Genomic DNA, 264322 nt, shown 5'->3' with positions numbered 1-264322 from the left:
TCTGTCTACACTGCACTGGCTCCCTATTAAACATCGTATAGATTTTAAAATCTTGCTAATTACTTATAAAGCCCTGAATGGTTTAGCTCCCCAGTACCTGAGTGAGCTCTTATCGCATTATAGTCCCTCACGTCCGCTGCGTTCTCAAAACTCTGGCAATTTGATAATACCGAGAATATCAAAATCAACCGCGGGCGGCAGATCTTTTTCTTATTTAGCGCCCAAACTCTGGAACAATCTACCCTACAATGTTCGGGACGCAGACACACTCTGTCAGTTTAAATCTAGATTAAAGACCCATCTCTTTAACCTTGCTTACACATAACAAATCCACATTCTTATAATTCAAATCCGTTAAAGGATTGTTAGGCTGCACTAATTAGGTCAACCGGAACCGGGAACACTTCCCATAACACCCGATGTACTCGGTGCATCGTCAGAAGAATGGCATCTACGCTAATATTAGTCTGTTTCTCTCTTATTCCGAGGTCACACTAACCACCAGATCCAGTCCGTATCCAGATCAGATGGTCACTGCAGTCCCCCGGATCCAGTCCGAACCCAGCCCAGACGGTGGATCAGCACCTAGAGACGACCTCTACAGCCCTGAATGTCAGCGGAGTCCACATCAACTAGATGAGCCCCAGAGACGGATCCACATTAAAGACCACATCACCTAGACGGCTGTCGGCACAAGACCACGGGAACTTTGGCCAGAGGAGAACTGGCCCCCCGACTGAGCCTGGTTTCTCCCAAGGTTTTTTTTTCTCCATTTGTCACCGATGGAGTTTTGGTTCCTTGCCGCTGTCGCCTCTGGCTTGCTTAGTTGGGGACACTTTCTCTCTATTGTTTTTGATTAACTACCTTTACCTATAATGTGAGTGTTTAATGTTGCCTTTGGCATTGTTGATGTACTGTTTCCTATTTAATACTGTACAGCCGCCTTGTCACAATTCTGTATTGTTAAAGGCGGTATATAAATAAAGGTGACTTGACTTGACTTGACTTGGTTCCATGCGCAGATTGCAAAACCTAGTGTTAGGTGTAGCCCAACCTGCAGCTCTGCAGATGTCTGTTAAAGAGGCCCCTATTCGCAAAAGCTGCCGAGGCAGCAACACCCTTGGTCGAGTGGGCTCTCACTCCCAGTGAGCAAGGTAAGCCTCTGGCCTGGTAGGCCATTTGGATCACATCCACAAGCCAGTGGAAGATCCTTTGCTTGGAGACAGCCTTCCCCTTCTGCTGTCCTCCATAACAGACGAAGACCTGTTCGGAACATCTGAATGGCTGAGTACGTTTCAGGTAATGCGTAGGGCACGGACTGGGCAAAATAAGGTTGGGGTCATCTTCCTAGGAAGGAATAGCTTGCAGGGTCACGACCTGATCTCTGAAGGGAGTGGTGGGTACCTCGGGCACATATTCAGGCCAGGTTCTCAGAACAACGTGAGAGTTTACCGGCCCGAATTCCAGCCACAAATGTTGACGGAGAGGGCTTGAAGATTTCCTGCTCTTTAACAGAGGTGAGCACAGTCGAGGAAGCCGTCTCCACAGAAAGGGCACAGAACCAACCTAATGTAGGGGCTCAATGGATCTTACTGTAGGCCTGAAGGACTACAGACAGGTTAAGAGGGGATGTGGTGCAACCAGGGAGGCTTCAACTTCTGGGCACCTAAGGATGATAACAAATTGTGCTCCACCGATCTGCCTTCCGCCAAGTCACGGTAGCACACGGACCTTGGATGTATAAGAAGAAAGGTGCCTGTCCAGGCCTCCTGGGAGGAGGGATAGCACAGATTTGATGCCGCATCTCCGTGGGTTCTTCCCTTAGGAAGAACACCTGCGCCATTTCCAGGACGTACCACCACCTAGTGGAGGGGACTCTGTCCAGGGCTACCAGAAGTATATGTTCTGTGTCCATTGTGACGTTGCACAGTGTCTGTGCCATAAGGCTCACTGGGGCATAAGTGTGCTTGCGTAAGCTGCTCGGTCAGAAGAGTGCCAATGCTTTCTGTATCGAGGAAGAGCCTCGGTCAGGCCGTACCACCACTGGCAATGAGTGGATTCTGGTGAGGCAACAGATCTACCTGTGCCTGGCTGAATCAACTCCAAAACAGTCGAACTGTCTGAGGGTGGAGCCTCCACTCACCTTGGAGCGAACTTGTCACCCAGAATGTGAGTGGCACATGCAAGCTTGAGTCTGTGCTCGCCCGAACAAAGGCCAAAACCTCTTCAGGGCCTGAAGCATTGTCAACAGCTCTAAGCAATTGAATGCCAAAGCAGCCAAGGGCCTAATTGGACTTCCAGGGCTGCATGCCCGTTGCACATGGCGCTGTAGCTTGACTTGGATGTGACTGCTGTGACACAGTGCATCTAGACACTTGTTCCAGGGGCACCCTTGCCCGTAGAAACAAAACGTGTCCCCAAGAGCTGAGTGCTCTTGCACACTACAGCACTGACTATGCACAGTCTTAAGAAAGAAGTGAAGAACAGTGAGCACAGAGAGAAAAGAGAAACCCCGTACTGAGTAGAGTTTTACTCTTTTCCCAGATGACCTGAAGTCCCAATTGAGCCAGGTGGTTGAGAACTACATCCCTGAGAGTACAAACCGAACCTCGCGAGTGTGCTAGGACCAGCCAGTCACTGAGATAACTGAGAATGCATATGCCCACTTCCCTGAGGGGCAAGGGCAGCCTCCGTGACCTTTGTGAAGGTGCGGGGCGACAGGGATAGGCCGTAGGGAGAACCTTGTACTGATGAGCCTGACCTCGAAGACGGAGTCTTGGAAGGACCAAGGCATGACAGTGAGCGTCCTTCAGGTCCAACGCCACAAACCAATCTTGAACCCTTGACACATGCAGGAATGTGTTTAAGGGTTAATATTTTGAACGGGAGCTTGAAAAGGGCCTAACTCAAAAAACCTCAGATCTAAGATTGGTGTGAGTCCAGAGAATGAGAGAAAGAGAATGCCATAGACCATAGTCATAGTCACGTAGCCAAGTCAGGTAGTCCTGAGAAGCCAACGGGAGGGATTGGGCCCTGAACATCTTGGCACTCTGCTAGCAGTCTCAGAGGAACTACACCCGACGTACCTGGAGTGGGATGTCGTGGCTGAATAGAGCAAAGAGGGCCGTGCATGGAGATGAAGCCCCAAGGAACACATCCTGGTCTGCAGACTCAGCATCTGGCCGTCTCATGGAGGGCCATAACGCTGTAAGATAACCGAGAGGGAGGGACACCCTTACTGACCAGGCAGTGACTGTCTGCGGAAGGACAGATGGTCGGAATGGGGCCAGATCCATCTCTTATCCCCAGGTCGAGAGTGGATCTGGGTTGGTCAGTTAGCCCTCTGGGTTGCTCGTCTGAGGAAGAACTAGAAACCTAACGAGGGTTCTAGAAAACCAACTGACGAGCTGATGTTGCCGCCTTCCCGCAAGAACTGACCGTTGGGCGGGTCAATCGGCCACTACTTGGCGCTAACCAGTTTTATGGCTCTGTAATCACGTGGTGTTTCACACATCCACACAATATGCATATCATTTGATAGATCTCCTCATGATGAACAACTTTGCCTCAAGAACCACTGCTGTCAATCGAATCGTTCATTAAATATTCACATATATGTTAAAAATCTACTTTTGCGAACAAGTCCTAGGTTTTTCGCTCAATCTCGATCACCATCGGTTAGGTATAAAAAATTAAAAAAGGGGCGTGACCAAAAACACCCAAAAGCCTATAAAACCTAAACAAAAACTCAAAACTTTGCTTTACTTTAAATTGGTGAGAACATGTGTCAGATTACTCTTAACAAACATGCAAAGTTTCATGAAGATCAGACTATAGGTGGCACTATAACAGTTAAAAAGGCTTCAAAAACACAAGCTGTGTATGGTAAATGGCCTCAAATTGTTAAAAAATGCTCATATATTCACACAAACACTAGATCTTCATATCAGATCATAGATCTCCTCATTCTGAACAACTTTGCCTCTAGGACCATTGCTGTCAATCCAACTGTTCTTTAAATATTTGATGATATTTCAAAAACCTACTTTTGTAAACTAGTCCTAGGTTTTAAACTCAAAATCAATAAAACCACTTCAGTAAAATTCTCTGGACTCTCTAGATAAACAATTATCAAAAGAAATGTTGAACATTTGCATTTAGACAGCGAAAACAGCGCCACTTATTAGTAAGATCATGTCCAAAAGTCTATAAAACCTAAAAGAAAACAAAACTAAAAACAAACAAAAAAAAAAGAAATGAAAATGTTAGTCATATATTTTGGTTTGTACTACACCCTAAAGCTATATCACCTCAAAGGCCTTATATGCTCGAACCCCGGTAACTACTGCTTGCAGCTATATATTTTTTTTTTTATTTATTCAGTTATTTATTGCTAACTCTTAGCACCCCTTTGAGGTCAATGCATGCACACAGGGAAAAGTAAAGCTAAGAGTCAAGAGTCAAGCTAATCTTGAATTGAATAAGCTCCAGTATGAACCAGACCTTATGACATGCAAAATTTAGTGCATGTAGCTATATTCCTTGAATGCAATATGTAAGTCATTTTGGATGCAGCCATCTGCCAAGTCATAAGTGCAAATGCAAACTCCACACAACTAGTGCACAAATATAAAAGTAGTTTTTTTCATTAGATTTTTTGTATATATATTATAAGTATATTATAAGTATTTCAATCAAGACAACAACACACAGATTATAGTTTCATATCTTACAGTTTTATTAACTTAAGTATTGTTTAATGTGCTTTCCTAAACTAGTGAACAGTTTTATGATGTAATTTTGAGGAACTTTAATATTCTTCATTACTGAGTATGTATGAGTATAGTCAATGGTTATTAGATTATCAGATTTCAAAGATTTACTAAGGTATTGGAACATCCTGTGACTGGGCTTACTAGAAGATGAATACAAAAAGCTTGATTTGAGCTAATGATATCTGGCTAGTTTGCCCACATTCACTAATTAATTTATATATGATGAGCACATATTGTTATTTGGTTTCTCAATGCAAATAAAAGGCTGCAAATAAACCAGAATAAAAGGTGAAATTACTTTTTAAAAATTTAAATTGTTTTTATTGTTATTGTATTTCATTGTGTGTCCAGCAGTAACGTGGTAATGCAGCAATTTCTCTTTACCACACACCTTTTCTGGTGCAGTTTGTGCTATTGATTATGATTAAATAAGTTTTAGCATTTAGTTCGTAAATACACTGTCCAAAAAGGCACAGAAATACTAAAGCACCAATTAAAGTACTAAAATGTACTTTTAATATACTAATATGCACTTTTTAAAGGTTAATAAGGTACGGATATGTATACCTTTTAGATTTTGTACCTTAGGGTACTGCCTCAGTGACAGCCATGTACCTTTTTGAGAGTGTACAGTGTGTTTTAATGTATCATCCATTTGTTCTTGGTGCAGCATAAAACACTGCCTAGGGGATTTGTGGTATTTTTAAAATGTATTTGCTTTAATTTCTACAAATAACATTTTATGTAAAATTATTTTTAAAGAAGATCTACATTTCTCGGTTTCAAATATGCCAGAATATTAAATTAAACCTAAACTTGGTGATATTAATATGTGTGTGTATTTGAGTGTGTTTGTTGGTTGGATGTGTTATGAAAGCATTCCTTTATTTCTGTGTGTGTTCTGCATTGTAGCTGATTGTGGCTGACAAATAAAGTAATGAGAGTAATTTGTGTGTGAGAGAGCACGTGTTCAACATTGTAAATGTAGTATAGTGTTGCCACTTTATTTCTGTACATATATGACTATTTTTCCCACATTGACATACAAACAGATATCCGTCATATTTATTTAGTTAGTTAGCCAGTTATTTAGTTAGTGTGTAGATATAATAATTGGGAGACATAGATATAGCAAATATCGTCTTGCCTCATCTAATGCCATTTAGATGAGGGGAACCTTTTTTTTTTTTTTTTTTAGTTTAAGTAAACCTCATTTGGGGTTCCAAATGACTTCGAACACCAGACAAGGGTTAAGACATAAAGCACCCAAGACTTTAAATAGAAGGTCAAAATAAATCACTGCACTCTTCCCACACTTATAAACTGTATTTGTTCAATATCATTATGTTTATAGAGACGTATCTACAGTGAACACAGTTTTTTAGTACTGTCTACATTATTATTATTTTTTTATTTTATTTTATTTTTTTTTTTTTCATGGGAAGGTGAATATATAACATTGTGATCAGCGGATTAGTTTTTGTAGAAATAAGCATTAAATGAAGGTGCATCATGTTCCGGACATAATGAATCAGACTATCATCCATGCATTTGTTTGCTTCTTGGCTTAATTATTTACTTATTTTATTAATTTTTACCTTGTTATTGAAGTCCCAGACTCTGGCCAAGTAACAATATGTAACAAATTTATGTTCCCATACACATATCTCCTTTTTTTTTAATATTTGACCAGATACTGTGTGATTCTTTACAAAGATTTAAAGATGATTCAATTGAGTAAAAGTGTTTCTGATAAGTCATGACAGATCAGGTTGTTTCATATGCCTGCATAGATCTGTAGGCTGCGGACTCATATACAAAAGTGAAATGTAGCATATATATATATATATATATATATATATATATATATATATATATATATATATATATATATATATATATATATATATATATGTATATGTGTATATATATATATATATATAATACTTTTAGGAATTATGTATACTGATATTTATAGTGGACAAAGATTTCTAGACGAAGCTTTTTCTACATGGAGAGGGTTGACGTTACATGATCAGCCATGTCATGCAAGTACAGTGTATAATGCTTTCAGCCATTGTTTGTTAATGCAGTTTGCAGTTTGTTAATGTAATTGTTATCCTCTCTCACACACCATTAGGCTGGTTTCGTAACTGTTTGCAGGAATAGGTTCCATTTATATGCCTGGCTCTAGCTAGCATACTCACGCTTTGTGGTGGATGTATGAGATTTTTGGATTCCTGGTGTATTTATTTAATTGAAACATATTCATGTTTTAAATACATTTGTGACTGATTTCGTAGTAGCCAGCAATACATATATGGTAATACCACCAATATTTTCCCCAATGCCTATTTTCATGACCTTTAACATTAAAACTAAACATCTACACTGGTTTCAATATCTATACAAATACAAACAGCACCAGCTGTGTGCAGGACAGTGGGTCAAGATATTAGCATATAAACTGAATTGAAACCCTGAGGGTTTAAAAACATTTTTGTTGGTCCTCATTCTTGTTTTTAGGACAACGTATTTCATCATTAAATAATATTTTGTTATCTTATACCTGGGTGGTGAAGGGGGCACATGGGCTGGTTGCATTGTAACTAAATTGTTAAGATTAGTAAAATATTATTAAGTAATCAGATTTAGTTAGTGGTTTATTAACATTTTTATTATTTCTGTTTGTTTGCTTCTTTCCTAAATCCATTAGGCTTTTAACACTGTACCAAGTAAACCCTCAATCTAACGTTATAAATTAAAAAGCGATTTTTATTTTATTTATTTATTTATTTATTATTATTATTATTATTATTATTATTTTTTTTTTTTTTTTTATTAGTTGGGGTCTTAATGTTTGTCCCACCAGAAAAAAACAAAAAAAACTGTGGAAGTAAATAAGCAGCTGGTCCTGTTAACTGAAGGTTAAATAAATTACATTCTGACATACCAAAATTATGATGATCCTATTATAACAGTCCCACCATAGTAGTGGTAATAATAATAATAACAATAATAATAATAATAATAATAATAATAATAATAATAATTATCAGTGCATTATCAGAGGTGTTAGAATTGCAACTGCTTGGTGCTGAAGGATTACAAATTTAAGAAACTGTTTAAAATATGCCTATCCTATGCATATTTGTTATAGGTTCCAATATAACAACATGAACTGAGAAAGTTATGTATATTGTGACAGTCTAAGAGCAGGCAGCCCAGGCCCTGAGACAGTAACCTTTTGTCTTTATGCAGTTCCTGAGCATCTGGCAGGATTCCCAAGTTAAGTGTGAATTCTAAGCTCAAGGTACAACTGTGCCTTTTGTTTAAGCACCTATGCATTTGAATGACACTTGTATGCTAAATAGATCAAGGCTGGGAAAAATCTTTAACTGAGCTGTTTTCCTGTACCTCATTTGCATGCTTTGTTTAGATTGCATCCACCTCTATGTACTCCTCCCCCTTCAAACCTATATACTCTGCTGTGCTGAGATATTGTAAGGCGACTTTTTGAAGACTGCAGTGCCAAGCAGCGAGTAACTGAATAAAGAGAAACTTCTGCTTCAAGATATCCAAAAACGTCTCCTGGTCTCTAAGAAAAAAAATTCACAACAGTGCTCTTTGTAATATTGTGGGATATTTAGTGGGATATTTAGTTAGTGCCTTATGTTTGCTCTCAACATTGCATACTTAGAAAATGACTGGTGTAAGCACTTGAAATCTGGAGTTTTAAAAGCTAATTCTCATGACACATTAACAACAGGGAGCTTGTAGAAATATTTTACAGCGCATTAAACAATACAAATTTCTAGTCTCTGTTCATGAATCTGTTAAATGTTGATGCTCCTTTAATGAAACCTGACCCAAGCACGCCGTGACTTCTGTTTATGTAAGAACCTCGTGGAGTACAGCAGGCAGAGCTAAACTTACTACCGAACAGTTTTTGAAATCCACTCGGACGTGTCCCTGCAAGGGGCCTTTAGCACAGTATCTTTCATGCCGATGTTGTCCTGTACTGTAGCTAAATATAAGCTGCTTTGTGGGAATTAAAAACTTAAGAAATAACGAAAATGGACGGTATTTACACAGTAAGTCAGATAAATGGGGATTTAAAACTGGAGAAAAGTGATGATGCTCAGTCAACGTCAAGTTCACAGGTTGTTTGTGGAGAGTGTCGAAAGAAACTCCGGAGTATGTTACCGGTGAATTATAAAGAAGAAATTGTAGAGCTGCTAAAACTGGCTGGACCAGTGGTAAGTGTGAGCAGTATGTATGTATATATATATATTATTTTTTTAAAGGCGCGTTTTAAACTTTGCATTTAGCCAATTAACTAACTAAATATCGAGCTAGTTTTAATTCAGTGTTGACTGATAAACGTTAGATTCTTTGAATGGAAAGTTTACCTTGACAATAAAACAAAATAACGTCAATAAAAATGTTTTTTTTTTTTTTTTTTTTTTTTTTTTTTTTTAATAGGAAAATAAAATAATAGGAAAACATGAGGACATAAATATGCATCTTTAAAAGTAGACTTAATTAGGTCTGTCTATCCAGCTGGCCATCCGTCTCTTTATAGATACATATGAACATTTTCTAAAACGTGTATAAAAAATAAAAAATAACGTGACTGAATAGTACGTTTAGCAGAATAATCAAAAATAATTGTCAGCATCTCAGTTCTGTAATGAGTTTTGTCTTAAGAATAGGGGACATGGCAAATCAAACATACAACACTGAAAAAATTGGAAATGTCTTGCGGTTGTTATCAGATCCTTAAAATGTTTCCTGTCTACGTGCAGTTTATTTCTCAGCTGATGATCTTTCTGATCAGCTTCATCAGCACTGTATTCTGTGGACACTTGGGGAAAACTGAACTGGCCGGTGTGGCTCTGGCTATTGCTGTGAGTTCACAGAATGTTTCTCAAAAGTCTTTATTATATTGGCATTTATTAAAACCCTCATTGCATTTGTAAATATGTTATTTTGCTCACAGGTTATTAATGTGACTGGCATCTCCATTGGCTCTGGATTGGCGTCTGCATGTGATACACTGATCTCTCAGGTCTGATAGTGAATGTTCAGTAATTTGAGTGTCATTTGTGCTTAGGAGTTCAACTGAATTGAATTGTGTTCTCCAGACGTTTGGCAGTAATAATCTGAAGCGGGTGGGTGTGATACTGCAGAGAGGGATTCTCATCCTCCTGTTGGCCTGTTTCCCCTGCTGGGCACTGCTTATCAACACAGAGCCCATTCTTCTGGCTGTCAGACAGAGTCCAAGTGTGGCCAGGTCTCACACATTCAACACTTATTAGATGTTATGCATTAAGCAATGTTCCTGTTTAGCAAAACATACCTGAATCTGCCGATAAAATTAATAGTTGTCAGGATGTTTTAATGGAAGTAAATTACATAAGTGTTGTGAAATAAGTTGGTTTAAACATGATGTCACAACATTTGGGCATGTGACAGTCACATGGACCTACAGTTAGTGTCAGTGAAGTGTGTGATTATTTTCTCTTTCTCTCTCTGAACAGTCTGTCACAACTCTATGTAAAAATATTCATGCCTGCTCTGCCTGTGAGTGATACACTAAACATTTGAAATGTTTTCACTATAACTACAAATAATTAATAACTTAAAAACTATTCCACTATATGTATGTAATGACTTTTAAAAACAATTTTCAGGCTGCCTTTATGTATCAACTGCAAGGAAGGTATCTTCAAAATCAGGTAAACCCAGGCATTGTATTTCTATTATTATTTTGCATGAGCTTAGTGTTGCAGTCTACACTATTAAAAGTGGTAACCAGCATTTGGTATCTTAAAGAGCTATTTCAACCTGATTTAACCCATAATAATGGTATTTGTTGATATAAATGTATTTAAGTGTTTTAGATTAAATAATATTAAATATATTTTAATTTTGAATTTTACTTGCTATTTAAATGTTAGCATTTTGTGTGTGTGTGTGTGTGTGTGTGTGTGTGTGTGTATGTTATGGTCTGTTTTTCTTTGTTTGTTTAGGGTATTATTTGGCCTCAGGTCATCACAGGAGCAGCAGGAAACATCCTCAATGCTTTAATAAACTACATCTTCCTTCATGTGCTTGATCTTGGTGTGGCGTAAGAAGCTGTCTAGATTCTGTTTATCACATTTCCAGGGATCTTAGTTTATTTTTTATTAATTTCTAAAGAACCCAAGGTTTAAAAGTAAAAAATAGGGTTGCTATAATTTCTTTTTTGTTTTTTTCTTCTATTTTTTTTTTTTCTAATTCACAGAGGATCTGCTGCTGCAAACACTATTTCCCAGTATTCCTTGGCTGTGTTTCTCTATGTGTACATCCGCTGGAAGGGCCTGCATAAAGCCACCTGGGATGGTGAGTGTCTTATCATTATTGTTTTCAAAAGAGAGTGTATGATTTATGATCTGGGAAACAAAGATTTGCTCTAATTTATAATACTATAAGACATTTAAAACTTAAAAGCTTCAAGGAATGTGTCTGGTAAATGTACAAGACCTTTTCATTACAAGCTAATTTTAAAATGATTGAGAGAATTGTAGGATTGTAGCTTTAATGTTTAAATGTTACTAAAGTTGAATACATTTTATTTTTATTTCATGAATTACACACCTTTTAAAAGTAGTTTTAACACTGTATAAATATTTTAAAGATGATTACATCACTTGCAAGAGAAATATGTAACAGTTTTATGACTTGGTGCAAAGTATGTTGTTTTCTTTATTAATATTTGACCAGCAAGTAGTTCATTATGTGACTTATTAAAATGTATGTGGTGGAGAGTTCACTGAATGTTTCTGATGAGTCATAGATCACCAGGTTCATTTTATATCATACTGTTTTCATAGATACTTGGTGTTGAAATGTCATATTTTTTTATTTTTCATATTTCAGATCTTCATCTGTTATTATTCAATAAAGCTGTTAAATTCAATTTATTGTTGATTTGTCTGTTAGTTAAATGTGTGTATTTTTCCCATGTGTCCTAGGCTGGTCTTGTGACTGTCTGCAGGAATGGGGTGCCTTCATTCGCTTGGCTTTTCCCAGCATGCTCATGCTGTGTGTAGAGTGGTGGACATATGAGATTGGTGGATTCCTGGCAGGTTTGTGATATGTTGTTGCTTCTATGTAATTACATTTGGTTTGAGTCATGAATATATTTGTGATCTTGATGTATTTTATTGCTGTAGGGCTCATCAGTGAGACTGAGCTGGGAGCCCAGTCTGTTGTGTATGAGCTGGCCACTATTGCATATATGGTGGGTGTACAAAGGTTGGTTTAACCTGTAACAAAAACAAAACTGTACACTTGTACTGATTTCAAAGATCTTCTCAGACCCAACAGCACCAGCTCTTTACTGATCATTGGGCCAAGATATTAGTGTTATGTTCATAGGAAAGATAAACTGAAATTAGAACCTGTTGACAGAACTGTGGAACTAAGAAGTGCTACATTTCTGTTATCCACATTCACTACTTACTTTACTTAAAGTATCGTTTCTCATTAGCAAATATCGTTTTGTTATCGTCTGCATGGGTGGTGAAAACGAATACATTGGTGACAGTAACCAGATCATACATTGTAACTAAATACACCAGCCTTTTATTTATTTTTTCTAAAACAACTCACTGTAATATATATCAAATTGAGCAAATGCTTAAAGTATTAGATCCTGACAGTTTTAATCTTGCATGTCTTTGTGAAGAGCATTCTCAAGAATGCAGCTGCGTAACCTGTAATTTTCCCTAATGGGAAAGAGGGTTGTGTGAGGTTAAACTTCAAGTCTGTAACAGCTACCAAGCAACCACAGCCTTAATCCATCCTATAAGTGAGATTATTAAATATATCCCCAGAAATAACTAAAATACATGTACAGTTTGTAAAGTTTTAATAATATGTGCCAAAAAAAAAAAAAAAAAAGACAAAAATAATTGCTGTTAAAATAGAGGAAAGTAGAAGAACCATTTCAAAAAGTAAGCAAGAAGTTCTGTACCGGAACATCTGTTAGAGATTATATACTTTGGTTAAGTACAGATTACCTTGAACATAAGTCGTTGTTTTTTTTTTTTTTTTTGTCATTCAGTTTCTTATTATCTTTACCTTTCAGTTTCCACTGGGATTTGCAGTGGCAGCCAGTGTGAGGGTAGGAAATGCACTTGGAGCTGGAAACACAGAACAAGCCAAGCTGTCTGCCAAAGTATCATTAGCCTGTGGACGTATGTGGTCTTTTCATCAACAGCTTTGTTAAGAGATACTTAAGATGCCTAATTACCTGCATAGTGTGTTTTATTTTTTTCTAGTACTTGTTTCTTGTGTGGTTGCAACTTTAATTGGAAGTACCAAAGATATTATTGGATACATCTTTACCACAGAAGAGTAAGTGTTTACTGAAATCTACTGTTCAGATTTCATTATGCTAAAATGCAATATAATATTTTACACTGGCTATTGAGTATATTCCAGATGTTTATACAATACCAAGATGGTTCACTTCTGGTAATAAGAATGGGAGAAACGGCAACATGCAGTATGTCAGCTTGTGTAAAGAAGTCCCATCTTCTGAATACAAGAGCATAATAAATACTCTTTTTTATATAATTGTATTGGGAGCATGTAACTGTGGCCATTGAAGCATTAAACAATTAATATTTGATCTGTGTGCTAAATCTCTCTCTCCAGGGAGATAGTGCTAAGAGTATCAGAGGTCATGATCATGTATGGCTTCTTTCATCTATTTGATGCCATTGCGGTAAGATTTAATTAGTCCATTGTTTTATTTATAACTAAATTTTGCACTAGGGAAAAAAAGTCTTGTTTTCCAGTAATAATATCTGAACATCTGTAAATATGCATTTACTTGTAAAGCAAAATTGCATAAAATATTAAAACTCTAGACAGTATATTGTAGAATTCAGTTTATTACACCACTGGTATATTGTTTTTTTCTTGTTTTAAACATAAATCATTAAAGTGTGTGGTGATATTCTGATGTATGTAATGTATTTACAATCTTCATTTCAGGTATTCACTTCATATATTGTCTGATAATGTTTTTTTTTTTTTTTTTTTTTTCTATCTGTAGGGCATTACAGGTGGCATTGTCAGAGGTGCTGGAAAGCAGCTGCTTGGTGCTCTTTGTAACATTGTGGGATATTATTTTGTAGGATTCCCAACTGGAGTGTCTCTAATGTTTGCTCTCAGCATGGGAATAATCGGTAGGTGATACATTCAACACATTCAAGCCTGGGAAGCAACTTGATAACATCAGAGTTTAATGTGGCAAAATGGAAACATTCTCAGTGGCTTTGCTTAAATACACTTGAAAAACCTCTATTTAAACCTCTATCTATGTGTGTCATGGCTTCCACGCTGAATGGCTTAACTCTGCTATAGAAACAAATTCCTCACTCCTTTTATCTTTAAGGCACTTTACAACTGCAGTTGAAGACCAAAGTGCTGTACAATCAACATACAGCTACATACAATACATAAAACAACAAACAAATAAAAACATGCATACTAGCCCAACTCCTTGAAGATTAATGAAGAGAAGTCATTTTTAACCCCAGCTTTAAAGGCTTTTATGGATGTAATCTCTCTAATCTCAGACGGCAGGCTATTCCAAGGCCTCGGACCTGCAACAGATCCCCTTTCAGTTTTAAATGAGTTCATGGGATAGTAAGAAACAACTTATTAGTTGATCTGATGAACACATAAAAGAACCTTTTTAAATCTTTCATCGACAAAATAGATTTTAATCAAGCAAGAGACCTAATCTAGAAAACATTACTCTCAACTACAGCATTAATCTGCTTGTCGAATTTCAAATCTGCATCAAACATAACTCCTAGATTCCTTATTTGGTCATGTCACTAGGCTGACCAAGGACCTAAATAAGTGCCAATGTCTGAGCATCCTTTGGTGGGGCCAAAAATCATAATCTCTGTTTTACTTTGGTTTAAATGAACCAAATTGTGAACCTCTTATAGAAATGCACATTATGCGCTGTTAACAAGTAGATGTAAGGTTGATAGACAAGAAAACAACCACCTGAACACGTATCATAATTTAAAGTCATTTGATAATTGTCACTGACATAACCCTTTATCCTTTTACCTAAATAAGTGAAAAGCCATTAGGAGTGATAAATTAATGACAGGAGTGTGACTCTGACTCTGCATGCAGCTGAAATCAGATGCACACATTTAGTATAGCTAATGAAAACATTGCCCTTGGAAATAAATGAACATGGCATTGGAGGTCATGTGACTAGGTCTGTAGTTGAGTCAGCGTATCCTAACAACAGTTAGGGGGGCGCGGTTGTATGGAGGTACTACACGGTGCTAAATACTCTCAAACTATTAAAATAGTTCAGTTTTGTATGCAATGGCAAAAGGAATATGTTTTTTTTAAGATAACTTATTAAGATAACTGAAAAACGAAGCTTTTTTTTTTCGTTTTTTTTTTTCGTTCAACTTTTTGTTTTTTAAAAGTAACGATAAATCGGCCAGCGGAAGACTGATCATAGTTTGATAAATTGTTCCTTATCAAATCATCACGACTTGCCTAAAATAAAATCTGTAGATATAAAATAGTTTAAATGTTAAAGCTAGATAAATGTGTGCTATTAGGTGCATATTCAGTCATTTGTGTGGAGAGTGGAAGCCAGGGGCGTTTCTAGGATTTTAAAACATCCGGGGCTGGTGCCAAAACATCAGGGGCTAGTGGTGGCGGGTGGGAGCTCACATCATGCTCACATAAGATTTTGTTAGACACAAGTGGTTGAACCTGGATCCTTCTAGGTGGGTCTGGGGGCATTAAACTGGGTGTTAAAGACCTTGTCACACTGTTAACAATAGTAAATAGTAATCACTGCAAATAGCAAACATATCAAAGTATTATAACAAAATTATAACATTACAAAAATATGTTAGACAAATAAAATAATACATTTGAAAATGTATTTATAACTGTAACAAATATATAGTTACATGCAAAAATAGGGCCCTATTTCCCCCCCCCCAAATTCCGTTTTATTTTATTTTATTATTATTATTATTATTTTTTTTTTTTTTTCAAATTCTGTTTTCTGTTTTCATTTTTGGTCTTTTTTAATGGTTAAATTTAATTTTATTAATCAAAATGTATTTAATCATGTGTAATGAATTAAAACCATGAATCTTATACAATTTACTGTCAATTTATCAAAAGTTAAGAAAAATTACATGTTTAGGACGCTATGAAATATTTATTTATTTTTTTTCTCACTTTACGTTTTATTGTTACCAAATATGTTTTAGCATCTCTGTTTATTGAATGCATAAAAACAATTTTTATTTATTTTTTACAATAGCTTCTGTGTTGTGCATTTTTCTGGTTATCAGATGAAGGTATAAAATATTGATTTTATTGATCTTTTAATGAAAATTATATTTTATTTTTGGCAAATAAGGGGGATTTACTATTAAAATGTAAAAACATGGAAGAAATATTGTGTGAAAAAAAAAAAATGTATACATTTTTATTAATTAATAGTAGTAGTCGTCGTAGTAGTAGGCACGTACATTACTGAATGATTAATAAAGTTAAACCGAACTTTTACTTTGACGGGTTGCCGACTTGCCGTGAATACCTTTAAATTTCTGTGTATATTTTTGACGCTTGTTTTACTCAAATGAAACAGTGAAATGCTCATGCAGTAACTCTCAGAGCATACTCTGGAGATGTTGTTGTTAATGTATTTATGTCCTCATTTAGTGAAACGGCAGACGCTGAAATCACTGCGCGTCAGTATAGAAAACGAAACCGCGCATCCGCGCCATTTATTCATAAAAAGACACGCAGATCATGCAGGATTCATGTTTAAATAGTCTTTTGCGGCATTATATTCACAGATACTAGTCCATATCGCGACTTGATTTAAGTTTAATGACCAACTTTTGATTAAATCATTCAAGCTTTGTCAAATTCCGTGCAAATCATAGGGTCATACAAAAAAACATTCGGGGCTGGACTAAAAACTTTCGGGGCTCGAGCCCCGAATGATTAGCCCTAGCGACGCCCCTGGTGGAAGCTAAAGCGGCTTTGCAGGATATGGAGGCGCTAGTGCGATCACTTTTTTTCAGTGGAAACGATTTAAAATATATTCCGTAATTTTTGTTGATAAAAGTAAGAATAATACATCATTCGGAACTGTAAAGTGTCTACTTTTATTTGTGTGCACTCACAATATTAACAAAATGTTGCAAACGGTGCTTTTATAAAGAAAACAAAACATGACACATCATCTCAGTAGGAGCGCTTCACAAAAATGAACCGAAACTCAGCGAATACATACCTCATAGACATGATACATATATCTATAGAAAGCTTTAAATTATAACTTAACAAAATAAAGCAAATCGAAAACAAAAACGTTTTCATTATGTAATGTGTAAAGATGCATTTCTCAAAGGCGCATACAAAGAGATGGCGAGTCAGGATCGGCAACTTCATCCTTGCGACACTGACTCAGAAAATACTAGTTTATTAATAATTAATTAAAAAATCTCCTTACTATTTCCCCCCCGACACATAATGGTAATGACTTTTGCCGGTGCTTTGCGGCAAGCTTTAGCCTACTGCGTGCGCTTGAACGCAGAATTGTTCCAGCTGCGCTGAAGGCGCGCTCGCTGCTGCTGATGGCGACACTAAAATCCTTCCGAATTGGTCTCGAAAGTGAAAGCAAAAGTGAAGTCTCATATCTGGTTAAAAATGAAAGGCCATCAAATGACGCTTAAAATGGGAAGCATCGTGCCATCTAAAGTTTCATTACAGAACTTTGCATTTACACTTTTTTGAGGGTAAAATAATGCAGAAAAAAGCATACAGCAATGAAGGGGTTACATTCTAAAACAAGATAGACACAAGTTAGATACAAACACAAATATTAGTGCATTATTTTATACAATAAAATCCCTTTAAAAAACAAATATGATTTTGTATAAATTAATATAGTACATTCATTTAGTTTGACTCATTTAGTTTGGTCACTTTTGAATGCCCAGAAGTACAAGTGTTACTGGCAAGTTAGGAGCATTAGTGGGTTAAACTTACCACGCTGAATGTGTCCATGAATCTTTCCTCCTGTCTTTTTTTGGTTGCTAGGTCTGTGGATTGGGTTTTTTGGATGTGTTTTCCTACAATCTTTGTTCTTTATCATCCTCATTTGCAAACTGGACTGGAAAAAAGCGACTCAAGAGGTGGGTAATTTTTCTTCGTCCACATCTATATTCTGTTTTGATAGATGATGACTGATGAATATTTTTATTTTCAGGCCTTGATCAGAGCAGGTGTACAAGCCCCTAAGACCAAAGATGAATCTTACGCTATGGAAAATAAGGGCTGCACAGAAGGTACTTTCTGCCTGTGGTGTATGACAATAATAACAAAATGGACTTTCTCTGTTGACCGATAATGTTGTCCTTTGTCTGTCCTCATACAGAAATATCGCAGGAATCCCGTCACGCTGAAGAAGGCCAGGCAGATGCAAGCAAAGACCTGGAAGGGCTTAGTGAAGAAGAAGGAGGAATAACAGACACTGGCACAAAGATCACAGTTGGTGCCGTTTTGACCACCAAACAGCTGGTTGTCCGTCGAGGACTTGCGGTTTTCTTCATGCTGCTTATACTTGCTGGAGGGATTGTGTTAAATGAGGTCCTCACTGGATTTCTCAGATAAGCATAATAAATACAGAGCTTTGTGCAGTTTTTATTATTATTATTTTTTTATATATATAAAATCCACCACTGCCTGGACCACCTAAGCAAGATTAATAGTATATGAGGTAGATAATTATTTTTTATTTATTTTTTTATTTATTTTTTTAATTCAAAGCAGCGTTTTCTCTGATATCAGTTGTGTTACAGTAATTTTATCGTCGACTTACACTGTGAAATTAAACATTTAGAAGTCATGTTTTTTTTTTTTTTTTTTTGTTTTTTTTTTCAGGATAAGCTGTAATTGTTACTTGATATGTATTTTTAATTTATTCTCAATAATGGGTTTGTTGGTCAAGAAAGGTTCCACTGAAGACCATTTTTACCCCCCAAAATTCTGTGAATGTATAGTTCTTTTACCAAAATATTCATATTCTTGTCACAGATTTTAGGACGTCTAAGGGACAGTACTTCAGATTTGCGGATTCTGTAGTAGAAAATTAAGTATCTGCACATAATTTGCACAAATCATGCTCTGTTTTTAAAGTCCGGTCACATTAGCTAAATTTCAGTGAAATGTTACAGCCAAAAAATATTTTGCCTGCAAAAAAACTGCAAAACAACAATAAATGTGCAGCACTTTTAGCCTGTTTAGTTAGATTGCTTGGTGTTGACCAGCACTAAAATTAAACTGTATGATCCTTGTGTTGTTGTCTTGGTTTAAACACTTTAATGCAATGAAATAAATTTTCTCATCTTCTCAAAGATGGGCTGAAAAATCACACACCAAGCATGTGGCATTTTATGCTATAACTGACTTTTGAAGGTGTAAAATAAGAACTACAGACATTGATGCAAGTGTAATATGTTAAAGGTGTCCAATAACTAAGGACATATGCATTGTTTGGTCACAGATGGAGAGGTCTTGACCACCAAACAGCTGGATGTCTGTCAGACACTTGCAGCTTTCCTAATAATGCTTATACTAGCCTGACGGATTAAATGAGCTAATTCATTTTTTAGATGAGCGTAATAATTGATAATTATTTCTGTATTTCTGTGTCAAAACATTTTTTTTCAGACCAAAGATGTTAGGATATCTAGTTATACCTCATATGTTGTTTTAGACAATGGCATACAGAGAGCATGATTTTATCATATAATATTTGGATTGCTGATATACAGTACTTAAAGGGGTACTTTAAAAATGAAAAATGAAAAAATGAAAATTATGTATTTTACTCACCGTCAAGTGGTTCCAAACCTGTACAAGTGTCTTTCTTCTGCTGAACACAAAGGAAGATATACTTTAGAATGTTGGAACCTGTTGACGGTATTAGAGATTGAGTAAATGATGACAGAATTTTCATTTTTGTGTCAACTATTACTTTAATTGTTCTAAATGATTGTTACTGTAAATGCAAAATGTGTCCTGCAAAAATAAATAAATTAAATGAAAATAGAAAAAATAAGTGTGATCAGGCATCAGTTTTTTCTCACACATTTAGCACACAATTTTTTTTAATAAATGCATTCATCTAAACACAACTTTTAAATGGACTTGACTTGTACGATAATGAATGATTCACAACAGATCTGCAGGAAAAATGTCTAGAGACAAGAATGTTTTAAAATATGTAATCAGCACACAATACAATATATACTTTTGAACAGAGACAGATGTTCAGTCTGATGGTGCAGTTACATTATCTACCAGCAGGGGCTGACGAGCTGAATAAAGCTATCGCTTAAGGCCACTTGGACTGTCATCAGTGGATTCAATGGGGATGACCACTAAATGGCCTATGATCCTGAAATGTTGTCTAGACTTAAATGGGCAAGTGTTCCCTTCTCACTTTCCCACCTTTTGTCCTGTCTTATCACAACTTTACTGTCAAAAATAAAGACTTACATAATGAATTAGACTTTCACCTATAGTATTTATCCATTTACTTAATTGTTCACTCATTTTATTTATTTTTACTTGTCAGTTTAGTCCCAGACACTGGCTCAGGAGTAATATGTAACCATTTTTAATATCTGACTAAATAGTAGTTTATTGTGTGACTCTTTTAATGATTTGAAAATGATGTGTCAGATTTTATAAGTACACACTGATATTGTTTTGATATATCTGTAGATAAGGTGCACTCAGTCATTTGATTTTCTAATGACCTAAGGAATTAATTAAGTAAGAAAGTAAGTAAATAAATACATACATACATATTTAAGAATAACACAAGCGTAACTAAACAACTATGCTGGTTCAATAACACAAACAGCTCCAGCAGAGCATACAGGGACTTTTGTTTATGTAATAACCTTGTGGACTTAAGCAGGCAGGGCTAAACTTACTACCAAACAGTTTTTTGAGATCCACCAAGATATCTCCCTGCAGTGGACCTTTAGCACAATATCTTTCATGAAGATGTAGTCCTGTTCTGTAACTAAATATAAGCTGCTTTGTTGGATTAAAGACTTCAGAAATAACAAAAATGAACAGTATTAACACAGTAACTCTTTTCTTCTTAACACAGGAGAAAAGTGATGATGCTCAGTCAACGTCAAGTTCAGCACAGGCTGTTTGTGGAAGGTGTTGAAAGAAACTCCGGAGTTTGTTACCAGTGAATTATGAAGAAGAAATTGTAGAGCAGGTGAAACTGGCTGGACCACTGGTAAGTGTGATTTATATTTTATATAAATATAGATAAACTATAGATTTATTAAGGCTCTATGATGTTAAACACTGATAATATTAAATCAGCTAACCAAATATTCAGCTGATTTTTCTTCCACTGTAACTTTTTCACCAAATCTTTGTTTTGTAAAGTTTGAAGTTTTTAATTTTGAATGTTACTATTTGAATCAACCATTGACACTAAATAGCATAAATTGTGGTCTAACATAAAATTCTGATTAGATTTTTAGCTTTTTAATCAGATGTGACCATACAACGTTCACAAATGTTCATTTCATAAAATGTACCTTAATACAACCTAATTCACAAAGTTTAAAGCTAAATTAATTTATATTTATAATAAATATTTAATTGATCGTAATGATAGAAGCAAGGCAATTTTATTAGTCTATTTCTGTTTGAAGAACATGTCATAACATGGCTGGTTTCATAGAATACCTTTACTTTATTTCTCAAAAAGTGGAAGTGTCTGTTACTGGATACTGAAAATGTTTCCTCTCTTCATGCAGTTTATCAGCTGATGATCTTTTTGATCTGTTTCATCAGCACTGTGTTCTGTGGACACTTGGGGAAAACTGAACTGGCTGGTGTGGCTCTGGATATTGCTGTAAGTTCAAAAAATAACTTTATTGTAGTGACATTCAATAAAACTCTTTTTATATTTGTAAGTACATACTTTTTGCTCACAGGTTATTAATGTGACCGGCATATCAGTCGGCTCTGGACTGGCGTCTGCATGCGATACGCTAATCTCTCAGGTCTTATAGTGAATGTTCAATAATGTGAATGTCGTGTGCTCAGGTGTAATTTGAACTGAATTGTGTCCTCCAGACATTTGGCAGTAATAATCTGAAGAGGGTGGGTGTGATACTGCAGAGAGGGATTCTCATCCTCCTGTTGGCCTGTTCCCCTGCTGGGCACTGCTTATCAACACAGAGCCAATCCTGCTGGCTGTTCGACAGAGTCCTAGTGTGGCCAGGTCTCACACATCCAACACTTATCAGATACACTTCAGACTAAAGTTCCTTACCTTTTCACCAAACTGACATTTTTATGTATGTGTATATGTCTGTTTATGTGACATTTTGGAAAATGGATGGATGAGCTTAAATAAAAGCATATGCTGAATAAATAAATATAAATTTTAGATTATAAATGAAGGAACTTTGGTCTACAGTATTGAACAAAAGTTTGAGGTCTGTATGATTTTATTTTATTTTATTTTATTTTATTTTATTTTATTTTATTTTATTTTATTTTATTTTATTTTGAATGTTCAGCATTATTAATTCTGAGTATTCAGCTTTGCCATAACAAGAATGTATTACATTTTTAAATATACATAGAAAACAGTTATTTTAAATTGCAATAATATTTCACAATACTACTGGTTTTATTTTTCATCAAATTAATGCAGCCTTGGTGCACATAAGAGACTTTCTTCTTTAAAAAAAAAAAAAAAAAGAAAAAAAGGAAGAAAAAAAGAAAGGAAGGAAGAAACGTAGCAGCATTTTAGCAAAACTTACATGAATCTGCTCATAAAACAAATAGTCATATTTGTGATGTGAATAATATAAATCATTGCTATGCAATTTAATGCAAAAAGTTGGCACTGGTTTTCATCTTTCTCACAGTTAAGTTCATCATGACTTTTCAGCCATTAAAATAATAATAATAAACTTATCATCATCAGTATAATTTGGTCATGTGACAGTCACCTGGACCTACAGTCATGTCAGTTTTTTTTTTTTTTTAACTGTGTGTGATTACTTCTCTCTCTTAACAGTCTGTCACAACTCTATGTAAAAATATTCATGCCTGCACTGCCTGTAAGTGATACATTACTTAACACATTAAGCTGTTTAAATGTATTAACCTGTAAAATCAAACTATAAAGAACTATTCCACTGTAAGTAATAATGTGGAAGTGTGAAATGAGCATAAGAAAGTTTATTTTTCTATCCAGTTATGCTTTAAACACTGTCTTTGTTACAGGCTGCATTTATCTATCAGCTGCAAGGTAGGTATCTTCAAAATCAGGTCAGGGCTCTATTGCTGAAGAGCTTTCTTGCTTCTTATTTTGCTTTAGCTTGTTTGTTCATGTAACCTATATATTTCTGTAATGTTGATAGTCTGTTTTTCTTTGCTTGTTTAGGGTATTATTTGGCCTCAGGTTATCACAGGAGCAGCAGGAAATGTCCTCAGTGCTTTAATAAACTACATCTTCCTTCATCTGCTTGATCTTGGTGTGGCGTAAGTAGTTTTGATTCTGATTATCTCTTATTTAGGGATTTGGTTTGTTGGCGTTATTTACTGTGTTGGATTATGAAAGGTGCAAACCTCCAAGCTAATTCTACAGTTATTTACAAAGTCAAAATAATTAACTGGACATTCTTATTAACTCACAGAGGATCTGCTGCTGCAAACACCATTTCCCAGTATTCTTTGGCTGTGCTACTCTTTGTTTATATTCGTTGGAAGGGCCTGCATAAAATCACATGGAATGGTGAGTATCTATCTACCTATCTATCTATCTATCTTGTTGGAAACACAGAAGCAATGACCAGGAGACTGCATTGTAGTTACATTGTGGTTTATACACATCTAGGGGGCAGTGTTTAGAAATGGAGACAAAACACCTGGGAGACGGTCTTAAACAAAGCATGCAGATGAAGTATTCAACCTGCCCCATTTCACCAGTCCTAATCCAATCAGCATAACTATTCAAAGACTGCCCTTATGAAAATTAATTTTAATAGACAATTAGTTTAACCATGGTATTTGTAGTAAAACTATGGTTGTACAAATGGTAATCAATGTGTCAGAAGACTAATTGCTGTCTATCAATTATAGTGCCATCTACAGACTATTAACTAACAATTAACTACAACTCTTGCCTTTATAGATTTATCATTTTGCTTTAATAAACTTCTAATTTGCTCCTTATTAATAGTTAATAAGGAAGTTAAGTTTAGATATGGGATAGGATTAAGGGATCTAAAATGTGGTCATACAGAATAATACATTAATATGTGCTAGTAGCTTATATATGCCAGTAATATGCATGTTTATAAGCAACTAATTAATAGTGAGAATTGGTTCCTAAACTAAAGTGTTACCATTGTTCTCCATCTTTTACATCTCTTTCTGTCTCGCATTAGGCTGGTCTTGTGATTGTCTGCAAGAATGGGGTCCATTCAATCGCTTGGCTCTTCCCAGCATGCTCATGCTTTGTGTGCAGTGGTGGGCATATGAGATTGGTGGATTCCTGGCAGGTTTGCAAACCTGTGTTTTTGTGCAATTCAATTTGGTTTGTCATTGCTACATTATAGTTGTTCTGGTATGTTTTTTCGTTGTAGGAATCATCAGTGAGGCTGAGCTGGGAGCCCAGTCTGTTGTGTATCAGCTGGCTACGATTGCGTTTATGGTATGTTCAAAAATGTTGTTTTTAGAAAAATAGACCTATACTAATTGTAGGCTGTTCTCAGACCCTTCAGCACCAGCTGTTTGCTGGTCAGTGGGTCAAGATATTAGTATTACCTTTAGGTGAGAGATAAACTGAAATTGGAAGCTGTTGACAGAATTGTGAAATTAAGACATGCAAAATTTTTGTTATTTCACATTCAGCCAAGACTTTTTTTTAAATCTAAAGTATTGTGTTTCATTAGCAATAGTATTCTGTTATTTTCTGCCTGGGTGGTAAAACAGACACAAACAGATAAATCATATTTTGTGCACTGAATTTTTGTACATTGGATGATTATAAGATGTTTAAATGTTTTATCAAAATCCCCATAAGTGAAAAAGAAAGGGGGTTGTGTGAAGTCAAACTTCAAGTCTGTAAAACAGTTGCTAAGGAACTACAGCCTTAATCCATCCTATAAATGAGATTAAGTTTAGTTCAAAATGCATGTAAAATTATTATTATTTTTTTAATTAATTAATTTATTTATTTTTTTGCATATAAGTGAAAAGGTGACACTTAAATAAGGGAAGTCAAAGAACCAGAAAAACAGTTACAGCAGCAAGAAGACCTATTTCTGAACATCTGTGATAATTATATTTGAATCACTTGGTCATATTTATTTATTATTTATTTATTTACCTCACTTTTCAGTTTCCAATGGGATTTGTAGTAGCAGCCACTGTGAGGGTGGGAAATGCACTTGGAGCTGGAAACACAGAATAAGCCAAGCTGTCTGCCAAAGTGTCTTTAGTCTGTGGATGTATGTGAACAACTAAACTAAAAACTTTTAAGCAGCATGAATTCTTTTTCAAAACAGGATTAGAATGTATGTTACCTTGGTGATGCAACAGTTGTTGATGGCATGATACTGTATGTAAATAATGGAGAAAGCTCTATGGAGAAAGAGCATTTCCACCTTTTTCCTTCAGCTCTGTTATGGTAGTAACTAAATTGTAAACAATCAGCGAAAGGTTAACTATATGAATAAGCATTTTCAGAAATTGGGTACAGTAAGGTGATGTTTTTCTACTCACCCTTAAACCATTTAACATTGCAATGACATTAAAAAGTATAAAAGCTTTAACAAGTCACTTTAAGCACGCAATAAATAGAAATATAATCAAGAGGAAAAGATTGCAGCAGACTGAAAATAGCCCTTGCCCTACATATTCTTGTTATACTATGCTTTACGTTATTCTACTGAAAACAGAACACTAAGTAACATTTACAGCTCATTGTCACATACACACAGGGATGAGACCAGAAGCAATGGTAAGTGCAAACAGTGGAATCTTTTATTAACAGACTGGTAGTAGACAGAATGCAGGGTGTAAAGATGACTCAGGAATCTTATCTGACAGTCCTTGTAATGATGAGTAGAGTAGAATCCAAAGGGGTGAGCAGAGAGGCAGTCATAAGCACCGGCGAGTCCTCTGGGAAGTAGCATTGGGTCTGGAGCTAGTGAAAGGGTTGTGAACGGTAGACCAGACAGTGAAGGACTGAGGGAGAGAGTCTTTTATAGGGCGTGGCTGATTGGGTGCAGGTATGTGTAATCAGAACTCTGGTGATGAGGAACGAGTGGGCGGTGCTATGGGTGAGGTGGCAGGTGGAGGTGGCTGTGGTGAATGCCTGACACTCATTCAGTCAATCTGGTGGATAAGGATTATTTGTAGTGCAACTTTATGTAGTTAGCAATTTTAGCGGCTAAATGTGGCTAAAGTAAACATGCTCATCACTCCACAGAGGGAAGAGAGGGGCGGGGCGTGCAGAGCTCATTAACATTTAAAGCAACCACGACCAGAACAGGATGATTTTTGCAGAGCTGATTTTGGCAAGGTAAAAAGGTTGTTGTTTTACACTACCATTAAGAATTTTTAACCAAAGTATATTATAGACTTTTCATTAAGACCCTAAAGAATCATATCAACTTGTGGAAAATGGACATCCGATGACCCCTTTAAATCCGATGATCTATAATAGATAGTGTTTTAAAAGCAGAAGGCTCAGAACATGGATAGAAAGGTATATGTTCTCTTAGCCATAGGCCTACACTTGCTGGAAAAATGATCATATAAAATATGTTATATTCAGTCATATATGTTAAATTCACTAGAGATCCACAAGTGTGATTGACCACTGACTGCTGAGAATTCCAGGAATGGCTTGCAATCCTGCCAAGCAATTAGAACATGTACATTTACAATTATTCATTTGGCATTCATTTTTCATTTGACTTTTTTATCCGAAGAGGCTTACATTTGAGGAATACAACAAGAAATTTACCATAAGATGGCAATAAACAAGGGAAGTGCCTGTTATACAAAATTTTAGTCATCGCTCAAAATAGTAAAAGCTAGCTGGAATAAAGGGTAATAAGAGAACAGAAAAAGTGAAAGTATAGAATTTATTTATTTATTTATGAGGAGACATGATGCTCATGGAAGAGATGAGTTTTCAGTTGTTCCTTAAAAACTGTGAGAGATTTACCTGTCTAGTTGGAGTTAGGTAGGTTATTCCACCAACAGGATACAGTGAAAGAAAACTGGAGAGTGATTTGTGCCTCTCTGCAATGGGACCACGAGTTTCAACTTTCTTGTTTACTGACCACAGGCTTCGGAAGGAAATGTAAGCTTTTTTTACTATACTGGCAATGGTTTAAAACCATAGTGGAAAAACATCTTTTTCTGATGGTAATCACAACAAACGTTGCTCAGCGTTGCTGGTTCAGGTGTGTTTAATTAGGGCTGGAGGTAGTTGCCCTGTCCAAATACCCAGACTTGCAGTCTTTGCACATGACCACTTGAAATATTTCCTGTATTTGGCCCAAGTCAGCATGAAGATCACAAGTGTAGAATTTGTCATTACTTAGGCTATATATATATATAGTGACAAAAAAATAAAAAAAAAGTTGATTTACTGATTTAATATCTTGTGATTTTTTTTAATTTCTCTAGTGCTGTTTTCTAGTACTTGCTTCCTGTATAGTTGCAACATTTATTGGAAGTACCAGTGACATTATTGGATACGTCTTTACCACAGAAAAGTTAGTACAATAAGAGATACAAATAATAAATTTATGACCAACACTGAAACTTTAAATTTTGATATTGAGATTGTGTACTGAACTGGTGCATCTCTCTCTCTCTCTCTCTCTCTCTCTCTCTCTCTCTCTCAAAGGGAAATAGTGCTCAGAGTATCAGAGGTCATGGTCATGTACAGCTTCTTTCATATATTTGATGCCATTGCAGTAGGTGATTTTTTGTTTGTTTGTTTGTTTTTTAACATTTTCAATTTTTCAAATTCTGATCTGTCTGTAGGCTATGCTTTTTAAAATCAAATCATATTTTTAGTAGCCCTTCTGTCTTTTCTTAAGTGACTTTCTTGTACATTACAAAAAGAAAAATCAATAAAAATAAATTAATAAAATAATCATCTGTATAACAGTACATTTTGAGAAACAAAATTGCATCATATATGCAAAATACATTCTAAACTTGTTTTCTTATTTTCCTCTTCAATCTTATCCCATTAATTTTCTTTCAGAATAATTCTAACAAAATTCTGTGAGATTTATTTTATAACAAAAAAACATAAGACAGTAAAAATGTGTGATATTCCAATTTCAGTTTCTATTTTTATTTTTTATTTCAGATATTCACCTAGGATATTATGAATGTCTGATAATATCCTCTTGATAATTAGAAATAAGGTTTGTTTTTCTGTCTCAAGGACTTTACAGGTGGAATTGTCAGAGGTGCTGGAAAGCAGTTGCTTGGTGCTCTTTGTAACATTATGGGATATTATTTTGTGGGATTCCCAATTGTAGTGTCTCTGATGTTTGCTCTCAGCTTGGGCATAATTGGTAAATGACTTGAAAGTGTTAAATTATTTGAAGGATTAATCTCAAGTGTCACATTGAATGCCTCCATGAAATTCCTCTTGCTCTCTCTTACTAGTTTTAGTGGACCGGATTCTTTGCGTGTGCCTTCACACAATCTTTGTTCTTCATCACCCTCATTTGCAAAATGGACTGGAAAAAAGTGACTCAAGAGGTGGGTAATTTTTCTTCATCTACATCTGTATAGTTAATTTCAATATGATAATTTAAGCCTTTAATTTCTTATTTTCAGGCCTTGATCAGAGCAGGTGTACAAGCCCCTAAGACCAAAGATGAATCTTACGCTATGGAAAATAAGGGCTGCAGAGAAGGTACTTTCTGTCTATGATATATGATGACTTTGATGATAAACACAAAATGTTACTTTCATCATGGACTTTCCTTAACGTGGACTGATTATTCTGCAGAAGCACCACAGGTGTCCCAGCACACTGAAGAAGGCCAAACACAGACCTGGCAAACACAGACCTGGAAGGGCTCAGCGGAGGAGAAGGAGGACTAACAGTCGCTGGCACAAAGGTCACAGTTGGCAAGGTCTTGACCACCAAACAGCTGGTGGTTCGTTGAGGCGTTGCTGTTTTCTTCATGTTGCTTATATTAGCTGGAGGGATTGCGTTAAATGAGATGCTCATTAGAATTCTCAGATGAGCATACTTAATGTTTTTTCATCCTTCTGACAAAATATTTATATTATTTTATTATAGTGTGTTGCTACATGGAGTCTTTGAGTTACGACAGTAATGTGAATAATTGATTTGTCATAATGAACTGTACTGTGTGTTTCATGCCCATATTAAGCAAAGATTAAATGACCACATAGAAATCACTGAAAAATAAAAAATCTCATTATATATGTGTATATACATATATATGAAGTATTAAATTAAACCTACACTATACTCATTAAAACTACATGTTTCTTGAGGAAGAACAGCATACTGACAAATTAAATAACTTTTTTTTTTTTTAAATACAACTGCTGCTGGAACTGCTTTTCTCTGTGTATGGATGTGATGTGACACTCATGAGAGAATATGCATTTATCAGTGTATTTGCATTTCGATTTTTTGTACACTCTCTTAGTAACAACATTTTTATTAAAAAAAAAAAGTTTTAGCTTTGAATGCTTGCTCAAAAATAAAGAATGTTTGTAAAATTTTCTTATATGCCTTACTTTGATATGATAAATACATTTACAGGGAATACTACAACCCTATAAACTGCTTCATATAACCAGATATACAAAAATGTGTACAATGAAAAATTGCTCACTAAGCAGTGAAAAAACTGCTTAGTACTACCTTTTTAGTAGTCTCATTCAGCTGTATTGTGGCCTACACAGCTGGGTTTGGAGTGTGTCCTAGAAAATGTGTAGAAGTCCATAGTACTATATAATGTACATTGAGAGAAATGCTCTTTTGTTAGCCTACAACTATTATTAGTGGTAGGACAGAAAAACTGGCAAAAACTTTTTTTCTCTCTTAAATAACACTGACAAATATAATTTTCGTGGTATTGGCTGATTGAGCCACTCAATGTATTGAGATGGTACCTTGTTAAGATGGATCAAGTTAGCTTGATGTGGTGTTGAGAAGGATGTTAGAAGTGGAAAAATTTCCTGAATCCTTTGTTAGGTTGCTATGATGTGGACTAAAAGTCTCTGGAAGAGGACAAGTTACATGCACAGCAACTCCAGCTATCAGGATCATGACAGTGGTCAACAGTGTAAGTCCCCGTCTGAGCACAAGCTGGTTCGTAGAGAGCAAGGTTTTAGATTGGGTTTCTCCGTATTCACTCGCCATCACAAGTTTGACCTGCTCCTGGGTACTCCCTTGGACATAACGGGCCACTCCAGAGCTATTACTTGTTAGCTGAACCTAAAAGAGCAAAGCATAATGTAATTGTTAAAGCTATCACCACAGGAATTTCAGTATAGTTTCAATTTCAGGATACACGTGATCAACTTTGGCAGGGATTCCCAAACTTTTTTGTCAGCCGAACCCATCCAGATGTAAAATATTTACTTGGAATACCCTCTGAGAATTTAAACTAAAGAAACAGTTCACTCCAAAATTGACATTTGCTAAAAATGTACTCATGCTTAGGCCAAAAGGTGTAAATAAGTTTTGTTTTTTTTTTCATCAGAACAAATTTAGAGAAATGTAGTATTGCATTATTTCTTCACCAATGGATCCTCTGCAGTGAATGGGCCCCATCAAAGTTCAAACAGCTAATAAAAACCTCACAATAATCTACAAGTAATCCACAGGACTGCTGCATGTTTGTAAGAAACAAATTCTTCATAATAGGGTTATAACTTTAAACCATTTAAACCATATGAGTCTATAATCCATAATAATGCTTCATCCAGTGAAAGTCTATCCCTTCCCTGTTGAAAAAAAAAACAGCATATGCTGGTTAGGTGTACTCAAAACCAGCTCATGGCCAACTAAGGGCCAGCTTAAACCAGCTCAAACCAGCTACCATGATGCTGTTTTTCTTTGTTTGTGTTGTTGTTGTTTGTTTGTTTGTTTGTTTTCAACAGTGCTGTTGTCCTCTCACATCAAAATCCTCTAAAATATTTGTTTAGAATTGATTTGGACTGTTTTCACATGTAAATTGTGCTTGATTTGTGCATATTTACCTCCTGATTCAAAAGAAAAAGACTTTTCATAAACTTTTCACTAGAGAAAGCAATAATATGAAAAGAGGGCTTTTACCTATTTTACCTAGAAGCAGCAGTCTGAAGTTAATAATAATAATTATTAATAAAAATAATAATATTTGATCATTATAATAATTTTACAAATTACAATACTAATATTTATGTCTTAAATTCTTCATTTTCAAACATCCAAACACTTGAAACATTTAAAATCCTCAAGATTTTATTTTTGTAGAATAATGCCGAAATGCTGTAACCTTTTGCTCATAAGAATGTTGTAAATTATGTGAATGTGTAAATGAAATGAATGTAGCACGTTGCGCTCCCAAATGTATGCAATGGAGATCGCTGCACTTACTGTGAACCCGAGAAACTCTAAATGTTAAATAACATTGGATCACAAGCTGCTCTTGTGAACACAGTGCCAAGCTTTGGTTTGAAACATATTATTTAATTAAATCTCAGCCCTTTATTTGATAAACTGAATTTTATAACATAATTTATATAATTATTTTTTTTAGATCATCAACTCGTGAACCCCTTGCAGTTCCTTCAAAAAACCCAGTTGGGGAAACCCTGGATGCTGGGATTGCAGTAATAATTACTTTGTTTCCAGTTATGTCATCCCAAGGTTCAGGGATACTTGCTGAGGCTCCAATATCAGGTGTTTGCACATTGCTGTCCTGTCCCTCAGAAACCAGAGTATCAAGGACTGACTGTCCTATCGATGGCGCCTTTTGAACACATACTACCTTTGCATGTTTGCCAGCACGTTTCTGGGCCTAAGGAAGACATTAGTCTGTTACTGTTAACAGCCTTACAGAATGGTAGCTTATCTTGAACATGTGGATTTGATCTGTCGTGTCCTACATGCTCTGTTACCTTCTTCCAGTTAAGTTTGAAGATGAGAGTGGTGAAGAAACAGCTCTGAATAATGACACATATGAAGAGGCCAAGCCACAGACCTGAATGAGTGGGAAATGAAAACACAGTCACGGGAATTTTTTACATGGCTGGTTTGAAGGAGAAAAGATTCTATATGACCAGAGATCCTAATCTACACTCACAGTCAGATGTCTGGATAAGTTTAGGTTATGTATTGAAATTTGTTTTGTACAAAAACATAAATAATGCCTATTTTATAGTTTTGATGTATTTCATTTGTTAGAATGGTTTTGTATTGAAATTTGTTTTGTACAAAAACATAAATAATGCCTATTTTATAGTTTTGATGTCTTTCATTTGTTAGAATGATCTCAAGTGTATTGTTCAGAAGTTTGGGGGTGGAAAGATATTTTTATGTTTTGGAAAGATGTCTCTTTTGCTCACCAAGGCTGCATTTATTTTATCTTAATTACATTTAAAAAATAGTAATATTGTAAAATATTATTATAGTTTAAAATAACTGCTTTTTAATCTATTTTATAATGTAATTTATTTCTTAATAAAAGCATAATAAAACCATTAACTACATAAAAAAATCAGTTTGGAGAATGGAGGGATTTATAACCCTTATGCGTCAATAAAAAAAAGTTACACATAGATCCATAGTGGACAAAAATGTCTATGTCAAAAAGCTGTCATAAAAATTTGAAGCTTGGAAGCAAAGACTTAAGTTTAGTCTCATTTTAAAGAAGACCCATGGCAGATTATTCTTGAAGTTAAAAAAAAAAGTTTAGAGTTTTATAGTAAAGGTTTAAGTTTATGAAAATTTGAGGTTGATATCTCAAAAAATTACACACACACAAACCACACTCTGACATCCATACCAACACACCCACACAATTATAGCTACATTATTTATCCATTTGGCTCTATAATATGCAGAAGCAGAAAACTGGAATAAAGCGAGTATTTGCTTTATTGGCCAAATCTGAAAAAATGGCTTTATCTGGTTAAAAAAAAAAAAAAAAAAAAATTATAAAAATAATAATAATAATTTTAAAGCTTTGCCAACAGAATGAAAGTCTGTTAACAAAAATGGCATAATTTTACAGTTAAATGGCACTGTGATTAAAAATAGCAGTTTTAATGGGTTTCAATGGGGACATTTTTGTCCTTAAGGTCCTGAGAGGAACTATTTTTTGTACCTAGTGAAAAATATATTTATTAAAGGAAATATGGGTGAAATAGTAAAATTCCAATAAAAATACACACCTATGCAAAAATGTATGCACCTGGCAATAACACAGGCAACATGATCAAATGAGAAACAAAACTGAAAATGACAAAAATGTCCAAAAGGTCGCACAACGGATAACTAAATTGCAAGGCAAAACTGAAATGCCACATATCTGAATGGAATTTAAGATTGGACTGGCTTGACATTCTTTTTTTTTTTTCACTAATTTTGGCTTCTTTGAAACAAATGATAATTTGGGAAAACATGAATGAAGAGATGGTACCAAGAATCCTGAGCTCGGCCAGAAACATCAATGATATTCCTACTGGTAATCCAATGCAGTAGTAACAGATCAAGTTGGACAGTGCTGCTATCTTCTGCTTCCCAGCGCCGACAAGAATCCCTGAACACACACACTAAAACAACACAAACTGGTCTGTTGTGAAGATATGCACTGTAGATACTTCAGAGTAATCAGTGAATTACATAATTTCACAGAATCAGTCTAGTCTGTCTCTAGTAAAAGCATTTTAACTGAAAATGTCTTTTAACATAATCACTCAGATATAGTAATGATGAAAGACAGAAGATAACAATGCCAGTTACAGTATATTCAGTATATTCAGTATTTTTTTTTTTTAAGATTGATTCATTTGTGTTGCATTCCTTTGAATTAATACAAATTACAAACAATTCATGCTTACCACCAAAGCATCAAAAAATTGCAGGAAAATGAACAGGGTGAGAATTTCTGAGACAATCTTCACTATGCTCCTGTTAGATTAAATCAAGAAGTGAGAACTGCAACACAATAAAAAAAAAGCTTCACTCTCATCGCTTTAATTAGCTGTGTTTTTAGTTGTTCTCCTGATTCTTTTATTTATCTTACAAAGAAAATGATATCATGATATCACTTAATTGACAATAATGTCACTAGGTTACATATGTAACCTTGGTTTAAATCAGAGATGTTAAACTCTTGTTTCTTGGAGGGCCAGAGCCCTGCATAGTTTAGATTTAACCCTAACCCACACCTGATCTAGCTAATTACGTCCTTTAAGTTTATTTGAAAACTACATGGTATGTGTGTTGGAGTAGGGTTAGATCTAAACTCTGCACGGCTGCGACCCTCCAGGTACTGAGTTTGACACCCCTGGTTTAAATGGTTTTATCCATGGATCAGAAACGCTTTGGAGTGTATATGAAATCAGTCCAATGGAATGGCGAGATGTCATGGCTTAGTGACCAGGAAGCTTAAAAGCGCATGCGGTGTTCACAGGGTTAGCTTCTGACTGCTGAAGCAAGTGCTCACAGGGATGCAGGAAGTTCGTCAGGGAGATGTAGCATCTCGTTCCCTTAGGGTAGCTATGGTTACATACATAACCTAGAAACTTTCCCATTCAGGGAACTCGAACTGCATCAGAAATGCTTTGGGAATGAGAATACCCACTCCGCCATGCTTACAAGTCTGTGTCTAGTATGAAATCATACAAGCACAAGACGATGAAAGGACTGAGGAGCTCTGAATGGTTCCCATGTGAAGGGTGTAGAACCTGTCAAAAGTAAGCAGTGAAGACCAACCTGCTGCCTGAGAGAGGAGGTTCCTCCTGATGGGAATCTCTCAAGGGAAGTTGCCAAGAAGGGCCACCAAGCCCAAGAGCAATACTCGTCTTGGTCAGAATGGGGCTAGTAGCAGCAGTCGGACACTGTCCTGATGCACTCTTTCCAGAACTCCCAGAAGCAGAGAATTCAGGGGAAATACATACAGATGCCATCTCGGCCAACAACTCCTCCAAATCGTCTCCACTACCTCGAGGTGGAGCCTCCATTCCCCAGGCCTCCCTTGGGCCCATGGAAGGATCTCGCATGCCAGCCTGTAAAGGGGGCATGAACACAGACCTCCCTGGTGGCAGGTTTAGCCAGAGATGTCCCTCCACAGTCATCAAGACTACCATAGACCAAACAATGGCTCTAGCGGTTTCCTTAGAGGCACAGAGAGACAATCTGTGGCCTGTCAAAGCTCTTTAATATTGTCGGAGCTGACATCTCTGCCCTCGTCAAGGTCCTTAGGCAGGTTGGCCTGGTAAGCCTACACCACCTCTATGGTGTGCAAGCAAGCCCCAGCCTGACCTGCTGCCATATAGGCCTTGCCCACCAATGCCAAGGTTCTGACCGGCTTGATGGGCAATGCCTAAGCCTTAAAGACAACGCTGACTCGGGGGACAGATAGTCCTCAAGCTTGCTGGTTGCTACATCATCCTGTCCAACTTGTTGTTCTCTTGTTCTCTTGTTGTTCTCACCTGTCTTGTTGTGCTATTAGACTGATTTCACACGTGCTTCAGAGCATAGTCATGCAGAGGCATTTCCAAAGCGTTTCTGATGCAGCGTGAGTTCCCTGAAGAGGAATCTTAGTTTTATCATAACCCAATAAGGTGTGTATATGTTATTACAGAAATAAACATACTCATCAGAGGTGAAGATGTAGCCCACTACTGATTTTGAGGAACCCATCACAATTCCCTGTAAAACAGCCAAAACCCCTGCAATGCAGTAAAGGTTTAATTAATATTTTCTTCTGGATACTTATTATAAGTAGTACACTTATTACAAAATATTATTGTTTCCACTGTTTGGGTGTATCTATATTATACTGACCTGTGATCAAGAGAGTCACTTTACTGGTGATCAGGGCCCTGTTAGTATCTCCAGCTCCTAACGCATTTCCCACACGCACACAAGCAGCCGCGTGCACACCTAATGGAAACTAAACACAAAAAAGTAGTTATTAAAACAAACAAACTCAGCTGGCAGAAGCTTAGACATTGAGTCGTTTAAAAGACCTCAAATCACCTCCCTTTTTTTTCACAATCGATAATTCAGGGTCAAAAGTACAAGAACGATAACTATACATTTGTTTCTAATTCTACGAGAACAGTTCCACACCTGACACAAAAATAATATTGATGGAAACAGAATGTTTTGTAATCTTTTGTTTAGATATATTTACCTTTTGGCAGTAATGACAAACCCTGCTAGCATTGGATTAAAACAATGTGATAAGTCTCTCAGGTATTAAGCTCTGTCTTACCATGTAAGTAATGGTCCCCACCTCCAACAACACATGTTGAGCAGCAAGATCCACCTCCCCCAGCATCCCTGCCAATCACCGGGGGGGAGGGGGGGGAGAAATAAGAATGGATGGATGTTATTTAATTATCTGTTAAATGACTGTCTCTGATTTTTCTCTGATTATGGTATTACACAACTCAAATGTAGTTATAAACAATTGTGCACTTCCACCTTGCATCAGTGCACAAAAAAAATAAATAAATAAATAAAATAAATAAATAAATAAATGACAAAACACTAACTGTCAGGTATTTAACGTGATTGCAGAGGCACTTTGGTTGAAAAACAACAGGTTTTTCCAGTTTTTAGATGGTACCTACTCATGGCAGCTACTCATTCAGTTTAACCCTATAAAGCCTACTGTATAACATTTGATATGGAAATGTCTCTCTCTCTCTTTCAGCTTGCTCTCTTTATCAGGGGTCACCACAGCGGAGTGATCCGCACAGCAGATTTGGCACATTTTTATGCCGGATGCCCTTCTTCTCTCATTCACACATACATTCACTCACTATGGCCAATTTAGATTGTCCAATTCACCTACTGCATGTCTTTGGATTGTGGGGGAACCCAGAGCACCCGGAGGAAACCAACACTTTCACACATGCTTCAGAGCATAGTCATGCAGAGGCATTTCCAAAGCGTTTCTGATGCAGCGTGAGTTCCCTGAAGAGGAATCTTAGTTTTATCATAACCCAATAAGGTGTTTATATGTTATTACAGAAATAAACATACAGAAACCAACACAGACACAGGGAGAACATGCAAACTCCACACAGAAAGGGACTCGAACCAGGGACCTTTTTGCTGTGAGGCAACAGTGCTACCCACTAAGCCACCATGCCGCCTGATATGGAAATGTCTAAAACCTCAAACTGATCAAAATCTGTTATGCAGATGATGCTATGACGTTAAATCTGTTATTAAATATTCTGCATGCCTTTTGATTGATAGTTTACACCTTTTTAATCAAAAGGCCTTTTTTTAATCAGTATATGTAAGAATAACTTTCATGCATGCATTTTTTAAAAACAATTATCCAAAGATTCAGAAAAACAATTATCCAAAGTTTCAAATTATTACATTTATATTTATATTAAATAATTTCTGAAATTTAATCAGAAATACAAGACAACACATTTTCAAACCAACACATCTACACACCTGCAAGGAAACCTCCAATCTCATAGATCCACCACTCAAAACAGAGCATGAGAGTGCTGGGAATAGCCAGTTTCATGTAAGAGCCCCACTCCTGCAGTGCTGCAGTAGACCAGCCTGTAGAGGGTGACAGAGACAAACACACACATTCTCCTAATCACAGCAATCAGGTTCATACAGTATAAATAGCTCTTGTCAGTACTGATTGTCTAGCTATGCAGAATAATTGGGTTTGTTATCTATGTGTTTTCCCCCCATGTTTTTCTATTCACAAAGGTCATTGTGAACAGAAAAGTCAAAGCCTATACATTTAGAAAAACAACTTCACGAAGAAACAAATTATTTTCTTTCATTGAGAACATGCCAATTGGTGTCCATAAGGAGGAATTCACACTGATAGATTAAATTACTGACAGTCCCTATGTGACTGCTGCTAATAGGTCTTTCGATGGCTGGGAGTTGATCCCAAGCAGAATTTATTGTTTGAATCTGAAGCACTGTTAACTGAGAGGCTTTTGGATCCATGTAGAAGATTTCACTAAGGAAAATCAGCTTCACTGGAGGGCCTGACATCTCTGGTCATGATATGACTTAGAGTGTGGCTATTATCAGCTAGAGGTGGGAATTTTAATTAATTAATTTATTTATTTATTTATTTATTTAAATCAGAATTCACCACAAAGACAGATTTGTTGACTGATTCTGATGACTATTTTTGTGGGTTAGTTCATTACATCAGTAGGTAGTGACAAGTTTCAATTTAGTAAAAAGATTTGTTGAGAGTTGTACGATGGACAACTTGCAGTGTTACATATCATAAAGGCTGAGAAAAGAACACAACATCACTTTGTTCCTTAAAAGTCACATTGGAATTCCTCTATATAGTGTAAAAGTTGGTCCAAATTTTGCTGTTTTCCATGTTCCTGGAGTTATTCCGTGGAGTAAATAAACTGTGTTTACATTACTTTTTTAAAATGGTAAATGCCTTTTTTTTTCTTTGGCCACTTACACTTACGTCACTGGTAGTTCCTATTGTGCTGGGTTACTCTGAAATAGGAGCTAAAAGGCGTTCCTATAACTAAAATCAGATCTTGCAGTGTGAACACACCAATAAGCAAGTACTTTCGCAAGTAATTATTGGAACTATGAAAACATTCCTCTGGTGCCTTAATGATCGACAAGAATTGTATCTTTCAAACAAAAGGGTAAGTGAAGTTAAAAGCAAATCATGGATAATATCCATAACTTTATAAAACAGTTAGTTACGGTTCTTGATTCTTATTAGTTGAGCTGCGTTTGAAACTGTTGTAAATTACTCTACAAACATACACATTTGTTTACGTCTGTGTGCTGTTCAGCAGCCACTTTGTTGCAATCACAACTGTTTCTGAGGAACTACATTGTTTGGTGGAAGAATAATGTTTTTATTAATATCATTACACATTAGTTTCGTGAAACTTTGCTTTGTTTTGTGCAACTCTGCTTCACGTCGTGACTAACAATGCCCCTTAGCTGTTATGAATTCAGTGTAAACCACAACTTCTTGGGGCTTATTGCTTTAATAAAGTTTAATAATTGTTGTAATTCTATAAGAATAGGTAAGCACAATCTGTGCAAGGTGCCCAGAATCTCTAGCAACGCCACTGAATATACAAGATGATAACATAATTATATGTATATGTATATTATATTAATTTATCTTTATAGCTATTGTAACTATAAAGATTACTACAACACACAATTCTGTTCTGTTTAATATATGCTCAAGTTGTTCAAAGCAGCATGCATTCTGACTGACTGTCAATGTTTTCACTGTTCATCAGCTGAGCTGGTAAAAATTAAATTATATAATTATATTAATTAATTATATTCCAGCAATATTATTCCTCTGTTAGTGTGGATTCTGGTATTATTTTAAATTAGTTTAAAAACCACATCTTATTAGGGGCCATTTTCCCATGTCAGCCAATTTAGATTTTGTCAAAAAAATGCTATATTTTACAAACGCATTGGCATATTGTTACGAAACTCCGTATGTGTCTTCGGCACCATGCCCTGAGTTATAATGAAATTCTGAAAAATGCTAAGAACTTTTGTTTAAATTAGCCTATTGTAATGAAACTGGTCTCGCTTTGATCATGCCGAGAACATTGATACCAGTTATGCCATAACTGGATGAACTTTCTTCCCACCATTTTGATTAATGTTGAAAACCTTTTTTTTTTTTTGAACTCTTAAGACTGTTGGTCCACAAACTTGACTTGGATCATGTTCAGACCATGCTGACAAAAACTTATGGATTTTGAGTCGATATAAAAACAGATTTCATTTAACGCATCAACGAATTTTCTGGAAAGATCTCAAACTGCATTTAAGGCTGTATTTCAGCAAAGCTTTGACATATTTACACCAAGTAACAGCGCCACCTGTTGAAACTGGTCTCAAAATATTCCTTGGGTCATGCCAAAAGCAACAAACACAACATACATACCAATTATTCCATAGTCGGCCGATCCTAGCCGCCATTTTGATTTATGTTGAAAAACTACTTTTTAGAACTCGTCCTCGACTGTTGGTCCGATTTTCACCAAAATTTAATCAGATCATCTTCAGACTGTGTTATTGATTTCGTGTCATCAGACAGTATAGCGATGCAACAAATTTGAGAAATGATGCCAAAATGATTCTGAGGCTGTATGTCTGCAAAGCTTTGACATATTGACACCAAACTTTGTACGTGTCATTGTCACCTCACACTAAACACACCACATCGATTTGATAACAGTGCCACCTGTTGGTCAAACATGATTAAATCATATTACTAGGAGTTCTACATTATTTTTCTGCCATTTTGACTAAAATCGTCTTTAAAAAAGGCTTCCTTTACTCATTGCTGCTGTTGTTCTGATGCTTCCTTGCCTAGTGCTTGGCCCTGCAATTGCTGCTTGCAGCTATTTTTGTTATCTTTATAGTTATTATCTATGTGTGAATGGGCATTTAGTCTAGAAACGACTTCAATTCTAGAATCAACACTACTGTAGGCCTTATTTTACCATTTTATCCAAATATATCAGGCCATTCCTATTCGATACATACAATGCTGCTCATTTGCATACAATGGAGCTCCTCTAATTTTGAGGTAATGCTAACATCTCTTTAACTTACACTCGTTAAAAATAAATCACTTTGTCACTGTTGGATGTGAAAAGCCCTATTAGTGTATAATAATTATAGTTGGCTTAATGTAATAATTTGAGGTCAATGACCCTATAATGACATAAAAGCAATGTGCAGCTTTCCATATATTCCTCACCACCCCATGTCTTCACATGCAGCTTTTTCCAGCGTATGTAAGCAAACAGCAAGAGGCAGATGGAGATCTGTGAGATACTGTTGGCTGCAGCAGAGCCCCTGCAGAGACACAAGCACTTGCTTATACTAAAGATCATTTATTTCCTGGCTTATGGCAATCACTGATCTATAGTGTATCTAAAGATGTTTAGTCTTAATAAAATTAATAGCAATCATACATACATCACTCCCAGTTTCATTGAGTAAAGCAGGATGTAGTTTGTTGCAATATTTAAAATGTTGGCAGCAACTGCTGTGTACATCTGTGGCAGGATGATGCCCTGAAACATGAAAAAAAAACATTATCTGTTAAGTTAACATGTCCTTTGCTATCATATAGGCTCTTAAATGCAACACCTTGAGCTTACTGAAAGGTTTTACCTGGTTTTGCAGATAAGACACCTGCAGTTGATGCAGAAACATGGCCTAAGAAATTGAAGGATGGACAGTAAAAGACGTTAGTACTGTCAGCAGAAGGAAAGCTTCTGACAGTGATTGTATGTCTGATTAGGCTATTTAAATATTACATGTCTTGAACATAATAAACAATTTGACAGGAAACATTTTGGTCAGTGGCCAAAAAAAGTGTCCTGAAGAGTAAACAGCACAAGTGCAGGAAACATTTGAACTTATACTCTAGAAAGCAAGGCCAACACAGAGATGAAAGCTCAACCAACTGAATGTTTTTGTAAAAACATGTTGTTATACTTACAGGAACAGCAGGGAGGAAAGCCATAACATACAGCTGTGCAATCCTGAAAAAAGGAGGCATAATGGAGCCTTCAGCATAACAGTCCTTGAACAGCATGAGAACGCCCCCCCCCCCCCACCACCACCACCACCCAAAATAAATAAATTAAAAAAAAAAAAAAAAAAAAACAGGGTAATTGATAGAAAAATGTCTTACTTTTTTACGCATTAGGCATAAATAAATTGTTTGAATAAAACAGTAATATTAGTATTACAATCATGTACTTAAATATGCTTTATTTTCTAAGAATTAATTGATTAAAATTAATTCATTTAGATTCATCCATACAGCTAGGTGTCCCTAAACACTTAAAGTTATTTTGAACACAAATCATTTCACTTTGTGGTGTCATCTCTGGCTTAACATTCCCTCAATGTTTTAAATGCTGTTTTTAAAAGACGGATACTGCTTGTTCTGTTCTTTTGGCACGCACAAAACTGTGCTTTCACTACAACAAGTATTACCCCTATCTATTTGGAAAAAAAGATGTTACACTGGTAATAGTTACCCAACTAAAAGTTCTAATCTAATAATCTAGCGCTGCATCAGTCTGACCTGGCCACTTCTGGTTCTTGCTTCAGGGTGAGTAGTATGGACTCAGCATTCATGAGTATGGCCCAGCATGGCAGGCAGAAGAGTAAGAGGATGAGAATACTTCTCTGGAGAATCTCCCCCACACGCTTAAGGTTCTTACTGCCAAATGTCTGAACATCAACAACAAATAATTAGAACATAATGTATTAATTCCAACTACTAGTTGTGATAAAAACTGATAAAAACACAACTCTACACTGTGTGCATAATTATTAGGCATGTTGATAATCTGGTCCTATTTTTTTGCCAAGCACATTTTACCAATTCCAAACCACAACAATCTTAATAACTACTATTAATTTTGTATTTAATCATTTGTAAGTGATATATAACTGTCCGTGAAGGCTGGAAGTGAAAAACTCCTTATATTCAGGTGTGCATAATTATTAGGCATGTTTTCTTTTACAGATAAAATGAGCCAAAAAAGATATTTAACCCAGACTGAAAAGTCCAAATTATTAAATGCCCATGAGAAGAATGCAATACTAATGCATTACAAGAATTTGCAACGTTAAGGCTTGACCATTGGACAGCGAAATGTTTGTTGAGTCTGCATGGTCAGAAAAAACAGGTGGAGAAGAAAAGACACATGTTAACTGCAAAAGAATTAGGAATTAAGGTGAAGAATTAGGTGTGACACCATCAGGAAACATTTAGTCTCCAGCGCCACCATTTTCCAGAACTGCAACCTACCTGGAGTCTTCAGAAGTGCAATGTGTCAGGTTCTCAGAGACTTTGCTTGGTAAAAAATCCTAAAAAATGCTCCTGACTTAATAAGAATATCAAGCTGACATGTTGTGAAATACATGAAGACAGTTTTTATTTTATTTTTTTATAGGCTTTATAGACAGATAAGTTGAGAGTGACTCTTGAAGAACAAGCATCACATCTTTTCAGGATAGGAGACTAAACATGAACTCCCAAAATGTACTGCCAGATTTTGGAAGATAAATTCTTGAAAAAGCCTATAAAGCCTATAAAAAAAATTCTTCATGTATTTCACAACACGTCAGCTTGATATTCTTATTAAGTCAGGGGCATTTTTTAGGATTTTTTACCAAGCAAAGTCTCTGAGAACCTGACACATTATACTTCTGAAGACTCCAGGTAGGTTGCAGTTCTGGAAAATGTTGGCACTGGAGACTAAATGTTTCCTGATGGTGTCACACCTAATTCTTCACCTTAATTCCTAATTCTTTTGCAGTTAACATGCGTATTTTCTTCTCCACCTGTTTTTTCTGACCATGCAGACTCAACAAGCATTTCGCTGTCCAATGGTCAAGCCTTAACGTTGCAAATTCTTGTAATGCATTAGTACTGCATTCTTCTCATGGGTATTTAATAATTAGGACTTTTCAGTCTGGGTTAAATATCTTTTTTGGCTCATTGTATCTGTAAAAGAAAACATGCCTAATAATTATGCACACCTGAATATAAGGAGTTTTTCACTTCCAGCCTTCACGGACAGTTATATATCACTTACAAATGATTAAATACAAAATTAATAGTAGTTATTAAGATTGTTGTGGTTTGGAATTGGTGAAATGTGCTTGGTAAAAAAATATGACCAGATTATCAACATGCCTAATAATTATGCACACAGTGTAGATGATCAGTTAACATCTTATGAATTTAAAAGTTGTTTGTTTGAAACAATTCCAATCATAAAGGTGTTTTAACTTTAAACTATCACATCTGGTCAAAATATGTGTACATGACTCTTAATAATGCTTCATCCAGTGAAAAGTCTAGCCCTGTTATCCTCTCACATTAAAAACCACCTACAAATGTGTTCAGTACAGTTTTATACTGTTTTCACTTATAAACAGTACTTGATCTGTGCATTTCTCTCCTGATCTAGACAAAAATACTTTTTCAATGGTAAAAGCAATATTATAGATAGAGAATGTTTATTTAGCTAGAGGCAACAGTCTGAAGTTAATATTGTCTTAATGATAGATTTGTTTAATACAAACACATTTTTTGGTTGCACAAAACGTTAACTGGTGGACTGAAGTCGTGTTGTGGATTAGTGTGATGTTTTTATCAGCAGTTTGAACTGTCATGGCAACACCCATTCACTGTTAAGGATTCACTGGTGGGCAAGTGATGTAATGCTACATTTCTTCATTTCTCCAAACTCATCTGCATATTGAATGGCCTGAGGGTGAGTACATTTTAGCAGATTTTCATTTTGTGGTAAACTATTCTTTTAGAATTTTTTTTTTTTTTTTTTTTTTTTTAAATCAGCAGAAAGGAATATCTTGTTAATCTTTGTTTTCACTTAAAAAGTAGCAAACTATTATACTATGGTATTACCTCCATTGTATAGTATTGTCATGATAATTGTTAAACAATGGTATGTAAGTAATGATATTACATCAGATACTATAACACACTATCACAGTACCACAGTCGAATTCAGTTACATGTTGGTATTTTGCATGTTGGCTGGGATATTGATAGTTGGAGATATTAATAAATGCTCAAAAAAGAAAAGAAAATTAGGACAAGTGTTTGTCTCTCACCGCACACCCTGCCAGAAACACAAAAACAACCATTATACCCTACTCCCACAAAAAAAATGGGTACAAACACAATAGTGGGTTATTGAGCTAGTCTGTTGGCAGGAAACACACTATAAATTACTGTATGTTTAGGTTATCATCAGTTAAGACTACCTGAGAGACGAGTGTGTCACATGTGAGGGCCAGACCGCATCCTGTGGCAGTTGTGGTGACATTAACAGTCTGAGGGAGACAAATAATGCTTTAGCAGTGTGATCACTGAACACTGTCTCCTTATCTCTCACTGCTTCTTTCTTGGAGATACAGACACTGCATTTTCAATCAGATCAACTTTGTGAGGAAGGAGATCTAGCCCTGGCTGAGTCAGCACTGGTTTACCCCCCCACCCCGCTATCTTACGGCACACATACATAAAGCTCCACATTACTTTTCCCCTCTGCATCCCTAAGAAACATATTATACGTGCATACATACTTGGGAACTGTTATGTGTATTTTTGCGTTTTACCCGTTTCATGTTGTATTTGTAATTGTTCTGAGTCGGAGGAGGCGGCGGCGAAGCCAAGCGCTATTGTGGGCAGACTCTTATTTTGAAGCTGGTCGCGCTCCTCCGAGCTCTCTGATCACCCGGAAGGGGATTGGTGGAACATATAAAAAGTGCTTCCACTCTAGAAAGTGTGTCTCTCGGTAGGCCGGACAAGTGAGCGTGTTATTGTAGTGCCGTGAACGAGTCAAAACCCTTTAACAGCAACGTATATTGTGGATACCTGTGTATATATTGTATATTTTGGGATATTTTGTTTCGCCGATGGCGTTATTTTGGGGGGTTTTTTGTTGTTGTTTTTTTTGGGTACTTTGTAAACATTGCACAACCGTGGATCACCAAGCCTCATTGTAAATAAATACCACCTTGCACCAGAGTGCATTTTCGAGTCCAGCCATCCTTTTTTTTTTTTGCAAAGCGGCTCTCTCACATTTGGTGGCAGCGGTGGGATGGCCACTCGAAAGAAATCACAACGAGGACGCAAACCTCGTGGAGGCTTGCGCAGGGCCGCGAGTGCTCGTGATCCAGAAATGGATTTTTCTGGCGAGTCGGAGGAGTCAGAGGAGAAGTTTGAAGACGCTTCTAAACCAGTATGCCGCGACAGAAAGCCATCACAGAGGAGGGAGAGATGCTAACTGCCGGGATGGTTAGCCTCATGCGAGACTTCCTCGACGCCCAGCAAAAGCGTGAGGAACGCCATCTGCTAGAACTCCGGGGGCTGCGCGATTCTATCACGACAGCAGTCCAAGTCCAACCAACAACTCCAAGCGCTGAGGAAAGCCCAAGAATGAGTTTGCCAACGCCCAGACAAACAACACAACACACTCCCAGATCCGAGCCGCAGCTTCCCACGTTCCAGGCAGGGGAGGACATGGAGAACTTCCTCAATTGCTTCAAACGAATGGCGCGAACGTGGAGATGGCCGCGTGAGGAGTGGAGCTACAGACTGGTGCTGTTGCTAACTGGCCAGGTGCTGGAGGCTTATCTGGCGATGGATGAGGAGGAGGCTGAGGACTACACAGAGCTGCGGAAAGCACTATTGGAAAAATTCGACATTTCCCCAGAGACATACCGGCAGCGGTTTCGTGCCACAATGACGCCAGCTGGTGAGTCACCCATTGAGACTTATCATCGTCTCCAAACGCTGTATCGTTGCTGGGTGAGACCGGAGCAGTCAACGAAAGAGGAGATTGGGGAGATAATCGTGCTGGAGCAGTTGTTAAGGGTGCTGCCGTCTGAAACACAGACGTGGGTGAAGGAACACGAGCCAACGAGCGGACTAGTGGCTGCGAAATTGGCACAACAGTACGTGCACGCTCATCGGGTCAGCAGTCACTGCTCTCAAACATTCAAATGTACTGTAAAGTATAACACACGCAGACTAGATAATGCGGAAAATTTGCCGACATCCACAGACAATGCATTGGTGTGCTATTATTGTCAACAGCCCGGGCACACATCCGTGTGTCCGGCCAAAAAATCAAAGTTGACGGGACTATGTTATGTACCACGAGAGGAAAATAATGATTTGAATGAACTAAATGACTCCTCTCAAAGACTGAATGTGTCGGTTAATGGTCGCAGTTTGAATGCTATATTGGACACTGGTAGTGCAATTTCGCTGATCAAAGCACGTCATGTTACAAATGTCTGTTCTGATGACACAATTGATGTTAAATGTGTACATGGTGATGTTAAGAACTACCCAAGTACTCATGTTACTGTGGATATTCATGGTCAGAAATATTTGCTAACTGTTGCCATTGTTGCTGATTTACCTGCCGACATGATTCTAGGGAATGATTTGTTTATTCTGAATGAACTGTTACAAAATCCTATGGACTGCGCTGTCAAAGACACTGAACCAGACCCTTTGTTATCATGCTCTGTTGTTACCCGGGCCAAAGCTAGAGCTGGGTTGCAGCCTTTGCCAGACTTTGATGATAGTTTGTTGCAAGGCGGATCCAAAAGCCCCAGAAAAACACGCCGACAATGGCGCATAGCAAAATATTTGGGTTCTCCTGTTCCAGAGATAGATATCAAAGATCTCGGGGAACCTAGCTGGAAATTACCAAAGGACATAGGCAGTATGCAAAAAAATGACTTGTATTTGAGCCCTTTGTTTAAAAAAGCTGAAAATGTTGATGAAACCAATTCTGAGACAGAACATTTTGTCGTTGAAAATGGGGTTTTATATGCTCAATGTAAAGATTTGAGACGACTTGTACTGCCAAAGTGTTGTCGGCCGGTTGTGTTACAAATTGGTCCTTCAGTTCACTGGTCGGGTCATTTGGGACAACAAAAAACATATACACGTTTTGATACACGATTCTTTTGGCCCACCATGTATACTGATGTACATACTGTCAGTCCTGTCCTGTTTGCCAGAAAACCAGTGCTGTTCATCAGGGCAGAGCTCCACTGCAACCACTGCCAATCATCACAGAGCCCTTCAAGCGGATTGCCATGGATATAGTGGGACCACTCGAGCGAAGCAAGACCGGCAACCAGTATATATTGGTAGTCAGCGACTATGCCACACGGTACCCCAAGGCATTCCCCTTGCGTTCCATAACAACACCCAAGGTAATCCAAGACCTTTTCCAGTTGTTTTCCAAGGTTGGAATACCAGCTGAAATCCTGACTGATCAGGGCACAAACTTCACATCACAGCTGATGAGGCAGTTTCAACAGCAGCTGGGCATTAAAAGTATCCGCACCAGTCCATACCAACCACAGATGGACGGTCTGGTGGAGAGGTTTAACCAAACGTTAAAAACCATGCTTCGGAAGTTTATAGCAGACACAGGGCGTGACTGGGATAAATGGCTTCCCTTTCTTCTATTTGCATACAGAGAAGTTCCCCAGGCGTCAACAGGGTTTTCACCTTTCGAACTGTTGTATAGCAGGCATGTCCAGGGGCCCTTGGATATGCTAAGGAGAAGCTGGGAGCCAACCACCAAGCCATCTGAGCACAGCATTGTAAGCTACATCTTGGAAATGAGAGAGCGGTTAAACAAGTACCATGAAGAGGCCACCGTTAACCTCCAGCAAGCCCAACGAGCCCAAAAGCTGTGGTACGACAAAAATTGCAGACAGCGTGAGTTCCAACCAGGGCAGAAGGTGCTGTTACTGTTACCCACCTCTGCAAACAAACTACTAGCAAGATGGCAGGGGCCGTACACCATAACAAGGAAGATGGGACCAGTGACGTACGAGGTGTACCACCCAGACAAAGGCAAAGACAAACAAATTTATCATGTGAACCTGTTGAAAGAGTGGAAAGAACGACATTGCGACACGGCAAAGACTGCACTGATGGTACGCCAGGTGAGCTTGTAGGAAGACGAGGATGACAAGTTGGCACAAGTGCAACAACTGAATGCAGATATCAAATACCTGCCAAAACAAGACCAGACCCAACTGCTCCAACTCTTAACCCAGTTCCCACAGTTACTCCGCCAGAGGCCTGGGCGGACTACTGTCATCCAACATCACATCCACCTGACAGATACGACTCCTTGCAGACAAAGACCCTACCGAGTCCCTGAAAGTCTTCTTATGCCACTAAAACAAGAAATTCAAACAATGCTGCACCTAGGAGTGATTGAGCCCTCAGAGAGTGAGTGGAGTCCCCTAGTCATTGTCCCCAAGAAAGACAAGAGCTTACGTGTCTACATCGACTTCCGGAAGCTAAACAGTCAGTCCAGGTTCAACGCTTACCCGATGCTCCGCATTGATGAACTCCTGGAAAGGATTGGCAGGGCTCGGTGCCCCTTGACCCTGCCTCACGGCCCTACACTGCCTTCCGTTCACCCTCTGGGTTATTCCATTTTACTGTTCTTCCTTTTGGCTTACATGGGGCACCTGCTACATTTCAACGCCTGATGGACTGAGTCCTGCAGCGCTGTGGGAAGTGGGCTGCTGCTTACCTAGATGATGTTATCATCTTCAGTGACACCTTTAACCCTCTGGGGTCTGAGGTGATTTTGGGGCCCTTTAGATGTTTAGACATGCCCTGACATTTGTGCTTATTTCAACTACTTATAACATACTACTGGCCAACAAAAAAAAAAAAATTGTATTCAGCACAAACAGTGCTACAATAATATGTGAGCAAGATGGATGTACATGTTTGCATTTTTTAGAAAAAAAAATATTATGCATGGTTAGTAAGTTTTGGGAAAACAAATGTAGCTGAAATAAGGCCATAAAACTCATACTGAATAGTCCTGAGGAAGGCTTTTGAGTAATCACTCTTGTAGGCTAGAATATTTACTTCAAAATGATGTGAAAATGACCGTGCTTACTCTTTCACAGAAAACAATATATTGATGTAAATTTTCTAAGACATGTTTTGTGATAGAAAGCCATATGCGAGGGAGGGATAACGGCCATGAATATTTAGTGATTCACACCTGAGAGACAAAAGGCCGTCCCCTAATGGCCCATCACTGTGACTGTCACTATGAGGCAGATAACAAAGAATGAGAGGAAAGTAAGATAATGGGGGGGTTTTGGTCGTTTGTATTTTATTTACAACACAATATAATCAAAACATACATAATGATGGTCAAAGATTATTATTGTACTCACTGATCTAACCACAGAGATGTGAACAGACCTTGTGTCATTCCTGTTCAGCAAGTCAAACTAGTAAACCATACCTGATATTTAAGTGTTTCCTGCTTCTTTCCATGGATTCAAGATAAAAAAAAAAAAAAAAAAAAAAAAAAAAAAAAATCAGTCACAGAGCTTATGTTACTGAAAATCAGTGAAGAATAATATTTGATGTTGGTACAGCGCTCTCAGAAGTTTGAAGAGACTCAGCAATATTCATCTGTGGTGCAGGTATCAGATCACTAAAAAAGAAAAACAAAAAACACCTCTGAGCATGTTAATATCAGAAGAATCTGTATATAACGATCTTGTAGTCACAGATTCACGCCAAATTTGTATTATGTAAAAAGGACATTTTATATCTGAGAAACAAATTATGGTTTGGCACCTTATAAAACTCTATTTGGGAACAAATTATTAATAATAAACATGATCTAGACATACTTCGACTCGTAGCATTCATCATGTTACAGTGTACACTCATATTACTTTTATATCGTATTTTGTTTTATATTATATAGAACATGAAAACTTCATCGCGTCGTAAGAAATTTAGATACAATGAGCTACTTTCATTTTCAAAATATTTCACTCGATTTCAAACATTTTAGCCAGGAATCACAGTTTAGGAAAACCCAAGCTAGTAAATGTGTTCAAACGTATGTCAAAATAAAACGTTAACTAATGCAAAAAAGAAACATTACTTACTCGTCAGACTGATCTCTTCCTCTGGATCAGCCGCGCGTCGTGTTGTTCTTCATCTGAGGTGAATTCTGTGTTATTCCTCTCAGCGCGTCTTTTTTTTTCTGAAGGTAAATTCTGCCGTTTCTTTCAGCGTGTCTTCTTCCAGAAACGAACATTAGCCAAGATAAACTTGATGAACTGTCAAGCTTTGTTTACGATGATGTGGGCGCTAACACGCGGCGCCACGCACGTGGCTATTTATCATATCAAAAGCAAAAGCAGCTCCTGGGCGTGATCGCATTAAAAATAATTAGCTCTGAGGGAAAAACTAGGCATCACGTTGGTTTCACGCGGATTACTTTAGCAAAGAATATTTGTTTTTGATAAGACTTGATTTATTTAAAAGTAGAGATATCAAGCTTTCTATAGATATATCTCTCCTGTCTCTGTGTTGAGTATTCACTGAGTTTAGGTTCATTTTATTGATGCGTTTCTAAAAGCCGTTCGCGGAGACAGTGAAGACTGAGAAAGCACCCTGTTTATTTTCTTTAATTTAAAGCAGCACATAGTTCAGTTTTTATTGTGAGTGTGCTCCAAAAAAAGTATACACTTAATGGTTTTTAATGATGTATAACACTTATTTGTGTGACCAAAACTGACAGAGTATTTTTAGTGTCTTTTGCACTGATCTTAAAAAACGTGAGCTGATCACGCCGGCGTGATCGTCGACCCCAGGGGGTTAAAGACCACCTACAACACCTGGAAGAAACACCGGGAAGGATACAAAGGGCTGGATTAACCTTGAACACGAGGAAGTGTTGATGGGCACAGAAAGAGACATCATACCTCGGATACATTCTGGGCAACGGACAAATCAAGCCACAAGTTAGTAAGGTGGAGGCAATCCAGCGAAGTCCAAGACCCACCACGAAGAAGGAGGTGAGGTCATTTCTGGGGCTAATAGGATGGTATAGGAGGTCTACAGGTCTTGGAGCTGTCCTGGCCCAGGGGTCAACTGGGGAAGAAAGGCCAGTGGTCTTTTTGAGCCGAAAGTTGTTGCCCAGGGAACAGAGGTATTCGACTGTCGAAAAAGAGTGCCTGGCCATTAAGTGGGCCCTAGAGAGTTTCCGGTACTATCTGCTCGAAAGAGAGTTTGACTTGGAGACCGACCATTGGGCCTTAAGCTGGATCAACACCATGAAGGATCACAATGCAAGGGTCACTCGGTGGTACCTGTCCTTACAACCTTTCCAGTTCCAAGTACGACACATTCCTGGGAAGATGTTGTGGCGGACTACCTGTCGCGTGTAACGGACGGTCGTCCACCTGGAGAAGGAGGAGGTGATGTAAGGAAGGAGATCTAGCCCTGGCCGAGTCAGCACTGTTTACATTCACATACATTAACCCCCCCGCCTGGCAGCCGTAGTGGTGGGTGCACACATACATAAAGTGGCTATCTTACGGCACACATACATAAAGCTCCACATTACTTTTCCCCTCTGCATCCCTATGAAACATATTATACGTGCATACATACTTGGGAACTGTTATGTGTATTTTTGTGTTTTACCCGTTTCATGTTGTATTTGTAATTGTTCTGAGTTGGAGGAGGCGGCGGCGAAGCCAAGCGCTATTGTGGGTGGACTCTTATTTTGAAGCTGGTCACGCTCCTCCAAGCTCTCTGATCACCCGGAAGGGGATTGGTGGAACATATAAAAAGTGCTTCCACTCTAGAAAGTGTGTCTCTCGGTAGGGCAGACAAGTGAGCGTGCTATTGTAGTGCCGTGAACGAGTCAAAACCCTTTAACAGCAACGTATATTGTGGATACCTGTGTATATATTGTATATTTTGGGATATTTTGTTTTGCCGATGGCGTTATTTTGTTTATTTTTTTTTTTTGTTTTTTTGGGTACTTTGTAAACATTGCACAACCGTGGATCACCAAGCCTCATTGTAAATAAATACCACCTTGCACCAGAGTGCATTTTCGAGTCCAGCCATCCTTTTTTTTTTTAACAACACGGACACTTACCACGTCCAGGAGAGCTGCTGCAAAGCGGCTCTCTCACAAACTTCCAAAGCACGAATATAATGTCTTAAAATAAAAATATAAGTAAACTAACAGAAAAAAACGTCTAGGTTACGTCTGTTCCTGGAAGGAATGGAGACGTTACGTCGATTGACGTATTTGGGGTCTCACTTGAGAGCCCAATCACCTCTGAGCTAAAGAGAAAAGGCCAATGGCGAGTGGAATTTGCATGCCAAGCCACTCCCCCATACATACAGGTATATAAGATTGTGGCATGCATCCACTCATTCAGATTTATGCTAAGGAGCCAAGCTCCAACCCGGCATTCAGCGCAGTTCAGGATTGTGGCATAAGGACATAACGTCTCCTTTCCTATGAACTGCGTTACATAGTTGAGGTACAAATGCTGACAGGCAAGCATGTCAGGACAAATGGAGCTCAACATGTAACCTTCCCTACGTCCTGTAAGCCAGATAACGGGCCCACCAGGAGTGCCAGGTATCTAAAGCAACCACTGGGGGGCGGAGCACGATGACAAATATGAAGTCATGTGAAAAACAGAGTAAATAGAATATATCTAGGCTGGAATAAACCGTGGAGGATACTGAGACACGACTGGAGTGGGTGCAGGAGACCCCCTGCCGGACACAGTCGCAGACTACTCTTTCCTAGTCCGAACTGCGAGGGCAATGGAGGACCCAGAGTTCACCGGAGGGGAACAACTGGGAGAAGGTGCATGGATCCATAAGGAATGGCGCAGCATTGGCATTGGCATTGGAACGCCAAGGTTATGGCATCTACCACCCAATGGGCCAACCTCTGTTTGGAGACAGCATTTCCCTTCTGCTGACCTCCAAAGCAAACTTCTCGGAGTGTCTGAAGCTCCAGGTGCAGTCCACGTAAATGCGCAGAGCACAGCAACACCCTGCGGGCAGCACATGCAGGTTCACCACCTGATCTCAAAAAGGAGTGGTAAGAACCTTGGGCACATAACCAGGGTCTCAAGGTCATGTGAGAATCAGCCAGACCGATCTCAAGGAATGTTTCGTGCAGGTCCCCCAGCCTCTTCATGGAAGTGAGCGCGACCAGGAGCGAGGTCTTAAGAGACAGATATTTCAGGTTTCCGGAGGACCACGGAGAAATCCCAAGAGTGGATAAGGTGCGGCCTAGGAGGATTATTCCTCCTCGCACCTCTCAGGAACCCAACGATCAGGTGATGCTTCCCTAGGGACGAGCCGTTCACTGTGACATGATAAGCCACAATGGCCGCAATGTACACTTTCAAAGGGGAGGGGGACAGCCTCCGCTTCAACTTCTCTTGCAGGAAGAAAAGCACCACTTCAACCAAGCATCTCTAGGGGTCCTCTCGGCGAGAGGAACACCATTCAATGAACAGGCCCCACTTTAGAGCATAGGCCTGCCTCAGAGAGGGGGCTCTTGCCTGAGTGACGTTATCTATTGCACATGTCCAGAAGCCAGACATGCAGGTTCCACACATCGGGACGCGAGTGCCAAATTGTGCCCATCCCCTTAGAATGAAGGTCTTTCCTCTGGGGAATCTTCCAGGCAGGGGCTGTCGCGAGGAGCATGAGGTCGACAAACCAAGTTTGGGTGGGCCAGTAAGGCACAACTAATAGAACCTGCTCCTCGTCCTCCCTGATCTCCTCACTGGGGGAAAGGCATACTTGAGGAGGCCCCAGGGCCAGCTGTGTGCCAGTGCGTACCTGCCGAGGGGGGCCTCGGTCAGGGAGTAAAAGAGAGGATTCTGGGGAAGCAAACAGGTCTACCAGGTCTACCGCAATCTCGGCACGCAGGACAGAGGCATCTGTGTCCGTACGGACAGATGTGAAGAGGACACCTCTGAACGTGGGCAGGCGCCTCGCGAACTGAATCGCGTTGCCGAGTCAAACCGTCCAGATCAACCAGCGAGACAGGCTGGGAAATGCTAGCTAGGCCCCCAGCTTGTGTACAAGTGGGATCAATGGAGCGCTCACTGACATACCCGCAGCGGGGCAGCCTAGAGGGGGAAGGTGACTAAACCCAGGAAGCAGGGCGTCCTGGAGTAAAGTCACTTACCTTCTTCCACTCATTCCTGCAGTGGTGGCGAAGTCATACTCCAAGTCTGAATCTGAGGAAGCAAAGCGTCGCTCACAAACTGAACTTGAGGCAAAAGACCCAGAGATTGAGGAAATTGCTCTTTTGGTGAAAAGGTGGCAGCGAAGGCACCATCCCCCGGCCCTCCCCCGGGGTTGGGGGTGTAGATGTCCGAGTCCCCCGAAGAGCAATCTCCTCCATCTCTGGGTGGCCCATGTCAGGGTAGCTTCACAGTCCTGCGGGTGTACTTAGCGGGTCCCTGAGCAGCGGGCTGGGCCGCACTCCTGCGGCCAGCTTGACGTCCCAGCTAGAGGGTTGCCTCCTTTGGTGTTGCAGGAGGTGGAGTAGGTGTAGAGGCCACGGGGGGGGCTCCCTTGGTGACGAATAGGCAGAGGCCCGGCACCCGGACTTATGCTGGGGCAAGATGTGTTTGATCGCCTCAGTCTGTTTCTGTACTGCCGAGAACTGCTGGGCAAAGTCCTCGACAGTGTCGCCAAAGAGGCTGGCCTGGGAGATGGGTGCGTCAAGAAAGCGCACTTTGTCTGCATCAGGTTCAGCCAGAGATGGCGCTCCTGGATTACCATCATAGACATCACCTGACCAAGGGACAGTGCCGTGACCTTATTCGCCTGGAGAGCGAAGTCAGTCACCATACGCAGTTCCTGCATCAACCTCTGGTCAGAACTATCCTGGTACAGTTTTTTTCTTTTCTTGGCCTGGTGGACTTGCAGGATGGCCATGGCATGCAGGGTGGAGACAGCCTAGCCCAAAGCACTGAAATCCTTGGCAGCGAGAGCTGACAACAGCTTACAGGCTTTGGACGGGAGGCGTGGACGGTTTCGCCAGGTAGCGGCGTTTTGCAGGCACAAGTGCACCGCATCCACATGCTCCACCTGGGGAACGTCAACGTACCCCCTGGCTGGCCAACCATCCAGGGTAGTGAGGAGAGAGGAGCTCAGACATGAGCGAATGGTGTAAGCGGCCCACCACAACTTAGTGAACTCCTCATGAACCTCCAGGAAGAATGCCACTGGGGTGGAGCGAGGTGGAACGTCGCTACCAGCACCCAGAAACCAATAATCAAGCCTTGAACACTCAGGAGAAGGCACCCAACCTGAAATTCTTCCTTTTTTTTTTCTTTTTCAGTGCTCTACGAGGCGAAGCAGCACGTGCCCCAGTATAAATCTGCTGTGCCCCAGTATAAATCTTAAGTTTTAACAATTTACTTTATTTGTCGGTGTATTCATTTACATTTATAATCGTGGCAAAAAATGTAGTAACCTAATTCATGCTTATAAAAGCGACACAGACACGAAAACACAAACTCGTGCGGTCCTTTTGCACAGAAATGTCCACGCGTCAGACTTTCAAGAAAAAAGTGATAGAAAAATTAATGTAGAGCTTTAGGTCTAGCAACGCCCCTGGTCTACCATCACCTTCACTTCAGTATTAAAATTTACTAAATTTCAGGACAACGATACTAATATACAATCTTTAAGGGTAGATGAGGAACAAAAGTGTGCATTTCCGTTGTTACCCATGGCAATAAAGATCTATTCTGTTTTTCTATTCTATTATTTGAAGGCACTGCCCAAATGGCAAGTGTTGTACCTCTTAAGGTACAGTTTTTGCACTTTTTTTTCCTGACAGCTGCATTAAATAGTGGATGAATTACCGCAGAGGCCAGGGCATATCCAGCCAATTCAGCATTTCCTAGGTGACCACAGAATATTGTGATGACGAATGGCAGTAGAAAGTTTGAGATTCTGGAGATGAGCTGTGGAAGATGAAAATTTGGACATCAAAGAACATAAGGTTACAAAACACTCTCACACACACACATAGACAGCTGTTCAGAGATCTGCATCCCATGTAAAAATCTCACAAAAGACTATTTGAACTTTTGCAAATCAAAAACTATATTAGTAATATATTAGTATACATTGCATTGTAATAAACAATTTGTTTTGAGAGTGTGTTTGTGTGTGTGTGTGTTTAAAATGTTAAAAAAACAAAACCAAAAATGGATCTATATTATATATTGTATATGTGTGGGTATATGTTTTATATGTGGGTATATTTGAAATGCCAATACAGGATAAGGATTACAAAAATTCTTTATCTGGAATTAATAACCACAAGGGAGGGACAGACCACAGAAATTCTATTTCACATCCTCATCAGTCACAAAATTTCCAACACTAACTTAAGTTACAGGCATGTGTCAAAACCAAACATGCACCCCAGAGCCAGTTTCAGCTGGCAAAGCTCTTGTATTTAAAGTTTACAGTGAGTTGCAGCATGACATGAGTAACTGAGAGAGACGGAACAAAGAGATGACTCACCAGGGGCATGGAAAGACGCAAAACATGGTAGAGCTCCTCTCTGTAGGCCAGGGGAACCCAGCGACGCACACAGCTGCAACAGAAGAGTTTAGAACTAGGTGCTGTTGCCTCGGTGATTTGTTCATTGCTTGCCAGGGACCCGCAAGCCTCAGGCATCCCAGCTTTATCCATTCAGTCGTTGAATACAAGAAAATAAGAAAAGAGGATGAAGAGAGAGAAGGACAGAGAAAACAACAGGAGTAATATAGAAATGAGACAGCTTCTTTCCAGCAGTGTTTTTTTCCCAATAATGATGTTATCAGTCCATGGAGGCAGAAACAATCAAATCAAATAGTGCTGGAACACTGATTAAGTGACCTGCTGCCTTCAGTCACAGAGGGAGCCCAAGAGAGGCAGGTCACAAGCAAGCTCTTTATAATTCCCTGTATGGAGTACAGCAGCTCTGAGGGGGGCTGTAAGGGGCGGGTTAGCCTTTCGTACTTCTTAAATGCACCAGTAATCTTATCAGGAATGCCTGTGTAAATAACAGATTGCTGTTCCTTTGAGGAACCCATGCTAAAGCATTTGCTTTCTAAGTTGTCAATTTTATTAATGCAGCATAATGAGCAGGAGATGCTTTACTTTGAGACACATGATCCATAAAGTGGCCTTTAACCTGTACACTCAGAGTTAAGTGAAGTATATACTTGCTAAACCACATCTAGACTGTTTAGGTTTGAATCCTTTGAAGGATAATATGTGTTAGAAAGTGACTCGTTGACTCATTCAGATCACCTAAATATTACTATTTGTAATATACTGGCACATTACCTCTTGGTAGCATGCCATGGATCTCCAGCACCAGCAGTTATTGTTGGCACATTATAATGACCTTTGGTCATGAACATGCCCGTTCGGTTAAACAGTAATGCTTAACCTCAGTCAACCTAAGCCTTGCACAACCAATGCTGATCATTCAATAAACTACACTTTTTTTAACTAGTCAAAAAGTGTGTTCGAATATTATTGCATTAACTACATTTTTGTTGTTGAAAAAAGATTCAAAATGTAATAATAAGAAGTAAAATTGCTTTAAAGAAAGAAGAAAAGGAAGAAAGAAAAAGAAAATGAAAAAGAAATGTTAAATGAATAAGAAATAATGAATATAAAATGAATATAAAAAAAAATGTTAGGGTCTAATGTAAACATTTTCAAAAATTCTTTATTTGTGAGTTTTGTGAGAAGTCATGTAATGCACAGTATGTGTGTACATCTCTATGGGTGGCAAATTAGAATAACCTTTACCCTTTCCTTTGCAAGTTATCCATGTCTTATCTGATACGCAGTAAGAAATGCTGAAGACTGAAATCTGGAATGGGAAGGGAATAGAAGGAATGAAAGTTATGCACTAAAACATGCAGTAAAACAGTTTATCTTCTCTTACACATGCATGCCACATACAGTATGCACAAATGCATATACACAGTACAATGTGTTCTAGAACGAAGTTCTCAAATTCTTTCCTCTGAATGCTTATTCATCAACCTTCTTTTACTATCTGCTTTCTACAGTGCATATTGCCGCTGTTCCAACATAAATACAGTTTTATATGTTATGACAAAAGACAATGGTTCATGACAGCAATAACTCTTAAAGAATAATTACTGTTAGTTATGATGTTTCTGTTCTGTTTTAGCCATAATTAACAAATTTAAACAAAACAAACACAAAAGTGATTAACAAATACATGTACAGTGAAAATCAAAAATCAAAACAAAATCAACAATCAAAAAGTTCATTTAAATTGGCTCTAAGAGTTTAAAAAACAAACAAACATGTTGATTTAAATTGAAAAGGAATTATTTAGGATTCTGTATTATATCTATGTCTCTATTTAAACAAGCAAATTATTGACACTAATCATGTAACTCTGTACAGAGAGAGAGAGAGAGAGAGAGAGAGAGAGAGATCAGTCAGAAAGACATTTTCATGCCTGTAGGCCTAATCAGATACATTGAAGCTAACCTTGATTTCATGGTTAAAATTCACATCTGAACTTCTGATATCTGTAAATTGTAGCTACAATTTGACTTTGAACATTAACATTATTACCTCACAATGGTCAAACTGGGCCCCCTGGTGGATAATAATTGAGGCCCATCGTTACGTTATGTAAATCACATAATACATCTTTTGTTTTAAAATTGGGGTGAAAACAAATGTGTGCGCATGTGTACAACATGCACAAGAAAACACATAATTAGATATAATTACGTAATTTCTTAACAACTATTAATTATTTTTCAACCATCTGGTTGATAACAGCTATGCCATTAAATATAGTAAAGTATTTTCCTTAAATATATAACAGTATTTGTAACAGATTTGTTTAACTGTAGTATTATTTGCTGTACATGTGCATAATGTCATTGCCCTGTGTCACCTTCACTCAACACAGATATCACATAGAAACACTAAAGGAATGCATGATTCATTTTGGGTTGGGACATGTATTTTTATATTTAATGCTTTTGGCATTGACATAAATTATAGAACATTAAATTTCTCTTATCGCAAAAGTTTTTATGGCTTAGAGACTATATCTTTATAGGATTTTTCTGCTTTCATCCTTCCCATTCCAACTAGAGACATTGAGTTGACACTTAAAAGCCATTCAGCCTATTTTTACACAACACCAAAAGGTCTGTGACCGTGAGGGGAGGTGATTTCAATTCCTGTTAAGTGCTGTAAAGTGACATAATATAAAGCATTGGTGTGAAGACACAAGCCTCTTCAGACTTCACGCAACCTTTGGATTTGGCATTTTCCAGAGAACTGTCGCACGAAACTTTGGTGAGTAAATGGTTGTGAAAAGGGTCTCTGAATTTCTGAGAATGCAATTAAGATTTCATATATTCATTAAAAAAATAAAAATAAAAAAATCAAATATCTTGCCATAATTTACTTACCGCCATGTCCTTCAAAACCTGTATGACCTTCTTTTTTGGTGGAACGAGATATTTAAAATATATATATATATATATATATATATATAGTAAAAAAAAAAAAAAAAAAAAAACAATGGGATCCAGTGTTTTTTAAGACCCCACTGATATTGAGTTTAAGGCTATTTTGTTAAATATTTCTAGCATAATATGATTTCAGTTAAAGAACAAATCCATAAAACATTTCACAAATCAGACTTTTCAAAAACTTTTCCAGACGTTTTTATATGTCTTTTTGTCATTCAGGAAATACAAAGATGAAAGTATCGGTTGGTGTTTCTCTGTTCCTGTTGTGCTTTGTCAGTCATGTAAAAGGTAATCTATCACTACATGTTTTCAAAGTCTGATGCTTCCAAGCAGATTAAAATACTGCCTGTTCTAACATTATACAGAATGTTGTTCAGTATATTAAATTAGAAAGAGTGTTTTAACCTGTAGAGTATTAACCTAAGTATATTAACCTGTATAGGACATACAGAGAGTATTAATCTGTACCGCAACAATTTTAGTTTGTTTCACCTGAATGAACTGCTTAATAGTTAATTTTTTTTTTCTAAACAGCGGTCACTGTTGAGTCATATCCACTGGCCACCGGCAGCCTGCTTCGGACAGAGGTTGAGAAAACTGTTACTCTGACTTGTATGACTGATGAAGGTATAGACCCATCTACACAAAAAGAACTGCAGTGGTTCCGTAATGGTGTGCGGGTGAACCTGGCAGAAGAAAACCGCCTGTACCGGAGTAGTCTGTGTGTACAGCCTGTCACTAAAGAGGACAACGGAGTCATCTTTACCTGTCAGCTGAAGGGTGATGCAAGTATGAACAGCTCCATCGAGTTTGACGTTCAGTGTAAGTTCAGAATACTTGGGGAAATATGACTAAACAAAAATATTTAGAAAGGTGAACTGGCAAGTTTGGGATCCATTTCATTTCCGTTTAGCAGTTACAGAATAAACTCCACAAGGAATTTATTGTCATTAAATGTACACTGTTAACTAAGTTAAAGAATCCAAAGTTATATCCATTTTAACAACTTAACAATGGACCTCCATATCCCTAAAACCCTAAACAGTTTAAAATAATGTTGTTTAAACTGTTTAACAGATTAAACAATTAAAAACATTTTAACTTAGTTATTAATGTAGTTGTTCTAAACTAACTGTAAAACTTTAAGTTTCACATATCTGCTTTTAAATCCAATCTAATTGGCCCCATTTAGGCATACTTTCATTGTATATGCCTCACTGTATTTATTTATTCATTCATAATTTATTTTTATTTTTTTAAAGAAAACAAGGGCCAAGTAGAATTTACTTTTTGTGGTAATCAACATTTTGGCACAAATGCTGTTAATTGGTCCTTTTATTAGAACTTGAATTGAATCTGGGATATTCCTCAAAAATAAACAGGAATGGAACTGAGCCAAACTCTTGTGATGAACATGCTGCTTTTTCGTATTTTGGTTTTTCATTAATGTTGATGAAACAAACTAGTTAGCAGATATTGTCAGACACTGTTTTATTCTAAGCTTCGAATGCCATTATTACAGATCCCCCAGACCTCAATGACACTAAGGAATTGTTTGTTGAAGAAACAACTGATGTTGTTCTGTCCTGTGATGTCCGTGCCAACCCTCCTGTAACTGTGGCTTGGAAAAAGAATGGTGAAGTTCTGGATCTGACCTCTGGTAGTTACAAAACAACCAGTAACGGAATTACTGCCCAGTTATCAATCACAAAAGCTAAGCGTGATATACATCAAGGAATGTACATCTGCGAAGTAAACTCAGCTGTCTATGGAATTATGGCCAGGACATTTAACATTACAGTTGAAGGTCTGTGGTCCTGTTTTATCCTTATTTGTACTTTGACTTTTTGTACTCTGTTTTACTTTTATAATTTATGTTCAATTTTTTAAATGTATGTTTAATTTTTCTCCTATATTAGATAAAGTGCTAAGGTTCCCTCTAGGACCCACAATTGCTGGAGTGGTGGTGATTTTGTGCACAATTGTATTTGCAATAATTTCTAGGAGGAATAAAATTAAGGTATGACAGCTTCATTTTTGATTATCACCATGATTTAAAAAAAATAAAGACAACAGGCCTGTATAAAATGATACTCTCAGTAGTTCATTTAACACAAATATTTTTTGTCTAAAAGTATTGCAAACTGTTCAAAAGGCTTTGTCTTTTTGGTGTCCTATAGTGCGGCAAATCAAATTGAACATCTCCAATGGAACTGCATCTCAGGAATTGAAACCACAGCTATCTGAGATGTTGAGCATTGAGAAGGTCAGACTGGAATAGTCAAGTAACCATTACTGGACTGGCATATGGGACAGCACTCTTAAACATAAATTAGTCATTCAAAAACAAAACATCTCCCTTTATTCCTGCTTAGCTTTTCGTTAAACAACTCTTTATACTCGTGATTTTTTAGATGATTTCCTTGTGTGTTTCTTCTCTGATTCATATGCTATTGAGAAACTGCACTAAAAATCATTATACTTTGTCTCTGAGCCAGCAAAGACACTCCTAGAACATTGATGGCTGTTTGTTAGAGACACAGTAAAATAATCTCATTAAAGTGAATTGCAAGATATTTTATAATCTCAAGGACAAGATTTTTGTGTAAATTGGCCTGTTAAATGTACCTAGAAGTCATTAACCTTTAACCATTCAGTCAGATCATGAGCAATATGTGGTTGTGATCATAAAGAAATGCAGGGTTGCCAACTTTTAAGTTCAGTGTGTGTGTGTGAAAAATAAAAAAGGATGTAAGTTATTTACTTTTTAAATTTTCACATTTAAAAAACCTAGTGTTTACTTGTGTATAAATAATTATTCAAATATAAAACTTAAAAATAAGTAAGCTGGGTATGACCTGCAATACACTTTTGAGAAACTAGACTAATAAATACATGTATATTTATTAAAGATCACAAAATGACTCTAATTTGCCTCTTTGCATTGAAATTGAAAACCTTTTTCTCTATAACCTTAAATACTACACTAATTGTAATATAACAACAACAACAACAACAAAACATTTAAATGGTCAATAAGGAACCATAATTATTGCATAAATAGTATTTAGTACCAGAAGATCTCTTCAAATGTTAAATAAATATTATTTAACTAAAATACTGAACATTTATTTAACTGAAAAAAAAAATAATAATAATAATAAAAAAAAAGTTAAGATGTCACGTAATGAGTAAGGAATACCTGAGGGTTAAATACAAGAAAATTTGTGAATGTCATCAACGTAATAGTAAATGGATAATATACTGTAATGTTCAAAAAGACAGGAAAGACTTTGTGTATGTAAAATGAAATTCGAATAATTCTATTGCATGTAAGACTCTTTCATGGTGTGAATCTTATAAGCTAATACAGTATGCCTTGGATTAATATGTATGTAACCGTTATTGTCTTTTGTTCTTATTTTATTTTTGTTATTTGTTGTGTTATTCCTTTACTGTATAATAAAATAAATAAATATTTACCAAAAGTTGCAAAAGACCTGTATAGTGAAGCTGTCGTCTATCCTGGTTAAAATCATTCAAATGTATTGACAGCATTTGCTTGTTTGGAACTATTGGCGATCTCCATGAACCACGTGACCGCGTGGCATGTGACAACTTTGTTTTTCCCCAAATGGCTCTGGCTTTACGTGAGGTGCTGCAACGAATTACGCCACATAAAGTGCGCCAAAACGGTATTTACTGTTTGAACGTCGTATTAAAACTTACTAAATTTGAAACCTGAGACTTTGTTTTATAACGTATGTTCCATTCTATCCTAATAACGTTTAGGTACGTTCACAGTTTGCTTTGTACATCGCATGTCAATGCTGAGACAAATAAAAATTAAATTAGGCCTATATTTCAGATTTGTTAGACACTTAGGCCTAATATGAGTTTTTCAGTTGGCTAGATAACCACCGACTTTTGAACGTTAAAAAATAATCAATCACAACATTTTTGGGAATATTTTGGGCTTTTTTTACGCATTTTATATATGTTGAAAAACTTCTAAACAAAGTCTTATTATCATTTGGAACTTTTGCATTATTGACACATATTCTCCTATTTAATACTGTAAAGTTGCTTTGACACAACCTGTTTTGTTTAAAAGCGCTGTATAAATAAAATTGATTGATTTGAGGTAGTTTATTCATAATAAGCTTTGGTACTTCTGGAATTAACAGTTAAAATTGGGCTCTCTGAAGAGAGACAGTTCATCATAACAATGAAAGCGTTCCAAAACAAAGAACCCCGTGTTGCGTCACATTTCGTTTGAGACGCAACGGCACGTTCGGCCAATTAGAGTGGAGGTACGGGACAGAGTAGGCTGGGTCTCTCATCCACAGGGAGCGGTCCGCTAAATTCAAACAGCCACACGAAACAAAGTAAAGGATAGTTCGATTTCATCAGACTCTGCGGTGTGGGAAAAAAGGTAAGTTTCAGCTTCAAAGTCGATGAAATGTAATAGTAAATGTAATTTCATGTTATAGACCTGTTTTTGGATTAAACAATTTATTGTCTTTATTGCACGGTTTTGCTTTAGGGAGTTAACTTTACAGACGATCATTGTGTTGTTCTCCTCTAAACTCTGCTCAGTGTTAACAATTGGAGTAATGTTTACTTTCATTTTATTGTTGTTGTTTTTTTTTTCTTTCTTTCTTTTCTTTTACAAATATAAATATTTTCGTATTTTTGTGAGTTTGTTTACCATTTTAAACAGAGGGGACGCCCTTTACAATAAACAATAAACACACACAGTCGCGTAAAAACCTCTGGAAAATGAAAGGGAGAATAAAATCTCACAGACATGTCTTAAGTGACTATAATTTGCTCCAATCTATTTTTAACAGAAAAACGGTTACAGTACAAAGTTGTCTTGAATAGTGTGAAAATGTGTTTGATTTAACATAACGTTAAATGCAATGTTACTGTAAATCATTCACAAATAGACTGGTATAAATTAAATATTATACTCAACAAGACAGTTTATATAATTTTAAATTATATATTCTTATTGCAAACAGGCATTTTTCATCTCCCTAAGATCTCATTATGGCATCCACAATTGTGAGCGGGGTCTGGAGGTCACATGCAGTCCTAGATGAATCAGAGCCTGACAGCTCGCCTGAAGCACCGCAGCAATTTAAGAAGATGCGCTCCTCCAGCTCGCTGAACTCACTGAGAATGTCTCTGCGCAAGCGTCTGCCCTTGAAGCCAGTGCAATCCAACGTCAGCATCTCTGAGAACCAGACATGGGAGTCGCTACAGATTAACCAAAAGACCAGTGCTGTCCGCAGAATGACCCGCAATGCCAAAAACTCCATTGGAAGCATCTGTCAGGTGTGCTTTGTTTTTGCATATTCATTTAATCATTTGTTGTAGTTATTCATGTAAGACAGCGTATAAATAAATAAATAAATAAATAAATATATTATAAAACCTCTATATATCTTCTAATCAGAGGTTTCAAAAGAGCAGACAGTCACGTCAGGAGTGTCTGGTCATGACACCTGGTAGAACGTCAGACGGTGAGGAATCTGATTGCAATGGGATATCACAAACCCCAAAACGATCTGCTGCTCGTACTGCCATCACCCCCAGGCGAACTCCAAGGTCTACCTGCAAGCGAACTCCTCGAGGGGCCTGTACCCCAGAAGGCAGTGACTCTGCCGTTAGGACGGTGAAGACCTGGGGCACCAGGAGGCAGCTGGTGCGAATGGCTGCACTCAGAAGCCCTTTTGCATCACCCAACACAATGAACAGCAGGAGGTGAGACTACACAGATGCATTCAGACATCACATTTTTGCTTGTTAAACTGATTTGCTTCGTTTTCCCAATAAATCATTTGATGACAGCACTTTTGTTCTTGTAGTGACATACTTTTTAGTAATGACAGGAGATTTGGGTGGGACGTGGAACTTTTTTTTTTGCACCATAGTTTGGTACTTTGCAGGTAGTATGTTGGGGGTACTTTCTCATTCTATAAAGCATTTGATTGGGTCAGTATCTGTGCAGTGCAGGATGAGTCTTTTTTTTTTCAGAAAAGAATGACTATGTTCAGAAAGACATACTACCATATTACTCATATTGTTACTGCAATAGTGTATGTATACTGTGCACAGTATTCAGATTTCTGCATGCATGAAATACCCAGATGATTGACTATATTTGCTGAAATATGTAGTATAATGACAGAGTACACTGTGTAGCATACACAATCTCACAATTCTCTTTTTATATTAATTATGAATATATTAGACAGCCAAATGTTTAGACATTTTACACAAGATAAAAATTAAAGATTTTTAAAAAAGATTCTGTTATCTTAGTATCACTGGAATTATCTTGTTTTTATTAATATTTTGAATTAGTTTTTATATTTTTTTGTTTTCATTTTAAAGTTTTATTTTTTTTCAGTGTCTAAAGTTTTAATTCTTTTTTTTTATTTTAATTTCAGTTAGTTGAAATAAAAACATATTTTATATATTTTATTTCAGCTAACATTTATTTTATTTTAAGTAATGAAAATGTTTTTTATGGTTTTTAAGTTTTTGTTTTAGTTAACTATAATAACTCCAAGCTGGATATTTGCTGTCATTAAACAGTTACTTAGCGCTTAATTACTTAAAACTATTAATTTAATAATACTAATTTAATAATAATAAATAGTGTAATCTTTGGGAAATCTCAAAATGAATTTCCCTTTTTATATACTGTACATTATAATGTTGTAATGCTTCTATTCACTTTAAAGCATTTAAAGTGAGTTTAGTTTTTAGTGTTTTATTTTTAATTTATTTTAACAGAATGGTATAACATTTATATATTTGACATTTATCAACTGATAAATGTCCGATATATAAATGTTTGGTACGTAACATGAAAATAAATATTACACTAACAGAATTTTTTAATATTGCTGCCTGTCCTTCTCTATACTGTTCAGTATTCAGTATAAGTAGTATGCTTGTATTTCATTCCAAATATAGCTCATGACTGTAGATTTAAAATTAAATGTCTGCTTCAGAGTACATTAGCATATAGATAACCTTAACTGCGCAAAACATTAGGGATGACAGTTCTGCAGATATGAACGTAACACATGGTATCACATAATGGTCCTCTCTATCCCATGACAGGCAGTTTGATGAGGATCTGGATTGTGTGTCCAAAGGCCTACGGAGACTGAAGCGTCTTTCTCAAGACTTTGATGATGTGATTGGGAAAGATGATCGGTGAGTACAACAGAAGCCCAATTCCATTCTCATTCTGTATAGAAAGAACACAGAATTATCCTGCTGTTTGTTTTAATCTTTACATTTTATTAGCTTTATTTCTGCCATTTCTTGAGATGGGGTGAAATGTTGTGCTCATTCAGGCATAATGTGATTCAATTTCCCGCTCATGACATTTGGCCATTTCCTGTTTGTGGTTTGGAAGTGTGGGTCTTTTTTTTTTTTTTTTTGGACTAGGCAGCAGCTGCTCTGTACCGAACCCTTCTTACAAAGCCTTCATATTGCACTGCCTAAAAATGAACAAGATATCCTTTACTGTAGTTAGAGGAGTTTGCTTTTGGGAACTGTTGTCTAATTGAAAACGCATGCTGGAACAACTGATCACCAGCCGACTGGTCTCAACAAGAAAGCAATGTGATTTTACTGTTTAATTTAAGGATTCTGTCTTTAAGACATTTCCTAAGAAGCTGTTTTGTTCTATAGGATGTAAGACAGTTTTTTTAAATTATGCTGTTTTAGTGTTAATATCTTCCAGCCTTTCCTCCTTGTCGGAGGGCCCCATTCCTACCCCTTTTTGAATTCCACACATAACTTTCCTCCTGCCAAGATTTTCAGATGGATGAGTCTCATTCCTTCTTGGGAAGTCCCTGTTAATCAATTCAGCTAAAGGGGACAAGAGGATTTTAGAGTTGACGTAAATCCGCTGTATTGCATTTAGCAACTACAATGAAAAAGCTTTTAGGCATATTGACTTTGTGATGTCTTTATGAAATCAATGCGAATAATAATTTCTCTCCTATTCTGCAAGCGACAGATTCAGGGAGTGTATTATGGAGTAAAGCTAAGGTAAATGTTTTTAAGTGTCTTTCTGAAGTGTTTTTCTTTACATCATAATTGTGTGAAAATGCAACCTTTTTTTCAATTCTGTGACTGTTTGTCCAAGCTAGTAAGTTTACTGTAGCTCACTGGATCTGATGCAGCCACTGCCACACTAAAGCTAAGTTGTACTGCATGTTTAGTTATTAACCTACACAAAACACTTAAGGAGCTTTACCTTCTAATTTCAAGAGCTAAATCCATTTACAGTGGCTGCTGCTTGCTGGTCTATTCTTCCTTCCCTTTTTTATTTTTTAATTTTTTTAAACAATCGTTTCACTTCTGTATTATGGTTCAGAATCAGAAACATCATGCCAATTCTTTAGATTCTTCAGCCGAGTAGATTTTTTGTATAACACAAAAGGTATTACTGTTCAAATGTCAAAGCTGGTCTTTCAGCTTTGATGAAATGCATGCTGATAACAGCATGTTTGTTTGTTTTATAGCACTAATACTAACATGCCTTGCACTTATGTAAAGAACTATTTAGAAGTTGTTTTTTTTTCTTTAGTCATGGTGTCATATAAGATCCTATTCCCCTTCCTCTGTCTAAACAGAAACAGTGCAATATCATGATATCTAAAAGGGTAGATCGCTTTAAGGCAGCAACAAATTAATACATACAGATATCCACTGTAATTGCAGTGATATATTTATGACGGTTAATTGCACTCACTGGAGAGGGCTCAAATCTCAAATCTGTACTTTAAAGTTCAAAGTACACTATGGTCTTATGCCTATGCTAGGGTATGCATACAGCGTGCATGACACAAATTTCTTAATCAGCACAAGACAGCTGCATTTTCTTTAACATATTTACATAACATCATTATACTTATAATGGCTGCCACGTGTGTGTCTGTTACGTCCGCAAGACCGTAAATGGTCACAATTGTCATTTTGTGTTTGAACCCAAAAATGCAAATTTTGTCATCATTTCTAATGTTGGTATCCAAACAGCTGTTGTTAGCTACCATCAACTGTTGGTTACCAACATTTTTCAAAATATCTTCTTTTGTGCTCAACAGAAGAAAGAAACTCATACAGGTTTGGAACAACTTGATGGTGAGTAAATGATGACAGATTTTTCTTTTTTGGGTGAACTATCCCTTTAACATTTACATTTTACATGTAATCCTTTAGAGAGCAATAAGAACTTATGAGAACAATAGAAGCAATCAGACCAACAAGAAGGCAGCAGTATACAAGTGCTGTGACAAGTCTCAGTTAGTCTAGAACAGTACACATTGCAATTTTTAAAATTAAATAAATTAAAAAACATGCACAAGAAGAAATGCGGCATCAGCCATGGTAAACGCAGTTAGAAAAACTTCCTAGCACCGTCAACTGCGCTAAAATCTAACGAGAAAAGAAACAAAACACAAGCTGCTGTCCTTTTCTGTTTCAACTACTTCTTAGCAGCAAACTACTGAGCAGTGCAACGAGATGCTGTAGTGCTTGGGTGAGGAGATTAAGAGATACATGCAACTCCATTTTAATAGAATACAAAGACATTTTTTCTGGAGAGAAATAGTTCAGACACTAGTAGACAAAGATAAAACTTTCAAGTGTGCAAACTAGCATTCGCATGACAAATTAGGACTTAAAATCTTGTTACCATAAAGATAAGGAATTGTATCATTTGACCATCTTTATTTTTGGTTATATTGTGAATGTGTAATTAAAATACACAAATTAACATATTATTTTGATAAATATTTTGTAAGCATTTGTTTGTTTATAATTTCTAATTAGGCACCAAATAGCTAAAGTGCGCTTAAACTCGGATGGGGTATAGGATATCCAAACACACCTTACTTGATCTTGTACTTTACTCTATAAATAACCATTGATGGTTATGTGACTGCAGGGTCCAGGCCTTGCAGCACTACAAAGCGGTCATGAACATGGGCTACAGCTCCACCAAGAGCAACATTTCTAGAGGACTGAACAGGGCTTCCATCCGAAAACAGACTTAGCGCATCCAGCAGACCATCAGCAGCTGGACTGATGTGACCATGTCAAACATCCACAAAGCCTCTTAAAAGAGGCATCTGTTTTCCTTATGTTATTAAACATGAATGTTGTCTTGCATTTCTCAGTATATGCCAAAAGAGGCCTTGTCCAATAATTTTAATTGGACATTTTTCTGATCTGTTTGTATCTTTTGAGTGTTTAAAGTAAAGGGCAACCGAATATACTGTATTACTATTTGGAAACATTCTGCATTTATAGCTGCTGCTTTTCAGATTTATGTGCATGATTTTAGTTAATGCACACTTCACACTGACATAATGAAGCATTTAGTAATTCTAAACTATCTCTGCTGTGAAAAACCACCAAAAGATGTGAATACCAAATGTAATCATATTTGAAATACATGTGTGGAAAGGTCAAGAAAAATAGAAAAAAAAGCTGAATGTTACTCATTAAAGACAATATTCAGTTTTTTTTTTTTTTTTTTTTTTTTTTTTTTTTTTTGTTTTGTTTTTTAATCACTACCTAACACTAAACTGCCATAGTTAGATACCGTCTTGACTGTGGGAGATGTTACTAATATTATGATTTAACCTATTTAGTTGAAGTTTATTGACAGTATTTTACTACTTTGGTACTTTTCTGAGTTTACTGTAAAACGTTGGGATTTATCTTAAGGGAGAATAAAATGCAAAGTATGCCATATCACAAATTCACCAAGCAAATATTAAGAAAGACACCATAATCACCAATTGTACTTATAATAATCAATATGTAAACATTACCAAAGGAGAATAAGCAATTAAAATGTGAGATAAATTGTCTACAAAATGCATACATTTAAGTTTGTTTCAAAGTTGTGATGTTTAAAATTAAGTTTACATGTATTGCTTTGCATTATACATATGTGATTTGTTTTAAAAAAGGACAAAAACAGCAGAATTGTTTGCTTTTTTATACTTAATAAAAACAGCTGAATAATTGATACATTGAAATCATTACTTTTCACCATTTTTTTTAAGTATCAGTGAGATTTTTTTTTTTTTTTACATACCTGTAACAATGCATGTAAGCCTAAAAGCTGTACAGTATGGTTTAGAGCAGTGCAGGATTTAGAAACTGACCCTGAAATGCACTGCAAAATGCATTTTTGCATAACCGCTTTTAAAAAGAGTCTGCTGCTGACTGTTTTTGTTATATGGTTGCATATAATTGTTTTCATAGTCTTGTTTTCTGAGAAATTGAACAAAAATGAGTTTATGCTTAAAACAAGCACTAATACTGAAAACTTGTTTTACATTTGAATTTAATAATTCTTGAGACCATTTGGAGTTAATTTATCTTGTTTTAATCAAACTCACTCAATTTTGATCAGTTTCTCACGTCATTTTGCTTCTCAAGTAAATGGATCTTGAATCTTTAGACATTTGTACGGAAAAATAAGACAAAACTTTTTTGTTGTTTTGTTTTTTTTCGTGATCAAAACGTACAGTAAATGTTAAGTTGGTGCTATTAAAAGTCTTAAGATATTTTTGTAAAATTTAAAAACGTTTAAAAAATGTTTTCTGTTTGTAAACTTTGAAATGTTGCTGACACAAGACATTTACATTTACAGAAAATATTGATGTTTTAATATATTAAACACCCTAGTCCAGGGGTTCGCAACTCTGGCCCACGAGATCCTGCAGGGTTCAGCTCTAACCCTAATCAACCTAAACACCTAAACAAGTTTATCAAGGTCTTTAGGATCACTAGAAAGTTACAGGCAGGTAAGTTTGATCAAGGTTGGAGCTAAACTCTGCAGGAAAATGGATCTCGAGGGCCAGAGAACCTCTGCCCTAGTCTCTTAGTCCCCTTGACTGTGTGTGCTGACCTTGTGTACTCCTCATTGGGAATTATTGTTCTAGAAAAGAGTGAAATTAATGCTTTAAGGTCTGAGATAGCTTTATTAACATCCATTAACACTAAGAAAAACGTACACAATTATATACAGTTTTTGTGCGATACAGTCATATTCACAGATTCTCTTTAAAAATGTCACAGACGTCAAACCACAGCAGAACATGTTTAAATACTGTCAACACGTAATCTATTAGCACATACTGCACCCTAGATGAACACTAGAGCTATAGTCTTCACATAATGTATGAGTATGAGTGAGCATGCAGCAGCATTTTGACAAAAAAAAAAGAAATAAAAATTAGGGTTCAGCAAAACATGCAGGCAGGAGTCCAAATCTACAGTAGTCAACCTTTGAAGTGGATCAAAAAAAGTTAATCAATCAAAGTTGTCCTAAGACAATAATGGGTATTGTTTTGGTTTTAGGACAACTTTGATGAAAGTTCTGATCCACTTCAAATGTTGACTACTGTATATATATGTGTATGTGTGTGTATATATATATATATATATATATATATATATATATATATATATATATATATATATATATATGTGTGTGTGTGTGTGTGTGTGTGTGTGTGTGTGTGTGTGTGTGTCAGTAGGAATGCTGGTGATGTCCATTTAAAAAAAAAAAAAAAAAAAAATCTAAGCTCCTTTTACCTTACAGCTAGAAAAAAAGAGGGTCTTCTGAATGTTTGGGTCACCAAAAAGCCGTAAAGAACACAAAGCCTCAGGTTGGAGGACTGCTATAAATAAATGCAGTTCAGGTGCTCATGTCCATGGTTACCTTTTCAAAAGACCATTACAGGAGTCTGCAGAAAACCTTTGCCACACATGAAATGAGTCTTCTGGCAAAGCAGGAAACTCAATAAAAGATGACCCTGACACAACCTTCTATAACTGCTCTCTGTCATACTTCTGTGCTTGTCTCAGTTATGACACCTCCATGTTCCTCTTTCCATCAGTCTTCTGTAGGATTCACATGGGGGTTGTTAAAGTGTTCAGTGTCTAGTCTTGAATGTTCACATCTGTTCTAGGGCTCTTTCTATCAGCAAATGTTTTAATGTTGCTGGTCTCAGACTATAAGGGGATTGTTTGTTTTGGAGGTAATTTGCAAATGCTCACAGCTCAGCCAGTTGTGTCTACCATGGAGCCCATCGACTGAGTTAGCATATCAGATGAACAGTTCTTCTGGTTTGAGATGAGATTTTGATGAATTGAAAATGAAATACTTCTGCGCGTGCTGTGGATGGAGAAAAAAAAAAGAGATTAGTAGAAGGTTTGAGAAATTTGCTATGGATGGTCATTCAGCCTTACCAGCTGATTTGATATGAAATGTAAATATAAGTTAAATTTAATGTTAACACAAAACAGTTTATTTAAAATAAATCAGTTTAGTTGGGTCAACTGCATCATTAACCAAAACACATAAAGAAAACACAGGCATCAGTATTGACATTTGCATGAAACATTGAGTGCCCACAGCCTAAGCACAAGAGCTACTCTTCAGCACAATGGTAAACCACAAAATTTAGCCACAAACCACAAACTCTTCTAAATGTCCAACATAACTAAACATTAAAGGTTAACATAAACTACCAACATCTTTTCCTTTACTCAAAAGCACATAAAATAACACTTAATCCATAAATTTCTGCACTGTCCATATACCGACACTTGTGATCTTTGCACTTGACCACTTGACTACTTATATAACATATTTCCTGTATTTGGCCCAAGTGTTTAAGTGAGCATGAAGACCACAAGTGTGTGTAGAATATTCCATTACGTGATGGGACACACTTACAGTGTTGTAAAAATGATTTTAACAGAGATTTATTTTTAGCTTCAACTTTGCATTTTAAAATAAACAGTAGTCCCTATAAGAGATGACAATTTAATTTGCGGTGCTTCTAATTAGGTGATAAAAACAGTTGCAAATGTTGTACAAAATAAATGTAATTATCTTTGCACCAATATAATGTGCAACACTTTGTTTTACTACCAAATTATAATGTAACATTTATAATTATAATAATCATTATTATTTAACTTACATTGGAAAAGCTTTCCTTGACCTCTCGCGAGATCTCTGCAAAAAGTCTCATGATTTATTCCAAAATATGATGCATATTGGGATAGACTAAGCCTCGAATACCACTCCAGAGCAGTATTCAAGATGTGTATTTAGTTTTGTATGTGCATTAAGGGCACTACGCTTTGGCATGTTTAAGACCTGGGACAGTCTTGCGCACTTACTACCTTTGCTGCAACATAAAGTGTATAATAATCTCATATTATTATTATTATTGTTATTATTATTATTGACCCAACATTTGTTAATCAGCAAGGAGCAGGTGTGCATGTTCTGAATGTGTTTGTTCTGAGTTTTATTTGAAGTTGGGTCAATGTAGTGCATTTATGTTGAAACAGCATCCTTTTGTTTTATGCTACATAACCTTGATTGAAGTAGGTTACAACAACAAAACTAGAATTTATAAGTTATATCAGACAGAAACACCTCCTTAAAGCAACAACTGCACAGGTTCACTTTTCACAGTGTGTGTATAACACATGTTAGCAATTGTGTATATTAATATGGAATTTAATTCAGCATCATTTGACAACTGCTTTGAATTTGGCTCATCCATTCAGATTTTAGAGCCAGAATTAAATGATCTATTTTATAATTCCGTCCATGAGCTCCATAAAGGATTGTTGAAATAAGAATCTAATTTAGAATATACTTTTGAAGCTTGCACCATGGCAGATATGCTATTCACATGGCAGAGCCGTGCCAGCAATCATCACCGGAATACTGACTGTCAGCACTCCCTCTGCTCTCCAGCTCCTCCCACTTCCTGTTTGGCAGCCATTTTAGGCCGAGCACACCAAACACTCCTCGCGAAGTATTGCCAGTGTTTACCCCTGCCTTACTGAGCGTTTCATTATTCCGATTTGTGATTATTGTGTATGACCTCTGCCTGACTCCCTGTTTTCTCGTCTTTTGGATTATCCTTTTGTATCGTTTACTTATTGGTTTGACTTCGGTTACTGGACTTTTTGCCTGGCTCTTCGACTCTGTTTTTGGATATCGTTTGGACTTGGTTGCTGTATTTAATAAACCCCGCAAATGGATTCTACTCCAACTCCAGAGTCTTCATTGTTACAGAATACTTCGCCTACTCTGAGTCCAGCGGAGGTTACCCAGCTGCAGACCGCTTATTCATTTCAAACCGAGGTGATTAAGTCTTACCAAGAACAACTGGCTACGCTGCAGGCCGCAAACGAACACCTGACACATTATATTCGATCGCTTCCACCTATCTCACCCCAGACGGTAAGACTGGCACAGCCAGATAAGTTTGATGGTTCTGCTGAACGTTGTCGGGGTTTCATACGCCAGATCCGTACGTTTTTTGAGGGGCAACCCGATCACTTTCATTCGGAGCTGGAAAAGTGTCATTTTATCATGTCTTTGTTGTCTGGGAGAGCGATCGACTGGGCTGCGGCAGTTTGGGAATCTGACGCTCGTATTCGCGGCTCTTCTGAACATTTTTTGCAGCAGTTGCGCGAAGTGTTTGAGTATCCTGCGGGGGGCAAGGATATCTCAACCCAGCTGTTGCAACTCTCACAAGGAACGCGCACAGCTGCCGATTATGCGATTGAGTTTCGCACCATTGCTGCACAGAGCGGATGGAATGACATTTCATTGAAAGCAGTGTTCCAAAAGAGCCTGAATGCGGACCTGCAAACTGAGCTGGCATGCAGAGGTGAGGAGCTTACCTTCTCTGAATTTGTTAACCTGGCGGTCAAGATAGATAATTTGCAACGAAATGCGCCCAAACGCAAGACCACACGGTCAGCTCCATTCCCTGCACCTAGCTACCTGCCACCTGCTCCTCACTCTGTCGAACCTATGCAGCTTAACGCCACAAGTTTGACGGACGTAGAGAGAAAACGTCGCAGAGACCTGAATCTATGCTTCTATTGTGGTGAACCAGGCCATCGTAACCTACAATGCCCACTCAAGACCCGGAAGCCATCAAGTTCTACTGACCGGGTGAGTGTTGAAAGTTTTTCGCTACAAGTTTTCAAGGCATTTACGCTTTCTGTTCAGATATCTACTGATAATGGTCTCATCTCATTAACAGCGCTGGTAGACTCAGGAGCGGCGCTGAATCTCATCCACCAGGATCTCATAGAGAAACATCATATCAAAACCATTCCATGCATCCCTGCCATCGGCATCTCCACAGTTGACAACAAACTGGTTGATGGAGGTATCAAGAAACAAACCACCTCTCTAACTATGCAAATCGGACTCTTCCATCAAGAAAACATCTCTCTCTACGTCATCAATTCACCTAAATATGAAGTAATCCTTGGATTCCCGTGGCTAGCAGCTCATGATCCTGAGATTTCCTGGCACCTCGGTGAGCTCAAGAAATGGTCTCCTTTCTGCTGCCAACACTGTTTCAACCAAGATCTCCCACATCCTTGCCTGACAACCAGCGTTGAAAGCCCTGAAAATCATCCTACACCTGCCATACCCGCCTGCTACCACGACTTACTGGAAGTCTTCAGCAAGATCAGAGCCACACAACTCCCACCTCATCGCCCCTGGGATTGTGCCATTGATCTACTTCCCAATGCCATGCCACCAAAGAGTAAAGTGTACCCACTCACCATTCAAGAATCTAAGGCCATGGAGGAATATATTGAAGAAGCCATGAGTAATGGATTCATTCGTCCATCCACATCTCCAGCAGCAGCAGGGTTCTTCTTCGTAGAAAAAAAGGGTGGAGGATTGCGTCCATGCATCGATTACAGAGGTTTGAATAATGTTACTGTAAAATTCCGTTATCCTCTTCCATTAGTGCCTTCAGCCCTAGAACAACTTCGGGAGGCCAAAATCTACACCAAGCTTGACCTCAGAAGTGCCTACAATCTGATCCGGATTAAAGAGGGAGACGAATGGAAAACCGCCTTCCTCACCACTAGGGGGCACTATGAATATCTGGTTATGCCGTATGGCCTTGCGAACGCTCCAGCTGTATTCCAGTCTTTCATCAACGAAATCTTCAGGGACATTCTTAATCGTTTCGTGATTGCCTACTTAGATGACATCCTTATCTACTCCAAGACGGAAACTGAACATATAGAACATGTCAAGATTGTCCTGTCACGCCTATTGGAGAACCAATTATTCGTAAAAGCTGAGAAGTGTGAGTTTCATGTTAAACAAACAACATTCCTGGGCTACAACATTAGCCACCAAGGGGTCGAGATGGATGACTCTAAAATAAAAGCAGTCACATCATGGCCACAACCCTCAACTGTCAAAGAACTCCAGAGATTCTTAGGATTTGCCAACTTCTACCGGAGATTCATTCGAAATTACAGCATCATAGCAGCACCTCTCACTTCACTACTCAAAGGGAAGCCAGCTAAACTCAAGTGGACTGACCAAGCTCTCCAAGCATTCGCAAGACTCAAAACCAGTTTCACCACTGCACCAATCCTTAAACATCCTGATCCTGCCCTACCTTTCGTCCTGGAGGTCGACGCTTCTGATTGCGGCATAGGAGCAGTCCTCTCTCAACGTCATGGACACCCTGCCAAGCTCTACCCATGCGCCTTCTATTCACGTAAACTCTCAACTGCTGAACGAAATTATGACGTGGGTAATAAAGAATTACTGTCTATGAAGACTGCCATAGAAGAATGGAGACACTGGCTAGAGGGCGCCATTCATCCGTTCCAGGTAATAACCGATCACAAAAACCTTGAATATGTCAAGTCCGCCAAAAGGCTAAATTCCCGCCAGGCCCGCTGGTCCCTCTTCTTCTCACGCTTCCACTTTACAGTCACCTACCGCCCTGGCAGCAAGAATAGCAAAGCAGATGCCCTCTCCAGAAGATATGATCCACCGAAACCAGAGTACACCGTTGAACCCATTATCAATCCATCACTTATTGTTGCCCCCATCAACTGGGACATCATGGAAGAGATTCAGCAGTCTGTAATCCATGAGCCAGCACCTGAGGATTGCCCCCCAACGAAACAGTATGTTCCTCAGGACCTCCGGCATAGAGTCATGCAGTGGGTACACACTTCGTTAAGTTCTGGACACCCAGGGATTTCAAGGACACTTAAACTAGTACAAAATTCCTTCTGGTGGCCCAACATGGCAAGGGAGGTAATGAACTACGTCAAAGCCTGCTCTGTGTGTGCTCAGTCAAAGACCCCCAAAGAATTACCGTCCGGCCTCCTTAAACCTTTACCCATTCCGCAAAGACCCTGGTCTCACCTTTCAGTTGACTTTGTTACGGATCTCCCACCTTCCAATGGATACACAACAATCCTCGTCATCATAGACAGGTTCTCCAAAGCATGTCGCTTGATACCATTAAAAGGACTACCCACTTCAATGGACACTGCTCAAGCCTTGTTTCACCATGTCTTCCGATGCTATGGACTTCCAGAGGACATTGTGTCAGACAGAGGTACACAGTTCACTTCTCAGGTGTGGAGATCCTTCTGTAAGCTGTTAGACATCAACGTCAGTCTCACTTCAGGCTACCATCCTCAGGCCAATGGACAAGTTGAGAGACTTAACCAGGAGATCGGACGGTACCTCAGAACTTACTGCAGCAGGGAGCAGCACAGGTGGTCAGAGTTTCTTCCGTGGACTGAATATGCACAAAATTCCCTCATACATTCATCAACTGGACTCATCAAGTGTGTGCTCGGCTACCAGCCCCCTCTTTTCCCGTGGTCAGGAGAACCTTCATCTGTCCCAGCAGTCAACGACTGGATACAGCGTAGCGAGAGGGTGTGGGACAGCGCTCATGTCCCCCAGCGTGCTGTACGCACTCAAGAGCTTCAGGCCAGGAGAACCTTCACCCTCCCTACCCACCTGGACAACGGGTCTGGCTCTCAACACGGGCAAGTTACGCCTGCCAAGCAGAAAGCTCAGCCCACGGTATGTGGGCCCATTCAAGATTTTAAGACAAATTAATGATGTTACTTATCAACTGGAATTACCTGCAACCTACCGGATCTCTCCATCCTTCCATGCCTTCTTAAGCCAGTCCACCCGGATGCTGACCCTCACAGAGCGGCAGGAACCCCCTCCACCGCTGGATGTCGACGGGTCACCAGCCTACAAAGTAAACTTGCTCCTCGACTCAAGACGCCGTGGGGGTCAGCTCCAATATTTGGTGGACTGGGAAGGTTACGGGCCTGAGGAGAGGTCCTGGGTCCCTGCTTCTAATATCCTGGACCCTGCGCTAATTGAGGAGTTTCATAGAGCCAGACCTGATCGCCCTGCTCCACGACCACGGGGACGACCGCGTCGAGCACCAGGAGGTGCTCCTAGAGGGGGGGGTACTGTAACGCCGTGCCAGCAGAGGGAGCAATCACCGGAATACTGACTGTCAGCACTCCCTCTGCTCTCCAGCTCCTCCCACTTCCTGTTTGGCAGCCATTTTAGGCCGAGCACACCAAACACTCCTCGCGAAGTATTGCCAGTGTTTACCCCTGCCTTACTGAGCGTTTCATTATTCCGATTTGTGATTATTGTGTATGACCTCTGCCTGACTCCCTGTTTTCTCGTCTTTTGGATTATCCTTTTGTATCGTTTACTTATTGGTTTGACTTCGGTTACTGGACTTTTTGCCTGGCTCTTCGACTCTGTTTTTGGATATCGTTTGGACTTGGTTGCTGTATTTAATAAACCCCGCAAATGGATTCTACTCCAACTCCAGAGTCTTCATTGCAATTGTTTTGAGTTGCTGCAAAATAGCAACGTGCCAACAATTCACCTGAACACCGCGTTTTCAGACCAGCACGCCCTTTGGCGAACAGATGGGCGCAAGTGCATTTGCTATTTAAACAACGTGGTGCTGGACATGAAAATGATAACTCGTCACACCTGGCTGGGTGTATGACAGGGCCCTAAGACTTACATCCCCAGAAATATGGCATTAAAATGTTTAAAAAACCCTGTCATAATCTATTTCTGCTGCACCTACAAGTGTAATTTAAAGAAGAGTATTAATTTAAATTGTAATAACAAAAAGACACAAACTAAAAAATTCAAGCCTTTTATGAATTATGTGTTTTAACTGCATATAAAACCTATTTGGATTATACAATTGTAATTCCAGGTAAAAAATGAAGTATACTTAAATGCATTCAAAAAAAAAGAAAGAAAGAAAGAAATGAAATACCAGCAAGTACATGTGTAGTACATTCCTATTTTTCTGTGGTAAATTAAAATTGTAAAACCTATACTAATTAGAAGTATATTGCTACTTCAGTAGTACTTCAGTGCAATTTCAAAAGTATACCAAACACCACTGATATTTAAACTGATTTTTAGTACATTGAAATAAAGTATACTACCGCAAATGTACACAGAGGACTTTTGTTAGTTTATTTTTTAAAAGTGTGCTTTGAATGATTTCAGTGTTAATACAATTTTATATAGTTATCCTAAGTTTAAATCAAATTGATTTTATTTAATATATATTAGTAATGTAATAGTTATAAGTGCATTTTTCCCAACTTTGCTAATTAAGTACACTTAGGGCAATTATTCTTCCAATCTATGGGTGTTTACATTTACATTAATTACATTTACAGTAATTTTAATGTAATTAATGATTTATTTCCAACAATCAAGTAGTTAATTTATTAATGATGGAAAACAACAGCTTCATGAAGTTACTACACAATATGTGTAATTTTAGAACGTGTTTAGATGTGTACCAAAATTCACAATTCAACAGTAAGTATACTTTTAGCATAAAGCTCTTTAAATGCTATATTTTTAATGTGGAAAAAAGAGCTACTAATTTCATAGTAATAGTGTAATTGACTGTACTATTTAAAGACACCATAAACATGTAGTTAAGTATATAATGTAAAGGGAATGTTAACATAATTACAATACATATGAATGATTTAATTTATAAAAATATGTGGCCAATTAAGAAGGGATGAGGGAGCAGAACAGAGACTGGGCATGATCCCATTTAGAACAGTAATAGATTAATATTGGCACATAACTTGAATTGTTTTGTATTGTAAATAGTCTATTAATGACCCATATTTCATAGGAGTAAAAGTTAATTTACTTTCTTTACCCTTGCATTATTTAGGGCCATCCACAGGAGATTCAGAGCGTCTAGTAATGCCACTGCTCAGAGCACTAGATTTGAGCACTTCTACCACAATTACTTGCTCCAGAGTGAAAGAGAAACAACTCAAACCTCAGCCAAAAGGAACATAATCTCACAGTGTCCATCAGTGTTTCTAGAAGCCAATTAAGCCCCTCCATAAAAGTTTAAGACAAAGCTGACATTTGTACCCACCCCTTTGTCAAATGGCAATACAGACAGCTGTTCCCAGGCCTCTGAGCTGCCGCATACTGAAAAATTGACTTGTTCAGCCTGTGACAGCAAGCGGGGATCTGGGCAATCCAGAGCAACTCAAGTGCGTCACAGCAACCCAGATGGGAGGCAGTGGTCTTCTGTGAGCCAATGGGCTGCTCTGGCTCCAAGCGATCCAATATAATTGAGGGCCTGTTTCCAAATGACAATCTGCACTACAGGAGTGTTTGTTAGAGCACTACATCAAACATAACAGTGAATCTCTGCAGGTTTGTGGAATGAATGGAGCTCTGTATTGGAGCGCTTTCAAATCAATAACAAAACAAGTGTCTCCATGACAACGACAGAGAAACATCTCTAATGAATATGTCAGCATGCTGTCAATGGTAAACCATCTAGGGCACAAAGGTGAGTTGTGCACAGCTGATGTCAGAGCCATTTAAAATCAGGGACCAAAAAATGAGAATTTAAAATAACTCATGAAATAATGCTGGATAGATCACATCTGAAATGTAATGTGATACCATTGTAGCTATTAGGGAACAACATGATATTGTTGTACTAACGAAGTAAAATACCAGTTTTGCAACTACTAGTAATTGAAGGTAATCCCTGTTTTTTAAAGAAAAGTTAACTAGTGACTACCTTAATGTAATTTGGTAGCACAAATTAAACTAAAACTGTATGAGTAAAATAGTAACACAAATATTTTACTAAAATATCTTTTAGTGTTTATTTATTCTTCATTTACTCATGAAACCCAAACATTCATTCATCAAGCTGTAACCATGCAGATGACCTGTTCCCTCAAGGTGGCTGGCAATAAAATTGACCACATTTTCTGAGTCTTTGTAGTGTCTATGATGATAAAGCCTCCCTTTTAAGTGTCACATACTGATTTGGAAGTGCTCCATTACTGGCAGACAGAATTAAAGATAAGTCCCTGATCAAAGTAGAAATGAATTCTCTCAGCCATGATGTAGAGGTATACTATATACTCCACTTCAAATGGCTTTTGTTAAACTAGAAAGAAAAAAATGTCAAGATCTTAAGAAAGCTTTTATGTTGTGATCACAGCAAAACAAGAAATGCATGGTCAAACTTCCCTACCTTTGGATTAATTTTAATCTGACTTTTATTTATCTGGCAGCACATGGAAAAATAATTATTTAGACAGTGTTTCTTTATATATTCCATGTGTTGATAAAAATCTAATCACAAATTGCAAAGTGCATTAAGATTCCTTTCATTAAACATTACTAAAGTAAGCCAGTAAACTAGTAACTAAGTTACTATTATTTATTTTTGCATTATATACGACAATAATCGTTTTTTGATTTTGACAAAAAAAATATGTTCCTTAGTTATGGTCACAATTCAGTTTAGGGACCAATTCTTACTATTATCTTTAGTTAATAGTTAGTTAACTATTAACTGTGAGTTAACTATTAACTTTAGTTAATGTGCTGCTTATGAATAGTTACTAAGGTAGTTGTTAAGTTTAGATATGAGATAGAATTAAGGGATCTAAATTATGGTCATGCAGAATAGGGAATTAATATGTGCTTTATAAGTACTTATAAACAATCAATTTGCTAGTCATAGGCATGCTAATAAGCAACTAGTTAGTAGTGAGAATTGGTCCCTAAAAAAAAGTGAAAAAAATAGGTCCCTAAACTAAAGTGTTACTGTAGTAAACTAGCAATTTTGTTACAACTGTGTTTGTGTTGTATACCTTTAAACTGATGGTATAGCTGATGGCGATAATGTGTTTAAAGACAAATCAGTAGTAGACAGGCATGTTGTTCCTTAACATACCCTTTCCCCACTCGTGGAGTTCCTTTAAAGTACAATATCCTGTATTCTCCCCTCCTCTTCCTCCTCCTCTTCATCTTGATCATCGGTCTGGATGCGAATCTCTGGTCTGTCTTTATGAGATTCAGGTTGGCTCTGAGCACGCTCAGGTTTGGGGGTGGAGACAGATGATGAGGGTGGTGATGGCTGCTGAACAGACATGGCTCTACGCAGCAGTGGAGTGCGTTTGCAGGATAGGAAGTCTGGGGACGGAGATAGGAAGTCCGTTTTGGAGGAAAGGCCAAAAGATCCCTGACGAAGCACCATTCTGTTCTTTTTGGAGCGTGATCCGTGCTCAAACTCAAGAGTGGAGAGGTGAGCTGCATAGCCTTCACTCAGAAACTAATTTACATGAAATAGACCAAAAGGAGGGAAAAGTGTACATAAAAAGATAATGTCATGAATTACTCTAAGAGGAAAACACCTTGAGATGGTAAACTAAAACAAGTGAGCTTTACCTGGCACTGATGCTGATGTTTCTTGGATGGCCTGCCCACAATGTTTATCTGATTAGCTGCCAGCCCCAATGTGCTGTACACAGACATGTCCTTCATAGAACCATACGCTGCACTGATCTTAATGTGACACTATGTTCAAAAAAAAAAATATTCAGCATGTTTTTCCAGCCCAATAAACAATTGGGGCATGCAAAAATGACAAGCTGTTTTAAATAAAGATGAATGAACTAGTTTATAAATAAATGTAAATAAAATATGATAAAGGCTAATCATTACTAATCACCTATAAAAATAAAATTATGTAACATATTATAACGTATAATGTAAATGTCCTGCAGTGCTGTGTACATAGGCAGACCTCTTTTACTAGACTCTTCAGAAAAATGGTCTTCTGACGCAAGGGGTCATGGACGAGTCCTTCTGAGAAGAAGACCATTCCCTGAGGAAAGTTGTGCTGAGAGAGCCAGGACACGACCCTCTGCTTCTGCATGTCAGGACGGCCAGTAATGTAGATGATCAGATACCCAAGATCCTGCCAGTGTCTAGAGAATAATCAAAACATGTATAAATAGTAGGGATGGGTGATATCTTATTGTTTGCGATATACCGGTAAAATGTTTAAAAAATAATAAATAAATAAATAAATAAAACACGTGTGATGCAGTTTTGCATGTGTATGAGCCTGTTTACAAACCTGTTGTTATTGCCATGCTTTTTCTCCGAATTAACTTCATAACATAGTCAAGTGTTTAAAATAACCTTTTGTGATCAGCCGTGGTTTCATATCACAGAATGAGGCTGAAATCATACTATTTTATAGTATTATAAAGGCTATGTCGATTAGCATTGCATCATAAATATATTTTATCCTTATAAAAAATACCCAAGATTGCCTTCATGTTTCCTCAGTTAAAATTCCTCTATCTGTGTTTTATTCAGCTACAGCGATAACTAGATTAGAGATTCCTGAAGCATTGTCAGTACTATTACTTCTGCTATAAAGCATATGTGGAGTTTCTGCGCAAGGGCGCCCTCCGGCTTCCAAATTAGAAAGAGCTATATTGCCAAGGAATTTGTCTTAATGTTAGGAGCTTCCAGTACAGAAAGTACAAACATTTTAATTCACATTTCAGTGAATTTAACAGTCATTACATTACGTGTGTACTCAGCACTGCTCACAACACCCTATTTTGGGTAAAAATAGGAAAGATCATACTTTTCTCTGAAGAAAAAGTATTTCCCTGAATTATCGTCATTGATATAGTTATCACAATAAATACCAGAAATTATCGTGATAAATTAAGCCCATATTGCCCATCCCTAATGAATAGTGTACAAAATAGGGCCTAAAACTTGATCACTGAACAGAGGTGCTTACCCATCAGAAAATGTATCTCTCATTAGATAAAATATAGCCCTCCCCTCAAACTTATCAAACTTATCTAATACATCTTACAAAAAAAGCATAGAATTTGGGCCTCTAATAGTTTAAGCATTAGGACATTAAAGCAGGGCAACAACCACCCTTTAAAAGTTCCATTTTCAGCTTGGGCTGTCTCAGTGTTCTAACAGCGCCCATCAGTGTCTAAAATAATTGAGATGGCTAATTAATTCGAAAAGTTGAAACCTGGAAGTTAATTTAATAATAATCATTGTTTTACAATAGAAATTTTAAATGGCCAACAGCTATATCCAGTGCACTCGTTCAGGAAATCTTCCAGTAACGGGAAAGCATTAAAGTTATCATTGTCCAAGCGAGTTCACCATGACAGTTTTCTGATCCATCCCTCAATTTTTTCAGAAAGAGTAAAGAGCGATGTATTTTTGCCCTGAAGTCTCGCATTCAGATCATTAAGTTGGCTGAAAATGTCAGCTAGGTAAGAAAGCAAGCCATTTTTCATTCTAAATTTTTGAAACTAGCAGGGAGTTTTTCTCCAAAGGAAAGATCCTTACCTCTTCTCAGAGCTCATGGAGTCGACTGAGAACTTTTTCACCGGAAAGCCAGTGCATCTAACTATGAAACAGCAGCTGCTGATGTTCTGCACCCATCTCCTGACAGAGAACTTTGTGTGCTTGTTGCAACCTTGCTCCAACACACATACTACGCAGTTTTCAATTAAGCCTGAAGAACTTGATTAGTTGGATCAGGTGTGTTTAATTAGGGTTGCATCTAAACTCTGCAGGGCTGCGGCCCTCCAGGACCGGAGTTTGACACCCCTGCTCTAAAATATCTCCGGAGCGTACGTAATCTGAAGGGGAGTCTTCGGAAACAAAAGCGGCGAGTTTCCTGCATCTTGGATCCAATGGTATCTGCCAAAATCCACTAGGCGCATCTAATGTGGAGAATGTTGTGATAAGATATTCTTAAGTGTGGGCAGAATAATTCTCTCACACTTTAATTTACTTTGCTTCATTCAATTTCTTAAGGTCAAATTCTCACCTTGCCATTCTTACCATTCACAGGCACCATTAAAGCACACTAGTCTGTTGCTTCAGTGACCTCTTTTATGATTCTTGACTTTGGCATACGCTGCAGCTCCTCTTCCACTTTTGGCAGTAATGGAAAGGGGGGTTGACGAGTACTAATAGAAAACTTAGCTTACCAGTTTCATTTCACAGGCAGTTTTATGACTTAAGGAGTTTAATGGTGTATTGGCCTTTTACAATATAAAATACAAGTCCTGTAACTGACATTTTGTCCTTTTTTCCGTACAAGCTAAGAATTTATCAATACAGTCCAGTTTGCCACTCGGACTCCTGATGTCTGCAAGACTTTTGGTAAGATGAGGGTGACTAGGAAGTTTCAGATATGATTGTTCAGACATGAGTGTGATATCTGCACGTACCAATCTTAAACTTCACAGCTGCTGACGAAAGCTTTGACACTTTTACCACTTCCTTGACTCCTTTTGTGAAAACAAGCATGGTCTTGAATCAAGTTGCGTTTGGACACAAAATGTTCATCAAATGTTTTAACTACTGTGTTGTAGTAAACATTTTCCACAGAAAACGTAAAAGTGCTGAATATGGGTTCTGCCTGTTTGCCCATCGCATATAGTAGTGAATTCACCTGTACATCACATCTACCTTGTTGAGTTTCATTGCAATCCAGAAATGTGCAAAGCGCTGCCTCCATGCTGGCCAACTCCATGGCTGGGCAAAATCTAAAAGCTTCAGGCGTGTGAAACGTTGACATTTAATTCCGTCCTCCTTCTCAGATCAGCAGAGTGCATGGAGAACTTTCCCTTCTGACACCATGTAGCCAACAACTCGGTGAACTCACTGTCTTAACTTTATTTAACACGTGCACTGATAACCCCAGTAAAGATAGTTTGCTGTTTGATGTTTAGATTTCTTTTGGCTATAAATACAAAGTGCACTGTCATAGACATGCAAATAATACCAAATGTCATTTTCCATGGTTTGTGAAATCAGGTGACACTGTCCTCCAGGCCTCTTGGGTTCAATATCATGATTTGTGAAAGGTTTCAAAGTATAGTTTTTGACAGTTAATAGTGAGGGGAAAAGGGTGACAGAGTACATAGGGCCCAGAGCTTTGTGGGGCCCCATCTTCGACTCTGACTCCCTGAGGAAGTACTCTAAATTCTAAATTTGTGAAAACTTTCACAGTGCAGTTTTGGCCAGTTAACTCTTACCTGATACATTAATATCACTATTCTGAACTGTAAAACTTTCACAGTGCAGTGCTGGTCAGTTAACCCTTACCTGAGTCAGTAACTGAACTATTCTGATTTCTGAAAATTTCACAGCACAGTTTTGGCCATTTAACCCTATCCCGAGTTCGTAACATCACTATTCTGATTTGTGAAAACAATTCTGGACTGTGAAAGTTCACCAATCGGTAACATAACTATTTTCAGAGATGGGAAGTAACGAAGTACAAATACTTCATTACTGTACTTTAGATTTTTCAGTACTTTACTTTAGTACTTTACTTCACTATTTATTTTTCTGACTACTTTTTACTTTTACTCCTTACATTTTTACACAAATATCTGTACTTTCTACTTCTTACATTTTCAAACCAGACTCGTTACTTTAGTTTTAATCAGCATTTGGTGGATCACCATTCGATAGCAAATCTGTAATAAATCATGGATCAGCTAATCTTGACTGGCATTGCGACGCCAGACCAAACGGTTTCTATCAGAGTAATCATTGCAAGTGACTCGAGAATGGAGTGGAAGCGCGCGGGTGGATCATAGAGGCAAAACTACTGACCTGTTCAGGACTTCAAGTGCAGGTCAGTTTAATCTGTAAACAGGCTGCTAAGAGTTGCTAGCAGTTTAATGCTTAACTAAGTAAACAAAGACAAAACTACAACAGTAGTACTATAAACAAAACTAAACTAAATTACTATCATCACTCAAAATACTCTATGCTCAAGGACATCATTATTATATACTGTTACAGTAGTAATTTAGCAAACAAATGTTATAAAACATAATTTTGTAATATGTTCAGAGGGAGCTAGAGCAGATAACAACACAACCCTTATGAACATTAAAACTAAAATCCATGGTTACTATAGTTAAACCATGGTAACCGCAAATGACCCATGGTTTTGCTACATTAACTATAGTCTAACCATGAGATGTATAGTAAAACTATGGTTCCCCTTCAGTCATTCTCTACAACGTTACGTCATAACTGACGTATTTGGGGTCTCCCTTGGGAGGCCAATCACCTCTGAATAAACTGGAAAAGGCCAATGAAAATTGGCGAGTGGATTTTGCATGCCAAGCCACTCCCCCGTATATACGGGTATATAAGATGGCGGCGTGCATCCACTCATTCAGATTTTTCCTTCGGAGCTTCACCCGCAAGCTGACTGGAAATTCATCGTTGGTTTCTCTCAATGCTGCGTAGCCAGGTGCATCTCTGCACCGGTAACTTTGTATTACAGCGAAGAACCCCTCTTGAGTGCACGGTTGTGCCGCGGTCCTTCCCTGGGCAAACCAGCAATAAAAGAGCAATTTTCCAACGAAGCACGGTTGTTGAGAGTGTCTTTTTCAAGACACATCTCCAATCGTACGTTTTTAGGGAGCGATAGTTTCCTTACTTCCTCATGACGGACACAATCGCTGTCTCATAGGTCTGGGTTGTAAAAAATGCACATTGAGATGGCGTTTGTGGATGGGTTATGCCCACGCTCGTGGGCAGACCCATTATTACGCTTGGTCATAGCTTACATTTGTTATGTGGGCTACCTTTGCACTCTACCCTTTCCGGTTTTGCGGGCTGCTGATTCCCCAGGCTGCATTGGCTAGAAGCATGGGAGACCTGAGGATTACAGTCTGGGCTGCTCCGTCGGGTTCGCCCCCGCGGAGGTCCAGGTCCTCTTAGCGTATTACCGTCGAGTTTCTGAATGCCGATGCCGGTTCATCTTACCACAAGCCCTGCGTCTCATTTAGTGCTCATGAGGACGTTAAGATGTCTATCGCCGCATCAGCGGAACGGTTCGTCTTCTGACGCCGAGGATTGCGCGGCCGGTGTCTTAGGCTAAGTTGACGTCCGTGTTCCTCTGAGTGGCCGCGACGGCCGTTCGCGGTCTAACGATGGGTTTTCAGCGACAGACGCGGCTCTTGCTGCGCCCTCTCTGGTACCTTTCTTCCCGGAGGTTCAGGAAGAGCTTAACTACGTGTTTAGCGCTTTCCCTGCACTCTCCTCGTGGGCGGGAGTGGCCTGGAGCATGTTGACGCCCTCTGGTGGAGTGTGCGGTTGTGGTGCAAAATGCCGCCACCTGGTGGGCTGTCCGTGTTTTCCTCCTAGCTTGTAAGCACTGCCAGCCTTGGCTGTAAAGCAGGGCTCACAGTGCTGCAGGCCTTGCCACCTCCGCTCTGCACACCATGGCCCTCCTGCATTATATAGGCCATTATTTTGATGTGCACGAGGAGGGTTCTGACTTGAGGTTGAGGCAGGAACTGCATACGGTGATCATAGATCTCGGTGCGGTCCCTCGGTCAGGTGATGTCCATCTTTGTGGCCTAAAAAATATATATATATAAAAAAAAAAAAATCTGGTTGTACCTGGTGAGATGTACAACACTGACAAAGCTCGCTTTCTTGGTGTTTCATCTTTCAGGCCAGCCTCTTCGGTGATACTGTTCAGGACTTTGCCCAGCGGTCCTGAGCAGTTCAGGCGCAGATAGAGTGCCCATGGTAGGGCCATGTTTTTGTCTGCCTTCACCGAAGATCCGTCCCGGTGGTCCCAACGGTCCCAGCGGGACTTGCTCCGCTCCCCTTTGGGGGTGTTGAGCTGACCACACCTAGGGGTGGCAGTCTGCCATCTGGGTTGCCTTGTGGAAATAATAGGACATGGGGTTTCCTGGGAGCAGGCTACCCGGGGGATGGAGAAGATTGCTTGACGGGGTCTTCAACTCCTGTTCCCCCCCTCTCCCGGGGGAGGGCCAGGAGAGAGTGGCTTCACTACTGCCGCCTACCTTAGGGTCGGTAGTACCCAACCACTCACAAAAAGAGCAATTTTCTAAGTCTCTGGGTTTTTCAACCCGAGTTCAGTTTGTGAGCGACGCTTTGCCTCCTCAGATCCAGACTCGGAGTATGTCTTCACCAACATCACGGGAACCAGGGGTGAAGGTAAGGGCTGCTTGCCGCAGCGTGACTTTTCTCCAGAACGCTTTGTTTTCTGGGTTGGGTCCTGGACAGGACCTCGACTGCAGTGGCATATCAATTGCCTCGAGTTGCTCGCAGTGCTTCTAGCGCTACGTCGGTTTCTTCGTCGGCGACAAGCATATGCTGATTCGAACAGACAATGTTCCGACAGTAGCGTATATCAACCGGCAGGGTGGTTTATGCTCCCGTCGCATGTCGCAACTCGCCCGCCATCTCCTCCTGTGGAGTCAGACGCGGCTCAAAACGCTGCAGGCTGTTCACATTCCGGGAGAACTGAATCGTGCAGCCGATGCGCTCTCACGACAGCTCACTCGTCCCGGAGAATGGCGACTTCACCCCCAGGTGGTCCAGCTAATTTGGAGTCGATTTGACGAAGCTCAGGTGGACCTGTTCGCTTCCCCGGAATCCTCCCACTGCCAGCTGTTTTATGCTCTGACCGAGGCCCCCCTCGGCAGGGACGCTCTGGCACACAGCTGGCCCCGGGGACTCACCAAGTACGCCTTTCTCCCAGTGAGCCTCCTTGCACAGACTCTGTGCAAGATCAGGGAGGACGAGGAGCAGGTCCTGTTGGTTGCGCCTTATTGGCCCACCCGGACCTGGTTTGCCGACCTCATGCTCCTCGCGACAGCTTACCAGTGTCAGGGTGAGCTGTGCCCCCTGGGAGTTCGAGCCCACTCCACCCGGAGTGTGGTTTCCTCGTATGCGTTGGCGCACGGCGCCTCTCTCTCATGGCGCGCGACACCAAACAGGGGTGGACGGTTCGGTGTTGGCTTGTTGCGCCATTCCTTTGGATCCGTTTTCCAGAGGAGACCCCAAATACGTCAGTTATGACGTAACGTCGTAGAGAAACGACTGAAGGGGAACGTCTCGGTTACATCTGTAACCCTCGTTCCCTGAAGGAGGGAACGGAGACGTTACGTCATAACTGACGTATTTGGGGTCTCCCTTGGGAGGCCAGTCACCTCTGAATAAACTGGAAAAGGCCAATGAAACTTGGCGAGTGGATTTTGCATGCCAAGCCACTCCCCCGTACATACGGGTATATAAGATGGCGGCGTGCATCCACTCATTCAGATTTAAGCTGAGGAGCTGAACCAAAACCGAGCGCCCCAGCGCAGTCCAGAATTGTGGCAAGAGGACGTAACGTCTCCGTTCCCTCCTTCAGGGAACGAGGGTTACAGATGTAACCGAGACGTTGTAGTTAAATTAAAACAGATTGTAATCAATCCAACAAAAAATAAACAAACAAATCATGATTACTATACTTTTACTGTAATAAACCATGGTTAATTTTGGTAAGAGAAAAACATGACTCATGATAATGCAACAACATGTTCAGTATTAGGATTTTTCTGTATAGATATTGTCATGATGTAAGCATTATTGTACTAATTTTGACATTTAGGCAATTCAGAGAATATAGTTTTCTTAAATCTATAGTATTTAAGCCATTTTAAGATAAAACAACAACACCTGATTTAACACCTACTTTAAATTGAACCTAAGTAAAACTGTTACTGCAAATAGAATATAATATGGTGGTTGTTTTGTAAAAAGGTGGAGACAGTTTTGCTCATAACAGTAAATGGCTGATGGGAAAAGGGACAGGTAAGAAAATTAGTGAAAAAAGCAAACACACACAAAGTGAGAGGCAGAGAGATATCATGGAAAATAAAGAGACTGAAAAGGAAAATGGAAGTTCAAGAGAGCCTTTTTCTTATTTTGCACATCCCCAGCCTAAGGTTTTATACATTTATTTAAATGTGATGGCCATACAAAAAAATAGTGTTGTCCATGGTCTCAGAATTTGTTGTGGGTATATGGGATGGCCTGGATGAGTGTGAGATTTCCCGGCCTGAAATTTTGTCCCAGTCTGGTCCTGTTCTACATGGTGGTTGTTTAGTTTTGATATATTTATTAGCTAACAAATTTTAAATGTAAGTTATTGTGTATTAATGTGTCAATATGATGTGATGTCCAGTTAACAGTGTGGCACTAAAACAGGTAGTAGTAATGGGTACTTTTTACTTAAGTACATTTCTGAGCCCATACTTAACTTTAACTTAAGTAAAAAAAGTGTAGTCAGTACTTCTACTTTTACCAGAGTATTTTTTAACATGAGTATCTTTACTTGTACTTGAGTGAAGGATGTGTGTACTTTTGCCATCTCTGACTATTTTATGGTACTGACTCAGAGAGGGGTTAAAAGACCATAAACTGCACTGTGAAAGTTTTCACAAATCAGAATAGTGATTAAATGAATCAGGAAAGGGTTAACTGACCAAGACTGCACTGTAAATTTTTTCACAAATCAGAATAGTTAAGGGCTCAGGAAAAGGTTAACTGACAAAGTGTTAAACTGTGAAACCTTTTGCAAATCAGAATACTGAACCCAGTGCTTGGAAACCATTATTCACTGGAACAGCACTGTATGACATTATTATACAAGAAATATATATAAATATCGTGAAAGTTTTCACAAATCAAGCTTGACCTAAAACAAATTTGTATTCCAGCAGTCTGCGTATTTTTTGGTTATAGACGTTAATCATGAAGAATGCCTACCTTTCACATTCCTTACTTGCAGACTTACCAAGGGGTTTACAGACAAGCAATTTACAGATGGTGAAGATGATACCTGTTTCAGTCTTCTAAGTGTCCGAATTTTGGAGCTATAGGCATTATAAAAAAAAAAAAAAAACTCATGTCGGCCCGGAGGACAGTGTCGCCTGAATTCACAAATCATGAAGAATGACATTTGGTATCATTTGCATGTTTATGACAGCGAACTGTGTATTTATGGCAAAAGGAAAACTAAATATGAAACCGCAAACTATCTTCATAACTATCCCAGTGTTCAAGACATGGTTATGACCTTCCATTAAAGTATGCTGTATTACAAGTAGTGACAACACATTAGCAAAATTTTGTGGAGGAAAAAGGTCCATATTGTCCATTCTAAATAACGATGCATGATACAGCTAGTGTTGCTTTCGTCAACGAAAATTCTGACTAAATATCGTCGTCAACGAACCTTTATCACGTGACGAAAACGAGATGAGACGCAACGTAAATGCTGGTCGTGTGACGATGACTATAATTAAATGTATAATGCAATATTGTTGACGAATAAAAACGAGACTAAATGTGGTTTACAAAATAAAAACTATGCTAAAATGTCTCTTAATTTTCGTTGACTAAAACGAGACGAAACAAAATGTTATAACGTTATTTCCTTTTGTTTAGTCGCGTTATTATTATTATTTTGCAGTATTTCTGAAGTGGGCTGCATCAAGTCGCACTGTGCAGACGCAGGCGACGTCACTTCCTCAAGCCCCACTGGCTGAAATTGAGGCCTGAAATTACAATTATTAAGACTGTTAGACAGTTATATACCGTTATCAGCACATGTTGAAGTAGATTAGTGTCTGAGAGAATATGCGCCATATTGCAGCGTTAGAAAACTCTGTCAGTAATTTTTTACTTTCACTTTCTATATAGTGAATTAGAAAAGTTAAAACTGAAGTTAAGACGTTCACCGGCATAACTATTACACAAAGTTTGATATCCATTGGCTCGCCTTCATGGTTTAAACAGAAATACTTCCAATATAGCGATGTAACTGCAAACCCCCATGCATGCACCTTAAACGGTGAAAGATGGATCAACTCGGTCTGCTGCTCTGTCTGAAACACGTCTTTGTGTTTGTGCGCGCTTCGGGTGTATACGAGAACCGCGCGCAAGTAACGAATCGAGTTTTGTTTTGTTTCTTCTTGTTGTGGTTTTAAATAGCTTGAACGTGTAAATTGGCAAATTATAACCTGCAAAATCACATGCCGAACGGTGGGGTTTTGATCTGATCCGTACGTATCACGGATCGACTGCGATCCGTTTAAACCCTAATAGGCTATATGACAGATCAGAGCCAATGCTCCAAGGAAATTGCATTGCTGGTCCAATGGCAGACTCCAGGGAAAATTCTGTGTTCACCGTTTGACACACATCAATCACGTGCGTATATTTGTATCTTGACTATACTTCTAGGTACGTATACTATACTGACTGGGTTAAATAGAACTGCATTACTAAAAAGAGACTAAAACACAATTTTCATTGACTAAAACTAGACTAAAATGTCAACAGTTTTCGTCGACTAAAACTAGACGAAAATAGTCATGGATAATTATGACTAAAATAAGACTAAAATGCTCGGACTTTTAGTTGACTAAAACTTGACTAGACTAAAAAGAGTATGAACGTGACTAAAACTAATGAAAGCTAAAATGACAGCTTTATACAAAGACTAGACTAAAACTAAAATTAAAACAAGCTGCCAAAAACAACACTAAGCACAGCTCACAGTCACTTTCAAGCTAAACAGCTTTCTGTTTGTAAACGTAGCAAACCTGCATAACCAACTTGAACCCATTTTGAAATCTATGGGAAAATATTTCGCCCCTACATAAGAAAATTTTTATCATGTGGATTCCCATAGAAATGACTATATTTTGCACATGAAAAACAGTAAAACACACATGAAGACGTGTCTAACTCTTGTCATCAGTCACAAGGAAGCCAGTTACTGCCACTGAATAAAACAAAAAATGGTAACTGCACCTTTTTATCTCACAATTTTAACTATTTTTCTTGCAATTAAAAGTTTACATCAGAATTGTGAGATATAAACTCACAACTGTGAGTTGTCAAGTCAGAATTATGAGATATAAACTCGCTATTCTAAGAACATATCAGTCTTTTTTTCCCCTCAAAAGTGGACTTTGTAACTCACAACTGTGAGTTTATATCTCACAATTCTGAGAAAAAAAGTCAGATTTATAAGTTTGTATCATGCAATTCTGAGGTGAAAAAAAAGTCAGAATTGTGAGATAAAAAGTTGCAATAACCTTTCTTAATATTTTATTCAGTGGCAGAAACCAGCTTCCATAATTACCTGACCACATCCACAGCTCCAGGGCGGACTTTGGGATCACTGCCCATAAGGGAAACACTGGCAGCAAAGGAACCATCAATACTAAACACCACACACTCCATTCCCCATGGCAACACTGTGAGGAATGCCTCTGCACTTGTTTGATCACCTCTGTAAAGACAAAAAAAAAACACCAGCTGTGTCTTCCATTCTTTAAATAGTTTTGTAAAAACAGTCTATAGATAGACAGATATTTAGAGTGATTCACTGTTTTGTGATGAGAATGTGAATACTTACTTGACCACCATTTTGATGGGGTAGACACCTACCCCTAGTCTTTTATTATCAGGGATAGTGTAGGACACCCGTCCACTGCTGCTGGTTACCGCGGTGTCAAACAGCACCCAGCGACCAGAGGCAGGCTGGGTCTTTAAAAACACATCCACCTGAGAAACAGACAGGATATTTTAAATCATAGAAATATATACAAGATCATAAGTTAAGTTTCAATAAAACTGTGCTGGCTATCCATCAGAGTGGTAATGTTAATACATGTCTTTGATTTTTTAGCAGTGGTAAAAGGCGCTTCTTTTAAATGTGACAACAACAATACAGTTATAAAAATTACCATCTTACCTTCTCTCCCGTTAGAGTCACCATGTCAAGAGGGCCATACATAAACCGCCCCACCAGCGTCTGCGGGCCATCTTCTGTCATGATGACATCATGAACTCTGTGATTCGCCGTTACATTCTGATAATGAAGAATAATTATAAGACTGACCTCCAAAACAAAGGAATGCACATAAAACTATTAAACTCTATTTCCTTCCATATACAGGTGCATCTAAAAAAAACTGAATATTGTGAAAAAGTTAATTTTTTGTTTGTGACTTATTTCAAAAACTGAAACTTTTCTAGATTTATTACATGTAAAGTAAAACATTTCTGAAGTTTTTAGTTTTAATTTTGATGATTAGAGTTTACAGCTCATGAAAGTCAAAAATCCAGTATCTCAATATATTAGAATATTTACAATTGAGTTTCATTAAATGTCCATCCCTACAGTATAAATTCCGGGTATCTCTTGTTCTTTGAAACCACAATAATGGGGAAGACTGCTGATATGACAGAAGACAATCACTGACACCCTCCACAAAGAGGATAAGTCACAGAAGGTCATTACTGAAAGGGGTGGCTGTTTACAGAGTGCTGTATCAAGGCATATTAAATGCAAAGTTGACTGGAAGGAAGGAATTTGGTAGGAAAAGGTGCACAACAGGGATGACCACAAGCTTGAGAAAACTGTCAAGGAAAGCCGATTCAAACACTTGGGAGAGCTTCACAAGGATTGGAATGAAGCCAGAGTTAGCGCATCAAGAGTCACCATGCTCAGATGTCTTCAGGAAAAGGGCTACCAAGCCACTTCTGAAACAGAAAACAATGTCAGAAGCATCTTATCTGGGCTAAGGAAAAAATTAACTGGACTGCTCAGTGGTCCAAAGTCCTCTTTTCAGATAAAAGTAAATTTTGCATTTCATGTTGAAATCATGATACCAGAGTCTGGAGGAAGACTGGAGAGGCACAGAATCCAAGCTTCTTGAAGTCCAGTGTGAAGTTTCTGAAGTCAGTGATGATTTGGGGTGCTGTGATCTGCTGGTGTTGGTCTACTGTGTTTTATCAAGTCCAAAGCACTTTCTGCTTTTGGAGAACTTTCGGTTTACAAGCTTTATGGAGACGCTGATTTCCTTTTCCAGCAGGACTTTAGCACCTGCCAACAGTGCAAAAACCATTTCCAAGTGGTTTGCTAACCATGATATTACTGTGCTTTATTGGCCAGCCAACATGCCTGACCTGAACCGGATAGAGAATCTATGGTATATTTTCAAGAGAAAGATGAGAAACTGTAGATCCAACTATATCCAGACGATCTGAAGGCTCAATAGTGCCTCAGCAGTGCCACAGGCTGATCGCTTACATGTCACACTTTACTGATGCTGTAATTTGTGCTAGGAGCAAGGAATTTGCTGTAATATGTGCTGCTGATCAAGTACTGAGTGCATAAATGAACATACTTTAAAGAATTTAAACTTTTCTGTTTTGCATATCCGTTTTTTGATTGATCTTAGGAAATATTTTAATATTTTGAGATACTGGATTTTTGACTTTCATGAGCTGTAAGTTGTAGTCATTAAAATTAATACAAAAAAACTTTAGAAATATTTTATTTTACAGGTAATGAATCTAGAATATATAGATACTTATATAATATAAGTTTAAGTTTTTTAAAAAAGGTTAAAAAAAAAAAAAAAAAAACGTTTTCACGATATTCTAATTTTTGAGATGCACCTGTATATTTAAGGGGACCTTTTATGCAAAAATCACTTTTATAAGGTGTTTGAACGCAGTTGTGTGGCTGCAGTGTGTGAAAACAACCAGCCTATGATGGTAAAATTTCACCTATTTTTTTTTTTTTTATAATCCCAATAAATTATAAACAGTCTCTCTCAACATGCCATTCCAGAGTTCTCCCTACAATGATGTTGTCGTAGGGATAAGGTCCCGCCCATTTGTGACGATCTCTGCCCTATTCATGGGTTTCAGTCACGTGCATCGCGCCGGTAAACTTTACCGGCCAATGACGCTTCGAGCACTCAACCTAGGGGCGGAGCCACCCACTATATATAGGTTGGGCTGAGCGTTATTAACTCAGAATCTTTCTCCTTCACGAAGCAAGCATCGAAGACTTCTACTAACCGCCGTTAACTCTTCTCGCAGTTGACAACGCCCTAAGAGGATGCCGTTTGCCTCAAGTTCCCCTTTGGCAATCCGGCAAGAAGACGACGAGATGTTGATTAAGGAGTGCTGTGCATGCGGAGGCCCTGTTGAGCTCCCTGATGCACATGACGCATGTGTCTTCTGTCTGGGCCGAGTCCACACAGAGGCCGTGCTGGATGGGCCTGACTGTCCTATCTGTGAAGAAATGACAGTCAAAACCCTCCGGGCCAGGGTTTCTGTAATCCTAAACTGCGTGCCGGCCAATCCATTGGATGACGCGCGGGATCTGGTCTCGTTTGGTGCTGCAGAGGATGACCTGGATGACGACGACGACGCCATGTCGACTGCAGCCTCTGGTTCAGGTGACTGGTCCGCCTGCCTGGAGTCGGAGGCTTCCCACAGTGAGGTGCGCGAGCCCCCGGCCCCGATTGACGAGGAGCTGGTGAAGATCCTGTCTGAGGCTGTACAGGATTTGGGTCTTGATTGGTCGCCCCCTGAGCATCCAACCAAGAACAGGTTGGACATGCGGTATCTGCAGTCGGGCCGCCAGGTTGGCGCACCCCAGAGACCCGCTCCCTTTTTTCCTGAGGTGCATGAGGAGATCTCGCGGTCTTGGCGCTCCCCCTATTCGGCCCGAGCCCAAGCCGCGGGATCACGTATGCTCTCCTCTGTCGATGGAGCCGACCGCTGGGGTTATACTAAGCCGCCGCCCGTCGAAGAAGCGGTTGCAGCACATCTTTGTCCGTCCGCACGTGGGAGAAAATCTGCGCCATCGCTTCCATCGAAGCCGTGCCGCACCATGAGCCACATCGCGGATAATGGCAACCGGCCAAGCAGCATCCGCGATCCACACTATTCAAGCCAAAATGCTGCAGACGCTGGATGAGGAGGGGCCGGACTCTGCCGCCTTCAAAAAGCTGTACTCGGCCACTGACTTGGCGCTCAGGGCCACGAAGAAGACGGCCCAGGGAATCGGCCGCTGTATGGGCAGTCTCGTCACGTTGCAGAGGCATCTTTGGCTGATGTTGACTGACATGAGGGAGTCGGAGAAGGCTCAGCTGTAAGACGCACCCATTTCCCCGCTCGGCCTGTACAGGGATGCTGTGGGCTCGTTTTCTGAGAAGTTTCTGGAGGCCCAGAAACAGTCAAAGGCGATGAGCCATTTCCTACTGAAGAGAGATCGGTCCGCTGCACCCCCACCACGTTCCAGATCCTCTTCTTTGCAGTGTTCAAAAAGGCGCGAAAGACCACCGCCTACTCCTTCCTCGGGAGCGAGGGTGGACCCGGAGCCAGCCGTGAGGCCAAAAGCGAGGCAGTTCCGCTACCCGAAGAAGATGGGACCACGCCCTTCCAGTGTGGTACAAGATCCACAGCAGCGTTCCTGACTGCGGTGGTCTGAGGAGGAAACGGCCGCCCAGTGAAGATTATGCCGCTAGTACTGCAGAAAATCAGAGAAGAGAAGGGGACTGTGCTTCTTGTAGCGCCGAGTTGGCCCAACCAGCCGTGGTTTCCGGAGTTGGTAGAGCTCCTAACGGCTCCCCCGTGGCCAATTCTGTTATGGAGAGATCTCTTATCTCAGGCAAAAGGCTCGGTGTGGCACCCCAGGCCGGAGCTATGGAACCTGCATGTTTGGCAGGTGAGCGCAGAGGGCAGACGCTAAACGTATCTCAATGAGTTTTGGATACAATTGCAGAAGCAAGAGCTCCATCTACCAGACGTCTGTACAGTCTGAAATGGAAAGTTTTCTCTTCATGGTGTATTACAAAAGATGAGGACCCAGCCAGCTGTGATGTGTCCATCATTCTATCATTTTTGCAGGACTGCTTGGATGCTGGGTGCACGCCATCTACTCTAAAAGTGTATGTGGCTACTATGTCAGCTTTCCATTTGCCTATCGGTGATCGTTCGGTCGGTAGGCATCATCTGGTGACAAACTTTTTAAGGTACCAGTTTGGGATCTGTCTTTAGTGCTTAGTGCTTAGCCACCCTTTGAGCCGCTGCTTTCGGCAGAATTGAGGGTGCTCTTATTCAAGATGGCGCTCTTGCTTGCTTTGGCATGTGGCAAGAGGGTAGGTGACTTACATGCACTGTCTACGAACAATGCGTGTATGGAGTTTGGTAAGGATGACTGTATGGTTAGACTGCAGCCTAAGCGGGGATATGTGCCTAAAGTGCTTTCTACATCGTTTAAAGTGCAGGTCATCACGCTTCAGGCGTTTGCTCCTCAGGATTTGGAGCCAGCGGCGCACCCACTATGCCCAGTCCGTGCCCTGCGGGTTTATCTGGAGAGGACTAGGCACTTCAGACAGGCGGAACAGCTGTTTATATGTTTCGGTGGCCGTACCAAAGGACTGCCAGTGTCTAAACAACGGCTGTCTCATTGGCTTCTAGGAATGAGGCATGTCCCTGGGGAGTGCACGCCCACTCAACGAGAAAAATGGCTTCGTCGTGGGCTTGGGCAAAAGGTATGTCGGTTTAGGATATTTGTCTGGCAGCAGGATGGTCCTTACAAGACACTTTTGCCAGATTTTACAACCTGGAGATTCCGTCATTTGCACCGCTCGTTCTATCTGTACAGTGATGTATCTGCAGCTTGGTAATTGGCCGTTGCCCGCACCTGGCCACGCCCCCCCAGATGACGAGGGTGGTTTCGACTAGGTCCGGTAGGCCCAGGGCGTGCCTATAATTGAAAACTGTAGTCAGCGCTCTATACATGTGTTCGAGCTGTTTTTTCTTCTGTATTGAGTGGTATAAATTGTATATGTATGTGGCTCCAGCAGCGCTGCGACCAGTCCATGTGTAGTGTTATGCTGTATTACTGTGCTTAGTCCCACTCGGCTAGAGCTGGAGGGCGTCGTTCTTCCCTGAGTGTTCTATGAAGCAGTTAACGTGCTCGGCTCTATAGGGTCTGGCTCATTAGACTCTTCTCACCATGTATGGGATTACAACACAGCGGGATTGTACGCGTTCCCCAAGCGTATGCTAACGCAATGTCGAGAGACATTGTAATAAATAGGAATGCTCGGGTTGTGTAACCTCGGGTTCCCTGAAAGGAGGACCTATATATAGTGGGTGGCTCCACCCCTAGGTCGAGTGCTCGAGCATCATTGGCCGGTAAAGTTTACCGGCACGATGCAATCAGGCTTCAGTATTTGGAAGGAGGGGGATAACCCCAAGCGTATGCTAACGCAGTGTCTCGTTCCCTCCTTTCAGGAAACCGAGGTTACATACGTAACCGGAGACGATATACAATGTCAGCACCAAAAGTGGCATTACAAGTGTTTTGGGATGCACCAAATGAACACAGGAGTCTCCATAGACTCCCTCCATCTAAGGCGCTAAGAACACTGTGGTTAAATTTAATTTTTGAAGGAAATGTTCTGAAAAAAAATCTGTAAAGTCCCCTATTTGTTTAGGGAACAGTGATCAATATCAATGCTTCGTGCGTGAACGTCAGCTCCAGACAAAGTATTAAGGCGTTTTTTTTTTTGCCAAATTGCCTTTCTGAAAGTGCTTCTTGGCACTCTGTAAGGCTAATGTTGCTAAAGCTACCATTGTCTCTTCCAGTGATGCTGCCTTCATGTGCTACCAGAATTCTCGTAAATAGGAATCTGGTAGTTAAAAACTGCATATAAAAAGCAGTCTGAAGTCGACCACTTGAATTTGTCAAGCTCAATATCACAAGTGGGACCTGTAAAGTTTGTGATAGAATGCAATGTCACAATGAGACCAGCTATGTCGTTATTTTTATCACGCCGTGCTCCCAATCTGTGTAATTCATAAACATGCATTTATTATGCAAAATCAAAAGACTGACTTTTAAATCATTCCAGTTTGAACATAAGGCTGAACACCACTACTGAGAGTTTCTGACTATTTCAGTGTGAGAGATTGATGTTTTGTTTTTGCCAGCTCTTGAAGCTCCGCCTTCTTCTAAAAAGGGCGCCGGAAGAACCAGCTCATTTGCATTTAAAGGGACAAACACAAAAACCATGTGGTTTTGCTCACGCCCTAGAAGTGACGGTATTAACAAGCTATAAAAAATTATCTGTTGGATATTTTGAGCTAAAACTTCTTATACAGACTCTGGGTACATCAGACTTATTTTACATTTTGTAAAAAGGGGCATTATAGGTCACCTTTAAACTTATTTTCGTACTCAGTCGTACTAAAATTACACTGGTATGTAAAGCGTTGTTTGTCTTCTTCATGAAAGGATTTTGACTTATTTACATCAGAAAAGTTTTAATGGTTCTCCAGCACAGTGATGCATTTGTGACTACATATATTGTGAGACTTAGTAAGGTTAAGAGGGGACAGTTGTCTTGTATTTCACAGTCTTTCTAATTCTTTAGGGAATGTGAAAATACCAGACAAGAGCTCTTAAAGGATGTTCATGTTGACAGTATACAATGCCTTAGAAAGAGTTCTTTACACATAAAGTAGATAAACATTGAAAAAGGAACCACAAGCAACACTGGCAGACTAAATATTGCAATAGATGAGCTTCAACATGATAAAACCAACAGTTATGTAAAAACTCCTACAGTTTGAGCCAAGGGCGTTTAAAATGAGCTCTTGCAGTATGACCGACACTAACAAGAATTTTTATCTGTAAGCATGCACAACTGCTCAAAAGTTTGATGTCAGTAAGAGTTTTGCTCTAAGAGTACAGTAAGACAAGCAAATCTGCATATTGTAGTAATATGCAAAAACATTATTAAAATATTTGGAGTCATATGGTGCTCTGCAAAGGCTTCCTAGACTAGACATAAAACATGTATTATTATTATTATTATTATTATTATTATTATTATTATTATCATTATTAATTGCCTTTAAAAAGTTTTTTTTTTTAATTTTCCAGTAAATGAGATGCGTGTTAAAAAAAAAAAAAATAATAAAAAAAAACATTCACACTGTACAACATTGTGTTATCTAAACTAACTACAGGTAAGTTCTTGTGATACTCACCCGTAGTTTGACATGTGTCCGTCTGCGAAGCCACTTCTCGCGGGGGCTGGATGGAGAGATGGAAATAGCATCTGAACAATCTGCTTCCCCAGCTTTCAGACAGTCACATCGCATTACCTGACAAAGTGGCAGAAAAATGAATGCTATTAATTCCCAATCTTATGAATTCAAGGCTTAAGAGAACAATTCTTTTTCTTTTTTTTTGGAATGTTATTGCTTTTTTGTTTTATTTTCTGTATGACTTTCTGCTCCTTTCGACTACATAATTCTCAATAATGTGTTGTTAAAACTGCTCCCATGAATCTGTGTCCTCTCTGGGGTGACATTAGACAACATTTGCTGAACATAAAGAGCCGCAGTTCTTCTTGTCTTTTGACTGAATCAATGCAGTTCCACATGTTTCCACGTATAGTCACTGGATGACACATTTCAGCATTATTACACAGTGTACTGTTTGGCCTTTTCTTTTTTTCCCCCATTTGTTCAGAAGGCAGCTCACTGTTTGACACAGCATCCCTGTAAAGTTCTCAGACAGATTGAGGTTCACGTGAGTTTTAACCAAGGATGTCTGTAATAGCTGCAGAAAGCCGTTAGCATTCCTATTTATTTCAATAAGCAGTTGCTTGGCAGGTACAACATTCCCTGAAAATAAAGCTGTCCTAAATAACACACTATACACTGTGCACTTATTCTATGCATTATGTACTCAACCGTCTAGTGTATGAATTATATAAATTTATTTTGTCATAAAAAAAACTGTGACAGTTCAGTGCATGAAGTGTCTAACACTCCACACATTTTTTAAATTTTTTAAGTTTGTTTAATTAAGCTCATCATCTGGGCATTTGAAATGTATTTTTTCTTTTTGGAATTTTTCAGTGTGAACACGCTATTCACATTATATAGAATAGCGCATTAGTCAGCAAATCGGGATGCACCCTTATAGGATTTGAATTATGCCATATTTGCTTTTAACAATTAGCAACAATAATATTGTAGTCAATAAAGAAAAAAATGAATTATAATTATGAAAAGGTATACAAAACAGTAACAAATGGCTCAAAAGTAGGAAAATACGTTTACTGTTTACCTGTGTACTCTCAATTTGCAGTTTGGAGTTTGCCATCTACGGTGCTATAGATTGTGTGCGTCTTAAACAAGCTAAAATTTCATTGGACAACGTGAAGTGGAACGGCATCTTCCTAGTCTTACTCATAAATTGGTTGAAAACTATGTAACTACTGTCTGTTTTCTTTTTTCTTTTTTCTTTTTTTTAACAAACATGGAATGGTTAGAATGGACGACATCAAATTAATTGTAAGTAATGTTTCATTTTGTCTTATTTACGTACTACATGTTGATACACCGTTTAGCATTTGATGATACTATATACTATACACACCGAGATAGCAAGCAACCATTGAAACATTGAAAGTCAATGTTATGTCAATGCTGCATTGAATCAATGTTATAAATTGATATTTTTAATATCACTTTTGTACCCATAATTAATGCTGAAAGAAGACTGAGATTTCAACAGAAAATCAATGAAAATGTAACTGAATCAGAGTTATAAAGTGATGCTGGTTTAAAATCACTTTTGCACCCAAAATTAATGTTTAAACAATGGCAAAATTTGAACAACAACAACAACACCAAAAATCAATGGTAATTGTCATTGAATTAACATTATGAAGTGATGTTGGTTCAATATCACATTTGCATCTATTGAATCAATGCTACACTATGATTGATTGTACATCACTGCTGTTGAATTAACATTGAAATGAACAAAAATAATCATTGGTAATATTGTTGAATTAACGTTACACTATGATTACAGATTACAGATGTGGAATCTACTACTAAAATTAACAAAAATAATCAATAGTAATGTCAGTGAATCAGTGCTACACTATGTTGATTCTACATCACATGCTGTTGAAACATCATAACATGAATATTGAAATCAACAAAAATGATCATTACTAATATCGTTTGATCAATGTTAATGTGATATTGGTTTCAATTCACTTTTGTTGAAACATTGAAAATACAACTGAAACATCAACATAAAATAATGTTGCCATCTGATGTGAAACAACATTTCTGACTATTTCAAAGTTGTGGGGAAAACCTTTTCAAACATAAATTTATTTAATTTGACAATTTAACACAATCAATGACAAAAAGAGAGAAAAAAAAGTACGTCAAAAAGTACCTGTCAGGAATATGGACCTGTTTTGTTGCGTTTTCGCCCCATGTTTCTGTTCCTGTATGCCCTAATATGGTCATGTTCTTGTTCTCGTTTAGTCTGATTAGTCATTCTGTGCACCTGTGTTCTCCCTATTAGCTCATGTATTTAAGTTCCAGTCTGTGAGTTTTGTCTTTGTCGGGTCTACTATGCGATGTATGTGTGTCTTCTCCCGTTCATTGTGTGGATTTACCCTGAGTGTTGGATTTATTAAAGACTGTTTCACTTATCAATGTCTCTGTCATTCCTTCTGACACAGTTCATGACAGTACAAAAGCATTAGAACCTTTAAAAATAACATTACTTTCAGATGTCTAATGTCATTATAATTAGTGGCCCAACTGTTCAAGTTTTAAAACTCTGGCTTGCATCAGTGTACTGCCTCTTTTCCTTTGCGTTCTCTGAAATCTGAAAAAAAAAAAAGGGTTTAAACTTACTTTTACTTCTGCTTACTTACTGCTACTTAAGAGCAAAGTTGTCATATTCAAGAATGTTAATAAGCTAAACAATATGATTTGCTTTTTTAAACTGTTTAACACAAAACAATCTAATAATATTTATAATACTGTTAAATGATGTATATTTAATATATTTATTTATTTGTTGAATATATTTATATTCTATTTAAATGGAAGCACTATGACAAGGTGTCCAATCTTTATACCCAAGTTTATATCCAGCCCTAATTAAAACACACCTGAAACCACTAATCAAGATCATTAGGATCAATAAAAACTTCCAGTCAAATGAATAACTCTTTCGATCTAATCAGTGAAATGGGTTTGCAAAAAAGGTCTAAACCTGTTTGTGGTTCAATTTGATTTATTTAGAAAGTTGTGTTACAGCTTCTGACTGGGCAATGCTATCCAGGTTAACCAGACCTTGACTTCTTGGTCTCAGCCCTTCAATGTGATCTAGAGAGCTGATCCACTGGGCACTGTTGTGTTGGCAATATTCAGAAAAATGACCTTCATATTTCAAGATTTAAGATATAAAAATCCCATTCTACTGTGCACTGCTAGTCTGAGACTGTTATGTATTTGTTTACTGATCCAGTTCAAATCTGAGGAAGCCCTTGAGCATTCAATACCTATTCAGTCAACATAAAGAGAAAGAGATGTTTTTATGCCAATGTCTTCCCATTCATAAGGGTGTAGGATTGATTTGTTTGCAGGTAGCTACTAACAATACAATGGACCTTTATCACACTTTCTATATCTGGCAACTGACGCAGTGTATCGCCACTTCCGGTCCCATAGCAACGTGGTCAAAACTAATGGGAGAATGCTCTCTTTCCTTTCTTTCACCAGCATTACTGCTGCGTACCTGGCTGTTTTTATTCTAAACAACAACACACTGCATCAGTTTTCATGGTTTCCTGACACAACACGGATGAGATGCGGTGAGATGAATTAAGGTTCTTCTACAATATTACGCGGGAGCATGTTTGCATTCCAAATATGCATTCTGAATAAATACATTTATTTCCCAACTAACCTGCTGCAGTCAAGTTTGTCTTGTCATTAACAATGTTTTTCTCTGACTGGTCATATTTCATACCTGTTTAAATTTTTTAAATAATTTTTTTTTTTCGCGTACTGATTTCCATTTGTATTGCCACAGTTTTACTGCACATATCATGGTTAATTTCCATAAGAGCAGTATTAAAATAGATGAATGAATGTGTGGGCATTGCCTTAAAGAAATTTAACAATGTTTAACATTTTGGCTTAAAAAGTATAGTGCATTCACAGTATGACTTTGAATATTAATTAAGAATTGGCATAAATATGTGAATTACATACAGTGAAATGACTGAATGAAAAATTACAGAATAATGACTAAAATTTAATACAAATGAATAAATATGTTCTGATCTTTACGACGGCGTTTTAGTGCCACCTTAAAAAAAAAAAAAAAATCTAAGATTACGAGATTAAACTCGTAATATTTCGACAATAAACTCGAAACTACGAGAATAAAGTCGAAATGTTACGAGAATAAAGTCGAAATATTACGAGAATAAAGTCGAAATATTACGAGAATAAAGTAGTAATACGAGATTAAAATCGTAGTATTTTGAGAAATAAAGTCAAAATTACGAAAATAAAGTCATATTTTTACGTGAATGTATTGCATGCTTCCATCCACAACACAAACCGACTGAAGCTGTCAGTGCAACCATTAATTGCAATGCCGTACGGCTTGAGTTTATCATATGAATATGCCACAATGCGTTGGGACCCCGGCTGAAGTACTGAGCGTGCCGGTGTTCAGCTCCTTCAGGGTCGATTGCTTTATTTGATCATCAACCTCATAAGCCGTTTTTCCACTGTTAGAACGCTGTCCGTCTCCGTTGGCATGTACATCCCCTCAGCATTTGTTGGTAAAGTTATACCTGTCATCGCCTTGTTTATTTTTTGCGTTGTTTATAGTTGTGTCCTTTTTTTCTGTTATTTAACGAAGTCCCACAAACAGAAATATCTGATCATCGTCCATATCTCTGTTTATATTACAATTGCGTTACCAAGGCAACGACTGACGCATTTGTATTTACATTCCAAAGAGTTCCGTTATCAGCACCACAGTGGGAAATGAAATCGTATCCGTGCTGCCGGACCGGAACGGTTAAGCGAAGAGAACGGTTCGGCCTGATAGTGGAAAAGCGGCGATATGTAGTTTCTTGAGAAACAACATATCCTCTTCGAATAGCACACAGATGTAACCACCTATATCCGTGGAGTCGACCACTGGTCGCCATTTCAGACTGCACAAAAGAGGCAAATTCCGAGAATAAAGTCGAAATATTTCGACTTTTTTCTCGTAACATTTCGACTTTTTTCTCGTAACATTTCGACTTTATTCTCGTAGTTTCGAGTTTATTCTCGAAATATTACGAGTTTATTCTCGAAATATTACGAGTTTAATCTCGTAATCTTACATTTATTTATTTTTTAAGGTGGCACTAAAACGCCGTCGTAGATCTTATTCATCAGGTCTCGTACACAATCCAGCTTCGCAGTCACTTTAAACGAGCTACTTGTATTCTACTTGCAGTTTTCATACAACATGAGTACATGATGATAAAATGTTTTACTTTTAAAGTTTAGCACATTTGATAATTGACAGGTGAGTGAGCATTACTTTTACACTGTCCCAGATACATCAGGAACAATGGTTTGCGATGTGGTCTGAATGTAGTTTACTCAAGATGGATATCAATATATTGTGTAAACAGAGATTTTTTCCTCATGTTGTGGTATTATATGTTACACAACCTTCGTAGTAAAGCAGAGAACTGCACTTACCTGTCTAAGAATAAAAGCCACAGCATCCGTGGACTCCCAGTATGATGCATGGAAAAGGTGAGGCAGTGCTATAGTGGGAAAGGTGGTGAGCACATCTGGACAGTACAGCACATAATCTAACCGCTTCAACCCCCACCACCTGCTACATACTAAGTGAGAAAGAAAAGAGAGGACTTATGGTATGCATGCTTGAACCACACTTATAGTTAACCTATTTCCAAATCCATCAAAGCGTCTGACTTTAATGTGGTAATGAATAAAATATATGAACAGCCTGAAAGCACCTGATTCAGGGATGTGTTGTGCTCTTGAGACTCACTGTGCGAGATGCTAACAGACTCGCTAGGGGTAGTTTCAGGCCTCTTAGCATCAGTGCCAGAGTGGGCGGTACCAAGAAGAATAACTCGATCGCTGCTCCGGCGGGATACACTTCCTCCACAGCACTGCTCTGAGGGTCTGTCTACAGAAACACTGCTGTCTGACAAGTGTCTGAGCATGGTGTCTGCTTTGAGGCGAAATAAATCAAACACAACACATTCACAAACGTAAAAAGACAAAGATATGCAGTATAAACATCAATGACAAATAAGGAAGGGGAACTATTTTATCTTATCTTATTCTTAAATATCTAGTTACAACATGTCAGGATCTTAAAAATTTACTCTTTGCATTCATGTTGGTTTCATATGAATTTTAACTTTTTAAGGTACAATTTATTGACTAATGAATAATGAATCTATTGATTAAGAATGTTGGTAACACTGAACAATAAGGTTTATTAGTTAACATTAGTTAATTACATTGGTTAACATGAACTAAGAATGAACAATACAGCATTTATTAATCTTAAAATCAGCATTTACTAATGCATTATTAAAATCACAGGTTGTTAATTAACTAATTAGCATTAGTTAATTCACTGTGAACTAACATGAGCAAACAATGAACAACTATTTTTATTAACATTACATAACATAAGGTTAAATAACATTAACAAAGATTAATGAATAGCATAAAAAATGTGTTGTTCATTGTTCATTCATGTTAATTAATACATTAATGTTAACAAATGACAACTTACTGTAAAGTGTTACTAGAATGTCTTGTGATGTAACCATCAAGTAAAAAGTAATAACATATTTTCCACACACGTTGAATACATGTGAGTATATATATTTTGATTATTATTTTCAAAAATATTTTGTTATTAGATACATCTGTATGCTGACTCCATCACAGTCACTATCTTGTGACTGTAGCTTTCAGCCAGGGGAAGATGTCATCAGATGGCATCATCCTGGCTTCCAGCTCAACTCCTCCCACTTACTCCAGAGCCAACAAGAAGTTCTTTCCGCTGCCTCCCCCAACCTGCGACCAGCTAACTTCCTCTCCCTTCCGGCTATTTCCAGAGCTGTAAACATCTTCCACACAGACTGCGCCGGTAGCACGGTAACGTCAGCTCAATAAGGATAATCCTCTTTTCCTCTTCTGACAATATGACCACATCAGGCCTCAGGGATGTCTGGAATGACCTGGGGAAAGTGTAGTTTCCAACCCAGGTCCACCCTCATTTCCCACGATTGTGCTGCCTGCAGGACGCTCTTCTGGATCTTCTTGGAGGAAGATGGCTTATCCCACTCTTTGATAAACTGGATATATGAGGCTGGTCTCACATGGGTCTGGTGCTTTTTACATCTCTCCTGCTCCAAGATGTCAGCCAGTGCACGGTTAGGTCAGGACCTTATTGTGACGCCACCTATATCTCTCCTGGCTAAGTGCAGTCTTGCACCCAGCTAGTATGTGCGCCAATGTGCCTCTATTCCCACATAAACTGCACAGTGAGTCCTCCCTCATTCCCCACCTGTGCAAATTTGTTGGTGTTGGAAGAGTATTGTACACTGCACGGAGCAGGAAAGAAGTACGAAAATGCTCTCGGCCTGTGCCACTGATGTGTCAGCTGCCCGCTTGCATCCTGATCTTGTGATGATGCCTGCATCTCTAAACCTTTCATCGCAGGATTCTCTATACATCATCACAACCCTGCACTTAGCCACCTTAAACTCTTTGACCACTGATGATAGGGGTAGCTGTAACTTACCAGACCTAATGTATAGCCCTACTGACGTGAAGCTTGGTGGAATTCCAAGCCACCTAAGGAGATGTTTATTCACTTGCCTCTCGGCTCCTTCCACAGATGTCAGAGGCACTTCATAAATTGTCAGTAGCCACATGAGTCTTGGTAGCAGACCATGCTGAAACAGCCAGGCCTTGAACTTTCCTGGTAAGCCTGATCCTTCTATCTTTCTGAGCCATTCGTCTGCCTGTTTCTCTGTCCTGGATACATTGCTTATATCGGTGAGAGAGGCATCATACCACTTCCCTAGGCATTTTATTGGGTTTTCCTCAATTGAAGGTATAACCTCCCCCTGAAGTTCGAGTTGGAACTTGCTGGTCACTTTCCTGTTTCTGATCACCATGCTTCTTGACTTCCTTGGCTTGAACTTCATTCTCGCCCATGCTGCCACCTCATCAAGTGCCTTCAGGATCCACCTTGCTTGTACATGGGATGAAGTTGTTATAGTTAGGTCATCCATAAAGCCTCTTATTGGAGGTTGGCGGGTGCCAGACTCCATTATCGGCCCCCTGGATTCCTTCCCTGCCGCTGTTATGAGCAGATTCATTCCAAAGAGAAACAAGATGGGGGAGATAGTCCAGCCAGTTACAATTCCTTTTTCCAGCTCCTGCCACTGAGTTGTAAAATTGGCGGTCTTGAACCATAACTTGAATCCTCCAAAATAGCTGGTGATCATTCCCCTGATGTGATGGGGGGGATATGGTAGTGCTCCATAGCTGCATTGATAAGGTTGTGAGGGATTGACCCATATGCGTTTGCCAAGTCAAGCCATACAACTGTTAAATTGCCTTTGCTCTCCTTGGCCTCCCGGATCAACTGGTTAAGGACACCCGTGTGTTCCAAACACCCAGAAATGCCTGGAATGCCACCTTTCTGGATTGATGTATAAACATACTTGTTCTTAACCATATAGGTAGTCATCCTTTTGGCCAGAACAGAAAAGAAAATCTTGCCTTCGACACTTAGAAGAGATATGTTTCAGAACTGATTAATCTCAGAGGAGTCTTTTTTTTTTTTGCTACAAAACAGCCCTCTTCTCTTTCCAGGACAATGGAATAACGCATTTTATCCAAACTCACCGCAACAGTTTCCATAGCCTGCGGAGTAGCCTCGGGCATCTCTTGTATACTTTATAAGGTATACCACTTGGTCCTGGGGCAGATGCTGATCAGGCTTTCTGTACAATGTTTTGAACTTCCCTCCATGTCGGTTCGGTGGTGTCAAGCTCTTCCACAGGAGTTTCAGTTCCGCCAACCTTTGGATGTACGTTTAGAGCCTGGCCCCTGAGAGCATCACTGTGGCTCTATTTAAGGAACTCCTCCACAACCACCTTAGGGCTGGTCAGTCTCCCAGATCTTGCTTCGCCCAACAGAGTTTTGGTGAAACTGTATGGGTTTTTTATGAACTGAGCTCGCTTGGCCTCCTTCTCCTTCCTCAATCTCAGAGACCTTTCTGCCCTTCTCAGTCTGCAGAGTTGCCCGTGAAGTCCACTGGTCAGTTCTTTTATGCCCTTCTTTTCTTCAGCACTTGCTCTTTTGAACTGCTTGTTGAGGGTCTTAATTTCCCATCTCAGACGCAAGATCTCTCTCTCTCTTCTAAGTCAAGTCGTTTTTCCGATGTTCCTTTAGTGCCTTTCCTCTCCTCTATGCCAAAACCTCTGGCCATATTGTAGACGATTGTTGTCATGCTGTCAATTTTCCTCTCGACTGTCCCTGCTAATGAGTTGGTTCCATCCAATGTTGTCATTTGCTGGGGGCCATTTCACTTTCTCTCTCACAGGTTCAGTGCCTGGGGTGGCATTAGGAGAATACCATCTGTGGCTTTGGGGTGGAACAGCTGCTGAGAGGTCTCCTGTACTGTGGGGTGCTTCCTGACTGGAGTCCTCCTGCATCTCACCAAGTGCCTCCACTGTGCGTTGCATTTGTTTCTCCGCTCTTCCACATCTGGCTCTGCTCTGATGTATCTTAAGGCCCTTTACATTCTTGCATATCTTCCCACAATGACACTTAACTTCTAACACTTCCCCTGTAAGTGTGGTTTGGGTGAGCCTTCTCGTTATCCATGTGTTTTCCATGGCCGTTACCGTTGTGTCCGTCCCATTGAGTCTCTCACCCCCACCCCACCAACCCCCCCTTGCTATTAGATACATCTGTATGCTAACTCCATCACAGTCACTACCTTGTGACTGTAGCTTTCAGCCAGTGGAAGATGTCATCAGGTGGCATCCAACTTTCCTTGAACATTTCCTTGAACATTTCCAATCCGAGTTAGATTAAAAATTATCCTGGCTCTTTCAAGCTTTACAATAGCAGTGTTTTGTACTTCTAATTTGTGAACGTTAAAGTGACTTTTGTTTTGTTTTGCTCTGTCCTCTGCGCTTCTGCGTTTGTTACTTCTCAGCAGCACATGCGCAATGCATACATCCTACGTCAAGTGATTATTACATTTTAAATATAGATATTTTTCCTACAAAAACACATCAGTTCACTACAGGAGGCCTTTACGAAGGGCACAGGTAAATAGGACATTTATGGGTTTATGGGAAAATTGTTTTAAGTTCACTCAAATTAGAAATTATTTCTTGTTAGAACAGTTTTATAGAGAAATCAGTAGTATTTGTATCAGTGATCATTAATTTGAAGATTGAATGTAAAATATTGCAATATAAAAGTATATGTAAAAACTTTAATTGTTTAAAAATGTGTGATTAATTAGTTAAAATACATTTGTCCTATGGTGTGACAAAGCAAAAATGAAGAAATATATAAATAGCATGAGAGAGATTTATCTTCATTGTTAGATACTTATTTTCATATAGTGTTATTTAATATGAAATTATAATTTGTTCAAAACTGCTGAAAATTATACAATTTTAAGATGAGTGATAGTTATATATCCCCTATTGTAATACTCAATTGTTTTAAGATATTTTGAGATAAAAATAAATCTGTGGTTCTTTTATGTGTCACACCATAGGACATTACGTCACACTAAAGGACGGTGTAGTGAATTTTGCTAAGGGAGGCGAAATAGTGTAGTAATGGGTACTCATGTCACAGATGACGTTATGATTTTTGGATGTGTGGTTATGAGTAAATCATGTCAGGAACGAGACCGGGATCCAGTTGCAGGTGAAAACAAAAGTTCAATATTTATTTGAAAACTGAGAAAAAAAAAAATGTCCAGACAAAAGGTCAGAAGAGCAGCAACAACCGCCAGCAAATGGTCAGCTGGCCCAGCGCGGAGAACTGGCCCGCTTCAGCGGAGACGACTTTCGACCCGTGTGGCCAGATTGATTAAGCCCTCCAGGTCCTGGGACAGATCGTGGGTAGCAATCTCATCCTGGATGTCGAAATTAAGCCCCTCCCGAAACATAGCTCGCAGTGCCCCCTCTTTCCAATCGCAGGAAGCTGCTAAAGTCTTAAATAGAATGGCATATTCAGTCACTGAGCAGCTTCCCTGACGGAGCCGTGCTAGCTTGGAAGCAGCTTCATCTCCCTTAACAGAGCGATCAAAAAGTTTTGTCATCTCAGCACGAAACTCCTCAAAATCCGTGCAGAAAGAGGCACCGGCGTCCCATACGGCAGTCCCCCACGGGTTGTTGGCATGTGGCTCCGGCTCACACTGAGGGAGAGAGAGGGGAGCCCCTGACGTCGGTGACGACATAACGTCTTGAAGTTCGTGAAAGCGGCCGCTTAATTCAGCCATTTGGACGGTGAGGGTTTCAACCTCCTGAGCGGTTGATGAAAACTGGCTGGCTTCGTGGCCGAGGAGCGCTACTTGGTGAGCTATGGCCGATCTGACAAATTCCTCACCCGCTGGATCTGGTCAGTCCGTGCTGTCAGGAACGTGACCGGGATCCAGTTGCAGGTGAAAACAATATTCATGTTAATGTTCAATATTTATTTGAAAACTGAGGAAAACAAACATGTCCAGACAAAAGGTCAGAAGAGCAGCAACAACCACCAGCAAATGGTCAGCCGGCCCAGCGCGGAGAACTGGCCAACTTCAGCCAAGGCCACGGGTAAGCGAGGCGGCGGGACGGCGATGAATGGCTGCAGCTGAATTCCGGAGGGAGCGTGGCGAGTGAGCAGGGAGAGAGCGGCCGGGGCTGCCGTGAAAAGATGAAAATCCAGGCAGAAAAGAGCCAAGGCAGAGAGCAGGAGAGAATCCTAGAGGACAAGCAGGTAAAAACAAAAAAAAAAAAATGACAAAAAGACAGGAACACTAGACTTGGCAGGACTAGGGAAAACTAAGTTGATAAACAGCGCAAGAGAGTCAGAGCCTCAGAACATTGAATAACAGACTGACGCAAGACAGAAAACACAAGGGCATAATAAAGGGGAGAAAATTAGGACCAAACATGGTGCAGGTGACGGGGAAAATGGGCTAACAGGGATAACAAGAGGGGCAGGGTGGACACCACAATGACAGCGCAGCACATGGCGAGCTGTCAAAACAAACAAATGTGCTCCAGGACAACAAACCACCCGAACAACGAACACAAGACAACAAAAACCTAGGCAGACCACACCGAGATCGTGACAGTTCACATAAGGAAGATTGGTGGGATCTCTAACTAGTAGAAACTCTTACTGTATTATCAACACAAGGAAGACACAAGTGTAATAAAATAAATGTTATCAACAAAGGATGGACAAGAGTAATCAACAATTACTAAATGAATACCATAAACGAAAGAGGAATGAGTGCATGAGATGCATAAAATGCAAGTGATTCAGTTGGGTGTTGCTATGTCAGAGTTATGTTATTGTAACGCGGGAGTCATGGGACAACAGAGATGAGGATCCAAAAGGCTTTATTAGAAAGAGCGCGGTCAAACAGGCAGGGTCGAACACCAGAAAACAGTATAATCCAAAGCAAAGCAAAAGAGTAATCCAGAACAGGTAAAGGTCAGGGCAGGCTGTGAACAATCATGAAACTAGGAAACAGTCCATGGACAAAAACATAGGCAGGGCAAAACTAGGAAACATGGCAAGGGTAAACTTAGAAACTAGGAACAAGGAATGGCTATGCAATAATCAGTGATCTAAATGTCTTTATAAGCAACTTTTATAGTAGATAAGGAGAACACGTGACTAAACCAACCAATAAGAACAAGACACATGCAACCAAGGAACCAATCAGAACATAACACACAGACAAGGGTAGCACATGACATGATCACATGAGGGGCAAGGGACACATGGGAAATGTGGAGACAGGAAACATGGCAAGAGTCTGGGGTGGAGTGCCCTCTAATGGAGTTCATGGGCACTCCAACTGGTGATATAGCCCCCTCCTTCCAGATGCTCCTAAACGAGAACAGACATGAGTCCAAGTGGGAGGCAGAGTGGAGGCGGAACAGGGGGAGGGATGCAGGGCCATGCCCATGTGCAGGAGAAGTACCTGAAGACTGAGGCAGAGCCAGCAAAGCCGGGAGCCAGGGCGGAGCCGGCAAAGCAGGGAGGCAGGGTGGAGCTGAAGAGTACCAGGGCGGCGAAGAAAACCACCAGACTAGAGCTGAAGTCCACCAGGGCGGAGCAGGTGGAACTGGAGACCACCAGAGCAGAGCAGATGGGTCTGAAGATTCCCATGATTGAGCAGATGACCACCACAGCAAAGCAGCCGGGTCCAAAGATCCCCACGGTGGAGCAGACGACCACCACAGCCGAACAGATGGGTCTACAGATCCCCACAGTGGAGCAGATAACCACCAGGGTGAAGCTAATGGCGCTGGAGACCAAGGCGGATCAGGCAGAACTGGAACAGAGAGCACAGAGAGGTTAACAACAGCCTCTCTGGCCGTAACAGGGCAAGTGGAGAGTTCAGAAACAGCTCTCATGGCCATAACAGGATAGTCAGAGAGTTCACAGACAGCTTCCATAGCCGTGACAGGACAGGCAGAGAGAGTTCATAGATGGCCTCCTTGGCCGGGACAGGACAGGCAGAGAGTTCATAGACGGCCTCCTTGCCTGGGACAGGACCGGCAGAGAGTTTGGAAGTGGATACCGCCAACCCAGGAGGTTCTGCAGTGGAAGGTCCCACCTCAGGAGGAGCTGAAGTGGACGCTGCTGACTTGGGAGCTGCCACCTCAGGAGAAGCTGGAGTGAACTCATGAAGGCCTTGCTGTAGCAGCCATTTTGTGAAAGGCTCTGGACTTCAGAGTGCTGAAAACACAGGAGTGGCTACCATAATCACAGGACCTGCAGGTGGCCATGATGGGTTAAGCTCCACTGCCGCCGGTGGTTGATGGCTGATTATTCTGAAACATGGGAGTCGTGAGACAACGGAGTTGAGGATCCAAAAAAAGGCTTTATTATAAAAAGCGTGGTCGAACAGGCAGGTTGAAAACCAGCAAACAGCGTAATCCAAGGCAGAGGAAAAAGAGTAATCCAGAATAGGCAAAGGTCAGGGCAGGCAGTGAACAATCATGAAACAAGAAAACAGTCCAGGGTCAAAAACACAGGCTGAGTTTGTTTAAGATGTTGCACTACACATCGCTGTCAGTTTCAGGTTTGAAAACAGTTATGAATGGATTTGGATGGATCTCTGTGATCTCTCTTCTCCACCCACTGCTGCCGTGTTTCGAGACCATAAGGAATTTTAATGACAGTCATAGGCCAGGCCTTAGCCATCAGTCTGTAGGTGGAGGAAGAGCAGATACTGCATTTCGACCAAGAAGTCCATTCCTTCCTGGGCTTGGCACCAAAGGTTTTCTTCTTGCCGTCTAAAAGGTGTCTGGCTGTTGTCCTGGCATCTTTATCTGATGGCATTGGACAGTTTGCTTATGTTAGTCCACCAAATCCAATTAAAATGTAACAAACCCAGCAAGCTGGGCCCCCGGGATGTGCTATCCACTACAACAGAAATGGTAGTTATTAAAGTATTTCTATTTAATTTTGAACATGTCAAAGGAGAAAGAAAGTTTAATTAAATACAAACAATATTAACCTGTTTTTTAAACAAAATAATTTTCATCAACAAAATTCAGTCTTGTAGTCAATCAGTATGTTACTGAAACTCTTCTAGCCCCCCCTGCTGCATGTGGCTATATGGCTACAATTTTTAAGGCACCATTTTGATTCCATTTACTTTTTGCATTATTGTCTTAGGATCTCCTCCCTTCTGGTGGATCCCTGTTAATTTTCTGTCTATATTTCCGTGTCCTCTCTCTTCCACTGATTTCTCTCCCTCAATTCTTTCTATTTTAGAAACAAAGTACCACATTTTATACTTATTTTCATGACACTTTATAACAGTAAGTTTTCTGCAAAAACATCAGAAAATAGTTTAATTATTGTAATTATTGCATTTAAGAACACTGGAAATTATCAAAAAAAGAATAAAAAGGAGTTAATCAAATCTTATTTAATTATTTAAAATGCTTTTTAAAGAGACCTTGTCCACTGCTGTGACATGTTTGTCCGGAGAACATCATCTGTCACACCAAAGGACGTTTCAGCCTATTGTGTCAATTAATGACCTTGCTATTCCAAGCTAACCTGTCATTAGCGGTTGCATAATTTTTTTCATGATTATGTAGTTTAACATACAGTTTTTAATTGAACAATATAATTTAGGGGTCACACCAAAGGACAACAAAACACTTTTGTAGTGGTTCCAAAAAAGTGAAATATTTGAACAATTTTGAGACAAAAATTTACAATGTGCACAATTCATGGGCTTGACAGGGGGCTTCAGTAACATGATCATGAATGGGGTCCTTCAACTAATTATTTTTTTTTTGGAATTGGCAGATTTAAAATCAGAATATGGTGTCACACCAGAGAACATGGTTTTCAGAGACAAAATGTATCAAGTTCCTACCCCTTTTTTTAATTATTTATAAAAAGAAATATTTATTAAACCATACTTATAGCTTTTATAATAACAGGTCCATGTAGGACAAAGAAATGTTGAATGATTTACTGCATTTTACATAACAACAATTTTAATTACATTCATTTTTACCTTGTACGACAGTAAAAAATGCCATGTCACATCAACAATCCATATATATATATATATATATATATATATATACACACATATACATATACATATACATATATATATATACACATATATATACATTTAAAGTCACGTCTGATTGTCCGGAGTCTCGCCACCACATCCTGTTCACTGCACCCAGATCTTCAAGGGCCAATCTTCCCGATCTTCGATGTCCCAGTCTGGTAGCCAGTGTGAGGGATGCACCGCTGATGTCTACACTCTCAGCTGGTATCCCCAAACCTACTCACCTCACCCCTCCTGTTCCTGAACTGATTTCCACGCCTGCAGCGTTGCCCATAATGGGAATTGCTTTATGGTTTGTCCGGGCCGCATACGCCACCACTGAGTCTCCAGAGCCAGCAGGGCAGCAGGTTCATTTCTGTGTGTGGTGGTGTGTCTGTGTTATGTTGTCACCGGTCTGACTGTTTGTTAGCGTTGCCCAGCAACCCTGGTGCTGGGAGCTAATCAGTGCAGCTGCACCTGTTGCTCATTACCGCCGCTTATATCTGTCTCGTGTTTGCTGTGTTTGTTGTCAGATTGTTGTTCGCTCATGTCTTGTCGTTGTTCTCTCCAGTGTTTCTTGTTCCAGGAATTGCTTCTTGTTCCATGTGGATATTCAACCTCTGTGGATTTTGCCGAACCACTTGTGGATTACACGTTCAGCGACGGATCGTTTTACCCACCTGTTGCTTTCTCTGTGCTGTTAGGACTGAGGCTTGCAGCTTTACTTCTTCTGACCGTTTGCCTCGCTTTATCTTCCCTGCACGATCTTTAATAAACTTTGTTACACTTGCTATTGGATTTCGAGTCTAGTTTGTGACAGAGAGTTTGCGGTCCGATGTCATCTGTTGGGGTCATTGTTCCAAAGTAGCCTGTCATCCAGGGGTTAGTCGTACTACATTTCTCATTAAACAGCGGTTCTGGTGGCAATCTATGGCCCGTGACATACAACTTTTTATTTTGGCCTGCTCAGTCTGTGCCACCTCTAAGACTTCCAATCGACCCCCTGCTGGACTCCTTCAACCGCTGTCAGTTCCTTCGAGACCCTGGTCCCACATTTCGCTAGATTTTGTTACGGGACTCCCACCCTCACAGGGTAACACAGTAGTTTTGACTGTGGTGGACCGGTTCTCGAAGGCAACTCATTTAATCCCTCTGCCCAAAATACTCTCAGCCAGAGAAACAGCGGTTGCTGTCATTGATCACGTTTTTCGCATTCATGGCCTCCCGACGGACGTAGTCTCTGACAGGGGACCTCAGTTTGTCTCCAAATTCTGGAAGGATTTTTGTTGGGGGCGAGTGTTAGTCTGTCTTCTGGGTTTCATCCTCAGAGTAATGGTCAGACGGAGAGGGCCAACCAAGATTTGGAACGTGTGTTGCGGTGTATGGTGTCTCAGAACCCATCCTCTTGGAGTTAGCAACTTTCATGGGTGGAGTATGCACACAACTCTTTACCAGTGTCGGCTACGGGCCTGTCTCCGTTTGAGTGTAGTTTAGGTTACCAGCCACCTATTTTTCCCAGTTTGGAATCCGAAGTCGTGGTCCCCTCTGCCCACGCCTTTGTCCAGAGGTGTCGCCGCACTTGGAGAAAGGCCAGACATGCTCTCCTCCAGGTGAGGTCACGCACCAAGGCCCAGGCCGATCGCCACCGGTCAAAGCCTCCCGTCTACGTTGTTGGTCAAAAAGTGTGGCTTTCATCCAGGAATATTCCTCTCTGCACCGTTTGTAATAAACTTGCTCCTAAATTCATTGGCCCGTTCACTGTCACCAAGATTATTAGCCCGGTGGCAGTTCGCCTCAAACTTCCTCCAGGAGAATTCATCCCGTACAGGAGAATTCATCCCGTCTTTCATGTTTCCAAATTAAAGCCAGTTTTTCATTCTACCTTTAATCCGCCTGCCCTGGTTCCCCACCCGCCGCGACTCGTAGATGGGGAACCTGTTTATTCAGCAAAACATATTCTGGACTTTAGAAGGAGGGGACGTGGATTTCAGCACTTGGTGGACTGGGAAGGTTACGGTCCGGAGGAGAGAAGTTGGGTACCGGCGAGAGACATACTGGATCATTCCCTTATCGATGAATACAATCACCAGGTAACTTCCCCTGGAAAGGGCTAATCAGTGCAGCTGCACCTATATCTGTGTCGCGTTTACTGTGTTTGTTGTCAGATCGTTGTTCGCTCATGTCTTGTCGTTGTTCTCTCCAGTGTTTCTTGTGCCAGGAATTGCTTCTTGTTCCGTGTGGATATTCAGCATCTGTGGATTTTGCCGAACCACTTGTGGATTACACATTCAGCGACGGATCGTTTCACCCACCTGTTGCTTTCTCCGTGCTGTTAGGACTGAGGCATGCAGCTTTACTTCTTCTGAACGTCTGCCTTGCTTTATCTTCCCTGCACGATCTTTAATAAACTTTGTTACAGTTGCTATTGGATTTCGAGTCTAGTTTGTGACACTTCCAGTATGACAATGACCCCAAACACACAGCCAGGGCAACTAAGGAGTGGCTCCATAAGAAGCATTTCAAGGTCCTGGAGTGGCCTAGCCAGTCTCCAGACCTGAACCCAATAGAAAATCTATGGAGGGAGCTGAAACTCTGTGTTGCCCAGGTTTCTGTACCAAATATAAAGTTGTATTTTTCTATTGTATCAAACACTTATTTCATGCAATAAAATAGAAATTATTTAAAAAAATCATACAATGTGATTTTCTGGATTTTTTTTTTAGATTCTGTCTCACAGTTGAGGTGTATCTATGATGAAAATTACAGATCTCTCCATTCTTTGTAAGCGGGAAAACTTCAAAAATCAGCAGTGTATCAAATACTTATTTGCCCCACTGTACATGTTGAGATGTTTGTACCCTGAGAAAGTAAGATATGCAACAGTGACTAATTGTACAGAATATTAATGAGATGTTGTAACTAAAAGAGGGGGATGCAGTGGAACCCAACGGACAATAGAGGGCACTCGAGTTCAGCATAAGATAGTGAAATATTAGGAAGAAGATAAGGAGAATAAAAAAGAATTGTTCGGTAATTGAGCTGTGTGCGTGTTTCCTGATATCCCACCTACTAACATTAAGGATATAACCATCTGTTACACGACCCTGCTTGTATTTCACTGTTTTTGTTTAATAAAGCTATGTATTTGGATCTGCCCGCTTCCGATCTCCCTCGCTCCGTTACAACCATTTATAGTGCCTGAATGGTCAAATACTGACAGTTATCTTAAAATCACTGTGAAGGTTTTTTAATGGAGCTGGTGAGTATTTTTTGCAAGCCCATGTCTCTGTCACTAAGTCGATAGTTATTGTTTTATTAAATAAATTAGTATTATTTGTGTGTGTACCTGGTATTTATCACATTATGGGGACCAAATGTCCCCACAAGGATAGTCATACCAGTAAATTTTGACATTTTTAGGTCCCCATGAGGAAACAGGCTTATAAATCATGCAGAATGAGTTTTTTTTTTTTTTTTTTGAGAAAGTAAAAGTGTGCACAGTCTCCTGTGAGGGCTAGGTGTAGGCGTAGGGTAGGTGTAGGGCGATAGAAAACACGGTTTGTACAGTACAAAAACCATTATGCCTATAGAACGTCCCCATAAAACATGGAAACACAACGTGTGTGTGTGTGTTTCTCTCATGATCCAGATGTTTTAAAAATGAAAATCTTCTGCTTCATGATCTTCAGAGGAAGTGAGTATTCATGTTCCCTACCAAAAGCTACACTCGATGCTGCGTATCAATACGCTAATGAGAACAATCTTTGTTCGACCGGTTGTGAAGCATGTGTGTCAAACACGCCAAGAATTGGCCTAAAATACCTCGGCAGGTGACGTCATTTGATTACGTGCACCTGAGGGTTATAAATAGATGTGAGACGTACAAATCTTCAGGTTTCTTTGTCTTCAGAGACCGCATTGTGTGTGTGTGTCACGCTAAAGTAGTATCAATGAAATTGAAAGTAAAAGTTAAAGCTAAACTCATCATAGCGAGTTAATCCGTGAGAGATGCGTGCCTCCGTGTTACGGCTCATCTCTGCAGATGACTCGCATGAGTATTTTTTGGAGTGTTAGGGGTAAGAGCATGCAGCTCTTGCGTTCGAGGGCAATTCACATTCGGCTCGTTTTCCTTACGAAGCACGAGCCGTTGCGTCCTCGTTAAGAACGCACTTCGATCAGTTTGAGGCTCGAGAGGCAAGTCCTCCCCATCCTCTCATTCTCTCGCCAGATCGGGAGATTTTCGCGCCTGATTCCAAAGCATGCCACGACATTTCTTTGGATCGGGCAGCAAACGCTGCAACTCTTGCTTTTGTTGAATTGGAATTCAGAGCGCTGCCTCCGAGCGCTCCTCCCACGATTATATTTACGAATGAGGAGTTACTCGAGGTGATGACTCATGCACAAGATTTAAGCTGGATTGGCCATAGGAACAAGAGACCCCCAGACACTCCAAACTAGATGACAGTTTTCTGTCAGGTGGTCAGGGGGAGGGACTTCAGCTATGGTCTCTCCCCTTCTTTGGTTACCTCCATGATGAGAGATCTCATTCATGGAGTAAGCCATATTTGTCCTGTGTTTTTCTGTGTCCTCAATTTTGAATTATTCAATTATTGTGGATTCAAGGCACATAGCTATATGATGATACCCCAGGTGGAGGAGACGCTAGTGGGCTGTCTCTCCTCTGGGAGCGTATCATCAGTCGAAAGTAAATGCTCCCTACCAAGCTATGTAGAGCTACATCTACATTTATAGGAAAAGCGTTTCATGCAACAAATCATGCTGGTGCTGCCTTGCACACCACAGCGGTTTTGCAGGCGTATCAGACTGACATTCATAAAGATCTGAACACAGGGAGGCAAAGAGGCTCTAAGAAGCTTTTAAGTCTTTCCCCTACCGTGCTCTAGTGTCGGGGCTGTCGGCCACCCAGTCCCAACATGGTCCAGCTCCCCTGAGGCGAGAAGCATGAAGAGACAGTGTACGAGTCTTACGCTCCCTCGTAAAGACTGGGGAAAAGCTTGTAGCACTCAACAGCCAAAGAGGAAGCCGGACTTAAAAACGGTCTATGACCGAATGGAGGTCCTGAGGCTGTCCCCAGGACAATGGGTGTGTCCCCTCGGGGAGGTCCGTGGTAAACTCCAACAGGAAGTAAGAGCACCTTCCCGGCACCCTTAGGGGATCGCTGTACAACTTTCGCCACCACTGGTGTTTAGGGGGTCAGCGATCTCCAGTAAGATGTTACATGTTTGGTTGTGTCCTGCCAGGACACCAGACATTTAACATTCCCCCCCGGCAAAACAAAGTGTCACAAACGGTGTCCCTTTCAGAAAATTCAGTAGCGCTGTACAAGGGGCTACAGCATACGATTTGCATATTATTCTCTGCGTTTCAATGGCGTGATCTCCACTACCATGAAACCAGAACAAGCATTTTTGTTGACACTGGAATTGCAAGCTCTGCTGAACAAGGAGGTCGTAGAACATCTCCCCTCCTACACAGAGTCGAGCTGCCATAGCCAATATTTCTGTTTCTCAGAAATTACGGGGGTTGCGTCCACTTTAGATCTTTGCAGGCTGAACCGCTTTCTAAGAATGCTGACAATCAGTGATTGTTTTCTTCGATCCAATTAGGGGATTGGTTATCGACAAATGATCTCAAGGACGCATACTTTCCATTTTTAAATTTTGCCACAATGCAGGAAGTTCCTGAGGTTCGCTTTGGGGGTAAAGCTTACCAGTATCGGGTTCTTCCATTCGGCCTAGCCTCATCACCCCACACATATGCAAAATGCATGGATGCAGCTTTTGCATCGATGACTGGCTGATTTGGCCCAGTCTTAGGAGTGTGCGCTTTGACATTGGGATGTCGTCCTTGCTCATCTTGAATCTCTGGGGTGGAGACTCAACACCAAGAAAAGTGTTTCTCTATTGCCCAGGGGACAATGTATTTAGGGGTTGTATGGATCCGATCCTACTGTGGGCACAGCTGTCTCCTACACATGTCAAATCCATTCTAAATACCCTGAGGAATTTCAGGCTAGGCCAGAAAGCTACTCTACATACTTTCAGAAAGTTTTAGGTCTCATGGTGACTGCATCCACGTAAACCTTTGGATGCCATGCACGTGAGACTGCTGCAGTTGTGGCTCAGAGCCAGGGGATTTAATCTAAGGGCCTATCCCCAGAGGCATACAAGGGTTACGCGCTAGGGGCTTCATACCCTTTCTATGTGGTTCAGACCCCCGTTTTGACTTTGGGTCCCACTCTAGGCACGTGTTGTCGTCGCAAGATGCTAACGACAGACGCTTCCCTCACGGGCTGGGGCGCGGTCTTGAATGACTGTCCAGCCCAAGGGATCTGGAGAGGTCATCTTCTAGATTGGCACATCAATTGCCTCGGAATCATGGCTGTATTTCGGGCCCTGAAATACATCCTCCAGCAGGGGCACCATGTCTTAGTGCGGGGGGACTATACTGTGGATAGCCACTTAAGTCACCAGGGCAGACTGCATCTGTGCTGCTGGAACAGGCTAGCACAGCAGGTTCTGCTTGGGAAACAGGACAAGTTACTGTCCATCAAGGCGATTTACATTCTGGGACATATGAATGTGGGAGCAGACTCACTGTCCATATAAGCTGTGACACATTGGAAGAATTTATGAAGCAGAGATGGGCCTCTTTGCTTCACAGAAAACAGCACAATGTCCACTCTCTGACTTCTCCAGCTCCCCTGGACCTGGACGCAAGGACCTGTATGTGGTCCAGGCTGCGTCGTTACGCATTCTCCTGATCGTTCTGCTTCCAGGAGTCCTGGCCATGGTTGTCAACAAAGGTTTTGCTACTTATTTATAGCACCTTGTTGGCCAACCAGAGTGTGGTTCCCAGATTTAATATCCCTCCTTGACGGCTCGCTGTGGGCGATTCCGGTCGGGAGAGTTGTCTTATGTCAGGCACAGGGGACAGTATATCATCCCCGGCCTGAGCTCTGGAACCTTCATCTCTGGCCCCTGAGGGGGACCACAAGGGATGCTGGGTTTCCAGCAGATACACTACAGACTATTCTGATTACTAGGACTCCCTCCACTAAAAGAAGTTATGCCCTCAGATGGTGCTTTTTTGAACACTGGTGTTTGGCACACCATGCAGACCCAGTTCACTGCCAGAGTGTTTCCGTGCTGGAGTTCCTGCAAGAAAACTGTCCTCAGGTACATGTACTGGTACTTTCAGAGTCTATGTGGCCGCCGGTTTGGTCTGCCAAGCTCTGATTGACGGGGTTTCTGTGGGAAAGCACCTTCTAGTCGCCTGCTTCAATCGTGGAGCTCAGCAGTTGAGGCCGCTCATCAGAGCGGCAGTTCTGTCATGGGACTTCATCCTTGGTGCTCTAAGGGTCTAGTTGAGACCCTATTTTGAACCACTAGAGTCAGCGCCTGTCAGGTTTCTGACTCTGAAGATGGTTTTTCTCATGACTATTACTTCTCTGAGGAGAAATGGGGATTTGCAGGCTCTGTCAGTCTTGTCATCCTGCTTAGGCTTTGCCCCTGAGCTGGTCACTTCTTTGATGGAGCTAAGCGGTTGAGGCCGCTCACCAGAGCAACAGTCCCATCATGGGACTTGGCCTTAGTGCTCTAAGGGTCTAGTTGAGACCCTGTTTTGAACCACTAGAGACAGCGCCTGTTAGGTCTCTGACTCTGAAGATGGTTTTTCTCATGGCTATTACTTCTCTGAGGTGAAATGGAGATTTGCAGGTTCTGTCAGTCTTGTCATCCTGCTTAGGCTCTGCCCCTGGGCTGGTCAAAGCTATTTTGCATCCTCACCCTATTATCCAGCCATTCTTGAAGCCTTCTGCCCTCCGTGATTCACGACACCAGAGCAAGAAGGACTTCAACTACTGTGTCCAGTACATGCTCTTCAGATTTACGTCCACCGCACTAGCTAGTGGTGTAAATCAGAGCAGCTTTTCATATGCTATGGCTGCCATTAGACTAACAATGTCACACTGGGTGAGGGATGCTGTTGCCCTAGCCTACGAGGAGCGCGGTCAAGCTTCCCCTCTAGGAGTTGGGCCCATTCAACCAGGTGGGTTGCATTCTATATTAAGGCTCTGACAGTGTCCCCTTGCAGCAAGTGTGTGGTGCGGCAGGCTGGACCTCTCCACACACATTTCGCAGACTCTATCATTTGATGTCCATGATGCTCCGGGCTCTCATGTCCTTGAGTCAACATCCCAGAGTCATGTCTGAGACCTCTTCGATGTTTGTGCGCACACGCTACACAACCTTGACGGGTCCAGAAACTTCCAGTGCGGCGGCGTTGGTATTCTCGTTCCCATTAGCGTATTGATACACAGCATCGAGGGTAGCTTTTGGTAGGGAACGTCTCGGGTTACTTGACTGTAACCCTGTTCCCTTAAAAAGCGGGAACGAGATGCTGTGCCTCAATGCCGCACTGTAGGCGTGCCTGGACGTCTCTTCAGACAAAGCTGTAACCTGAAGATTTGTACGTCTCACGTCTATTTATAACCCTCAGGTGCACGTAATCAAATGATGTCAAGTGCCGAGGTTATTTAGGCCAATTCTTGGCGTGTTTGACACACATGCTTCACAACCGGTCGAACAAAGATTGTTCTCATTAGCATATTGATACGCAGCATCTCGTTCCCGCTTTTTAAGGGAACAGGGTTACAGTCAAGTAACCTGAGACGTTATATGAACATACTAACATTATTTTTAATGGAATAATTACAATATTATTATTAAATGCTTTTAATTTGTTTTAATACCAGAAAAAAAGAAGAAAAAAACACGTGTCTTGTGGCATATTATTATTATTATTATTATTATACCCCCAGATACATCAAGGATCCAACTGATAACTGTCAATTTGCTGTGTCTGCACTTCTGGTCTTTGTTGTATGTTTTGATTTTACTTTTATTACACTTATATAGCTAGGATTCAGAATTAAAATACAATGTAATGTTTGCCCACATATATTATCAGAGCTATGTGGAGCCCACAGGAGTCAGTAAAATATTATGGATTACAATATAAAACTGATTTGGAAAATACAAGATACAAAGCTATCAGCAAAAATCAAAATTTGATTCTTTCTCCACCCATTTCAAAGGTAAAATCATGACCTCTTCATAAGAGTAACCTAAACTGATAAGATAAAAAATGCAGTTTTTAGTTTTTCAGTTCCTCCTATGGGGCTCTGAAGAACTGTTGATGAAATTATACAATTTTGATGAAACTGTTTATCAGTACAGTTTTTTAAATGTTAAATGTATTTCATTTAAAATTTGTGCTGAATTTCTTTTTACATTTAGTGCTGTTATTGTAATAATCTAGGAAAAATCTGTAAAATTAATTAATCAATTTAATGAATGTGTATGATAATACATATTATAATAATCTAAAATAAATCTGTAAAATAACATGTTTATCCATAGAACTTTCAGTGCCATCACTGAAATGTGCTAGATAGTAATAATCTAAGAAAAATCCATAAAATGACAGTTTTAAACTGTTTTTTAAAAAAAAAAAAAAAAAAAAAAAAACAAAGTCAACTTAATGGTACGGTTGTTACCATAAACATGAGTGAAACTTTGGACAAGTGGTGGCACTAGAGAGTTTGAGTTAGAGAACAAAAAACATGCTCCAAATTCTCAAAAAAAACAGTGTTATAAAATTATTCTTCTGCAAGCAATTTATACTTCCTTGAGGGAAACCTAAATCAGTCTTTCTAAGGCAAACTGCATTTTTAGCTTAAATGTATAATAATGGTGTGAAAGGAATTAATTATATTTCTCCTCAAACCCAGCTGCTCAGTGACTGTTTTCTCTCTCCTGGCATTCTGGAGAAACAGAGAAAGACCTTACCCATGAGATTGGAGCGTCCGTCACCCAGAGGGTATCGCTGGTAACGGGGAACAGGAAAGGGAGGCAGTTGTGTGAGAACTGGATGCAGCAAAGGTTCCAAACGTGAGGCAGAAGGGTCCGATGGGTAGAAGAGATTAAAAATCTGAGAACATGCTGGCTGGAGCTGAGCCACTAATAGAGACAGAAGAGAGAACAGGCTAACTATTTATCAGTAATTTAAGCATGATATGAAAAATAAACAGAAATCACTATATAAAGAGTTCAGATGCAAAAGCCACTAAATCCATCTGACATATTTATTTAAAATTAGCATTTGTTTCTGGCTACTTTGTATAGGAATCTATGTAAGTACTGGTACTTCTGATTGGGCTGAGGCTGGAATTCAGCAAGTTTGAAGTAAAAGTACTTGATGGATGTACAGTACGTGTAAGGAGCATTCATTCAGTATCATTATCTCATTTTTGACCGAGATGGCTTTTAGCTGGTTTTGCATCTGAACTCTTCATATATGACATTTTTTATTTTTGGTAAAATTTTACATTTCTTTAAAAAAATAAACCAAATAAGTGTGTGAGAGGGAAGCTTATTTGTACCATCAATGGCAGGTAACACTGTTCTCCTCATTGCTAGCACCAGCCCCAGTGGGCATCCCAGCAGAAAGCAGTCTGACACTTCAAACTCAAAGCAGCCTGGATTGAGAGCCTGCCTGGAGCCACACTGATCGTCCTGCATCTGACTGTGAGACAGCAGGCATAGTAAGTGAGTTATCTTCATTTATTATTAACTCTTTATTAATGATTAATAACAATTAAAGGTTTAACTTTATGCTGATGTCATCAAAGAGGCCCTCTGTGCTCCCTTGATAGGTCTGTCCTTTATCCTTGATATATTCCATAGCAATGACCCAATTCAGAATAATTTCTTTAGTATAGAGTCTTTATACTTTATACTGTAAATCTAAACCAATCCATCTGCGTCTTATCCGTTAACAATCACTTTAGTTCTCTCTTTTTTTCTCTCTCTCTCTTCCAACTGTTGCACACATTTCTGTGGTATAATCATGGGCGTAGAATACGCATTTTAATAAAACATAAATTTGTTTCCCACACTTTTTTCGGGCAATTGTGTTCATATAGAGGTTTCCAGGGGCCAGTGTGAATAAATCTAGATTTAAACTCAAAGAGACAAGACAGTCTATGCATTACCTGAAATGTTATTTATATCCAAAATGAGGCAATGAGAACATTATGGAGCACTAAATACTCTCATGCAGTGTATGTTTCATTTATTCTCAAACCCAGGGGGCGCTCATGCACAGAAAATCCAAAAAAGACTCTGGATATGATAACTTATTAAATGCCACGAAATTCCTAATATGGACAAAGGCATCCAGCTATTGCTGGAACTAAGCTAAATACAAAGCTTTTGCCTGATAAAACATGAAGATAATAAACACACAACCTCCTGGCAAAGGGTGCGATACAGCCTATCCCCTTAGCCAAGATGAAAAGGGGGTTTGGGTCAGCCTTCGCTTCATGGTACCCAAGAAGGGAGGTGGATAGATTGATCCGAGACTTTTTTTGAATCGGGCCCTTCACAAGCACTTATTCAAAACATCAACCCTCAAGCACACTCTCATGTGTGTCAGGGATCAGGACTGGTTCATGGCTATAGACCTGAAGGACGCATACTTTAATGTTTCGATCCCTCCAAGACACAGGCCGTACCTACAGCCTTCCTTCAAAGGACAGACATACGGTACAAGATCCTTGCCTTCAGGCTGTCCCTGTCACCACGCGGCTTCACAAAGTTCGAGAAGACTGCCCTTGCCCCTCTCAGGGAAGTGGGTATATACATTATCAACTATCTCGTCGACTGGCTGGTTCTAGCACACTCGCAGGAGTTGGTGTGTGCTCACAGGGTGGGTGGTTCTCAACCACCTAGCCCGCATGGTCCAGCTGAGGTTGGGACTTTGGGTCAACTGGGAAGAGAGCAACTCTCCCCAGTGCAGAGTATCTCTTTTCTCAGTGTGAAACTGGACTCGGTCGTTATGACTGCACACCTCTTTCAGGATTGTGCACAGTCAGTGCTAGAGTGTGTGAGAACAGCGGCTCCCCTAAAGACTCTTAGAGGCTCCTTGGACAAATGGCATCTTCGGCCTCGGTCTCACCGCTGGGCCTGATGCATACAAGACCGCTACAGCACTGACTTCATACCCGAGTCTTCATACTGTGCCATTCTGACTTCATACCTGGGGCCAGCACAAACTCAAGTCTCTGTGTGCTACTCATTCCGGGCATAGCTGGACCAGGGGTTCACGCAAGTATGACTCTCCCCCAGCGAGCCTCATTGCACAGACTATGTGCAAAGCCAGGGATGACACGAAACAACTCCTGCTGGTGGCTCCATACTGGCCCAACAGGACCTGGTTCTCGGAGCACGTGCTCCTGTCATCAGCTCCTCCCTGGTGCATTCCGCGGATGCCAGATTGGGAAGGGCACAATCTGGCATCTGCGCCCAGATCTCTGGAACCTCCATCTATAGTCCCTGGACATTGAACGAGAGGGCTCCAGAGTCTTTCCACCCACAGTGGTAAGCACCCTTATTTTCATGGCACAAACAATTAAAAAAATACAAGTATACCAAATACAATAAAGACCAGCAAACAAACAAACACACAAGTTATATTACACAAAAAATGATTAAGATTATTAAGATAAAGATAATTAAGATAATTTTTACATTAACATACAATAAAAATTCTAAAACTGGCAAAATTATACTAATACATCATTTTATGTTTCATATAGTTGACTGTTGACAAATATGATGCAGGGCAACTACTCCACAAATGCAGTTATGGCCTAAAATTTAAGATATTAGTGCAAAAAATTGCCCCCGTATGTGTTTTGTCTCTTATTTATATATATCACACATTACAAGGGCAGCATGACATGAGTGCTGATTTTGTCTCAATGTCACAAGCTTAAATATGATTTTATACAACAGTTCAGTAAATAAGAAATTGATAATGTGTTATATTTTAAACACAACATTGTGTGTTTTTGCTCAATTTTGCAGAGAACATATTACCTTTAAAGCCAGAATTGTTGCATGTCTCCGAGCAACACAGCAGTGTTTAGTTTCTGAATGCATCTGTGTTTTGAACGAATTGTGTGAACCAATGATTCAAAAGCCCATTCATAAAGAGAGCCATTTACTTCATTCCTGAATGAGTCAACCATTTAAACGAATCAAATGAATAAATGAATGACTCAAGAAGACATTTACCACCACCTGCTGGCAAATTAAATTCTTATTAGAGTATCGTTTCATTAAAAAAGAAGAAAAAAAATAAAAACATTATAAGGATCGTTCACCAAAAAAATTAAATTCTGTCATCATTTATTCATCCTCATGTCGTTTCAAACCTTTCTTTTGTGGAACATGAAAGAATTTATTATGAAGACTGCTGGTAACAAAGCTGTTTTGGAAAACAACAAAAAATACTAAAATGTTTTTCAAATTGTCTTCTTTTATATTCCATTGTTTATGTTTATATCTCTTGTTCTTTGAAACCACACTAACGGGGTAGACTGCTGACTTGGCAATGGTCCAGAAGACAATCACTGACACCCTCCACAAAGACAGTAAGTCACAGAAGGTCATTACTGAATGGGATGGCTGTTTACAGAGTGCTGTATCAAAGCATATTAAATGGAAAGCTGACTGGAAGGAAGAAATTGGATAGGCAAAGGTGCACAAGCATCAGGGATGACTGCAAGCTTGTGAATACTGTCAAGTAAAGCCAATTCAAACACTTGGGAGAGCTTCACAAGGAGTAGAATGAAGCTGGAGTTAGCGCATCAAGAGTCACCATGCTCAGACGTCGTCAGGAAAAGGGCTGCCAAGGGCTAAGGAGAAAAAGAACTGGACTGTTGCTCAGTGGTCCAAAGTCCTCTTTTCAGATAAAAGTAAATTTTACATTTAATGTTGAAATCTTGGTCCCAGAGTCTGGAGGAAGACTGGAAAGGCACAGAATCCAAGCTGCTTGAAATCCAGTGTGAAGTTTCTAAAGTCAGTAATGATTTGGGGTGCCGTGACATCTGCTGGTGTTGGTCCATTGTGTTTTTTCAAATGCAAAGTCAATGCAGCAGTCTACCAGGAGATTTTGGAGCACTTTATGCTTCCATCTGCTGACAAGCTTTATGGAGATGTTGATTTCCTTTTCCAGCAAGACTTGCCCACAGTGCAAAAACCACTTCCAAGAGGTTTGCTGACCATGATATTACTGTGCTTTATTGGCCAGCCAACATGCCTGACCTGAACCCCATTGAGAATCTATGGGACATTTTCAAGGGAAAGATGAGAAACAGTCGATCCAACAATATACAGATGATCTGAAGGCTCAATAGTGCCTCAGCAGTGCCACAGGCTGATCACTTCCATGCCACACTTCACTGATACTGTAATTTGTGCTTGGAGCAAGTAATTTGCTTCATATAGCTTTATTATCTCCAGATTTCAGATATTATCCATCAAACTAATCCGATCGTTCACTTTTATTCTATAACCACGAGTGCAATGCCGTGCTGTGCGTTAGCATTCCGTTTGCTGGTTAGCCTGCCATTTGCGTTCCCGCTCACGTCTCTATTCATGTCTACTACCGCTTTCCTTTTTCCTTTCGTTCTCGTTGATCGCTCGTTTTTATTCTACAACCGTGAGTGCAGCGTGCCTGCAGTGTGTTAGCCGGTTAGCTTGCCATTCACTTTTATTTTTGGTTTCTATTCGCATCTACAACCGTTGTTGTTTTCTCCCCCTGCCTTTCTCTTCACAAGTTCATCAAACAACCATGGTGAGTTGAAATCGTTCTACAACTACGGTGAATAATGGCTTCTTCTCCTTTTTTGGTAGTTTGCAGCACCTGCCATATGCATAGCTTATCAATCTCTGTCAGCAGTGAGGGATTCACATGTGATAAATGCAGGGAAATAGTTAGGCTGACAGAGAAGATTTCAGAACTAGAGACACGCATCCAAACTTTAATCGAGGATAGTAAGAATGTGAGGGCCTTAGATATGGCTTTGGATGCGACTAGCTCAGGAAGTCCCGTACATTGTTCGGTTCCGGTAACTTCGCCTTTGCAGCAGGGCAACTGGGTGACTGTGAGACGGCATAGTCGCGGGTCAAAACACCCCTCTTCCGTTCTGATCAGAACATCAAACCGGTTCTCCCCACTCAGTGACGCACCCACTGAGAAACCTGATGAAAGTGCTCTAGTTATTGGCGATTCTATTGTACGGAACATGAAAATAGAGACACCAGCCACCATAGTCCAATACCTAGCGGAAGCCAGAGCGCCTGACATCTTGGCAAATTTAAAAGTGCTGGCTAATTCTAAACATAAATTCAGTAAGATTGTTATTCATGTTGGCACAAATGATGTTCGACTTCGCCAGTCGGAGATCACTAAAAATAATGTTAAAAAGGTGTGTGAACTTGCAAGTATGATGTCAGATACTGTAATTTGCTCTGGCCCCATTCCTGTGTATCGTGGTGACGAGATACATAGCAGACTGTCATCACTAAATGGCTGGATGTCTAAGTGGTGCCCGCAGAATAACATAGGTTTCATAGACAATTGGACAAGTTTTTGGGGCAGACCTGACCTGTTGAAAAGAGATGGTCTTCATCCCTCCAGGGGTGGTGCCGCTCTTCTCTCTAGTAATATGGCACATAGTCTTAGAGTTTGCACTTAACTAACTGGGGCCCAGGTCAGGAAGCAGACAGACTGGCTAATCGACCGTCTGCTAGCCGCCTCACGTCACCGAAATCAGTTATTTCTCAGCACATAGAGACCCTTTCACCTAGATATCATGCTATAGAGACTGTGTCTGTTCCCCGAGCTAGACAATACAAAAGACGTCCAAACCAATTTAAGAGTAACAATCTAATCGACGTTCAACAAATAAAAAATGTACATAATACAGAGAAACAAATGATAAAACTTGGCTTATTGAATATCAGGTCCCTTTCTACAAAAGCGCTTTTTGTAAATGATATGATCATTGATTGTAACCTAGATGTGCTCTGTTTGACAGAAACCTGGCTGTCAAAGCAGATGATTACATTATCTTAAACGAATCTACCCCTCATGATTACTGTTATAAACATGAGCCACGTCTAAAAGGTAAAGGAGGAGGTGTTTCCACAATTTATAGCAATATTTTCAGTGTTTCTCAGAGAGCGGGCTTCAAGTATAACTTGTTTGAAGTAATGGTGCTTCATGTAACATTATCCAGAGAAACAAGTGTTAATGATAAATCCCCTGTGATGTTTGTACTTGCTACTGTATACAGGCCACCAGGGCACCATACAGATTTTCTTAAAGAATTTGCTGATTTTCTATCTGAATTACTGTTGGCTACATATAAGGTCTTAATAGTGGGTGACTTTAACAACCATGTTGATAATGAAAACGACGCACTAGGAGCAGCATTTTAGACATTCTGAACTCTATTGGAGTTAGACAACACGTGTCAGGTCCCACTCATTGTCGAAATCATATTCTAGACTTAATACATGGAATTGATGTCAATGCCGTTGAGATTCTGCAGCAAAGTGATGATATCTCTGATCATTATCTAGTCTCGTGTATACTCCAAATAACGAAAACTGTCAATTCAACTCCTTATTACAAGTATGGTAGAACCATCACTTCTACTACAAAAGATTGCTTTCTAAGTAATCTTCCTGACTTATCTGAATTCCTCAGCATGTCCAATAGCTCAGAAAAACTTGATGATGTAACAAACTATTGACTCTCTCTTTTCTAGGACTGTAGATATGGTCGCTCCTCTGAGCCTAAGGAAGATTAAGGAAAACAGTCCGACCCTGTGGTATAACGAGCACACTCGTGCCCTAAAGAGAGTAGCCTGGAAAATGGAGCGCAGCTGGAGGAAATCAAAACTAGAGGTTTTTCGTACTGCTTGGCGTGAATGTATCCTATCATATAGAAAAGCATTAAAAACTGCAAGATCTGATTACTTTTCGACTCTTTTAGAAGAAAACAAACATAACCCTAGGTATTTATTCAATACAGTGGCTAAGTTAACAAAAAGTAAAGAACCAACAGGCACTGTGCCCCTCAGCATAGCAGTAATGACTTTATGAACTACTTTACCTCCAAGATTGATACTATTAGAGACAAAATTGTCACCATGCAGCCGTCAATTACAGTATCGCATCAGATAGTGCGCTATAGATCTCCTGGGGAACAATTCCACTCATTCTCTTCTATAGGAGAGGAAGAATTGTACAAACTTGGTAAATCATCTGAACCAACAACTTGTATGCTAGACCCTATTCCATCTAGGCTACTAAAAGACTTGCTTCTGAATATTATTAATTCATCACTGTCATTAGGATATCTGAACAATGCCTGTTTTATGGTACTATGAGCACTTCCTAAGTCGCTTTGCCTCTTTAGGACAAATCGCTTGACGTATTCCCCACTTGTAAGTCGCTTTGGATAAAAGCGTCTGCTAAATGAATAAATGTAAATGTAAATGTAAGGATATGTCCCCAAAACTTTTTAAACTGGCTGCTATTAAGCCTCTCATTAAAAAACCACAACTTGACCCCAACGAATTAATTACAGACCAATCTCGAATCTCCCATTTCTGTCAAAGATATTAGAAAAGGTTGTATCCGCACAATTATCTTCCTTTCTACAGAAAAATGATATCTGTGAGGATTTCCAGTCAGGTTTTAGACCGTACCATAGCAGTGAATGAAGAGGTATCATATCGGTCACAAATGCAGTATGGAGTACCGCAAGGCTCAGTACTAGGGCCATTACTTTTTACACTTTACATGTTACCCTTGGGAGATATCATCAGGAAATATGGTGTTAGCTTTCACTGTTATGCTGATGATATTCAGCTCTATATTTCTTCGTGGCCTGGTGAAACATACTAATTTGATAAACTAACAGATTGTGTACTTGAGTTAAAAAAGTGGATGACAAGTAATTTCTTACTGCTAAATTCTGAAAAAACAGAAGTGTTAATTATTGGACCTAAAACCTCCGCATGTAATAACCTAAAACACTGTCTAATACTTGATGGCTGTTCTGTCAATTCTTTGTCATCAGTTAGGAACCTAGGTGTGCTATTTGATGGCAATCTTTCCTTCAAAAAGCACATCTCTAGTATTTGCAAAACTGCATTTTTCCATCTCAAAAATATATCTAAATTATGACCTATGCTCTCAATTTTCAACCTGGGTTGAAAAAATGCTGGGTTGAGACCGCTGGGTAAGAACGCTGGGTTAATTTAACCCAATTTGGGTTAAAACTGGTCTTAATTTATAACTCAGCGGTGCTGGGTTAGGAACGCAGACCCGAGAGAGAGCATGCACATCGTGTTCACTGTACGTCAAAAAGTGCGAGAAGCCGCCATTTTCTCAGCGTCTGCAGTGTGTCAGGGAGTATTTTGAGACTTCATGGAACGCGGAAAAAGTCAGAAAAGAGCTTTTATTGAAAAATACGCTGACAGGATTTTTGCCTCAGAAATAGTCATAACGTCTGTTGTATTAAAGGTATATTTCATATGTCTTATTTACAGAAGATTTAGGTGTTATTAGAGGGTTATTGACAGATTTACATGTTAATTCGTAAACTTTTTTTCCCACAATTAAACTGAAAGTAGTTTCCTAAAGAAAACGGTGTCGTGTAATGAAGACTAGCCTAATTATTTTGAGGCTGATTAAGTTTTAATTGTTAAAAGTAATGTTTTGCATGTAATATTTCAGACTTGTTGAGCTTTGAGTCTTCAAAGACTGCGTGTGAGAGGAGGCGATCGTCTCGGCTTCTTCAGAAGAGAGGGTAAGACGGTATAAGGCAAGTAAAGGTCATAATTTCTATATTATCATTTTTTGACTATTATTAAAATAATGTTTGCTTTTGTGTAGATGTTGAAAGCCAGAGACATAGGAGAGCTTCATGCTTTTAGGATTAATGTGAGTTATTTTTAGAAAATACATGTTTCTGTTGTCTCCTGCCTGTTTACTTCACATTTTGATGCAACAACAGTATGATGACTTGTTCACATTTTATTTAAACCATTGATGTCCTTTTTTGCAGAACTCAAACTAACTTTGAGTCTAACACCACAGAAGCCTACTTGTGTGAGGAGGCGATTTTCTGAGCTTTTTTAGAAAAGAGGGAAAGGCAATTTAAGGCAAGTAAAGGTAATAATTTAAAGTTATCTTTTATTTTATTTATTTATTTTTATTTTGTCTAAGAGTAAAAATATGTTTTATGTAGATGTTCAAAGCCAGAGACAGGATAGATTCATTCTTTTTTGATTGATATGAGCTATTTGTAGAAAATAAATGTTTCCATTGTTTTCTGCCTGTTTACTTAACATTTTGATGCAACAATAGTATGGTGACTTGTTCACATTTTAATTAAATCATTGATGTCCGTGTTTTTCATTGCAGAACTCAAACCAACTCTGGAGTTAACGACACGGAAGACTGTGTGAGAGGAGGTGATCTTCTCAGCTTCTTCAGAAGAGAGGGAAGGATGGTATAAGGCAAGCAAAGGTCATAATTCCATATTATAATTTTTTTTTGACTAGTAGTAAAAGAATGTTTGCTTTTTTGTAGATGTTGAAAGCCAGAGACATAGGAGAGCTTAATACTTTCAGGATTGATGTGAGTTATTTTAGAAAATACATGTTTCTGTTGTCTCCTGCCTGTTTACTTCACATTTTGATGCAACAATAGTATTTTGACTTGTTCACATTTTTTTTTAAACCATTGGTGTCCATGTTTTTCATTGCAGAACTCAAACCAACTTTGGAGTTAACAACACAGAAGCCTACTTGTGTGAGGAGACAATCTTATCAGCTTCTTCATAAGAGAGGGAAAGATGGTTTAAGGCAAGTAAAGGTCATAATGTCATGTTATCATTTTTTTTTTTTTTTTTTTAAGAGTAAAAAAAGTTTTATGTAGATGAGCCAGAGACATTATGTAGAAAGCCAGAGACATAGGTGAGCACTTAATTCTTTTGAGATTGATGCAAGTTATTTGTAGAAAAATGCTTCTGTTGTCTTCTGCTTGTTTACTTAACATTTTGATGCAACAACAGTATCAACAATGAACAAGTCATTTGTTCACATTTTAATTAAACCACTGATGTCTGTGTTTTTCATTGCAGAACCTAAACCAACTTTGGAGTGAGCGACACAGAAGCCTGCTTGTGTGAGGAGGCGATCTTCTCAGCTTCTTCATAAGAGAGGGAAAAATGGTTTAAGGCAAGTAAAGGTCATAATTTCATGTTATTTTTTTATTTTTTTGGACTAAGTGTAAAAGAATGTCTTATGTAGATGTTAAAAGGCCAGAAACATAAGAGAGCTTCATTCTTTTAAGATTGATGGGAGTTATTTTTTAGAAAATAAATGTTAACGTTGTCTGCTATTGTAGTATTCTAGAGCACTGTGGTAGACAAAGACAATAAACAACCACACAATATGGTTGAAATTATAAAACAGTCTAGTTACCTATCCTTACAGAATTGGATGCACCTCTGTTTGAAAATGGTTACATTTCAACTAAATGTTTTCTTTTTTAAATGTTTTTCTCTTTTAGGCCACTGATGATTTTAAAGGAGGAGGCCGCCCTGGATAATGTAAAAGATGTCGCACGCCTTTGCTGAGCTGATGGGACTTCATGACTACATCAATAATCTTAAAGAGATAATGAAAATCGTGATTGATGCATGTTCTGTATGTGATCATGGACTATGAAACAAACCGTAAGTGTATAGTCAGTAAAAACAAATGTCAAATGCTTGTTCTGTGTTGTTCATTAGAAAAAAAAAGAAACTATTAACTAATTGTACAATTATTGTAAAGTAGTGTTTTTGTATAGTATTGTATAGTTTTATACGATATACAAAATGTACCAAAAAAGTAAAATTTGGTCATAAATGTTATAGTCAGCAAATGTTCAGTGCTTCATTTATAAACTCTGTACCTGCTAATCCCATACTTTTTCTGCATTTCTTTTCACGTGCATGTTACTTTTGAATGTTTTCTCTTGTTGTAGTTTTTAATAAACATTTATCTTTTGATAGTCATTCTGTGTGTGTTAAAGTGATTTTATAATGAACAAGATTTGTAGATTTAATGCCTAGCTCAATTTTGGGTTCATTTTAGCCTAGCAGTGTAGTAATTTTAAACCATAAAAAAAAGCAACCCAGCATGCTGGGTTAATAATTCAACCCAAATCGCTGGGTAAAAACAACCCAGCGCTGGATTCGTCCCTTTTTGACCCAGCGCTGGGTTGCCAAAATAACCCAAATTGGGCTGTTTTTAACCCAGCGTTTTTTAGAGTGTTCTCAAAACTCTGCCAATTTGATAATACCTAGAATATCAAAATCAACCACGGGCGGCAGATCATTTTCTTATCTAGCGCCCAAACTCCGGAACAATCTACCTAACACTGTTCGGGACGCAGACACACTCTGTCAGTTTAAATCTAGATTAAAGACCCATCTCTTTAACCTTGCTTACACACACATATTCTTACAATTCAAATCCATTAAAGGATTGTTAGGCTGCATTAATTAGGTCAACTGGAACCGGGAACACTTCCCATAACACCTGATGTACTCAGTGCATCTTAAGAAGAATGGCATCTACGCTAATACTAGTCTGTTTCTTTCTTATTCCGAGGTCACCTTAACCACCAGATCCAGCCCGTATCCAGATCAGATGGTCACTGCAGTCCCCCGAATCCAGTCCGTACCTAGCCCAGACGGTGGATCAGCACCTAGAGACAACCTCTACAGCCCTGAATGTCAGCGGAGACTACATCGACAAGATGAGCCCCAGAGACGGATCCCTAGTGAAGACCTTTGTCACCTAGACGGCCATCAGCACAAGACCACGGGAACCAGATGAGTCCAGTTAGCTGGGGACACTTTTTCTTCACACGACATTGTATTTTATTTGAACTGAACTGAGCTAGATGATGCCATCATTGAATCCATTGATGAACTGCCTTTACCTGAAAATTGAGTGTTTCCTGTTGCCCTTTTGCATTATTGATGCACTATTTCCTATTTAATACTGTACAGCCGCTTTGTCACAATTCTATATTGTTAAAAGCGGTATATAAATAAAGGTGACTTGACTTGATTGTAATATGTGCTGCCAACCAAGTATTGAGTGCATAAATGAACATACTTTAAAAAAACTTTTCTTTTTTTGCAAATCCATTTTTTGATTGATCTTAGGAAATATTCTAATATTTTGAGATACTGGATGTTTGACTTTCATGAGCTGTAAAAAAAACTTTAGAAACATTTTACTTTATATGTAATAAATCTAGAATATATAAGAGTTTCAGTTTTTAAAATAAGTTACAATAAAAAAATTAACCATTTCATGATATTCTAATTTTTTGAGATGCATATTTTATATACACACATACACACACACACATATATATCTATATATATATATATATAATTTCCATATATATAATATATAATGTATAGATATATAATTTTTATGACCTGCCATGTGCTCCAGGACATGACAAAAATGAACATCTTCATTCCAACTAAATTAGTGAAAAGATTTGAAGTACATCTATGTTCATCATAGACATATGATGGGAATGCTGTTCTTCCTAAGGGAATAAGCACGATAACACGTCAGTGAAGCAATGAATAAGCCCATAACTCACCTGCTGATAAAGACCTCATGCTGACCACTGGCCACGTCTGCATCACACGAGTCACTTTGCTTACGGATGAGTGGATGGCGGACTCCAGACAGCACATCACATGGAGTTGACACATCAATGTTGCTTTTACTCAGACGCTTGCTGCCTCGGAGAGTGGGGCTCAGAGAGAGAGAGACACCTGGCTTTTCCTGGAACAAAAACAAATATATCTGTATCCAAAATCAGTTGTACAGCTAGAAGTGTATGTTCCTCATTTTATTTTTCTCCTTATTGTTTTAAGTGTGAAAATATAGCAAAAGTAAGAAATTCCAAAACAATGGAAACAAAAGAAAAGTAAGAAATTCCAAAACAATGGATTTGTGAAAGGCCCCTGAAATAATTAGGTCTTCACTTTAAGCTTTCATTTAGTGATGAGAGAGTTTTTGTGAGAAAAAGAGCAGGAAAAACACCAAGAAGGTGTCTCAGACCCAGCAAAAGCTATGAAAAGAGTGACACTTTATCTGAAAGAGTAAGATGCAGCCTGCAGAAGTGACATACATGGTTGTTTATCCACACCAGAACTACCTACTGTAGCCACAGAACAATAAACTAATTTATCTTTTTCCAAGGCCCATATTTACAAAATATGGATTTCTGGGAATCCATGCTAAGGTCTCATGAGATCAAGTCAATGATTTCAGATCTAACAGCATCCAAAATGTTATGGTGTTGCTAGAGGAGGAGTACAGAGAGAAGTGCCTGGTTCCCAAAGTGATGTTCAGTGGTAGTAAAGCTCTTACGGTATATAGGGATGTATGAGTGCTGAAGGTGTGAGGGAGTTGTGCTTTATCAGTGCTGTCATGAATTCACACACCACTGTCTGATGTAATACAAAAACCTGAAACAGAAGATGCTACCTTCTCCTCATTCCCTGCATTTTTTGGGCATTTTTTCAACATGACAATTAGGGATGCACAATTTTATTGGACTGATATCGGCCGATAATGGCTTTAAATGTAAATATCGACATCAGCCCGATATGAAAAATTATGCCAGTATGTCTTGCCGATAAAAGGATTATGTCGACTCACATGTGCTCAGGGTGTGATAGCAATTAGATCAGGTCAGCAGTGTGGCTCATTCTTGAAGCAAAATTTTGCCTGAATGGTGATTAGATTCACTGTTTTGGATTGCTGCATCTAAACTGAGAATGCACATACAGAATGATGTGCTTGGTGTGCAATAGAGTAAACAGTAATAGCACATGCCCGTTCGGTAAAAATCATTTCCATGATCTTTAAAGGGGTCATCGGATGCCCGGATGCCCAAGTTGATTTGATTCTTTAGGATCTTAATGAAAAGTCTATAATATACTTTGGTTAAAAATTCTCAATGGTAGTGTAAAACAACACCCTTTTTACCCTGCCAAAATCAGCTCTGAAAAAAATCAATTAGCCGCTAAACGTGCTAACTAGTACATTATTAGGAAAGGCAATCGCAAAGATTCATAAAAAACCCTTATACTCACTTCTGCTGTAAGTGAAGCTGGATCACGAATGATTTGCGCAAACATAGACGGATATACACTACCGTTCAAAAGTTTGGGGTCAAAAGACTTGTAATAGTCTTTAAAGTAGTCTCTTATGCTCATCAAGGCTGCATTTATTTGATTAAAAATATAGAAAAAAACAGTAATATTGCAAAATGTTTTTACAATATAAAATAATGTTTTTTATTTTAACATACTTTAAAATAGAATTTATTCCTGTGATGAAAAGCTGAATTTTTATCAGCTGTTACTCCAGTCTTAAGTGTCACATGATCCTTCAGAAATCATTCTAATATGCGGATTTATTATTAGAATGATCAATGTTGGATAATATCAACAGTTGTGCTGCCAAATATTTTTTGAAACCTGTAATTTTTTTTTTTCAGGATTCTTTCATGAATAACAAGTTTAAAAAGTACAGTGTTTATTCAAAATATAAATATTTTATAACAATGTAAATTATTTATTATTAACTTTTAATAAACTTTTAATTATTAACTTAATACATCCTTGGTGAATAAAAGTATTAATTTCTTAAAAAAAAAAAAAAAAAAAAGAAACAAAAATGTACTGACCCCAAACTTTTGAACGGTAGTGTATGTAGATCGGGAAGCGCATTCCCTTCACAAACAAACGTAATCCACTGCATCTTCAGCAGCTCAGATGACGGGAGTAAATGACGACCACTACGTTCATTATTACATCCAGGAACACAACACCTCAATCACTCAGTTCTTGTCTAACTTACATCCCTGCTCCGGCATCAAAACATGGAGGTTGGACTGTTACAACTGATCTGAGGCAAGACGCTAATGTCGATCAACTATCGTGGGAGCGGCCTCTGTGGGTGTGACGCAACAATGACAGGCATCTGAGAATGGTTCGATTTGAAAAAGGGGATATTATTTTTACAGATTCTTTAAAAACCACTGCATGGATTTTTATCATTATAGGGTAGATTTGTACATACACTGCCGACACACATTAATGTTCAATCAGCATGTAAAAGTGAACTTAGTATCCGATGACCTCTTTAATGCTGCAAAATGCGTCTATTGCAGTGGCATATAGTCACCGGCATGACAGGATGTGCAATCCCACTCAAAATGCCAGCTTCCTCACCTGAATTAAAGTTTTTTTTTGTCTAAATGAAAGGCTAGTTGCAGGACTGTAAAATGAAGAGATGTGATTATGATCATTTCATAAAAATGAAAAGAGCGCATTGTTGTTCCGTTTGGGATCTGTTAGCGGTTTCATATCCAGTAACATAGATCGCTGAATGCGCCTTTTTTAAAGGTGCTCATTGTTGTATTTTGAAACACAATCACAATGTTTGCAATTGACACGATCAGCATTTATTATAAAATAATCCCAAAAGTAAATATAACTGCAAGCAGCAATTGCGGGGCTGAGCATTAAAAAGGCAGAATGAGGAGCTAAGCATGGCAAGCAGCAACATACCACTACAACAGTGGGTTATTAAAGCCATTTTAGGATGATATCAGTTGAAATGAATAAATACAACAACTAATCATATAATTTAATGAATTATCATTTTTGACCAATAGGTGGCGAGGTTATCAAATCAATGTGGTGTGTTCAGTGTGAGGTGACAATGACACACAAAGTTTGGTGCCATTTATGTCAAGCTTTAGAGAGATACAGCCTCAGAGTCATTTTGGCATCATGCTTCAAATGTGTAGTGGCGCTGTACAAAAACAGTTTTGTCTATTGACACGAAATCCACAACTTCGAGTCAGCACAGTCTGAAGATGATTTGAGTCAAATTTGGTAAAAATCGGACCAACGGTCTAGGAGGAATTCGAAAAAGTAGGTTTTGTACATTAATCAAAATGGCGGAAAAGGAAGTTTGGCCAACTGTGATATAATTGGTATGCATGTTGTCGGCATGACCCAAGGAATATTTTGAGACCAGTGTTATTACAATAGGCTAATGTAAGCAGAAGTTATTAGCATTTTTGTAAATTTCTTCATAACTTTTGGCCACAAGGTGGCGCTGCCCCCAAACTTTTTAAGTACTGTCAGGGCATGGTGCTGAAGACACATACAGAGTTTCGTAACGATACGTCAATGCGTTCGTAAAATATATCATTTTTGGACAAAATTCAATATGGCTGACACCCAAAATGGCTGACATGAGAAAATTGGGTATGGTTCATGACGCACCGAATCTAAAGAGACCAGTTTTGTGATTTTTGGCCAAACTATTGAAACAGAACTAAACTTCAAACAGAAGTTCTAGGCAAAAATAGCAATTTTTCATATCTCCTGACCTAGGTGGCAATGCGCCGAAACACTACCGGTAGCCTCAGGTCATGCGTGTTATGACTCACACCAAGTTTGGTCTCAATACGCCAAACCGTTGCGGAGATTTAGGCTCACAACCATTTTTGTGTGCTTTTCGTAAAATTTGTTCGAGCATTATTTGACAACGGTTTGACTAATCAACTTGAATTCCAACTTTTTGCCAGCACGGTCTGAAGATGATCTGAGCCAATTTTTGTGAAAATCAGACAAACCGTCTAGGACAAGTTCGAAAAAGTAGGTTTTACGAAAAAATATAGAATTATAGATTATAGAAAAATTATAGAAAAAAAACCGAAACCTTACGATTTTTGAATTTTGGACTTCATTCGACTCGACATGAGCCAAGGATTCAGAGGAAAAAATAATTTTTCTTCTGTGCTTTACGGTTCTAAAGTTATTAACATAAAATGATTGAAATTTTGGACAAGTGGTGGCACTAGAGAGTTAGAGTTAGAGACTTCAAACTTGCTATGGTTAATGTTGAGACTGTCCTCTGTGAGTGTGCCAAATTTCACAACTTTCCCGCAAGCGGTTCTATGGGCTGCCATAGACTCAAGAGCAGAAGAAACGGAAGAAGAAGAATAATAAGAACACCAACGGATACAATAGGTGCCTTCGCACCTTCGGTGCTTGGCCCCCAATTACGGCACGCGGTCAGTGAACCTCTTTCACCGGTGGCACTACTGCAAAACACACTGTTGCATATTATGACACAAGTGAGGTACAAAGCCGCCTTTATAAGACAAGTAATTGGTTAGCAGGTAAATGTTACATAGCGGCCATGCTTTTGGATTCATTCTGTTCGAGCACATACATTATAGCCATACACGGCTACATGTTCTTGTCAGGGCTCAGGTTTGAGCGACCTCTCTTCTCTCCTGCACAAGGCATTGTTTTTGTTTTTGTCTACACGTGCTGACCACATTCAGCTGATTGCATTTCGCAATCAGCGTGGTCGTGCACGCATTCACAGCTGTTTGTTATTTTCTTATCAGTTCTCTTTTTATTTAAGTTTCTTGTTCTCACCTGCATTGACTATCCTGGGCTGAATGACATAACTATTAGGAATAGGTACCCCCTGCCTCTTATATCTACAGCCTTCGAGGTCCTGCAGGGCGCAAAGTTCTTCACAAAATTGGATCTACGCAATGCTTATCGTCTGGTTCGGATTAGAGAGGGGGATTAATGGATGACGGCTTTCAATAGACCTACAGGGCATTTTGAATATCTGGTTTTCCCCTTTGGTGGCTCGTTTCCAGTTTATTCACTATAATAAAATTTTGTTGGAGCATCTAACGGCATCTGGGTCCTTTATTATAGAGACTCGTGACAGTTCTGTTTTGTTGGTTGGTCACGAATTTCCACAAACTTAATAATATTTATAGTTTCTTTTCCCAAATCCTCACCATCTCACCCTTGAATTTTGCAGGTTTATTTTCTTGTCATTCACTTTTAATCCATGTTTTCGTATCTCTTACTGTGGTAAACATCCAGATGGGAAATAAAATATTTTGTGGCAATGAATTAAGAATTTCATTCCTATGACATATTAATTCATTCCCTCATTTTACAAATTAATAAATCGAAGGAATGGATTAACAAGTTGTGGATGAATTATTAACAAGGATGAATTATGTCCAGTTCATATCCCACAGCCCTGTCAAAGCGCAGTGCACCACATGAAACAGTTATCTGGGGAAATTATAATTAAACATAACTTTCATGACTAAATTTCTATTACTTTCCATGTTGAATGACTTGATATTGCAGGGTTCTAGACTGGGACCAAAATTGTTGCATTTTAGATCATTTTTGAGAATGTGCAAGTTAAAATTTGACGTGGTCGCATTTGTGCTAGTGCATGGTCTGCGCTGCTTCAAAGCGTCTGCTCCATACAATGGGAGTTGCAGAGTCATGGCACGTTGTAGCAGGAGTCAGATCTCACTGATCACACAAAGAGGCACTTTCGGTGTCAGTGCTTTTAAAGCCTATGGAGCGCCAGAATATTAAAAATGTCTTTACACGTAACGTGTACAGACGATATAACGCGTATACATGTTATGGGGGTTATGCGCAACAGGCTTCCGTATTCTGCTAAACAGGTCTGGATGCTTCCGGTTCACGCATTTTGCATATGCCTTGTTAAATATGAAGCTGTTTTACTCAAGATGCCTTCAAAGTAGACACTAAAGATGATCATAACCAATGTTGATTACATATGTAGATTGATATATAAAAGCTTTTTATTTTTATTTTTTTCACTAATATTTATATATAAAAACAGAACAAAACATTAATAATGTCATAATCATTAAAAGCCTCTTGTAAACACTAGTAAAATAAGCACTTTGATCAGTGTTAGTGAAAGTCATTCATATGCATTACACAGAAATAGGGGTGTGCAATACTGACAAAAAATAATATCTCTATATTTTCTGGGATTTAATCGAAAACAAGTAGTTAGACTATATTTTGCTGAGTGTGTTATTGTGCTGGTATCTTAAGGACTACAATGGAGAGTTGACTTCTAAATTTTTTGATATTCTTTAAATTCTTACATGTAATCAGTGAATTAGAATAAGACATTTGTCAAGCAAATGAAATCAGTATCAACAAAATTCATCTTTGGATTACAGAGGAAACAGAAGCTGCATCTGAAGTAGTATTTAGATGTATTTAAACAGTTTAATGCAGGATATTAATGCTTTAACCTGCAGTTACAAATCATTTAAGTTTTGACATTACAATGGATTTGTAGATATATACAAATTATTCAAATAAGCAAAAATGACTTATTTTATTAGAATTTGTATTAAATATAGAGGAATTGTGTCCAAATTAATCTACCATTATAATCCTACTTATGTGTTGCTGGGCCTAGCACATTCTATGTTGATAAGAGGCCCATAAGTATAGAAATATAGACAAGCCCATATGGTCATTATTTTAGGCCCCACCAGCAGGGCTATAGCTATGTTATTTTAGGGGCCACAAGGAGGCCTTAAGGAAAACCATCTGTTTCCCATGGAAGTGTTTACCTAGGGACCCCCCACCCCTATGATTTAGGGTGACATGCTTGCGTGACTAGACCAGTATAAAAGCTGTCCTCAACCAAGTAAAGATTAGTTCTCTATATAGACAACTCGGCTTGATTGTCTCAACAATAAAGTCTATCTTTTGGCATCCAAACCCAAGTCTCAAAAGTAATTCTCCAGCGGGGAAAAGGGGAAACCACAACATAATTGGCGTCACGAACAGGATTCGAAAGGACAGCGAGGTGGACCACGGCAGGCAGACTCTGGATGAGCAACACAACAACTTGGCCAAAGGTAAGCAGTTTTGCTTATATAGTTAGGTTGTGTTGTTTTCCAGAGTTTGCTTGTGGTGAGACACTTTACATCCTTCTAAATTTATCGAACTGTAATAATTGGAGGAAAAGAGTTGAAATAAATGGGTTTTGATTCCAAAAGCACTAAATGCATGCATTGATCTGTATTTTCTGTTGAGTTGGACTTGAGGAGAACAGTGAATTCAGATTTTTATATTTAAGTAGAATTAGATTAAAAGAGAAGCGCTGGTAGAGTCCTAGGCAAAAGTCCTACAGGGTTAGGCACTACAAGGGTTGCCTTTCTTTGATATAAGGTTATCGAGAAGACAGAGAGCAAACTTGTAGGTTATTTATTGCGCAAGGGTTGCCTTTCCTTGATTTAAGATTAATCAAGAGAAGACAGAGAGCAAACTTGTAAGGGCAGCGTTGCCTTTCCTTGGTATCAGGAAGACAGAGTGCAAGCTTGTCAGGTTATTTATTTATTTATTGTGCAAGTGAAATAGTGAATACAGTGGTTGGTGTATTTAAACGGCACCAGAGAGAGCAGAGTGGGAGTTGTGCGAAGTGTAGGGGAATGATTGGTGTGTGATAAACTCTGAATCTTGTGAGCGGCGGCTGCTGACTCTCCTGTGTTTCACACGGAGAGAACGTAGTTGTTGCCTCGCTTGAGAAGAGTACATCGGCCCAAAATAAGGGACACAGTGTGAATGTATGAGCGCTGGAAATAAAAGGACATGAATAAATGAGTGCAGAGCTCTAAATAATAAAGTGACTTATATAATTTTGTTATAAATAGGTATAGGATATGGACTTTAAAGATTATTGTAGCAAGAGACCAATAAAAATAGGATATACATTTATTATTTAATAATTTATCATAATAGATGAATAAATAAGATTGCACGTGCTTAAAAATGTATATATTATGTCTGAAGACGTCTAAAATTTGTATCTTGTTATCCCTGGGAGACAGTATGGAAGTTAATCCATTACAGAGTTTCAAAGATTTGGGTTTGAATTAACTAAAAGATAATTTGTGGAGAGCAATGTTGAATGAGAGCAAGATTGGGTGACCAAATTAATAGATTTTGATACGTAAGCCAAAAACATTTCTCAATAAGAATGTAACTTTGGTAATGAAATATATGTAGGTTGGGGAAAATTCATTCACCATTACTAGATTATTCTGAACATCTATGAGAATTTAAAAGAAAATTATGATGATTTATTTTACCATAGGCATGTCATGCTGTTGTAGGAAAAAGGATTATTTTGTTTAATTGTAGTACTCCTAGATAATGAAGGTAGATTACTGCTGTTTTCTGCATTTTGCAAAGAAAAACTGCTTGCTATTTTCCTGCAATGAAGAACTTGTTTTACTAAAATAGAATAAGGGAACTGCTGCTTTAACCAGATGAATGTTTTATATGGTAGGACCATTGAAAGATTTGGCTGAAAAGTGAAATTATATATAAAGAGCTAATTGCTCAGACACAAGTTTGACTAAGGTCAATTTGATTAATGCGGTCTCTGAGTGTTAGAGTTTCAGATGGCTTCGACAACAGTGCCTGGAAAAAAGGAAGCAATGTGCTGGAGTCTGTCTACCAGTGTGGTGAAGAGACAAAGACAAAGCTGCAGAGGGAAGAAGAGGGAGAAGCAGATGGACTTTCCACCCCCCTCCAGAAAGAGGAGTGCATACTTCTGCATGGAGAAAGGCTGACACAAAACAGGAAAAGGTGAATCTTTCACTTGAGACTTTTCCTGAGGATGAAGAGAACATCCTGAAATGCAAAACTGTGACAGGAAAGCCAGACTGAGAGGAGGCAGAGAAACAACAAAGACCCTACATCACATCAGGCCACCACAGACTGACGACCTAATGCAACGGTCAAACAGCTTCAACAGACTAATGGTCTACACAGAAGAACTTTCATCACTTCCCATTGAGTGCACAGGTGCTGCATATCTAATGATCACTATAGAGACTGCTTCAAATTTGGTTATTATATTAGAGTAATTAGTATTGGTTATTCACTGGTCTCACAGCAGTTCTTTGAATTCTGTGTTTTAACTAACATTCTTGATCTTCTTTTCAACAGTTACCAGTCCAGCCTTAGGTCTTAAAGAAAAGGAATTTTGACAGACAGAAGATAGTGCATGACTTACTGATCACACAAAAATGGAGCTGGATTTAGCATAGTGCCTAGAAACCTTGGTGGGAGACAGAGGCCTGCATGGTGAAACAGTGTGGACCCTCAGAAATGAGAAACATATGGGCCTGTCAAGAGTCTCGTTCTATACCAAAACAAGTCTGGGGGGCCTCTCTCTTCCACTCTAGGGAGAAATTTATTATATACATAAGGTATAGAACACGCCTTAAAAAGCTGTACAAAAGGGGCAACGCAAGGAACTTAGTTAGATTTGCTCTGCAGAGGACTTCTCGGCTTTATTCTCTTTGTAAATCTAAAGAGGGAGCCTTCACCCCAGTACTGCCTGCATGCTCCCTCTGCTGCTTCTACTGTCACTTCCTGTTTGGCAGTATATAAGGACTCACCATGTGCTCACACGTCGCGAAGTATTGCCAGTTTCACCTGCCTTACCAAGCGTTTATTATTACTCTGTTGGATTACCTGTTGCGACCTTGCTTTGTTTATGGACTCTTGATTTCACGGATTACCCCTGTTGGATTGTTTGCACGTTTGGACTGTTTTCAAGGTTTGACCCTTTTCTGCCCTTTGACTATCGCTCCCTGGATTTCCCTATTGTTACGGTTGCTTTCATGGACTGTCTGCTTGGTATTTGACCCACTGCCTGTTTAAACTCTCTGCTGTTTGGATTACGTTTACGTTTTGGACTGCTTCTCCGGTTATTGACCCTTTGCCTGTTTCATCGTGTATGTTTGCTGTTGTTTATAATAAACTTCTGCAATTGGATTCTACACCGCCTCAGCGTCCTCACGTTACAGAATACTTCGCCTCCCCTGAAGCCAGCAGAAGTTACAGCGCACACACAACCAGAATCATGAACCCAGCAGTATCCCGTCTCATCTGCCTTCGTCAAGGCGACCGGTCCATAGAGGAGTATGTCGAGGATTTTTGTGGACTGTGTTATCAAGTAGATTTTAATGATGTGGCACTTAAGGACTTTTTTCGTTTTGGTTTGAACGAGCCCATTAGTTCACGTCTGCCAGGGGGAAAAATTTGTTGGTCACTGGAGGAATATATCGATCATGCTCTGCTCCTAAGCGGATCACCATACACTGTTGGGATTGTGGACGAGGGACCCCGCAATCCCGCAGTAACCACCACACCACAGCCTGTGCACGTCATGCCTGCCAAGCCAAAGCCTGTTCAAGCCACATCCACCAAGCCAAAGCCTGCTCACGCCATGCCTGCCGCTCCAGGGCCTGCTCACGCCATGCCTGCCGCTCCAGGGCCTGCTCACGCCATGCCTGCCGCTCCAGGGCCTGCTCACGCCATGCCTGCCGCTCCAGGGCCTGCTCACGCCATGCCTGCAGAGTCTCCAGGGCCTGCTCACGCCACGCCAGAGTCTGCACGCAAGATGGCCGCCGCCACGCCAGAGTCTGCACGCAAGATGGCCGCCGCCACGCCAGAGTCTGCACGCAAGATTGCCGCCGCCACGCCAGAGTCTGCACGCAAGATGGCCGCCGCCACACCAGAGTCTGCACGCAAGATGGCCGCCATCCCCAAACCTGTTCACAAGATGGCTGCCATTCCAGAGCCAGTCCACAAAATGGCCGCCATCCCAGAGCCAGTCCACAAAAAGGCCGCCATCCCCAAACCTGTTCACAAGATGGCCACCATTCCAGAGCCACTCCACAAAATAATCGCTGTTTCCAAGCCATGCCTCATGATGGCCCATGTACTAGACTCACCCCTATTGGCTGTATGGGCAGCTAAAATGGCAGCTACTGTTCCTGTGCCAAGTCAAGCTACAGAACCAAGCCAAGCTACAGAACCAAATCAAGCTACAGTTGCAGCTCCAGGGTCAAGTCAAGTCAAACAGAGTCAAGTCAAGCAACAGAGTCAAGTCAAGCAACAGAGTCAAGTCAAAGTTCTCCATGAATCAAGTCAAGTTACAGCTGTTGTTCCCCATGTCAAGCCAAGTCAAGCAACAGTCAAGTCAAAGTCAAGCCAAAGCTAGTTGTTCTCCATGAATCAAGCCAAACATACAGCTGTTCCCCACGAGTCAAGCCAAGTCACAGCTGTTCCCCACGAGTCAAGCCAAGTCACAGCTGTTCCAAAGAGTCACAGCCAAGTCACAGCTGTTCCCCACGAGTCAAGCCAAGTCACAGCTGTTCCCCACGAGTCAAGCCAAGTCACAGCTGTTCCCCACGAGTCAAGCCAAGTCACAGCTGTTCCCCACGAGTCAAGCCAAGTCACAGCTGTTCCCCACGAGTCAAGTCAAGCCAAGTCACAGCTGTTCCCCACGAGTCAAGCCAAGTCACAGCTGTTCCCCACGAGTCAAGCCAAGTCACAGCTGTTCCCCACGAGTCAAGCCAAGTCACAGCTGTTCCCCACGAGTCAAGCCAAGTCACAGCTGTTTCAAGCCAAGTCACAGCTGTTCCCCCCACGAGTCAAGCCAAGTCAGCTGTTCCCCACGAGTCAAGCCAAGTCACAGCTGTTCCCCACGAGTCAAGCCAAGTCACAGCTGTTCCCCACTGTCCAAGTCACAGCTGTTCCCCACGAGTCAAGCCAAGTCACAGCTGTTCCCCACGAGTCAAGCCATGTTGTTCCTGAGTCAAGCCATGTTGTTCCTGAGTCAAGCCATGTTGTTCCTGAGTCAAGCCATGTTGTTCCTGAGTCAAGCCAGGTTACAGCAGATCTTCACAAGCCAAGTCAAATTGCTGCTGTCTTCCCTGAGCTAAGCCACGCCACGGTTGTTCTTCATGAGCCAAGTCAAGTTGCTGCTATTGTCCCTGAGCTAAGTCAAGTCACAGTTGACCTTCACAAGCCAAGTCAAGTCACAGCTGGACTGCACGAGCCAGGTCAAGTCACCGCTGTTCTTCCCAAGTCAAGTCCGGCCACGGCAGGCCTCCCTGAGTCAAGTCCGGCCATGGCAGGCCTCCCTGAGTCAAGTCCGGCCACGGCAGGCCTCCCTAACTCAAGGCAAAAAGCTATTATCCTACCAAAATCATCTGGTCCCCTATAACATCTGGTCCCCTATAACATTTCTAACCAAGCCACGCAGAGCCCACGCTCCCAAGCCACGCAGAGCCCACGCTCCCAAGCCACGCAGAGCCCACGCTCCCAAGCCACGCAGAACCCACGCTCCCAAGCCACAAGCCACGCAGAGCCCACATTCACAAGCCACAAGCCCATAACATCAGCACCCACAAGGTCAACAGACACCCCACTAGCTGCTGTGCTGCCTGTAATGGCCGTAGCCATCCTCAGTATGTGGGCAGCATACTGTGCTCCAGAGGCCTCTTCTGTCCAAAAGTCTGCTCCCGAGGCCTCACCGGTCCACGAGTCTGCCCCGGAGGCCTCGCCTGTCTACGAAACCGCTCCAGAAGCTTCGTCTGTCTACGAGACCACTTCAGAAGCTTCGTCTATCCACGAGTCTGCTCTAGAGGCCTCACCTGTCCACAAGTCTGCGCCAGAGGCCTCGTCTGTCCACGAGTCTACGTCAGAGGCCTCCTCTGTTAAGGACTCTGCGCCTATGCCCCCAGAAGTGGCAGCTCCGGCTGCAGAATCTCCTCAAGGGGCGGCGTTTCCCCACGGACTCTCTGCCTGTCCAGTCACGGCCATGAAGGCCATTTATAATTGCCCTGCCACACCTGCCCAAGCATTGCGCCCATGCCCCCAGAGGTGTCAGCGCAAGCTGTAGATCCTCCTATGGGGGCGGCGTCCTATCATGAACTCTCTGCCCGCCATGTCGCTATCAAGAAGGCCAAAGAAATCATTCATTTGCACACCGCTCTGCCTGCCCTGCAATGGCTCCCTGCTACGCCTGCTCTGCCTGCCTCGCCATGGCTTCCTGCTCTGCCTGCTCTACCTGCCTCGCTATGGCCCCCTGTTCTGTCTGCTCTGCCTGCCTCGCCACGGCTCCCTGCTCTGCCTGCTCTGCCTGCCTCGCTATGGCCTCCTGTTCTGTCTGCTCTGCCTGCCCCACCATGGTTCCCTACTCTGCCATTGTGCCACGGCCCTGGCCTTCCAGTACTTCATGGTCTGCTACTGCTTCACGGCCCAGGACCTCCAGTGTTCCACTGTCTGTCATTGCTCTGCGGCCCAGGCACGTCAGTATTTCACGGTCTGCTGTCGCTCCACGGCCCAGGTCCTCCAGGGTTCTACTGTCTGCCACAGCACCGCGGCCCAGGACCTCCAGGGTTCTACTGTCTGCCACAGCCCCACGGCCCAGGTCCTCCAGTGCTTCACTGTCTGCCACGGCACCACGGCCCAGGACCTCCAGGGTTCTGCTGTCTGCCACAGCCCCACGGCCCAGGTCCTCCAGTGCTTCACTGTCTGCCACTGCTCCATGGTCCAGGTCCTCCAGTGCTTCACTGTCTGCCACTGCTCCATGGCCCAGGTCCTCCTGTGCTTCACTGTCTGCCACTACTCCATGGTCCAGGTCCTCCAGTGCTTCACTGTCTGTCCCTGCTCCACGATCTAGGCCCACCTGCTCTACATGGACCTGGCCCTCCATCCCACCCCCTGTTTTGCCTCTGTTCCCCCACCCACCTGGACTGTTGTTTGAGCGCCAGGAGTCGCTCCTAGGGGGATTCTGTAACGCCAAGCCAGCAGAGGGAGCCTTCACCCCAGTACTGCCTGCATGCTCCCTCTGCTGCTTCTACTGTCACTTCCTGTTTGGCAGTATATAAGGACTCACCATGTGCTCACACGTCGCGAAGTATTGCCAGTTTCACCTGCCTTACCAAGCGTTTATTATTACTCTGTTGGATTACCTGTTGCGACCTTGCTTTGTTTATGGACTCTTGATTTCACGGATTACCCCTGTTGGATTGTTTGCACGTTTGGACTGTTTTCAAGGTTTGACCCTTTTCTGCCCTTTGACTATCGCTCCCTGGATTTCCCTATTGTTACGGTTGCTTTCATGGACTGTCTGCTTGGTATTTGACCCACTGCCTGTTTAAACTCTCTGCTGTTTGGATTACGTTTACGTTTTGGACTGCTTCTCCGGTTATTGACCCTTTGCCTGTTTCATCGTGTATGTTTGCTGTTGTTTATAATAAACTTCTGCAATTGGCTATTTAATTAAACTAGGGAAAGGTACAACAACAAAATAATTTATTAAATTTTGTTGAAAAAAGAGGTTGCACAAAAAAATTTAACTTGATTTTAGCCTAAGAGTGGGGTGTGAAAGGGTGTGAAAAAGTGTGAATGATGGTGTGCAATGGTGTGACGTGGAGTGAAAGAATATGTCTGACGAGACACTGAGGCAAATCAATTAATTTGCCAAAACAGCTGTATGCAAAAATTGAAATGTGGGCCCACAGGGCAGATTATGCCCTTAAAATGACCCTGGATGAATTGGTTAAGTTTCCGGGTCAGCATCTAAGTTATTGTTGTGGCGAAAAGAAAAACAGTGCCACACTTGCGCAGCGTATTACGTGGGAAGGCAAAGCAAGGAAGCTTGCTCTGTCCACCCCACAGCTAACTTTCTTTTCCAGCATCCCAGGATGGAGCTGATTCTGTGTCAAAAGGATAAATATTGTCTTTCTGATTGTCAACATTTAATAAAATGGGTTGAGTGTTTTCCAGCTTAAAAAGCCTATGCTACTTAGCAAAATAGACCAAAAAATTTTATCCAGTGATAGAGGGACTAAATTTATAAAACAAAAAGAAAACTTAATTAGCAAATTGTTGAGAATAACACTGAAATTAATCAAAAATAGTAAGGATGAAAACAATTTAATAAGGCCAAATTCTTTATTATAGAAAAGGGGTATTAACCCTGCTCTTTATGTTAATACAATGGATTGCAAACAGATGTATGAGAAGCCAAAAAGGGGCTATGACAGCCCTCAACCCACTTGACATTTCTACAGGTCTCACCGAAAAGGACGACTGGCCAAATGAAAAAAATGAACATGCCTGATATCACTAACCAAAACTCTGAAAGTTTCCATTTACAGGCAACAGCAGTTCTATCAAAGCCAGGGAAGGTTGCCCCACCAGTGTATGCAGTTATGATCTCAAGGGGAAAATCAGATTGATCAGCAAAACGGGACCACATCTCTCTCCCTAAAACACGCCAACTAGCTCCAACAACCAAACACAGCATGAAGTGAGGGATTAAGGGCGTGCTAGTAACGACCCTCCCTTGCCAACGAGGGAAAGACCATTGCAACGACTCGCAAAGAGTCACCCTGGTGAAGATGGAAAGAAGGGGGAAGGAAATGTGGAGCCGACAAGAAGGGAGAACACGAGAAAGAAAGACAAAATTAGAGAATGAAGAAGACATGTAAAACTGTGTCATGAAAGAACTTTTAATATTAAAAGGATTAGGGAGGCAGGATATTTTACTTCTCCTCTGAAGAAAATGTATATGTGGGGGAAAGATGCTCATGGTTTTGACTGTTGTGCGAAAGGGGGAAGTGACAAAGAAAGTTAAGCAACAAGAATCTTGGTCACCACACTTGAATGCAAAGTTAGAGGATTTTTGGTCCACATGGGAGACTTAGGATAGATATAGGGTCAAAAAGGGAATAATAGCTCGGCTATAACTGAACCAGGATTGTATGAAAAACAACATAGGAATGTTGATGAGAATTATGACATGTAGGAAGATGATACCAAACTAAATGTTTTATGGGAAACAGCACAAACAATTAATGATAATTGGGCAACTTTCACAACCGTTAAACTAAAAAGACTGCCTATTCTGTTCTTAAACACAGATGAGCCAAGTAATAGTAGTCCCTAATCCATTCAGTTATGAACACTGTACTGAATTCAACAGAAACTTTTGTCATTTGGAGAAAGTCTTCAGACCTCATTGTCCAGCTGAATGTCTAGGCTCCCTAAGCAATGCTAAACACAAACCATTCTACAAGCATATACCTCGACTGAGAGCTAAATGTAGAAGTTTAGATATAGCTGAAGATTTGAAAATACAAGTTGATCAAGTAGAGATTCCACTATGGTACACCATAGACTACAGTAAAGAATATAAGTGCTTTGTTAACCCCACAGGTGTTTTAAATGTGGGACAATTCAAAGGGAAATGCAGTGTCATTTGGAATATAGATACAGCAATATTTAAAAGTGTTGATGATTCTAGAGATTTTCCACCCCTTTGGGCATCAGGAACAAGGAAAGGAGAACAGATAAGTCCAGCTAAAACCTGTAGAAATCAAACTATATCATTACCCGCACCAGACATATATAAGCATCAAACTATAGAATTAGCCGATTTCTTCTGGATTTGTGGAAGAAGGAAACTTTTGTCTACCCTACCATTAGGATGGAGAGGTAAATGCACGAGAGTAAGATTAGTGCAAGAACTCCATATAATAGAATGGGATTCAAAATCCTCATTAGGAAGAAATGAAACAATTAATCACAGAGTTAAGAGAAATTATATTAGAAATTATATGCCAGATCCTAAAGTATATATAAATTCAATAGGTCAACCCAGAGGTGTACCGGATCAGTTCAAAGCACAAGATAAAGTCAAGTTTTGAATCAGGTTTCAGATCTTGAATCAACATTCATTTGGATTTCACAAAATAAAAATACAGAATGGATAAATTACATATACTACAATCAACAAAGGTTCATTAATTATACCAACGAAGCATTAATTTCTTTAGGAGAACAATTAGATGCAACAAGTAAAATGACATGGCAAAATAGATTAGCCCTAATTTGATGTTGGCAGACAAAGGAGGGGTGTGTGTCTTATTCAGAGACCTATGTTATAAATATATCCCTAACAATACAGCACCAGAAGGAGCATTTACAAAAGCCATGACCAAACTTAAGGAATTACAAGTAGAAATGGCAACTAATGCTAGAAGAGATGAAAAAACATGGGATTGGTTTAATTTAAAATTAGGATCATGGGGAGCATGGCTAGCAAAATTAGAAATACTCTTGGGAGTGACAATCGGAATAGGAGGATTACTATTTTGCTGTGTACTACCATTATTAAAATCCCTAGTTATCAAGACCACACTTAAACAAATTGACATGTTAAGGTATTGCAAAGATGAAGAAGGAATCTGATTAAACATGAATATTATGGGGACCTGCTTTACAGAACAGCATTGAATTTGCAACGGGTAGATCAATTTTCGAGTTCCTCCGATGAAAATTAAGACAAATGTATCTGTAACCTAAATCTTTATGTTATGTTTGTTTTATTTTGTTTCATATTGTATATATTTTGTTTTGGTTTCTCTTTTTGGTTTAGTATTATTCTTATGTACTCTTATTTTCATTGTTCTTTATGTATTTTACGTAATTGTGACAACCACAGGCAAGGCCAAACCAAGTGCACGAACAGACTTTAAACATTTTTATAACCCTCTTTGTATTCAGTTAGGGAAAGTATGTTAAGGTGTCAGGGTCTTTTACTCCCTTCTAGCCAAAAGATAAGAGGGGAGATGTTTGGCCCTAACATCTTCCGGAATGCCGTGGCATGATTTAGTTAATTGATAATGAAACATAGTGACTTTATTTTTGTCACTGAGTAGTAATTACTAAGAAGCTGGATCTTGACACAGCACTCCGGAGAAGGTGAGACGTAAACGTCTCAAAGGGGGAATATGAAGAAGATTTTATTAACTAAAATATAGAGGAATTGTGTCCAAATTAATCTACCACTATAATCCTACTTATGTGTTGCTGGGCCTAGCACATTCTATGTTGATAAGAGGCCCATAAGTATAGAAAAATAGACAAGCCCATATGGTCATTATTTTAGGCCCCACCAGCAGGGCTATAGCTATGTTATTTTAGGGGCCACAAGGAGGCCTTAAGGAAAACCATCTGTTTCCCAGGGAAGTGTTTACCTAGGGACCCCCCACCCCTATGATTTAGGGTGACATGCTTGCGTGACTAGACCAGTATAAAAGCTGTCCTCAACCAAGTAAAGATTAGTTCTCTATATAGACAACTCGGCTTGATTGTCTCGACAATAAAGTCTATCTTTTGGCATCTGTAACGTGGACGCTGAGGCAGAAGTAGAATCCATTTGCAGAAGTTTATTGCAAACGACAGCAAACATAAACATGTAAACAGGCAGAGGGTCGATAACCAGAAAAGCAGTCCAACAGCATATAAAACATAAACGTAATCCAAGCAGCAGAGAGATAAAGCAGGCAGTGGGTCGAATACCGTGAAGTCAGTCCAGAAACAGCAAACAATCCAATGGGGTAGTCCGTAAACTCAACAGTCCATAAACAAAGCAAGGTAGCAACAGGTAATCCAACAGAGTAAATATAGAAACGCTCGGTAAGGCAGGTAGACTGGCAATACTTCGCAAATTCATGAGCACATGGTCAGTCTTTATATAGTGCCAAACAGGAAGTAGCAGTAGAAGCAGCAGAGGGAGCGTGCAGGCAGTTCTAGGGCAAGGGCTCCCTCTGCTGGCTTGGCGTTACAGAATCCCCCCCCCTAGGAGCGACTCCTGGCGCTCAAAACAACAGTCCAGGTGGGTGGGGGAACAGAGGTAAGACAGGGGGTGGGACGGAGGGCCAGGTCCATGTAGAGCAGGTGGGCCTGGATCGTGGAGCAGGGACAGACAGTGAAGCACTGGAGGACCTGGATCGTGGAGCAGGGACAGACAGTGAAGCACTGGAGGACCTGGACTGTGGAGCTGTGGCAGACAGTGGAACCTTGGAGGACCAGGGCCATGGAGCTGTGACAGACAGTGGAACCTTGGAGGACCTGGGCCGTGGAGCAGTAGCAGACCGTGAAGTACTGGAGGGCCTGGGCCGTGAAGCTGTGGCAGACAGTGGAACCTTGGAGGACATGGGCCGTGGAGCAGTAGCAGACCGTGAAGTACTGGAGGGCCTGGGCCGTGGAGCAGTAGCAGACCGTGTAGTACTGGAGGGCCTGGGCCGTGGAGCAATGGCAGAGTAGGGGACCATGGTGGGGCAGGCGGAGCAGGCAGAACAGGAAGCCGTGGCGCAGCAGGCAGAGCAGGCAGAACAGGAAGCCATGGCGAGGCAGGCAGAGCAGGCATAACAGGGAGCCATGGCGAGGCAGGCAGAGCAGGCATAACAGGGAGCCATGGCGAGGCAGGCAGAGCAGGCATAACAGGGAGCCATGGCGAGGCAGGCAGAGCAGGCATAACAGGGAGCCATTGCAGGGCAGGCAGAACAGGCAGAGCAAACAGGAGCAGAGATATCCACAGAGGGACTAATGACATGCATAACAGAGCGGTGTGTTCATGCATGATTTTCTTGGCCGTGGAATGACAGGCAGAGAGTTTCATATGGGTCTTCTTGATTGCGACCTGGCGGCCAGAGAGTTCATCCTGGGACGCCGCCCCCATAGGAGGATCTACAGCATGCGCTGACACCTCTGGGGGCATGGGCGCAGATGCTTGGGCAGATGAGGCAGGGAAGTCATGAATGGCCTTCATGGCCGTGACAGGACGGGCAGAGAGTCCTTGGGGAAACGCCGCCCCTTTAGGAGGTTCTGCAGCCGGAGCTGCTGCTTCTGGGGGCATTGGCACAGACTCTTTGACAGAAGAGGCCTCTGGCGTAGACTCGTGGACAGGCGAGGCCTCTGGAGCAGACTCGTGGACAGGCGAGGCCTCGGGAGCAGACTCGTGGACAGGCGAGGCCTCGGGAGCAGACTCGTGGACAGGCGAGGCCTCGGGAGCAGACTCGTGGACAGGCGAGGCCTCGGGAGCACAGTGTGCAGCCCACACACTGAAGATGGCTACGGCCATTACAGGCAGCACAGTAGATAATGGGGTGTCTGTTGACCTTGAGGGTGCTGATGTTATGGGTTTGTGGCTTGTGAATGTGGGCTCTGCGTGGCTTGGGAGCGTGGGCTCTGCGTGGCTTGGGAGCGTGGGCTCTGCGAGGTCAGCTGATATGGGAGGTGGTTTGAGAAGGTTAGAGGGGCCTGGTGAGGTTTTGGTAGGACAACAGTTTCCTGCCTTGACTCGGGGAGGCCTGCCGTGGCCGGACTTGACTCGGGGAGGCCTGCCGTGGCCGGACTTGACTCGGGGAGGCCTGCCGTGGCTTGATTTGGTTCATGAAGATCAACTGCGGCTTGGCTTGGCTCCTGGACGACAGCCGCAACTTGACTTGGCTCATGAAGAACAACCGTGGCTTGGCTTGGCTCATGGACGACAGCCGCAACTTGACTTGGCTCAGGGAAGACAGCAGCAATTTGACTTGACTCGTGAAGATCTGCTGCAACTTGGCTTGACTCAGGAACGACATCTGTAACGTGACTTGATTCGTGGGGAACAGCTGTGACTTGGTTTGACTCGTGGAGCACAGCTGTGACTTGGCTTGACTCATGGAGAACCACAGCTGTGTCTTGGCTTGACTCGTGGGGAACAGCTGTGACTTGGCTTGACTCGTGGGGCACAGCTGTGTCTTGGCTTGACTCATGGAGAACCACAGCTGTGTCTTGGCGTGACTCATGGAGAACAGCTGTGTCTTGGCTTGACTCATGGAGAACAGCTGTAACTTGGCTTGATTCATGGGGAACAGCTGTGTCCTTGCTTGACTCTGTTGCTTGACTTGACTCTGTAGCTTGACCGGGCTCTGTAGCTTGACCGGGCTCTGAAGCTTGACCGGGCTCTGAAGCTTGACCGGGCTCTGAAGCTTGGCCGGGCTCTGAAGCTTGGCCGGACCCTGAAGCTGGACTTGACCCTGAAGCTGGACTTGACCCTGGAACTGGACTTGACCCTGGAACTGGACTTGACTTGGAAGCCTTGGACTTTGGAGCAGCAGCTGTAGCTTGACTTGACACAGGAGACACAGCTGCAACTTGACCTGACTCTGAAGATGCACCTGCAGCTTGACTTGGCTCTGCAGCTTGACTTGAATCAGGGGTAGCTGCCGCAACAGGAGGGAGCGCCTTCTTAGCTGTCCATACAGCCATTAGGGGTGAGTCCAGAACGTGGGTCATCATGTGGCGTGATTTGGAGACAACGACCATCTTATAGAGTGGCTCTGGGATGGCGGCCATCTTGTGAACTGGCTTGGGGAAGGCGGCCATCTTGTGGACTGGCGCTGGAATGGCGGCCATCTTGTGAACAGGTTTGGGGATGGCGGCCATCTTGTGAACTGGCTTGGGGAAGGCGGCCATCTTGTGGACTGGCGCTGGAATGGCAGCCATCTTGTGAACTGACTCTGGGACGGCGGCCATCTTATGGACTGGTTGTGGGAGGGCGGCCATGACGGGTGCAGACCCTGGAGTGGCAGACGTGGCGTGAGCAGGCCCTGGAGCGGCAGGCATGGCGTGAGCAGGCCCTGGAGCGGCAGGCATGGCGTGAGCAGGCCCTGGAGCGGCAGGCATGGCGTGAGCAGGCCCTGGTGCGGCAGGCATGGCGTGAGCAGGCCCTGGTGCGGCAGGCATGGCGTGAGCAGGCTTTGGCTTGGCAGGCATGGAGTGAACAGGCTTTGACTTGGTGGACGTGGCCTGAGCAGGCTTTGGCTTGGCAGGCATGACGTGAACAGGCTTTGGCTTGGTGGACGTGGCTTGAGCTGGCTGTGGCGTGGTGGACGTGACTTGAACAGGCCTTGACTTGGCAGGCATGACGTGAACTGGTTGTGGTTTGGCAGAAGTGAAGTGAACAGGCTGTAGTTTGGCAGACGTGACATTAGCAGACCTAGGCTTGGTGGATGTGGCTTGAGCAGGCTTTGATTTGGCAGACTTGGTTTGAGGGGGTTCCGGCATGATGGTGACAATACCGGACATGAAGGTTGGAGTGTGAAGGGTCTCTGGTTTGTTTGATGTGACGTGAGCTGGTTGTGGTGTGGTGGTTACTGTAGGATTGCGGGGTCCCTCGTCCGCAATCCCGACAGTAAAAGGTGAGCCGCTTAATCGGAGTGCTAAGTCAATATAACTTTCAAGAGTCCATTGAGGGGTATTGCGTGGCAGAAAACGTGATATGTTTTTGTCCAAACCGAAACGGAAAATGTCCAGAAGAAATGTGTCATTGAAATCTACCTGGTAACACAGTTCACAGAAGTCAGTTACGTAATCCTCTATGGAACGGTTCCCTTGTCGGAGTCTGACGAGACAATCTGCTGGGTTCATTGTTGGCCGTGTAACTTCCGCTGGATTCATGGGAGGCGAAGTATTCTGTAACGTGGACGCTGAGGCAGAAGTAGAATCCATTTGCAGAAGTTTATTGCAAACGACAGCAAACATAAACGTGTAAACAGGCAGAGGGTCGATAACCAGAAAAGCAGTCCAACAGCATATAAAACATAAACGTAATCCAAGCAGCAGAGAGATAAAGCAGGCAGTGGGTCGAATACCGTGAAGTCAGTCCAGAAACAGCAAACAATCCAATGGGGTAATCCGTAAACTCAACAGTCCATAAACAAAGCAAGGTAGCAACAGGTAATCCAACAGAGTAAATATAGAAACGCTCGGTAAGGCAGGTAGACTGGCAATACTTCGCAAATTCATGAGCACATGGTCAGTCTTTATATAGTGCCAAACAGGAAGTAGCAGTAGAAGCAGCAGAGGGAGCGTGCAGGCAGTTCTAGGGCAAGCTCCCTCTGCTGGCTTGGCGTTACAGCATCCAAACCCAAGTCTCAAAAGTAATTCTCCAGCGGGGAAAAGGGGAAACCACAACACCAGTAGGTGGCAGCAAGTCACTGTTAAGTGAGTCATTCAAACGGTTGATTCATTCAGGAACGAAACACCATCATGTTGCATTGTCTTGAATTTGTGATCATTCTAAATGTATTTTAATAGATCATACAGTGAAAGAATGCACTGTTAATGCATACGTGCACTAGTTTAGACTTCACATAATGCATGCACTGCACTCTGTAGGTGTTTTGACTGGTTTCTGCAAAATACTCAATGTCAAATCGAACATTGTTGAAACAATTAAATTACAATATTATCGCAGACGATATATATTGCACACCCCTACACACGAAGCCAGTGAAACACAGAAACTACTATTATATGTTTAATCAATTTTATGCAAATTTTGATGTTTTTGGCCTTGCCATTGACCAAAACATTAACGTCTGTACAAGACATAACGCGTGTAGACGCAATAATGTGCACATACGTTATATCATCTGTACATGTTCAGTGTAAAGACATTTTTAATGGAGAACGATGGAGAGGGAGGATTTGGTAAAGTTAGAGAAGGTGAACATGTTGATATGTTTGGGCAAAAAACATGCAAGCACTAACACGGTCACGAAAGCATCCGAAGATCGGCTTATAACCTAGCAAAAGAGGAACTCCCGTTCACAAAATTCAAATCACAAATAATACTAGCCTACTGATGAAAAAGAGCGAGTTGAATGTTAACCACTTCATTATTGTTTATTTATTTCTAACAAATAAGTTCTTGTTAAAAACTAACAAAAATTAACAAAAAACTAACAAAATTAAAAATATTTTGCTTATAATTTCTGCACAGGAGAGACTTGCTGTTGTTTCCAAACTAAAGGATATATGTCGGTAACGGCCAAAATGAGATAAATATCAGCATATGGGATATCTGCAAAAATTGAATATTGTGCATCCCTAATGACAGTGAAGATATTCATTCTCTAAAAGGTGAAAATCCTTCGGTGGACATGTATTTCACCCAGTCTTAACACTCTTAACCACCTGTGAGGGATTCTGTAGAGACGAGCTAAGCAAAACTCCCCATTAAAGACCAGGGCATTTAAGGAGGTCGTCCTCCAGGAGTTAAAAAGGACAGATGTGACAATTTGTCATGAACTTGTACACTCAGTGCCAAGAAGGGTCAGAGCAGTGTACTTAGAGTTATGAAGGACATATTAAGTACTAGAATATTACACTTTGCAGAATTAATCTAGGGTGTATTCATTTCTGCAATCCCTCATTTAAACAAAAAGTTATTTTACAGATATTAAGTATTGTTTTTATTAGGAATACGTTTAATACATTTCAGTTTTGCCATCTTTCTATGAATTATATTAGTGATCATTAAGAAAATACACCTTTTATATTTAATCAGAGGGGGTGTACTGATTTATGCTGTGCACTGTATATAGTGGGTACGGAAAGTATTCAGACCCCCTTAAATTTTTCACTCTTTGTTATATTGCAGCCATTTGCTAAAATCATTTAAGTTCATTTTTTTTCTCATTAATGTACACACAACACCCCATATTGACAGAAAAACACAGAATTGTTGACATATTTGCAGATTTATAAAAAAAAAAAAAAAACTGAAATATCACATGGTCCTAAGTATTCAGACCCTTTGCTCAGTATTTAGTAGAAGCATCCTTTTGATCTAATACAGCCATGAGTCTTTTTGGGAAAGATGCAACAAGTTTTTCACACCTGGATTTGGGGATCCTCTGCCATTCCTCCTTGCAGATCCTCTCCAGTTCTGTCAGGTTGGATGGTAAACGTTGGTGGACAGCCATTTTTAGGTCTCTCCAGAGATGCTCAATTGGGTTTAAGTCAAGGCTCTGGCTGGGCCATTCAAGAACAGTCACAGAGTTGTTGTGAAGCCACTCCTTTGTTATTTTAGCTGTGTGCTTAGGGTCACTGTCTTGTTGGAAGGTAAACCTTCGGCCCAGTCTGAGGTCCTGAGCACTCTGGAGAAGGTTTTCGTCCAGGATATCCCTGTACTTGGCCGCATTCATCTTTCCCTCGATTGCAACCAGTCGTCCTGTCCCTGCAGCTGAAAAACACCCCCACAGCATGATGCTGCCACCACCATGCTTCACTGTTGGGACTGTATTGGACAGGTGATGAGCAGTGCCTGGTTTTCTCCACACATACCACTTAGAATTAAGGCCAAAAAGTTCTATCTTGGTCTCATCAGACCAGAGAATCTTATTTCTCACCATCTTGGAGTCCTTCAGGTGTTTTTTAGCAAACTCCATGCAGGCTTTCATGTGTCTTGCACTGAGGAGAGGCTTCCGTCGGGCCACTCTGTCATAAAGCCCCGACTGGTGGAGGGCTGCAGTGATGGCTGACTTTCTACAACTTTCTCCCATCTCCCGACTGCATCTCTGGAGCTCAGCTACAGTGATCTTTGGGTTCTTCTTTACCTCTCTCACCAAGGCTCTTCTCCCCCGATAGCTCAGTTTGGCCGGACAGCCAGCTCTAGGAAGGGTTCTGGTCGTCCCAAACGTCTTCCATTTAAGGATTATGGAGGCCACTGTGCACTTAGGAACCTTAAGTGCAGCAGAAATTTTTTTGTAACCTTGGCCAGATCTGTGCCTTGCCACAATTCTGTCTCTGAGCTCTTCAGGCAGTTCCTTTGACCTCATGATTCTCATTTGCTCTGACATGCACTGTGAGTTGTAAGGTCTTATATAGACAGGTGTGTGGCTTTCCTAATCAAGTCCAATCAGTATAATCAAACACAGCTGGACTCAAATGAAGGTGTAGAACCATCTCAAGGATGATCAGAAGAAATGGACAGCACCTGAGTTAAGTATATGAATGTCACAGCAAAGGGTCTGAATACTTAGGACCATGTGATATTTCAGTTTTTCTTTTTTAATAAATCTGCAAAAATGTCAACAATTCTGTGTTTTTCTGTCAATATGGGGTGCTGTGTGTACATTAATGAGGAAAAAAATGAACTTAAATGATTTTAGCAAATGGCTGCAATATAACAAAGAGTGAAAAATTTAAGGGGGTCTGAATACTTTCCGTACCCACTGTATACACCTGTATATACAATTGTGATTATACTAATTGTAATTCTTCTGAGAGACGGATAATTGTGTTCATGGCTTACAATTATTTACTGATTTTGTATTATTTATTTACTTTACATTTAAATATATATATATATATTAAAAATACTTTCTTTGTCCATGGCCACTATAAAAGTGACTGGATAATGTGTTAAGGTTGTGGGATATTAACTCTTCAATCATGCAGCTCAATCAACATACCCACATGTGTAACAGAGTGACTCATTGAGCCCTAAACTGTGTTGTTTGCCTCTGTTCCACTGTTGCTCATTAGCTGATGTGCCATGTGATGTCCCTTTATCACACACTATTAAACCATCAGCACAGATGAAAGCACAGACAGACAGACAGACAGTCATTGGAAATCTGGTGATACTATTGCAAACAGTAGACACACTGGGTAAAAATGAAACTCTGGACAGAAGGAAAACAATATGGGGTTAGAAATACATGAAAGATGACAAATTTTCAAAAAGTAATCCTTAAAGACAGGGAAAGAGCTGAGGAGGAGACAAACCAGAACAGAAAAACGCCCTATGACATTTAGACATGAGAACAGATAAAAAAGCTTTGAATGACAGAGATGTGAAGGATTCACTCAAGCAGACATTTATGTCTGATAAGGACAGAATGACAGTCAGCTCTAAACAGAAGTGAAAGGCAGGAGTTCAGGGTGGTTTTGTGTGTGTGCATGTTCATCTGCACCTTTAGACTCTCTGTACTGTTGTTTGTGCTGCCACCCTCAGGGCTTCTGTGTTGCTTGTCACCACTGAAACACAAGGCGTCAAAACAAAGAACTCCACCAACACAGTCTGCCACCAGGCACACCTGAAACAAGCACACAGCACAGTACATGCAGCAGAAAGACAACTTAAATTCCCATTTAAACAGTATACATATAAAACATTTAAACAATGTTTATGATGTTCTCTATATTTAATATTTAAAGAAAAACTGAAATATACTTCGAAGCAATAGTTCACACAAAAATGAAAATTTGCTGAAAATGTACTCATCCTCAGGCCATTGAAGATGTAGATCTTAGTTGGAACAGATTCGCAAAAATTAGCATTGCAGCACTTGCTCACCAACGAATCCTCTGCAGTAAAGGGGTGCCATTAGAATGAGAAAAGTTGTGTGTTTGTAAGAAACAAATCCATCAATAGGCCATTTTAACTTCTTGTTGCTTCTGGCCAAAATAGTCCATAATCCATAATACCACTTTCTCCGTTGAAAAGGTCCATTCGCTTGTAAACGGTGTGTGATCTGTGCATATTTTTGTCCTGATTCAGACAACTTTTTCAATAGAGAATATTATGAATAGAGGACTTATATTTTAGAAGCGATGCTTAAAGTTAAAAACATCTTGATGGATTTATAACAAACAATCAGCTCTTTACTTCAAAAGATGTTGACTCATGGTCTGGAGTCCTGTGGCTTACTTGTAGGTTATTGTGATGCTTTTATTAGCTGTTTGGACTCTCATTCTGACAGCACCCATTCAATGCAGAGGATCCATTGGCAAGAAAGCAATTTAATTTCTTCAAATCTCTTTCAATAAAGAAACAAATTCTCTCTGTTTCTTGGATGGCCTGAGGCTGAGTACATTTTCAAGAAATTTTAATTTTTGGTAGAACTATTTCTTTCATTGCAAGCTTTATTTTTGAGAGGTGTGGTCAATCCACTATTTTCAAAGACTTGCACTGTAAAAGCATGTGTTCATGCTTTGTTTTTTGTTTTTTTTTAATATATATAAATAAATAAATAAAATTATTCACATAATTTACCTTGATTCTACACTGCTGTTTTCTTTCTCCTAAAAATGGTCTGTTGACCTCCCGGTTCTATGAAGCCTCTCTCTTAGAAATACACAATGGGCTCAGATTGGTTTCCTGGCCCAGTGTGTTGTGATTCGCTAACCACCTAGTGCAAATTGTCTGGATACGTCACACCTCTTACCATTACTGGGCTTCGTTCAGCCCAGACGAAACGACGCATAACGTTTTTTAAATGGAAACGGTGGTGCGTTGAACACCCTGTTCTGATGACACGAGAGTTGCAACTATGGCAGCTGAGAAAGCCATTCTCTGAGCCTGATGAAATCGGTATAAATACGTGTTTAATACTGCAAAATATGCTCAATGTTACAGTCACTGCCTGTGCCGTCCAGAATAAAATAGAACATCCCAATCGAGTGAAGGGATTTGTGAAAACGGTGAAAAACCTTGCATTTCAGGATGAAAAGACAAACATTTCAGATGAAGGATAATCCACTTACCTCCGAGACAATGTTATGATCTATATGACCTTATTATTTTAATTGTAGTGAACTGTAATTCAGTATAAGGCTTATCATTATTGCTGATCACTGTTGTTGTGCTATGATATTGTAATATTTACCATTATTTAATCAGAGGAGTATAGAAAAGTTTATGAAAGTGTCACTCAACAATACAATAGCAATAGTATAGTACTTATTATTATATAGCTGATTGGGCTGACATTTTTGACACATCCACCAAACAAGAGAAAACGTATCTTAAACCCCGTTGCACACCGTTTCCAGGAAACATGTTGCTCAACCCGAAAACTGTAGCAAAACCTTGTGTGCCGGTTTGAGCTTGAACGTGCCCTAGGTAACTGCATGTGCAACATGGCCTTACCGACTTTGTTGCGTGTTCCTAGGGGCAGGGTTTACGTAAGCTTAAATATATATATATTTTAGCTAATATTAAAATTCTATACTGTATAATAAATAATAATAACTTCTATAATAAATGTAAAAATTCAAACACTTAAATAGATTTTTTTTTTTAAATGCTACAAGTGAATTTAGGTTTGTAACATTGTAATATGCAGCGTAAAAATAGACATTAATTTTAAGAACTGATAACTAGAGATCAGTCTTGTACAGCCTTGTGGTAGAGTTTTGGCCCACTCTGGCCACTCTTCTTTGCAGAATTGCTTTAGTTCAGCCTCAAGTAAATAAATAAATAAATAAATAGAATATAAGCTCCTGTCTCAACATCTCCACAGGCCTCTTCCTTTCTGATTGGTGCTGTTGTTCTGGACCATCACGTCAATGCTACTGTTCCATTCAAAATAATCTTGATTGCCCACCTGAATGTTCTCAAACTTCAGTTATGAAAAAATATTTGGACATTTACAGTAAATAACAGAGGTTGTCCCAAGAGGGCTAAAAATCTGTACTATCAACAATCATAGTACAACACTTCTAAGTGTAGTTTTTTATTTATACTTTTTTTACTGTTTCCCAGCTTCTCTAAAGGAGAGACCATGATTTCTTACGTGGTCAATTAGGGTAACTCTGTTTTCATTTGAGATTCATTTGCACCTTCTACCTCTCCTTCCACACCTTCCACCCCTCTGTCTACTTCTTCTATATCCATGTCTTCTTACAATTTCTTCTCATGCTCTTTCCACTATATCAGTGTCCTCCTATCCACTCGTCTCTTCTCCTTCTCCTCTCCTCTTTTCTTACATCCTCCTCTCTGCTCATCTTATTCTGCCTGTTCCACTCATCTTCTCTCTGTCATTACACCTCTTCTCTACCCACTCCACAACCCTCCTCCCCCCCACACACACACTTGTTTTTTTTTCTTATTCTTTCTTGCTCTTTGTATACTTTCCCTTTCATTTTTACTGTAAAGCAATTGTGATAAATGTGTAAACAATTAGGAAAACTGCATTTCCTGTGTTGTGTGTTTTATTAACAGAGTAGTTATCAGTTTTGGACCGACTGAAAATATACCATGTTCATTAGACGACAAATTACAGAGTTCTGTTTAGACAAATGGTACATGAAAAATAAAAGCTGCAATTGTTTTTTTCCTGATATATTACAATTTTGATTGGCTGTTATGAACTATTATGAAAACATTTGAGAATTTTGTGCACAATGTTTTGAGAAAATCATTCACATGATCTGAAATTTGTATGAAATGAACGAAAATGTACAATCTGTTTAGGTGTTAACTGTTTTGAAAACAGTGACCTGAGTTTGGAGAAATGTGTGAAATCGATTGAGAAAAACTGTAACAGTGTGATTAAATTAGCAATGCTATTCACCAATATCCACTGAATATAACCAATAACCAATATGTTTACCTGTCCTGTGAAACCCACACCCTCTGCTGACAGAAGGAAGTTTCGGTAAACTTGATTGGCCTGAGCAATGACTGCTGCTACAGCATTCTGGTAATGAGGGGCAGCGATGGACAGGATGGGAAGAGCAGCCAGCGGTAAGTGATCCACACTGCTGGACACCCAGTTTTCGTCATAGCTGTATGGATTCAGACTACAGGAAGACAAAATGAGATAATCCACAAAATAATGTTTTTATAGCTAACCTCCTAGTCCTTTACTTTTTATAAGTAAAGTTTATAGTTCCCATTTTGTGCTCTTGTTGTTTTGACTTGCTTTTTCCTGTCATGTTAATTTTGCTCACCCGTCCCATGCGATGCAGTAATGGATGGTGTAATGTAATTATTGCTGGGGAGCATCTGATTAATGTATTTGTCTAGCAGCTTTCTCATACTCTCTCATTCAGTGTGATTTTACAGCTGTGCAATATTAGTTCAATTTACCAAAAAGAAACGGCTCATAAAAGCAAAACATTCATGAATCAGTTGGACTACACTGTTCATGCTGTACAAATTTGATTTACTAAAAAGAACCAACTCATTAGAGTCATTTGTTCAGGAATTGGTTGGACTACACTGGTCATGCTGATTCAATAAAAAGAACTGGCTCGGGAAGTCATATATTGGGAAAATTAACTGGACTGGTTGCACTGTATGAGTCTGATTCACTAAAAAGAACCAGTTCATATCTGTAAAATGCAATAACAGTGTTAGCAGTAGATAACACCTTATATCTTGGACCAGACTAAAACCCACTTTGATACAGGTTTTGTTAAAAGTAATTGCAAAAATAATTTGTTGGTCACCATTTCTTTGCAGATGCCACTTGGTTTGATATTTTGTTCTCTAATGCAATATAATTCATACCTTTCAGGAGTGGTTTAGGTGTCTATTGTATATCATATTTGGGCCATACTCCTATTGTTGTTCATTGTTGTTATATGTACATCTACTGCATGTGTATATACATCTGATGTTAATGTCATGAATGATATGTGTATATTCTAGTCTTTGCTGTTTAGCTTAGAAAAGAACTCTGTTCTGCTCATCTCCACAACTTTTTTAAGCATTTCTAAAGCATTAAATGCTTACAACAACAACAACAACAAATAAAAGAACATTCAGGGAAAAAAATATTGTTACCCATTAATTTAATAAAGGAGAAGAAGAAGTTAATAGGGAAAAAAGTTGGATGTCAGTTAGGCTCTGTATATTTGATATCCAAAATCATTATAATGCTTGTCTGGATGTTTCCCTCAGCTCAGAAATGGAAAACCAGCAAGAGGCTACAAAGAAAATGTCCAAATGTCATCATGTAAAATTCATTGTGCTTTGGCCTTATGTGCTCCTGCTCCAGTGTTTCTGACAGAGGCACAGCATTCTGGCACATTTCGACCTCTCTGTATGATGTTCTATAAGAAGCACTAGGCATAGCCTGGAGATGGCTGAGTGGGTCTGCTTTATTTCGTCATTTAATGAAAGTAAATTAACCTTTGTGGTTCTCTGAATGCTTGAAATAAAAATGTTAATTTTCCATCATGGTTCCAAAGTGCTACTACATTGTTTAAGTCTTGAAAAAGCATTTTAATTTTCAAGTCTCTCTGATCTAAAATGTTTGTGATGGCAGCTCAGAATGACTTCAAAGGGCAGATCAATAGGTTCTTTTAACTGTCAGTTAGAGCTCAGAATATAATTTGAGAATTAAAATGGTCAGGTGAAAGCTTTTGATTCTGAAATCATTTCACAGTAAATAAAGGTAATAGGCTTGTGTACTGGGATGGGCACCTTAAAGAATTTAACAAATATGTTTCCATTAACAATGTAGTAGTTTTACATACAAAAACTTTGGGGGAAAATGTTATTCTTTATCTTTTTACAAGCTGTTGTATCAACAACCATTTAGTAACTGTACTGTTCTAAAATAGTAGTCTTAAGTACAAACTGTATGTGTTTGATTCAATAAAAAGAACTATAATTTGTTTAGGAACTGGCTCATGAGTCATTTGTTAGGAAATAGGTTGGGCTACACTGACCATGCTGTATGATTTTGATTCACTAAAAAGAATCGACTCAATAGAGTCATTTGTTTAGAAATTGGATGAACTACACTGGTTAAAATGTATGAATTCAGTTTACCAAAAAGAATCAACTCATAAAAAGTTCATAAAAAAAGGTACTGATATGAAGTCAGTCACTGAGCTGTCCCAGCAACAGTTCATCCAGCATCCCTCCACCTCCCTTATTTCTTTTTTATTCCTAAATAAAAAAAAATTTTATTCCTTTATCGTAAAATCATAGGCGGGTTCTAATTCAAAACTTGAACCGAGCCTTGGTTTTGAGCCTCCTTCGAGGACAGTAAGCCAAGTTTATTTACCAAACCAAAACAAGAGTTATGCTAGCATGCATGCTTTAGCATTAACATAGTCATTAAAAAGAAATAGCATATTTGGCTTTTGCATTGTTATTTCTACATCTTACTTTGAGACCAGAGAGAAGGCATCAGCACACACGGCCGGGCAGGGCACCAGTCTGACCAGCATGCTGTCTGCTGCTGCCTGAAAGTGCGCATGTGCCACCCGCTCCAACACGGACGCCAAAGTGGAAGCGTCACCTGCCTTTCCTTCAGGGTCCGCACCTCCAGAATCCAAGGTATGACCTCCATGAATCACCAGGATGAGTAATTGTGTCCTGCACTTTCTCTGCAGGAGGAAAAAAGAGATGAAATTAGTAAAAACCAAGAGAATAATTCAATGTGATTAGAAGTGAGATAATGAGGACCAACCTCTATGTCTTCCAAACCATCCACACTGCTCTGTGGCGCACATCGAGGGTGCCGCAACCTGTACAGGCTCTCTAGTGGTCAATGAGAGACAGAGAAAAATAGTGAAAGACCGAACTGACTTAATGCTGCTCTGCAGTGAAGCAGCAGTTTCCACCTCAAACCATCCATCTTACTGATGACTGATGAACCATGTTCTCTCTTCTCCAAATCAGTATGGAATCATTCAAAAAAAGTTCAGATAATACCATATTGTTGAGCCAATCTGGATAAGTGCTCCTCATTACCGCATTCTCTCACTCTTTAAGAGCTTTTCACACTTTCTAAACCCCAGGTAAAATGAATCCAGAGTTTCTTGCTACACGCTTCATATTGCTCAAAATTTAGCCGGCGTAAACAATAAGATATGAGTATTCATAAGCTAACATTTACACTGTACATTCCTAAACTGAGTAAACATTTTCATTTGGAGTATCACTGTCATTGATGGATGCAATGTGTGTACATAGGCTCTAGCACGGTGCATCGTCATATTATATCTTACAGACTGTATACAGTTTTACAGAATGAACTTTTCGGACTATAAAGGTAAAAATGTAATGGTCTCTTTTTCACTCCAGATCACGTTTTCTCTTTTGATTTGATTTGATTTTTTGTATACACTGAGCAGTGTGTCCATAACTGTCAGGAGCATGTGAATGTGAGGCACACGATTGGTTGTCAGTTACCGAGTATCTAACTGTAACATTGTTTCACATTGTGCACTGTACTACACATTGTACTTAATATCACACATCGTTTCACACTGTAAAACACAGCAAAAGTACTGCTAACCCTGCTCCAGAGAAGGGTTTCATAAACCCAGGTAGAAAAGGGGTGCTAAACCCGCTAAATAAAAAGTGAAACGTACCTTTACCTGGGGATAAAAGCAGGGTTTAGAACGACAATAAGCCCTGGTTAAGCGCAGTGTGAAAAGCCTTTTTATTTACATGTAAAGCATACAGTAGCATTGTATGTAAATTAGGGCTGGGTGATATGGGCAAAAAAATGATCACCATAATTTTTTTCATATCAGTCGATATCGATAATTATCACGATAAATGTCAAATCTTTATTTCTTTCAAGTCAGATTTTTGCTCCAAAGTGAAAGTTGTAGAAATCAGACCATTAATTTTCAAAATTATAACACATCCATGATGGAAAATACACTCACAATCACAGAAATAAAATGGTTGAACTATTATATTAATGTTCATTAAGCATTATCACATGCACAGACACACACACACACACACACACACACACACATTTTGTTGCACATAAAAGATTTCTGTAATAAATGACAGGTAACAAATCTTTTACTGCAGGTCTTCTCTTTTTGAGTTAATATGTCATTTTCAGGTTTCACTGAAATCATAATATAAAATAATTGTTAAAACTGATATGTCTGTATGAATAAAGTGCTAAACCTTGACTAAGTATGATTTGAAATGCAATGAAAATGATTTTATCATTATCATTGTCTAAATGCTAATTCATAAGACAAAAACTGAAAAACACTGTATTATTGATTTAATAAGCCCATTAGTGGTCTTATGTTGCCATCTAGTGGTTAAAATCGTATCTTCAGACAGCTTAGTATTTAAATAAGTGTAACTAATTTAGTGCCATTCTTAGCCTTGTCTCCATAAAATGTTGCATACTTGTTTACATGATGCATCAGTTTACTCAGTTCTGTTACATTTTTAGGCACTTAGGTACACTATATAAGGACTATATTATTAAATGTCCCTGTTATTGCTGTTGAAATGCAATGCAAAATGAGTCCCGCTGTTTCGTTCCACTTTTAGCACATAAAAGTTATTTCAAACATTTATCGAACTCTTCATATCGTTTTATCGAGGAAAATTATATCGATTATTTTTTATCGAATTATCGCCCAGCCCTAATGTAAATAAAGTGTGAAAGTGGGTTTTTTTTTAGTTCTTCGTGCATTTTCTAGAATTTTCGCAACTTCATTTGACCATTTAAAGCTACTCAGGATTTTAATCTTAATACTGTGAATATTGAGAACTGAGGCTTGATGATGACTATTAATGAAAAATAATGTGCTTAATAAGAACAGCATTGGAGAAAACAGAATTAACACAACATGAAGCATCTAAAACACTGAAGTCAATTTAGAGTTCACATTATAATTTGATGTATCCATTACCTTTGGAAAATAATGACAACAATATTTATTTTTGTGTTGGGTATGTAGGGTAAAAATATAGTAATTATTCACTTTAATTATTATCACTAATGTAACCCGGGTAACCCAGGCTACTAGCAAAAAGATTAAGAATGATTCAAAATGTAAGAAAAGTTGAAGGAAGCTAAGAAGGGAAGAAAAAGGAGAAAGTTCCAGAAGGACAAAAGATTCATCAAATCACTCCTCTCACTTCAGTGTCAGAATCGCTGCATCAGCCTGAAGTGGTTGTCGTCGGAGAAGAAGAGAGAAGAGTGAAGAGAAAATCAGATGAGTGCAAACAGAGTAGATCCCAGTGTTGAAGCCCTGTGATTAATCTTCCTTGTGAGAATATATAATTCTATTTTGCTCTGGTGAGTGAATTTTCATGTATTAATCTAATATCACTTTGAAATGACTCATTACAAGGCAGTTTTGAGTAGGCCGTGTGCATACCGCGTGCATTGAACTAGTTAGTATGTGAGCTAAAGCTACCACACGTAAAAGTGATAAATCGGTCATGAGACAATACAAAGAGTGATTTATGAGTGTCAACTATTCACTCACCAGTAGCATCATATCCTCTCTCTAGTAGACGTTCCTTGCTTCTGATCGTCGCAGCACCCTATGCAGCCATTGGATCATCTGTTGGAAGTTGAAGGGGCAAATGGCCAGGCTGTTCCCTACCTGGGATATGTTGAGTTAACTCTGAAGTTTCCTCAAGAATTCTTAGGAAAAGAAGCTGAAGTTCCGACGTTGGCCCTAGTGGTCCTAGACCTGACACACATGCCCCAAATTCTCATCGGCACCAACACCTTAGATGTCCTGTATGCTGGTCATGAACAAGCAACCATGCCCAGAGTTAAATCATGCTACCGTGGGTATCAAGCTGTGAGAAGAGTTCTAGAAGCAAGACTGCAACGAGCAGGTTTGAGTGTCTTGGACCAAGTAAAAGTAAAAGGAGTCATGCCTGAAGTGATAACAGCTGTAAGTACTGAAATGTGTCAACATTGTCGGGCCACTGTCAGAGACCTGGGTGATGGTAGAGCCATCAGCATCATCATCTTTGCCTGGCGGGCTACTAGTGGCTAGTTGTTTGCATTCCCTACCTCCGAAACGCAGTGTCCAGATACCGATAGTGCTGAGGAATGAGACACAAGTTGATTTAACAATCCCTTCAAGAGCGGTGTTGGCCGAAGTGCATGCCGTCCAAAGTGTGATTGAAGGACGAAACCCTGAGAGTGCTCCTTTGTGCAAAGGTGCGAGTCCTGCACAAGCAAAGATCGTTCCTGACTTCGGTGACTCACCCTTATCAAGCGAGTGGAAGAAAGGGATAACTGATCTAGTAAACTCGATGCCAGATGTATTCACGCTGCATTATTTGGATTACGGCCACACAGACAGAGTAAAACACCACATCAATCTCTGTGACAAGACACCGTTCAAGCAGCGTGCTAGGCCCATCCATCCCCAAGATGTCGATGCTGTAAGAAGGCATCTCAAAGAACTCCTTGATGCAGACGTCATTAGAGAATCGGAATCCCCCTTTGCCTCTCTAATAGTAGTGGTAAAAAAAGAAGAATAAAGATGTCTGTCTCTGCATTGACTTAAGAAAGTTGAATTCACATACCATAAAAGACACGTATACTCTGCCAAATTATGGAAGAAGCCTTCTCAGTTCTATCTGGCTCCAAATGGTTTTCAGTCCTCGACTTAAAATCACGCTTCTATCAGATCGAGATGGAAGAGGCTGATAAACAGAAAACAGCATTTGTTTGTCCGGATTGAATACGGATTGAAGCTTTCTCCCAAGAAATGCAAGTTTTTCCAGATGCCGGTCCAATACCTGGGCCATATAGTATCTCAGAATGGCGTCGAGACAGATCCGGCCAAGATCAAAGCCCTCAAGACCTGGCCAAGGCCGAGAAACCTCAAAGAGCTAAAATAATTCCTCGGATTCGTGGGATACTACAGGAGGTTCGTCCAAGACTTCTCTAAAATCACAAGACCTCTTAATGATCTTACAGATCAGATATCCCCCTCTACAGAAAAAACAGAGATGAGACCCAAAGAAAAACATAAAGTACCAGGATCCTAAAGAGCAGTTTGGGACCCAGGAATGTCAGCAAGCGTTTGACACCATCATAGAGAAGCTGACTTCAGCCCCAGTCCTCGGATTTGCAGATCCCAGCCTTCCCTACGTGTTAACCACGGACGCAAGCACCACCGGGCTTGGAGCTGCCCTTTACACTTACATCTGAGGCTTTTAGAGACCTGAGGTGCAACTGCACCACGTCGGCACTGCCCACAAGCCTATTGGTGCCGCTAATAATGTGTAAATATTATTTTATTTTTTATTTTATTTTATAGGTACCTTTCATATCAAATATTGGTAATATATAATAAAATATTACATTACATATTTACACATACATAATAATATGATACATTTGTACAAAATGTTACATAAAATTGTAATTTAAATAGTGTCACAAAAATGCTCTACAATATGCAGTGGGGACAATATGCTCAATTTGGATTGTTAGCATGCTCCCATTAGTCCTTGCTAGTAAATGCTAGTAGCATTCTACTGGCAAAAGGCATCTTCATCCTTTGCCAGCCATTCAGAATTAACTCTGTATTTTGTTAATTAAATTTGTTTTGATTTTCACTGAAAATCAGCACTGAAAATGCATAAAGCTCTGCTGATTCTGTCTGGGCAGGTTCATAATAATTTTAGTCCTGCCAAATTACTAAATTTACTTCTTGAAATGCCTGAAGGAGAATTTTCTCCTCATGAAGGCAGTTTTCTTCCCAGATTAATTTATCTGAATAATGTCCCTTTTGAGGACAATATTTAATTTGAACTAGTGCAAAAATGGCCTTCTATAGTTCTAATATTGTGATTGGCCCATTATTTTGCCTTTTTAAAGAGCACTACAGGTTTTCTGTCAGAACCCAACTGCTCTTTGCTAGTCAATGTCAACCTCACAAGGAATCACAGAGTGCACGCTGCTAGAGGCTGTGCCTTAACCGCCTCAGAATTTCAATTGCAAGACAGTCTGCATCTGTTTGTGACTGTGTGGGGCTGGGCAGAACGAATTAATTAATAATTCAAGAAACCTTCAGACAAACTGGAGAGGAAGAAGAAGCAGACTAATAGAGGGAGTTAGAGAGATTTTGTTTGTTTGAAAATCTGAATGCCACTCAAAACAACAGTTCAACAATTATCATTATCAAATTTTGCTCTGATTTAAATTAGAAGTTACATTTACAGGGCAGGGAGTTGTTTGCTGTAGTCCTTCCTTTTGCTTGAGAGCAAGCTGTGTATGTGAAATCTTCCCCTAAGCTCCCATTCTTTTAGCTCACTGAATAACACCATTAAAAATCATGTCAGTTCACCACTAATAAGCAGTTTTTTTTATGTGGACATTTCTAGTACATGTATATTTCACTATTAAAAGTGCTGTCAAAGTCCATGTTCACTCGGTGGACATATTTTTATTTCTAGTAATGCAAGCAAAGCTCCTTTATTAGAACCGGGAAATACCAAAACCTCCACAGCTATTTATCAAAACAGGACAACAATTATGTAACATAATAGGCTTTTTTAACTTAGCTCACACAAAAAAAATAAATAAATCAGCTGTGAAACCATGGTAATATTCAGACCAAAGATTGCGAATATAAAAACGGCACCTTTATTTTGAGCAACAAAACAAAAACCCAAAACAAAATAGGATTGCTGCGTGTTGCTGAGCAACACACAATTGTGGCGTGAATGATTCAAATGACACACTCATAAACTTCTCGCTACATAGTTACACCAGTAAGTATGTAACCTGCAGAAATGCTCAATGTAAACGCTCCACTAATACAGACTACCTACTGTTGTATAATAGGACAAATAACAGCAAAACATAAATGCATATAATCCAAATAGAAAATTTAACATTAAAGGATTAGTTCACTTTCAGAACTAACATTTACAGATAATGCACTCACCCCCTTGTTTTTTGAGGAAAACATTTCAGGTTTTCTCTCCATGTAATGGACTTCTACGGTGCCCCCAAATTCGAACTTCCCAAATGCAGTTTAAATGCAGCTTCAAAGGGCTCTAAAAAGAAGGGACTTATCTAGTGAAACGATCGGTTATTATTTATTTTTATTTTTTTAATTACAGTTTATATACTTTTTAACCTTAACTGCTCGTCTTGTCTAGCTCTGTGTGAACTCTGTTTTTTTTCCAGTCATGACAGTTAGGGTATGTCTAAAAACTCTTATTTTCTCCTCCAACTTTTAAATCATTCTACATCGCTGCAGAAGTACCAACCCAGTGTTTACAAAGTGAACATCCAACGATCAAACACCCTTTACAAATAAAGGTAAAACAGCAAAGTAGGACGATTTTGAAGTGGGAGGAGAAAATGAGATGGGAGTTTTTCTACATACTCTAACTGTCATGACCGGAGTCCACACAGAGCTAGACACACATCAGTAAGCATAATGAAGATGTCAGATATTTTCAATCGGGAAAATTAAGGTAAAAAATACAGATAAAAGGTTATTTCTATTTTGAGTATTGTCAGTGCTGTTTGATCTATTTATTGTGGGACCGACTGTACTGTTGTTTAACAACATACAGATTGTTCCACTGTTGAAATGTTCAATATGCAAAAACTCCAGAAAACATTTTTGAAAGTTGTGAGTTGGGAAAATTACATGATATATGACCCTTTATACAGTGCATTCCATTTTTAAGATTGTAAAGATCTATCCTTCACAGCCTCGTTTTCACCAAATCATGTTGAAATATTAACATGTAAATAAACAAAATAATAATTTAAAAGTATTGTTTATAGTATGTGGGGGGTTTTTTTGGAGGGGGGGGGGTTGTTTTTTGTTTGGATTTTCAATTATTTTCAGTGATCAATGACACTGTTCATTTTGTCTGTGTGACTGTATTGTATCTGTTTGGGTGTTTTTTACAAAAAAATTGTCACAAACCCCAGAGCAAATAGGTAGTTGTGTCCCTGAGCGGGACTGTTGACATAATCAGAGGTCTCATTCAGTTTATTTCTCAGAACTTTTCTTGTTTGTATCCTAGTGCTCATATGTGACCCAAAACTCTCACTTTTTTACGTCTTGATTTCAGTTTCACTCGCTTCAGTGCACATATTGTTCATTAGTGAGAGGTCACATGCAATTTCTTAAGCTCACTGTGCTCAGGTGTTTGAATTCAGCGTTCAGTTGAATGGAAATGTGGGTTTGTCGTGGAAGAAGACTATAATAAACAACACAGGCTACATATATAGGCTACATGCTGTATTAATTTACTTACAACCCAGCAAACAAAACTATATATATATATAATATATGCTTAAATCTTCTAGTGAGTAAATAAATAAATAAATAAATAAATAAACCATTTTGTTTAGTGGTGAGACTTATCCCTGCTCTCTTTAAATCTGAAATATGTTCCAGATTTATTAACAGTGAAATGAAAACAGATAATTGCTTGCAGTAATCCTCTCTCTCTCTTTTGCTTTCTCACTGTCTGTTTCAATCATTTCTCTTTATAATCTATGACCTTACTATCGTGAAATACAAAATAACCAAATCCACATGATATTAAGTTTCTACACTCCTCCAAGCTATCTATAAATCCTGCCATAAATAACAGAACTGTGGCAGAAAAAAAATGTACAGAGACCATCCACCACAAGTGTGAATACAGATGAATCTCTCAAGACCCAGATTACAAAACAAGTTTTTTCAAAACATACTTCTCAACAAAACTAATACAAACACAGCTGATGGATGTTTTGTGATAGGCCCTGATAGGTCGCTCGATCATGCTGCCACATTCATGAGGTCTTATTGCTCTTTCAGTAGAACTGCTTCGCAGTCTGATGGAAAACATTTTTCATAAATAAGCCTCTTTCTCATCATTTAAAAGTAACGCTGTCGCGCGGCATTACAGACACTCCAAATCTCTTGTGCAGTATTAGAGAGTCTCTCTAAAGGGAGTTAAATGTGTGAGAGACTTATATGGTGCTGTAGAGTCACTACGTGTCTTGTGGTATTAATACGGCTTAGAGAAGCAAAACAGTGATTATGCTGCATCTGCAGCATTAGTCACTAGTGATTCTCTCTTCACTGAACTTCCCCCACTTTAAGTTAGATAGCAAACAAACTGTATATAATGGAAACTTCTGTTTAGGGTAAAGTAAACTAATTAGGGAGGACCAGCACAGATTTCTCAGCTTTCACAGCAATTTTACTTGTTAGATGAAGTTTATTGAATTGAATATTGTATAAAATCTGATCATCAGGTTACTCCTAAAGAGTGGTGCTGACTTGAATTTAGGATTGTGGCAAATTCAGCTGTACTTTGTCAATTGAAGTGTTTATACCTTACAGGATTGATAAAATGTATTCATGATACAAAAAATTTAGAAGAGATCTTCTCAAGAGAATGAGTGCTTTTACCTCTGGAGTGCTCCAGGTGTCCCAGTGTTTCAATCTGCTCCACCAGGTCATTGGAGTTCCACTGGCTCATTTCCAGAAGTAATGCTGTCTTCCCCTCCATAACATCTGCAGATCAGCAGGACATTAGAAATCATTTATTGCAATGGAGGAAATTAGGGTCCATAATGCTGGTAGCTCTTTCTGCAAATTATTTTTTTATTAAAGCATGACGCACGAACACAATATAGTTTATCATAATATATATTACAATCTAATATCTAAAAGATAAGTGTATTAAGGGTGATGTAGTATGTCGAACTGATATAACTTTTACATATTAAAAGTATAATATTTTGATATTTTTTTATTATATAATTTTAAAAAGCTTTAGCTGTGTCCCATATTCTGCACATAGCCTTGTTACTGCATCATTTTATGTTTTTTTTTTTTTTTTACATTTATAGGAAGTAAGTTAAGTTTATAAGTAATATTTAAGTCAATAACCATAAACTAATATTTGGACCCAAACTGAGTGACAACTTGGTTCCCTTTTGAGGGAACTTCGAACTGCGTCCTCTAGAGGTCGCTATGGGGGAACATCTCCTACGTGACCTGTGTCTGAAGCCTATATACAAAAAGTACACAGTACTGGCCGGCGACAGCCTATGACGTCACTACCGGCACGACTCGTCAAACACATCATCCTCTTCTTCGTCTTCAATTCTGACCTTTTGTCTGTGTGCATTTCTCACACCAGAATGGCTCATCTGTGACGATGTGTGGTAAAGAGCAAGCGCTTTCAGCTCTCGAGGGAGTTTGTTGCGCTCTCTGTCTCTTGCAAGAGGCAAGCACACTCTGATACCCACAGCTTTCCTTACGGCTACATGAGCTGTGCATGTATGGTGAGGAGTAAGTCGCATTCAATGCTTGTTTCTTGCTCTCATCAACCTGTGTGTGTGTGTGGTTAAGAGTAGCACGTCCAGCTCTCAAGGAACTGGATGTGCTCATCGTGATGCATTCGTGAAAGAACAGAGGTAAGTCTTCACTGTTTACCCGAGTTGTAACATCCGAATTTGCATGAGTGCGTTCGCCTGTCGCAGCATTAACAATGCATTCGCGGCGGCGGCACCGTTCTCGCCTGATTCCCGGAGGAATCTAGCGCGTGGGCGGAGTGTGTTTAGCTCCCGCGGGAGCTGAATATATGCTGCACGTTGTGGTTGTGGTTGCGGTGTTAATTATCTGCCAAAACTCGGGTTTATGGACAAAAGAAAAAAAAAGGACACCTCCTTAACACAGCCATCTGAGGGTGGGTATAGTTCAGCCATGTTAATGGTGGGACTTACTTAAGGGCAGCTATCTGAGGTTAGCTGCATGTGAACTTGCCCCTTCCTGGAAGCATAGCTATCTGAGGGTAGCTATGTGCTTATTAAGACCCTTCTTTGGTGTTCTTAATAGCATCTTCCTGGAGCCCTGCCGAGATGGTGCTGTCTTCCCTTTTCAGGTTTATATTTAAACAGCCCACGGCTGGAAATGGTCCTGGCGGTTACATGGTCCCCTTTCCTAAAGCCAGATATTTAGTTGGACAGCTTACTTTCTGTAGTCCGGGTGGTTTCATTCAGTTCCACCTGATAGCCCTTCCTACACACATCGGTATCTGAGGATATCTATGTGCTAGCTCAATGACTGCTCTCCTTCTAGGATCATTTAAGTAGCGGTTTCCTTGAGCCCTCGCCTAGATGGCGCTATTTCCCCTGCTAGGGTTATAAGTAGATGGCCCACTCTGGTGGTCTGAGTTGCGTCTAGGAGGGTTTATCGGGTTCTTTGAACTGGCTATGCGGGACTAGCTGCTGATAGCTCAGTGATTGCTCCCCCTTCTAGGGTTTTTAAGTAGGTCTCTTGAGCTTTTACCCACACAGTGCTGTCTCTCCTGCTAGGGTTGTAAGTAGACAGCACACTCTTTGTGTGTTTGTCTCAGCTGGTCCCCCTCTGGCACATTGAACTTAATGTGCAGGGTTATGTTGTATTATGTATAGAACAGCCTAACTGATGGTCCGGACTCGGTCTTCAGACTAGCCCTTCTAGTATGTCTGTGGATGAATCATGCTGGGGAGACATGGTGGTGAGTGATCCTTTTCTTTTATGTCACTAGAACTGGCATTTGTTATTAGCCGCCGATGACGGGGCCCCTGATTGCTGCTGATGTCTCCATCCTGGATCGGATTTGGAAGGCTTTCCTTATTCTGCAGCCAAACCACTAGGTACTACGAGGTAGTTCCTTGTTCAATGCATCCCTGCTACATTACTGCAACCCCAGGGCTTGTTGATCTTCCATTCAGGTAACCTCCAGTATGACATGCTTTTTACTCACCTTTACTTTTTTCTCTAGGACTTGTTTTGTCCTTCCTCTAGGTAAGCTCTTGGAAGTTCACTTCACAAGATGTCCCTGGACATCTCTGGCTGGACACATCACACTCTACTCATGTCTCGCCCTGAGGGGCTTCCTGTTACCAAGCTATTCACCCAATCCTCATGCATTTAAGGTGTTTCTGCGGAAACCCTTTTTAGTGCTGGCTCTGAGGAGCAACAGCATGCCAGGCATGATTCGGCCCCTTTTTGTTCTTGCACACCTGAGGGTTGGCTAGAACAGGGCCCACGCCTCCTTTTGAGGAAGAAAGCATGGATTACTTGGGTTGATAATGGCTAATGCCCCTCTTTGGCGGGTCATGGCGATGCCTCTTTCTAGCCATTGTTGGTTGCCCTGGCAAGGCTCCTCTCTGTGGAGGGCTGGCCTTGGTGCTCGCCACAGGCTGAAGGTACTAGAGCACTTTATTTCACATGAGTTATTTTAACTAATTTCTCTAAGAACGACTCGATTCCCCTCGATGTTGAATCTCGTTCTAATACCCCCTTCTGAATGCTCAGGATATGGTAGTGCTCACCTCGCGGAGACGCGGTTTTTGAAGCACGCCATCCTTCAGTAGAGAGGGTAGGTCCTTCTCCTCTCCTGGGGGCCGCTTGCTGCCGCCCAATGTGTTTCTCCTTCCATCACATTAAATGTGTACGGAAGATGCACTACTCTATTTGGGTACTTGAGGCCTTGGTCTCCTGGAGCTTCGTAGGATCAGCAGCCTAGGTCATTAGACCTCTTCTCTGCCCTTGTGATGTCTCTCCTGACATGAGATGAGCAGGGCTGTGCTCCCCTCACTAATGCAGGGTCATTAAACCAAGCCGTTTTTTGGGCAGATGGGGTAGGTCCTCCTCTCTATAGTAGGTTAGGTACTTACCCTATGGCTGCTGTGCATTCCATTGCTGTCACATTGGATAAGTTGACCGCTTGCTGCCGCCCAATGTGTCTCTGCTTCTGTCACAGTGTGTACAGAAGTTGTACTACTCCATTTGGGTATTAAAGGCCTCTGGCCTCCTGGAGCTTCAAAGAATCAGCAGCCTAGGTCACTAGACCTCGTTTCTGCCCTTGTATCTCTCCTGTCAGGAGATGAGCGTGGCAGTAGGGTCATTTAAGTAGGGTCATTTAAGCACACCATTCTTGGGCAAAATGAACAGGTCCTCCCCACTGTTGGCGAGGTATCTACCCTGCGGCTGCTAAATGCTCACCTTGGTTATTAGGACTGAGCTTTCGTTACAATCTCTTTGGATAAATCGGCCACCTGCTGCTTCCCGATGTGTTTCGCCTTTCACCTCTTTGACTGTGCGAAGGCTACACTGACAGAGACTTATAGGCCTTGGTCTCCTGGAAGCTCCATAGACAGCAGCCTAGGTCTTTAGGCCTCTTTCTCTGCCCTGTGATGTCTCTCCTGACATTGCATGAGCTTGGCAATGCTCCCCTCACTGAGGGTCTTCTGTGAGCATGTCACTCCTAATTGGAGCTCATAGGTACCTCTCTATATGAGAGAAGGGCCTTCACTCCTTATGGCTCCGGCTATTCCAGGTGGCGATGATGTTAAGCCCCTAGTGGGATGATGTTAAACCAGCCTTCTTTCGCTCCTCTCAAAGTATGAGGGTCCCCTGAGGGTTCCCTGTTGAGCAACTAAGATTCCACTCGTCCTAAGAGAGTTTACTTCCTCTGCTCCGGGGCATCCCATTCAGGCTGCTCAGTATTGAGCTTTGCAGTGCTCCCCTCTTACAGAAGAGTCACTTTGAGCATGAATCTGCTCCCTGAGATCTTAGAACCTCCCTAATTTGGGATTTGTGTTCTCTGCTTCCCAGAGCCTCTTTTTGTGAACTGTATTTCAGTCTCCAGGCACATTCTAAAATCCATGTTGTGGTAAGAACGCACACTAGCTTCTTGTGTTCTTTCTAAAATCCTGTATGGTGGGGATCACGCGTTTAGCTTCATACCCTTTTTTGAGATGTTTGGCCCCGGAACCTTGGAACCTTGTATCTTATCGATATCTCTGAACGGGGTGCCGATGACCTGCCCGACCAGCTCCTCGAGCGAGGTCGCGCAGAGCAGTAGGTAAACCCCCTGTTGACAAGCCGAGGTCTAGGCTACTGTCCTAGACTATAGGCTATATCCCTTAAAGGAATCTCTTTTCTGATTCCAAGTCTGAGCTCTGCCCTACGGTCAGGCATCTTTAGCCCGGTCCTTACAGGTAAATTCTTGGCCGAAGGGATTAAGTCACTGACAACCGCCTGGACGTCTTTTGGGGCAGCTCCCCTCTACTTGGATGGAGCTGGTACTTAGTGCTCGCCTTTGGTGTCTGGCTTGCACTCCCGTCAGCATGGCAGCATGGCAGCATGGGTATAACCGTTCCCCAGAGCGACCTCTAGAGGATGCAGTTCGAAGTTTCCTCGAAAGGGAACGTCTCAGGTTACATATGTAACCATGGTTTCCTGAGAAGGGAACGAGACACTGCATCCTCTAGTCTCGTCGCTATTGCTTCGGACATGAGCTTCAGACGAAGAAGAGGATGATGTGTTCAATAGGCGCCCTTTTGTACTATGTGGTCACGCTGCTATGACGCGGCGGCAGCGACGAGTCGCGCTGCTAGTGATGTCATAGGCTGTCGCCGGTCAGTACTGTGTAGTTTTTATATATAGGCTTCAGACACGGGTCATGTAGGAGACGTTTCCCCTCTAGAGGACGCAGTGTCTCGTTCCCTTCTCAGGGAACCATGGTTACATACGTAACCTGAGACGTTTATACTACATTTACTACCCTTGACCATCAATGTTTGTTTTAGAAATATAATATAAAAAAAAAAATTAGTTTTTATATTGTAACACCTTCACATTTGACAATAGTCATTTGCACAGACTTTACTATGGGTATAAAAAAAAAACACAATTTTGTTAAAATCATGCATAGTGGCTCCCTTTATTAAATAAGGACGATTTCTAAGCCATGTCTTTATAAAGTCCCCTTAAAACCAAGATAAGACAAAAATGCTCTTTGGAAATCATTTAAAAGAGGTATGCTACAACACACAGAGACAAAAGGGCAAAAAAATAAATAAATAAATAAATAAATGGAACCAAAAATAGACTACTGAGATAGCAGGGAGCAGGCAGGGGAGAAGGCAGGGGAGAAGGAGAGGCTGTGGAATAAGATGATAAGAAACTAATGAAGATGGATCACTCTCTCCGTGTTTTCCTCCGGTTGTAAATTAGTCAGCTTCTGGGGATGAACTCTGTCTCCTTCTCCAATAATCCGAAGTCTACAAACTTTATTTTGCTCATATCAGTCAGTCATTACTCTGACGCTAAAGGCCATGGGGTCATTCTCTTACCATCTGTGACTACAGCATTAGTCATTTTACACTACAGTCTCCAGGCTCATACTCGTTCACTGTAGTCTGTGAAGATTAAATAGACACACATTTGCTCGTACGCTATTAACCGATAATGAAATTCTTAATTACTTTTGATTAATATACACTAAAGCAATACAACTGATGTCTGATATTGAATTTAAACAACAGCTAATATCAAGTAATATTATATTTTATAATATATAATACAAAATGTGGCAAAAGTTAATTCATATCATTTTTTTAAATGTCTATGATACAAGCCTTTGTGTGTTAAAACCATTTTCATATTGAACAATATTACTGATTTGTGAAGGCTTTGTATGTTCCCAGCGTGCACTGCAGCATAAATAAATAATATGGTTTCTGGTACAGGAATATGCTTTTTCTTAAAAAACTTAATTTTATGATTTACCAAAAGAAAAGAGCTTATATATAATTTTGTTGCAATTAAATATTTTTATGTTGCAAGATATCTTCTTCTCTAGACCTGGAACCCATTAGAGATAAACAGTCATTTAAAACAGCTCAAAGAAAGGAGCAAATGAAAGATTCCTATGTTGCTAATTAAAAACCTGTAGTTGCTATGACAAGATTTCTGGCTGAAGGAGACATTTACCATTTAGTTATCAAACAAATCCAAGTTGGCTACAGTTGTTGAATTCAAAAAGTGTTGTCTTGCCTTGAATTTAGTGCAAACTGAACATTGTAGCAGTGTGAGGTGAGGTCAAAAATCTCTTGCATCATGTTTCCATGATATTTTTTACAGTGCATGTGTTTGCATGTTAATAAAGGACAAGGGAGAGATGTGGAAAGAAATAGATACAGAGTGATACAGATGGACAGACAGAAAAAAATGAAGTGATGACATGTAGGTGGATACAATGAGAAAATTAATGCAGAAAGGGTATATAAATATTTGCAATAGCATTATAAACCCACGGCATGGAATAGAAAACCTCTAAAACTGTGTTATGTCAATTTTTTTCTTCAGATTTAGACTTGCCAACATGAAGGGTATTTCAAGAACATTTTGCCAACAACTTGCTCAGAGAATCCATATCAGACAGAGAGAGAAATACAAAACAAGAAAAGGAAGTGAGACAAGCTCCAACAAAAAACTGAGAAAGCAAAACAAACCTCTCCACGGACAGACACTGAAGCAGAACATATTAATGTAAAAAAATGCTGTCAGGATGACTTTTGGCATGTTTTTGTCCTTCACTAAGCAAAGAACACAAGCCGAAGCCCTAAATCATCAATCATCAACAAATATAACCCGAATAATGTGAAATATCACTAGATGATTTCTCTTAAAGTTATAATTCATCAAAATATTCTGTACTTAGTTTTATGTCATTAAAAACTTTAATGACATTATTTCTTAACAGAAACAAGCTATTCATATTCCAAGCCCTGAGAGTGAGAAACAGACCAAATTTAAGCTTTTATTCACTGATAATTTTCCCCTCCAGTGAGCAGTTAACCACTGCAACAGAATTTGAACCAGATCAATAAACCAAATCATTCCAATTTGTAAACAAACACTTCAAACTGGTTTTGTGAAGCAGATCAACTGACTAATTGTAAAGATCTTACTCAAAAGAATAATTTAATTAAGCACTGCAACCAAATCATTGAGTTTGTGAGTTTGAACCAAATCATTAAACTGAATCCTTTTAATTTGCAAACAAATTATTCAAACTGGTTCTGTGAAATGGATCAACCAATTTATTGTGAAAATATGACTAATAAAAATCATTTGGTTAACCACTGCAACCTAATCAAGGATTTAGTGAGTTTAAACCAAATCATTAAACCAAATCATATAAAAGACCAACCAGTACAGTCTTCGAAACATCATCTTTTATGTTGCACAGAAGAAGCCATACAGGTTTGGAACAACATGGCAGTGAGTAAATGATGACAGATTATTCCTTTATGGGTAAATTAATTCTTTTAAAATTCCTATCAAACACTACAACCATTTTCAGCAGCAAACTGGGCCCATATCATGGTCATACAAAGAATCAACTTGATTACTGACAAGGGAGTGAAGGCTAATTAGCATGCAATATCATCCTTCTTTAACTTAATACCTGCTGGCAGCACACTGCACAGTCTGACAGGTGTTGCTGGAATAAATGGGCAGAGCTTCAAGGGCTGTGTGCCCGTAGGAGCCTATCTAGATAACAGTATGATGCAGACAAATGGGTGGCCCTGCTTTTCAGTCTTGCACTGATGGGTTCATTAAATATTTGGGCCAAATTCCACATTAGCACTGGGATGCTGTAGGATGTAAAATCAAAAGCAGAAACAGTACAGTACATGTCTAACCTTTTACTCTATACACATGTAAAAAAATTAATGCATGCTTCTCTCAAAACAACATTACATGCATGAAATATTAAATCGGCTACCCTGTACATGACCATGTCATGTATTGTTTCCATTCTAGAATAGCTCTGTTTTTTACGAATGTAAATCTGAATTACATGCTCACATTTAGGCATAAAACATCTAATTTTAATGTATTTCACATGTTTGTCTTTGAGGACCATAACACCCCTGCTGGTCTGTGTGTGTGTTTTGTTTGTGATACATATTACTTCAGTCTTTTCCTTAACCTGTGTTGTGACTGGCTGTTAACCCAATGTCACTGTGCGATGTAGGAGAAACTCAGAAATACGAAGGAGATAACGGTAAACAGTTTTTAATACATCCACATAAGGTTAATCCACATAAGGTAGGCAATATATACACACACACAGGTAAAGTTAAGACCAGACACCATACACTGAACAGACCTGAACTTAAGCAGTGGAGCAAATGAGGTTGATTAACAAGACACACATGAACCGAATGACATAATCAGACACAGATGGGTGCTATTTGCACTTCACACACGATTTATGATTTGCAAAGCATAAAGACATATAATTCAAATATAATAAAAGTTTGAATGAAAATCCCTGTAATTTAAATGACTGACAGTCATGTGTTCTCTAGCAACTTAAAGTGCCTTTCAAATGAGTTTTTAAAATTCAATTCCTAGAAAGACCAGAGCTTTCCACTTTTAAAAAACAATTAGAAACAAGATCGTTTCTTACCCCGGGCATCAAAAAACTCTTCGTCAGAGCTTTCAACAGATTCCTGGGCAATGTTCTGGAGTCTCCAGTGGGGGGCGCTATGTTTTCGAGTGGGCACTATAAAACAAAAAAGAGGAAAATTGATCACAAATCACAAAAACTGGCAGTTTAACAATAGAATGCTAGATAGTACAGGTATCTTTGGGGTACGAGAACATGAGACGCAATTTATTTTGACATAAAAACATGACCCTGTTAATTTCAGTCATTTCAGTCAAGTGTTAAATAGTTTTTTCCTGTTTAATTATAACTGCCAACAGAACTCCAACAGCCGCTTCACCATTTGTATAACTCCGCTTGCAATATTTCTCACAGCGAGCATCATGGCAGACACCCATAATTTATAATTTTAAAAATAATACTGTTTTGTGTCACAGAATGTAGGTTTAAGAGTTTTTTAGGCAAGAATGTACTTGTTTGGACTTCGAATATGCGGTTTGTTAAGAAAGATAACGTCTACCCTATTTGAAAATTTGCTTCAACGTTTTCAAAGATGTGAGATCCAGATTCAGTTCTCATGAACCTGCCGAGAGCAGTCTCACCTCGGCCAGATCTTCTGGAATTTGCTGCTGGCTCTGATGTCTCTATAGTGACTAAACATGAGATATGTTTAGTTTTGGGTAAATCTAACGGGCAGTCTTTGGTCTCATTAATCTATCATTTTTTTCCAGAGCAAATAGTTTTGGATGAGGGCAAAATCTCATCACGTTATATTTTATTTAACTTCAATGCTGCATATCAGAGCGCTGACTTTGTACCTCTATTAAAAAAGACTGAACGGAAGTTATTTTTACTGTTAACAATGGCTTGAAAGACGCAACCAACAAGCGCAACAACCAACAACCAACCAGTGCTGTCATCGGAAATCACCCTTAATTACGGTGGCCGAGAGAGCTCAACACACTGCAAGAAAACACATACAAATAGAAAAAGCACCTGCAAATTAAGAAAACATCATCAGGGAAGGGAAGTAGCCAGCTTACATAATGTTTCACAGTTACAGTAACTCAGCATTTCGTCAGCTTACTTAGGCTAATAATATATAAAAAAAGAGTTAAGGAATCATATGATCAGGATGTTAAAATAAATAGAATCATTCCCTTCAGAGAATGATAAGCATGTCCCAGCCTGGTTTGTCACTTAAGTTGTTGCGGTTTCCTTAAACATTTCCGATGTGGTCTGTGCGTATTTGCAGCGTGTTTCTGTTTTTGCAGCGCGTTTCTGTATTTGGTTGTGTTGTGAGTATTTGCAGCACATGTGCTATCAAACTGATGAAGATGTTTTCTTAATTGGCAGGTGTTTTTTTTTCTATTTGCATGTGTTTTTCATTTGCAGCGCACTGAGCTCTCTCGGCCACAAGTATGTATACAAGTAAGCATAAACTCACAACCAAAAAGAAGTTAAATAAAATAAAGACAGACAAATGTCAGCACAGTGGGTTATCTCTTCACCTGTTCATTTTTTTCTGTTCATATCATACTGACACACAGTTAATCTGCCACAAAACTACCGTAAATACTCTGACCATTACAATGTCCACAAGGCCAAAAGTTTCTAACAATATTGCAATATAGTATTTCAGTATACAATGAAGATATTTTTTATGAACCCACAATGTTTAAAAAGTTTCTAAAAGTCTTATAAAGCTTTGTAGATTTGTCACATTTTCACTTTTTCACAACTCAATCTTGTTGTCTCTGTTCGAGACACTAGCAGTGCTGTGAGATGAGAAGAGGCTGTCTTGCACTCTTTCTCCAATAAATTGCTTAAATAATATAAATGTGAGACATCATTAATAGTGTGCCTGTGGAAGAGTGAATAATCTAGTCCTAAAACACTGAACAAAAACACTTGGCATCTTTATGTTTTTTTCTTAAGGTCAGTTAATTAAATACAAATGCATCAGGTTGGCATAGACCTGAAATGTTTAGAGTTCTATGAAGTGCTAAGCAAAGAATATTCATTTATTTACTGTTTTCTCTAAACTACTCTAAACTACTACTTCCTCTTCTTTCTTACTTTCAAATGCAGCAAGTACAAGAAAACAAACAAAAAAGTGAGCCATGCTTACTTTTCCACATGGTACTTAAAGGTGTATTGGAGGAATTTTATTTAATATTTCATATTTCATAATTTGGAGGAAATGTTTGGGATTGTGCCCTAGAATGTGCCCTGGAAATGTGCGTGGACCTGTCTAACAGATAAAATAAAAAACACTGAAGAAACACATAAGCAATGTTTTGCTTACCCAGTAGGATATATGCCAAACATCACCTGACCAAACCTGGAAAACAGGTGTCATTGCTTCTGTATGTCGGAGAACATATTAACTGCCGTATTAAATAATGGTGATATTGATGGACTTTTAAGGTAATCAGTTAAACTAGCTAGCTGTTTTTATTGTTAATGCTTTATTCGATTTTTATATATAAATGTAAGTGAAAAGAATAAAAATAAAACACTTTTATATATAAATCTACATGTGTGACAGACATTGGTTATAATCATCTTCAGTGTCTACTTTTGACTACTTCATCTTGAGTAAAACAGCTTAAATTTCAAATGATGAACTAAAACAAATGTTGTTTTCATGTTGTCATGTTGTTTTAACACAAACTGACACTTTTCCACAACAAAAGTCACAAAAAAGGATTCCGAGTTCAGTGTATTCTGTGGCTTATATATACTTCAAATAAAAAAATAAAAAATAAAATCATGTTTGTAATAAAAAAAAAAAGAGTAAATTGCACCTGCTTAGAAGCATATTTTGTTATTTATGGTCAGACTCAGAGTGTGCTTTATGTGGTCCTTCAGAAAAATGCAACGTTCCTGTCAGACATGCTTGTACTTACACTGCTGCAGTCAAAGATACAACGGGCCAAGCACAAGGTATCAAGACTGACATTTACATGTATTTATAATGAATATCTAATCTTCTCTGGTTATGTGGTGACTAATGAACCTTTTGTAATGTTCTATGCATCACATCACACTGACTGAACTACTGAACTGTGCTGAATACACTGTAAAAACTCCAACTTGCAAATTGTTCACTCAGTTTAAAAATGTAAGTCAAGTGGACACATTTTTAAGCAAAATGTTGAGTTTACACATAAAAACAAGTTAACTCAGTGTTTACTATATTTTTCTCAATGAACACAAATAAGAAAGTTGAGCAAACTCAGTATTTTTATTTCTTCATTTGAGCGGTCAACTTGACATTATTGCGCATGCGCAAAGTGCCGTTGCTGAACTATACACGGAGTTTACTGCTTCAAACATAAACAACGATGGCAAAGGGAGCGGATGTCTTCTTTTAAGGTGAGTTCTTTCTACCCAGATTTTATATAGCAAGTAAGCCAAATAAACTACACAGTTAGGTTTGTAAATGTTCTTTAAAGAAAGAATAAACATTGTTAAATGAAGTCTGGCGGCTAACTAGTTAGCTAGCTTTGTTTTTCCCAAGCACGATCAGCTAACGTTAGCATTTGCAAGGTATGTATAGATATATTTTTATAGATACAGTTCAAGTGTCGATTAAACGAGTATATAATTAACCAGATAGAGGTTAATTATGTGTTGTATTTCGTTGTGCTAGGCGATATAACCTACTAGTTTATCTGGCACACAGTTGTTGTTTTTTTTTGTTTTGTTTTTTTGTGAATCCGCGATACTGGTGCATATATGTGAAAGTGCAAGACGTGTAAGATGATAAACGTGTTTATTGACACACAACCGAAGCGTGCAGAAAATATGCGATCACAGATTCATCTCTCTGTGGCAGCTTAGTTCGCTTAAATTGTCAAATACACATAAAGTTGTGTCAAAATGTGATTATTTACATAAACAATCACTTGTAGGTCTGAAATGAGAGTCAACGGAGAGATAAAATCGCCTGTGTGTCAGTAAATTTGATCCGTGCATTAACGTTAGTCTCATAAACCTGCTGATATTTGTTCCGTTAATGTTACAAAAAAATAAATAAATAAAAAGACAACACTCACTCCTCTTGACGGAACAAATTTAGCAGCTTCAATAAGAGTCAGTTTATTCCATACAGTGAAGATATGCAGTATATTTTTTATACATGTATTTTTTTGTGACTTATGTATTTATTATTTCTGACTTATTTCTGTACTGGTAAAAACTAGTCGTTATCCAGATTTTTATTATTATTTTTTTTTTTATGTTTTAAACATTTAATGTCAATATTTAGTAGGAAATATAATTTTTTATTTTTTTTTTACTGCAGGACACAAAGCCAGAGGATGTCCACACCAAGGGGATGAAGATGAGCATCTTAACTATTACTGGAAGATGATGTTGTCATCCACTCAAACCTAAAGGTGCCTAGGATGTAGTACTAGAGACGCAGATTGTGTTGGAATATATACATGGCCTTACCACTGCTGTTGCTGTCCTCTTTGGCTTAATTTAGATCATCCCAAAAAATGAAAATTCTGTCATCATTTACTCACATCATCATGTCATGTCGATCCAAACCCATATAACATTTGTTCATCTTTAATACACAAATATATAGATTTTTTTTAATGAAACCTGAGATATTTCTGTCCATTCACTGAAAAACTATTCACCTAAAATTCTGATGCTTCAAAATGTTCATAAAGAGATTGTAAAACGAATACATAAGAATCAAATGGTTTAAACAAAGTCTTCTGAAGAGACGTGATCACATTACACAGCACGCATTTCACACTAAATGCTGCTCCATCTCTGCAAGTGCTGTGAGTTTTAGCCTTATATAACATGTATTAAAAAAAAAAAAAAAAAAAAAAAAAAACAGAAATTGTATTATATTTTAGTTTTCTATACAGTGATAGCTTAAAAGCTATGTCAATTAGCACTGCATTATAAGTACACTCTAAAAAGATTGTTCTTTAAAGGTCTATTTAGAACCGAGTTTAGGTTTTTTTTTTTTTTTTTTTTTATTCCTGGCTTTTTTTTTTTTTTTTTTTTTTTTTAAATTGTAACTGTCAAAACACCTCATTACTCATTTTCTGGACATCAACTATCCAGCTACACAGACTATCAACACAGTTTCAACAGGTGAAGTTCTTTCTTACAATGTCTATAAAATTTTAACTTTCATATTGTAACTTGTTTCCCATTGCCAATAATGTCTTTTTTTTTTTTTTAGGTTCTTTTTTGTGTGACCAGCTCTGTTCGGTTAAGGATACTCTCTTCTCCACTAAGTAATAGAGGTAATGAGTTTATTCATTGTTAGATTTTTCTTAAAATTATTACTTGAGTCTATGCTTAAGTGTTAAAGCTATATAAAACTATCCCAATATTTTTCTTTTTTTAATATTTTGAAGGGCATACTGCTTATGTCAATTTTTGCTTATGGCCTTCATAAGCATAATTGTTTTTACATAAACACATGGACACTCTTTAACTGTAAACTCAACTGTGTATTTCAGATGCATCATATTCACAACCTCATCATCTGCAGAGAAACTGCCACTCAATCACACCACATTGATGGGCTTAAAGGCATCACAGAGGATCCTGAAGATACATTATTCCTGGAAATTTTGTCATTTATTTTCTATTTCTATTTTTACTTTCTGATGTATTTTTTCATGTTCATTGTCAACTGTCATTTATTATTTGTATTTAGCCAATAACTGTTTTTAGAGCATTTTCATTTTTGCTTCAAGCTCATGTCAATTAAAAAAATAAAAGTACCTAACTGAAACTACATGCTGTTTTGTTTAGTTTTTGTGTGAGTGTGTAAAACCCTAATACAGGCTAAAATACATAATAGGAAAAACAAGAATGTTAATAGATAATATATGTAAATAATATTAATAAGTAAAACTAGTATCAAAGGTATAAATATACTAATATTAATGAAAATAAACTATTTTCAAATGTACTATTTTCTAAATTCTATTTCATGCATCCCTACAATTGCGTCTCCTCAGGAGACTTAAACTGCTCAATTCATATTAACTTATATATTTATTTAATTATTTATGATCTCTTTATGAACGCTTTGAAGTTTTGGGTGAACAGCCTTTCAATACAGGGATAGAAGTCTCTCAAATTTCATTAAAATATTTAAATTTGTGTTGAGTGTAAACAACGGTTTAGAAAAACATGGGAGTGAGTAAATGATAAATTTTCAAAATAATTTTGGTTGAATTATTCTGTTGTGTTAATAGTTGAAATATTTTGCTTCTTGATCCAGTGTGTTTGTTGCATTATGGATGCACCAAAATAATAGATAGAGCAAGATGAACATTTAAAATGACGGTAAAGTTTAGCTTCCTTTAAATTATATAAAGGTTTTTTTGTGACTTTTGATTTAAAACTTAATGCTTAAGTCTGCAAAATTTTAATACTTTTAATGTTACATTTTTCTGGCACTTAAAAAAATAATTTTTAAGTGTGTGTTTTTTGTTAAGAGTGTTTTTATTGTAAATAGTCACCTCCTAGTTACATCATAGTTTTTGTGGAGAAAAGCTAAATTGTGTTCATTTTGCAGAATGCCAATAAATACTTTCTGTAATGATGACAAAATCTTGTTTGTGTTATATTTACAGTATTGTTCATACTGCATGCATTTGTATTCTTAAAGGATGTGGAGGAGCATACAATGTGGCTTAGTCTGGATGTAAGATTTAAAGTCATACAGTTAAATAGTAAAAAAAATGCAGTTGAGTTGGCTTAAAATACCAAAAACAACCGGCTGCAAAGCTTTTTTGAGGTTACTGAACTTCAAGCAAAAAAATTACTGGCACAACTTAGTTCTTGAAGTTCAGTAAACTCAAAAAAGCTTTGCAGCTGGTTACCTTAATATTTTAAGTTGAGTCAACTTAACAATTTAAGCTAATCTGCTGCAAAGCTTTTTTGAGTTTACTGAACTTCAAGAACTAAGTTGTGCCACTAAGTTGAGTCAACTTAACAAATTAAGTTAATCTGCTGCAAAGCTTTTTTGAGTTTGTTGAACTTCAGGAACTAAGTTGTGCCAACTCTGACTGGTAGTTCACTCAACTTCAATGAAGTTCACTGAACTTTTATATATGAGTTGGCACAACTTCCCTCCTTGAAAGTTGAGTAAACTCAAAATTGCTGTGCAGCAGATTAACTCAATTTTTTAAGTTAACTCAACTTTTTATTTTTTACAGTGTAGCAGTACATTGTCATCCGGGCCAGATACTTCTTTGCATCTGATCCAATAATGTCTGCGTATTACCTTTAGTTTAATGCTGACTAGGGCTAAGCTGTTCTTCCTCCAAGTAAGATTCCCCTAACCATAATTCCCTAACCCATTCTTGGTTGAAGGTCACAAAGCTGTTGCCTGCCACCCAATTAAAACACCTGGTGTCAACCTAGATGACATCTTTTTCTATAGACCACAATGCGACAGTAGTCTAGACCTGTTGTTTCAAGTTTAGCAAAACAAAGATAACAACAGTAACAGCAAGGCGACTGCAACTATTTCCTCGTCAGCCTTACAGCATCTGTCATACATCCCCTCAAGCACATCCAAACAGTTCCGCTATGCCTGTTTTTATCTTGTGGGAATTATCTTGCATGACACTTCAGATCAGGACTCCAGCGTGCACTGCTCCAAGTAGGCTGACACAGTATGTACAAGAATAAAAACAGCACCTGTGGTTGCCAGAATTTTACGATAAGAAAAATGGAAGCACCATTTTAGGTTTTATGAGACTGAACTTAAATTTACTGTAAAAGACTGCATCTGTATCTCATTAACTGATACAATGTTAATATTCCATCTAAAGTAATAAAATAAGTACCTATAATATATTAATAACCAATGTAATAATACACATGATGAGACAATTGATTCATGATGAGATGAATTATAATAATGTACATGAAGAGCTATTTACAATTACCCTTTCCACACGCTGAGATACATAGAGAGAGAGAGAGAGAGAGACTTTTTTTGACTTTTAAACACACTTTATTAAACATTTGAAAAAAGCCTTACATTACGCATCCAGCTCCTCACATTACAAAGTTATCAAGAAATCTCTCACTTCACCTCACCAGTTAAATATTAATTCCCCATCCTCACAAAATGATAGCAAAACATAATTTATACACCATTTGAACTCAAAATCATGCAAGTTATCAGTCATTTGAGAGAATCTATATTCCATTCTTATCCTGAACTCCATCAAAGCAGTAAAATATCGGAGAACATTTATATTTTGCCCTTCAGCAGCCAATCTGCGAGACTTCCAAATGGCTAGTTTGGCTTGCCCCATAATAAAATTGGCTAAGGTACACTGTCGACTGTTTGCTCTTGAATATTTACATCCAAAAACAAACAGTGTCCTGCTAAAAACAAAACCCAAACCTCCAATTAATCTTTCGAGCAATATAAACACTGGAGCTAATCTAAAACACTCAGTAAAAACATGAAAAACAGATTCAGATAAAGAACAAAAATAACAGGATGGAGAAACATTCAAATTAAATTTGGAAACATGAGAATTAGTGGGCAGAGTACAATGTAACAGCCTCCACTGTAGATCCCCAGAACGTTTAGGAAGAGGGCCCTTATACAAAGTCCTCCAAGAAGGAGAGAGCTCAGCAGGGATTGTTAAAAATTCCTTCCACTTTGTGTCACTTCTATCTTTAATTTGGTCAAAATAAACTGTTTTAACACATATATGGTAGAGGTCTCTCTTTCCGGCCACCTGAAAATTGAGCTCCTGCAGCCTATTAAAGGACAGCAACTTTCCTTCCTGATCGTTATAAAAACAAACATTGAGAGACACAAATAACTTGGGAAAAGAAACCCTGGATGGACCCCCGGACAGAAAACAATTAATAAACAGGAGAAGTGTGGAGGGAAGAGCTGCTGTCAGCCCACCAATGAACCGTTCTATAGTTCTAACTGACTTAAAACCAGCCTGACTGCAGATATCTACCACTGACCTCCATACTTTAGAAGAAGTGTCAATTAAATCTGAAAGTTTAGTCATTCCTTTTTCCATAAAGGATTTCACAAGTGCATTAGAAGAATCAGTATTGTAATCTAGTAGAGAGTTATAGAATAGTGGTTCTTCCAGGCCAAAATGATTACTCTCATCTCTACCTGATTTAAAAATGGACCAAGAGTCTAGCACAGAATTATAAAACATTACATCTGATGAAAAATTTCCGCTAAAAGTGGACATTAAAAACAGCTGCCTGTCAAGACCAAATCGACCAAAAGTCCTGAGCAGAGCTAATCCAAACAAAACCCATGGCTTAAAGGCCACAGGATAAAGTAAAGTTTGGACAGTCTTTAGCCTCAGAGATTTAACTTTTGCCACCAAATCAGCCCTTGTCCCCCTTCATTAACTGGTAAGTAAAGACATGCAGGAGGAAGCCAGTTATAACCATCCCAAAAGAAATCAACAAACATTTTCTGTATGCGCTGCAATAAAGCTTTTGGTGGGTCAAGAACACTTAAGCGATGCCACATCATGGAAGCTGCCAGATTGTTAATAATACGCACTCTGCCTCTATAAGACAACTGAGGCAGAATCCATCTCCATCTATTTAACCGACCAGCAATTTTCTCAAAAAAACCATCCCAGTTTTTCTGAATAAAATGATCAGTCCCGAGAAAGACCCCCAACACTTTAAACCCATCCAAACTCCATGAACAGCTCTGAGGAAGTGCTGGAGGCCCTCCATTCTCCCAATCTCCCAATAAAAAGGAGGCACTCTTTTGCCAGTTAATTCGGGATGAGGAGGCTTTCTGATAGATCTCCAGGGATTCACGTAAATTCACAATGTCCTGAGCAGATCTAATAAAAACAGTAACATCATCAGCATAAGCGCTCAGTTTCACAGTTATTGAATCTGAAGTGGAAGGAAAAACTGAAGAAATACCACACAGCTTGTTTCTCAATAATACCAATAAAGGTTCAATTACAATAGCATACAGAATTACAGAAGACAGCCCTTGAACAGCTATAGAGAGTTCATCAAAAGTCAGAGGCTCGTCCAACTTGGATTTGTCTCCTTCCAAAAGGTGAGGTAAATCCTGTAAAAGAAAATCAGCCATATCCTCATTGCAGGGTTCCGCTCTGTAAAGATCCTCATAAAAAGACAGTGCGTAAGAAATAATTCCATGTGCATCAGTAACTCTCCTTCCCCCTGGAAGTTTCAAACAACCTAGGACACTTCTATCCAGGGTCTTCTTCTCCATGTTGAAAAAGAAAGCTGTAGGAGCATCCATACTATTAAAAGTTTGAAATCTTGCACGAATCAGCTTTTCCTGGGCTCTGTCCTCCAAGAGGTTATGCAATTGAAGCTTGCTGTGTTCAAAAACCTCTGTGGTAGTCTCAATATCCCCATTAGTGTTTAGCCGAAGTATTTCTTGTTCAAGTTGTGCCATCTTATTGTCCAAAAAACGTTTATTGTTAGCAGTGTAGTTCTGGCAGAAAAGTTTGATTTGAACTTTACCAATGTCCCACCACTGACTCAGGGACTTAAACTGCACCTTTCTCTCTCTCCAGATCTCCCAGAAAGCAGTGATAGAAAGAACAAAGTTATGATCTAACAGCAATTTATTGTTAAATTTCCAGTATGAAAGTTTCAAAGTTTTCATAGAAAATGTGACATCAACAGAAAGAAAATGGTGATCAGACAAGGAAGTAGGAAGAACACTGCTATTATAAAATTTATCTCTTTGGTTTTTCCGAACATAGATCCTGTCTAGTCTAGCCCCAGAAATCATGTTGGAATTTATTTTCAACCAAGTATATTGCCGAACCTGAGAAAAAGATTCTCTCCAAACATCTACAAGATCATGATAAGTGATCAATGATCGAAGCTTGTCTGCTGAATGACTATGTGGTTCTTCATGATTTCTATCCAAAGTGTGATCTAAGGTGCAGTTAAAATCTCCAGCCACAACAATAATCCTATCCTGAGGAACACCACTCAACGCAACTTCAAGTTTTTTGAAAAAAATAACACGTTCAGCCCCAATATTGGGAGCATACACATTAACAAAAGAAAACTGAGTACCACAGATGGTTATATCAACCCTCAGTAAACGGCCAGACACCAGCTCAAACACACTTACTGTTCTTTATATTCAGGTGCAAACAGAATAGCGACCCCTGCACTAACACTGGAGCCATGGCTCAAAATAGCGTGACCCTTCCATTCACTCAACCATTGTGTCTGATTAGTCATATCTGTGTGTGTTTCCTGCAGAAACACCACACCTGGGTTCTTTATCGTGATATAATCAAAAAGACGGGCCCTTTTTACAGCATCACGACAGCCATTAATATTCAATGAGCCAAACCTCAAAGGCCCCATAGAAAAAAATATTAAGAAAACAGTCAATAAAGCTGAACCACAGGGCCAGGGGTGCCTAGGACATAGCCAAACCATACTCATTTTTTACCTTGTAGTTGCAAAACACTTCTAACATTACTAAGAAGCTTCTTGAGCCGGTACCGTTTGGGTTTGTCAAGTTCATCAAAAGTAGCTTTTCTCATAGCCAAAGTACAAGACATCAAAAACAAATCCAAATCAGGGAAGTAAGACTCAATTTTTGGTTTGCGAAGTCCTTTTGTAACATCAAGAAAGTGATTGATCTGCTGAAGAGAATAAAGTTTGATCTTACCTCCAGAGGCCGGTTCTGTATCCATCCCATCATTTTCCGTTAACTCAATGTCCTCGTAGTCATTATCAGAATCCTCCATTTGCCCCTTTAAATCCAATAATTCCTGAGATGAAATATCATTTGGAGTGATGAAATCATCGGTTATAGTATTTTCGTTTTCATTAATTTGTTGAGGCGAATCGGCAGGCACGAGCTGCGAGCGCCCCAGGCTTGTCCCCGCACGCGGGGCAGCGGGCGTCTGACTCGGGCCGGCCGCCTCCTCCACAGCCACTACGGGGCCGCTTTCAGAGGACGCCGACAACGGTCTCTCCACGGACGGATCATCCGGCACAGAAGGCGCTCCGGCCAGCTGCAGTTCTGGTGCTACAGCGGCCACAGCAGGATCCGCGCCGGCCGCCCCCCCCCGCTGCTCTCCGCACCAGCGAGCGCGGCCGTGTCCGCCGCCGGTGCCGGCCTATCACGATTCGGGCAGGTTTGCCTAATATGTCCAAAATCCCCACAGACAAAGCATCTCATGGATTCGGAACTGATAAAAATTGTGTAATCTTTACCATCAATGTTTAGCTTTGCTGACAAGTTTAAAGGATTGCTTTGAGAGTTCAAGATCATGAAAGTTTGACGGCGAAAGGACATTACATGTTTAATTTCCTGGTTTCTACAACCAAGAGGAATCATTTTGATAGGGCTGGCTATTTTGCCGTACCTCTGGAGGATTTGTTCTAATTTTTCATTTTTAACGAACGGGGGTACGTTAGATAAAACAACCTTCTTAGATGGGCTTGACAAAGGTAAAACAGGTACAAACGTGTCATTGATAACCAAACCAGACTCGATTAGATCATCCACCATTTGGCTTTCGCTAAGAAAAAACACAATGGCCTTATTCATACGGGAAGCAGATCTGATATTAGCGCCCCCGACCGCCGCACTCACGGCGATTAAACAGTCCTCCACCGACACCGCCGCATCAGGCATACATTTACACCCGTGCTTAAGTGTTAAACGCGAGAAATCTCCCGCGTCCAACACCATTCTACCAGCTTACTGACCGAAGTCAGTAGAAAACCTTTATACTACACCTATATACCACGTTTAGCAAACTAATTAAACTAATTAAAGGTGAAAAGGAAGGGAAAATCTCACTCAACCAAGGAGGTACTCTCACTCACGCCAATTTGCTTCGTCCACTCACTCCCAGCATGTACTCCGACTCAGAGAGAGAGAGAGAGAGAGAGTTGTACACAATTTCATTAAAACAAATACAAAAGGGAATTGTATGAATGTACGTTTTGTCATGGTGAATTATAAAATGGCCGTTCATTTTTACTTTCAAAAACGTTACTTACTGTAAAATTATATAAAACGTCCCATTAGATCCATTACAGTTTTTCACCATGTATAGTTGAATGGATTTATACCTTCTACATGTTGTAGAAATAGGGTCCCTCACAAGGAAATCATCATATTCGGTTGTCATGTTAGTAGAACCATCACGAGATTAAGTATTTCCTAACAGGCATTTCAATGATGTCCTCTTTCCGACACTTTGGTGAGCCTGTGTCTACTATAGCCTCAGTTTACTAGCTAATTTAAGTTGAGACTAGTGTGATCCTTTGCTGTTGTAGTCTGTCCACTTCAAGGTTTGGCATGTTCTGCATTTGGAGGTTTACGTATTTACAGCGCTATAGTGCATGTTTATGTCAGTTACAGGAGTACATTTAGAAATACAGTTTCAATCTTTCCACTGCTAAATTTTATATTTAATTCAATGTGCTACTTGTTGTTGTGTTTCTTTGTAAATATGTCAAATTTACTAGCAATTTCCGTGAATTTCACACCATTTTTCAGTGTGTAGTGCCATGCACTACTGTTTGAGCTACAGAAACACTTTTATTTAGTTCATTATTTTGAGAAAAGAGAGAAAAATTAATGTAAAAGAGTCATTCCACGAAATCGGTGCCTTTTCCACTAGGAAAAATAAAAAAATAAAATAAGTTTAATCAACATTTTTTTTTTTAAATATCCATTAAATAAAGACACTTTAAAATGACAAGAAATTGTATTGTGCCATCTCAGCCTATGTAATTTATTATTTTATGACTATATTTCTACCTTATGTTTTTTTTTTTTTTGTCAACCCTGTTACAGACACAAGCGTTACTATATACTATAGTTTAATTAGAACTATGTGATAGTTTTCACATATATTGAGCAGCATTTTAGTCCCTCTTTCACTGGCATTGTTTCAATTTTTGGATTTATTTATTTTTATTTTATTTTATTTTTATTCCGGTCTGCCCGCCACCAGAGGTCGCCTGTACATTTCACGAACAGTTCACACGACACAGATTTTTGCACTACACCCTGGACTACGTCTCCCATCACCCATCGCGCTGATTGCGCTAACACCTGTAGCCAATCAGACGCTCTATATAAGCCCCAGACTTGTCCCTGTGACTCACAGAATATTGTGGTTTTGCATTGTTGTTTCGCGTGTCTCCCTAGTTCCCTAGTTCCCAGTGTTTAGCTTTCTCGCCTGGCCATCTCATTTCGTCTGTCTCGCCGCCTGCCTTTTGGACTTCTCGCTCGTTTCAGGGATTAGCCCTTTGCCTTTCCCCCCCGGATTATGTTCGCCATTCATCGACCCACACTTGCTGCACAGACTATCCCCACATCTTGCCTTCGCTTTATAAACTGAGACACGAGGGTCCGCGTGCATCACTCGTGGAGTTTATGGATTACGCATTGCTGAGTATGGGCTCATCTTTTACTGTGGGTGTCGCGGAGGAGGAACGTGACATCGCGGTTGGGACAGCCGCAAGGTTTATAGCCCACCGCTAGCCCCAGGACATTCAAGTGTGTGCAAAACCGCATGTGAAATGGCGGCCGCACCGGAGCGCGCTCACATAATGGTGGCAACAACGGAGCCCGTTCTCAAGATGGTGGCAAAGACAAAGCTCTGTGTCACTGCTGCCATACCCGAGTCAAGTCAAGTCAAAGTTGTCATTCCTGTGTCAAGTCAAGCTACAGCTGTGTTTCCTGAGTCAAGTCTAAGCTGTCGTTCCTGTGTCAAGTCAAGCTACAGCTGTTGTTTCCAAGTCCAGTCAAGTTACAGCTGTTGTTCCCGAGTCAAGTGAAGTTACAGCTGTTGTTCCCGAGTCCAGTCAAGTTACAGCTGTCCTGAGTCAAGCACAGTCAAAGCTGTTGTTCCTGAGTCATGCAAAGTCAAAGCTGTCGTTCCGGAGCCAAGTCAAGCCACAGCTGATCTCCATGAGCCAAGTCAAGTCATTGATGATCTTCATGAGCCAAGTCAAGTCACAGCTGATCTCCATGAGCCAAGTCAAGTCACTGCTGATCTTCATGAGCCAAGTCAAGTCACAGCAGTTCTTCATGAGCCAAGTCAAGTTACTGCTGTTGTTCCAGAGTCAAGTCATGTCTCGCTGGTTGCCCAGAGTCAAGTCACGTCTCGTCTGACCGCCCAGAGTCAAGTCACGTCTCATCTGACCGCCTAGAGCCTCGTCACGTCTCATCTGACTGCCCAGAGCCTCGTCACGTCTCGTCTGACCGCCCAGAGCTTCGTCACGTCTCATCTGACCTCCCGGAGCCTCGCCATGTCTCGTCTGACACCCCAAGGTCACAACCTATCATGATGGCCAGCGTGCTGGACCCACCACTAGTGTCTGTGTGGGCTGCAAACATCCCAGTGGCATCAGCGCCTTTAAAACCAACTATTAAAGAGGTCCTGCCATCCTCTGCTGATCTTCTTTATGAACTCTCACCCTGTCCTGTTCCGGCCATGTTTGGACTCTCCCTGTTATGGCCACGAAGGCCGCCAACGAACTCTCGGCCCATCCTGTCATGGCCAAGGTGGCCGTCAACGAACTTTCTGCCTCTCTCCTTGTCGCTCTGTCTGCCTCTTCTGTCCCTGTTCTCCCCAGGTCCCAGTCCATGACGCGGGTGCCTGCTCTGTCCTGGAGGGTTCCAGCGCCTCCTGCTCGCCCTGGAGGGCTCCTGCTCCGCCCTGGTGGGCTCCTGCTCCGCCCTGATGGGCTCCTGCTCTGCTGGCTCTGCCTCAGTCTCCAGGTCCTCCACATGGACCTGGCCCTCCAACCCTCGCTTTGTCTCGCCCCAGCCCCACCACTCCTCTGGATTCTTTGTCGATTGGAGCGTCTAGAAGCCGCTTCTTGGTGGGGGGCTCTGTCATGAATCCTGTCCGATCCGCCCGCCACCAGAGGTCGCCTGTACATTTCACAAACAGTTCGCATCACACAGACTGTTGCACTACACCCCGGACTACGTCTCCCATCACCCATCGCGCTGATTGCGCTAACACCTGTAGCCAATCAGACGCTCTATATAAGCCCCGGACTTCACCCTGTGACTCACGGAGTATTGTGGTTTTGCATTGTTGTTTCACGTGTCTCCCTAGTTCCCTAGTTCCCATGTTCCCATGTTCCCAGTGTTTAGCTTTCTTGCCTGGCCATCTCATTTCATCTGTCTCGCCGCCTGCCTTTTGGACTTCTTGCTCGTTTCACAGAATACCCCTTTGCCTTGGCCCCCTGGATTACATTCGCCGTTCATCGACCCACGCCTACTGCACGGACTATCCCCACGTCTTGCCTTCGCTTTACCTGTTTGCTATTGCTCCGACCCTGCCTGTTTTCACTATGTCTCTGTCTCATCTCAATAAAAGCTTGCATTTGGATCCGCTCACCTCTCGTCTCCCTCTCCACGTTACAATTTTAACGTCCTGGGGACGGCTAAGGCGCCAGCGGGAGCACTCGCATATTTCCAGATGTCAGCAAAAAGAACTTGAATTACTCCCTCAATTTTGATTGGACATATAAAAGTAATACATCACCTGAATCTGTAGAAAGTTTACTTTTATTTGTGTATGATCAACATATTAACAAATGTTTGTGTTTTTTTTTTTAAATAAATAAAACATACAGGGTGTCCTTTCAGTCTTCCCAGTCACTAAAATGAACTAAAACTCAGCGAATACATGACAATACAAACAGAACACGAGCGAGGCTACAGGCAGCTGACGAGAGGATCTCGTATACAGTGTAAGTAATGTTTCTTATTGGCATTAGATAATGTGTTGTTGTGACATAAACTTGAACGCATTTACTAGTTGGACTTTTCCAAAACTATAATTCCTGACAAAAATATGTGAAACCGAGTGCAACATTTTGAAATATCATAGGCAACTTTTCAATGCATCTGTAGGGCATCAGGAATGTTTTTGTTTAATAAACAAATTGACATACAAGTAGGGCTAATGTTTAGACAATATAAAAGTAATGTCTAAGAATGCTTAGACTAGTCTTTACTGTTGAATACTCTGTCTGCAAATATCTGCTCAAAAGTGTACATAATGTGCTTAATAATAATTTAATTTCTCAGATGTTGTTTTTGTATTATAATAAATACAAAGCATGTGTTCATATGATAGCTATAAAATCACATGGGCAATATTAGTGATTGCTAATGTAACAATGTAGTTGCTCCAGGCCTATCAACATGCTCACTGATTTATTCATTCATTTATTTTAGTGACCAGATACCTATATGAATATTTTTTGGGATAGAAATTATAGAACTAATGATTTTATTTAGCAAGGATGCTTTAAATTGCTCCTGATATTAACATGCTCACAGATGTTTTTTTGTTTTGTTTTAGTTGTTTGTGATCTGATACCTGCACAACAGATGAATCCTGCAAACTTTTCCTCTGAGTGCACTGAACCAACATCAGATCAGGTATGATTTACTTGTTTCACTTGTTGAACAGAATTCAGAAAACAGTTTTCAGGAATGACACAGAGTCTGTTCACATCTCTGTGGTAAGATCAGTGTGCTTAATAATGTGTCTTTGACCTTCATAATGTATGTTTATATTATACTGTGTTGTAAATAAAATACAGATAATCTAAAACCCCAATCTCTGAATCTTCTCACATTGTTTCTTACCTGACAGTCACAGTCTCATTGATGGGCCATTAGTGGAGGGCCTTTTGTCTCTCAGGTATGAATCACTAAATATTCAATGGCCATTGTCACTCCCTCGCATATTCCCTTTCGATCACAAAACACGTCTTAGAAAATTTAAATAAGTATATTGTTTTTTGCGAACAACTGAACGAGATGATTTTCACATCATTTTGTAGAAAAAACTCTAGCCTACCACATCCAGTTCTCAAAAGTCTTGTGAACTAATGTTCTGAATGTGTTTCATGGCCTTATTTCAGTGACTTAAAAATTTTAGTTTTTCATTAACCACGCATAAACGTTTTCTCAAAAACACAAACATGTACATTAATGTTGCTTGCATATTATTGTAGCCCAGTTTGTGCTAATTACAGTGTAATCAGACTTTAGCCATTAATATGTTTTTAAGATAATGAAAAAAGCACAAATGTCAGGGCATCTCAAAACTTCTCCAGGGTGCCAAAACACCCTCAGACCCCAGAGGATTAAAAAGGGCTTTGCCCACAATATAATATAGTTAAAGTTACAATTAGACATCCTGGAAGCTGTTTTAAATATAATTTTTACTATTTTTATGCAATTAATGATATCAGCAGGATTGACGTCATAGTCAAAGGACTGACCAGAGTAACAGGGATGACAGGACACACTGTCACAGCGTGGTGTGCGGGGAATGAGGAGTACTGACGAGGAGGTCCAGGACATGCACATTTATTAAATAATCCACAGTATAAACAGGAACAACAAGGAATCCACACGCAACACAACATAAAGAGACTTTAAGCAAAAACGGAGTGACAATACAGTGAATGACAATACAAGAACCGACAACCAAACGGTGAACACAACCAAACTTAAATACACAGACTAATCAGGGGGAGACAGGTGTGAATGATCAAACAGTGACATAATAATTAAAGACGGAACAGGAAAGACCAAATAAGGGCATACAGTTGCAATAAAAATTATTCAACCCCCCAGAGACTGCAGTACTTTACAAATACAAGCTTTTCTGAAGATCCAGGACTTTATAAAAATTGCATCTACAACAGTTTAATGGCATATTAAAAGTTATAATGTCAATATAGAATGTAATGTTTTTGAGTTATAGGATTTTTTAATATCACACCTGTGTCATAATTATTCAACCCCTGTTCAACATTGCCGTTTTAAGTCACTTATTTTTTATGGTAGGGAACAAAATTGTCTTAAAACACAATTAAGCCTTTATAAACTTTATTAAAAAACAGAATTAGCTTGGGGTGTGACACATACATACGGTTAGCCCATGCATGTGCTGAAGTTGAGTCGCTAATATGACACAGTCAACAGAGCTCTCACAAAAACTATAGAGAAGAAATTGTCTTATTTTATTAGAAAGTCTAAGGCTACATTAAGATTTCCAAGACATTAAAAGTTCCTAGAGATGCATCTGGCAGCCTTATTCCTTAGTCTGAAGTGTGTTGTACCAGAAAACCTTTGAGGGAGTTGAACAAAAAAAGCACAATACCATAAAATGTTTGATCAGAGCAACTGAGAAAAACCTGCAATGTACAGCCAAAGACTTGCAATATGACCTGATGAAACAAGGAAAAACATTTCAAAGCAGTGTATGAAAAGAACACTAGACAAGTATGGCCTTCATGTTGGGGCATCTTGCCGAATACCACTCTTGAACAAAAAGAACAAAAAGGCCGACCTGAACATGCTAAAATTCATTTGGATAGACCTGTGGAGTTCTGGAATGGAATAAAAGAATGTTTCATGGAGTGATGTGACCAAACTAGAACTGACCTGTGGATCAGCGGCATGTCTGGAGCAAAAAAAAGACAAAACTTATAAGCAGAAGAACACCATCTCCATCGTCAAACATAGAGGTGGATCAGTCCTGTTATGGGGTTGTTTTACTGTAGCAGGAAGTGGAAAACATGACCGTATGAAGGATATCATGTATTCTTTGAAGTATCAGGCCATTTTGGCAAGAATTGTGATACTTTTGATGCAATGACTGAAGCTGATGATCAATGGACTTTCCTGCAGGACAATCATCCTAAAGTATACATCAAAATCTACTTATGCTTGGTTCAGGAATCAGTCATAGAATGTTCTTGAGTGGCCTGTTCATTCTCCAGATTTAATTCTCATTGAAAATATTTGGTTGAATTTGATTAAAGCAGTGGCAATGTGAAAACCAAAGATTATCAGTGATATGAAAGCTTTTTCAGGCAAGAAATGGGCCAAGATTGCAGTAGAGAGGAGACAGAAGCTTCCAAGCACTTTCAAGCAGCGATTATTGGTGGTTTTAAAGAATAAAAGATTCTGCACCAAATTTTACTTTTGGGGGTTGAATAATTTTGAAGATGAACGTTTAGAGCCAATTTGATTTTTTTTTTTTCTTACATTACTTACTTACTTACATTCTCAGAATTATTCAAATGTGTAATGACAAACTTTCTCCAATAGTGTACTGACGTCTTTGTTGAATTGTTTTCACAAAATTTTGTTCTCTGGATCAAAATGTCTTGCAGGTCAAGGGGGTTGAATAATTTTGATTGCAACTGTACATGGGGAAAAAAAAACACAAAACAGTCCACAGGGTGTGACACACACATTCTTCAGCACACTGCACATATTTGTTTACATGATACTGTAAAGTTGTACCACTTTAAATTGCATTATATTGTTTTGCACTTACTTGGCAAAGTTGTATGACAATAGTAAACAGTCAATTTTTCAGTTAGTCAGTTCATTTTTGATTTAGCACATTACATTTCTAAGAGATCTAATGTTTTAAGTGTATTGTAATTAAGTTTTGTTATAATGCGTTCATCTGTTTGTCTGTGTCCCCTAACAGAACTTAAAATATACTGATCTGGTTCAGTCATTAGGCAAGGAAGATGATCAGATCTTGGTCTTTCATTTGAAACCAGACCAAGATCTTGATGCTGAAATTTTGTTTCACTTTCTTGAACATTGCAAGACTGGGGCGAGGGTCTGCAGTCATCGTGCTGCTCTTGTTTGTAATTAAATTTACATGGATACATTATTGTCAATAATGTATGGGGGGGAAGAGTTTTATTGAGACTGATCATCCTATCCCAGGCATTAACAACACCAATAGCAATAGTAACAATACCAATAATACTAACTAAAAATGTAACTGATGTTCATATGCCAACCACACTGAAAGATACAGACATTAGCTCAATAATACACCCAGGGTGACTTTTGAAATGATTCAATCTTACATAGACAATCTTTAAAAACAGGGTGACACCTAATCTATGTCATCCCTGTTACCCACATCAAAACCTGTAAAGTAACAGGGCTGAAGTAACAGGTTTGGCAATTTCAAACTAATTTGCTAATTGCTAGCTAATAGACAAGTTCATAAAAGCATGCTGTACACTTTGAAAGGATGTTACTTGTAGATATTAATTATATTAAATGTAAAAATAATTGTTTAAATTTAAAAGTACTTTTAAAAAAATAAAAGTACTTATTTTATTGAACATATGACCTCAGTGTGGTCAACTACTACATTATTGTTAGCCTTAAAAGTATTGTTGGAACAATTAATTCAACGTCATGAGAAAACAACTTCTTTACAAGTGGGTGATTTCATATGAATTCATACGATTTGATTCAAATAACTATGTACAATTTTTTGGAAAAAACTGAACATGAAAGTCCTACCCTAAATGTGACCATCAGTGTAGTATAAGCATATCATACAAAAATATACAAATTATATTGTACAAATTTATATGAATTTGCAACCAATGCAGCAAAATATAAAATAGTTACAAATTGCCATGAGAGTCTCCTGAAACAGCATGTTGTGGCAATAATAAATATTGAAGCCTAAATGTATATTCTTGACGCATTCTTACCACAGCAGTTACATTTGTGATAATTACCTTGGCCATTTCTTTTTTTAACATTTTGGAAATTAGACTACCAGGATATTGATTTGGATGGTAGTTCAACACTATGCTGCCATTTCTGTCTTTTAGAAATATTACACCCTTCCTACAGGCCGTTTGCTCCAGATGTGGCTTAATAAAGATGATGAGATCTTAATGAGATGCTCACTGAGAAACATTCATTAAAGTGGCGGTGGTGGAATTTCCATAGGGGCTTCCATCCCATCTGATGAGGAGTCATTTTCTGTACTCCCACCTAAAGCGATAGTGCTAATTTATTATTATTTATTTATTATGCAATTTGTCTTTGAGTTTAAAAAGTTTCCAGTCTTTTCAGTGTATGGTACATTGTATAGCCTATTTTTAATGCAATTAAACAAGGTAAGGACTTCAATATACAACTGCAAGTGCTGAATTTACTCTTTAACAGCGGTGGACAAAGTACACAAATAAAGTACTTGAGTAAAAGTACAGATATATTCCAATAAAAATATTAGGTAGTCCTTTTCAGGTTTACTCAAGTAAAGTTTTCTATTTTTAATGTACTTAACTATTAAAATAAAAAAGGACTGATCAATGAATGTTTATTTTGTAACTTTAACTCATGTAGGGTACTTATATTTAATTTATTATATTTAAACATTCTACATTATAAATTTCACATACAGTTATCTTACTGCTCAAAATACCCGAGGGAGGGAATTGTCATAAACTATCAAAACATTAAATATTTTCAAATATCAATTTAGGTACTTTGTGCAATTAAGTTAAATATATATTGTTATATATAGTACTGATATATATATATATATATATATATATATATATATATATAAACAGTATTTAAAAATGAAGAAAAACTAAACACGTGCTGACAAACAATGTTTTGTCCTAATCCTAAAATTTGCTTGTGCACTTAAGCTCCAAGGATCTCCCGTCCTTGACTCATTTTGACTCAGACTTATGAATTCGCTCTAACTGGGTCTTTTGAATCTGTAAGTTGTTGACTCTAAAACAGCTGCAATCCGATCAGTCCAGTTCGCAAATTAATTCTTCAGTGTGATTTGCAAAATAATTTAACAGGTTCACTGAAAATAATAACCTTGTTCACGATTCTAGATGCAGCGAACAACATGTTTTTAAGAAATGTAGTGGAGTAAAAGGTATTATGCTTTGGAATGTTGTGAAGTAAAAGTTCCCCTTCGGGAACTCACACTGCGTTGGAAAACATTGGGAACACCTCTGAAATGTGTTTAATCAGTCCAATAGACAGGCGAGACGTCACGGGCGGGGTGACTTAGGGACCAGGAAGCTTAAAAGCACATACCTGGGAGGCTTGCCATTTCTAAAGAGGTCTCTAAAGCAGCTAGATCGGCTGTCCCCTGCAGGTCATCCAAATTAGGGCACCGAGCTAGCCACTCTAAGTACACCAGAGATCAGTCTTGAGATCATCTGGTAGCGTGGAAGCTTCTGTCAAATGTGTCTTACTGTAGAGAGAGGCTACAAAATCCTGTTTGATTCTCCTCTGCCTCGATTCAACAGGGTGGGCCCCAAAAAGGCTCTGGTCATGGAAAATGAAGTAAACACTCTCGCGAGGAAGGAGATCATAGAGGTGGTCCCTCCTCTCGACAGAGAGCCCAGGTTCTACAGCGGTACTTCAGTGTTCCAATGAAGGATGAGCGGTTGCATCCTATTCTAGATCTTCGTCAGCTGAACCGCGCTGTGATGTGCCTCAAGTTCAGGATGCTGACGCTCAAACAGGTTGTGTCTCAAATCAAGTCTGAGGACTGGTTTGTCTACTAAGCAGACCCTTAGCCAATGGATCGTGGATGCCATTTTACTAGCATATGAGTCCTCTGATCTCCCCTCTCCCTTGGGGGTCAAGGCTCACTTCACCCGCAGTATGGTGCCCTTCAAGGCCTTCCCATCGGGCATCTAAACTCATATGTAACACATTTACATATGAGTTTAGCTTGAGGATCATTATGTGTCACCATGGAACACACTATTATGGTATGTCATAAAATTATGACATATTACCCCACCATTGGTGTTTTCAGCTTTAGCTCACTTACAAATTTGTCCCCAAATATGGTAAGTACACACACACATGCATCAAGTTTTTTCACTATTTGTGGTCAAGAGGAAAATTAAAGCTGGGGGAAGTGACTGTAATCTTGACCCGGAGGGCTTCTTCCCCCATCTTACCATACTTGAAAAAAGTACTTAAGTACAGTACCAAAGTTACTGTCCACCACTGCTCTTTAACTGTAGTTTAAATGTAAAAAAAAAAAAAATTATCTCTCTAATCTGAGGACCATATTATTTGCATATTACCAATGTCCAGCAATTAAATCAGCATACTGCGTTTTGTTTTTTTGTTTTGTTTTTTTAAGATATAATTTTTACTTTTTCATGGTTTTATGGAAGTGGCACAGTTTTAACTGGAGCTTTTACTGCTGAAAAACGATAATCTCATTTTACTGTATGTGCTCTCTCCCTCTCATCTTATTAAAAAAAAGGTATTACAGTGTACACTCTCTAATCCCTTTCATATATACAAACACTCATTTGCCTTCCCCTGTGGGGTTATAATGAAACTATTCATCTTCTGGTTTGTTGTTCAGAAATACACCCAGAAATAGATGCAAACAAACAAAAGGCTGAGTTTTAATGAGTCAGGGGATTTCAGTGCTTGCAGCAATAATGTACTTGCATACACTGGGTGTAAAAGTAAAGCAGAGACTGGACTTCTAAAGTAAAGCACTAAAGTTCCTCAAAGACTTTTGGCCAAGAGAGTAAAAGAGATACGTCTTCAAAGCTGTGTGCCAACAGACGACTTCACAGAGCAAGGGCTTTGAATTGGAGTTTACTTTAATATGTATTGATGGTTATATTGCATAACGTCCTTCATTCACTGGTTGCGGTAGTGACATAATGCAGAATAGAGAAACTAAAAGAACAGCAACTCTAAACATCATAGAAATGTTGGTAGAATATTCATAGTTATTAATCTGGGAATGGGAGAAAGTATTTTAACATTAAAAAAATACCACCTTAGACACACTGGGTATCACCTGTGACTCATTTAATGGTTCTTTGAGGCCCTGTCCCAAATCGCACCCTAAACCATCACAGCTGTCGTTTGAGTCCAAACTTTTGTGACATAATGTAGCTCTGACTGTTGGGTAGAAGTCTTCTGCAGTACTCGCCTCAGTGGGGGCTCAGCAGAAGTGCGCATCAAGGTTGCATGGTAGCTGCAAACAGGGGGTTTGTGAGCACCCTTCTGAAATCTAAAATGACAAATGGAACACCTTACTGCCTTGTGGACTTACGCAGCATATGCGGCGGCCACTGTAAGTCTGCAAGACCGCAAGTGCAAATAAAGTGTGCCATTTGGGACGAGGCCATAATGGCAGTTGCCTTCTAAGCTTTCCTGGCACAGACAAGAGCCAAAAACAAAAGACCTTGCCTCCTGACTTTAAACACAGCCATTTTTGAAGACTAGGCTGAGAAAAGCATGCATTTCATCTGATTAAATGATTATTATTAACATGGATTACATTCTGAGGCAGGATAAAAAGGTGATTGCTAAATTTATCTTTAGAATCAATATTTATTTCACTAGCTTTGTCTGAAAACAAATGGAATTCAACAATTGATTGGGATACCTCAGAGTTTGCAATCAAACATAACCTTTCAAAGCAAATAGGAACATTAAGAATTCACACCTACTGAACCATTATCGTATCCATAATTTTTTTTTTTTACGTGGCACTGTTTGTTGTTTGGGTTTTGTTTCATGTTCATGTTTTCATGTCTTTTATTTTGTATTTGATTCATGCTGTTTCTGTCAAGTCTGTGCCAAGTCAAGCCATTGTCAAGTCAATTCTTTGTTTGTGGTTGGGATTACATTTGGATTTTGGATTATGTTCTGTCTTCACTGTAAATAATCTGCACTTGGGTTCATCAACGACTTGCCTTCAGTTGGACTTAATTGTTACAGAATACACGACCAACCATAAACCCAGCAGTTGCCTTATCTGCGTCATGTCTGCCTGCTTACGTCACGTCTGCCGCTTCAGGGCCTGCTCATGTCACGTCTGCTGCTCTAAGGCCTGCTCACGTCAAGCCTGCTGCTCCAGGGCCCGCTCATGTCACGCCTGCCGCTCCAAGCCCAGAGGGACATCCCTCTGTCCACTGCGCTGCCCGTGGTGGTCATCGCCATTTTGAGTGTGTGGGCTACACACTGTACTCTAGAGGCCTCGTCTTCCACGAGTCTGTGCCAAAGGCCTCGTTTGTCCACGAGTCTGCGCCAGAGGCCTCGTCTTTCCACGCGTCTGCGCCAAAGGCCTCGTCTTTCCACAAGTCTGCTCCAGAGGCCTCTCCTGTCCATGAGTTCACGCCAGTGCTTCCAGAGGTGACAGCTCTTGCTGCAGAACCTCCTGAGGAGGCAGCATCCACTGCGGACCCCCTAGAGGTGGAAGTTTCCACTGCACAACCTCATGAACTCACTGCCTCTTCTGTCACGGCCATAGAGGCCATTCATGAACTCACTGCCTGATCTGTCATGGTCAAGTGGTCTGTCCATGTTCTTGCTCTGCCTGTCCCACCATGGCTCCCTACTCTGCCTGCCCCGCCGTGGCTCACTGCTCTGCCTGCCCTGCCATGGCTCCCTGCTTTGCCTGTTCAATGGCCCAGGTCCACCATGGTTCCACAGTCTGACTCTGCTCCACGGCCAAGGTCCTCCAGTGCTTCATGGTCCAGGCCCACCTCTGCTCCATGATTCAGGCCTGCCACTGCTCCACGGCCCAAGACCTACATTGTTTCACTGTTTGCCACAGCTTCATGGTCCAGGTCCACCATGGCCGCACTGCCCAGGTCTGCCATTGCCCCATAGTCCAGGTCCACCACTGCACCATGGCCCCTGGTCTTGCCCATTGTTCCACGGTACATGTCACCATTCTGATCCTGTTCCCCTGCATGGGCCTGGCCCTCAGTCCCTCCCCCTGTTTTGCCTCAGCTCCACCCTCCTGGACTTGTTGGGGTTTGGGTTTTTTAACACTATTAACAGGAAACACTATTAACAGGAAACACTGGGCTTAAGTAACAAGAAACTAAACAAGGTAATTTACAAGACACCCCTGAATCAAATAAAAAATAAATGCGCCTGGCCACTGAAACAACTTTTAGATTTTTGAATCTTTTGTAACATTTTTTATCTCTACTGTCACATTTGCTGAATTGAATGTGCCCGTGCTGAACAAAAATTTCAATTTCTTAAAGATTTTATAGTTTTTGTTTTTGTTGTTGTTTTTCGGCATGTCTTTGTTTTGCCTAGAGCACCAAATGACCCAGGACCACCACTACTGGCCCCCTTAAACAAAACAGGTGCATGATGCCATTGCATCAGACCATCTCTTTAAAATTGACAAAGTGAAAAGCATAAGTGTTGACGACAAGCTGTCACAACTCAGGAAGAATTGAGGTTGATAGTTGGTGAGAACAACTGGTCACAACAAGTGTAAAATGAAAGGTCTATCTCTTCTCAAAAACAACCACTCACAGAATCATGGGGAGAAGGGAGAAGGTTTACTTGCATCATAAATCATCCCTAAACCTTGTCTTTTCAGTATATCTTATTTTGCATTCAGCTACAATAAATGATGGCAGAGAGTATGTTGCCACAAAGCTGATAACAACACAGATCAGGAGAATAGATAAATAAAATAAGATCACTGTTTTTGAGAATTCTGGAGTCTGTAACTTCAAGAGTAGGATTTGAATACACTATGCGTGATTATACCTGTCATTTATATATGAAAATATGTTTATTTTAGGTGTTGAATGAGTATCAGATATGAAGGGTTTCTTATGCATATCCATGTAAATTTGTCAAATTTTCATTAAAATTCAAAAATTCATTAAAATGTTGATTTGGTCTGTTTATTTTGTAAAAACCTACATTTTGTGGTTCCTTCATATCATTAAGCCCACTAATGAATCCTCTCTAGATGGATACCTGTGTTCAGATAAGCAGATGGTGTCACACCTGGTGGGGTTATCTTGCTACTTTTCAAATGAGGCTTGTAATGGGTGAGCAAGACCTCTGCACCTCACAAAATATTCAGCCATATATATATTCAATACAGTAACATTTCCTTTGACCCTCTATTGGAGTTCTGTGATGGCCATATTTGAACCTTACTCTTTATCTGACCTCCCAGTGCTATTCTGCTTTCTTTCCAGTACTTTAACCCTCCTAATTCATTTTTTTCCTTTGAATTCTTTTTTAAGGACTCTCAGGTGCTCCTGCAGGTTAGGGCTTTTAGATACTTAAGGAAAACATTACCAGATACCCTTTGACTGTGTAGCACAACCTACATTTAGCCCCAGTCCAATACTTCTGGAGAGAAAAAAAAAAAAACAGAGCAAAACCACGCCAAAATACTAGACAGAGAAGTTACAATAATGCGTGTTGGGGGGAAAATGCTAATAGACTCAATCTGTCTGTTTTAATTGCCAAACATTGCCAATTATGTGCCAACATTAGCGCTTGTAAATAAAGGCACCAGTCATATTATAATATTCAATTAAAGTGAAAGTAACAAAAAAAAGCATGAAAAAAGTGTTTCATGTTCAAAACTAGCAACAGGACTGTGTTTGAAGTTGCTGCAATAACAGTGACAGCATATTTGTGTAATATTGCTTTTATATAGCTGTTCAAAGCAAAATAAATAAATAAAAAATAAAATTAGTAATATTTCTATTAAAAGTAGAAGTAGAAGCCACAGTAGAAGTTTTTTTAACAAATCAATAGAGTAAATAGTTCAATGATTTATTCATCATGACTGTTTTGTTCCTGAATAAACTGTGTTTTTTAACAATTGAGTAAATGAGTTAAATGCCTCACTCTTAAACATAGTCACTTATCACCACCTACTGGAATAACAATGTTTTTACTGAAAATAGTCACTAAAAATCCACTGACTGACATTCTGTCTGGAACACACAAACACAGACAATAGTGTAATACAAAAAGGTGATTACAATATTAACATTAACATCATGTTTTACATGTTTGTGACCAATACTACTACTACCTACTATATTACTACATTTTGAGCACAAAGTGAGCCACTGACAAACCATCCCTATTCTACAAAGGTCAAAAAAAAACTGCATTACAACAACTTACAGTCAACAAGATTCATTGCTTTCCAAGCAGTTTGTGCTTACTCATTTCAGTCTAAGAGGAACTCTAATCATGTTGTCAAGAGCCCACATTTCATCTTGTAAGCAGTTCTCATTCATTTACTGAATTCCAAGAGTTTTTTTTTTTTTCAAGTTTTAACACCTGTTCCTTCAAAAGAATGGATAATTCCAACTATGCTGATTCCATATACTCTCGCCATTTTATTTCTTCATGTATTTATTGCTTTATTTACTTACTTATTGTCTCAGACGCTCAAGCAGCTTTTTCTGTTCATACTACAGGAGTTCCTCAGGGCTCGCTGTTGAGGCTGTTTACTTTTTTTCCTTGATGTTAAATACATTTATTTCTCTCACAGCTTCTAACTCAGAAAGAATTCTTTCAATCCTTTTAAAAACCTTCAATCTTCAATATAACTATAGCTTGATGTAGTGTTTTTTTTTCGTTAGTTTTTGTTTTATTTGTATGTTTGTTTTTTTTCACCATATGCTGAATTTAGAAGACAAACGTTTTATCTCTACAGTGTTTGACCTCTGAGGCTTGGACTATATCCTTCACTTTCTATCTTGCATTCTAGCTTTCTGTTTTTCTCCATCACTGTTGTTTTCATTTAGTTTTTTGGTAACACTTTACTTGAAGGGGTGTGCATAAGACTGACACACATTCATAATCATGACATGACACATGTTATGAATATGAAGGAGGTTTTATGCATGTTAATGACTACTGTCATTAAGTGTCATTCACTCAGTTATGTCATTTTTAATGCAAAGATGACATTGATTGAGATGCCTTTGTTATGACATCTTGACATAAACCAATATATCATAACCTGTCATTGTCTTTGTCATGACAACTTGACATTACCAAGACAATGTTGTACTATATGACAGCAAGATATGTTATATATTATATCTGTTGTACTATATGACAGCTTTTGCTCAGAAAAATATGAATGGGAACCAATCTTTTGTTGTAAGGAAATAAAATGATGAAAATGGAAAACCATTAAGAAATAAAAATGCATTTGCACCTGTTGATGAATTATTTGTTATCAAGCCAGATAAGAAGGATCAGTCTATTAACTGTTCAAGAGGACTCCAGTGATTGAAAAAAATAAAAAACACAGCACAACCCTGGGTTATGCTCTCCAAATGCAATAAAATACAATTTTATCAATTTAATTATTATTATTGGATGATTGATTTTATTTCTCTGACACCTGTTCATCTTTTTTTACGACATTTGAAATGGACTATTATCTGACCTTCTGTTGGAGGAAACTTAAAAAAAAAAAAAAAAAAAAAACATTATGAAATGAAAAATATTCATTATGCTGGTATAAAATTATTTGACAGAGTATTAGCACTTAATGACATTTTAGTGACAAATTCAAGTTGTACCACTATAAAAAAGTGGTAAGAAAAAAATTAAGGACACAATTATAATGGCCTCATGACAGCCAGTGTCAAAACCAACCACATGACGGTTTAATGTAATGTTAACCCATAAAGCTAAGTAGTTTATTGCTATCTGCTATGTCATGTTTATGACAGGTTATTTTGTCTTGGTAATGTCAAGTTGTCATGACAAAGACACTGACAGGTTATGATGTATTGGTTTATGTCAAGATGTCATAACAAACGCATCTCAATCAATGTCATCTTTGCATTAAAAATGACATAACTGAGCAAATGACACTTAATGACAGTTGACATAAACATGCATAAAACCTCCTTCATATTCATGACATGTGTCATGCCATGATTATGAAGGTGTCATGTCAGTCTTATGCACACCCCTTCAAGTAAAGTGTCACCAGTTTTTTTTTTTTTTGTTTTTTTTTTTGTCAGGTGCATCTTTGCTTTTATGTCTACCTGCTGTCTGCCACATGCAGTTCTGACACAAAGGATCAATCTCAGATCAGACGGATGTGCTGCTTGTCTGGAACCTGCAGCGGACAGAGGTGACTAAATGTGCATCACTATATCAGTAACACTCAGTCCTACTGGTGCTCTGAAAAACCAGCTGCCACTGAGGGCTTCTCATAAACTGATGCCCTAAGGCTTCCACTGAGAACGAAGAACTGTAAGCCCACCAAAAAAATAAATAAAAATGCAGTGTACAAAATTTAGCTAAGGCTATAATGAAAGAGAAACAGTTTTATAAAAACCCCAATGGCCAGTTTTCATAAACACATGACATGGCATTTTCAGTAAATGGTTAAACATTTCTTTGTCCTACATGGAGCTATTGTTATAAAAGCTGCAGTGTTATTCGAATTTTTTTGTTTTGTTTTTTTTTTATTTTTGAGCCAAATCTCAAAATTGTCCTATGGTGTGCCTGTCTCAAGCATGGTTCAGTAAATTGCAACTTTTATAAATTAAAAAGAAAAGCATAAAAATATTAATAAATACCTCTGGCATAACTGTACAAGTCCCTATTTTAGTAAATGGCAATCATTTTTTATCCATATATTTCTGAAAGTGTAGGAACTTGATACATTTTGTCTCTGAAAACCATGTCCTCTGGTGTGACACCATATCCTGATTTTAAATGGGCCAATTCCAGAGAAAACTTTAATTAGTTGAAGGACCCCAATCTTGGTCGTGTTACTGAAGCTCCCTGTCAACCCCATGACATGTAAACATGGTCAATTTTTGTCTCAGAATTTTTCAAATATTTTGGAACCACTAAAAAAGTGTTACACTTTCTTGTCCTTTGGTGTGACACACCTAAAATGCCTAGTTCTTGAAACTCTAGATGGGGCAGACTGACAGGTGTTAACGTAACTGATAATATTCACAGCCTTATACGACTTGGCACAAGCTGATTGGTTCATGTCACATACGCAGTGAATGAGTTTGCACCTTTACCTTTAAATGGCTGGTTGGAGTTGCTCTGAAACTTAGCTAGATAAGTAAAAGGTCTCACTTCTTATTGTAGTGCTTATTGCATTCGTCAGTTTCTAAACTAGAAAATGTACATCTATGTGCAGATTCTTCACGAGAGGAGTAATTACTAAGCATGTCCTGTTCATATAACAGCAGCAGCAGCGGCGGCAGCTTATAGTTCATGTTTGTCAGAATACAACACCAAGTGGAACAGTAAAGTGAAGGGGGTTACCTTATTTGCCGGAACCTTTAATGTTTTTAATATTTTCTTGGGCATTCTCATCTATATTTAGTGATTTTAGAAGATGCATGCAACAGTGGGATGTAAAGATAATGAATCATTAATTTGTTTACAATATAAAGGTACTGCTTCTAATAATAAATTGGTTTAGATTAGTAGCCCATATACAATGCAGCATAATAGTAGGGCACTTTTAAACTTGGAATTTACTTATTTTTTTTATTCAGCTGGGCTTACAGCAATTCTAGTACTTTCATAAAGTGTAGCAGCAGTATCCACAGGAAATTCAGATTGCATTATTAACAAATTATTAATAGCTGTATGCATAGCATTTAAATGTTTTTATTAGCAGCAGGAGTACATAGACCATAGTTGCTGAAGTTCAATGACTAAACAGTAGTATTAGTATTAGTAAATCAGTAGATTCTGTGAATTCTTTAAGTGAAATATGTATTATTTTGATTGTGTTTTCTGTTTAATAAAGAAGTTTAAAGCAATTTTAAGTACTTTTGTGCAGCTGTAGCAGTAGTATGCACAGCTATTCAAATAGTAATTTTAACGATTTTTATAGCAGCATGCATAGCAGATTCAGATGCAATTGTAATGCCACGCCAGCAGAGGGAGCCCTCACCCTAGGACTGCCTGCATGCTCCCTCTGCTGCTTCTACTGTTACTTCCTGTTTGACACTATTTAAAGACTGACCATGTGCTCTTTACTTTGCGAAGTATTGCCAGTTCAACCTGCCTTACCGAGCGTTTATATTTACTCTGTTGGATTTCCTGTTGCTATCTTGCTTTGTTTATGGACTATTGAGTTTTCGGACTAAATCCCTATCGGATTGTTTGCTGTTTCTGGACTGACTTCACGGTATTCGACCCACTGCCTGCTTTATCTCTCTGCTGCTTGGATTTCGTTTATGTTTTGTATGCTGTTGGACTGCTTTTCTGGTTATCGACCCTCTGCCTGTTTCCACGTTTATGTTTGCTGTCGTTTGCAATAAACTTCTGCAATTGGATTCAAACGCCGCCTCAGCATCCTTGTTACAGAATACTTCGCCTCCCATGAATCCAGCGGAAGTTGCAAGTACACGTCCAACCATGGACCCAGCAGATCGTCTCATCCATCTCCGACAAGGAAACCGTCCAATGGAGGACTACGTATACGACTTCTGTGAACTGTGCTATCAGGTGAACTTCAATGACACATCTCTTAAAGATCTTTTCCGTTTTGGTTTATGTAAGGACATTTCATATTTAATGCCACGGAATACCCCACATTGGACTCTGGAAAGTTACCTAGATCTTGCACTCCGGTTAAGCGGCTCACCTTACACTGTTGGGATTGCGGACGAGGGATCCCGCAATCCCGCAGTAACCACCAAGCCACAGCCAGCTCAAGTCACATCCCCCGAGCCAAAGCCTGTTCACGTCATGCCTGCCAAGCCAAAGCCTGCTCAAGCCACGTTAACCAAGCCAAAGCCTGCTCACGCCATGCCTGCCGCTCCAGGGCTTGCTCACGTCATGGCCGCCATCCCTGAGCCAGTCCACAAGATGGCCGCCATCCCAGAGCCAGTCCACAAGATGGCCGCCATCCCCAAACCTGTTCACAAGATGGCCGCCATTCCAGAGCCAGTCCACAAGATGGCCGCCTTCCCCAAGCCAGTCCACAAGATGGCCGCCATCCCAGAGCCAGTCCACAAGATGGCCACCATCCCCAAACCTGTTCACAAGATGGCCGCCATTCCAGAGCCAGTTCACAAGATGGCCGCCATCCCAGAGCCACTCCATAAGATGGTCGCTGTCTCCAAGTCACACCACATGATGGCACACATACTGGACTCATCCCTCATGGCTGTATGGGCAGCTAAAATGGCAGCTACCCCTGGTTCCAGTCAAGTTGCAGCTGTGTCAAGTCAATTCGCAGCTGCGTTTCCTGAGTCAAGTAAAGTCACAGCTGCCACCCCCGAGCCAAGCAAGATTACAGCTACTGTTCCTGTGCCAAGTCAAGCTGCAGAGCCAAGTCAAGCTGCAGGTGCTTCTTCAGAGTCAGGTCAAGTTGCAGCTGTGTCTCCTGTGTCAAGTCAAGCTACAGCTGCTGCTCCAAAGTCCAAGGCTTCCAAGTCAAGTCTAGTTCCAGGGTCAAGTCCAGTTCCAGGGTCAAGTCCAGCTACAGAGTCCGGCCAAGCAACAGAGTCCGGCCAAGCTACAGAGTCCGGCCAAGCTACAGAGCCCGGTCAAGCTACAGAGCCCGGTCACGCAACAGAGTCAAGTCAAGCAACAGAGTCAAGCAAGGCCACAGCTGTTCCCCATGAACCAAGCCAAGTCACAGCTGTGTTCCACGAGCCAAGCCAAGATACAGCTGTTGTTCTCCATGAGTCAAGCAAGGACACAGTTGTTCCCCATGAATCAAGCCAAGTCACAGCTGTTCCCCACGAGTCAAGCCAAGTCACAGCTGTTCCCCACGAGTCAAGCCAAGTCACAGCTGTTCCCCACGAGTCAAGCCAAGTCACAGCTGTGCCCCACGAGTCAAGCCAAGTTACAGCTGTCGTTCCTGAGTCAAGCCATGTCGTTCCTGAGTCAAGCCATGTCGTTCCTGAGTCAAGCCAAGTTGCAGCAGATCTTCACGAGTCAAGTCAAATTGCTGCTGTCTTCCCTGAGCCAAGTCAAGTTGCGGCTGTCGTCCAGGAGCCAAGCCAAGCCACAATTGATCTTCATGAACCAAATCAAGCCACGGCAGGCCTCCCTGAGTCAAGTGCGGCCACGGCAGGCCTCCCTGAGTCAAGTGCGGCCACGGCAGGCCTCCCTGAGTCAAGTCAAAAAACTGTTGTTCTACCAGAATCTCACCAGGTCCCCTCTGACATTCTCAAACCACCTCCCATATCAGCTGACCACGCAGAGCCCACGCTCCCAAGCCACGCAGAGCCCACGCTCCCAAGCCACGCAGAGCCCACGCTCTCAAGCCACGCAGAGCCCACGCTCCCAAGCCACGCAGAGCCCACGCTCCCAAGCCACGCAGAGCCCACGCTCCCAAGCCACGCAGAGCCCACGCTCCCAAGCCACACAGAGCCCACATTCACAAGCCATAAGTCCATAGCATCAGCACCCTCGAGGTCAACAGACACCCCACTATCTACTGTGCTGCCTGTAATGGCCATCGCCATTTTCAGTGTGTGGGCAGCACGCTGTGCTCTAGAGGCCTCATCTGTCCACAAGTCTGCTCCTGAGGCCTCGTGTGTCCACGAATTTGCTCCAGAGGCCTCGTCTATCCACGAGTCTGCTCCCGAGGCCTCGCCTGTCCACGAGTCTGCTCCCGAGGCCTCGCCTGTCCACGAGTCTACGCCAGAGGCCTCTTCTGTCAAAGAGTCTGCGCCAATGCCCCCAGAAGCAGCAGCTCCGGCTGCAGAACCTCCTAAAGGGGCGGCGTTTCCCCAAGGACTCTCTGCCCGTCCTGTCACGGCCACGAAGGCCATTTATGACTTCCCTGCCTCACCTGCCCAAGCATCTGCGCCCATGCCCCCAGAGGTGTCAGCGCATGCTGTAGATCCTCCCATGGGGGCGGCGTCCCAGGATGAACTCTCTGCCCGCCAGGTCGCAATCAAGAAGACCCATATGAAACTCTCTGCCTGTCATGCCACGGCCAAGAAAATCATGCATGAACACACCGCTCTGCTATGCATGTCATTAGTCCCACTGTGGATATCTCTGCTCCTATTTGCTCTGCCTGTTCTGCCTGCCCTGCAATGGCTCCCTGTTATGCCTGCTCTGCCTGCCTCGCCATGGCTCCCTGTTATGCCTGCTCTGCCTGCCTCGCCATGGCTTCCTGTTCTGCCTGCTCTGCCACGGCTTCCTGTTCTGCCTGCTCTGCCTGCCCCACCATGGTCCCCTACTCTGCCATTGCTCCACGGCCCAGGCCCTCCAGTACTACACGGTCTGCCACAGCTCCACGGCCCAGGCCCTCCAGTACTTCACGGTCTGCTACTGCTCCACGGCCCAGGTCCTCCAAGGTTCCACTGTCTGCCACAGCTCCACGGCCCTGGTTCTCCAAGGTTCCACTGTCTGCCACTGCTCCACGATCCAGGTCCTCCAGTGCTTCACTGTCTGTCCCTGCTTCACGATCCAGGCCCACCTGCTCTACATGGACCTGGCCCTCCGTCCCACCCCCTGTTTTGCCTCTGTTCCCACACCCACCTGGACTGTTGTTGTTTTGAGCGCCAGGAGTCGCTCCTAGGGGGGCGGATTCTGTAATGCCACGCCAGCAGAGGGAGCCCTCACCCTAGGACTGCCTGCATGCTCCCTCTGCTGCTTCTACTGTTACTTCCTGTTTGACACTATTTAAAGACTGACCATGTGCTCTTTACTTTGCGAAGTATTGCCAGTTCAACCTGCCTTACCGAGCGTTTATATTTACTCTGTTGGATTTCCTGTTGCTATCTTGCTTTGTTTATGGACTATTGAGTTTTCGGATTACCCCTATCGGATTGTTTGCTGTTTCTGGACTGACTTCACGGTATTCGACCCACTGCCTGCTTTATCTCTCTGCTGCTTGGATTTCGTTTATGTTTTGTATGCTGTTGGACTGCTTTTCTGGTTATCGACCCTCTGCCTGTTTCCACGTTTATGTTTGCTGTCGTTTGCAATAAACTTCTGCAATTGGATTCAAACGCCGCCTCAGCATCCTTGTTACAGCAATGTTAGAAATAATTTTAGCAGCAGCATGCTTGGCAAACCAATATTTATTTAATTATTATTTTGCTATATTTATTTATTTTGCTTTATTTATTTTATCTAATATAGCAGCAGTAGTGGGAAGTACTTTAGTCGTATTAAATTTCAGTGATTACGCATGAATTGTAAGTGAACTCTCTAAGTGAAATAGGTATTTTATTACTTTGCTTATTCAGTAGGGCTTACAATAGATTCTGTGACCTTGCCAAGCAAAATAGGCTTTATTTCATTGTGTTAGCTTATTTAATAAAGGGGCTTATATCAATTCTTAGTACTTGTGCAGCTGTAGCAGAAGTGTGCATAGCTGTTCAAATCGCAATGTTAGCGAATTTTAACAGCAGCAGCATGCAGAGCAATTTCAGATGCAATGTTAAATAACATTAGCAGCGGCATGCTTAGCAAGTTAGATTATCATTGTTCTAATATAGCAGTGACAGCATATAGTACTTTTAGTTGCATAAAATTTCAGTAAAATCGCATGGGGTTAGTAGCTCCGTAAAAAAGTGAAATAGGCATTTTATTACTTTTGCTATTTAACATCGTTACAGTACTTTTGCAAACTCTTCAAAGTGAAATTGGCATTATTTGATTGCTTTTGCTTGTTTAATAAAGAGGCTATAGCAATTCTAGTACTTTCGTATGCTTAGCTATTCAGATCGCATTTAGTGAATTTTAACAGAAGCAGCACGTATAGCAAATTCAGATGCAATGTAAGAAATAATATTAGCAGCATCTGCATAGCAAACCAATTATTTTGCTAATTTAGCAGTGGCAGTAGGATGTACCTTAGTTGATTGAAATTTACAGATAAGATAATGTATGGATGGTAAGAGAACTCTTAGGTGAATAGACTGTGGCAAGCCAATGTGGGAAGGAGGAACCACAGACCAAAGGGGCAGGCCCCAGCTAGGAAGAGTCATCAACCATGAGTACTTCCACCTGCTCACCATCCAGACATGGAACCACCCACAGCTGTAGCCAATGATGGCCTAATGAAGGTCATCATAAAGCTAGGATTTCTGGTTCAGTTGGGCGCTGGTGGCCCCAGGACAAGCTCCTGAAACTTTGGATGGCTTAGACCTGGCCAGCCGAAAAGTAACCAGATAAGAAAAGAGGTAAGAAAAGCTTACCCACTACACAGGTTGAAATGGTGAACCCCAGAGGAGGATGCACTTTCAAAGCTGGGGTGGTTGAAGGTCTGCCGGTACCAGTACTTGTAGGTAGGGACTGCCCAGTGTATGAGTGTTACTGGCCTCTAGATCCCCGAAAAACCCCTCAAAGGCCTAAAAGCCGGGTAAAGCGAAGCTCCAAGAAACCTCAGTCCTTCCGGGTGTTTGCTGCACCTTCAGAACAGCAGTCTGGGAGTGAGTCCAGAACTTCAAAAAGCGGTGTAGTAAATGTCCCTCCTGGAAATGAGGCAGGGAATCCCTCGAACTATGAAGAATTCTCAGAGTTCTCCCAAGCGGAAGTGATGGATAGGGATAGGCCCGGGCAGTTCGGCACAGCTAAACTACAAAATTCTAACCTCGAACAGGCTTGGAGAAGTATCAAGGCTGTGGATGACCAGTTACTAGAGGGGGTGAGTGAACTAACTTTATCCACATTTTGCTGTTAAAAATAACTTGCTGTACCGAATCATTAAGATTGAAGGGGAGGTTGTGGAACAGCTGCTGGTACCTCAGCACTATATCTCCAGAGTATTGTACTCGGCTCACTCCCATCTCTTGGGTGCCCACCTGGGAACAGAGAAAACATATGAACGCATACTGAGGAGGTTTTACTGGCCAGGGGTGAAGCGAGCAGTTGAAGATTACTGCCGACAGTGTGCGACTTCCCAGAAGACCTGCCCCGAGGTAATCTATCGCAACCCGTTGGTTCCTTTAGCCATTATTGAGACTCCCTTCCACAGAATTGCAATGGACATCATGGGAAAATTGCCCAAATCCAGCCGGGGCCAACGGTACATTTTGGTAATCATGGATTATGCCACCCGGTATCCAGAGGCCATACCCCTACGGGCAGCAACTGCTAAAGCAGTGGCCAGAAAGACATTCCTGCTTTTTAGGCAAGTGGGCATTGTGGAAGAGATTCTAACTGACTAGGGTACCTGCTTCATGTCCAAAGTCCTAAAGGAGATGCGTAAACTCTTAAAGGTGAGCCAGATCCGTACCTATGTTTATCACCCTCAGATGGATGGGTTGGTCGAGAGGTTTAATCAGACCTTAAAACACATGTTGAGAAAGGTGATTGGGGTGGATGGGAAAAACTGGGATCAGTTACTGCCTTATATGTTGTTTTCCATAAGTGAAGTACCACAGAGCTCCACTGGATTTTGCCCATTCAAACTCCTTTATGGACGAAGGCCAAGAAGGATGATGGATATTGCCACAAATTTCTGGGAAACCAACCATCACCACATCGCTCTGTGGTGGAACATGTGGAACAGATGCACCAACGGATGACTAATTGTTCAAGAGCACATAACAGGGGCACGAGAGGCCCAGGCACGAGTCTACAACTGGGGAGTCCAGCTAAGAGTTCCAACCAGGGGAAAAGGTCATGGTGTTGGTTCCAAGTGGCATGGGCCATATGAAGTGGTGGAGCGAGTGGGTCCTGTGAACTATAAGGTAAGGCAGCCCGGTCGGCGCCAAATTCACTAGATTTATCATGTGAATTTACTGAAGAAGTGGTATAAGCCAAAACGATGTCTGCTTTCCACCCTGTCACCCCAAGTCTTCTCCCAAGGGCCAGAGGAAGTGGAGATGGGAGCCCAACTGACCCCAAACCAAAAACAAGACCTCTGGGAGTTGGTAAGCCAACATTCAGATGTATTCTCCCTACTACCAGGCCGGACCACCGTGGCCTACCATGACATAATCACAGAACCGAGGAGGAAAGTGAGACTGAAGCCCTATCGCATCCCAGAAGCTCAACGGGAAGCCATTCATGAGGTAGTAAGCAAGATGTTGGACCTGAACATCATTGAAGAATCCAACAGTGCATGGTCGAGCCCAATTGTTTTAGTGCCCAAGCCTGACGGCAGTGTATGATTTTGTAATGATTTTAGAAAACTGAACGAAATCTCATGATTTGATGCTTATCCTATGCCAAGAGATGGTGAGCTCATTGAGCGCCTGGGGCCAGCCCACTTCGTATCCTCTCTGGACCTGACTAAGGGTTACTGGCAGGTCCCCGTAACTGACCAGGCTAAGGAAAATACAGCATTCTCCACTCCTGATGGGTTATTTCAATACCGGGTTTTACCGTTTGGTGTCCACAGGGCCCCGCCCACGTTCCAAAGAATGATGGACAAGATCCTACGACCCCATCAGGAGTATGCAGCAGCCTACTTGGACGACATTGTGGTCCACAGTGCTGACTGGTCGTCCCAGTTGAGCAGACTGCGTGCTGCGTTGCGTGCCCTCTGCGGGGCGGGCCTAATGGCCAACCCAACCAAGTGTAAACTGGGATTGGAAGAGGCAGAATATCTTGGGTTCACCATTGGATGTGGTACTGTTCAACCTCAAAGACTAAAGACAGACACAATCTCCAAGATCTGTAACAAAGAAACAAGTAAAAACATTCCTGGGTCTGGTTGGATATTACCGTCAGTTTATCCCAAACTTTGCAACACTTGCAGCTCCATTGCATGACTTGACCAAGAACCACCTACCTCCATGTCGTCTGGTCTGCTGAAGTAGAACGGGCCTTTTCTTCTCTTAAGCAGGTTCTAGGTGAAAACCAGGTGTTGGTAACTCCAGACTTCCAACAACCCTTCATTGTCCAAACTGATGCCTCAGAGACGGGCTTGGGAGCAGTCCTTTCACAGCTTAGAAATGGAGAAGAACATCCCATCACATTCATCAACCGTAAGTTACTCAAACATGAACGCAGTTATTCAACAGTGGAGAAAGAATGCTTGGCCATCAGGTGGACCCTCAAAAAACTGAGATATTACCTGCTGGGGAGAGAATTCACACTTATAACAGACCATGCTCCTCTGTGGATGTCCACTGCAAAGGACTCTAATGCACGTGTCACACGTTGGTTCTTGGATTTACAAGAATTCTGAGTGGAGCATCGAGGGGGAAAACTGCAAAGAAATGTTGACGCCCTGTCACGGAGGGAGGAGTGCCTGTGGTCAGTCGCTCCTAGCAGTAGCCTGGAGCTGAGGAGGGGAATGTGTGGCAAGCCAATGTGGGAAGGAGGAACCCAAAGGGGCAGGCCCCAGCTAGGAAGAGTCATCAACCATGAGTACTTCCACCTGCTAACCATCCAGACATGGAACCACCCACAGCTGTAGCCAATGATGGCCTAATAAAGGTAATCATATAGCTAGGATTTCTGCTTCAGTTGGGTGTTGGTGGCCCCAGAAGTTGCTAAAACTTTGGATGGCTTAGACCTGACCAGCCAAAAAGTAACCAGAGACAACCACTGGAAGAGCAAAGAGGGTGAATCTCGTCAAATGTTTCTTAATAACCTGCTTTCCTCCTGCTCTGTCTCCCTTCTCAAGGTGGCCCTGTGGTGAAACTGACCAAGGGAGCAAAGACAACGAAGATACCCCCGACCAGGAAGAACCTACATTCCAGTTTAGATTTCCTATTTTCTTGGTGGAATAAAAATCTCAGTTGTGTTAACTTCGTATCTGCCTCTTCTGTGGTTGTGTTTTGTGGCAACTTAAACCTCCGTTAGCCCTAGGACATCACAAGACATTTTATTACTTTGTTTATTTAATAGGACTTACAGCAGATTTTGTGAACTCCCCAACACAAAATAAGCATGATTTGATTGCATTTGTTTATTTAATAAAGGGGCTATAGCAGGACTTTGTGCAGCTGTAGTAGCAGTATGCATAGCTATTAGGATCACAATTTTTCTAGCATGCCATGCATTGCAAATTCATATGCAAGGTTAGTAATAATATTAGCAGCGATATCACCCTGCAGCCCAAGACTGGTTGCCCACTAAAGCTAAGCAGGGTTGAGCCTGGTCAGTACCTGGATGGGAGACCTCCTGGGAAAACAAGGTTGCTGCTGGAAGACGTGTTAGTGAGGCCAGCAGGGGGTGCTCATCCTGTGGTCTGTGTGGGTCCTAATGCCCTAGTGTAGTGATGGGGACACTATACTGTCAAAAGAGCACCATCCTTCGGATGAGACGTTAAACCGAGGTCCTGACTCTCTGTGGTCATTAAAAATCCCAGGATGTCATTTGAAAAAGAGTAGGGGTGTAACCCTGGCATCCTGGCCAAATTTGTCCATTGGCCTCTGATCATCATGGCCTCTTAATCATCCCCATATTCTGACTGGCTTCATCACTCACATCTCCTCTGGTGGGTGTTCTGGCACAATATGGCTGCCGTCGCATCATCCAGGTGGATGCTGCGCACTGGTGGTGGTTGAGTAGATTCCCCCTTCTATGTAAAGCGCTTTGAGTGCCCAGAAAAGCGCTGTATAAATGTAAGTAATGCAGCCTTGTGGGCCGCGCCGACATGTAGCACCATTGCGCTCCAGGTGTTCCGAGTTCGAGTCCCGGCTCGTGGACTTTTCCCGATCCCCCACCCCCCCCCTCTCTCTCCCACTTCATTTCCTGTCACTACTATACTGTTAAAAATAAATGCAAAAATGGCAAAAATAAATCTAAAAAAAAAAAAAAAGAAATAATATTGGCAGCAGCATGCATAGCAAGTCAAATTGTTGTTATCGCTAATATACTGTAGCAGTGGCAGCATAAAGCGCTTTAGCAATAATTCGTGAATGGTAAATATAATAATAGGCATTTTATTACTTTTGCTTATTCAACAGGGTTTACATCAGATTTCGTGCAGCAGCAGCAGATTATGCTTGGCAAATTCTGATTAAATATATTAATTGTAGCAGTTTGCACAGTAATCATACTAAAACAGTGTGAATAACACTAACAGCTCACGTTTGGCGTGGACACTGTATTAGAGTAAAACAGACTTTGCCTAGCTACCTGTATGCCTAATTAACGGAGCTTACAGCAGTTTAGTTTCTTTGTGCAGCAGCCGCAGCCTGCGTAGGCATTCAGTCATCGAGAGTAATCATTTTCTCAGCAGCAGCATTAATAGCATTTCAAGGTCGCAAATTTTATTTGGTCACAATTAATATAAATAGCGGCATTACTTCATCTATTAGCCTACAACGTGATTCCTGTTTGTTCATGGCACACATAGCGCACGTTTCTACCTATGTAAGTTTAAGCTATTGGCTCAGACACACATAGTTATTTAGGTCATTAGTTAAATAAACCAAAGGCTACAGCACCCAGGTTCACATTGCTAAGCCACTAGTTAATTTATCTGGGCTTCACTAGCCCAGAAACACATTAACTCAGGTCACTAGTTTAAGCTATCTGGTCAAACGATCAGGTACACACAGCAATAGTCCACTAGCCTTAAGCCATTCGGCAAAGCTGGCCTAGGCTTAGACAACAAACACGCAATCTCATGGCTCTTTGGAGCAGCAGCAGTACATATATCTTGGCAGTAGATCTGGTTTATCTTCTCTATTTTATTATTATTATTATTATTATTTGCCTTTATAGGGATGATTACAACCATTTTATTGTATAGCAGCAGTACGCTTCTTTTAGCTATTTTAGCTGTTCCGTTATCTCCTTCCAGCTTTGTTGGGGGGTTATTTTATATGCTATTTGTTCAGCAGCAGTATGTCTTGAATACTCATAGCACTGTATCGCCATATACTTTGGCAGTAGCAAGTTCCTGTATTTGCTTGCAGCAGCAGCAGCAGCAATAATCTACAACTACAGCAATAACCAACAGCAGCGGCAATTTAGCAGCAGCATAGCAGATCTATTCTGCCAAGGCCAAATACATTAACAATGTCATATCCATTACCATGATAAAATCTTCTGAGAGTTGTCAAGTAAGAAATGCCTAGTTCTTTCATGAAACTCTAGATGGTGCAGGCTGACTGGGGTTAACGTAACTGATGATATTCACAGCCTAATATGACTTGGCACAAGCAGATTGGTTCATGTCACATACGCAGCCAATGAGTTTGCACCTTTACCTTTAAATGGCTGAGCCTTTGGAGCGCGTTTTCAAAGTTCCTCTGAAACCCTCCACCTTCCCCAGCTCCACCTGTATAGACCTGCTACGGGTTATTTTATATGCTATTTGTGCAGCAGCAGTATGTCTTAAATACTCACAGCACCGTATCGCCATATGCTTTGGCAGTAGCAAGTTCCTGTACTTGCTTGCAGCAGCAATAATCTACAACTACAGCAATAACCAACAGCAGCAGCAATTCAGCAGCAGCGTAGCAGATCTATTCCACCAAGACCACATACATTAACTACCATGCTAATCAATTACCATGCTAAAATCTTCCATGAGTTGTCATGGAAGAATTATATTTTTTAAATTAAAAAATACATGTTAAACTACAAAATCATGGAAAACTATGCAAATGTGTCTTGCTAACCGCTAATGACAGGTTAGTTCGGAATAGCAGGGTCATTAATTGACACAAAAGGCTGAAACGTCCTTTGATGTGACAGAAAATGTCCTCTGGTGTGGGGCAGAGAGTTCTATGACTGCCTCAATAGTCGTGACTGGATGGGCAGAGAGTTCATTCGTGGTCTCCATGGCCGGAACAGGACAGACAGAGATTTCGTTGACAGCCTCCATGGTGGTATCCGCGGCACCTTTAGGAGGTTCTGCAACCAGAACAGCCACCTCCGGGGGCACTGGAGCAGACTCGCGGTCAGATAAGACCTCTGGAGCAGACTTGTGGACAGATCTATCAAAACGCATCTTAATACCAAGCGTAAACAGGGCCTTAGTATGGAGTGAATTTTGTGCCAATATTCATCAAACAAATCCAGCGTTTTGCAAATAAACACAATCTGCTTTGCGAAGAAAAACTCGACTTTCAAACAAACACAAAGTAATTTGCAAATACAAATATCTATCTGAGAGAAAATGTAGTGGTATGGGCAAATATATATATTGTGTGTTACAACTGTGAAACTCAGTTGCCTTTTTATGAGGAAACTTGGCTTGATTTTCTCACAAATGCATGCAGGTAGATTTTCTCACAAATGCAATTGAGCAACTTCCCTTTCCAAAAACAGCAGATGGTGCTGTTGGTCAAGTTACGCTAGTCTCCCATTTACCTCTTCAGGGAATACAGCAGACCAACATAAGTGGGGAACAGGTTAGTTTCTGTCTTACTGTGTGTGGGGCCTCAGAGAAAAGAACAACTCAAAGATTTTTCTGTGAGCCATTTGGGGCGACCATAAAAACAGATTAGGAGCTTACATGATGCCAGCGCGTCTTGACCAGTTCCTGTCCTACGCAGACTTCTCACCTCAGGGGTGAACCAGCGATAGACTAATCAATTCAGGAGGACAGAGAACTCTTGTTCTCTGCTGGGACCACTGGAAACCACAAACGCCTTATCCTCACCCTTTTGACCAGCCTCGGTCAGACCCATGCAAGAAACACAGTAAAAGACTAATTTACAGATACTCCCCCTTTTCTGAGACTAGCCACGGAACAGATGGTCAGTGTAATTAGTGACCAGCTAAATCGGTAATCAAATAAACAAGAAAGACAGATTTACATTGACACGTCCAGTCATGGGACACTACAACATGATACTCCCGTGACCTTTTTGGACATCCTGTGTCCCCCTCCTCTCACATTCCTCACGCACCCTCTCCCTCTGCCCCATGAAAGAACGCACACAAATGCGCATCACAAATTACATTTACATTATGATTTTGGAAGGACATTTATTTGAGTATTGCTATTAGAGCAATAATATGCATTAGTAGTATGTTTTTATACCTTCTATATGCTTGGTGTGTTGTAACCTACGAAGCTAGCCAATGTTTTTTATAACACTTTAAAGGGACAAGATTATTACTGTGTATGCAAGATACCTGATGTTTAGTGTTTAATGAAAGCTTGTTTTATTTCCAAGATGTTGACATGAATGAAAAGTTGATATTATGTATGATGCCTGCATTACAACACTTATTGAAGAGATTAACAAACTCTTGCAGAAAAGTTGCCTTCACGTGACAAACAGACGTTATGCACAAATGGGCAGTATGGGCCGGAGCTCCGCTTGCAACCCAACCGATTGAAACACATCTTTGTGGGACGGACTTCATTAGCCTGGTTAAAATCAAAATGTTCCTACCAAACTTTGCTTTTTGTTTGAGCTCACTCTCACCAGCGCTCCCTGCTTGACCACTATGCGATTGTGCCATCCAGAACTCTACAGAACCTGCTAAAGCTTTGTGAAACTCTCAAAGTCTTTGCACCCCGCAACTCTGACTTTCAAAGAACCTCCAGCTCATCACGCTGTGTGACCAAGCTTCCCCGGCTTGAACTGCCTGAACTGGGCGAATTGTTCGAACTGCTCGACTGCCTGAACCGCCGAACATCGCCGAACTCCGTGAGACACTGAACTGCGGAAGCAGCTTGAAACACTCTGACGGTGTGAACCACTTGAGATGCTCGCAATGACAGAAACACTTCGCCAACGCTCACCTGAGTTCACAATTTTTGACCAGCAAGGCGTTCTTGCCATCCAGAACTCTCCAGAACCCGCTAACAGCTTTGTGACTCTGCTGTGTGAACTCAGTCTCTCAGCCGAACTCTGAGAGCATCATCTGTGTAACCAAGCAACCAACCGAAGCTTCATCCAGCCTTTCCAACTATCCAATCACCACCGAAGGCTTCCCAAAGACATCATCCAAAGAACCAGGCAACCAATCAGAAGTGGCGTGATTCCCTCTGCTAAGACGAGCCCACAGAGGAAAACCTTGCTATGGCCAGAATGCAAGTAAAACAAGGTCTCCTTAATCTCCTTAAGCAGCTAAAAGTCAAATCTCTGCTTTTGTGGTCTTCTCAGGTTGCAATTTAAGAACTAGTACCAGATACTAGAAATTTTGGGATTCCATTCAAACTCCGTAATTCTCATTCTTTGAACCGTATGCATGTATGTGTGAGAGTGTGTATGTGTGGGTGTATCTTACAGTAGTTCAATAAATTCTTGTTTCATTTAAAAGCACATTGTCTTGTTTTATGTTCATGAAGTTAACGACTGTGCCTTAGATTTTGCTACCTAGCTCATGATAACAACCTAGTACTTTGTTTATATTATAATCTGATGGCCACAGGAATAATATAAGCACCCAGAATTGGTAAGATATACTAAGTTAAACTTTTCGCTGGACAAACAGTTAATGAAGTGTAAACTATTAATTCTGAATCATTTAATCAAATTGATTCCAAATCCTTTGGATTCGATTCCCAATTGAATCAATTAAATTTGATCTAATTTCGCTACATATGTCTATAATTAACCATTTAGATGTTTTCACAAAGCGACCCTATACTACAATGTCAGTGAAATTTACAATAAGTGCTGTAAAGTTGTTAACATGATTGATTAGTTAAAAAATCACATGACATGGCTAAATATGCAGTCTTTCCCTATAAATACTGATCCATTCTCTATAATTCTTATCCTCTGTTGGATTGTGGGATATAGAATATATACATATGTTGATACAATTGTTCAACATTCAAAACAACACAGGAGTATATGTATTGTGGATAGCGACAACTGTGTACCAAAAATGAAAGTGTTTGAATTTTATTTTTACATTAGGTCAAGTAAGATTTACTGCCATTCTGCTACATATGTTGAGACATAGCCTGCAGTGAAATATAGTATAAAGTATAAGTATAAAACTACACTACAGACAACCTAGTAGGCTAATCTAATTATACAAATAGTCTACTATAATCAAACTAGTTTAAGTTCAGGTGAGCTTTATTGTGATTCAGCTATGTAAGTGTACAGAAATATAATCTAAACATTATTATTCCTTATGAAAATTAACCATTGTTTTACTAAATAAATACCACAGTATTTGTAGTAAAGCTGCCGTTATAGAAATGGTAACCTGCAAAAAAACATGATTACCACACTTTTACTATAGTAAAACCAACTTTAATTTTCAGAACGGATATCATAGTTTATTATTTTATTTATGTTTACATATGGCATAGTTTATATACATGCCTTGTTCAACATTCAAAACTAAAAATGGCCTATAAGGAGATATTTCATATTTCAACCAATATTTTACTCTGAATACAGATTTGAGTCTGACAATAGGCTGTTTGGAAAAATCCATCTAAAAATATGTAGCTTTTTATATATATCCGAGCAACATTTTAACTCATGAAGTTACAAATCAAAGGCTACTGTCAGGAATCATATTAGTGTCTCTTCAAAGTGCAAACATTCATTATCTGAGTCACTCCAAGAAGAGTCCTTGCTGTCCAGAGTGTGATGTTTTGATGACATTTTTCAGGGGCATCTCCATGTTTACCTGGCTGACCTCAATTCATTAACATGTGAACAGAGCAGTCAGTGTGAGGCGGGATCACGTTAGCGATAATGAGGTGAAACAGGAGAAACTGTACCTCTCCTTACATTCACTCAGATTATATAATCAGAGAATATTTGTTTTCAATTTAAATTTGTTTATTTAAAAGTAGACATTTCAAGCACCCTGTTTGTTTTCTTTATTTTACAAAAGCACATTGCTTTTTTGTTGTTATGACAATATACAAATAAAAGTAGACCCTTTGCGTTTTCTAACAATGCCTTGCTGTCCGCCGTCCTGTGTGCTGCACTGCAGTCTGTCTGTGCACGAATTCAAAAAATGCTGCCAGAAGAAGCAAGCCTTGGTTGTGAAATGTTATTAGCTCTTGGGTGTCTTGTGACCAATTGCGTCAAGCTATTGTGAAATACCATTGGCTCTTATGTTATGTATATGCAACAGGACTTGTTTGTAATCAGTTTTTGCAAAAAATACCTGTGACTGTTGCATGTTTTATATTGTTCAGAAGTGGGTAGGTTTAGGGTAGGGGTGGATTAGGTGCTCCAATGAAAGTATACATTTATAATGCATACAAACCATTAAATTAAGAAACAACTGAAAACAATGGAGGACCCTGCACATCGAAAAATGACACTAAAGGGGTACCCTAAGCATCAAAAAGTGAAGCCAAGGGGTCCTGACCAATCGTCAATGTGTTACGAGTTGGGAGTGAGAACGTGTTGCCAATTCACAGGACAAGAGTGACTCCAGACGAGAAATATTTATCATTTTGCTTAGCTAAAAAAATACATCATTATTTTAGACACAAATGACTGCACAGTGTTACAACATTTAAAACGTTTTAGATATTGTACTAAATAATGTGGTTTGTTTTCAGTTTTTTATTAATAATTAATTACCTCTTGGGTGATATTACCACATCTGATCCTAAATTAAATTGTCTAAGCTTAATATATCATTGTGACATGACATATTGTTATTATACCTCTGCGTTGGTAAACGGGTGTTTTGGGTCTCGGGAGACTAGCATAAATTGACCAACAGCACCATCTGCTGTTTTTTTGGAAAAGAAAGTTGCTCAATTGCATTTGTGAGAAAATCTGCCTGCATGCATTTGTGAGAAAATCAAGCCAAGTTTCCCCATAAAAAGGCAACTGAGTCTCAGAGTTGTAATACACAATACATATATTTGCCCATACCACTGCATTTTCTCTCAAATAGAGTTTTGTATTAGCGAATCACTTTCGCAAACTTGTTTGTTTGAAAGTTGTGTTTTTTCTTTGCAAAGCAGATTGTGTTTATTTGCAAAACGCTGGATTTGTTTAATGAATATTGGCACAAAATTCACTCCATGCCTTAGCGAAGGTCGAAATGTCTGTGCTTCCACTTGCCAGTCTCCAATATTAAAAAGACAATTTGCAAAAGGTGTGGACATTGTTGATATGGCTCTCTATAGCTCTCTAATTCAATTCTTACTAGTAACAATTCCAACTAGAGAGATCAACAAATGCATTTTACTAGTTATATGTCTCCACTGACTTCCACTCATTTTTAATTACAGCTGAATTTTTACTAGAAAGAATTACAATTAGAGAGCTCCCTAAATCAATGTTTACTATTAAGAATTACAATAAGAGAGCTCCCTAAATCAGTTTTTACTAGTAACAATTTCTAATTATTTTTACTAGCAAAAAAACACATAAATCAGAACCTCCTTCAGCAACATGCAGTACCAAGCAAGCATCTCCCAATTGGCCTGCAATTTTCATGCAACACAATGCCCCCGTCACACTGCAAAACAGGTCAAGCAGTTCCTTAAAGCTAAAAACATTGAAATTATGAAATGGCAAGGCCACAGTCTGATCCAATCCCGACTGAAAATTTCTGGAAAATCCTTGGCGACAAAGTTGTGGCTTAGAAACCCACTACAGTTAAGCTGGCTGCACAATAGACATTTTTCAAATCTTAACCGATTTTAAAATCATGGGAGACCATAGACATATAGACAGTTTCAGCTGATTTTTAGCCTTATAATCCTCTAAACCAGTGATTCTCCACCTTTTTTTCCACTGGGCCACATATGGTCCAAGTGCAAGTCTCGCGGGCTGCATATCATTTACATATTACGTCACCAATACAAACCAGACAGATTTATAATTAAATATTATGATATCTAAATGATTACATTTATTGATATATATAAACAGTGGTGTAGTGGTGCCTAAAGAAGTGGGTATACGCATAATTTATCCCCCGGAATAAATTATTCATTGCTTTAAAAAAAAGGGGTCATCAGATCCCCATTTTCCACAAGTGATATGACACTTTAGGGTCTTAATAAAAAGTCTATAATATACTTAAAATTCTCAATGGTTGTGTAAAACAACACCCCTTTTACCTTGTCAAAATGAGCTCTGCAAAAATCATCCCATTCTGAGGGATTGTTCCTTTAAATGCAAATGAGCTCTTCTCGCCCCGCCCCTCTCTGCGGAGTCATGAGCTGTTCTGAGAGATTGTTTACTTTAGCCGTATTTAGCACGTTTAGCCGCGAAACTTGCTAACTAGCATGTTACTAGGAAAGGTGATTGCAGAGATTCATTAAAAGAAAAACCTTATACTCACTTCTGCTCTAGGTAAAGCTGGATCACGGATGATTTGCGCGAACAGACACATTTATGTAGATCAGGGGGCGCATTCCCTTCAAATGTAATCCACTGCATCTTCAGCGGCTCAGATGTCGGAGGGTAAATGATGACCACTATGTTCATTATTACATCCAGCAACAAAACGCCTAAATCACTCAATCAGAGATATTCTTGTCTAATTTACATCCCTGCTCCGTCATCGAAACAATGTAAGACTCTTACAGCTGATCTGAGGTAAGACTCTCATGTCAATCTACTATCATGGAATCGGCCTCTGTCGGTGTGATGGCATCTGAGAATGGCTCGATTTGAAAAAGGGGATATTATTTTTATAGATTAATTAAAAAACACTGCATGGATTTTTATCATTATAGGGTAGATTTGTACATACACAGCCAACACACATTAATGTTCAAACAACATGTAAAAGTGAACTTTGCATCCGATGAACCCTTATTGTTTGTTGTTACATATTGTTTTCGTTTTAATGTACTCAATTAGTAATCAATAATAATTATTATTATACCAGTCTGCGCGCCTCCCCCTGACATGTTCTCGCCTAAGAACAGGCAGCATTTGGTGTGGAGGAGTGCACAGAGCGGGCGGTGGCACATCAGGCGCAATCATCAAACATATTTCAAAGGAAGCCAACACCACAGTCCTGACCGGGTGTTTTAAAGAATATTTGCATTTATTCACATGCGATTGAAATAGCTATTCATGTGGTGGACTGTCATGATTTTGGCTAATACAGGACACTACTGAATGATGCGCATCAGAGGGATTTAGAATTAGGTATACACAAAGCCGACTGATAAAGAAGTGGATAGGCTATATGCCTGCACTACACCACTGTAAATAAATAATTCAACTCACTATTAACTAGACACCTGCTACTGTCGGGAGCTGACCAATTTTGCCAAATTCACCTTGAAACGAATAACAGCACAATGAAGTTGCGATCTGTAAAATGCTGTCTGTAAGACGTGCATGGAAGCATGACTTGATGCGCGACATTGCAGAAAATGTTGATCCAAACATGGAAAGCACTTTTCAAACTTAATCTGAGGATGATTGCTGCGTAGTATGGGTGTTTCCTTTTGCCTGAAATCTATCAATTCATCTTTTTGAGTGGTGGGGCAAACCGAAAGTTGATGCAGAAAGTCTCTACCTTCACTGATGATACTGCGACTTTTCTTGATTGTATGTATTCCTTTGTTAGCATTTTCCACATTTCAGTTTTCTCCCTTAATAACAACATTCTGATGCTTAGTTTTACCAAACTAATGGCTGCTGATGATGACTAGTTAAACTGAATTCTGCCAAAGCACGCACTTGTTCGTTCCTAATGAGGTCTGCTCATTAATAATTGATGAAAAACAAAATTATTTAATATAAAAACATTATAGTTTATATTTATTTAGTACATTTTAAAATAAATGTAAAAACAAAAATTAATTGTAAAACTGTAAGTTATTTTGTAATGTGTTCGGTGAGCCGCATTTGGATTCATGACGGGCCGCAAGAGCACACAGAGCCTCGCGAGATCAAACGTGACTAGAGAAGATAAACAAATGGAAGACAATAGACATTGTCAGGTTCTCCTGGCGCGTGTTTTGTTTCACAGTGAAAAACAAAGTATAAAAAAGAAAATGGGTGATGTATTCTGCTTTCATGGCATTTTTGCAGCTGCCAAGTTTCAGCTATAGAAGCACGCAGCATCCGGTAAGTGACGCTTGCTTGCTCATATTGATATTTACGATTTGAGTTCGGGGACTGCCTGAAAAATAAGCTTTTTTAACGCTATTTGAGCATAAGGAACAATATTTATGAGGCAGTTTGTTGTCAGATTTTCTTCTGCTCCAAGGCCTGCTCACACCATGCCTGCCCGTCCGGAGTCTGTACCTGTCATGGCCGCCCTCCCACAGCCAGCTCACAAGATGGCCGCCATCCCAGAGCCAGTCCACAACATGGCCACCATCCCAGAGCCAGTCCACAAGGTGGTCGCCATCCCCGAGCCTGTTCACAAGATGGCCGCCATCCCCAAGCCTGTTCACAAGATGGCTGCTATCCCCAAGCCTGTTCACAAGATGGCCGCCATCCCCAAGTCTGTTCATAAGATGGCTGCCACGCCTGAGCCTCATCAGTCCAAAATCATCTCATCCAAATCTCATCTCGCCATGTCTGCTGCACCCAAAGCAAAGTGATGCCTGATCTTCCGGTATCAAGTCAAGTCAGGGCTGCATTCTCAGTGCCAAGTCAAGTTACAGCTGTGTATCCTGAGCCATGACAAGTTACAGCTGTGCATCCTGAGCCACGTCAAGTTACAGCTGTGCATCCTGAGCCACGTCAAGTCACAGCTGTTCCCCATGAGTCAAGCCAAGTCACAGCTGTTCCCCATGAGTCAAGCCAAGTCACCACTGTTCCCCATGAGTCAAGTCAAGTTACAGCTGTTGTTCCCCATGAGTCAAGCCAAGTTACAGCTGTTGTCCCCCATGAGTCAAGCCAAGTTACAGCTGTTGTTCCTGAGTCAAGCCATGTTGTTCCTGAGTCAAGTCACATTACAGCTGTTGTTCCTGAGTCAAGCCATGTTGTTCCTGAGTCAAGTCACGTTACAGCTAACCTTTATGAGCCAAGTCAAGCCACAGCTGGTCTTCACGAGCCAGGTCAAGACATAGCTGTTCTTCATGAGTCAAGTCAAGTCAAGGCAGACCTCCCTGAGTCAAGTCAAGTTACGGCAGACCTCCCTGAATCAAGTCAAGTAACAGCTGCGCTCCTAACCGCATCTCTTCACGACATGGCTGCTAGTATGGAGCCTCGCCAAACCACGGCCGTCATGCCAGAACCTCGCCAGGTCCCGCCTGACCTCCAAGAGCCTCGTCACGTCTCAGCTGACCCCCAAGAGCCTTGTCACGTCTCAGCTGATTGTCTAGAGCCTCGTCACGTCTCAACTGACCTCCTAGAGCCTCGTCACGTCTCAGCTGACCCCCTAGAGCCTCGTCACGTCTCAGCTGACCTCCTAGAGCTTCGTCACGTCTCAGCTGACCTCCTAGAGCCTCGTCACGTCTCAGCTGACATCCTAGAGCCTAGTCACATATCAGCTGATTCTTGTCTGTTCAAGAATATACGCCAATACCTCCCGAGGTGTCAGCATGCACTGTAGAACCCCCTAAGGAGGTGGCGTCCATTAATGAACTCACTACCATGTCTGACCATGAATCCACGCCTATACCTCCAGAGGTGTCAGCTTATGCTGTAGATCCTCCAAAGGAGGCGGCGTCCACTCATGAACTCACTGCCACGTCTGACCACGAGTCTGCGCCAATGCCCCCGGAGGTGGTACGGAGCTGCTACTGTTTCATGGCAAAGGTCCTCCAGTGCTTCACTGTCTGTCCCTGCCCCACGTTCCAGGCCCACCTCCTCTGCACGGACCTGGCCCCCCGTCCCACCCCCTGTTTTGCCTCGGTTCCCCCACCCTTCTGGACTGTTGTTATTTTGAGCGCCAGGAGTCGCTCCTGCGGGGGGGGGGGATTCTGTAACGCCACGCCAGCAGAGGGAGCCCTCACCCACTGACTCTCTGTTACCGCTGCTTCTGCCTCTGCTGCTTCATGGGTAACTTCCTGTTTGGTGGCCATTTAAGGAGGCCTACACCAAACAGGCCTCGCAAAGTATTGTTTTGCTATGCGGACTCTACTAAGTGTTTTCTCTGATTTCATTGCCTTGTTTTTGTTATTTGCCACGGTTTTGTTTCTCGTCATAGTTTTGCCTTGTTTTTTTGCCATTGTTTCATTCTAGTTCATTGCCATAGTTTTTGCCTAGTTTCATAGCCTTGTTTATTTGTTACTTTTGGACTGCTCTCTTGGTATTTTTACCCTCTGCCTGATTTCTGGATTTTGCTACTGTTTTTGCCCTGGATATTACTGTTTGTTTGGAGATCGACCCTGCCTGTCTGACTACGCTGTGTTCAATAAAAGCTCGCACTTGGATCTTATACGCTTCCCACGAGTCCCGTTACAATTACTTATTAATAAAATTATACAATTGCACTGATACAAATATAATTATTAATATAAAAGATTTGTGAATATTTCACGTTTTTTAGCTAAAAATACGTAGCCATTTTTACGTTTTAAACATTAAAATATGTCCAAATTGTACATTGGGCGATATACCGGTAAAATTGGGCGATATCGTATTGTTTGCGATATACCGGTGTCACACCCTGTGGACTGTTTTGTGTTTTTTCCCCCATGTATGTCCTTATTTGGTCTTTCCTGTTCCGTCTCTAATTATTACGTCACTGCTTAATCGATTTCACCTGTCTCCCCCTGATTAGTCTGTGTATTTAAGTTTTGGTGTGTTCACAGTTTGGTTGTCCGTTCTTGAAGTCATTTTGTTTATGTCACTCCGGTTTATTCAAAGTCTGTTCGTGTCGTTTTTACGTTGGATTCCTTCCTGTTCCTGTCCGTTCCTGCTCATTGTGTGGATTGTTGTGTGTTGATAAATGTGCATATTCTGGACCTCCTCGTCATACTAAAAATACAGCGACCAAAATACAGAATAACCGACCAAACAAAGATGTTCTGGGCTGAGGATTTCCTCATGAATATCCAACAGGCGGAGAGGCCGTTGGAGCAATACGTGGAGGAATTCCTGAGCGTTGTTCATCTGGTGAGTTGGAACGACGCCATGATCAACGCATGTTTTCAGATGGGGCTAAACGATGACAAAATGTTCTGTTCTATAACTCCTGACGATTGCCGCAAACCGGTTGCGGAATTTATCAACTATGTCCTTGCTCTTTGTCATTCCAATTTCTATGTTGATGTGGAAGATTCTAATCTTCCCCCCATTTGAAAACATGCGGCCGCTCCAGCTCACCAACAGCCAGCGTCCTCCACGTGCTGCTCCAACGAGCTCACTCCCTCCGGTCCTCCCTCGCTCACCCCAGTTCTCCAGAGCTCCTCCCTCATCCTCAGCCCAGAACCCGTGGCCAGCTCTCGGACTCCGGCCGCGGTCAGCTCTCGGACTCCGGCATCGGCCAGCTCACAGACTCCAGCCACGCCCCCCGCGCTCTGGTTTACCGGCTGCAGATATGGCAAGCCACATTAATATTAAGGACGTTATGGACTCATGTGGATTATTTTCTCGTGTGTCTCCGCTGGTCCCGTCCAGCTCTGCTTCATCTCCGCTGGTCCCGTCCAGCTCTCCCAAGTCTCCACTGGTCCCGTCCATTCCTCCAGAGTGCCCCCCAGAGCCTGAGCTGCTTCTAGAGCACCCTCCTGAGCCTGAGCTGCCTCCAGAGCACCCTCCTGAGCCCGAGCTGCCTCCAGAGTACCCTCCTGAGCCCGAGCTGCCTCCAGAGCGCCCTCCTGAGCCCGAGCTTCCTCTAGAGCGCCCTCCAGTGCCCAAGCTTCCTCTAGAGCACCCTCCAGAACCCGTGGCTAAAATTTTTCCCCATGATAAGAATTAGTCTTCCCGCAATAATAACGATAAAGTCTAGTTGTTGACATATTTCTGTGTGCGACAGTACATAGTAACATGCTGAAGGCGGACGTGAAACTAATATATCGCTAAATGAGGTGCTTCAATCTAGAACTGGTTTGGTTAAAACTGTACAGTGCGACAAAAATCAGTCTGAACCTTGAATTACGTAGGGTACAAATGTATTAGTAGCACATGTGCGATGCAATTTTGCATGTGTATAAGATTGTTACGAACCTGTTGTCCAACAAAGATATAATTTATTGTATATTTTATGTATATTTTATACATGCTTTTTCTGCAAATTAACTTCATAGTCATGGTCATCTTCATAACAACATAGTCGAGTGTTTGAAATAACCTTCTGATATCAGACGTGGTTTCATATCACAGAATGAGAATAAAAAAATCATATTATTTTATAGTATTATAAAGGCTATGTCGATTAGCATTGCATTATTAATGTACTTTATCCATAAAAATACCAAGATTGCTTGAAGAACACAGACAAACCATATATTGTAGCCACTGTATGTTTATTGTCTTCAGTTTCCTCAGTTAATATTTCTCTATCTGCATTTTATTCAGCTACAGCAATAACTGGATTAGAGACTCCTAAAGCATCGCCAGTACTATTACTTCTGCTATAAAGCATGTGGAGTTTCTGTGCAAGGGCGCCCTCTGGCTTCCGAATCAGAAAGAGCTTTATTGCCTAGTGTGTTGTATTACACACAAGGAATTCCTCTTGGTGTTAGGAGCTTCCAGTACAAAAAGTAAAAAAAAAAATTAATTCACATTCCATTGAATTAACAGTCATTACATTGGGTGTGTACTCAGTAATGCTCACAACACTCTATTTTGGGTAAAAATAGGAAAGATAACACTTTTCTCTAAAGAAACAGGATTCCCTGAATCATCGTCATTGATATCGTTATCGCAATAAATACCAGAAATTATCATGATACATTTTTAAGCCCATATCACCCATCCCTAGTAAAAACATGCAAAAATGTATGTTTTGTGCTTCTAAACGTTATGTACTAATACCTACGTATAAACAATGAGACCAAGCTGGGTGCTTTGGATCCCTGGATATTATCCAAAGTTTGTTGACTTTGTTGGCTTTGACACAATCCACAAAACTGAAGTTACTGTGTTGCTATAATGCCTCTTGATCACATTCTCTACTTGTTACACATACATCTGAAGCAATAACATATAATCTTTACCAACAATTACACTTAAAATATACATAAACCACTTTTTCAGAAGTGATATGGTTAAACACTTGAACACCAAAAGCAGATGTAAACTTCAGATGTAATAAACTGTGTGGAGTTGTCTTACTAAGGTGACACCCTTTCTGTCAGGTAGGAATTTCCTGCTAATAATTACATGCTAATAATTATACATATTCAGACATCATGTGTTTTTGCATTTTGTCTTGCAGTATCACAAGGATCTCTGTCAGTGCTTCTCCCACAAAACAGAACAAAAGCTTCAGAGCACAGCTGTCCAGTCCAGTGTCTGTGGCCATAGGCAGAAAAACAAGAGCTTCACTCACAGAGCACAACGATGCCTTTGTGCTTGTAATTACTCTATGTCTGATCAGACATGTACTGAGTGAGACTCAATAAGACAAAGACACAGGTTAATTGAGGCTGTTGAAACACATCAAATGAGATCTATTTGATTCACTTGAAACATACATCTTGAGACAAAGTATCACATAGTTAGCTGAGTAAAACTGTCTGGAATCTGGACTGATATTTATTTTCCTTTGCACTCTACTGTCAAACAAATTGATCAACATCATACCACCTCAAAATGTCAGAAGCCATAATTGTCCAAAAGTAATAGAGAAATATTCTCATTTTCTGTAATTAGATTTTTCTAGTATCATATCTTAGATGGATTTCAAAATACAGTGCAAATGGGACACGTGTACCATTCAGTGAACAATCAGCATTGTCCATGTGACACATGTTCTTTAATAACACGTGCCACCATTGGGAAGCTATTTTGTGGAAGAACGTACAATGAAAATGTCCAATAAGAAGTATTTGCACATTGTAAAAAGATTACATTAACATAGCTGTAAAGAGAATATATATATATATATGTGTGTGTGTGTGTGTATATAAATGAAGAGTTCAGATGCAAAACCAGCTAAAAGCCATCTCGGTCAAAAATTAGATAATGATACTGAGTGAATGCTCTCGATACATATTATACGTCCATCAAATTCTTTTTCATCAAACTCGCTAAAATACCAGCCTCAGCCCAATTAGAATTACCGGTACTTACATAGAAACCTATACATCCAAGCCGGATAAAAATGCATTTTTTAAAGAAAGACGTCAGATGGATTTAGCTGGTTTTGCATCTGAACTCTTCATATATATATATATATATATATACCAGTGTTGGGGAAAGTTACTTTTAAAAGTAATGCATTACAAGTTTGCTTTATTCCCTGAAAAAGTAACTAATTACATTACTTAGTTACTTTTTATGGAAAGTAATGTGTTACATTACTTTTGCGTTACTTTTTAAATCTGGGCAGGGCTTACTTCTTTGTTTTTAATATAAAACAATTTTAATGTAAAAGCCCTTTTACACCAAAAGTGAAATGTATTCACCTCAGGCTGAAAGAAAAGTACATTTATGCAGGAGATCACTCAGCTATAAAAAATTAAGCACAAATGTTAGTTTATCTAAAGTAATTTTTGCTTATTAGTATGGCTGATTTGCATAATCGAAGGTCAGCAGCAAAAACACTGGTTAATAAAATGGGATTAAAATACATAAAGGATATTTGTTTTACTTAACATATTATTGCGGGGTTGTGTCATATTCTGAGTTTGCATTTTACTGTTTTTGTGAGTGAGATTAATTAATGCATGTTCACATTTAGTCTAGAATACAATAACATTGTTTACTCCCAATTTCCTGACAGGAGACTTGTCAATCAATAAATGGGAAAAAAAAGTAACTGGCATTACTTATTTGAAAAAGTAACTCAGATAATCAACATCTAAGATAAGTGAATGCTCTTTTAATCCATATCATTGTGTATATTGCGTGGTCTGCCTAACTGAATTCAAAAATCAGCAACCAAAAACAAGTTTAAACTAAGTGACATGTTAGCAGTTTACATCGTATGCAGAAGCAAAATATTAAGTATATTAGCAGCAGCATTTAGCATCTGTGTTTATACAGCTGGAGCAAACGCAGTTTGGAGCATGTAATCGCTCTGGAGACACACTAATAGTAACAGACATGAAAACAGTTTAAAAGAAATAAGCACTCTTGTGTATGCATTACAGCTAGAGATGCACCGATTGCAATTTTCTTGGCCAATTCCAATTTACGATTTTTTGTAAGTGTGACCTGCCGGTACTGATTTTTGTAGATTATGATTTTCTTTCTAAGAAGTATAATTGACAGCATATACAAACAAAAATATATACTTTTTTTTCCAATGGCAAAAAAATTACATAATAAAAAATTATTAAACATTACAGTTCCTCCATTCTGGACTAAATTACAGATATACTCTATAAACGCATTTACACTGCAAAATTTCAATTGTTAATAATTTTATAAAATCTATGTTTTAATATTTTTTAAACATACAAATAAGAAATGTTGTGAAAAATGCAATGATACTTTTAAATATGAAACCATTCAGTCTTTATAAATGGGTTTCAGAATCATTCAAAAACGTGGATTCAATAACGAAACACCGCTGTGTTTCTCAGAGACATGCAGCAATTCTGCTCTGGCTTTGATTGGAACTATTTTCTGCAACAAAAAATTGAGCAAAAACCGTCAATATTGTGTCTAAAATGTAAGTCCCTTAATTTAAACTTCTTGTTTATTGAACTACTATTGTATGAAATCAGTGTTACATTGGTCATGCAATGTTGTGTACCTAAATTATATTATAAATTTTTTCTACCGCAGTATACATCTATAACTTTCTGTAAGTGTTGCGCTCATTTGTTTTGATTTCTGCATCGTGGTAGCCAAGCCTCACATAGTCATAGACCAATATTGTTAAGCCGGTCGGCGTGATAGCCAAGGCTCACATAGTCAAAGGACACTAGTGTTAAGCCAGTCGGCGTGGTAGCCCAGGCACACATAAATAGTAATACATGTGATTCATATGGCTCTTTGGTGTAGCAGCAGTATTTCTTACATGCTCACAACAGCATGTTGTGAATGTTATTGGCTGTAGCAAGTCTACTTACTCTGCCACAGCAGCAGCAACATAGCAGATCTATTCCGCCAAGACCAAATACATTAACATTGTCATGTACATTACCATGCCAATCCCTCCAAGAGTTGTCATGACAGAAATACAAAGTTCTGGCATGAAACTCTAGATGGCGCAATCCGATAGGTCCAGTGTTGGGGAGTAACTAGTTACATGTAACGGAATTACGTAATTTAATTACAAAATAAATGTAATTGTAATTAGTTACAGTTACTGAGAAAAAATGTGTAATTAAATTACAGTTACTTTTGAAAAATGCCAGTGATTACTAAGGGGATTACATCTGAATTTTTTTCACACACACCCCCACTTACAGATTCAATTGACTTCTTTCATAAATTGCATTGACTGCTCTAAAATGAGACACCAGTGTTTCAGGAGTCCAGGACACAGAATAGAACACATGCTTATTCGATAACTCTTTTATTTCCTATTTGGGTTTATGCATAAACTTTTTTTAAGATTAATTGTTTTTTCCAAAGCATTGTTAGATACCAGTGTTTCCTGTCATAACTATGCAAACATTTGATTTCAAACCCAGTATCATAGCTATTAAACTATTAACCTCACAATGATCTCAGAGTAAATGAATACTGATATATACTATACACTGATAATACTGAATTTGTGGCGTGAGCACCAATAGCCTCGTGGTTAGCGTGTCAAATCCCGTCTCGAGGTCCTTTGCCGATCCCGCTCCGCTCTTTCCTGTCATCTTTCTACTGTCCTATCACAATAAAAGGCATAAAAAGCCCACCCAAAAAAAGAAAAAAGAAAAAAAAAAAAAAAGTCTGAATTTGTGGTGGCTGTGCTTTAAATTAAATTATTACATGGCTCTGTGGAGTGCTTGATTCTGATTGGTCAGTCATGACATTTCAAGGTATGTTATTCCCCGATAACAACTGCTAAAAGCTAATAACTCAGACTCATTCGGGGTAATTTAAATCGGTGCTATATGCTTGATAGTTTTTCTTGGCGGAAGCTTTGCGTTTGGTTAGCTAATAAAATATTAAAGCTCAATTCAATATTATGTGGACAATTTCTTGATTCTGTCATCCTGGTATTGTGGACTCGCTCAATTGTTTCATACAAATGCAGCTTTTTGTACACTGTAATAGATTATAAGATAACTAACAAACTAGTACTACTACTTAATTATTTATATGGTGAAATGTTGTGTAAGAAAAGTGGTATGACTGCACTGTATCCCTAAAATATCTGTCTAGTTTGAACTTTCCACTTTCTAGCAACTGATTTCTTCATGGAAGCTTTGCGTTCAAATATTTCAACTCAGATCAGTGTCTCATGTCTAATTATTTTGACAGGAAACATCTAAACTAATCAAGCAGCTGTGTGATAAGTGGGATAATGTACATCCAGCCAGTTGTTATCGCAAAATAAAGATGTATGTTATCCCTTAGTTATTATAATCTTAATTCAAGTGATAAAGGATTTTGAAAGTCTGACAGTAATCAGTGTTGAGTGCTACTGTAAGGTTAACTCTGCCTGGTTTAAATGTTTCAAAATGATTAACAGTTTAAAATATTAGACATTTAGAAAAGTAATCAAAAAGTAATTAAAAGTAATAAGCTACATTACTTTAATAAAGTAATTGAAAAGTTACACTACTTATTACATTTTAAATGTAACCTGTAACCTATTACATTTCCAAAGTAACCTTCCCAACATTGGATAGGTCTAACTCAATCTGACATAATTACATGACATGGCACAGCTGACTGGTTCTCTGCTGTATCGGTAGGCAAAGAGCTCACTGCTCAGCATTCAAATATATGACTAGTGATTGCTGTAGCAGTTTCCAGCATGCTCTAGAAACCCTCCAACTTCCCCATGTCCACCTGTATAGATCTGCTACGAGGCAATTCATGTATGCTATATTGGGTTATTTCATGTATGTTACATGTGCAGCAGCAGTATCTCTTACATGCTCACAGCAGAATGTTGTGGATGTTACTAGCAGTAGCAAGTCTTGGTACTTGTTTTAAAAATTGATTTAGAGAGCTCTCTTATTGGAATTCTTACTTGTAAAAAATTAGTTGTAGAGCTCTGTCATTAAAAATGGAAATCAATTGAGACATATGACTAGTAAAAATGCATTTGTAAATCTTTCTAATTGGAATTGCTACTAGCAAGAATTAAATTAGAGAGCTCTGTAATTGAAATTCTTACTAGTAAAATTCCAACAACATCTAGACAGAAGAGTTTTAATTTTACATCTCGGAAGCCATATCAACAATGCCCATGCCTTCTGCAAAGTGTGTCACACTGATTTTAATATCAGACACGGTGGGGAAAATGATGTTATTCAGCATATTAAATCACAAAGCACAATCGACACATGGCTGAACGACAGTTCATTGTTTGTCCATCTATGCACCACTTACTACAGAGACACACGAACAACTCACATGGCGTGCAGTTTCCGAGACTGAAGTGTATATATATGTGTGTATTAGGGTCGCCGATAGCTAACAGACATCATGATGTTGAGCCGGCATTGTGATTCCTACCCCCACTGTCTCTCCGAAAACCGCGTTTGGAAACGAAATGACGTGTTCTACGGAACCCCTAAAACAGGGGTGTCAAAATCAGTTCCTGGAGGGTCACAGTCCTGCAGATTTTAGATTCAACCATAATTAAACACACCTGATCCAGCTAATTATGTCCTTCATGCCCATTTAAAAATGACATGGTATGTACATCCAACGTAGCAGTTGGAGCAGGGTTGGAACTAATCTCTGCAAGTTTGTCACCTGTGCCCCAAAGGGAATAAATACGAGATGGGAGGAAAAAATATTTAAATACTTTCTCTCGTACTTACCATACATTTTACAAGATTAGATGTTTGTCAGTGGTGCTCTGGATCTGCAAATTATTCGCCATCGTCTTATTTTAGTATACACAGTATTACAGTAATCAAGTCAAGAGAAGATAAATGCATGAATTAGTTTCTTAGCATCGTTAAAAGATAAAAAAGGACAACAGTCCAAAACATTCAAATATATTTTTCCAATGAAAATTATCACAGTCCAAAATGACACCCAGGTTACCTTTATAATCATACACACAAAGACCTAACAACAACAGCACACTAAATGCAATACACTTAAAATAAAAAAAAAATAAAATAAAATTTGATGCAGTTCACTTCTTCTTATTACTGTTTTTTACAATCAATTATAAAATGATTTGTATTTTAACACTTTTTTTAGAATACAATATGGTTTGCCACCATATTATTGTGCAACTAATCATTTTATTTTTACATTCGTTGTCCAGTAAATTATTATGTAATATTATGTACAAATACTGCTGTTAGATTATTACAGTGCATACATGTTATTTAAAAGCTTTTATGATATTTAGGCTGTAATGCTTAAAAACATGGGATTTTACTTCTTACTCTCATTAGATACAAATTACATACACCCATGATAATGTAAATTTCACTGGATTCACTTAAGTAACTTTAAAAAGCTCTATTTGGTATTTCTCCAGTTTATGCTATTAGCCTAGACAGTGGGTGTGATCAGATTCACCGGAAACATGCACGTACTATCAAAATACTGTGATGGTATAAGTGATAAACTGATTAATGTCATCGGAAAGATTCCATAACAAGAATGCATTTAACGTTAACTTGGATGACAAATAAGTCATATGCGTAACATAGCCTGTTTAGCCTACAATCCGTGATCACTTAATGTCGGCTCTTATTTAAAAGATCTCATAAATGCCTTGCTGTGTCAGTGAGTCAATGAGCGCGTGCTGGTATATTGATGACCGCGTTTCAACAGAAATGTCCTATCCGCTTCTTGGAGACATTCGCATGAAAAGATGAATGAATGAGTCGGACTTACCTCGAGTCTCTTTTGCCATCCTGTCCGTGTATGTAAGTGTGTGTTGTAGTTTTGAGTCAATTGTTCTTTCTCAAACCGACTGTCTACGCATATTTTTGGAGACCACCTGCCTGCCCGCACAGGTGACCTAACATTATTTACCAGCTACGCCGAGCAGATGCCACTTAAGTGCAGTCCTCTGTTCTAATAACTGGACACTTACATCGCCGATGTCAAAATTCAATCTCCAGAATCGCGCCAAAAGTGATACTGCTGAGAACTACTATGACGCATCGATCGGAAAGTAGCCTATCCTGTCACACGAACGCATCTCTGACGAGCGTTCACGAGCTTCAGCACTATGACGAGCATCATGAATGATGCTGGGAAGATATCTGCTGTATATGTGCGTGAATGATCACTGTGCATGTTATTATTAACACAGGGGAAGCTGTCCTCACGGATTCCTGCATTTTCATGAACGTTCATTATGATTTAGTTAAAGGTTTCATACATCGTCTTACAAAACCCTAAGCGCCTCATGCCAGCTGTGTGATATCTAATTAGACTAACTGGGACATCAGGAAACACATAGGTATATAATTGTAAAATAATCTAATATACAATGTGCAGATTATGGGATCTTTGTCAACAGAGTCGAATATTTAAAACATGCTCGGCTTTTTAAAGCAATACTGAACGTCTGCTAAACTAGCAAATGCAATAAATAAATAAATAAACAAATAAAAGTAATATTGTGGATGGTTGTCTCTCGCAATTCACATTTCAAGTTGGAATTCACACCTCAGCGTTGTCTTGTTTTTCAAAACGCTAACGTTTATGTAGACTTAATCTATAATAAATGTACAATTTATCAACATACCATACGAAATTAATGGAAAGAGTGAGCAGCATGCTGTTGCTATGGTTACTTAATCTGCATCATATGTAAATACACTGAATAATTTGTAATTTAACTTTGCTCCAAATATATATATGTTAAACATTTTAAATAATTTTAGACCATGTTCATGTTTTTATATTTGTATAAATAATATACTGATTACTCATGAGACACACACAGTCAAAAACATCTGACATCACCGATTTCAAATCTGGCACAGCATGTCTTAAAGAAATCTTTTTTGGGATAGTGTCCACATTTGGAGACTATTCTGTTTGTTTGTTTGTTTGTATGTGCTTCTATCTTAGACTATATTTTCTAATATATCTAGTTATTTTTCTAGTCTAGCCTTTTTATACATGAAAAGTGCATTGTTTGTAAAGACTTGAAATTTTACTTGGATCCTATTTCCTCTTCCTGTAATGTCAAAACCTTAAAATCACTGTGTATGTATGACATTAATGCATTTTTCTAATGTACATTTGACTGTTCAGATGATATGTTTCAAGGCATTCGCCTGGTTTTTGTCCTCAAAACGCTATTGTGAGTAGGATTCTTTTCTTACGCATCTCATCCAACACCTCCGTTGCTAATTCCAAAACGTCATTTTAGACCTAGTAATGACGCTTGAGCAGTTAATAGCAGACTAATGTAGTTAATAATTAAGTTTAGACAGACAGACAAGCAGACAGATGGAAAGAGAGAAAGAGAGAGAAAGATTAAGCTGGTGAATTACCTCTGTGAGTCTGTCAAAAGTGATCAGCAGCAGTGTCTCTACTAATAGTGAAACTTTAAGTTCATTTTCTTCAGGAATAGCACCGTTGTTAACTTGCTTGTGAGAAATGTCATGTAGTTTTTAAGTTGTTAATCATCAGATCAGCACTAACAACATTAGCGCATATGCTAACGTGTGTGCAAACTGTATGTGCAATGTGATCTCATGATAATTCCTATGTATTTTACATAAAATGTGGTTCCACAAAACGTTCATTTACTTACGTTTTTACAGGCAGTAAAACGTACAATACTGACGTATTTTTAGCATTTAAACGTACAAAACTGAAGTATGGAGGACACCTAAAAACGAATCCATATGAATATTGAAATCGCTGCATTAATTTCATTATTGTTGTTTTTAGTTGTCATACCAATGGCCTTATTGTTTCAGTTGCACTTTTAAATAGTTTAATAGTTTATTCAATATGAAATTATAACATTTTATTCAGTTCTGTGTGATTTCTCCTGCCCGTTCATTTCCAAGGATAGGTACACATAATGTTAAACAAGACTACACTTAAAACCCTTAAAATAAATAACATTTCTGCAATCGTTTAACCATCCATGTAATATTTACTTAGTTTGCTGTGGTGGGACACAACAGACAAATAGAACCATAAAATACACCGAACACGCATCATCATTACAAAATGAAACAATTTTATTTGTGCGCTATAATCCAGATCTTCAGAATCCATACGATTGTGAGGAACAGACCCAAAATCAGGTTTCAAAATTTTTCACTGCATGAGAACATGATGTGTAGTGTGAGAGCGGCATTGTTTGTCGGACATAGCAATAGTAACAAAGAAGGACAGGTGTTTGCAAAGGGTCATTTACAACTTGTAAGCTCGGAATGTTCTGAGAGCTATTGTTGCGTTCAAGTAATGCCCGAAATATCGCATTTACAAGCTCAACGCAGATGAATGCCACCACAAAGTCCAGTAGTGGGTAACTCAGGATTTTCTTTAAGCCCCGATCTTTACAAGTTGGGGGTATGTTAGAGAAAAACCTGGCAGATTCACAATAATTATCCAGCTTTGACCTTGTCAGACTTTATTTACAACAGAATATAATAGCACTGTAGTATAACAATATATAAACTCTGAGGAAAGAAGGTGCTTGCGGTTGGCCAGACTGAACCTTCCAGGGCAAGAATCTTGACTACGTTCAAGTTTGTTCTTTTCATTTCCAGACAGGTGAAATATTAGACTATTATCTTAATTAGTACTGCTTGGACGTATCTTTACCACCTATTAACATTAATTTGTCAAAATATCACACTATAAGAATAGTCTGCCTCGACCCAGATTCCACTCCACAATATTTTTTTATTCATGCTAATTTCCCAAAATTATTATAGAGAAGAAGAAAGTCAACAGTTATGTTGTTTCTAGACAATTTGGGATAATCACATCCTGAGCAAAAGGCAACCAATTGTAGAATGGGAGCCTGTGTGAGACACTGAGAACCACCCCAGACAAAGGGGTGTCAGAACTGAATTAACATACAGACCACAGCTGTTACGAAAGGAGCGATTTCATTTACATCAAGGGTAGTAAACTGTAACTGTATAAAAGTTTTGAGATTAGGATGTACAACATGTACTTTGCCACTGCTATGTTGCAATAAACATCTTCATCAAGATCGTCAATATCCTCTTCACTTTTTCTTACAGTGCCCTTTTCTGCTTACTATGTCCTTCTCTATATGATTTAACAGCTTCCACACATTTTGTTCTGTGGTTTAGACAGCATAAATTAGCAGAACAACGTATTCAGTAGTACATTAACCGTGCAATTCATGCTGTTGTTTACATCCGAGTAGCTCCAGTATGGCCACACATCCAGGTAAACTGTGTGGAAACCCTCTGTAGTATGTAACAATAAAGTATAGTTTCATTATAAATTAATTAAAAATATACAAAAGCAAAACACACCTGGTGCACATTCTTTGTACTTTATTTTCTAGAAGAAAAGTTTAAAAATCTCGCTGTATTTTTGTGTAGTTAATTAATAGAAAGTACACCACCATCTTGCTCCGATGAAAATTGCTTTAATGCACCTGGCATCTAAAGCTGACTTCCCATCTTGTACTGACGAAGTGAGTAAGTACAAGTGGAACAATGCTTTACATCTCCGAGCTCTGTTTATAGTCAAATTAACATATTTTCTGAGGCCAATAATATAATTTTATGAAAATGGTTATTAAAAAAAAGTCTTTTTGCAGTAAAACACCCCTGTATTTTATTTTAACATTTTATTTTATTATTTCACACACAGTATTTTAAAATAAGCACTGCCATCCATGCTAATTTTCTTTTGCTATGGTTTATGCAAGGCATACAGCGCTGGACACAGACAGATTTGCAAAGCAGGTACGCAAAACAAGTACTTTACAGGAATTAGTTTTTTTGCTGTTACTGTGGCAGCACAGCTTAACCCTGCACACATTTTTATATTTAGATATTTTGAAAAAGTTTAGCTTTTATTATTTTTTTAAATCTTTTTACCCTGTTTTAACATGGATTTCTTTAGAGACCAGAAGACGAGAGCATCCAAACGAAGTTGAAGTCCATTTCATTGGGTTACTCAGGAAAAAGGTGGATATGCTTAAAAAATGTTTCGAAGAAAGTCATGCAAGTTTGATACATCTAAAGTAAATTATGAACATACACTTTAAAGTCTACATGATAAATTTTTAATATTTTATATTCTTTTTTATTTTTGTGTTTGAGAAGACTCTTTTAACACTTTTTTCAGTACATAGATTGACAATAGTGGCAAAATAAGAGAGAACATACAAGAAAAAACTCCATGACAACAGTAGTTCCACAATTGCGTCACTAGTATGAAGTACTGACATAAACAGGTCAGTTTTGTTGCTTGGGGGAATACATAGCAAACTATAATGTCCTTGGACAAATACAGGACAAATCTAAATTTACCCTAGCTAGGCTTCTCTGAGATAGGAATAATAAATGCTTTGTTTCCAAACTCATCAAATATTGTTCAAACAGTAGCAGTTACACCTGTCTGCATGGTTAAGTACCATGGACAGAGACTATTTAAACTGATGTAAATGGTGAAGAGATTAAGGAAAGCTCTACCTGAGTATTTATTTTGAACTCACAGCTACAGTTTCTATTGGTGAGTAGCTACAGGTCACTAATCTTATAATGCCATGCAAATTGTAACACTTCATTGAGTCCCTTGAAAGCCATGTGGAAAAACTGCACCCAAATCTGTCTGCATGCTGCTGTTACTTATGTATTGTATGGTTATCAGTGAACAATAAAAATTGGAACTGGGTTGCAGTGTGGATTATCACTTCTTGGTTTGCTGTTGGGGTTATTTCTAGTGGGTAATTTTTTCATCCTGGCAGGGTAAAAGTAGGAAACTAGGCCATCTTTCCACCTGTGCAACAGCCAATTTGAATGGGTGGGTTTAACTGAAAGAGTTTAAAACAGCCAGCAGGTCAGATTATGGTGTTCGGTCTTCTTCTGTGAATCACCAACATTAACATTTCACAAATAAGTTATGACAAAATGACCAACCTTCAATTTAATTAATTTGTCAGTCTCATTTTCTTCATCTGATCTGTTCCTGCTTTTCCACTCTCTGATTTGCCATCTTTTAAAACCTGACTGTCACTCTATTAAGTGTGTTTCTGTTACACATATCAAACAATTGTCAGAACATTTTTAAAGACAAAATATGCATGATAATAATATAAAAAATTGTAATTTGATGAAGCTTATATATTAAACATGTGGGGTTTTTTTTTAAGTAATTAATACTTTTATTCACCAAGGATGTATTAAGTTAATAATTAAAAGTTTATTAAAAGTTAATAATAAATAATTTACATTGTTATAAAATATTTATATTTTGAATAAACACTGTACTTTTTAAACTTGTTATTCATGAAAGAATCCTGAAAAAAAAAAAAATCACAGGTTCCAAAAAATATTTGGCAGCACAACTGTTGATATTATCCAACATTGATCATTCTAATAATAAATCCGCATATTAGAATGATTTCTGAAGGATCATGCGACACTTAAGACTGGAGTAACAGCTAATAAAAATTCAGCTTTTCATCACAGGAATAAACTCTATTTTAAAGTATGTTAAAATAAAAAACATTTTATATTGTAAAAACATTTTGCAATATTACTGTTTTTTTTTCTATATTTTTAATCAAATAAATGCAGCCTTGATGAGCATAAGAGACTTCTTTAAAGACTATTACAAGTCTTACTGACCCCAAACTTTTGAATGGTAGTGTATATATATATATATATATATACATATATTATATATATACACACACACATATATGTGATATTATGTGAATTATTATTATTACCCATAAATATGCATCATGACATAAATGCAGATATTAAAATTCCTTCTACTTCCTACAATTTTCAGGAAACTACTGGGTATGTGTCACACACACACACACACACACACACACACACACACACACACACGTTTGTTTTTGTGAATTGTGGGGACTTTCCATAGACTTCTATAGTTTTTATACTGACCAAACGATATTGTCTATCCCCTAACCCAACCCTAACCTAGCCCTCACAGAAAACATGTTTGCATGGTTACACTTTCAGATAAACATCATTTACTATTTTTAAGTAAATGAGGCCGGTCCCCACAATGTCAAAAATTTCAGGTTTTACTATCCTTGTGGGGATAGTCATTTAATTTAATAGTGGGGATGCTACATTTGGTCCCCACAATGTAGCAAAAACAAGTACACACACACACGGAGGAGAGAGGAGAGGTGAGTGACAAACCAAACCAGCATTTATTAGATGGATGAAAACACAGTAGTAGAGACAAATGGTAAATGGTAGATCTTAGCTGACTGTCCTTGTGAGAATGTGAAGGTGATAGTCCAGTTCGGAAAGCCACGTTGGAACCAGTGAGCACAGGAGAGTTCGAAGGAGAGAATTAGCATGTGGTCATGGGGTGCGAACGGTAGACCCAACAAGGGGAGACTGGCAGAGTGTCCTTAAATAGGGTGTGGCTGATGAGGATCAGGTGCATGTGATTAGAACTCAGGAAAGACTGAATGAGTGGGCGGTGCTACTGGTGTCGTGGCAGGTGAAGGTGGCTGTGGTGAATGCCTGACACTACCCCCCCCTCCAGGGCGGCTCCCGACGCCGAGGACGGGCACGACTGCGAGGGGCAGGATGATCCGGGCGGTCGCGATGGAAGTCCGATAACAGAGTGGGGTCAAGCACATCGTCTCTGGGTACCCAGGATCGCTCTTCTGGTCCATACCCCTCCCAGTCAATGAGGTACTCCAGGTGGCCTCCCGACGCTGTGAGTCCAAGATCTTGTTGACCGTGTAGATGGATGGTTGGTCCAGGACTTCTGGAGGAGGGGGTTTCCGCTTCAGCTCCCGGGGTTTCTGTGGCAGAGGGAAAGAAGGGTTTTAGGAGAGAGACGTGGAATGTGGGGTGAATACGGTACCTGGGTGGGAGCTGAAGCTGGAAAGTGACGTCATTGATCTGCATCAGGATTTTGAAGGGACCAATGTAGCAGGGCAGCCGTAGACGGAGATCGCGGGTGAAGAGCCAGACCAGTCCCACACTCTCTCACTCTCTCGAAACCAGTGGTCTACAGCTGACAAATTGGAGGGTTCCTCCGTCCAGGGGAACAGCGGAGGCTGGTATCCAAGTACGCACTGGAACGGTGTTAAGCCGGTGTTATCTTAGCGGAGGGAATTCTGTGCGTACTCGGCCCACGGGAGGAACCTGCTCCAGTTGCGCTGGTCCTCGTGACAGTATGCCCAGAGGTAACGTCCGAGCTCCTGGATCTTTCTCTCTGTCTGGCCATTGGTCTGTGGATGATATCCAGAGGAGAGGTTAACAGTTACACCAAGTAGCTTGAAGAAAGCTTTCCAGACATGAGATATGAATTGAGGGCCCCGGTCCGACACAATCTCTTCCGGGATACCAAAGTGACGAAACACCTGGTGGAAGAGATGTTCTGCGGTCTCCATCGCTGTTGGTAGTCCTTTTAGGGGAAGAAACTTGCATGTTTTAGAGAAACGATCGACGATAACCAGCACACGTGTTACCTTCCGAGCTGGGGAGGTCGGTCA

At 39.7% G+C, this 264322-nt stretch overlaps 6 protein-coding genes and 1 pseudogene across 16 annotated transcripts; 5 read left to right on the top strand and 2 right to left on the bottom strand.

Annotated features, from left to right (window-relative positions):
- The first annotated feature begins 8303 nt into the window (after positions 1 to 8303).
- Positions 8304 to 18786, top strand: LOC127153010 (multidrug and toxin extrusion protein 1). Its single transcript, XM_051093931.1, has 17 exons — positions 8304 to 9034; positions 9584 to 9685; positions 9778 to 9846; positions 9923 to 10071; positions 10319 to 10361; positions 10472 to 10516; positions 10811 to 10908; positions 11065 to 11162; positions 11795 to 11908; positions 11996 to 12063; positions 12913 to 13021; positions 13106 to 13181; positions 13485 to 13554; positions 13888 to 14020; positions 17952 to 18046; positions 18121 to 18199; positions 18289 to 18786. Exons 1-17 carry the CDS (start codon positions 8852 to 8854, stop codon positions 18522 to 18524), a joined length of 1767 nt encoding a protein of 588 aa, XP_050949888.1. The 5' UTR covers positions 8304 to 8851; the 3' UTR covers positions 18525 to 18786.
- A 2374-nt stretch (positions 18787 to 21160) lies between these two features.
- LOC127152805 (multidrug and toxin extrusion protein 1-like) lies at positions 21161 to 29722 on the top strand (annotated as a pseudogene).
- Positions 29723 to 29733: 11 nt separating this feature from the next.
- Positions 29734 to 58173, bottom strand: slc47a1 (solute carrier family 47 member 1). 2 transcript variants are annotated; one of them, XM_051093929.1, is made up of 17 exons: positions 57182 to 58172; positions 56512 to 56613; positions 45019 to 45087; positions 42299 to 42447; positions 41705 to 41747; positions 41374 to 41418; positions 41176 to 41273; positions 40955 to 41052; positions 37645 to 37758; positions 36440 to 36507; positions 36007 to 36115; positions 35816 to 35891; positions 34056 to 34125; positions 33635 to 33767; positions 32100 to 32194; positions 31835 to 32011; positions 29734 to 30441 (listed from the first exon to the last, which is right to left on the bottom strand). In XM_051093929.1, exons 1-17 carry the CDS (start codon positions 57350 to 57352, stop codon positions 30136 to 30138), a joined length of 1923 nt encoding a protein of 640 aa, XP_050949886.1. In that variant the 5' UTR covers positions 57353 to 58172; the 3' UTR covers positions 29734 to 30135. The 2 variants fall into 2 exon arrangements, with proteins under 2 accessions (XP_050949886.1, XP_050949887.1); XM_051093930.1 differs by lacking the exon at positions 45019 to 45087 and having other exon boundaries at positions 57182 to 58173.
- A 1684-nt stretch (positions 58174 to 59857) lies between these two features.
- On the top strand, positions 59858 to 62923 carry tmigd1 (transmembrane and immunoglobulin domain containing 1). The gene is made up of 6 exons (XM_051093332.1): positions 59858 to 60013; positions 60412 to 60480; positions 60727 to 61014; positions 61715 to 61999; positions 62112 to 62212; positions 62373 to 62923. The coding sequence occupies exons 2-6, from the start codon at positions 60423 to 60425 to the stop codon at positions 62388 to 62390; spliced, it is 750 nt and encodes a 249-aa protein (XP_050949289.1). The 5' UTR covers positions 59858 to 60013; positions 60412 to 60422; the 3' UTR covers positions 62391 to 62923.
- An 871-nt stretch (positions 62924 to 63794) lies between these two features.
- Positions 63795 to 70983, top strand: LOC127152584 (uncharacterized). Of its 8 annotated transcripts, none has more exons than XR_007825099.1 (7): positions 63796 to 64627; positions 65220 to 65535; positions 65657 to 65964; positions 67336 to 67431; positions 68246 to 68277; positions 68379 to 69372; positions 70178 to 70983. XR_007825099.1 is itself a non-coding variant. In XM_051093331.1 (7 exons), the coding sequence occupies exons 2-5, from the start codon at positions 65248 to 65250 to the stop codon at positions 68268 to 68270; spliced, it is 717 nt and encodes a 238-aa protein (XP_050949288.1). In that variant the 5' UTR covers positions 63796 to 64627; positions 65220 to 65247; the 3' UTR covers positions 68271 to 68277; positions 69336 to 69372; positions 70178 to 70983. The 8 variants fall into 8 exon arrangements, 6 of the variants coding, with proteins under 6 accessions (XP_050949284.1, XP_050949288.1, XP_050949286.1 ...); XR_007825098.1 differs by having other exon boundaries at positions 68240 to 68277; XM_051093331.1 differs by having other exon boundaries at positions 69336 to 69372.
- Positions 70984 to 72228: 1245 nt separating this feature from the next.
- On the bottom strand, positions 72229 to 256852 carry plrdgb (PITP-less RdgB-like protein). Of its 3 annotated transcripts, none has more exons than XM_051093322.1 (20): positions 256528 to 256852; positions 192142 to 192237; positions 183285 to 183389; positions 174566 to 174636; positions 174262 to 174482; positions 171749 to 171938; positions 168326 to 168448; positions 141584 to 141771; positions 129415 to 129557; positions 128822 to 128992; positions 109116 to 109301; positions 108797 to 108945; positions 103235 to 103351; positions 96120 to 96236; positions 95781 to 95929; positions 95505 to 95654; positions 84258 to 84441; positions 83900 to 84028; positions 83406 to 83783; positions 72229 to 73429 (listed from the first exon to the last, which is right to left on the bottom strand). In XM_051093322.1, the coding sequence occupies exons 1-19, from the start codon at positions 256544 to 256546 to the stop codon at positions 83430 to 83432; spliced, it is 2862 nt and encodes a 953-aa protein (XP_050949279.1). In that variant the 5' UTR covers positions 256547 to 256852; the 3' UTR covers positions 72229 to 73429; positions 83406 to 83429. The 3 variants fall into 3 exon arrangements, with proteins under 3 accessions (XP_050949279.1, XP_050949280.1, XP_050949281.1); XM_051093323.1 differs by having other exon boundaries at positions 109116 to 109298; XM_051093324.1 differs by lacking the exon at positions 168326 to 168448.
- On the top strand, positions 154627 to 155498 carry LOC127152587 (uncharacterized). Its single transcript, XM_051093334.1, has 2 exons — positions 154627 to 155148; positions 155233 to 155498. Exons 1-2 carry the CDS (start codon positions 154645 to 154647, stop codon positions 155398 to 155400), a joined length of 672 nt encoding a protein of 223 aa, XP_050949291.1. The 5' UTR covers positions 154627 to 154644; the 3' UTR covers positions 155401 to 155498.
- Positions 256853 to 264322: the final 7470 nt, after the last annotated feature.

This window comes from Labeo rohita, chromosome 21 (assembly GCF_022985175.1).
Source record: "Labeo rohita strain BAU-BD-2019 chromosome 21, IGBB_LRoh.1.0, whole genome shotgun sequence".
Classification (NCBI taxonomy): Eukaryota; Metazoa; Chordata; class Actinopteri; order Cypriniformes; family Cyprinidae; genus Labeo; species Labeo rohita.
Note: the sequence above shows the minus strand (reverse complement) of the source record. Positions and strands in the feature narration are given on the sequence as shown.

What these genes read in the sequence shown, in the direction of transcription:
- LOC127153010 (XM_051093931.1), top strand. Translation starts at nt 8,852, where the DNA reads ATGGACGGTATTTACACAGTAAGTCAGATAAATGGGGATTTAAAACTG. An exon ending in GTGCTTGATCTTGGTGTGGC is followed by an intron (nt 10,909 to 11,064) that starts GTAAGAAGCTGT and finishes TCTAATTCACAG; the next exon opens with AGGATCTGCTGCTGCAAACA. An exon ending in GATTGGTGGATTCCTGGCAG is followed by an intron (nt 11,909 to 11,995) that starts GTTTGTGATATG and finishes TTATTGCTGTAG; the next exon opens with GGCTCATCAGTGAGACTGAG.
- slc47a1 (XM_051093929.1), bottom strand. Translation starts at nt 57,352, where the DNA reads ATGGATAAAGCTGGGATGCCTGAGGCTTGCGGGTCCCTGGCAAGCAAT. An exon ending in AATTTTTTGATGCTTTGGTG is followed by an intron (nt 33,768 to 34,055) that starts GTAAGCATGAAT and finishes GTGTTGTTTTAG; the next exon opens with TGTGTGTGTTCAGGGATTCT. An exon ending in ATGACATAACTGGAAACAAA is followed by an intron (nt 30,442 to 31,834) that starts GTAATTATTACT and finishes TTGCTCTTTTAG; the next exon opens with GTTCAGCTAACAAGTAATAG.
- tmigd1 (XM_051093332.1), top strand. Translation starts at nt 60,423, where the DNA reads ATGAAAGTATCGGTTGGTGTTTCTCTGTTCCTGTTGTGCTTTGTCAGT. An exon ending in CTTTGTCAGTCATGTAAAAG is followed by an intron (nt 60,481 to 60,726) that starts GTAATCTATCAC and finishes TTTTCTAAACAG; the next exon opens with CGGTCACTGTTGAGTCATAT. An exon ending in ATTTAACATTACAGTTGAAG is followed by an intron (nt 62,000 to 62,111) that starts GTCTGTGGTCCT and finishes CTCCTATATTAG; the next exon opens with ATAAAGTGCTAAGGTTCCCT.
- LOC127152584 (XM_051093327.1), top strand. Translation starts at nt 65,248, where the DNA reads ATGGCATCCACAATTGTGAGCGGGGTCTGGAGGTCACATGCAGTCCTA. An exon ending in CCATTGGAAGCATCTGTCAG is followed by an intron (nt 65,536 to 65,656) that starts GTGTGCTTTGTT and finishes TCTTCTAATCAG; the next exon opens with AGGTTTCAAAAGAGCAGACA. An exon ending in GTGATTGGGAAAGATGATCG is followed by an intron (nt 67,432 to 70,177) that starts GTGAGTACAACA and finishes ATGTGACTGCAG; the next exon opens with GGTCCAGGCCTTGCAGCACT.
- LOC127152587 (XM_051093334.1), top strand. Translation starts at nt 154,645, where the DNA reads ATGAACTCTCTGCCCGCCATGTCGCTATCAAGAAGGCCAAAGAAATCA. An exon ending in GCCACAGCCCCACGGCCCAG is followed by an intron (nt 155,149 to 155,232) that starts GTCCTCCAGTGC and finishes CCCACGGCCCAG; the next exon opens with GTCCTCCAGTGCTTCACTGT.
- plrdgb (XM_051093322.1), bottom strand. An exon ending in AGTGTTACCTGCCATTGATG is followed by an intron (nt 128,993 to 129,414) that starts GTACAAATAAGC and finishes TGTCTCTATTAG; the next exon opens with TGGCTCAGCTCCAGCCAGCA. An exon ending in CCCATCAAAATGGTGGTCAA is followed by an intron (nt 95,655 to 95,780) that starts GTAAGTATTCAC and finishes TTGTCTTTACAG; the next exon opens with AGGTGATCAAACAAGTGCAG.